Source organism: Mus musculus, chromosome 15, assembly GCF_000001635.26.
Source record: "Mus musculus strain C57BL/6J chromosome 15, GRCm38.p6 C57BL/6J".
NCBI lineage: Eukaryota > Metazoa > Chordata > Mammalia > Rodentia > Muridae > Mus > Mus musculus.
The window spans coordinates 27,447,085-27,729,835 of record NC_000081.6 but is presented as its reverse complement, the minus strand read 5'-3'; the positions used below and the strand labels follow the sequence as shown (position 1 = coordinate 27,729,835).

At 46.0% G+C, this 282,751-nt stretch overlaps 3 protein-coding genes, 2 long non-coding RNA genes, 1 other non-coding gene and 1 pseudogene across 12 annotated transcripts; 4 read left to right on the top strand and 3 right to left on the bottom strand.

Annotated features, from left to right (window-relative positions):
• Positions 1–48,232: 48,232 nt before the first annotated feature.
• On the top strand, positions 48,233–74,766 carry Otulinl (OTU deubiquitinase with linear linkage specificity like). 4 transcript variants are annotated; one of them, NM_001242424.1, is made up of 9 exons: positions 48,294–48,439; positions 65,023–65,182; positions 65,268–65,299; positions 65,401–65,492; positions 67,348–67,497; positions 69,818–69,946; positions 71,522–71,791; positions 72,573–72,660; positions 72,765–74,765. In NM_001242424.1, the coding sequence occupies exons 1-8, from the start codon at positions 48,385–48,387 to the stop codon at positions 72,636–72,638; spliced, it is 954 nt and encodes a 317-aa protein (NP_001229353.1). In that variant the 5' UTR covers positions 48,294–48,384; the 3' UTR covers positions 72,639–72,660; positions 72,765–74,765. The 4 variants fall into 4 exon arrangements, 3 of the variants coding, with proteins under 3 accessions (NP_001229353.1, NP_001229352.1, NP_938043.1); XR_383826.4 differs by lacking the exon at positions 72,573–72,660 and having other exon boundaries at positions 48,233–48,439; positions 69,846–69,946; positions 72,765–74,766; NM_001242423.1 differs by lacking the exon at positions 72,573–72,660.
• An 18,171-nt stretch (positions 74,767–92,937) lies between these two features.
• Gm46506 lies at positions 92,938–93,374 on the bottom strand (annotated as a pseudogene).
• Positions 93,375–98,858: 5,484 nt separating this feature from the next.
• On the top strand, positions 98,859–132,781 carry Otulin (OTU deubiquitinase with linear linkage specificity). Of its 4 annotated transcripts, XM_006520104.2 has the most exons (8): positions 99,163–99,378; positions 99,643–99,780; positions 106,478–106,554; positions 110,213–110,307; positions 113,369–113,512; positions 118,199–118,324; positions 120,975–121,244; positions 123,375–123,919. In XM_006520104.2, the coding sequence occupies exons 2-8, from the start codon at positions 99,692–99,694 to the stop codon at positions 123,567–123,569; spliced, it is 996 nt and encodes a 331-aa protein (XP_006520167.1). In that variant the 5' UTR covers positions 99,163–99,378; positions 99,643–99,691; the 3' UTR covers positions 123,570–123,919. The 4 variants fall into 4 exon arrangements, 3 of the variants coding, with proteins under 3 accessions (XP_006520168.1, NP_001013814.2, XP_006520167.1); XR_003951403.1 differs by lacking the exons at positions 99,643–99,780; positions 106,478–106,554 and adding an exon at positions 128,485–132,781 and having other exon boundaries at positions 98,859–99,378; positions 123,375–123,888; NM_001013792.2 differs by lacking the exon at positions 99,643–99,780 and having other exon boundaries at positions 99,143–99,378; positions 123,375–123,917.
• A 2,145-nt stretch (positions 132,782–134,926) lies between these two features.
• Positions 134,927–263,159, bottom strand: Ank (progressive ankylosis). The gene is made up of 12 exons (NM_020332.4): positions 262,737–263,159; positions 185,369–185,585; positions 176,029–176,147; positions 172,589–172,672; positions 166,942–167,112; positions 164,800–164,934; positions 162,229–162,321; positions 158,182–158,277; positions 139,364–139,493; positions 138,795–138,918; positions 138,300–138,399; positions 134,927–136,732 (listed from the first exon to the last, which is right to left on the bottom strand). Exons 1-12 carry the CDS (start codon positions 262,830–262,832, stop codon positions 136,619–136,621), a joined length of 1,479 nt encoding a protein of 492 aa, NP_065065.3. The 5' UTR covers positions 262,833–263,159; the 3' UTR covers positions 134,927–136,618.
• Mir7117 (microRNA 7117) lies at positions 158,278–158,342 on the bottom strand. The gene has a single exon (NR_106065.1). It is a non-coding gene; the product is annotated as a microRNA 7117 (primary transcript).
• Gm29901 lies at positions 208,283–213,486 on the top strand. Its single transcript, XR_383881.4, has 2 exons — positions 208,283–212,545; positions 213,189–213,486. It is a non-coding gene; the product is annotated as a predicted gene, 29901 (long non-coding RNA).
• Positions 263,160–267,000: 3,841 nt separating the features above from the next.
• Gm36899 lies at positions 267,001–269,748 on the top strand. Its single transcript, XR_001781615.1, has 4 exons — positions 267,001–268,115; positions 268,503–268,578; positions 268,991–269,046; positions 269,646–269,748. It is a non-coding gene; the product is annotated as a predicted gene, 36899 (long non-coding RNA).
• The last annotated feature ends 13,003 nt before the right edge of the window (positions 269,749–282,751 follow it).

Here is a 282,751-nt window from a genome sequence, read left to right as displayed (position 1 = left end):
CAATGTGAGTTTCAGGACAGCCAGGGCTACACAGAGAAACCCTGTCTCGAAAAATCAAAAAAAAAAAAAAAAAAAGGCATTATACCACCTTTGGACACTAGGAAAAAAGATGCTACTTGTTCATATATGTCTGAGACCTAATGGGGAGGTGGAAATGATTTTTGAAACCAGTAGAGTCCTTCCCAAATTTACCTATATAATTAGATCTCTTTACATTATATTAATATTGAGTATATATAGCATTATATATAATGTACACTAAACTATATCAATTGTCTATCCGCACATGAAATTGTTATGCAAAAATATGCCGCCCCCCCCCCCGAAAAAATAATCCCTCTCTGCCAGCAGGTATCTCTGTTCTGAGTTCTGTCTTCCGTAGATGAACTTGCCTTGGGATTTCATGTATGTAGTCATTCATGGGAATAACTACATAAAGTGACCTGGGCACTGTCATATCTTAGGTCATTCTGGCTTATGCAGTTATATTACACACTCTCACTCTTGTGATGGTGTCTTGGTACTAACATAGTTTCACCTCAGGATACTGATACTGACATAGCTTGTCAGTATCATCAGACAGGCTCCTCCTGTTGCCCCTTAATGGCCACATCTGTCCTGGTAAGTTCTCATTAATAAGGCTTATGTATTCTTCTCTGAGAGTTCTCTTTTAAATCATGAATGCGCATTAACTATCACCAGGTGATCTTTCTGTACGGCTGATGTGTCACATAATTTTTCTTTAACCTAATAATACATTTAATTTTTAAATACCGAGCTGACTTTGAATGACTCGGAGTGAGGCCCCCCACCTTGGCCTGGTACACAGACTGTCTTCTGAACTATCTGGGGTGATCTCTTGATTGTTTCTCTTGTGTTCTCATGGCCACCGGTCTGCAGCTTTCTCCTCACCATCACTGCCCCGGGCATCAGGTAGGACTAACTTTGCAAGATGACCTGGACAGTGTCATCTCTATTTACCTGCAAGGGATTGTGTAGCAATCTATGTCTAATCCAGCATGATAGTGCAAGCCTTTGATCCCAGTACTCAGAGCAGAGGTTCAAGGCCAGTCTAGTCTAGAAACTACACAGCCAATTCCAGGACAGCCAAGGCTACACACAGAGAAACCTTGTCTTTTATGTATCATTAAGTGTTTCATAGACTTTTCCAGCAAACCCACATGGGCCTAGAGAATTGTTTGTGCATGGCTTTCAATTATAGTAACAAATTCCTCCATCAATGCGGTGGCTACTTGCTTCTTATTCACTGAATAGCAATCACTTGTATTATTCAAGGAAGAGTTGATCGAGCTGTGTCTGGTTATTCCATCAATCCAGGGAAGAGAGCTCATGCTTGCACTTCAGCTATGGGTTTTGTCCTAGGCCAGCTCTGACATCCAGGTAACTGATGAAGGCACCAAAATCTGGTGGCCTCTGGCAATTCAACCCTCTCTTGGTGTTCTGGAGCCAAAAGCTGATGGCCTCCGGCAGGACCCCAAACTGTGGGATGGTATCACCCACATAAAGGCCATGTCTTCCCCTCTCAGTCAAACCTCCCTGGAAACACAAGACTACTCAGAGGCGTGTCTCCTCGGTGATTCCTAATCCATCAGAGTTAACAATGAGAATAATATCAATGTACTTCTCTGCAGTACTCCCTCTCCCAGTGGCGGTTGCTTTGAATGTCTCATCTCTACATTGGGAGCTATGATGTCATCCTTCTCACTTGTCTATTTGCAACAATCAAACACGGTTTAAAAACTAATGAAAAGGAAAGGGTAATTGTCTTAGTTAGCTGTGAACAGACACTGTGACCAATGCAACTCTAGTTAGTGTTTACTGCTGTGAACAGACACCATGACCAAGGCAACTCTTATAAGGACAACATTTAATTGGGGCTGGCTTACAGGTTCAGAGATTCAGTCCATTATCAAGGTGGGAGCATGACAGCATCCAGGCAGGCATGGTGCAGGAGGAGCTGAGAATTGTACATCTTCATCTGAAGGCTGCTAGCAGAATACTGGCTCCCAGGCATCTAGCACAAGGCTCTTAAAGCCCACACCCACAGTGACACATCTACTCCAACAGGACCATACCCTCTAATAGTACCACTCCCTGGGCCGAGCATATACAAACCATCACAGTAATTATAGATGCTTTTATTCTCTCCCTTGTCTGTTCTTCCTATTTGGTTCCCTAGATCTCTTCCTATATCCTTTCTACTTAGAAGGATACATGTCATCTGTCATTGAGGGGCATTCTGATGACAATAATCCTTAAAGTTTTCCTTCCTGGAAAAATATCTTTATTATCCCTTGATTTTTAACAACATTCTTGCTCAATTTTGACAGTCTTTCTTTAGCACTTGGAAAATACCATGCCACTTCCTACAGGCCTTCATGGCTTCCAGTGACAAATCAGCTGTCACTCATTTTTATCTCTTCTGCCTCCTACAATTTTCTGTTAAGTACATCTATTGAGTTTGTTATATTTTAAGTTCTAAAATTTTATTTGAGTTTCCTTTATAGCTATTTTCTTGCTTAAGTTTTCTATTCATTTCTCTCAGCCACACTCATAATTTTTCATTGCAGGATTTTTTTTTTTTTTTTTTTTTTTTAGTGTGGCTGCCTAAAGATTTTTGTCAGAAAAATCTCACATGCCTAACTCAGTGTTGGTATTGACTGTTCATCTTTTTATTTCAGTTGGGATTCTTCTGGTTGAATTATTTTACTTTTAAATGGGGAGGTTTGGGGCATTAGATTGTAGTATTCTTATAGAAACCTGATTTAATCGGCTTTCTCAGACACCACTTCAGCAGGAAAGGGCAGACTCTTACTAGGCTCCTAGTACCATAGAGGGTGAAGATTGTTATAGGACCGCCAAGTGATGATGCAAAGGGTAACTGCACCAAGCCTCCTCTGGTGCTACTCTGTCATTAGAGAGGATGGATGTGCTGTTGTGGGTGGGTGGAATCAAAACTATAAGCTCCCCCCACAGTCTTCTCTGGTACCAGTAAGAGCAGACACTCTGCCTGGCAGAGTGGTACTGAGCCACAGCAAGAAAGTCCAATTCTTCTCCCACCGGGGTTCCCAACCAAAAGCAAACGGGTTTCAAGGAAGTGTTTCTACCAATTACCAGGCTCAGGAGTCTCTGAGCCCTTCCCCAGCTTCCTTGCAGTCAGTCGCAAGTACAGTATGTCTGCACTTTAGCCATGAAGGACTTCCTCGGTTGGCACCTGAGCTGTCTCTTACCAGCCAAGCACAGAGGAACCCAAGGCACAAGTACACTACATCTCTCTGCCAACTGCAAAACTCAGTGCTAAAAACAAAAAATTGAAGAGAGCTGTGCAGAAATCCCGGGGCCTTCTGCAACAGCTAGCTCCACCTCTGTACCAGCGTCTACTTCCTGTCTGTGTAGGATCTGCCCTTCACATCCTATGGGGGCCCAAGTAACTCTTCCTTGGAGTCCCCTTCGTGAGTACAACACCCAGTAAAGCCTCATTTGGATGCTATTGCTTCTCTCATCGTGATTTCTGTTTTGAATTGAGCAAGAGAGTCTGGTTAACCTCATTGCCTAAACCTAGAAACACAAAGAGCTAGCGACACACCAAAATGAGCTGGTGATGTCGGCACGAGCGATGCTTTGCCCATTCCTAATGTCCCTCTTGAGTCAAGCAAAGAATATAGGCTGCTTGTACTGGCTCCCCACTTGGCATCGTCAAGCACAATCAGGGATTTCGTGCCTCATTCAGGCAGGGCAGGGGTAAAGTTGTGGCTCTGCATTTGTCTACTTGTTGTGTTGAAACTGCACTTTCTGCTTTGATGTGTTGCCAGAGAAGGGTAGCCACTCAGCCGTTGCCTGAAAACTCCTTAGCAGTTGGGCCTCATCCTTAGTGCAGGCGCAGGCTTTGTGGGGTCCTTTGGTCTCCACCAGTTGTCACTTCCAGGCTGCTGGCTACTTCAGCTCCAAGTATGGGCAGATGCCACAAAAAGAAATCTCGAAGACCTGAGGTCTCTGGGTACTCTGCATCTTCTCCTCACTTTGCAGAGATTTCCTGCACTCTTCACAGACAAAGCCCAGGGCTGTTTGTTGGAGTCAACAGGAGAAGGAAAGAGAATGTGAACTCTGTCCTCCCAGACGCTGAAGTCTAGGATCAGACTCGCTCTTGAAGCTTCATAGCTTTAGGGTTATATGACATCTACTTCCTAAGACACGTGACCTGCTTGGTTTTCTTTTCACAGTAGGCACTACAGTGGTGAGTGTCAGAAGTTAAGCTCTGCAATCATCTGCTATCTGGTAACTTCTGGAGACTTATTTCATATAGAAATCCTACTTAGCCATTAACACTTGCTCATAATACCCAGAGCATAATGATGACAGACAGGAAATGAGAGACTAGACAGGCCAGTGAGCACCATGATTACTGCACACAGTACACAGTGAGGACACATGCATGGGGACTCGTTGCCTCTGATCTTGAAAAGGATCTGGAAGGAGGGAGAAGAAGACAACGGACTTAAATGATTGCTAAAACAGACAGTACAAAGGACTGTCTCACAGAGGTCTGAGACAACAGTTGAGCTGGGCCTTGAAGAGAAGCAGAACCTCCAGAGAGGAAGCAGGCATCACACCATTGGGTCTGTGGTTTGCTATAGAGGGCGGGACTCTTGGGAGACTGGATCTGACAGGATTTGCTTCCTCAGCTATCTCTCCTGATACCATTTCTTCTTCACCATTCAGGAGCGTTACAGTGTTATCTTTTGCTCTGTCTGTCGCTCCTCTGCTGGCAGCTCAGCTCAGGGCTTCTGTTCAGGTCTGTCAAGCTCCTCTCATCTACCTCCTAGTGCAAGATACAGGTTTGGCATTCAAAGGCTCTTGTGAATGTTCAAGGAAAAGAACAGAGTATAGCAAGCTGATGTCAGCACCAGCATTAGAGGAAACACACTTTGCACTGCTATTGAAAGCTGAGAGCCTCTTCCTCCGGTGGGGTCTACCCACCGGTTCTTTATGACTCCACTTATTCCTGTTAAGGAGCTCAAATAGCAACGACTGTGTCAGAATGCCTGGTAGGAAGCAGGGCGGGAGACACACTGGGCTGATAGCTGGGGAACTGCTTAGGATGCACGGGGCCCATTTCCATCCTGACTTTTCATTGTTTACACCAAGAGAGAAAAGATACAAAGCATCTAGGGGTTTTTTGGTTTTTGTTTTTTTCAAACACGGAAACCATCTTGTAGTACAAGACCCTCCTACACAATGGATTTTCGCCAGAGCTCACCAAAGAAGACAGGAAGTCAGAGGACCTCGATTTCCTGTTTCAGTTTTTATGGCTGAGCAGACAAACAGGAGGCATAAAGGAGCGGTGAGCAGACCCCACCCTCACTTGCCTGAACTGTGGCCTGACCTGGTTTCTCTGAGGCACCTCCTCTTCCCACAAGTTTCCCTTGAGCCACCTCAGTTACTGTATCCCATTCTGTGCGACAGTGATACAAGCTATCACAAAATCCGTGCTTTCACAGGGGCCAGTATCCAGGGTCAGGATTGGAGGCAGGAGGAGAGGTGCCTGAGAACACCCCTCCCCCGTCAGTCTTCTGAGGTCCAATGGGAGAATTCTGCTCCTTCTGCATTCTTGATGCAGACTTGATGTGTGATCCCTTCCAACCTCAGGGCCAGCACTTCCACGTCTTTCTTTGTCCCATTTTCTCATTGCCTGCATCTAGTCGAATCTGCCCCTGCCTCCCTTTTTGGGTCATCCCCTTTAGGATCATCTGGATAATCCAGAAATTCCCTCCATCTCAAGATCCTTAATCACTTCCTCCTAGGCAGAACCGGTAGAGTTCATTGGTTCTAAAGATTAGGACGCTAATCACTCCTAAGAGGCCACGCCCAGCCTGTCACACCAGCTCCACGCTGACAGCTCCTAGCTCTGTCCCCAGCATGGTTCCCTGACTTCTGGATAACTAATTAACTCTATGTGCACTTCACAGCTCTCCTCCACCCACATGTCAACCCCTCACTGTCATCTTCAGCCAGAAACCTCAGCAACACTGTCTGTCCTCTGTGTCCCCAGCTCTCCACGTTCTAGGTCTATCTTCAAAACAGCCCTCTTGAGAGGAAGGAGATGGCTCAGCGGATAAAGTCCCTGTGTGGAAGTGTGAGGACCAAAGTTTGGATTCCCCCACACAAAAAGGCAGGTATGGATGGGCACCGCCGTGCAAGTTTTAATTATCTCTTTTATGTTAGCATTTTCTTTTTATTATTTAAAACAATTTTTAAGTTTAAACATATTATAATCACATTCTTTTCCTTCCCCCGATCCTCTCCCCTCCCTACCAACCCATCTTTAAGTTTTCCTTAAAAGTTCAGTACGACCCCCCCCCGCCCGCCCCAAGCTAAGGAATAAAAAAACACACCCCAAACAAAAACAAAGACAAAAACAAAACTCATCTCATCAAATTGTGACCAAATAAAAGCACACGCACACATACTCGCTCACACACACTTGCATGCACACACACACACACTCACACATACACACACACCTAAAAGAAAAACTTGTGGAGTCTATTACTCAACTACTCCTGAACATGAGGCCTTCCTCTCCTGGTATACTTGATATACTCTCTGTCACTCTATTGAGGAAAACTGATTTCTCTCTCCCAGCAAGCATAAGTTACAGTTCAATTGTTAACTTTTACCCTAGTGGCTAGGTTTTTATTCATTCGTTCATTCATTCATTCATTCATTCATTTGTTCATTCAAAAAATATAGCAAAATAAAATACAGTAAGATAAAACAAAACTAACACATCAAAGTTGTACAAGAAAAACCAGCAGAAGGAAAAGAGCCCCAAGAGAAGGCACAAGAATCAGAGACCCACTCATTCACATACTCAGGAGTCCCGTAAAAAACACTAAACTGGAAGCCATAATATACACAGAGAAGACCTAGTGCAGACCCGAGCAGGCCCTGCGTGTGCTGCTTCAGTCTCTGTGAGTTTATCTGGGCTACCTCCTGTTGATTCGGAAAGCCTTGTTCTCTGGATGTAAGGGTCACCAATGATGTAAAGGTCATCCCCTCTGGTTCTTAACTGCTTTCTCATCCTCTTCCAATGGGGTTCTCTGGGCTCTGTGGGGGTGGGGGAGGGATTGCCTGGAGACATCCCACTTAGGGCTGAGTGTTCCAAGATCTCCCACTCAGTGATAATGTCTGGCTGTGGATCTCTGTGTCTGTTCCCATCTGCTGCAGGAGGAAGTTTCCTCTGATGATGGCTGAATAAGGCACTGAGCTATGAGTATAGAAAGATGTCATTAGGAGTCATTTACCACTATACTTCTCTCTCCCTCTCCCTCTCCCTCTCCCTCTCCCTCTCCCTCTCCCTCTCCCTCTCCCTCTCCCTCTCCCTCTCCCTCTCCCTCTCCCTCTCCCTCTCCCTCTCCCTCTCCCTCTCCTTCCTCTCTCAGACCAGTATCAGTTATCTAGTCTCAGGCTCCTGATCACCCAAGCGGTGATGGCTATGTGATACATTTACACAATGGAATATCACTCAGCTTTTTTTTTAAAAAATTACATCATGAAATTTGCAGGCAAATGGATGGAACTAGAAAATATATCATGCCGAGTGATATATCCCAGACTCAGAAAGACAAATATGCTATGCAATCACTTACATGTAGATATTAGCTATTAAGTTGATGATAACCAAGCTACAATCCATAGCACCACAGAGGGTGTTGTGCCCATTCCTAGAACCACAAAAGACCACCCAGGAGCTGATTCTGATGCAGTCGCATTAGGGTCTTTATTCAAGCCTTAGCTTGGGCCACACTGTTGTCACTGATGCATCAGAATGGGAGGGTGAAGCCCCAAGCCCAGTCTCAAGCAAGCATTTATAGAGGCAAGCAAGCAAGCAGGGGGATTCCAGCTCTCGGCACACATCTGATGGCTATGATGGAATTGGTTTTCAAGTGATTGGCTGGTGCTGGGAGCCAAACCATAAGCTTTCATAAGTAAAATATCTTTAGGTCCCATGGCAACTTCGGCTTTCCTCCCGATTGTGGTTGTTAGGGAGTGACCTGGAGACTAGTGCTAGGTGCAGGCTTATTGGTTAACTCAAGTTCAACATTAGGTCAGATTCTCTAAGATGGAGCCTGAACCCAAGATGGAGTTGGTTTGGTCTCTCATTGGTAGGCATAAAGTAGTAGAAGGGATAGATTGATCTGATTAGGAAAAGGAAATAGAATAAATTAATACGGATGCAAGGGGGTTTGGAATGGGAGGATCAGCTGAGGTGGGGGAGAGGAGACGGGATTGTGGGAAGAGAAACCTTAATTAAGGGGCATTTGAGGGCTAATGTGGATACCTAATACAGTACAAACTTCCTAAAATATATTCATATACGGAGGTGATCTAAGCAAAATCACCAAATAATGGGAGAAAAAGAGTCCCAACTGACCAACTCCTGTCACTAAAGGAAGCTTCCAAAACCGGGTTTGGCTTACAACTAGTTAAACTGTCGGCCAAAGGGTCCCCAATGTAATCCCAAATCAACACAAGCTGTTGCTCTCCACAAACTGATAGCCAGGCCTCATTTCTGAAGACAGGAGCTACAGTACTCATTGAATATGGAGATGCCAAACTGGTGCCAACATAGAGTCGTCATCGCTACATTCCAGCATCTTTGATACAGGAAGGTTCTTTGCACGTTACCAGATGAGAAGTGCAAACACCAAGTCAGCCACAAGACCTTTTTCCACAATGGTGTATGGCCTACAGGACAGGTTAGGGCAATGGTGGCACAGAGCTTAAGGGAGAAACCAACCATTAACTGATCTGACTTAAAGCCCACTTCATGAGATAGAACCCATATCCGACACTGCTTAAGTGCATGTTATAAATTACAGCGCTTAGGAGGCACAGGCAGGCTGCTCTTCATGAGTTGAAGGCCCGCCCGGTTTACACAGTGAGTTTCAAGCCAGCCAAGGCTATACTGAGGCCCTTGAATCAAACAAAAACAAACTAAGCCAGGTGTGGCGGTGCACATCTATAATCCCAAAACAGAGGAGAGAGAGTCAGGCAGACTGCTGGTTGGCCAGCCAGCAGAGTTAATACTGTCTTGATTCAAAGAGAAACCCTGTCTCAGAAAATAAGGTGAAGCCAGATGTACCTTTAATCCCTGCATTTGGGAGGCAGAGGAAGGTATATCTCTGTGAGTTCAAGGCCAGCCGAGTCTACATATACATATAAAGTTTCAGGCTAGTCAGTGCGACATAGTGAGGCCTGTGGGAAGTGGGCCGCAGGCCCTGTGAAACCCACTTGTTTACTGCCTTGCCCGGGCATGCGCAGTGAGGCTGCATGCGTGGGCTGCCTGCCAGACTGGACTGTTCCTCGTGATCCAGACCTGTCAGCCTATCTGTGAACGACCTGAGCTCATGCCTGGAGTGTGTGTGTGTGTGTGTGTGTGTATGTGTGTGTGTGTGTGTGTGTGTGTGTGTGTGTGAATTCTGATTGGATGAGGTGGGGTGGAGCTAGAAGGAGGTGAGTCGGTGCGAGTAGTGAAGTAAGAGTTTTTAGCCCTTGCCCTAGGTAGAAGCCAGTAGTAGTGAAGAGAGTAGTTTTAGTCCTTGCCGTGAGTAGAAGTAGAGAAAGAGAAGAAGTAGAGTAAGAGTAGTTTAGCCCTTGCCCTAAGAAGAAGCTGCTGGGGAAGAGAGCTGTAAAAGAAAAAGCCTGAAGTAAAGATGTTGCTGTGTGAACCCAACTTGGTGTCTGTGTTCATGTCACTGCCGGCTCGTAGGACAACGACAGAGGCCCTTTCTCAAAAAGAGAGAGAGAGAAAAATCCACTGAGAAGGACAGAGAGAGAGAGAGAGAAAGAGAGAGAGCGCTAGCTTAGGCTTCCACAAAGGGCCCCCTATTCCCACTTTTTGCATCTTGATTCCATTGTCCCTCTCCTTGTTTGCATAGTCACCACTGAACAAAGAATCCGGACCACATCCCTCCCTGCCAATAGCAAGGGCCCACTCCCCCAAGGATGGGGATGTTCCCATAGCTGTGTAGACAATATCTGCTCTCCTGGATCCTTCAGGACACAGTCAACCCAGTGTCTGCCCCATATTCTTACTCCCTCCACTCTGACCACTTAGCTTTTGTTGGGCCCTGTGAAAACGGAAGTCTTCATCATTCCGTTGCTTGTGTATCATAGTCAAGTTTGTAATATTGCCCTTGTTGGGGGTCCAGGAATCGCCTCACTTGGTCGCTCTTAAGTATACTTGAGGCCAGCGGTCCCTGATGCTGTCTGCTCTTGGTGTAACCAGATCAGCCCACCACCCTGATGAGGGTCACCACTAGGCACCATAGCAACCCCCAAAGCCGATTTCTCTCGTGTCTGCGCCGTGGATGGGGAGAGTCTCTCAGAATCACTCTGTAAGAGAGGAAGGATGGCTGCTAGTATACCCAGGGGAAGGTGAGCCATATCTGTGTATAGCCTACCCTCTACTTGCTTAGTCTCCCAGTCTGAGCAGGGAGTCTGGGCTTTCTTATCCTCACTGTCATGAGGTGGGAAGTTCTCCTCCCTGACAAGACTGGGGACACTTCCAAAATGAGACATTCAGAACAGCTGTGCAACAGGGACAGCTGAAGCTGTGACCGTGGCAGCAAAGCCCCCTGAGCCATCGAGGGGCATCTGAAGTGACTGCACTGTCAGCCTAGTGGCCTCTGGAAGTGAGGCAGTGGGCTCTACAGCAGCCATGACAGCTGTTATGGTTCCTGTTGCTAGAGAGAACGTAGCCTGTGTCTTTCATCTACCACCACCCTGGGGAACGTGCAGAAGGTCTTCACCTACAGAGCCTCAGCTAATTCTCCTGTAGACAGCCTCTCTGTGCTTCCAGCATGCCGCTGCCAAGCTAAGGACAATCACCTCTGGGACAAGCCGGAGTTCCTCTTTTCCCCTTGGCCCCAGGCTAGACTCTGACCCCAGCCTGTGGGCCCCTGACTTTGTTCTCTGCTCTTCTGCAACTCCCAGCAGTGCCTGAGATGTCCAAGAGTCAGAGAACACCCTCGACCCTGGTCTTGTCGCAGGCTCTGGAACCCCCAAACCAGCTCCAGCTTTCCCACATCTCGGACTGTGCTTTCCCATTCCCTCCATGGTGATTCTGTACATCCCTGAAGTGCAGAACCAGCCCGACAACACTATGGGATAAACACTGTCAAACTCCCAGCCTTGCCCTGAGGCAGGCAGAACATGGAATGGAGACCCACAGCGGCTGAAGCAGGATCTAACAGACATTTGAAAGCAGTCATACTGTCATGATGACAGTCTTCTGGACTGTGGGAGAAGTGGCTGATTGATTTACAGGGAGAGGACTTCGGGAGAAGAGCCCTTTGATTGACAGGGAGGCTGAAGTCGAAATTGCTGCTTCTCTGTTGGAACTTCAGGAGCTGAGGCGGAACCTTTCATAGCCAGAATGGATCTGCTCTCTGTCACTGCCTGGCTGAGGTTAATCACCTGTGTGAGCTTCAAGGGAGCCTCTATGGTAACTGTGTATGATAGCCATTTGAGCAACTAATAAGCTCACTCTCATGCCCTGACAGTTTCAGAATATCAAAGAGTAAGAAGCACGTGCAACCAAGATCTGACATAAAGTTAACCTCCTTCTTCACGTAACATCTATGCAGTACTTCAGCCCTAGCCATTGCCCTTACAGGATAATTCAACCTCTGAGGGAATATTGAATCTCCCTTCATCTGCCTCACTTTTCTTCAAGAACTGTGGTTGGGACAGCAGTGACCTAGAAACCCAGGGGGGGGCGGTCCTGGGGTCTGAGAGGAGCGGGCCCAAACTGTCTTCACTTGGGTGTGATCCATGCAAATGGAACTTTCCCTAGGTAAAGAGATGCCTGCTGGTGTGCAGGAAGATGACTAGTGACCGTGTTCTGCCCTGGGAGGGATTCAGAGACAGATCTTCCAGAGTCCAAGTGGAAAGGGAGCTCCCCAGGGAAGATAGACCTGGGTCTTGAGAAGGGCAAGATATAGCCATGAAGAATGCCCTGGTGAGCAGGGTTGCTCCACCTGCGCAGCATTTAGGGGATACAGCAGCAAGGGGTTATATTGAACCCATCAGGGGCAGAGGAAATACTCTGTCACCCCTAAACAATAATTGCTGCTCTGCCCAGGATGGCCAGTCCCTAACACATACAATTGAATAGACTCAGCTCTGCATTTTGTTCTGTTGAAGGGGTGAGCCCCAGATTAGACATGAGGTTTTCAAATGAGCCTGTGGATGAATGGTCAAGCATCAAAGCCTAGAGACTGATCAGATCCTTTTAGGGGAAGGTTGTGGGCTGTGTGCAATGTGTCAGCCAGGATCCTGTATGTGTGTGTGGGTGGGGGGGTGGTATGTTACCCACCCAAGTTGTACATGTTGAACGTCTAACAAAGGGCTGTTGAACTGTGGGTGGGGACGTCAGGACTGAGTCCCTTATATGTTCAAGGCCCCGTATACAACCTGAGTTCTGTTGAAGACAGGAAGAACCACTGAGACTAACCCATTGGAGTGAGGAAGCTAAGTCACTCAGTCAGAGCACCTTTCCTCCTTAGCCCTCTGGCTCTACACTCATCAGCAAACTTAGCCAGAAGGCAGAGAGCTCACTGATAATGGTCCTTGGATTTGAACTTGCACAGCAAAGAGAGGGTAGAGAGACCACCTAAGGGGCACCTGAGAAAGAGGTAGATGTGCACAAATAAGTTGCTTATTTGAATGGTCAGCATTCAGAGCATGGAGAGTCGCAAGCAGTGGTACGGGTGTGGAGCAACAGGAAGTCTCAATTCAGATGGGACTGCAAAGTGCCTTAGCTTCTGTGGAACCCAGTCTGACCTCACTGCTTTCTACAAAGCTAAGTAAGCACTCGCCAGCGTCCAGCAAGCTCCCTCCTCAGCCCTTGCCAGAGAAAGCATCCACTGGATGTGGACAGCAGCTTTAATCCACAATGAACCTCAACAACAGCTTTATTCATAATCACCCAAGTTTCCACCAGCCAAGACGTCCTCCGTAAGTAAACGTGAGACAGAGGAAGGGACGCATCTTTCATGGGGCATGGAGCCAAAGACTAGCTCTTGAAGATCTTCCCTGACCACAATTTCAGTCTGGGTAGAGCTGAATGAACAACTAATTGGTGACAAATGGACAACTTGTGAAATATCCAGAACTAGACCATTCCCCAGTGTGAAAGGAAAATATTGAATAAGCACACCATGGAGCCACAAATGACATGGAAGAAATTTAAATGCGTATTTCAACTGAAAGAAGCCAATCTCAAATAGCCATGAACTGTATGATAGTACAAAAGGCAAAGTTTCAGACCCAGTAAAAAGATCAGGGCTTCCCGGGATCAGGGGAGCGAGGGGTACATGGGCCAATCACGGGATCTTGAGGGCTAGGAAGTTATTCTGTATGATCTATGGTGCTATGACTACAGACACATTTTCTATTGTACATTTACCAAAAACCATGACACTGACAGTAGATCCTGAAGCTCATTACCATGAGTGGGAAGGGCATGTCCGTGTATGCTCACTGACTCTGACAAGTGGAAGGCTCTGAAACAGGCTGCTGACAGTGGGAGTGGCCGTGCATGTAGGGAACAGACTAAGACTCAGTACTCCCCGCTCAACTTTGCTATTAGCCTGAACCTTTTTTTTTTTTTAAGTATACTTTAAAAATGGCAGCATGAAGCCACGGCTCCTGGAAAAGGCATTCTGTAATCCAAAGCCAAACTCCTGTGTAGCCCTGGCTGTCCTGAAACTCACTCTGTAGACCAGGCTAGCCTTGAACTCAGAGATCTGCCTGCCTCTGCCTCCTGACTGCTAGGATTAAAGGCGTGCATCACCATTACCCCTCTACAAAGATACTTTTAAAAGATTAATGTATGAAGGCAGTTAGTTGGTAGAGAAAGACTGGAAATCTGGGCCACAGACAGTGAACAGCACAGTGAACTCCATCAAGAATCCCGGGATTCACAGCCACATCTATTACAGAACGAACCTCCAGGTTTGGAGTTCTCACCTGGAGTCTGTTCTGGGCCATGCAGCCTCTGATTCTGAGAGTAACTTCTGATCCCAGAATTGTCAAATGTCCTATAGGCAAGCAGCTGCCAGGACCAGAGTCCAAATAGTGACTTTCTCTCCCAATTCTGTAACTAGGTAGGTGCTTGTTTCAACCCCTCCTCACTCTCTGCCATCTCTCTAACCCCAGTGCATTCCTGCTTCTTCCTTCTTCTCCTGGAGAGGGCAGCACAAACCCAGAACGAGGTTCCTTTCTACTGCTGTGATACTACAGCATACAGTCTCTCTGTAGTAGATTCTGTAGGCCCAACTCTAGCAAAGCCATGCTGAATGGATGTCTCTGGAGAGCCATTTCAAGATCCACTGCCTTCCCCATGGTGGCGAGGGAGGAGCTACACGTGCTTTGTGGCAGTTAGCCTCTGACCCCCACCTTAGCTCTCTTTTAAAAGTCACCCAAAGTCCAATTAGTACTGCCTCTTGAGCAGGGACAACCTGCCAGTGCCCACACCCCCTGAGGAAACGCGTCTCCTCTCTTCTCCAGAAGCCATCGATTGCTAAGAGGTCCTTGGTAAGGGTGGAGCCTTCTCGATGCGTGTTGTAATGTCGATGGATGTGAATTTAAGCAGGTCTGGTACAGGTAACTGCAGCTACTGTGAGTTCATGAGTCCATCAGCCACACAGCATCTCACACTTCCTACCTTGCACCTTTTGCATTTGTTCCTTTCTCTTGTTTGTGACATTCCCTGAGCCTTGGGAGAGGTAGGATATGGATGTACCATTGAGGGATGAACACTTAGCAACCCTTGTTTCTTATCGCTTTGGCCAGTGGTGAGCCACTGCATTACTACCCACTGCCAGCCAAATGATAGCATTAATCTACAGGTATAAATATAAATAATTACACTGGGCAGTGGTGATGCATGCCTTTAACCCCAGCACTTGAGAGGCAGAGGCAGGCTGGTCTACAGAGTGAGTTCCAAGACAGACAGGGCTATAAAGTGAAGCTCTGTCTTGAAAGAAAAAATATATATGTACAGGGCAGTTTGCAAACATGACTGTTTAGCAAATACAATAATTGTAAGTTCCCTTGCAGGGTCTATGACCTCACCAGCTAGCTATGTGCTTTTAGCCAAATATACAGTTCCAGGCATGAACTGAATTTCTAAGCCTCAAATCCAAGTATAAAGCCATTGGTTTACCCTGTAAGAGTCCTACCACTATTGCACAGAGGCGCTTATCTCACCTGGCAGGTCAGTATTGTAGCCTGTCAGGTCCAGTACTGAACATGTGCATTGATGATCCCACCCCCATCCCAGTGTCCTGCATAGCACCTTTCCTATGAAAATTAGCCACCTACAGGTCATTTTAAATAAGGTTACTGCTAACATCAAATTTTATAACTGTTTGCATTGTGTGTGTTGCTTGCCACTGTAATTAAATCACCATTTCTAAAAGTCTGCTTTAACAAAAATCTCACATCTGCAAAATGACTTTCCATAGACCCCAGGCACTGCAGAAAACATAACCATATGGTTTATTAACAATAAAAAAGATTCATATATTTTAATATTTTTAATTATTTTCCTCATTTACATTTCAAATGCTATCCCAAAAGTCCCTCATACCCTCCCCCCCCACTCCCCTACCCACCCACTCCCACTTCTTGGCCCTGGTGTTCCCCTGTACTGAGGCATATAAAGTTTGCAAGACCAAGGGGCCTCTCTTCCCAATGATGGCCGACTGGGCCCTCTTCTGATACATATGCAGCTAGAGACACGAGCTCCAGGGGTACTGGTTAGTTCATATTGTTGTTCCATCTATAGCATTGCAGACCCCTCAGCTCCTTGGGTGCTTTCTCTAGCTCCTCCATTGGGGGCCCTGTGTTCCATCCAATAATTGACTGAGAGCATCCACTTCTGTGTTTGCCAGGCCCCGGCATAGCCTCACAAGAGACAGCTATATCAGGGTCCTTTCAGCAAAATCTTGCTGGTGTATGCAATGGTGTCAGCGTTTGGAGGCTGATTATGGGATGGATCCCCAGGTGTGGCAGTCTCTAGATGGTCCATCCTTTCGTCTCAGCTCCAAACTTTGTCTCTGTAAGTACTTCCTTGGGTGTTTTGTTCCCAATTCTAAGAAGGAGCAAAGTGTCCACGCTTTGGTCTTCGTTCTTCTTGAGTTTCATGTGTTTTGCAAATTTTATCTTGTATCTTGGGTATTCTAAGTTTCTGGGCTAATATCCAATTATCAGTGAGTACATATCATGTGAGTTCTTTTGTGATTGGGTTACCTCACTCAGGATGATGCCCTCCAGGTCCACCCATTTGCCTAGGAATTTCATAAATTCATTCTTTTTAATAGCTGAGTAGTACTCCATTGTGTAAATGTACCACACTTTCTGTATCCATTCCTCTGTTGAGAGACATCTGGGTTCTTTCCAGCTTCTGGATATTATAAATAAGGCTGCTATGAACATAGTGGAGCATGTGTCCTTCTTACCAGTTGGAACATCTTCTAGATATATGCCCAGGAGAGGTATTGCAGGATCCTCCAGAAGATTCATATTTTTAAATAGAAAAGTCCATCTTCTCGAAGTGGGTCCCATGCATATTTTGATACCCACCATGACCCTCTATTCTCCAGCAGAAGTCAGAGAAATGAAGCTGGGGTTAATTCTAGTTGGCAGTTGGTCATTTCCAGGAAAGCTGGCTGTCATGGAAGTTGAATGGCTATCACTCTCCAATCCAGGAATGAACATAATGCTTTGAAAATAAGCGAGATGCTTAGAAGGAAAGTAGCTTCAACAATAGGCTCGGTCTCAGATTAGAGACCCAGAACTCATGTCCATCTGTGAGAAGTTTGGTGGCATCTGCCCGTCTTTTAGCCTATCTTACATCATGACCCATCTTGACTCACTTCACCAGCAGTGACCACGATTAGCTTTGCTCCATGGCTGAACTGGACAGATTCCCTCCTGGCTGCAGAACAATGTGGCTTTAACTGATAACTCTGAGCAAGAGTGACCAGCTGTATAGCATTGCTGGTTATCCGTTCAGTCTTCATGCCTGTCAAATGACAAAATTTGAAAGAACTGAAGTTCAGGCAGCTAAGTAGCTCTTATTTGAATCCATCTATCAGATGCAGGATCTGTTCTGAAATTTAGAATTGATGTTCTGATGATATGATTCTTAAAGGTACTAAGTAAATGGAAGAAAATGCCATGACTATGGAGTTGGACAACTCAATGTTATAAAATGTCAAGACAGTTACAGGTGCAATACACCTCCAATCAAAATCCTCAGAACTGGTGTGTGTGTGTGTGTGTGTGTGTGTGTGTGTGTGTACATATTTAAGGAAACAAGAATTCAAGACAATATGAATGGACCTGGGATACAGAAAAGGAGTTGAAATGTTACTTTTAAAATTGGAAAGTTATCTATCCTTCTGACTAATTGGGGAACATACAGAAGTTCACAGAGTTGTGGGATCTGTTCTCTAAGGACTGATAATATGCATCTCTGAGTCTTATGGAAAGTTGACTGTTACCTTCATGGCTGTCCCATAACCCTTGCCACCTGCCTTGTCCTCTCTTTCACTGCTTAAGATATAATCCCAGCCTGTAGGGTCTGCCTTGCTGGGGACCTGGTTTCCCAGTTGGCTTATTCATTCTGGCCATTTTCTCCCTTTCAAGGCTAGTCATAGAGACTGGTGTTTCTAGCCCCGGGGTTGACTGCAGGATGACCTTAACCTATAGGGAAACCAAAGCAGTAGGAATGAGTTTAGCAAACTACCTAAGACCTCCAGTGTGCTGCACAGAAGCACATACGCCTGTAGAGATAGGAGATGGTGACAGGGTTATACTCAAAAGAAAGCCAGCATAATTAGGTCTCATTCTTTCTTGTTTCATTTCTGGCCTAGTATTTCTGTCCATGCATAACTACAATGGACAAAGAAATAAAAGCAGTTCTTTTTTACACACATGAAGGCTCACATGCCCTGTTGGGGCTGGAAGACAACCTCAGGAGTCGTCCTTAGGAACCGTTCCAACTCCTTGGACACAGGATCTCTAATTGGCTGAAGGTTCACTAGTTAGGTCATGCTGATCAGCCAGGGAGCCCCAGGGACCTTCCAGGCTCCATGGGGGTCAGTGCTAAGATAAGAAATGCTTGCCAGCATGCCCAACTTTTTTAAAAACAGGTTTAGAATACAGAACTTGGGTCCTCAGGCCTATGAGACACTCTCCTGCCTGAGCTATCTCCTTAGCCTCAATATGTGTTTACATTTCAACCTGAAATAAGAGATCCAAAACTTCAGAGGGCCAGCTACATCCCAGATCCACTGGCTCAGACTCCATACTTTAACAAGATTCCCAGGCCGTGTGTTTGCTCATTAAAGTCTGAGAAAGGCACAGACTAGGTGGAAGGCAAAGTCATTCATGTTTATATCTCTCCATCATCTCTTAGTCAGAGGTTATGAGCTCCAAGGGCCGGGTCACTGTCACCAAAAATATAGATACAAATATGAAATGTTTTAACTTCACGGTGCCAGGTTTTACAGTGGCAAAGTCAAGAGTGGGCAGTTAATTGGGGACCCCAAGCATGCCCAGAATACACATCCTGAGATTGCTAGTGGGGAGTTTAGAAAGAGATTAGGAATAAAATCAGAGTTTCTTGGAGCCAGAACCACAAGGGCCCATAGCCCCTTTCTCTTTGTACTGTCCCTAGAAGCCAGATCTCTTCAAGGGACGTAAACATGCCACGCTTTGTTAGTTTTCGGTGATAAACACAGCAGAACTTTTGTGCACACACATCAAACAATGTTCTCCAAGAGCAAAGCATTTGTAGTCCACAGATTACAACAGCGACTTGGAAGCAAACGGAGGCCTTTGGCCAGGAATAAGCCTCTTGAGAAATCTGTCTCTTGAATGTACAGCAGCCAGGGCCTTGGCATGAAAAGAGAAGATGCTGGCCTCCGTGCCCCCAAACACAGCTGTGTCCATTCTTGATCGACTTGATGATAAAACCGCCATGAAAGCCCCGGTGCATAGCCAAATGAGGACATTTAACATTTAATTCCATGACTCATTCATTTGTATTTTCAGGGTCAATCCCTGTCTTTAAGTAGGATAGAATTAGAATTTGATCTTCGTGTTCTTATTGAGTGAGAACTTCTACCAGTAGAGTGTTTCGTTCGGTGAGGGATGTTGGGAGGAAGTTACGAGTTAAGGTACCTAGGAAACAGAGAGACTGGGATGTCCGTGGAGAACCAGGGCTGAAGCAGTCATTCTGTGGTAGGGCCACACCTAGCATGCATGGAGCTCAGGGTTCTGTTCACAACACCACCAGAGGGTTGGGAGTAGGGGTGGGGGCAACCTCAGTCTTCTTGTTAGTGTCAACAGGTGGGAGGGACAGGGTAGATAAGAGCAAATGGGCATGTGACATCTCGTTGGGCTTCATATCAAGGTAACCTTTCCATTCCTGTTTGCCTGGGACATTTCTGTTTTGTTACCCTTGAAGTGTGCGAGTGTTTTCTTCTAGATCGCCCATCTTATTTTGGGGAGCAGGGTTTCTCCCTGAACCTAGAGCTCACTGATGTCCGTTAGGCTGGTGAACCAACTCCAGAGATCTGCCTGTTGTCTTCAGTCCTGGCACTAGGGATGCAGGCATATGCCAGTGTGCCCCGCTTTTACATGGGCACTGGGGCTCTAACCCGGGTTCTGACATTTGCACAGCAATGCCACTTTTCTAACTCAGCCACCTCCTCTGCCCCAACCTCCCCGTATGTTAACGTCCTGGGAATTCCTTCCATATGGGGTAAGCCTAGACAACCTCTCCTCCTCTTCATCTGTGCCAGAGAAATGAGTGTCAGGCACACAGAACAGCACTGGGCTGCACTCCTGGTTCCTGGGTCTGCAAGTCAACCAGGCTCAGCCAGCACTGTCTGAAGGACATGTTGGGAAAGAAAGGGGTAGGGTTGGGTCAGCAGTCGCTTCCAAAACATAGGCCCTGGTACTGATAGAAGCTCTTCATCGAGAGTGATGTTTTTTGAGACCCTGCTCTTCTTTGGAAGAGGTTTTCGTGAAACCATCCTTGGAAATATTCCCTGGCTCTGATGCAAGTGTTCAATGGAAGAGGACCGTGCCATCTCTAGCTGGATTTATGTTCCTTTCTCCTCATATCTCTTCAACACGGAAGGCAAACCCAACCCATGCCCACGCATACCCTGCAGGTGGTTCTCATCAATATAGGACAAAAGCCGTTTAGTTAGGAACGGCAGGAGCACACGCCCCACTTCTCAAGCCACTGGCCTATGGTTCTTCCTGGTCTCAGCAAAAACCACCCTGGGTGCAGTGAGTCACTGGCTCTCAGATGAGGAACAAGGCAGTGGGGACTTCAAACCACAGGGGCCTTAACAACCCACAGAGATGGGACCCAGTAGCTACGTGGAACCCTAGAGTCTCAGTGTCCCAGATCTGCAGGTGACCTTACATGTGAGGCTTCAACATGTCTGTAATTCCAGGAGCCCCTTTCTGTCTGAGTGGACAGTTCTTGTCCATAAAGTGATTTTTTTTCTTCTACGTGGTGGTGCCTCACTCTTGACTACAGACATCCTGTCTGCTCCTTCCTAACACCCCAGCTTCAGTCTCTTGAGGTTGCCTGCTCTGAAGAAAGCATTAGAGGAGGGAAATCTGAAGGAACCACTCATCCTTTAATGTCCATTGTTATGACCTGTGACACAGCCTTGGCCACATTCCTACTGTCAGTCTAAGAGGATAGAAGCAGGTTTTCTCCAGTTGTTGTTTTGTTCCATTTAATAATCAGTTGTCCATGAATGTTGACACCAGATAAAGCATCTTTAGCTTTAGTGTGTTCTAGGACCCCCTCTTTTCATCACAGCAGGGGGTGGGTGGGGTGGGAGACAGAGGCAGACATACAGAGAGCAGGGAAAGGCAGAGAGAAATGAACATTACTTGTGGTAGTTTAAATATTAGATCAAGTCACATCTAAAGCCGAGCCAGGCAGAGGTGTTAGTCACGTGAGCCAATGCTTCCCTTTTTTTTTTTTTTTTTTAATGAGCTAGTGGCTCTTCCTCCATGAGCCAATGGCTCTTTTCTCCACGAGCCAATGGTTCCTTTTTCCATTCCTGGCAGAGTGAGTTACATCATTCATCCACCCACCTACCTAGGAATGATGACTTACTGAATTTTTCAGTGGGCTCTGTCATAGAGTAGACTAGAGTTCTGACTGCAACAGATATGACAAAGGCCACTGTATGTCCCACCAGGACCCTCTTCTGTGGGTTCCACAACATGTGAGTTTGCTGGACCACTGCCTCTCTGACATTTGTATAGAAAGTGAATCCCTCGTTGCCCTGTCTCATATCATACTGTGAGTAATGCCCTTGGTCATATGGCAACAGGGACAGAGGGCACGACCTTGGGTGTTAATTTTCCTGACTTCATACTGGTATTGGCATGGGAAACCATGTGCATGTGTTTCCTGTAACTCAAAACTGCTAAGCTGGGCAAGAATGTCTGACTGCCCTTTCATAGCTAGGTGTCCCCATCTGCAGACATCTTGAGATCTTGAGATCAATCCATCCGATGGGACAAGCCTTCACAATCCCTGGGAGTTGTCCTCTATGCTAGACGTTAAGCCAGGACACGCCACTTGCCAGAAGGCTGAGGTGGAGAATATTCTGGAAAGTCTGGATAGCATATTGTGCTGGTTGAACTTCTAATGGGGCAGGAGTTCAGAGCCTGTTGAGTCAGAATCATGACAGCAGCTGAAAAAGAAAAATCAGGTCCCTCGGGTCACCTCTGCTTGCTTGAGCATATGTGGTACATGTCGGAATCCCACTTTTTGTTGGGAAGAGTCAGGTGACAGAATGTCACATGTCACTTGTGGCTAATCCTTGCAGAGAACGAGGACTCTGAAGTTATCAGGATTCTGACTGGGGTTGGGGATGGAGGAGAGGTTTGGAAAGACTGGCTGCTTGTATTTGATCTCTGTCTGAACCTCACACAAAGCTGTCCTGTTGCCGCAATAGAGCGATGCAGAAACACAACGGTTCAGGGCCCCAGTCACCCTTGCCAATTCTCCCAACTAGGACAGTTCCTAGTCCTAGGATATATAATAAATAAGGAAGTTGATTTTGAGATACCTGCTAATGAATTTTCCTCCTGTTGATCATAAATGGATGCTTCTCCCTCCTCCATCTTCCCTCTCTTCTTTTCTGCTTCACATTTCTTCTGCATCTTCCTCCTCCTCCTTTCCCCTCATCACTCCTCCTCTTTCCTCCCCCTTTCCTTCCTCAGCCTCCATGCTTTCCCTGTCATGGCTGATTCTACCCTGACTGTGGGCCAAAACAAACCCTTCCCCATGCTGCTGTTGTATACAGAGAAGAACAGTAATCAGTGGGCTGCAAAACAGTTTGGATATACATATATTTAAAATTTTGGCATAAAATTGCTTTCAGATGATGAGTATAAGATATAAATACATCTTGTCAGTGGTGGTGCATGCCTTTCATCCAAGCACCCTGGAGTTAGAGGCAGGCATTTCTCTGAGTTTGAGGACAGACTGATTGATAAATATGTATATTTATATATATTATTATTATTATTATCTTCAGATATTATATGTGTGCAATCAAAACTGTACAAATCAAAATAAAACAGAATCTGAAATTACAGCTGCTCAGAAGCAACTTTAGGAACTCAGCCCGAAGGGACCTGAGAAGTCATGGAAACAGCATTGAATATGGAGGTGTCCTTTTCCAGACTCTGGAACAAGCAGCTCTCTTCCTCATCCTCTACTTTCAAGACATCTCTCAAAGCTGCTTCCTTCCTTCCCGACAGGGCATGGCAGCTACAGTTCAGTTCTCCATGTTTCGAAAGACTATGTCTTTCACACACAAGAAAGCAAAGTCGTTTGCTCTGAGTGTTGGCAGTTGGAGCTGTGACCTCGCCGATGCTTGGTGAGCGCTGGGTTGCTGGGTGGCATCGGTGGCCCCTGAAACACTTCTCCTCGTGCTTACTCATGTTTATTTGCATGGCAAGGGGGTTGCTCACTTCCTGGCCCCAGCGATATTCTGTACAATATTTTGAGCGCAATGAAAATTGCAAAGGTGAGCGGCAGACGGATGAGCACCTCAGAGCAGGGTCCCTGCTATCAGCTGAGAAAGTCACCTCTACAGTACAGAAATATTGGGAGAAGGACCAATTTCACTCTTACCTTCCCAGATGCCTGGGGCCTCCAGGGAAGGCTTGATCCATGGTGTCCTGGAAGCTGCAGCCGGGAGAATTCCATCTACTGTTCCAGAGAAAACCCTGATCCTGGAGAATCTAAAGACAAAACTTGAGAGCAAGCAGCTAAGCCGTGTTATCCTTCAAGTGGAGCATAGACATTCAGCAAGACCGGTAACCACACTGCAGAGCAGGGGAGAGTCCTAAGAAGGGGACAAAGTGATCTAGGACACCTCTGGCGGTCGGCTGCATGTGCAGGTACAGGTAGCGGAAAGCTTTCTCGGTCTGATGTGGACTTCGTGAATATGGAAGCTGAGAAATGGGCCGTGCTTTCCCGACAGACACTGAGGAAGAGGCAGGGTCAGTCACGCCTTGAGTGCCTGATGAAGACGCTAGGTCTCAGTTACTCCTTAGACACTACTGTGCACAATGTCTTGTGTCTGTCACTATTCTGAGAGACACCAGCTGAGGGGGGATTCCAGTGCAGAGGTGCTGGCAACCCTGCCTTCCTGGAGTGTGAAGGGGCTGCCAGGCAGTCAGAGTGCAGGGGTGGCATCCAGTAGACAGCACTCTAAGGGAGCAGGAGGAGTCACTTTAAGCTCTTCAGTAGGTTGGAAGGATGAGAAAGCAAGAAATGAACCTCTAGGTGAAGAAACTGGGTGTCTCTGGGTCGTCAGCAAGGAAAACCCTTACGTTCTCTGCTTGGGCCACTGACTGGAGCCGTGTGAGTGTGAGACAGAACTGAGAGGTGTGGCTTGGTAGCATGAGGAAATCTTTGCTTAGAGTGGATGCTGAGACAACCTTCATGGTACCAGGGCTGAGGACAGTGCCTTGTAGAGGAGATCAGGCAGCCAAAGTGATAGGTATGTCGTTGGCACTACATTCCAGTGCTTTATGTGACTTACGACAGCTTTAAAGTTATTTTATTATCTACTTGTTAATTGTGTGTGTGTGTGAGTGTGTAAGTGTGTATATGTAAGTGTGTGATGTGTGATGTGTATGTGAGTGTGTGTGATGTGTGTGTGTGTGATGTGTTCATGAGTGTGTGTGTATGTGTGTGTGTGAGTGTGTGTGATGTGTGTGTGAATGTGTGTGATATGTGTGTGTGTGTGTGATGTGTGAGAGTGTGTGTGATGTGTGTGAGTGTGTGTGATGTGTGTGAGTGTGTGTGATGTATGTGCGTGTTGTGTGTGAGCATGCTCTTGTGGAGGCCAAGGACATCTGTGGGAGTCGTTTCTCTCCTAACACATGAATGAATGGGTCATGATAATCCCACTTGGGTCATCAGGCACCTGCATTCTCTGAGTCATCCCCCTGGCACCACACGACAGCTTTTATTCTGAATAATCTTTTTAAAGCTGTTTGCACAGTCCCTTCTCATGTCCTGGAGAAGATTTGCTTTCTGAGCAGGGCTATAAAGACCCCATCTCTGCATAGGAGAGAAAACATACAGTATTTGTCAATCTCAGGTGAGGTTTTACTTCACTTAACATAGTAATTTCCAATTCCATCCATCTTTCGTGACAATGTTATAATTTAATTTTGTTTTGTGACTCAATAAAATTTCATTCTGTGTATATGCCACATTAAATTTTTTTACGTAGGTGTATATATACATGGGTGGGGCATTGTGAAGCTAGAAAAGGAACCACGAGAAGAAAAAGGATCTTGGAGGAGGGGAGAGAGGAAATAGAGGGTAATGGGACACAGGTGAAATAAAGCAAGAGGGGTGCTCTTTGGGAAGGAAGGGGACCCGAAGGAAGGAGACAGAGAGGCAGGAAAGGATGAGCAACAAGCCTGAAGTATGTGTGAAAGTGCCATAATGAAACTCATTGCTTTAGAAGATAATCCTGTAATCCATTGCTCTTAAGGATGGGTGAGCCTATGTCTCCCTCTTTGACAAATGTTGGGCCAATGTGGCTACAGAGCCCACATAAAAACGAATGTTCCTGCGGCTGGAGCAATGGCTCCATGTTTAAGAGCAGCTGTTTCTCTTGTAGATGACCTAGATTTGATTCTTTACACCCACTTGGTGACTCTCAACCTTCTTCTGACCTCTGAGGGTGGGCACCATGCACACAGGTGCTGTACAAAGCATTCAGACACAAAAGGCAAAATAAATGCAGCTTTAAGTTCTGTTTAAAATGGAAGTCCCTAAATTCTAGGCTTCTCAGTTGCGTCTTAGCCGTGATGATGTCCACACAGTCCAGGACAAAGCCATCCCACAAGACTGGAAAGAGCCAACGTGAACATGACACTCACCTCTCCTGCAGTGAGTTACAGAGCCTAATCATGTCTTCCACCAGCATCTATGAAACCATGGCAACCAAGTTGTTGGTTTGGAAGTAGCACAAAATCTCTGTAGTTCCTGAGGTGTGGTTGCAATTGTAGGTTTTGACTGGTTCCTATGATTAAAATACACTGACAGAAGCAACATAAGGGAGAAAGGTTTTCTTTTGGCTCATCATTCAAGGGTGCATCACTGCAGGAAAGTCAAGGCAGGTTCTTGAAGCTGATGGGTACATTGGGTTCATAATCAGGAAGCACGGTGATGAATTTGTGCTGCTGCTCAACTAACTCTCTGTACCTCCCTGTCCAGGGAATGTGCCACTCACAGTGGGTGAGTCTTCACAATCAACTAGTGTAATCAAGATAACCTCACAGGCATGCCCAGAGACCCATCTCCCAAACAACTGCAGATTCTGCCAAGAAAACTGTCACATTGCTTGTATAATACTTTAAAGAATGACTAGTAGAATTAAGTAATAGTTGTGAATGTGAACCCTCGTAGGTCACTGAATTTATAATAGTGATGAGCGTGTTGCTAATGGTAACCACTAGCTTGCTCTTAGTCTGACTGATGCCTAATCTCTTTAGGCACTTCTGGGAAACTGATGCATACTTCACTTGGGTGACTTCACTGTGTTTCACGAGAACACTTTGAATTAGAAGCCGTTGCTGCTGTCGGGACGCTGATGAAACCGAGGTACACTGTGTGGCTAGGAAAGCCCGAATGGAAGCTGCACTGATCTGGGGTGACTGCTGGCTCTGGGACATGGCTCGGTGTGTAAGAGGGTGTGGAAGCAGCACGCACACACCAGAGTCTGCTGGCACCTTGATCTCCAGTCTCCCAGCTTCCAGAACAGTGGGAAATGAAGTTTCTAAGCCATCCAGTCTGCGGTTTTCTATAAAAGCAGCCAGGGAGCCTTAAAGCAGAACCATGAAAACAGACATTGTTGCTGGAAAAGCTCAGCAGAGAGGAAAGGAGGGGGAGGGGGAGAGAGGAAGGGGAGAGGAGAGAAAGAGGAAGAAGAGGAGGAGGGAGAGGGAGAAGGATGAGAAAGGAGAAAAAAAGGAGGAGGGAGGAGAGGAAGAGGGTGAGAGCTCATGACAGCAGTGGGGGTTGGTGTGAGTTCCTTCTCTTTCCCTCTCTGCCTGCCTGGGCGTGGGAAAGGTCCCTGTGACACTCCCTGTGCTTCTCCTGCTCCTCTCATGCCACAAACAGTAAATGACAGAAGTAACTCATTTGCCTCTGATAAGCCAACCAAGAGCAGATCCCCCTCCAAATCCCCAAACTGCAGTCAGTTTTCAAGCTGAACCTGGTCATGTGAGACAATATGGGAACCCTGTGGCTGGCAGGCTTTGGGAGGAAGGATCCCCAACAGGAAGGCTGCGTCTGAATGTGCTTCCTCTGCCGCAGAGGCCCACGGGGGTTCCTCTCTGCACGGGCTTGGTGTCTGTAGGAGGCTCTGAAGGAGGCACGGTGAGGAGTGACAGGCAAGCACTGCCATTTGCCAACAACAGCCTCAGAGTTTTGCCAAGCCCCAAGCTGAGGTTCCATGATCACCAGCTTGAGGAAGAAAAGAAAAACCAAATCAAAATTGCAACCCAGTTATAAAGATGTTCCAGAAGAGGCCACCCCAGTGTTTATTCCACAATTTGATGCATCTTTCTCGTCCAGCTGCTGCTGAAATGTTCTATAAGTCTCTGCTTCAAAGCAAACCAGTTGGAGCCAAATGAACAACCGACGTGGTTAAGGCAGTTCCTCTCTGGTTTCCTGTTGGCCTTTCAGGGTGACATTCACCTCTGTACTGGCCCACTAGCTTCTTATCCCATGATAAGCTAGCTTGTCACATGATGAGTTAGCCTGTGCTCCTTCATCCTTATTCTATGTTTTCTAGTGAGAGTAATCGGGGTTCCCTCCCACCTTGTTGGCTGTTTGCCCAAGCTCCTCTGCTTGCAGACACAGATGATCCACCCCAGGGAAATAGTGTCCCCCGTGCAGACTGCACACAGGCACAGTGTCCCACGTGCAGAGAGCACACAGATAGAGTGTCCCACATGCAGAGAGCACACAGACACAATGTCCCACATGCAGAGGGCACACAGACACAGTGCCCTACATGCAGAGAGCACACAGACACAGTGCCCCACATGCAGAGGGCACACAGACACAGTTTCCCACATGCAGAAAGCACACAGACAGTGTCCACATGCAAAGAGCACACAGACAGTGTCCACATGCAGAAAGCACAGAGTATCCCATATGCAGAAAGCATGGAGTATCCCATGTGCAGAGAGCACACAGACAAAGAGTGAATTCTGCAGAGCGTGCTCTGAACTGGTTGAGGACAGACCTGATTACAAGTAGGTTTCATATTGTTCACTTGAGAGGGACAATAATGTGACTTTTCATCAAAATACACTCTTCATTCAGGTTTTAAAATGCTGATGTCATGGAGGCTGGTCCTCACCCTCTGTGTCCCCAGCTAAGACTGATCACAGGTATGTGAGCTGGTTAGATATACTGGCCACTTAAAGGAGCCAGGAACAAAGCGTCTCAACTTGTCATATCTTCCATTCTTCTGCAGAGATGAGATGAAAAGTAGGGAAGTGGATAAGAGTCAGGGTGTCTGCCCATCAATGCATGGACTTGAAAGGGAGTCTAAGCTCGCTTCACCTCATGTGACATTAACTGAGATATCAAACTCACTTTATGTGCGCTTTTCTGAGTTCATGGTAAGGAAACTGTAAGTTCAACTCTAGAGATCACATAGGAGCCAAATAGGAAGACGACAGGTGTACATTGTGGTCACATATGTGGGGATATCGTATTTCTTGCTAAAAATCTGGTTTCTGTGTGTGCGTGTGTATGTGTGTGAGAGAGGGGGGGAGGAGAGTGGGAGGGAGAGGGGACAGAGAGAATGAGGGAAGGAGAAAGGGGAGGAGAAAGGGAAGGAGAGGGAGACCATGTGCTCGCACAATTGCCATCGGGTTGTCAGAGGACAACCTTGGGGTCAGTCCTCCACTGTGAGAGCAGCGGCATCTCCTCACTGTTGCTGTGTAACGCTGGCACTGCCACTTTCCAGCGACCATCTTGTCTCCTTGTAGATTCACTGGAAGGAGGGATCAGCACTACCATGTCCAGATAAACATGGGCACTGGGGATCCAAACTCAGGTCCCCACATTTGCACAGCAAGCACTGTGTTGCCCACTGAACCATCTCTCTGCCGAAGACCGGCCCCAATTGGCCTCCCTCAATCCGCAGAAGAAATCGGGGTTCCGGACATGGTAGACAAGAAGTTAGCAAGAAGGGGGTGACAGACAGACGTGGACACAAGGGAGTATGCTGTATCTGAATGTAATATTTCTCAAAGCGAGCACCAGTCATATAATACAGAAAACAAAGGAGGAGCCGGGCAGTGGTGGCACACGCCTTTAATTCCAGCACTTGGGAGGCAGAGGCAGGTGGATTTATGAGTTCGAGGCCAGCCTGGTCTAAAGAGTGAGTTCCAGGACAGCCAGGGCTACACAGAGAAACCCTGTCTCGAAAAACCAAAAACCAAAAACCAAAAAAAAAAAAAAAAAAGGAAGAAAAGAAAAGAAATGAAATGAAAACAAAGGAGTTGGATATCACAGCAGGTACATCGAAGTATCTGACGCAAAACAGAGGAATGCCTTCAAAGGACTGGCAGGAACCAACTGGGATAAAATTCAATGTTAACAACTGGGATCAAAAGCAGCCCCACCTAAGGTCAGCTTAATCTTAAAAGTCAGGGGCGAGGGTTTCGTGCCCTTGCCGTAGTTCCTATTCTAGTCTACTGTATAGTCCACCTTCCCCCTAGGCCATTGTAAATCCCTGTGTATGGGTATAACTCAGCTATCTACAGTTCTAAGTATCTACTCTGGTTCCTCCTTAGACCACAACCTTCCTTCTTCCTAGATAATCGTAAATTCCTGCATATGGGGGTAACTTGGCTATTATTCTAAGTGATTATTTGTGGGGACTTTCTACTAATAAGTAATGTAGTCTGTCATACCTGACTTTAATGAAGATTCTAAGTATACTTTGCTAAGCTTGCCCTGAGATTTCTAACTCTTATCCAGTAAAATACTGTAAGAAAGCATGCACGACCCTCCACACTATCGCAGGGACAAACCTGGGGCATTCTAGCTATGGGAATGCCAAATTTCCAGGAAACTAAGTTTCCGTGAACTTTTCGCCTCGGGACTGTATCCAGGCTTTTTGGCCTGTCGTATGGGTCACTACTGGAGTGGATGTAGCATCTCGCCATGTGATAGCTCCCAATACTATAAGCACCCATTCAGTTAGAAACAGAAGCAAAATTGATGCTCTAAGTAACTTGGTCAAGGTTCTCTGGCTTTAGCCTGTGAGCCCAGTTGCTCAGGATGGAAAGACTCTCCCTGCCTCTGCTGACCCTGGCATCCTTGCTGTTGTTAAGAGAACAAAAATAATGGGGAAACACCACCTTATCCTGTTATATCTGCATCTTCCTGGATGCTTGCTGGGCCTCAGGCTACCACTTGACTCCACATCTACGGCTTCATTTTTCATGACTTCATCTGATGCTATTAGCATGCAGACAGAGAGGTGCTACAGATGTGACCGCAGGGGCTCAAGGAGACCGAGTGACTTGTCTAGGGCTGCAGAGAAGTTAGTGCTAACTTCAGGGTGATCATCAGAGTCTGTCCCTGGAGGCCCAACCCCAAATGACAGAATTCATCTCACACTGATATGCTAAGACCTTCCTGTTCAGTTCTTGCTTAGATTGGAGTGTGCCTCCAATCAATTTGAAGCACATAAATTAAATTTTTTGTCTTAGGTCCCCAAAACCCTGGTTGTCTATGCATCGCTTTGGCCCGGGTTGATCCCATGCAGAACACATAACTTGAAGGATCTCAATACAGGGACTTGGATCATGTCTGTGTGGATGGTTCATGAACTTCCTGGTTGTTCTTGCATTTATACTATCCCAGCCAGCCTGGGCTGACATTTCATTTGTTTCACTAGTCTGTACCCTTGCTCCCTAAAGTGCAGGTCTGACTCTGCTTGACTTACTTTCTGCCAATGTAGTCTCCCATCTGTGCATAAGTGAGGTTAATTCTAAAGCCCCCACACGCCAGCCTTCTGCGCCTCCCTGAACTGTGCGTGCACTTTTCCACCTGTGAAGTGTGAAGCTTCTGGTGGGAGGACTTAAGTTTGGAGGTAGCTGGAGGCAGACATGTTACTTCATAGTGTGTTTTACCTCTTTGCCCTACTGTAACAAAACACCTTAGGCTAAGTAAATTTCTGAAGAGTTATTCTCTCTCTCTCTCTCTCTCTCTCTCTCTCTCTCTCTCTCTCTCTCTCTCTCTCTCTGTGTGTGTGTGTGTGTGTGTGTGTGTGTGTGTGTGTGTGTGAGAGAGAGAGAGAGAGAGAGAGAGAGAGAGAGGGAGAGAGAGAGAGAGACATAGCTAGCAAGCTTGAAGAGGCCAGAAGAAGGTGTCAGACCTGCCTGGAGCTGGAAGTGCAGGTGGTCGTGAGCCACCTACGTGGGTAAAAAGACTAGAACTCAGATAAGCACTCACAACCTTTCAGCTGTCACATCTCTAGTCTAAAGGCTGGTAATTGCAAGCAAAAGAAACTTAGTGCTCATAGCTCTGCATACTTGGCATGTCCAAGATCAAGGCACCAGAACATCTGGTTCTGGTAAGGGTTCATTCTGTTTCAAAGATAGCAATTTGTAGTTGTGTCATCAATGCTGGAAGAAAAACAAAACAAACAAACAAACAAACAAACAAACAAACAAACAAGCAATGAAACCTCTGTTCTCCTCTTTGATTAGGGAATCAACCTCATTAGTGAGGGCTCTGTTCTCCATGACTAGTCAGCTCCCAAAGGCCTCATTCACTTCTTCGTACTACGTTCATGATGATGTTGGAATTCAGCATCAACATATGCATTTTAGAGGAACAGTCCTGCCTGGTGCTTAGCCTGGGCTGGGTGGTCCCAGTAGCTGAGTCTCCAGATCTTAACCGAAGTCTCTCAAAACAGCATCACATCCCCCTCCTAACACGACACCACTGTCAGCTAATTGGTCTTCTCACAGGATCTCAGAGCACACGATGGAAGCTTTTATTAAAAACTCCAGAGTCACTTTCGCAATAATATGTGTATTTTCACCATGACTTCATGTCTGTCCAGATTCAAGAATTAAAAACAGAGTGCACATTTTTTGATGAGAAGGAATATTAGCCCATTTTCCATTGCTATTACAAAATGCCCATGGCTAAGCGATTTATAAAGACAAGAGATTTATTTATCTCAGTTTTGGACTCTGAAGGTCCAAGGTAAGGTGTCCTCATCTATCAAGCCTCTGGTGAAGGCCTCATGACAGATGGCGTCACAGCATCAGGAGCATACGTAAGAGCAATCACTTGGTGCGACAGGAAGCTCCTCTTGTGACACACTTTCACAGCAACCATGGCTCTGCATGATCTACAACAATCCTTTCTGAGGACAATGGTCAAGAGATCAAATCACTTGATCAAATGCTCACCATTTTCTTCAGAGTTCTAGCATCCCATTCACTGAGCATCATGCGCTGGACATGTGAATCCTTGGAGATAAACCACAGAGAAGCCACAGAGGATGGAAAATCAGGACCACAGAACAGCACTGGGATGGGAGCTGTGTTGTGGCCACCCCTGCACATTAGCCATGTAAGTAAAATAAAGAAAGCAGACTGGAAATCGTGGGCTCTATCAGTCTTAGTATCAATGGGTTGCACGTACATCAGAAAAGGACACGAAAGTAGGAGGGAGATTTCTTAGAAAGATTTCATCAGAAGACGGAGGGGGGGTGGGAGAGGGCAATGAGAGAGAATTCACTAAAACCTTTGAAGGAAAGCTGATTGTCCAGCAGTCTCATCTTCACAGGGTTCCTTTTGTAAAAATTGTATCTGATATGTATGAGTGGTTGCCTCTGTGTACACCACGTGCATGCCTGGTGCCAGGAAAAAACAGTGATGGTGCCAGGTCCCATCAGGCTGGAATTTTAGATAGCTGCCATGTGAGTGCTAGGACCCGAACCAGGTTTTCTGCAAGAGCAGCGAGTCCTCGTAATGACTGAGCTGTATCTCCAGCCCCTTCATAGGGTGTTTGGTGCTCATAGGAAGAGAGAGAGCAAGAGCCATGGGCATTGTGCTGGTGCTGACCTACAGAGTGCATACCAGTCAAATGCAGGCATAGAGAGGCTCCCATCTCTAGCTGTGGCATCAGTTAGTACATGAGAGCCCTGTAGGGGGTGGAGCATGATTTTATGGGAATGAAGAGAGAACTAGCAACTGAGCCAGGGTGAGAAGGATCGGGTGGGGATGACCTCAACAGGCTCAGGACAGAGACTGTGTGGGCTGCTTCAGCTCTCTGCAGTTTTGCCTGCCCATAACTCCCCCCTGCCCCCTTTCTTTTGGCTACAGACAGGCCAGTCTACTTCTAGAATTCTTGATCTCTTACCCTAGGGCTGTTAAACACAGGGCTTATGATAGTCTGGCTGGAGAGTCGAGATCTAGACTGGCTTCATACAATAATGTATGCAGTAACTGACTGTGAATGGTATCTGTGTGGTATGTGTATGTGAGCGTTTGTGTGTGTCCATCTGCAAATGCACACAGATGTATGTGTGTTGTTTAATATGCTGACAGAAAGTGCTTATTCTGAGATTGTGTATGATGAGGACCATATGAATAAGGAGGAGCTGGTAGTCAGACAGATATTAACCAAATGAAACAAGGACTAAGGCAGAAGACATAACATTGTGTGACTTATTAGGAGCAGTTATGTTTGCAGCTAGGCTAACCGTTGGACTTCCCAGTTGATCAAATCAATGAATTCTCCTTTTCAACTATGACGATTCCAAGTGAGATTTTGTCACTTATGACTCAGGTCCTGACTCACATGTTACTGTGTAAGCAACACTCCACAGTGTTCTAGGATATTTGATCACAGTGTGAACCCCAAGATTGAGTTGTTTATTGGAAAAATCTGTTTCTAGTTGTGATGTGGCTCAGCCTTAGCACACACCTTTAATCCCTGTGGCTAGAATACAGACATGCTCTCAGTACACACCCTTAATCCCAAACAATGATGGTAAAGTTAGTCTGTAGAAGGGAACACCCTTGGCTTGAAAGTGATGGCTAATTGACTGACAAAGTGATGAATCAGAGAAAGATTTGGCAGAATAGGGTATGCCCAAATCTTACATGAACAAGGAGAAAAGAGAGGCTACTTAAGAGAGCAGTGGAGAGATGAGGGAGAAGGAGAGGGAGAGGGAGAGGGAGAGGGAGAGGGAGAGGGAGAGGGAGAGGGAGAGGGAGAGGGAGAGGGAGAGGGAGAGGGAGAGGGAGAGAGAGAGGGAGAGGGAGGCAGTTTTACTGGGATAGTTGTACAGAGATAGGTTGCAGAGAGAGAACAAACTAGACACAGGTGAAGACAGAATAAGCCAGAGAATGAGAATACAGAAGATCAGAATTAATTGCCAAAGATAGTATGAGGCCAAGCAGAGAAATTCAGGAGAAGCCGAGAGAAGCCAGATTGAATCAGTCAGCTTGGAGAGGAGTTTGAGCTAGAACAGCTGAGTCGAATCAGCCAGCCAGAGATCAGAAAGAACTAGGAAGGAAGAGCTCACTCAGCAGTAAGTCTTGGAGGCTAAAAACATTCTAGGCTTACATTAGCTTGTACAGAGGCTAGAAGCTTCCAGGACTAGGCCTAGGTTGGCAGGTAGAGGCAGTAAGCCTCTTGCATCTAATGCATAAAAGTTACTTTGACACCACAGTGCTGGTTTTGTAGTTTCTCCTGGGCAGAAGTGCTCATAGAGATGGTGGTCTAGCCTTGGAGATCCTTGGATCTTAACCCATGTGTGTTCTGGAGCTTAGCCTGGGAAGAGAGGACAGCAATGTCACTCAACAGTCTACAGTGGGCCTTCAGAGATAAAGTGACATTGACAAATGTCTTTCCATTGCTAGCAAGACTGTGAGGGTGGTAGAACCATAGTAGAAAGGTTGGAGATGGCCAAGAAAGAATATTTGAGAATATAAGGTCCCCTAAATAGAACTTCATTTTCCTCCTCAGTAGATTCATGGTCATATACTCACAGCCATTGGCTCTAATATGTTTAACCTTTGATGTTCTAAGATCTCACTTCTGTACTTGAACATAAAGGATGTGGCTGGAGCCTGATTCCTGACAGCTTGCAGGTGCCTGTCCATCAACTGTAAATTCCAGGCCTGCCACTGTGGTGAAGACATGTTTCAGAATCTCTGGGCCATTTCGCTGTGTAGCTTGCTTTCAGCAACACCCCCACCCACCCAATTCCCTCGGAATCATTGCACTGCATTGTATTTGAAGACGCTTATCTCTGAGGGAGGCATATGATTCTTGATTCTTGTATTCATTTGCTGGCTCATTTTAATAGATTAAGACAATCATTCAATTTTAAGTCTGAGGCAATGGACGACTAACATCAATGGCTTCTTTGAGTTCTTTGAGACTATATATATATATGTGTGTGTGTGTGTGTGTGTGTGTGTGTGTGTATTTAAAGGTATAGAGTGCTTATGTTTATAAATGATGCCCAATATTTACTATATGACTGAAAGCAGTCTGTTTTAATTTTTTTAAATTTTTTTATTAGGTATTTTCCTCATTTACATTTCCAATGCTATCCTAAAAGTCCTCCATACCCACCCCCGACTCCCCTACCCACCCACTCCCCGTTTTTGGCCCTGGTGTTCCCCTGTACTGGGGCATATAAAGTTTGCAAGTTCAATGGGCTTCTCTTTCCAGTGATGGCCGACTAGGCCATCTTTTGATACATATGCAGCTAGAGTCAAGAGCTCCGGGGTACTGGTTAGTTCATAATGTTGTTCCACCTATAGGGTTGCAGATCCCTTTAGCTCCTTGGGTATGTTCTCTAGCTCCTCCATTGGGAGCCCTGTGATCCATCCAATAGCTGACTGTGAGCATCCAGTTCTGTGTTTGATAGGCCCCGGCTGTTTTAAAATTTTTAATGAGATAACTCCTGAACTTTCTTCTCCATAATTTCAGCCATTTTAACTGAATTTGTATAGTTTTTTTTTTTTACTCATATTTCTAATCTGACCTGGTAGGGACACTCCTCCTTTTAAGTGACCTGGTGACCTCACGATTTCTAAGAGATCACCATATTATACTGAACTTAACGTGGATACCCAGTTGACATCCAGCCCAGAACTCTTGAACTCAACTGATCCTCCTGCCTCAGGAACTTCTGACATGCACCATCAGAGCCAGCTTCCTTTTCCATATCTAAATAATGTGACTTTTCTGGTCTTTATCATTTTAGACATTATCTTTGACTTCCTCCATCCCTGTGGCTCTCCCCTCCTGAGTTTTTATCTTCACTCATCCTGCCAAGATAGTATGCCACAATATTTTTAACCTTCTTCTGAGTAGTGTCTATATCACTCACCAATGGACTAAAGGGTGTGGTGTAATGTTTCCCTCCGCAGACAACTGTTTGTTTTTCCTGGGGGTCACCGTCTCATTTTGTCGCCTGGCTTGGTTTTCTCTGTACCGACATTTAGCATTTTCCCAGATACGACAGCCGTTCTAGTGTTCGGAGTGTTACTTTCCACGTGCTCAAACACCAACACATGATAAGTAGCCATCTCTGTGCTCCTCTCCGGAATCCTCCTTTCCAGAAGCATCAGGCTTTCTGCTTCAGTCTGGGGTGATGGCTGTCACAGCCTGTGCACAGCAGAGATCTGGATACGGCGTTATCAAGTTCCTGAATCTCTTTTTCCATCACCGGGCTCTGCCAAAGAGCCTTGTTAACCGTCAACTCTAGCAAAAGGCATGCTGTCAGTGTAAATGTCCATGTTCCAATCCCATGGTAGGTCCCAGCCGGTGTGGGTCATTGTCTTTCATTGACCAAAGAGATGGTCCCTGTGCTTGGCATCTTCTTTGTGAAGACATGAATCCAGGGAGGCATTGGTGTTCTCTAAGAGCGACCTGACAGGCTAACTATACATGTCTGTTGTTGGGCTGAACCAACAAAAGATGGAGTGATAGGACCTTGGGGTCCATAGGATCAGGGTTCTTTCTAGTAAGCAGTTGCCAGACCTTAGGAGAATTCATTGGTATCACATCACTTCAGTGTTCATTCATTTCAATGGCAAGATCTAGATCAGATTTTACAGATGACCAAGATTCTAAGTTTCCCCCGTGGCAACAAAATCTTGGGTTAAGGTCTAGGACTGGCTCGTACTTGCAGCTTGTCCTTCTAGTGAACCTGACTTTGGTTCCCAGAACCCATGTTGGGTGGTTCTCAAGCATCCACAACTCCAGCTCCAGGGAGCCAATGCCTCTGCCCCCCAAGAGTGCCTGCACTCATGTGTATACATAAACATTCTAAGCACATATCACATAATTAAAAATAATAAAAATAAATGTTCTTAAAATTCTCTGATAATAAAGGATGATCTGACTTGGACGTAGTCCACCAAATAATAAAAGAAGATAAATGTGGACAGTCAATGGTCCAGAAAAATAGTTTCACTGATTAAGTTTTTACTATGGCTTCATCAAGCATCCTTGAATGCTTATTTGGATCATCACATCTTCAGTGCCCCAGGACTCTCTCCTGTCCTCTGGATGGCTCATTTCAGAACATTCCATCTCATCTATATGCCTTGGTTTCATCTGTACAATGGGCTTGCAATACCCCCGCTTTGTGAAGATTAAATAAGGTAGTACTTGGTAAGTGCTGAGATGTGCAAGAAATATAATTAACAACCAGCACATTTTATCAGGATCGTTCTTCGTTATGCTTCTCGGTTTTCTCCACAGTGTGAGCTTTTAGAGGGAGTGTGTGCTCTCTGCCCAGGGCTCCTTCTGCATCAGTGATCCCTCCTGTGGGAGTTACTTTCCTTATTGCTCAAACGAACAAAAACAAAACGAAACAAAGACCCTCACAGGCGAATGTTACAGGGGTAAGGATTTACTTTGACTCATAGTTTTGGAAGATTTCAATCATGACAGGAAGGGTGGCAGTAAGACTCAGTTGGTGTCACCAAGAGTGTGAAGTAGTTGGTTATACCCTGCGCCAACCAAAAAATAGAGACTAGACCAGAATCAGGAGGGAGCTATAACTTTCCAAGGCCTACCCCAGAGATCCAACTCCACCTGTGAAGCTGCAGTCCTTTGGGACTTGGGTTTTCAGCCTTCCAGAACAGTGCCTGGAACACACATGACACAGCGTTCAAACATATGAGCTTGGAGAGATTACATCGGATTCAAGCAATACCACTCCAGCAAGAAAAAAAAAAATCATCATACTTTTTGGTCTACTTGAATTCCTTCTTTTTAAATTGCTCTTTGGGATAGAAAAAGATAACAAACATACCCAGGCAAGCTATCCCCTGTTAGCCACTACCTACCAGCTTTTAGTAATGATTGTTCTAGACAGCTCACAATGAACTCTGTGATCTTTCTCCTTATCAGAGAAAAATTAATGATTATATGTAAAATATTCAACAGGCAACTGAGACAAAGGGAAGGCCGAGCAGCCACTTGTGGTATTTCTTCCCTCTTCTTCATCTTAGTGTAGCTCACGGTTTCTGGCTCTAGGTAACCCCGAGGCTTTGTTTAAATGGTCAAGGTGTGAGAAAGAATGCACCTCTCCCAACCGGTCAAGAGAGACACATGTTGAACATGTAAAAATCCATCAGAGAGGCTTCTGGGCAGGGCCAGAGCTGAGCTGGGTAGGTTACATGACACAGCACTAAGCAATGGCTGAAGACAGCACAGAGTAAGTGAGCCAAAGGACTCTTTTGATGTGTTACAACTGGACCACACCAGGATCTGCTACCTCCCAAAAGGGAGTTCCTAGGAGACCTGTCATGGGCTCGCTCATTCATTCACTCCCTGTTTCTGCGAGTACTCATTTAATGACTGCAATGTTTGAGGAGGTGAGATCCGCGGTGACTAAGACAGAGGAAGGCTGTTTCTACAAATGTCCCACTCTAGTGCTGTGGGTAAGATAGTTTTACATTTGAATTTCAGCATCCCTGAATAAAGTACTATTGAAGCACTGCCATGTTTGTGTAGAAAGCATCTCCACTCGAGTTTGTGCCATAGCAGCAGAGATGAGTGATTGACACAGAGAGAATATGGCCTGCAAAGCCACAGATGTTAACATCTGGTCCTTTTACAAAAAAGCACACTGTCACGATCTAGAACTGAGAGCATGAATGACAGGCTACCTCACAAGTTATGCCAATGATGCATTAAATCCTAACTACTACTCGTTCAAATGTCAACAGTAAAGGAGGGATCCTCTAGGATACAGCAAGTTCCTAAGAAGACACTGTGCTAAACTAATTACTAAAACTTGGACCAGTTATAATAATTGTATAGAGTTTGGAAAAAATACTCAAAGATGTGCAAAGAAAAATAAGAATAAACTTTAATCTTCTTCTTTTTTAAATTTTATTTTATTTTTAATTTTTTTACACTCCGTATTCCATTCCCCTCCCCTCCCCATCCACCCTCGACTGCTCCACATCCCACAACTCCTCCTCACCCCCTGTCTCCATGTGGATGCCCCACTCCCACCCCACCTGACCTCTAAACTCCCTGGGGCCTCCAGTCTCTTGAGGGTTAGGTGCATCATCTCTGAATGTACACAGACCCGGCAGTGCTCTACTGTATGTGTGTTGGGGGCCTCATATCAGCTGGTGTGTGCTGTCTGTTTAGTGGTCTAATGTTTGAGAGATCTCGGGGGTCCAGATTAATTGAGACTGCTGGTCCTACAGGGTTGTCCTCCTCCTCAGCTTCTTTCAGCCTTCCCTAATTCAACAACAGGGGTCCATTGGCTGGGTGCAAATATTTGCATCTGATTCTTGGGGCGTTATTCTATCAAGATTTCTCTGTGCGAACTTTTCTCTGTGGAATGTGCTCGAGGTGGGGGTGGGTTGAGTGCACCTTTAATGGCTCCCTCAAATCAGTCATTGTAAAAAAGTGATCTTGGCTGTGGGGTACTGTGGGAGAGGGCTCATGTGTGACACTCTGAGCTCCATCTTCAACAACAGTCTCACACACACACACACACACACACACATACACACACACACACACACACACACACACACACACACACACACACACACGGCGGCTACAAAGTTCCCATCACAGGCTGCGTACACTATGAACTTTCTGCCTCTAACCCTCACAAACCAAATACTGTTCTTTTCATTACAATGTGAAGGTTAACAGGCCTCAGTTATCTGTTACAGCAATGGAAACCAACAGACTAGTGAACTCCCCAGACGCTAGTGTCGTTTCAGTTGTAACTTAGAAAAAATGTGCTGTAAACAGGCTCATACTAAAAAAACGAGAGAGGAGAAGTGTTTGGAACTTTTGGTATCTGCAGATACAACAGGACTACTGCTTCAGGAGTGGCTCAGTCTTGGATCTGATTTTCCAGGCTCATTTCATCGTCAGGGAGACACTTTTCTCTAAGTACCTAAAGGGTGCAGAAATCCCCACTGCAGAGTCCACACTGCATGTCTAGCCAACATAGAGCTACCCTAGAGAGAAAGAGAAGCATCTCTCTCAAAGGAAAGAAATGAGTCTTCCCAGTGTGTCTCACTCTGTTGAGGCTATTATAATAGAACAAGTAGACATGAATGTTTATAAGCAATAGAAATGTGTTGCCCACACATCTGGAGGCAAGTCCATGGTCAAAGTGACAGCAAATCTGATGTCTGGGAAAATCTTACTCTTTGCTTCACAGATGGTATCCTTCTGCTGTGTGCTCACATGACAGACTGGGCTGAGGGCTTAGAACACTATCTCTTTTAGAAGTCACATCTTGTTCATGAACGCAGATCTCTCACGATGGAATCGCCTCCTGAACGCCCCACCTCTTAATGCAATCGCACTGCAGATGACATGCTGGCTTAGGAACGGGGCACAGTGGTCTTCAGCCCACGGCTCTGTGTCCCTCATTTTGATGCAGAATTTTCTTTTGCTGCCTAGTAATTTAATTAAATAAATAATTAAAACCAATTAATTAATTTGTTGATTAATTAATAACAAATTAATTAATAATTAATACAATTAATTTATAAATTAATAAAGATTAATTTATCTTTTAAATATGTAAGTATCTAAACCTAGTGTCTGAGGAAATTTTCATCTCAGAATTTTAGTTGTTAGATCAAATAGGGCCTAAGAAATTCTATCCTGTTCTCTCTCCTTCTCATCTATAATCTATCCATCATATATCTATCATATATCAACTATCTATCTATATCTATGTATATATGTATCTATCTAGGCATCTAATCCATCATCTATCATACTTACCCTATATCTATCTATCTATCTATCTATCTATCTATCTATCTATCTATCTATCTATCTATCCTGTCAAAAAAAAACTAAGGCCCATGAAGGATGAAGATTTTCCATCATCATTCAAGTAGCTGGTTGTAGGGCAGCAAGCTACAAGATTTCAGGCTGCAAAATCCTACCGCTGCTTGCACCCTCTCTCTCTTAATCATCAACCCTGAAGCAGAATTTGTCTTGCCAGCAAAGCAGGACAATGAATGGAGTTTGTCATCCCAAGGGGTCTCCCCAAGTAAGCAGGCCTGAGAAGAAGTATAATCTGGTCTCTTTCTGACTCCGGGACCTACTTGAAAACTGGGGTGGGGTGGAGTGGACAACCACAACAGCTGCACTCTCTTGTTCCTCTTTGGCTAAATATTAAAAATATGTTTTCTGTTTAATCAGTGCTTGAGCCCAACCGGGTTTCTTCACGACTGTAAATCTTCCTTCTCTCCACACCGTTTCATCTGTCAGAGCATTTAGCCATGCTCTCCCTCCGCTGGCGTGTTTCTTGTGGACAGACTCCTGTTGTCCCTGCCCGGCATGAAAGAGGAAGTGTTATCCATTGGGAGGTGACAGTGTTGACAAGAACATCTGAGAATTGAGCCTGTTGGCAGAGGGCAGGAAGGAACACATCTGCAGCCCTGTCATCGTGGTGAGGGAGATGGCGAATGGAGAGGCTCAGGAGAAGTGCTTACAAAGGGGGTGGCAGACATCACACAGAAGGACCCAAGGGAACATCCTCTGTTCCTGCTTTCTGGAGAAGCAGGACTTGGACAAGTACCTGGGAGAGTCCTAAGTGTGGCCAGGTAGTAGGATGACCCGAGGCAGGGGATGGGGTGATGTGGAGAAGTTAGAGGGAGCATTCATTGTCAGTGGTCCCAAATGCTTCTCTTAAGGATATCTGAGACCACTGGGACTGGAGGGGCCAACTGGGAAGGTCCAGGGCCAGGGGCTGCCAACACCAGAGTCAAGGTTGCAGATATGCCAAGTCAGCACAGGTATCAAGATTTTGAGGAAGAGCAAAGAAATCCAACTTCATAAAAATAGCTTTTTTTTTTTTTTTTTTTTTTTTTTTTTTTAAGAAAATCCTATGTTCTGTTCTGGAGCGCCTAAAAGTCACAAAGTGCTCCATCCACCCTCTCCACATCTCCCAATTCCTCTTGGGGATCCCAGCAGACACCCCCATGCCCCACCCAGCTCTTAAGCTTTCTCTCTTGGCAACATCTGCTCTAAGAGCCAAGACTTATGGGTACTAAGGTATAAATGGCTAATACAGCAGTGTTGTAACTTACTTGACTCGTGATTTTCAGCATTCAGAACACATTTTACAATTATTGTGTTAATAATTACTATTTATTTTGAATTCAAATACACACTTTGAATGGAGGCCCAAGAGCCCCGCTGGGACAGGAGACAGGCCCCCATTTCTGCTTCTCCCTGCTGGATCTTGGCTTTACCCCACTCCCAGCATCTGTCCGTCTTTAAGCTGGACATTGAACATCACCAATCCTGAACTGGAAGATTCCTGGGTGTTCCAGTGTTCTAGTTACTGATCATCTTGAGACGATGACCATGTGTGGCTTTTGGTGATTGCTGAGTTCCTGGGAAGGGATTGACATTTTTTGAGAATGCCTTCCATGTGGCCTTGAAGCACGGTTCAAGTCCTGGACTGCTCTTGCTGGTGGGATGTCCTGGGTTATGTTACAGTAAGATGTTTGTGCTTCTGCTTTCTGCCTAGTATTGGGATAGTGATTGCGCCTATTTAAATGGAGGTCGTAGGATTAAAGGGGTGATACTTGGTGCCCTTACAAGAGCCAGGTTATATTTCGGTAGCAGCTTTGCCCTTATTACCTCTTGACTTACACACTGCTTGCTCTCAAGTACAAACACAGTGACCTGAACTGATTTTGGTATAGAAGGTTTTTTCAGTGATTCAGAAACTTCATGTAAATAAGAGATAATGAGATAAGACACAACAAAGAATGAAAGGAGATAAAAAGAGAATGTCTCAAATTCTCAAATGCAGGAATATTAACAGCGAGGACTTTTCATGAAGTTGGTAAATGGTCCAAAGACCTGAACTGACATTCTCCAGATATATATATATATATATATTCTCCATGTTCAATACCTCATTAGAGAAATGACAGTCCCAAACGTAAGGAAGCACCACCTAACATTTGATAGGCTGACTATCATTAAGGAAATAATAAGAAATGCAAGGAACGGTTGTAGCTCAGAGGCACAGCATTTGCCTGTTAAGCTCAAGGCCCTGGGACGGCTCAGTACTGAGATGATGCTGATGCTGCTGATGCTGATGCTGATGCTGATGATGCTGATGAGGAGTGTGGGAAAGGATAAACAGCAATGAGAATCTTCATCCACTGTTGGAGCCCAAACTCCACAGGCTTCTCCTAGGGAACTGGAAAGCCCACAGGAGGGGGACCACTTGTGCTTCCTGCCCACACAGCCGCTTACAGCAAGGCTTCCAGGATCTCTGGCTCCTCTGAATCTCCAGGCCAGCACACAGTCCCAGTTCTACTGTGGAACACCATACAGTGATTTCTCAAGAATGTCTGCATAGAAATATATTTTCTGATAATCCCATTCTGGGACAGTGAAATCACAGCCTCAGAGAGGTGTGTATTCACCACTGTTCACTGCGGTATTTTGTACAATGGCCAAAGAGTGTCTACTGATGGATAATGATGACTAAGTGGTGGCGTTTGCATGGAATGAAATTTCATGCATCCCAGGAAGGAAGCTCTTAGACATACCACCACGTGGATGGAGTTAGGAGATGTGCTAGAAAGGTGAGTCCAGTCACAAAAGGACAGAGTCTGTAAGATTCCACAATGCCAAACTCATCAACACAGGAAACACAATGGTGATTCCCAGGACTGGAAGGGGCGGACAATGGGAAGTCAGTGTTCAGTGGGTGTCAGCTTTCCTTGTGAGAAGATGAAAGACATTCTAGAAATAGATGGTTGGTGATGGGCGCATCTCAGTGTGAATGTTACTTTTCATTTTCTGAGACAGGGTCTCACCCTGTAGCTTTAGCTGGTCTGGAACTTGCTACGTAGACCAGGCTGGCCTCGAACTCATAGAAATGTGCCTAGCTCTCCTAGTGCTGGGATGAAGGCTTGCACCATACTTGGGCAATATGAATGTTCTGAATGCCAGTGAACCACATACCTACTGGCACTCAAATAGATACTTTTTAAAGGTTTCTAATTAGATTTATTTGATTATTTTGTGTGTAAGCATGCACATGCATATGTGTGCACAGGTGTGTCATAGAGCCCTGTGTGGAGGGCAGACAACAGCTTGCAGAGTAGGGTCTCTCCAGCTCAGATCTTAGGCATGGTAGCAAATGTCTTTATCTGCTGAGCCATCTTGGCGGCCCATCAAAATAAGACATTCTATGTCTGCCTGTCTTGCCACATCCACAGAGACAATGATTAGGGCTGAGACAGTTGGAAGTGAGGGTAAGCTGAAACTTTTCACTGATTCTTGGCTGGAAGCCTGATATTGCCTTTACTCCCACGTTCAGTGAAGGAGTTCAGTCCCTGAATTCTGAAGAAGTCCATTGTATGTTGGGTTCTCAGTATGCAAATTGTAACAACGGACCCTGCATCTCCCTTTGCAAATTTCCTGTTCAAGGAAGATGTTGAAGTAGAAGCCAGTCTGTAACCAAATGCAATGAGTTCACATGTTAGTGACTCCAAGGATGAGACAGCCAAGAAGAGTAGAGAATCACTTAGCACTGGGACAAGCCAGGGACATATGGGAGCTATTTCCAAAGCAATGCCCTTCTCCAACAAAGGGAGCGTGGGATTTCTTATTTCAGGAGCCTTTACATATTGCACACAGACATTTCCATAGAAGAAAGCACTTGGCACTGGCCGCACGCCTGCGTGTGCTCAGTTAGGGATACCTGTGTGAACACACTCCGTTTAAGATCATAACTTAAGAAGAAAGCATACTAGACACATTCAGGCGCATGCTTGATTGAGGGGCAAAGAGCACATGATTGAAAGATTGGATTGAACAGGGATGCCTTTGTGTATATACAGCTCACCTTATAAAGTTTTATCTAAAAATAAAAGAAAGGACTTTTGGAAGGAGTGCTCATGTGGGAGTTGGTCCTTAAGGGTACCTGTCTCACTTATTGGCTAACGAGACTACCGAGGAAACTTTGAATAGAAATGATTTGTAATGATTATGGGAACAAAGTACAACGGGCTTAACTGCTCTCATGAAAAAAATCACCCTGTTCTAGCCCGAGGCTAGATATGAATAAGTTCTAGGCTGTATATGAATAAGTAACCCTGAATAAAATGCATGGTTTGACAGCGATGGAAAGTACATTAGGCCACATCTTCAGTGGTCCTGGACACTCACATTCCATTGTCAGAGTTCAAATGGTCATAAAAACAAACTCTTCGTTGAGCTAGTTGTTGGGAACTACTGTCCAGGCGCTTCTCTCTCTCTCTCTCTCTCTCTCTCTCTCTCTCTCTCTCTCTCTCTCTCTCTCTCTTTCCCTCCCTCCCTCTCTTACCCCCCCTCTCCCTGTCCGCCCCCCCATCACCCGTCACATTCCCCTCCCCCGTCTTACTTGGGCATGATCTATCATGCAGCTAACCTTTATAGCCATTGCCCTAGATATTCACTCTGACAGCTCCAGGGTAACAGTTAGGGTCTCAGAGCACAGTTCTTGGCACATCTCTGCACGTGTGCATTCTCAGGTGGATATTTTGGTGGCTGGATTTGTGAGAAGATCTGAGGGGAGACTGTTGATGTGAAGTTTTTGCTGAGCTTAGTCTTTAGCCTTGGCGTGTACATTCCTAAATACTCAAGTTGTGAGCTCAGCACTAAGGATTCTTGACCAGTGTTTGTCCTACAAAAGGGTGCACGATCTCTCTTCTTAAGAACACATAAACAGGCCAGCCTGGTCTACAGAGTGAGTCCCACGACAGCCAGGGCTACACAGAGAAACCCCGTCTCAAAAAAAAACCAAACCAACCAACCAACCAAACAAACAAACAAACAAAGCATCCGATCTCATTGTCAAGGCCTGGTTAATCACACAAGGGTAGCCTAGAAAGCAAATCAGGCATCTCTATGTGTATGTTTTAACTCACGCTAATGTGATGCTTATATGTAAAGCATCATCCCAAGAGGGTTGCACACATTCAACTCCCATGAAAAAGAGAAAACAGTCTTATGGTCCCATTTTATAGGTGAGGAGAGTGAGGCACAAAACATGCTAACCACATGAAAACCACATGGCTGGTGTCCAGGCAAGTGTGGTGGTCTGGCTCAAGGTTCAAGTCTTCAAATATTACCCTAAGAGGCTGTCCACTCTGCTTGGGGGGAACAGAACGGAACTTTAGAGACAACCATGAAACCTTAAATGTGGACTAACTGAAGAGATTTTAGGCCAGTCTAAACAGCAGTGTTCATAAATATTATTTTGTGTGAGGTGGGGAGGGAGACTGGGTGGCTAATTTGTTTTGTAGTTGAGGGAGTCCAGTAAATTTTATCATGCCACAAGAAATTAGACTCTGTTCTTTCAGTTTCTAGAACAGGCAATTTGTTCTGGTCACTGCTCATAACTTTGTTTACATTAGACAGGCCTAAGTCTTCAGTCATTAATTTTGTAGGAGTACTGGGCCCCTAGACACGCAAGGGATAGTTTATGCCTGTAGAAAACCGACCCCCTCAATGTTAAATATCTGAGTTGGACAAGAGATTTTTAAACACAGCAAGCTTGCAACCATGCTCTGTGAAACTTGTGCTGAAAAATGTTTGAGTGACTGAGGTCAGACCTTAGTTTGAATTCTGCACTGGCACCAGATGGGCCCCAGTGAACCCAGGTTACCCTACCAATCTCACGAGCAAATGCGGGGATTCGTGAAATACACTAACAGGGAAAATGCACTCGCGGTGGACCACAAGTCCCGCTGAGCCAGCTCTCTTAGTTGCCTGGTGCTGCTGACTCAGGCTTTTGGTCTGACAGGGATTTCTGAGGCAAGACTAAAGATGTACGATCCTTTTGATCCTTTGTTCTGAGATCCAGAGAGACTTGCAATGTTTCAATGACTTGTTGACATAGCCCTAAGGCTATTGAACTCACACAAAATTCCAGGCTGTTTCCACATGTTTCTTTAGTTATGGCGCTTATTTTTCCGGAGGCTGCCAGGATATTTTGCATGCTAGTCTTTTTGTATTTGGAATCTGTCTGCACTGGAGAAAAAGGAAGTACTCATGGAGATGATTCTTCTTCTTCTTCTTCTTCTTCTTCTTCTTCTTCTTCTTCTTCTTCTTCTTCTTCTTCTCTTCTTCTTCTCCTTCTTCTTCTTTTTCTTCTTCTTCTTCTTCTCCTCCTCCTCCTCCTCCTCCTCCTCCTCCTCTTCTTCTTCTTCTTCTTCTTCTTCTTCTTCTTCTTCTTCTCCTCCTCCTCCTCCTCCTCCTCCTCCTCTTCTCTTCTTCTTCTTCTTCTTCTTCTTCTTCTTCTTCTTCTTCTTCTTCTTCTTCTTCCTCCCCCTCCCTCTCCCCTTCCCTCTTCTCCTCCCCCTCCCTCTTCCCCTCCCCCTCTCTTGTCTTCTTCTGGAAAAAAGGAGGGGTCCATCAAATTAGTTAATCAGGAGCAAAAAAAATCTTGTATCCTTTTCTTGTTAGGCCATTTACTTTTTCTGTTAGCTTTTTGTATTGTTTTTTAACAATTAAGAAATTACTTTATGGAACCACTTTTTGTCAAGAATGCTCTTGTTCGTCCCTAAACAGTTCCAAGCACGCATTAGCCGAATGTGCTGACCCATGCAGAAAGACGAGGAAGCCCTGCCCCACGTAGTGGAACAAGCCCCGGGTGCAGTTGCTTTTGGATCCCAGCCTCTAGCTCTCCGGCGCAGACATAGCAGGTTTGTCCCGTGGTGAACAGGGAATCGAGGCACCAAGCTGTCCTGAGCTGGTGAGGGGCATTCGGTCCCTCGGCCCATCAGTCTCTTCCCCAAGTTCTCTGGCTCTGGTGCAGAGCTCCCGAGAGGACTCTAGATCCGAACCAGTGGAACGCCCAGGGTGAGCGTGGAGGTGCAGCCCTAGGGGCAGAGCCGCGGCCTCCGCAGCGCTCCCATCGCTGAGCTTCTGAGCTTTCCACGCCGCCGCGCCCTTCACGCCTACCTCGCGCGGAGGCTCCGCCCTAGACTCCGCCCTAGCTTCTGAGTGGCGGCACCGGGCGTCAGTCTGCGTTCAGGGCGGGAGCACGGACGGCTGTCACAGTAGCTGAGCTCGGGACTGCGGCTGCGGAGAAGCGAGCGGGGCGCCGGGCTGTAGCGGAGGGTGCGCGCGGGTGGAGGCGCGCATCCCGCATGGAGGCGCCGAGGAGCGCGCCGCGGGAGCGGGAGCGCGCTCGGACCACCTCAGGTGGGCGCCGGGATGAGCACAGTCTCCCGGAGGGTGTAGTGGCGGCGGAGGGTGGGCGAGGGAGAGCGAAGGGTGCTTGTGGCGCGGGGACGGCTACACCTCGCGCGCGTGGCTGTGCGTGGGTTGCATCTGAGTCCCCGGCCATCGGAGAGAGGCGGGTCTATCCAGGAGTACCCGGGCGCGTGGACAAGCTGGTCGGTGTCCTCGAGGGAGCAACTTGGTTGTAAACTAAGCTACCGGGGTTTGCGCCTTGAGAGGATGTGGCCCACACCTTTTCAGCAACCAGAGTTGTAAACCGCAGAGAACACTCTTGACTTTAGGGGGAAAAAAATGCTCACCAAGGGGACAGGGTGACAGTAGATCGCTATTGCATTTCGGGCCCCTGCCCCACTGGGTAGCAGTGGTCTGTCCTCTCCAAAGACCTTAGAGATGAAATGTCTTTCTTCCGGTCCCACAGCTGTGTCCGTGGTTCAGTTTCTCTAGGTTTTGTTGGGCCACACGCTGGATCCTGTGTTTCACCATCTACCACTCAAGGAATGTGAGCCTAGTAGTGAATCTAAGCTGTGTGTGTTCTTGCTTTCAGTGTGTAAATGGGGTTGTTGGACACCGGGAATGTTCCTAATTGCTGCTCTCCGTCCTAGTAGGAGCTTCTGACACAGCACTGTGTTGTGTAGTGGAAGCAACACTGTTCAGGACACGAGGTCTGGACGTCAGTCCACCCTAGAGTGTCTGGGTAGGAGTTATTCAAGACATCAACCATTCGTGAAATGCATGCTGGACAAGTTAATTCCGAAGGCCTCTCCCAGCCTAGTCTGTGACTAAATTACCCAAGTCTCTGAAGTTTAGAGAATTAACTCATTTGTTTAACCTTTATGCACCTCAGGTTATTATAGAATTAGCCAAGTATTTCCTGTGGGCGTATCCAGTCGAACATTTTTTATTTTGTTTCTTTCTTCCTTTAGTTTGGCAGAGAAAAGAAAGTTGGAAACAGAGGCAAGGACATGACTGGGAAAGAGCTGGTTTGGGAGACTGCAGAATGCCTACTTTGGCTTAACAAAACCACCAAGAACGTTTCCTTTCTCTGCACGAAGTCCAAGGCGTGTCAGTGCGCTGAGCCCAAGGAGAGAGAGGGACCTTTCGTTTGTTTCAGTCTGTGGGGTCTGCTGTAGGTTTGCAGGACAAAGTGAGATTCAAGGATAAGATTGTGGAAAACGTTTCCCTTTCGAATATAACTGCTGAGGGAGGACTTAGGAGCATAGGAGATCCTCTTCGCTGGTTCTGTTTTCCAAACAGATCAAAAACAAAAACAAGACAAAAAAAAAAAAAAAAAAAAAAAAAACCAAAAACCAAAACCAAAAACAAAACAACAAACAAAAAACAAACAAACAAACAAACAAACAAAACCGACACAGTGGCCTTAAAGTCACTTACTCCAGCTGAAATGGAAACAACCTTTTGGTATACCTCTTAACTATTTGCTAAAAGAAAGACATAGATCCACTTTTAAGACTATTAGTAAACCTTGACAGAAACCAAAGAAAAATAGAAGACCCCCCCCCATAGAATTGTTGGAGATGGAGAAGGGGTTGGGGATAGTCTTTTTAAAGTATTGTTAAACGTGTTTCTGTATTGAAAACTCACGGGGGCACGCATCTGTGGACAGTGTTACTAGAGAGACCCTGTCAGAATACTGGACAAGGACGAGACATCTTGAAGGTTGTTTCATCCAGTGCTCCAAACCTCAGAGAAGCCACCATCACCTACAAGGGGTGATATCACGGTGCTGTAAAACCAGCTGGCCTTTCGGCATCTTTGGCAGACCTCTGTGTCTGAGGCCGATGCTTGTTTTCCCTACATTCAACTCCAGCTATCTTACTTCACGGTCCTTAATTCTTGGCGGGCTTGAGCCGTGGCTGTGCTATCATCCACCACTGACCCTAAGTTCCCTGGCAGCGCGCACATCCTCAGCTGTGCTGTGAGGAGCTCCTTAGCTCCTTGATGGACCCTCAGTGTTGGGATTGGGAGGCCTGGTGTTCACACACACTGTGGGGGACACACACATTACATGGGGGAATACCATGAGCCAGGTCTGGCATTCCAGCCACATCCGAAGCAGCTTTGCTTTCTTTTATTTGTTTTATGTTGCTGTTGTAGGTAAGGATTTTGTCTTGGGAGTATGTTCTGAAGCTAAGCCAAAATTTAGAAAATAATGAGTATCATTTTTTTAGACTCCCATTGCGGCTTAGAGCACTTATTACATATAAAGTTGTTCTGGTTGTTTACAGACCATGGAAAGCTCTGTAATGCTCAGTGCTGCTGTCCTAACTATCATCCTTGCCTTCTGTTATGAAGCTACTTACTGTTTGGTTTATCCCTCGGATACAAAACTGCTTTAAATGGGAACTTGTCCGGCCAAGATCCCAACCTCATACCTAGACTATTCCCCCAGTTAGAAAACTGCCTTCCGAATATCCTGCGTTCCCTTATGTCCAAGCCCTTCGCCAGTCACTGACCTTGTGTGTGGAGCAGATGTGTCATGCCTGCACTAGACACGCTGTCTCCACGGGTGAACACATTAGTCTCTAGGCAGGGAGGTGAATTCAGAAGGTGAGCATGCCTGCGCCCAGGGAGAGAGGCGAACTGGAACAGTTAGTATCAGCCGAGAAAGGAGTGATGCCCACAGTGTGTGTGAACTTTACGTCCACAGGGACTACGGGGGATGGGCGTTTATACTGGAGCTCCTCTGGCCTTGGGGAGCTGCTTGGTAAGCAGGGGGCTCAGGCAGTTAGTAACTGTCCTGAGGGGTGCAAGTAGCTGTTCCCAAGTCCTGCTCTAAGGAAGAGAGAAATATTTTCCTTCTTTGAAAAAAAAAGATGGTTTAAGGATTTGCAGCTACATTATACACATACAGACTCACAGGCAGACACACAGATATACAGACAGACTCACACACATGTTTTTAAACCAAAGATCTATAGTTGATATGTTTTGCTATTTGTTTGCTCCACTTTTAGACTTCTCTTATTTCTATGGAATGACTAGCCAATGGCATGTAATTTTTTTTTTTAAAGCGGATGTGTTATCTAGGTAGAGATTCTTTACTGGTGTAGTTATTAAAGGAAAAATGTCTTCTTGAGTTATCCAGTAGACTTTGGTTCACCAGAGAGAACTTCTCTGGCTCTCAGGTGGGTTGAGCACCCTGGCTGGCTTGTCCAGAGTCGTCGTGCTTGTCTCTTCCCAGTTGTGGTGGGTACTCACTGTGTTCTTTGGGTGCTGCGTAGGGAGATGCTGGCAACAGAGGCAAAAGAGTTCTGTGTGATTCTCCCCGCTCTCATTCGGTGGTGCTTAGAGCCATTGTGGCTATGTGGATGGCTTCCAGTTCCAAGTCACTCTAGGAGGCAGGCACCGGCCCAGGTCTTTACTTATGGCAGATTCTTAGCCATCCATCTGCCTGCTCATCTTCTAAAACAGTCCTGCCATTGACTAAGGAGGCCTTGCAGTTCCTAGTGAGAGCTTCTTCAGCTCACTGGACCTGTTCTCAGCAGAGAACCTAGGCTGTCATTTTTATGCCACTGTATTGACTGAGATGACTTACAGGCTGGGTGTGCAAGAAAAGAGAGAAACTGTAAAACTTTGTCTTTTCTTCCAAGATTCCCATGGCTCTACGGTTCTTTCTATGTAGCTCTTGAAAGCAGCAGTGTTCAGGAGTTATCAGATGAACGTGTCCACCCGGGGGCTCTCCTCTCTCCTCTGTCCCTTTGAGCCATCTAACAAATGTACATTACCTAGATAATCTGTTTTCAAAAATTGACGTTATGCTTGGCATGGTGGCACATGCCTTTAATCCCAGCATCAACAGTCGGAGGCAGGTGGATCTCTATGAGTTCAAGGCCAGCTTGGTCTTCATGGTGAGTTCTTGTGTCTGTTTATTTGATTGCAGTTGATTTCATGGAGGACTGATGTTTCTTTCTAACACATCAAGAGGAAAAGTTTTGTATGTGTTCTTGTTTTCCTAGGATCCCTTTGTACTAGTCTATTTTAAAAAAAAAAAAAACAACCAACAATTTTTCAGTTTATTCAGGGGAATGACAGACAGGTGGCATTGTGTTTAAATTAAAAAGATGGTTTAAAAGTTTACATTTATCTCTAAGAGATGGAGGAACACCATCTGTCATTACTGTTGCCAGGAGTCCTAGGAAATAAAAATCCCAGGAAGTGCAGGACATAAAATATTATGGCAGACATGTTTCTAAATTATGAATTTCATAGTAGATCATTTGTTGCTGTCTTAACCGTGTGGCCACCGCATTTTCTCTGGAAAGCACACCCCCTCCCCCCAGCTCCAAGCTGAGACAGAAGGGGAGTATCATTGAAAGTCAAGGGCAAAGGGAACTGAGAGCTGGGAGAAATCTCAGTTGATGAGTGCAGCCATGTAAGCAGGAGGACCTGAGTTCCCAGCATGCACCTTAAAAAGCCAGGAGCAGTGTGGCCTTGTCTGTACTCAGAGATGCTCAGGAGGCACAGGGGGGTGGAGGGGGAAGATCCCTGGAGCCTGCTGGACATGCAGGCTCGATGAGTCCCTGAGCTTGATTAAGAAAAGCACCTGATGTCAACCTATAGCCCCCCCCCACACACACACACACATCTCCCCCTCCTCCCCCTCCTCCTCCCCCTCTCCCCTCTCTCGGAGAGGGGGAGAAAGGTGGGTACTAACCTCCCCTGTCCCATCACCATGGAGATAAGCTCCCTGCCCTCTGTGGAGGTAGGACAACCTTCTTGTATACAAGCCAGTTTCTGAATAGCATGGGACTGTGGCCGGCCAGAGAGCTGCTGCTGGAAGCTCACCAGGCTTACGGCCTAGGTCAGTGCTAGATTGTCTCTCCTGCTGCCTTGTTTCCCAAGTTTAACAGAAGTGAACTGAGTCCTGTCCTGCCTGGCGCTGGGAGAATCCATTCCTCGGTCTTAGGATAGTAGCTGCTACATTGAGAGAATATCTTTTATGATCTGTGACAGGAAGATGCCGGCTTGCCTTCGGGCTGTGTAAAGTGCCAGGGAAACGGTGCCCCTGAAGCAGCCACTTGGATGGGTTAACTTCTGCAGCAAGCAGGATGCAGCGAGGGAGGAGGGAGTGGACGAGATGTGGAGTCAGTGCTGAATGCAGTCAGCCACCAGCTCCAAGTGAAGTGTGGGGTGAGGTGCAGACAGCACGGGTAGTGGTGGTAACTCTCTGCCCTTTTGCTTGGTGTTTGCCAATGTAGATGAGGGTTGGGTGGGCTGCTCACCTTGAAATGGAAATATAATGACTGGACTTAACAATACAGATACCAAGTCCCTTTGTTTTGTACCTGAGACCCGTGTGGGACTTGGGCACAGGAATCCCTTCTGCTATGTGTGAAGGTAAGCACTTCAACGGAAAGTGTCTCCATCATTTATCCATGGCACATTCATCTACTTTGTGTTTTGAATATTTGTTCAGCTCAGATGCGAGCACTTGACTGATGTCTGCGATTGCCAACGGTTGCCTGCCTCCTCCTGCTCTTTGTGCTTTCAGACACCAGTGTGTCCTCCCAGACAGACCTCACGGAGGGCAGTTCCTCTTCTCTGCCCCCACCCCAACCCCTCCCTTAGTTCTTCTTTCCCTCTTTCTCCTCCCTATGTGCATGAGGCTCTTTACCAGATCCAATGCATTCAGGACAGCTGATGGTCAGATCTGCAGAAGCAAACTTGCCCCTCTAAGGGTCAAGGCTGTGCTACCATTTATCCAGATTGGCTGGGTCTTGTGTCCACACCCAGGGCATCCATGCTGTGGGGCTATCATTGATTGAATGATGTTTTGAGCTTAGCTGAAGGTCAGTCAGTTCACAGCTATATAAAATCCCATGCCTTGTGTGTACTTGTTATTCCCTCTGTTGCATAACACACAAACCCACTGAAAGGAAGAGATCTCTGGAGAGGGGAGGCGGTAGGTGACAGACTGGCCTCCCAACACCTCTTCATGGGGAGGAAGCTGAGGTCCAGGGCCCTTGGCTCCCTCAGGCCAGACTCCAAGTTCCCCCTTCATTCCACTGTGTCAAAACCTTCCTACCAGGTGACCACTTCGTACTCTCACTTCCGTTCTGGATTTAGGTGGGGCGTGTAATTAAGGGAAGAGAGACATAGTGGTGCCTCCTATGCTTTTCGCGTGCATGCTCAGGACTAGAAGGGGCCAGGTTCTGCTCTCATGGAGTGACAGTGCAGTGTGAGAGGAAGGAGAGTGTTTGTTATCGATGTTGGAGCACAGAGGAAGCCCCCAGAGCTGGGCTGGGGTCCATGGTGTCTGTGGTCCAGGGCCTTTTCTTTACAGTTGGTTTCTGATTTCCCTCAGTTCCTTCTACTGTGTGTCTACACTGAACGTGGCTCCCATGCCCGTGGTCGCTTTGTGGAGCCCCACTCATCACCCTTCCACTTACCAGAGAGGAAGAAGGGTGAGGAATCAACCACTCTTGAGCCCTTCCTGGTGTCTGTCTGTCTGTCTGACTCTCTCTCTCTCTCTCTCTCTCTCTTTCTCTCTCTCTCTCTCTCTGTTTTGAGATGGGGCTTTGTTTAATTCAGGCTAATGTATGTAGCGGGGATGGCCTTGAACTCCCCCCGCCTTCAAGCCCCAAGTGCTGAGATTACAAGAGCTCTCCACTATGTCTGGCTAGATGATTCCGTCGAAAAGTTGAACATTCTCCCCCTCACAGAGTCCACTGAGGACAACTGAACCACATCCAAAGAGGATGCAATGAGCCTTTCTCTGAGAGAGAAGCCATGGTCCCAGTTAAGTTTCGGCGCTGTCTCTGAAGGGAGGGAGAACAAGTTCAGAGCAAGCTGGATATCTGTGCCGTGGAGACCAAAGGCCTGGATACAGTGCTGACAGATAGACACATGGGCTCTTTCAGCCAGCATTTATTAACCATCTCTTCTGGGCCTGTGGTATGAAGAGAACGGATACACTCCTAGTCCTTATGATGTACCCAGTGGAGGGAGGGAGGCCATCAAACACAAACACAAACACAAACTGTCAAGAACCGGGAAAGGACATGATGTGCCCTGCAGAAGAGAGTGGGTTTACTGAGCCCGGGGTTGGGAATGGGCCAGACAAATGACATTTGAGTTGGGAGCTGGAAGAAAGTGTGACCTAGGCCATGGAAGAATGTTCCAGACTGAGGGAAGAGCATGAGCAAAGGAGGAGTTGGGAGGGGCTGGGGGTTGTGCAGGAGAGAGAGGGCCGGCGTGGACTGGAGGGGCCCTTCGGGAACAGCCATCCTGACAGGCTTGGAACTCAGGCATGTCTCAGATATGAGACTTTCAGGACTCATTCTGGGAGAGTCCCAAGAATATTGGGGTGAGTTGTGATGTGTTTATAAAAGGATAAAGAGAGGGGGGAGCATGTTCTATGGGGGTGTGGTGGGGTGTGGGGGATGGGGGTGCCTCAGCGGGCCCATGCCAAGGCATCCCTTACCCCTGAAGGACCAGCCATATGATGGTATAGTATAGATTGGAGTTTATTTGGGGCACAGGGAGGAGAGTTAAGAGGGTAGTAGAAGCAGACAAAGGCAGAGAGAGGGAGAGAGTAGAGAAGCAGAGGTCAGTCATGACCACATGGAGAGAGCAAGAGGGCAAGAGAGAAGCAACAGGGAAGCAAGAGAGGGAGGAGGAGGAGGCAGGCAGCCCCTTTTATAATGGGTCAGGCCTACCTGGCTGTTGCCAGGTAACTGTGGGGTGGCATTTGACAGAATGCTAACAAGTTGTCCCCTGCAAAGAGGCCTCACAAACAGTAGTGCATCTTCTCTCCATACTACCCTGGGAAAGTTCTCTTTCATTTAGGACTAGCTCCTGCCTACAGAACAGTCTACTTGCAAGCGGAGCGAGCCCCTCGAGTAGCCAGAGGGAAGGAGCACAAGACAGAACACTCAGCCATAGTTGGAGCTCTTGTGCAGTGGCATTCCTCTTCATCTAGGCTTATTTCTCCTCATAGTGACTTTGGCATTTAACCAGTGTCTGGTATGTTTGAGGGGACGGAAGTGGCCAGAGATGGAGGAAGCCCTTGTGCTCTGTTGCCCAACACTGCCAGTGCATTAAAATTGCCTGGGAATGTCAAGGGAAGACTGGGCACAGCCTGCTAAGTCAGCCGCAGGGGAACCCAGCCTGACGCTGTCCCCTAACAGTGGCCTGAGACATCAGTGTACATGAAGGTCCCCAGGTCATCCTGCTAAGGACACAGATTTGATGTCAGAGGGACTCAAGAGTCTGTTTCTAAAAAAGCCCCAAAGTGGTACTGACATGCTGCCCTGTAGACAGAATGGCCTTTGACGCCTTAGGCTTCTTTGTGGCAAGCAGTAACATGGGGGTCTACTAAGTGGATGAGTCCATAGTAAAGGGAAGGGGAAGGTGGAAGAGATGACCAGCCAGTCTTCTGCCCCTGGGTCTTCTGGTTAAGGACCACAGTGACTTCCCAGGCAAGTCCTAGGGTGTGGTTGGGTGTTCCAGGGAGATGCTTAGCTGTCACACTGACTGGTATTCTTGGTTACTCAACCTGTTCCTGGGGCCTTTGCTTAGGAATGTTCCACGGAGGACACGCCCTTCTTTTCCTGTTCCATTCCCAGTCTGTGGGCCCATATTTCTCACTCAGTGGTTGTCAGGACACAGATATTCCCTACCAGTAAGATAAGCTGTGGAAGGTGTTTCAAAATAGCTGATACCTCTATCATTTTTTTTTTTAATGTCAGCCCACACTAGCTCCAGAATTAAAAGGAGACTTTGGGAAAGACAGCCAATTAGAAGGATCAGTTGCCATTAGCAACAGCCCCCAGGGATTCTGATCACTGCAGGGATTGCCACCGTGAGAGGGTAACTTCAGTAGCCATTCTCACCGAATGAGTGCGTTAGAGCAGAACAGTCTAATGTTAGAGCCTGAGAGTGGACCTACACAGGCAAGTAAGTCACAAGTCACGTGAGACCTAACAGGGATAAACAGTGGGACCTGCTTGCCTCCAAAGACACAGAACTTGCACACGTGATGCAGACGGCCCATCCCATGTACCAACTGGGAAGTTAGACACCAGTGTTGGAGAGTTGAGAAGAGCAGCGATTCAGCTCAGGGGCAGATAGAATCCGTGTTGTCTGGGTTGTGTGGCTGGATGGACTTTCTCACTACTCCTTAGGTGCAATCACTTCCTAAATGCCAGATGTTCCTCTCAGAGAGTAAGCCTGTCTGGAGAGGAGGGCCAGAGCTGAGCAACCCAGGAGACTCTTCTAGATTTCTTACCATCAGGAAGAAGTGAAGCCAGAGGGAAGGAGGTGGGGGCCACGCAGAGACATGGCCTCAGTGGGGTGTGGTTTCTTTGCCTTGCCTCGCTCCTCCATCCGGTGACCTTAGGGCATACTCAGAGCCCAGGGAAGCCTTCTTCAGCCTGACCTCACTGCTTCTCAGCCCTGTTCGTGCCCTCCCCTGGAGGTTGCCTCAGTGGGCTCCATCTTTCTGGGAGCCTCTGCCAGTGCCCTCGTTGTTGGGACAGTGGTTTATCTGCAGGAGCAGCCTAGCCTGTGTAGCTAGAAGGAAGGCAGACTTATCAGTAGGGAAATGATCAGGAAGGGGAAGTTGAGGCCTACAAAAGGGAGTGTGATCTCAGCTGACAGGTAGCCTAGCCCTGGTTACCTGACGTCGCTGGGGAGATTATAGCAGAGACCTTGCTCAGCAGTTCATGGTGGGATACTGCTGTTTCGTTTAATTTTAATACACCCTTGCCTCATCGCTCTGCGTTAACCACTAGATCATGGTTTAGGGCAGAGGTTCTGAACCTTCGTGATGCTGCGACCCTTCAGGACAGTTCCTCACGTTGTGGTTTCCCCAGCCCCACCCACCCAACAATAAACTTATTTTTGTTGTTATCTCATAACTGTAATTTTGCTATTGTTATAACTGGTGATGTAAATATCTGATATGCAGGATATCTGATACGGGACCCTTTCGAAAGGGTCGTTTGACTCTAAAGGGGTTGTGAACCACAGGCTGAGAGCCACTGGTTTAGGACCGTCCAGGCTGTGTGGTTTCCACATCATTCTCTATGTAATCAGTCGCCTTTCCCAGACCCTGCTGCTCGGCTGGATAAAGGATCCCTGAAGTTCTGCAGTTTCACAGAAAAGCGGGGACTGCTTGCTTTTTGAGGTTAGCCTGTCTATACATAAGAGCTTTTGTGTTCTCGTCACTGGTGGGCGGCCAGAACCCTACTACCACAATTAGAAAGTTAAGCTTATCTTTAAGATGATAGGTCGCTTTTAAGATTTGCCAGGTAAAATGAGACAGTTCTGACTTGGGGTGTTCTTAAAGCATGTATGGGATACTCCCTGTCTCAGGCAGGAAGCGATATCCAGGTGCATTATGGGTACTTTCAGTTCAACAGGAGTCCAGGGTAAGAGCTGCTGCATCTGAAGAGACTACCAGCTTGAGTAGGTTTCGTGTTTTACTGCTCAAACTTTCAAGATAAAACCCTTCCACTTAGTGGTTCTCTTCCTTGGAGATAATGAAATGGCCCTGCTGTTGTTGGCTTTATTGCTTCTGTAAGGCTGGCCGTTCTTAATTGAGCAGAATTAACACCTGTAATACGAAGTAGACACTCTCTGGAGGACGACTAAGACCGCTTTCCCCCAACCACAACACAACCCCGTTGAGAACACTGCTTCTGAATTTAAGTCTAGTGTTAACAACACACCATACTTTTTTTTTAACAGGAAGATTTCTACTCTGATCTATTTCAGAGCTTCCTCTGCTACGCCGAACATTAAAATTACATTGCCTTCTAGGTCAAATTTTATGTCTTCTTCCTGGTAGATAGCCCTTGATGTACCACCGCTGCTCAGGAGGTCATGGGAGGTTGCCTGTTGATGAGGCATTGGTGTGTAATGAGAGCCAGCCATGGTACGGATACTGGCCTGTTAATAAGGTTGGCAAGATCGGGAGAGGGCTGAAGACGCAGCTTATTGGTGGAATGTGTCTGACTAGCATGATGGAGCGTGGCTTCTGTCCCTAGCACTGGAAAACACCCTGGGAGAGGAAGTAGCTGAGACTAAAGACTGTAGTAGTCATGTGGTTGTGGAAGCAAAGAATTTTCTAGAACAGCTCTGGAAGTCCTTCGATGAGCCAGGGTCACTGGTGAACTCCCGTGAGAGACCATGACGGTCAGGTTACCACATGCCTCAGAACGCTGGGCTGCGATCTGCTGTCTCCATCTTCACTTCGATTCTGGCTTGTCGGCGTCTTTTCGTTTTGTTTTCAGGAGACAGTGTTTTCTGCCCCCCTTTTGGGTTTCCTGTTTGAATGTTTGAGTTACTTCAGCTTTGAAATGTTGTAGAGGATGGAAAAAAAATCTAAGAATTTTCACACATGCACAAAACCCACCCAAACTCAGCTCATTCTTATAGTTCCAACTGGTGGTCTCGCTTGTCTTGTGATCACAGATCAGCTGTAAGGTCAGACATGACATCACATCTGCTGTAATTCCTAGAGGAGCCTAAGGCCTGTCTCTTTGGATTGTTTGGGGTACACTTTAATCCTGGAGGTCAGGGATACATGAGACATAGTTACATATTTTTAAAAAAGAAGGAAGGAAGGAAGGAAGGAAGGAAGGAAGGAAGGAAGGAAGGAAGGAAGGAAGAGAAAGAGAGAGAGAGGAAGGAAGGAAGGAGGGAGAGAGGGAGGGAGGGAGGGAGGGAGAGAGGGAGGGAGAGAGAGAGAGAGAAAGAAAGAAATTGTGTTGTGCAGCCCTAGAGTCCAGGACAAAAGTATGAGAAGGGAGTTTTGCTTTTTCGTGCCTGTCTGGACATGTCTTAACAGACATGAAGGCGGATCAGATCTCCAATTCCTGGCACCCTCTTCCTTTGCAGCCTCTGCTGACTTCCCACACTTCCAGAGCTGTCTCTGCTGAGCTTGGGCTGCCCACTCCCTTCGTTCTCACAGCATGTGGGAAGGCTGTGTCTGTGGAGGCAGAGAATTGTCTCACCTTTCTCTGCTTTCCTGAGTCCCACTTGTGACCTGGCAGGGCCCCTTTCTGGGGCAAGGAATAGAAGTTGGTGATCGCAGCATTGTCTTTGGTGGGAAGAGAACCTCTGAAACAACAACAACAACAACAACAACGTCTTTTACTTTTTTGTTGGTTGGTTGGTTGGTTTGGTTTTTTTGTTTTTGTTTTTTAGGGGTGTGTGTGTGTCTGTGTGTGTTAAGACAGGGTTTCTCTGCTAGCCCTGCCTGTTCTAGAACTTGCTCTATAGACCAGGCTAGCCTTGAACTCAGAAACCCACCTGCCTCTGCCTCCCCAGTGCTGGGATTAAAGGCATGTATCACCAGTGCCCGGCACCTCTGAAATTTTTTATTTCCAAAATGTTACCCTCTCTCAGCTGTGCTTGGAGAAACGATATTTGACTAAGTCGGGGGTCATCAAAATGATCCCCAGACTTACTTGCAGGGTCTTGTTATGGTGTTTTCTTGTTTTGTCTTTTTTGAGTCCAATCTATGTATTGGATCTAGATCTAGAAAAAAGTAGTGTGCATGTATGTACATACGCGTGAGTGTGTGTTTGTGTGTGCAAGCTTTTGCACATACATATACAGGTCAAAACAGGATGCCAGGTGTCTGCCTCTGCTGATTGCTTCTTTATTTTCCGAAGCTCACTATTTTGGCTAGGCCGGCTAGCGGGTAAACTGCTGGTATCTGCCTGCCTCTGCCAGTGCTGGCCTTGCAGGCACCTATGGCTGTGCCCAGCTTTTACGTGGGTTCTAAAAATTCAAACTCAAGTTTTCATGCCTGCACAGTGCTGTCTCCACCTGAGAGAAGGTTTTGAATATTCGTTTTCTTTTAGTTGTAATTCTAGTTACTACAGACACTGATCTGAAAACCCACCGAGCTTCCTAATTCACAGATAGGACAGCCAAGTGCTCAGGCAGGTGGCTTCCAGAACTGCATGCACCCCCCGCCCTGCCTTTGAATATTGGCTCTGCCATTTATTGGGCAACCCCCATCAGGTGGCTGCTTAATCTTTTCCTCTCTAACAGTTCTCTAATCTACAAAGCAAAGGTGATTATAGCAACCACAATGAAAACAGCAGCTAGTGTTTGCTGTGTGCTTAGTGAGAAAAACACCATGGCGGCGAGCACTTCTCTGACATTTAAAGCGCCACGGCAGCTCTGTGCCTTCTGCATTGTAAAAGGAAAACTCGCACAAGTGTACATTAAGCCCTTGTTGTGTACCAGGGCCCATGTTTCATTGTCATCTTTGCTAGATTCAGAGATGAAGGCAGATGGAGGTTCCTGTGAGGACCCGGGGCTCCTCTGTGGCACCTGAGGTTCACCGGCAAGAATGATGTAATCCATGCAGAACGATCCTAGCTACTTTGTTGCAGTGCAGACACAGTTCTACCCTGCTTTCCTACTCTTCTGACTTAGGAGCCCTGCTCCTACTGACAGTATCAGACAACAGCTTATGTAGACCCTAACATGGCTATACAGTCACGTCTGCCTCATACAATGATCACATGTTGTCTTGTAGAGTCCCATCCTACCCACCTCTGGATGACACCCTCATGCCCACACCAGAACCCCATTGTTATGAGCCTTTACCCTTCTTAGCCTAAGTGACTTAACCAAAAAAATGTGGGCATATGAGGTGTGGAGTCAGCTAGTTGTCTCTCAGTCAATAAATGACTTTAAATGTGTGTGTGTGTGTGTGTTTACATATATACACACACGTCAGCCATAAAAAAATAGAACCATGTTATTTGCAGGGAAATTGATGAAACTAGCATCATGCTATGTGAAATTAGCCAGAAGCTGAAAAGTATTGTGTATTTTCTCTCATATGTAAAAAGCAGAAAAAGAAAAAGGATGATCTGAAAAAGTGAACTGCTATAGGAGGGGGTGGGGGAAGGGAGGAGAGAGGAAGGACAGGAGAAGATATTTACTCTCAGAGTATCATGTGTGCATGTGTGGCACTGTCACAACAAGCCTGCTAGTTTGAACAGTGGGTGGGCCGAATCAAGGGAGACCAGGAGTGCAGGCCTGTGGTCTGGTTTGTTTCCGGGTAAGGTGCTCCCACACCTGCTTTCTGGGTGGGTTCATTTTGAGGATAAGGACAAAAGGCTGGGGACAGGATAAGGGAGAGAAAGAGCAGGACAGAGGGACAGACTTGGGAGGAGGAGGGGAGATAGGGGAGAGAGACCAAGACAGGGCAAACACAGAGAGAACCGTTATCTTCAGCAGGCTGTCAGGAAAGGCCTCGTTCTGAGGAGAGCTGCTGCTGGTACCTTAGATGAATGAAGCACGCACACCAGGTGGCATCTAAAGATGAGGGGTGTTTAGGGCCGGACCTGGTCCCCACCGGCCCTTGACACAAACACAGAAGCACCAGCCTGTGAGTTACATCAGATGCTGTAAAAAGGCCCGCCACTGAGAAGAAACGTGACTGCCCTGTGCACACTGGAGAATCTCATTCTCTGGATTAGTTCAGAAATACATCTTGAAGCTAGCAGTCCTCCCCAGCGTTGAGTCCTCCCGGAGCCGCTTGAGGGGTGCTCGCTGACCTGTTTTGGAAGCCAGCACCTGTCGGAACTGATGGTGTACAAGTTCATTGATCCAGAATTTCCTCTTTTCTTGAATTATCCCTAAAGAGAAGCTGTGGACTTGTCTTTAGGACTCCTGAGGGGACATTGGTAATGAGCGCTGAGTGCTTGCCAATCCAGTGTTTGTAAAGGAAGAGTGCAGAACCATCCGGATGTGCAGGAGGCGAGGCTCACAGGACCGGCTCTGCTGAAGAACTGGGCATTTGTTGCAAAGGGTGCCAGCAAAACTAGGGCGCGTGCTCGGGACACTCACTGGCTCCATCTCAAATATTGGGCGGGGTGGCGGGGGGATGAGAAAAGAGTCAATCTGTCTGTACATACAAATCATAGGCAATGTTCCATTTTTCTAAAAAATACCTTAGCACTGAGACCCAAGGACAGGTCCTTTCCGAGGGCAGCGAACGTTCTTAAGTACTGAATCACCTCTCCATCCCCATAATCTTATTATTATTTTTTTGTTTATGTGTATTTGTGAGTGTGTGCCTTGTATGTACACATTTCAATAGAGACCAGAGAGTCCTCTGGAAGAGCAGTGCATGCGTAACGACCGAGCCATCTATCTCTCCAGGCCCAGCTTCGTGTTTTTAAACAACAGTTTTGCTAAACTTCTGGGAAACTGTAGAATGCAGCCAAATGAGAGCTCTAGATACATAAGCATTTTAAAGGTCTTCTTATAAGTTTAGGGAATTATACTTTAAAAATTTGCTAGTAGTATTTTTTCCATATTTGTTAATATTTTTTACTTTATTGGGAATATGAATATACATGAACTATTTGGATGACCAAACATGCTGAAATCATAGGTTCCACGCCGATGAGAATTTTATTGCAGTTGGTCACTGGAATTTTACTCAGTGGTCTGCTGTGGAAGAAATTATTTCAAAACAAGCCCCAGGAGATTTGGCCACCGTTCAGAAGTCCTCTTCCTCATTTGTACTTTCAGCATGTCACATGCTCAGGCAGGCTGGGACTGGGAATCTCCTATTAGGCAGAGTACTGCAAACCCACCCTGGGAGCTCCCCTGCCCCTTACGTGTTTGCCAGGTCGGACTGAGAATCACGGCGGGCATCTGAAGCAGCGGGTGTGGAAAGTGGTATCCACGCTTCTGCCGATTGACTTCCTCGTCTGTGACACAGCGGTGCTGCGACCTATCGTGCTTCAAAGCAGCAATAATAGGTCAAGGGTCAGCAGACAAGGGTGGGTCGGCACCTGGCATGGATCCAAGAAATGAGCACGTGTCCGTGTCGGCACTGCGCTTGCGCTGCAAACTCCTTTCTCCCCCCCTTCCCTGCTGGGTCCCCTTCAGTTCACGGTCAAGAAAGCTCAGATCACGGGAGTCAGCTGTCATGCTCACAGGCTCCATCCTGGAAACGGGATGCTAATTCAGGATTCTGAAGCCCATATTTCTGATGTACATTATAAATCATGAGTATTCTAGAGAAGGATGTATGCAGCAGTGGTCGTGGTGGAAATTATATGATTCCACTTTTGCATTTATGTTTGAATATCCTAAAAAAATATATATGTAGGCCTGGTGGGTGGGATATCTCAGTTGTTAGCATTTGCCTCCTAAGTGTGGTGTGATGGGTGTGTTTGTAATCCCAGCATTAAAGAGGACAAGTGGATTTCTAGGGCTTGATGGCCAGCCAGTCTAGCTTACTAAGCAAGTTTAAGACCAGGTAGAGGTTACATCTCTGCTACCTGAGGAATGGTGCTACCGATTGTTCTCTGACACACACACACACACGCACACACACTCACACACACACACACAACTTTGCATCCCATATAAACATGCATCTGTGAACATACGAACATGCACATACACATACATGCATACACAAAAGTGTATATAAAGCCACACTAGACACTCAGTGGCAAAATTATCCCATGTGTCCTATGTCCCTTAAGGCAGATGTATAACCATGATATGTGTGTCTGTTTGTTTTGTAGGAAGTGACCAAGTTCACTCCTGGATACTAGTTACAAGCCAAGTCCTTAGTGCTGCCTGGAGAATAGCAAGGGCCTTTGTGATGACGACGCTCTCTCCTCTGTCCGCTACCTTCAGCTACTTCAGAAGCCTGTATTTATACTTAGGGCATCAGCTGAAATGGTGGGTCACCCTGTTGTCTTCCTTTTCAAAGACAACCCTTGTCTTAGGGAAAAGTTTTCATCTAATTGTTTCCTTTGTCTTCCAGGTGGATCGGCTATCTACAGAGAAAGTTCAAAAGTAAATACTTAGTGCATGTTTTCTTACTTTTAAGGGCAGAGAAGGGTCCAGGAGGGTGGAGGATGGGAAAACTGACTGCCTTTTAATTTTATTTTACCCAGGAAACCTCAGTGTGGAGGCAGAAGTAGATTTACTCAGTTATTGTGCAAGAGAGTGGAAGGGAGAAGCCCCGCGTGCCAGACTGATGCGGAAGGTATGTGTGCTTAGGGAAGGCAGGCAGGGCCGGTCAGAAGCAGGCTACATTCAGTTCTGCTTTCCCAAACCCAAAGGTTAACCCGTACCAACCGGGCTGTAAGTTAAAGCTGCAGCTAAACCGGAAGCCGAGTAACTGTTGGATGTTAGGGCTTGATCTAGTTTGCTTTTCTCTCGTTGTGATAAAAATAGCCCAACTAAAAGCAACTCTGGGAAGGAGAGGGTTACATTGGCTTTCACTTCCAGGTCACAGCCTGTCACTGAGGGAAGTCAGGTCAGGGGCTGAAGCAGAAACCGTGGACGAACATGACTTACTGGCTTTGCTCTCAGGATCTGGCCCAAGCTAACCTGCCTAGGAACAGTGCCGCCCACAGTGGGCTAAGCCCTTCCATATCAATCCTTCATAATTATCATCTCACAGACAATGCCACAAGACAGGCTAATGTGGTCAGTCCCTCAAGTGAGGTCTCCCTTCCCAGGTGACTCTAGGCTGTTGAATCAAACTGAGAGGTGAGCATGACAGGACAGACCTCAACCTGGACTTTGTTGTGCTGGGGATAGAAGTCAGCCAGGCCTGTAAACTGAGAAAACATGAGTACTGCAGGGTATTTAGATCTCTGACTTGTTAAACTTCTGCATGTACTGTAGAGACCCTTCACTGTAGGCGTCAGACACCCTGGCATAAATATTTGAGGGGTTTTAGAATGTTCTATTTATTGGACCAATCTTGGGAAATATCCCCAACAGTGCTGCCCACTCCTGTGTCAGGCAAAAAGAAGGGGGATCCAAAATGCTCTCTGGTGTGGTCTGCAAAGGCTGCGATTTTTTTTGCTGTGCTTAAGTTGTATTCATCCTCAGTCCCAAATGACCTGCCCTGGTCTTCCAAGACAAGTTCATCTAAAACAGCAAGAGGTAGACTCCATACCCAGCAGTGTCACTGTAGAATTGCATGCATACAGCCATTGGAGTGGCTCAGAGAGTAAAGAAAGCATCCGCTGTACAAGCCTAATTAATGACCTAAGTTCAAGAGAATCATTCTCTGACTCCCGGATATGGACTGGCTTGTGTGGCCTGCACACACACACACACACACACACATACACACATCACACATATCACACACACACACATCACACATATCATACACACACACACATCACACATATCACACACACACACACATCACACACACATACACACATCACACATATCATACACACACACACATCACACACACATATCACACACACATACACACACATCACACATATCATACACATCACATACATCACACATATCACACACACACATCACACATATACACACACACACATCACACACACTAGTGATGATGGTGATGGTGGTGGTGGTGATGATGATAGTAATGAAACTTAATAAAATAAGGATCTGGAGACATGACTCAGAAATTATCTGGAGCCATGACTCAGCAGTATTTGCAATTCATGCATAGGACCCGAGGTCAGCAAGAGGCTTAAAATTAGCTGCCTGTAAGTCCAGCTTTGGGGTATCCAACATCATTTTCAAGCCTCTGTGGGTACTTACATGCATGTAAAAACCTTCCTCCTATACACACACATACACACACACACACACACACACACACACACAATTTAAAAATAAATCTTGAAAAAAAGTTAAAACAAAAGGCTTTCTTAAAAAATAAAACCACATACAGTAATTACAGTGCTCCACTTACTCGGGTGTCTTGGGATCCACAGTGCACTGGAGATACATTTTTTTCCAGTGTGAACACTGAAACCCAGAGCTCCCCGAGCTCGCTGTCCCTAGCATGGCACACAGTAGGCGTTCATGCAAAGCATCCTTCTTGCTGACAGGCCTATGAGGAATTGTTCTGGAGGCACCATATTAAATGTGTTCGAGCAGTCAAGAGAGATAACTACGATGCTCTCAGATCTGTGTTGTTCCAGATCTTCAGCCAAGGCCTCTCCTTCCCATCATGGATGAAGGAAAAAGACATCGTTAAGGTACAACTCCCCACTGGGAACATGGTCATAGCGGGGTCGTCCTGTCTGGCTAGCTCTGTGCTCAGAGGGGTCCCATGGTGAGGAGCTCTGGTCATTTAACTGGTTCCCTCTCCCAGGTCACTGCAGGTCTCAGCATGCTGGCATTCCCAATTCTGTCCATTTTCAATGTTCTCAGATTTCCTGAGAAGTGTCAGTCCTTCACAAGGAAGGACTTTTTACTTATAGAAACATTTTACTCTAACATAAATGTTTACTAACAAATGCAAAGAGCGTACAATTGCCACACCAAAGGTTTTCTCATGTACCTCTGCGGTCAGTCCCCCCAAGACCTCCCAAGTCCTCTGGTCCCACAATCCCTGATTCAGTTTCTGTGCCCACAGGTTTGCTGCCTCCATGGCCAGATGAGTGGGCTCCTCTAACACAGCCTGTTGAATATGGTTTCCTTCCCAGAGCAGGGCGCATGCGTACTTCCCCGTGCTGCTGGCAGAGTTCTGAAGTCATCTCTCTGCTCTGAGATGATAGTCCTTTATATGAGCAGAACACAGCTTACTCTCAGTCCAAGGGCATCTGGATTGTTTCCTGTGCTTGGCAACAATGTATCGGGCTGTTAAGGATAGTCTAGCACAGGATTTTATAGGTACATTGTCTGTTTCTTCTAGGCAAATGCCCAGGAGCTAGCTTCCTGGTTATGTGGGAGGTATGTGCTTAACTTTAGAGAAACTGCCACATTGATCTCTAAACCTGCTTGGCCTTTTTTTTTTTTTTTTTTTTTTTTTTTTTTTTTTTGCCATTCCGCCAGTATAGTGTAAGGGTTATAGTCGCCCCACCTGGTCACCAGCAGTTAGAATTGTTGGATTTATTTGTTTGTGGCCATTCTAATAGGTATATTTTGTTTGTGTGGGTGGGGGAGGGGCACATGCCTTAGTGCATGTGGAAGACAGAGGACAGCTCCACGAACCTGGTTCTTTCCTTCCACCTCTGCATGGGTTCCCAGGATTGAACTTGGGTCATCAAGTTTGCACAGCAAGCCCCATTGTTCACTGAGCCATCTCGCAGGCCCTCACTTGGCTTTTAATGAACAGATGTTGAGTATCTCTTGTGTACCTATTTGCCATCCATATCATCGTCTTGGAAAATTACCCATTTGAGACCTTTGTCTGTCTCTGTTGGATCATTTTCCAATTGCTGTTTTGGAAATTCTGTATATGTCTTGAATATGAGTGCTTCATTGGATATGTGATTTGCAGATGTCTTCTCTTGGTCTCAGGTCTTTTATCATTTTTCTTAATCAGTTATGGCAGTGTGTTCTCTCTTTTATTTATCTTATTATATGGCTGTTTTGCTTGCATGGATGTACATGCACTATGTGACAAGAAAAGAGCAATGGGTCCCCCTGGAACTGGAGTTACAGACAGTTGTGAGCCACTGTGTGGGTGCAGGGAACTGAGCCTGGTCCTCTGGAACCCTACCTAATGACTGAGACAGCTGTCCAGCCCCAGTCACATTGTCTTGATTAGCAACTTGAATTATGTTTTGATTGCAGCATGCCCAATTTAAGATGGCAGAGCAACAAAGAGGTAGCACTCATGTATATGGCCTCACGGTCTGTCTCCTTGGTGTCTTCTGTTTAAAATTGTTCTCTGTCATTCTATTTGATAGCAGATACTTGTGGAATATATGTAGTATGCTAGCCCTACCTCTAGTTAACTCAAATAAAGAGTGTTACAGAAAACCCAGGTTTCCGCTGCTGAAGCTGTGCAGTAAGGCACCAGCTGTGCAGAGTGGACTTGGTTCTTACAGACACCGAAGTCTAATCTTTGCACCTTCCAGAATTTGACCTGGAACTCTGTGAAATGAATGGTATAGTTGCTCGTTTCTAGTGGAAATGAGGCTAAAGGGTAAAGGAATAGGAAATGCTGGCTAAGTCCTTTCTCGGCCTTTGAGGGACAACCGGGTCTGGAAGGCAACAGCGTCTCTGCTAAGACAGCAGCTGCTTGGTATGCCCTGCTTTCTTAACACCATTTAGTTACATAGTTTCTAAAGCAATATGCCAAGGGCATGCAGCATTTTATACAAAAGGATTGCTCCTTTGGGCAAAATCCTAGGTTTCCATCTTTTCTAGAATATAATCTAAAAAAAAAAAAAAATCACTTAATCCACAAATCTAAAGCAAAGATGGCCTCGTGCTTTTTACTTAACTGACATTGTTGTCTCTCCGAGGGTTGCTCCACGAGATAAGACCATGTGCCGTGGCATTCCAAATCGTGCGTGCTAAGTGCTGAGACACTAATCATTTGTCGGCATCTACTTCTTTTTCAAGCTTCCTGAAAAACTACTCTTTTCTCAAGGCTGTAACTGGATCCAGCAGTACAGTTTCGGGCCTGAGAAGTACACAGGTTCCAATGTGTTTGGAAAGTTACGGAAATGTGTGGAGTTACTGAAACTGCAGGTGAGCGTTTAGGGAAACACAAAACAAGAAAAACCCCACCTACTGGAATAGAAGCATCCATGTCTCAACTGCAGCGGGTTCCCTGTAACTTGGGGCGTATCCGGTGCGTTAGGGAAATGAAACAATGCAGAGCGCCCCCTGCTGGTGGAAGCTTGCTTTCTCCTCCAAGTAGCAAGGCGGAGCCAGTGTCCTTGCTCTGTGATGGATTTGCCAGTTGTGGGGTAGAAGCTTCCATAGCTTTGCTGGAAACCTGACCCGTGAGGGAATTTGGTTTCCAATATGGTACAATGTCCAAACCTCAGAAATGCCCTCCTGCAAGCAATGCCCCCTGCGCATGCGGGGTTGGTGCGGGTATAATAAGTAGACTAACAGCTCTGCCTGACTTTTAGTAATAATCAGGCTCCAAGTGATGGAAAGTATGGTTTGCTTACCTCTCTCTGTCTGGCTTATCTGGGGGGAAATGCCTTTCTGAGCCATGGCTCTCTTCTTGCTGAAGAACTGAGTAGTCTATACCCTGGATGATTATCACGAGGGTGTGAGTTAACCCACATAGGTGCTCTGCAGAGAGCCAGCCAGCCACACCCTCTCTTGCATGGTTCTACACTGGCATAGTCCTTGGACGACCCGATGGCCCCAAGCAGTTTTAGAGAACCGACATGTTTGATAGTTTACACAGTAATGGTGTGTCTTGGGGAAACTGACTTTATTTTATTTTTTATATAGATAATTATATGCATTTGTGCATTAGGCTAGTAACTCGTGCTTCTCTTATGAGATGCTGTAGACTGGATGACTTAAACAAGCAATGATTATTTCTTGCAATTGTAAAGGTTGGATGTCTGAGACCAGGAGTCCAACAGGCAGTGACATTCGGTGATGGCCCTCTTTCTAGTTTATAGACAGGTGGACAGCGTTTTGGTTTTGTTTGTTTTGTCATCACATAACAGGAGGAGAACCAGCAATCACTGGGCTTCCTCTTAGAAAGCCACCAGTCCCACTTGTGAGGACTCTACCCACAGAAGCCAATACCTCCTCCAATACAGGCCTCACCTCCTAATGCTGTCTCCCTGGACTAAGATGTTTGACCTATAAGTTTGAGGAGGCAGGTGAACATTCAGCCCACTGTGGTGTACTCATGATTAAAAAGAATGCAATAGTCCCAAAATGCAGGCATGAAAATGTAACTGTATAAAATCCTGCCCTCCTGTTTGGCTTATTTGATTAGTGGTTCATATGTTGCTGTGTGATCTTCTCAATTCACACTTCCCAGTTCACACGCCCCAGTTCACACTTACCAATTCACACTTCCCAATTCACACATCCCAGTTTACACTCCCCAGTTCACATGTCCCAGTTCACACTTCCCAGTTTACATGTCCCGGTTCATACTTACCAGTTCACACTTACCAGTTCACACGTCCCAGTTCACACTTACCAGTTTACACTTACCAATTCACACTTCCCAGTTTACACTTCCCAGTTTACACTTACCAATTCACACTTCCCAGTTTACACGTCCCAGTTCACACATCCCAGTTCACACGTCTCAGTTCACACTTCTTCCTGTGTTTGTAGTGGACTGAGTTTAGTGGGATGAGAGATCACCACAAGAGAGGGAGCATGTGTAACAGCCTCTTCTCCGACGCCATCCTGGAGTGTAAACTGTACGAAGCTTTGAAGTTCCTCATGCTCTACCAGGTCACGGAAGCGTATGAGCAAATGAAGACCAACAAGGTTATCCCCAGCCTTTTCAGACTCCTGTTTTCCCGGGAGTCATCGCCGGATCCTTTGAGCTTCATGATGAATCACCTGAATTCCATAGGCGACACTTGTGGTTTGGATCAGGTGAGTAGGACTCATGGTGTGTGATCCAAGGGTGACTCGGAAGTACTTGAACCCATGGCCTTTAGGGTATATGCTTAGCATTGATGAAAACACCTGCACAGAGGTGGCTAGCTAAAATTGCTGGCCCTCCATGTGTGAAAGAAAAATAACAAGGCTCCTTTCTGGGTGCCATGCCCTTGTGAGTCCAAGCATCCTTGCACCAGAGAACGCTGCTTCATAGATCCTTGTGACCACAGTGGCCACTCAGAAAGCCAGATCGTTGCTGGAAGGCATGTACTTACCGGTCACAGAGAAAAGCAACAGCTTTAAGATCAGAGAATGACACAAGTCTTCTGTTTACGCCTGTTTTCTGTACAAAAGAAGTGGTGAATTGGATGACATATTTACCAAGAGATAAATTGGTTGGAAAGAAATGCAGTTCTTAATAGTGAACACTCTCTCCTCCCTCCTAGTCTCCTCCCCTCTTCTCCTCCCCCATCTCTTCCCTTCCCCTCCCCTCTCCTTTCTTCCCCTCCTCTCATCTTTTTCTTTTCCTTTCCTTTCTCCTCTTTTTCTGTCTTCACTTCCCTTCTCCCTTTTCCTTCCCCCTCCCCTTCCCCTTCCCCCTCTTTTCCCCCCTCCTTTCCTTTTCTTTTCCCCTCTGAGATAAAGTCTCACTTTATAGCCCAAGGTTGATCTGTAACTCACTCTGTAGCCCAGGCTGGCCTCCTCTTGCTTTAGCTTAGATTACAGCTGTGAGCCACTGCCCCTGGCTTGAGTGTTCCTTTCTGTTTCTGCACAGTTTTCTCCTGACTTCTTGCTAGTCATGGTCCTGCCCTGCTTCCACACCGTGGGTACTTGTCCCTAAGTCGTGCTCACTTGCTGTCCAGGTGAGCCTGACACAGAGTGGGTCATCTTATAAAGTGCGGCTAGCGCCATCACTGTGGGAACGGATAAATACCTGTCTGTGACGTTGCCTTCGTCTCTCCCCCAGATTGACATGTTTATACTCGGGTATTCTCTTCAAGTAAAGATAAAAGTGTTTCGACTGTTCAAGTTTAACTCCAGAGACTTTGCAGTCTGCTACCCCGAGGAGCCTCTCAGGGAGTGGCCAGAGATCTCCCTACTGACTGAGAATGGCCACCACTACCACATTCCCGTCTTTTAAGTCTGCCGTGGACTGGACATCAGTTCTTCTCAGAGACAGTGGGCACACGTGCAGAAAAGCACTTCTAAAAGACCCACAGTGGTGCTTCAGCCAAGGAGGGCATCGAGATGGGTGGAGAGAGACGGGTGGTTCGCCTTCTGTTTGAGTGAGGTTCTCCAATGCAGCACACATCTGTGCACTGACTTTGCCATTGAGGGATCCTCTGGGTTGGGTCTTTAAGACGAAGGGAAACTTAATATGGACAAAAATTGGAAGGGACACAACCTGAGCAGTGGGGATTGTTTTATCTCGGATCTTCATGTTCTTCAGTAAGAATCTCTCTGTGGATTTGGAACAATCGTAAATAAACAGGGCCAAGTTTTACAAGCATTACCCTCCTGGGGGGAGGGGGTCTTTGTTGTTTACTAATTATCCAGAACAGCCTGATTAATGTTAAAATACTGTGTGTGTTTATGTACATTTGTGTGTATTATAGACACACAAATGTATGTATTTGTATATGCGCATACACCGCAAACAACCTCTGGTTTGTAATATTGTACAGTTTCTTTATATGTCTACAGCTTTTGGTATTCTTGTATCTGTCCAGCTTAAATCAATTTATTTAAATAAAAGAAGATAAATTGTATGGATTTGGGCAACTGTATAATTTTTGAGCTGCCATAAAAATATTAAGCTATGCTTTAATTTAATCTATATTTACAAATCCATTTAATGAATAGAATCTTGTGATTAGCTTAGTAAAATTCCAGATACAGATGTGTTTGCGTCATTGCCCCAGAATCCCAGAAGACATTGATTAAAGAGAATTTGTGTCACCTCCTCGACCCCTAAACAAAACATGACAAGTACAGGCTTAAATTCAAACCCGTATTCCTAGAGCTGTGGTTCTCAACCTGTGGGTCTGGACCCCCTTAGGGGTTCCCTTATCAGATATCCTACATATCAGATGTTTATTACAATTCCTAAGATTAGCGATATTAGAGTTATGAAGTAGCAAGGGAATAACTTTATGGTTGGGGGTCCCCACAACAGGAGTCCATGCACTTGGTCTACAGGTGGCCCTGGTGTGATGAAAGCCTGTAAAGATGGAAGAGAAACCAAACCTCAGAAGATAAAGGACTGCATGCGCAGCTGGCAATCCTGTTCATGTCCTTTATAAACTGGTCCATTCTGTGTGTGATCTGAAGCATGCTCAAGAATCTCATCTGGCTATAAAGGGTTTCCGTTGAATTAATCGTGAGCCTTGAGTACAGGATACTTGCCTGGATTTCTACTCTCACAGAACATTTCCAGAAGGAAATAAGTTTTCCATTGACTTGTTCAAGAATTCAGCAATGAAAACACTTCGCCGATGATAAGTGATGACGTTATTCCGTAAGTTGTCATACTTTATCATGTGTATGCAATCACTCAAAAAGTTTTGGATGAGAAAATGATCCCAATTAGAGGAAACAAGATGGTTGTTTAAGTGGAAACCTGGCATATAGTTGTTAAATCCATGAATGAGCTAGTATAGCAGATATTGTGTTTCCTAGGAAGGTGCTCAAAAAATGTACATAGTAAGTCAGCCAGGGCTTCCATGTCATGTGGAAATTCTAAGAAGAACAAAACTATAATAAAATCATCATTTTTGGAAAACTTCAACAGGTTTCAGTTAGCCAGTCACATGCCTGTTCCGAGAGGATGGCTGTGGCCCGGGACCTGTCCGTGGTGCTGAAAAGGCGATGCCACAGATGTTCAAGGATGCCCTGAAACTGTGAACCAGGTTTTCTTCCAGGTTTCTGTTTCCAATGGCAGCGCTAGTAATAAAAATTATTATTTTATAGATATTGCTTCTTCTTTCTTAAGAATTGGGATTTAAGAATGGCTTGCTTTAGTGGTAGCTTGCATTTTTGTGAAATGTATAATTCAGTAGTCTTTAGTGAACTCATAAAGCTTTTGACTGATTTCTATCAATTTTAGGTCATATTTTACAAAACCAAAAATAATTATTCGTATACATGTGTATATATATATATCCCTTATCCTCTGGCAAGCATAGAACTACCTATGCAGATTTGTCTATTTGGGATATTTTATGTAGGGAGAATCATTCAGTGTGGCTTTTCATGACTGGTTTCACAAATCATATTTCAAGGATTGTATTTGCACAGATATGAACCAGGCCCTCACCACTGACAGCTCTGTTGTGTTAACATAGCGCATGTTGCTCCTCTACTCAGCAGCCGGTGGGCAGTTGGGCTGTTTCTGCTGTTCGGTTGTTATTTTAAGTGCTTCCATGAGCATCCATGTGTAATTTCTCGTGTACATTATTTTCAACATTCCAAAGTCTGTGCGCAGAAGTAGAACTGTCAGGTTATATGATGCTTTTATCACTCAGAGGAACTTTCAAAGACTTTCCCAAAATACTGTTCCTATACATCCTTCTGGTTTTCCATCAGAGAGGATGAGGGCTTCCATTTGTTCGCATCCCCACTCCGCTGGTTACTTTCAACTCTCAGCGTGGCACAATCGATAACCCCAGTTGTATGCGGAAAGGGACAGTTGGTGAATCACCCAGAAGAGTTGGCCTGTAGGCGCGTCTATGGGGAATTGTGTCGACGGAAGTTAGTGTCTGAAGCCCCAGTCCAGGGTAGGCTACACTTTTCCTTGGTCAGGCCCTGAAATACATGTGCAAACGAGAACAAAGCCATGGAGCAGATAGAGCCGGTGGCAGGTGCGTTTGTTCCTTTCCACTCTTGACTGTGGATGTGATGTGACATAGCTCTCTTAAGCTCCCACCTCCGGACTTCCCTGAAGTGATACGCTGTCACCTGGAATTATTACCCAGATGAACCCTGTCCTCCCCTGTGCTGCTTTTGATGTAGGTGTGTTTTTCATTTGTTTTGTTTTGTTTTGTTTTGTTTTGTCTTTTAACCACAGCAACAGAAAGGAATCTAGAACAGACACCAGTATTTGTGACTGTCTTCCTAAATTTAAACGACCTAATATTGTGTGTAGACTTTTAATATTAGAGAAAAGGGCAGTTTTTAAACAGAGGGGAGTATAAGGTAGAAACTTCTGGTGACTTAGCTAGGTTATAATGATGTTTTGCTGAAGCAGACACAGGTGAAGGGATGTGTTACTATAGCAACCATGTGAAAGGATGCGTGATGTTTATAAGGAAGAGAAATATGACCTCCCAGACTGTGGAGCTCAAGCATTAGTTCTCATTGCTCCACCTTGCCAGTCTTTGCTGATGACCCGCATGTGTGGGTTCACCTTACATTGCATTTCTGAGCTCTGTCTGTGGTGACTTCATAGAGCGAAACTCGCCAGGGACCTTCTCGTGAGGTTCCTGCAGCTTCTTGCGGCTTCCATGGACTCAGGCTGATGGGAGAGTTTCGTGGTTTCTTTTGGATTGAACTGCCATTGCTGGTTTGTGTGTGGCGTTTGCTGGTGGACTAGACTGAAAACAATGAAGATTGGCATGGCTCCAAAGAACTATTTCTAAACCTGTCTACTTTCCTTGTATCTTAATAACGTTTCTATTACTTCTGGTGGGTGATAGGCTAAAGTAGATTGTGAAAATCTATGCCTATGACCTAACAAGTGTAAACGTACATCATCTTGATTTTAATTTAGTTTCATTTCTCTAATTTCTCTAATGACTATGGTTTTGAGCACCTATTCTTGTATTTATTGGCCATTTCTTATTTTTGTGGTGAGATGTCCATTCAACCCCTTTATTCACTTTAAAATACTTGTTTTTTTCATTGTTAAGTTGAAAAGGTTATTAACATAGGCTGGATACACCTTCCTTACCGGACAGAGACTTTTTTCCTACCATTTGATGGGTTGTCTTTCTAGTTTTTCATGGTGTGAAAGATCATCTTTAGCATCCTTGAATTTTTCCAAATGTCTACTCCGTCAGTTACTGTTAAAGAGTTCATTAACAGGCTGTAGGAATAGATTCAGGGCTCATGAAGTGGTGCCATCAGTACAGTGCTTGCTCTGAAGACCTGAGGACTTGAACTCAATCCTTAGCACCTACATTAAAAAAGAGCCCTGTGTGACTGTGCACACATGTAATCTTAGCTCTGGGAGCAGAGGAAGGGAAATCCCTGAGACTTGTTGAGCATCCAGGTTAGCTGAATCAGTGTGTTCCAGGTTAAACTTGAGATTCTTTCTAGAGAGACAAGAGGAAGGACTCTTCAGAAAGATTCCTGACATAGACCTCTGGGCTCCAATTGCACACACACACACACACACACACACACACACACACACACACAAAATGTACAAACACACACATAAACATGTATGCACATAATACTGCCATTGCCATTGCTTTGAATGGTTTGTGACAAAGCAGTGACAGTATTTCATAACATAATTTGTGAATACCAAATGAAAGAAAATTCTTAGTAGACTGATGGTAAAATACGTGTATTTGAGGCTAAGATGATCTGTACCCCACAAAAGAGACATGCCTCTGTGCTTTGCCTTTTGACTATACTGAGCCTGCTTGCCTCTCTCTCTACACACACACACACACACACACACACACACACACAATTTCTTATTTAAAAGTGAAAGTGAAGAACAAAACAAAACAGGAGCTTGAGGCTGCTTTATGTTCCAGAATTTAAGTTTGTATTTTCACAATCTATTCTTTGTCAAGAAAATGTATTGATTTTACATACACCCACCTTTTACTTCATTTATTTATTTAATTTTTTTCTTATTCACTTTTCGTGTTGCTCTCTGCCCCACTCCTGGTCATCCTCTCCCACAATCCTTCCTCCCATCTCCCTCCCCTTATCCTCTGAGCAAGTGGGGGTCCCCATGAGTATCCCCTCACCCTGGCACATCAAGTCTCTGTGGGACTAGGTGTATCCTCTCCCACTGAGGCCAGACAAGGCAGCCCAGTCAGAAGAACATATTCCACAGACAGGCAACAGCTTTTGGGACAGCCCCTGCTCCAGTTGTTTAAGGCCTACCTAAAGAGCAAGCTACATATACACATACACCTTTTTAACGAGGAAGATATTCTGTAAGGGTTGTCCTGATATAACTGGATGGCTGCATGTAAAAGAATGCAAATAGATCCATATTTATCCCCCATGCACACAGTTCATGTCCAACGGGGTTAAAGACCTCAACATAAGACTAAAATATGCTGAACCTGATAGTGATAGTAGAGAAAGGAGGGAATAGCCTTGAACGAATTGGTGTAGGTGACAATTTCCTGATTAGAGCATCATTAGCACAGGCACTAAGATAAATAAATAGGGCCACATGAAACTGAAAGCCTTCTGTAAGGCAAAAGGACAAAATGGCAGCCTATAGAATGGGAATAGATTCTCACCTACCCCACATCTGACAGAGCACTGATGTCTGAAATATATAAAGAACTCAAGAAACTAGATCTCAAAACAAACAAACAAAAAACCCAAATAATCTAATTTTAAAATGGGTGACAGATCTAAACAGAGAATTCTCAACTGAGGAACCCCAAATGTCTGACAAACACTAAAAGGAATGTTCAACATCCTTAGCCAGCAGGGAACTGCAAATCAAAGCTACTTTGAGATTCCATCTTACACCTGTCAGAATGGCTAAGATCAAAACCATAAGTGACAGCCATGCTGGCAAAGATGCGGAACAAGGGAACCCTCCTCCATTGCTCCTGGGGGTGAAAAGGGCTACAGGCACTATGGAAATCAATATGGCAGTTCCTCAGAAAATTGGCAATCAATTCTCCTGAGGACCCAGCTATACCACTCTTAGGAATATACCCAAAGGATCCTCTATCCTACCACAAAGGCAATTGCTAACTCTGATCATAGCAGCTTTATTTGAGATAGCCTGAAACTGGAAACAACATGGATGTCTCTCAACTGAAGAATGGATAAGAAAAATGTGGTTCATCTACACAATGGAATATTACTTAGCAGTTAAAAAAAGAGAGAGCATCATGAAATTTGCAGGCAAATGGATAGAACTAGAAACTATCATTCTAAGTGAGGCAACCCAGATCCAGAAAGGCAAACATAATGTGTGCTCACTTATAAGTAAATATTAGCTCTTATGTAAAGGATGATCATGCAATAATCCACTGACCCAAAGAGGCTAAGTAACAAGGAAAGCTCAAGGGGAGACGCATGAGTCTCCCATGGACGGGGAGATAGAATAAATCCTGCAGGTGGACAGAGGGCAGGTGGGGATGGGAATGGGAGGGATTGGGTGAGGGACGATGGGGGGGGAGAGTACAGGGAGAGGCGACTGGAATTGGAGGACATTTGGGGGGCCACATAGAAGCCTAGTGCAATGGAAACTCCCAGGAATCTATGGGAGTGACCATAGAGAGGACTCCTAGTAACGGATGATATGGAGCCTCAACCAGCCATCTTCTGTAATCAGGCAAGGCTTCCAGTGGGGGAAGTGGGACACCAATCCTGCCATAAAACCCTTCAATCTACAGTCCGTCCTGCCTGCAAGATGTTCTGGGACAATGGGGGTGCAGAACTAATAGGAGTGGCCAACCAACTACTGGTCTAACATGAGGCCCATGCCACAAGAGGGATCCGATTCCCTACACTGCCTGGATTACCAGGAACCCAAAGCTGTAACACTCAGAAACCTAGGGTACAACCAAATATCACTGGCAAAAACAAAACCAAAAAAAAAAAAAAACAAGAAAAAAAAAAAACCAAACAAAAACCCAAAACAACAACCAAGGAACGAACAACAACAACAAAACCCAGTGAAATGATTCCTAGGGATGTTGTGCTATATTCATAGTTCACTGGCCCAGTCATCTTTAGAAAGACTTCATCTGAAGCTCATGGCAGCAGAATCTGAGACCCACAGCCAAAGCTTAGGCAGAGAGAAGGCCTAGGTTGGAGGTCTCCACCAGGCCTCTTTCCTTGGAACTTGGGGTACCTTATAAGAGGAGGAGGAGATATGGTGGGAATCAGATGGTCCTAGGACACCAGGAGAATGTGGCCCTTGGAAGCAACTAAGCAGGACTCATGGAGTCTCACACAGACTGAAGCAGCAGTTACAGAGCCTGCACAGGTCTGTGCTACGTCCTCTGCATGTATGTGATGGTTGTTGGCTTGGTGTTTCTGTGGGATTTCTGGCAGTGGGAGTGGAGATGTCTCTGACTCTTTTGCCATTTCTTGGGGACCCTTTTCCTCCTTCTGGGTTCCCTCTCCTAGCCTTGATGTCGGGATTTGTGCCTGGTCTTATTGCATCTTGTTGTGCTGTATTGTGTTGACTCTGGGGGGCGGGGGGCAGCTCTTTGGGGGTGGGGTGGGACTGGGGATAAAGTGTATCTGGCAAGTGGAGGAGGTGCTGGGAGGAGTGGAGGAACCGGGGCTGCAGTTGGGATGTATTGTGTAAGAGAAGAATAAAAACAGAGTTGTGTTCCCCTTAGTGCATGGCGGGATAAGTAAATGGATCTAACGAGTGAGCACTGAGTGTGTTTATCCAGCACTCACATCAAGTTGAGAAAGTGTCTTTTTAACTCTTAGGATCCTATTCTGGAAATGTGTTTTCCAAATTGCAGTTGCCCCCACCCCCAAACACACAGCCTATGCGTTTAAAGGAAATGTTCTCCCTCTAACTAAGAACACCCTTCATGTGCCCAGGCGCAGAAACATGGTCACTCAGACTGTCCAAAGCTTTGGGAAAAGATGACAATTATGATATCCGAGGACTATGGCCCTAGTGTTCTGGATGTCTGGTACAGTAGCAGTCATAAGATACTCTGCCAGAATTCACTGCTACTAAAAGAAAGAAAAAGAGGAATTTCAATAACTTAATTAAATTTGAATGAAAAAAATGGATATTGTTACTACAGGAACAAGGGTAGTTACGGGAACTGAATGATACAGATACAGTCTGTCTTAGGGTCCTGCATGTTAGCAGAGTCTAATGGAAACCCAAAGCTGATAAAGCAGTTTTTATTACTCTATCTTTCAAATAAATATATGGGTGTGGTGCGTACGCCTTTAATCCCAGTACTTGGGAGGCAGAGAGAAGCGAATTTCTGAGTTTGAGGCCAGCCTGGTCTACAGAGTGAGTTCCAGGACAGCCAGGGGAACATAGAGAAACCCTGTCTCGAAAAATTTTTAAAAATCAAATAAATATATAAAAATTATTGTATCACAAGCAATGGAGAGTGGTAGAAAGTGTAGCTTAAGATGCAGAATGGAGCCAAGTATGAAGAGTGCAGAATGTCACATCAGTAAAAACCAAAGACTTGGCCATTTGACTTTTGAAGAATGGCAGATGGAAACTTAGGAGATAGGATCAGACAGAGGCGAAACAGCAGGGGCTGGGAACCAGAGAGCTTGGCCGTTTTAACCTAGATTGGAAACCTGAAGAGATCTGAAATCCCCAGGGGGATTGAGCCTCTGGACACATTATCTTGACTAGGTTAACTGAAATACCCCATTGTGGGTAGCACCTTCTGAGACCCCATCCTTAGCTGTATCAAGAGGGAAGAAGGCAGCTGAGGGAATGTATCCATTACTCGCTGCTTCTTGATAGTGGATACTATGTAACCAGCTGCCTCCCGCTGCCAGGATTTCCCAGTACTCTGGAACCCTGAGCCAGCCGCTTAGTCAGGTTATTTTTATCACCAGCAGAATTTTGGGTTTTAGTTTTACAGTTGGGAGTCTTCCCAAGTGGTTCACAGGAATCTGGTGAGGTGTGCACAGGGCAGGAAACAGATACCCTTCAAGAAAAGAAGACAGCAGCCCTGGGGCTCATCTTGAACCTGTTGATCAGTGCTGCAGGTTTTTGGTAAAGGAGGTTATTTTGTTCCTCTACCAATTGTTTCATAGTAGGAAACTGGATAAATGAACTTCTTCTGGGTTCTTTCTATACAGAAAGAGAAGTTTTGTCTGTGGTTCGTTACCCTGGACTCTGAAAAAAACAAAAACAAAAACAAAAACAAAAAAAACAAAGCAAAAACAAAATGTTTTTAGGAACCAGATCTTATGGTGCCCCCTAGTGTCCATTATTTGAATTACTCACAAATACACCATATGTACTCTAAAAATAATTTATTCAAGGGAATTGCCATGAGCCAGTGAAGTCAAAGGTTACTTTAAGCCTAATGCATTCTGTAAAACTGTATAACCCTGTGGAGCCGAAAGGTAAATAGACTTCCTGCCAGAAGAGTCAGAGAAGTCCAGGTCTGAACAGCGAGACAGTATATTAACAAAGCTGCATGAACTACAAAATGCCGGGCAAATGTTAGACATAGTTATTATTTTACAGTTACCGGTCCAGACCTTTGCTACAGTGTTGCTGTGTCACTGACATAAGATAAAGCAAGTCCCACCCTAGCATGATTTATTCACAAAAAGTTGAGCTACTGAAGAGTCCGTAGTCAAGAGTCTGGCATTTATTTTATCCTGATGAGGGGACAGAAGTGGCATGTAGGAGCCTCTTCTGCTAAGAAGCGGTCACAGCTGGACCAACAGGGTAACTAAAAGCAGGGTGGATGCTGACATATTTGACTTTACTTTATGTCTGTCAAATTTATTTACTTTTATATATGTGTACACTGTAGCTGTTTTCAGACACACCAGAAGAGGGCATCAGATCCCATTACAGATGGTTGTGAGCCACCATGTGGTTGCTGGGAATTGAACTGCAGACCTCTGAAAGAGCAGTCAGTGCTCATAACTGCTGAGCCATTTCTCCAGCCCCGTGTCTGTCTTCTTTATTTTTGCTGAATCCACATAAATACATCATTGCCCCTAACCTTTGCTCTGCAGTGACCTTGGATGACAGGACCGAGCCTTACAATGATGAACAGTGATTCGTGAGTGTAAGGCTGTGCCCTGGAGCAGAAGTGGTCATCTTCTGAGAACCAGATTGAACTTCTCAAGTGGGGAAAGCCATGATGTCTTCTCAGACCAATTTAGAAAACTGGAAACGAGGCTGCAACCAACCAACCACACCTTTATAGGAACGGCTTTGAAGTGGAAACTTAAGGGTTCTTTGGAGAGTAAGTTGTGTTGGATGGTGTTTTGCTGGGGCAAACACATGAAGGAGTTCTTGGAGTGCTTTCCTGAAGTGGACACAGGTGAAAGACTAAGGCAGACCTATGAAGGAAGACCTCACTGAAGTAGACACAGGAGAAAGGGTGTGATGCTAAAGCAAGCACGTGAAAGCACGCGTGATGAAGGATACTCTGCTAACAACACACACGTATCGGTCGGCCTTACATTGCGTAGTTGAGCTGCATTTGTTGGAACTCCATAGAGAAAAACGCACCAAAAAACTTATGGTGGCTTGCCTTGGCTCCCCCCCCCCCCACAACCCCACCCCCGGTTCTGGGCTGATTGGCAGAGTGATGTCAGCTGAGACAGGTACATGTGCTGAGGCAAGACCTATGCTGAGGAAGACATGTGGAGGACCCGTGATGTTTGGAGGGTATAAATAGGACTCAAAAAAACGTGATGGAGACAGAGCTTGGCTTGCTGGTACAGCTCGCTGTGCAACGTTTGTGGGTCTTGAGTCTGCTGATCCTCGCTTTCCTGAGAGAAGCACAGCTGAGAACTCTTAGTGATCCTGCTGGTCCCTCCTGCTAACTCAGAGCCGAGGCTGAGGCCTGGCTGTCTCTGCTAGGTCAAGCCACCACTACTGATTCCCATTTGATATCCCGATTCTACCAAACTGGACTGCTGGCGTATCCTTGAAGTGCTTGCGAGTGGATCGAACTGTGGCTGCTGACCTGTGGACTGAACTGCTGATTTCCAGACAACGTAGAGGGGAGCTACTCCAAAGAACCTTTCTAAACAGGTCCATCCTGCCCTCTGCCCCCATATCCTTTCCTTCCCACTACCTCTGGCGGGAGGTGGGCTAGCACGGATGTTAAAGCATTGAAGAACCACCGTTAAAAATAGGATTTGAAAAAATTAAAGCTATAGTGCTTCATTATCAGCAGGAATGCACCTGTGGCCTCACGCCTGCGCAGAACAGGGAGCAGAGAAGGGTGGGTGATGGAGCTCATCTGACATTTCTGCTCCGTTCCCCTTGTGTTCAGTCTAGATGCTCAGCCCACACTTAAGGCGGGCCAGAGTCTGGCTCTGGCAGCTCCAACAGAATAGGCTCAACCATCATTCCCAATATGCACATTAGAGAGATGAATAGTGTTGAGTGCCCAAGAGAGAGTTTGAGCAGTGTGACTATGCTTCTGTTGCTGCAGCGAAACACCATGACCGAAAAGCAAGTTGTGGAGGAAAGGGTTTATTTAGCTTATACTTCCATATTGCTGTTCATCACCAAAGGAAGTCAGGACACGAACTCACATAGGGCGGAAACCTGGAAATAGAGACTGATGCAGAAGCCACGAGACAGTGGTATTTACTGGATTGCTTTCCCCTGCTTGCTTTCTTATAGAACCCAGGCCCATCAGCTCAAGGATGGCACCACCCACAATGGGCAGGGCCCTTCCCCAGTTGATCAGTAATTGAGACAATGTGTTACAGCTGGATCTCATGGAGGCATTTCCTCAACTGAGGCTCCTCTCTGATGATGCTAGTTTGTTTCAAGTTGACACAAAACCAGCCAGTACAGTGACCATCCACTCAGAAGACAGATGAGAGGGTCTAATAACCTATCTTCAGGTCCACAGGAGCAGAAAGGGGATTGAGAGAACAAAAGACACACGCAATTAAGCTAGGGGTGTACTCCTTCGTGATTCTTAGTTTCACAGAACATGAGCAACTATAGACATGAGGGGAAGGCAACAGCCACCCTGGTTGGACAGTCTGACCTTGGGAGGATGGTGGGTAACATATTTTCCCACATTTACCTGTGCTCTGTAGGCTATAGTGCATTCTCAACATAGCTTTAGGTATGACATTTCCAAATCCATGCAAAGACTTATGCCAGATGAAACAGGCAGAAACACACACAAAGAGACAGAGACAGATGGAGAGAGAGAGAGAGAGAGCCTGCCTGCCTTCAGGTCATGATAGCCATCTGTGACTATGATCCAAGCACTTTGTTGTTGTTTAAAGACAGTATATCTGGCTGGCCTGGAACTCACAGAGATCTGTCTGCTTCTGCCTCTTGGGATGAAGGTGTGCACCACCATTGCCAGCTCAAGGACTTCTCAATGATTTCCTTTCCCTGGAGACTGGTTTCCTGGCTACCCAGCCTCATCTTTATCACACACTAGAACTAAGACTTCCCGGTGCTGTGGACATAAAGCAACAGCTGACCTTCTTGGGCAAAAGCACAATGCTTGTCTAAAATGGGGAGGCGCGCCTGTGCCTGATGAGAATTCCATGATTGTGAGATTGTCCCAGACTCAGGCTAAATTATAACAGGCTGCCTTCCCCAATAGCCATTCATTGTTTACCTCTGTGTCTAACCTAACTTCCAACTACCTGGTAAAACTTCAAATATGCTAACTTAACAGACTATTAGTTAGCATCAAGTCAAAAGCTAAGCATCTAGTCAGCTAGCATCTGAGATCTGTTGCTGAGGCTCCCTGCTTTGCTGTAACTTGCCTCTGGCATATTTGGAAAGTCGCTTGACTTACAAAGTGTGTGTGTGGGCCTGAGGTCAACTTCGGATGCCCTTCCTGAGGAACTACCCATGTTAGTTTATTTGTATGCTTGCTTGTTTGGAGACAGAGCCCACTAGGATATGGAATTGCTGATTAGGCTGGGCTAGAAGGGCAGCCAGCCCCCAGGGATCCATCTCTGCCATCCCAGGTCTGGCACAGGGATCACGAGCACGAACCTCCATGCCTACCTTTCTACATGGGTGCTGGGGACCGAACAGAAGTCTTCTCACTTACATGCCAAACACATGACCAACTGAGCTATCTCTCTACACCATGCCACCTTCTAATTATAAAAGTTAACCTAGCCGATTGCATACTGGAACATGAAAATTGAGGCACATGAATTTTCGTTTTCAGGACATGGTCACTCATATTTGACTCAGAAAGGCAGTGGAGTCACATGTACTAACAACCCCCTTGCAACACACAACAGTAAGAGCAAGGCTCATGTTCATTCCGTGTGTGTACAAAATGGGTTTCTAGTACTTGACACGCAGAGTGAGCTTTATAAATGTCCCTTCATTCACAAATGAGTTAGAGTATAGACCTAGGGCTGACCTTATGCTGTCTAAAGTGTAATCACTGAGTGTCTACCAAAAATGCTCTGGACAACTCTAGATGCTTAATTTTAAGACATGTAACTTATACGGTATATAAATGTTGGTACTTTTGTATTTGAAAATCTCTTATTACTTAAAATTGAAAGCTTATTATAACAATCAATATAGGAAATTTAAATAACACATTGCAACTTTTAACAATTGCTATATATACATACAATTTGTTGAGTACATCTCTCGGAAAATCTGTTGATGAATGCTACTTATTGTTGGGAACAAACAGAATTGGGTTACAATTCTATTCCTCTTTGGGGGGTTGAGAGATAAGTATTAAGGAACTCACAAACAGATGAAAATGGGGGCTTGCTTCAACAAAATCAGTTCTTTGAGTTTCTGAATCCCATGCTAAAAACACAGTCACTGGGGACAGGAAGAAGTTTCAATGGGCAAAGCGCTTACTGCGTAATCATGAAGACCTGAGTTCAGACCTTCAGCACCCAGGTGAAAAGCTAGGCAGGAGGCTGGAGAAGTGGCTTTGTGGTTCAGAACATTGGCTGCTCTTACAGGGACACCATGTTTGATTCCTAGAACCCATATGGAGGCTCACAACCATCTGTAATCCCAGGGCTGGAGGATGTGATGCCCTCTTCTGGCCTCAAGATGGCACCAGACACAGATGTGGTACACAGACAATACATGTAGGCAGAATCCAATACAATTTTTTAAGAAAAATTGTTGGGTGACCAGGCATGGTCGCCTGAACTCCCACATCTGGGAGGCAGAAACAGGAGGCTCCGAGGGGCTTACTGGCTTTAACCTAGCTTTCTTACTTACTCTTCTATTGCCATGACAAAACATCATGGCCAAGGCAACTCCTGAAAGAAGGGGTTTATTTTGAGGCTCATGGTTCAGAGGGTTAGAGTCCATGACCATCATGATGGGAAGCAGGGCACCAGGCAGGCATGGTGCTAGAGCAGTAGCTGAAAGCTTACATTCTGATTCAATAGGAATTGACTGGGCTTTTGAAACCCCAAATCCCACCCCCAGTGACACACCTCCCTCTCTAAGGGCATATATTCTAATCTTTCCCAAACAGCTCCATCAGCTGGGGACCAAGCATTCAAATATATGAGCCTATGGGGGCCATTATTATTCAAACCACCACATAAGCCAATTAGTGAGCCCCAGGTTCAGCGAAAAGCTCCTGGCTTCAAAAAAAACACCTGATTTCAACTTCCGGCCTCTATAGATATCCACAGTCACTCACACTGTGCACGCGCGCGCGCACACACACTCACACTCACTCCTTATTTTCACACAATATCATAGTAATTTGCCACTCTATTATTTTAACAATTTTAGATCCTTCAAATTTGTTGAAAGCAAGTTAGAGGCCAATCCTTGCCACAAAAAAAAAAAAAAAAAAAAAAAAAATCTGCTTTAGAATCAATCTTGTTTGCTTCTGAGAAGTGTCACCAGACAACCATTTGTGTTTAGTATCAATATTCAGCCCAAGTAGGGTACAAGGAAGGCACCCAGTCTTGCCATGAGTCTGTCACCCAGGCGATTAAGATGCCACCAGCATCTCTTACTTTGCACCATGGTTTGTCCCACAGAGACTCTCAAGAGCAAGCCATGTGCTGGTGACATTGAAGGCTGAAAACTGAGAGGTTAAATGGCCTACCCAAAGTCACACAGTTCTGTTTCTGCTACACATTAGCTTTATCGTCCCATGCTACAGTACATTTAATTGACATAGTAGTCAAGATATTTCATGTAAACACCAAAATACCCATGTCTAAGGGCAGAGAAGCCCAAGTCCAAAGGCAGGATTTTGATACCTGTTAGATCCTAGCTGCCCGCGGCTTCGAGTACAAATGCTATGAGATGCAATTATATATTCATTTTATTTTGAAAAACAAACAAACAAACAAGCAAAACCCTCAACTGGATACCCTTCTAAGGTCTAAACCAAGCAGGGAGTAATCAGACACATTAATGTAAAATCCAAAGTTCTTACTTTGTCAGAAATTTCTTGGTATGATTTTTTTTTAAGCGCTAAGACTGATAGCTTGCTTACCTTATCATCAGTGGCTATGTTGGAATAGTAGGGGGTGGGGCTGGGTCACAGGAAAACCCCCGACCTAATCCAAAGCTGCTGGAGGAGGAGGTTAAAGTTCCTGTAAGCAACACAGATATCCTCGCCCTTAGTTTCTTAGGAAATGGCTACAGTTCGCACCTCTGGCTTCTTCGGCGTTCTAGGGCAGAGTCTGATTCACAGACTTCCTTGCCACAGGAAACACGTGTCTGATCTTTAAAGGTGAGTGCAAGGAACTGTTTTGTGATCGTTTTTAACTGGCTGCAGTTGCTGTGACAGCCCTCTGTTCTGTGGCCTGGAACTAACACCAGGCTGACAACCGTTTCTGGTAGGGACTTTCTTCTTGGTTTCTGGTGGTGGGCCCGTCGCTGCGTCTTCTCACGGTAGACAGAGTAGGCTCCGGTGTCTTTGTCTCTTTGGGAGAAAAACAGCTTCATCATTTTGGAGCCCCTGCCCCCCCTTTACTTGATAATCTCAGCTAAACGTCGTCCCTGCCCTCACAGCCCTGACTCTCAGCAGTTCCATGGAGGATCAGGACTTTAGCATATGAACTTGGGAGGACCCAATCCTACCCATGGCACATACTCAGGTACAGGAGTATGACATTTCATTTTCAGTTTTCAAATAAATCAAGATTATATTCTGCCGCCGGGCGTGGTGGCGCACGCCTTTAATCCCAGCACTCGGGAGACAGAGGCAGGCGGATTTCTGAGTTCACGGCCAGCCTTGTCTACATAGTGAGTTCCAGGACAGCCAGAGCTATACAGAGAAAGCCTGTCTCAAAAAAAAAAAAAAAAAAAAAAAGATTATATTCTGCCTAGATAACTTCTAAGCCAAAGTTCTGTTTAGGTAGAACGGTTGAATCTTACTAGAGAGCCTCAAGTCCATGAATTACAATCATCACATCATTCTCTCCTCTAGGTAGGAAACTTTCATTTTCACAATAGAAATAGATTTCATTATGATCTAATGTTCTCCCAATAAAGAGGCCTGGGGAAGTTTTGGGGTTTCCAGGTAAACTAATACTATTGCAAGGTATGTTCCTTTTTAATTGAACACTTTCTTGTCATTTTTTTTTCCTGAATGATATTTTTCAGCTTCAGAACTACAAAGGCATAGGTTTTTGTTTGGTCATCTGGTCTTGTTTTTTTTTTTTTTTAATATTTTTTATTAGGTATTTTCCTCATTTACATTTCCAATGCTATCCCAAAAGTCCCCCATACCCTCCCCCCCCACTCCCCTACCCACCCACTCCCACTTTTTGGCCCTGGCGTTCCCCTGTACTGGGGCATATAAAGTTTGCATGACCAATGGGCCTCTCTTTCCAGTGATGGTCGACTAGGCAATCTTTTGATACATATGCAGCTAGAGACAAGAGCTCCGGGGTACTGGTTAGTTCATATTGTTGTTCCACCTATAGGGTTGCAGATCCCTTTAGCTCCTTGGGTACTTTCTCTAGCTCCTCCATTGAGGGCCCTGTGATCCATCCAATAGCTGACTGTGAGCATCCACTTCTGTGTTTGCTAGGCCCCGGTATAGTCTCACAAGAGAAAGCTCTATCAGGGTCCTTTCAGCAAAATCTTGCTAGTGTATACAATGGTGTCAGCGTTTGGAGGCTGATTATGGGATGGATCCCCAGGTGTGGCAGTCTCTAGATGGTCCATCCTTTCGTCTCAGCTCCAAACTTTGTCTCTGTAACTCCTTCCTTGGGTGTTCTGTTCCCAATTCTAAGAAGGGGCAAAGTGTCCATACTTTGGTCTTCGTTCTTCTTGAGTTTCATGCATTTAGCAAATTGTATCTTATATCTTGGGGATCCTAAGTTTCTGGGCTAATATCCACTTATCAGTGAGAACATATCATTTGAGTTCTTTTGTGATTGGGGTACCTCACTCAGGATGATACCCTCCAGGTCCAACCATTTGCCTAGGAATTTCATAAATTCATTCTTTTTAATAGCTGAGTAGTACTCCATTGTGTAAATGTACCACATTTTCTTTTTTTTTTTTTTTTTTTTTTTTTTTTCCATTTTTTATTAGGTATTTAGCTCATTTACATTTCCAATGCTATACCAAAAGTCCCCCTTACCCACCCACCCCCACTCCCCTACCCACCCACTCCCCCCCTTTGGCCCTGGTGTTCCCCTGTACCGGGGCACACAAAGTCTGCGTGTCCAATGGGCCTCTCTTTCCAGTGATGGCCGACTAGGCCATCTTTTGATACATATGCAGCTAGAGTCAAGAGCTCAGGGGTACTGGTTAGTTCATAATGTTGTTCCACCTATAGGGTTGAAGATCCCTTTAGCTCCTTGGGTACTTTCTCTAGCTCCTCCATTGGGAGCCCTGTGATCCATCCATTAGCTGACTGTGAGCATCCACTTCTGTGTTTGCTAGGCCCCGGCATAGTCTCACAAGAGACAGCTACATCTGGGTCCTTTCAGTAAAATCTTGCTAGTGTATGCAATGGTGTCAGCATTTGGAAGCTGATTATGGGGTGGATCCCTGGATATGGCAGTCTCTACATGGTCCATCCTTTCATCTCAGCTCCATACTTTGTTTCTGTAACTCCTTCCATGGGTGTTTTGTTCCCACATCTAAGGAGGGGCATAGTGTCCACACTTCAGTCTTCATTTTTCTTGAGTTTCATGTGTTTAGGAAATTGTATCTTATATCGTGGGTATCCTAGGTTTTGGGCTAGTATCCACTTATCAGTGAGTACATATTGTGTGAGTTCCTTTGTGATTGTGTTACCTCACTCAGGATGATGCTCTCCAGGTCCATCCATTTGGCTAGGAATTTCATAAATTCATTCTTTTTAATAGCTGAGTAGTACTCCATTGTGTAGATGTACCACATTTTCTGTATCCATTCCTCTGTTGAGGGGCATCTGGGTTCTTTCCAGTTTCTGGCTATTATAAATAAGGCTGCTATGAACATAGTGGAGCATGTGTCCTTCTTACCAGTTGGGGCTTCTTCTGGATATATGCCCAGGAGAGGTATTGCAGGATCCTCCAGTAATACTATGTCCAATTTTCTGAGGAACTGCCAGACTGATTTCCAGAGTGGTTGTACAAGCTTGCAATCCCACCAACAATGGAGGAGTGTTCCTCTTTCTCCACATCCTCGCCAGCATCTGCTGTCACCTGAATTTTTGATCTTAGCCATTCTGACTGGTGTGAGGTGGAATTTCAGGGTTGTTTTGATTTGCATTTCCCTGATGATTAAGGATGCGGAACATTTTTTCAGGTGCTTCTCAGCCATTTGGTATTCCTCAGGTGAGAATTCTTTGTTTAGCTCTGAGCCCCATTTTTAATGGGGTTATTTGATTTTCTGGAGTCCACCTTCTTGAGTTCTTTATATATATTGGATCTTAGTCCCCTATCTGATTTAGGATAGGTAAAGATCCTTTCCCAATCTGGCCTTTTTGTCTTATTGACGGTGTCTTTTGCCTTACAGAAGCTTTGCAGTTTTATGAGGTCCCATTTGTCAATTCTCTTGTTTTTTTTATTTTATGTGTTTATATGAACATTCCATAAACCCAATTGGAGGGGAGAGGTCTTTCAAACTAATGAATGGTTATTCCTAGAATAGTTAATTTCTAAGTGAAACTAACAGTGCTTCCTGTAAAGGCTGAGTATTATACAGCAACCTGTGAGACAAGAATACACTGAAAAGTACCTTTCTGGTCAGTACTTTAGATATTGATGTACAGAATACACTTAAGATCTATTTTTTCATTGCTGTGGCTTTGGGGAAGTCCACAGGCTACAAAATAGAGCTTTAACTGTGCAGTAAGAGTTTATATTGAAAAGTGGTAGCAGGGCATCCAACTTTTACTAAATTGCTTAAAGAGAATTCAAAGGCAACAACGAGAACATTATAATAACCCAACAGTGTTCTTTGTGAACAGTAATTATAACTAGTAGTTAAAAATCTCAGTGAAAAGAACTTGAGATCTTTTACAGATTAGCTACTCTAAGCAAGACCCCTCCAGTAGCTTCATTAATTGAAGGTAATTCCTAGTATCAGCTACCAAGTACTTACAAATGATAATATCATCATGTTACCTACAGTTAATGTGATCCAGAGAAAACTGAAATCGGGGTCATCTTTAGCAGTGATGTTATATAGGCTTTTACTCAAGGTCACAGTATTTTTTTATATTATTACTTACTCACTTTGGCAAAAGAATAAGCTAGTTGTATCACAGTTGATGGAACCTTAAAATATTTTAAAATTACATTTATTTATTATATGTATTCATGTGTAAATGTGCTTTGTAGACATCAGAGGACATGTCACAGGAGTCAGTTCTCTCCGTTTACCTTAGGGATCCTGGGATCGAACTCAGGTCATCAGATCTGATGGCAAGTGATCTTACCTGATGAACCATCTCGGTGGTCCTGGCCTTTTTTCTCATGATGAACTCTTAAAAAACAATCAACTTATTTTTTTGATTTACTTAGTCCAAAACCACATACAGCCAATAATTTCATAATGTCAGTAAAAAAAAAGTTCTCAATAACCATGCCGAAGAATCATATGCTGCTGCTGCTGCTGCTTCTTCTTCTTCTTCTTCTTCTTCTTCTTCTTCTTCTTCTTCTTCTTCTTCTTCTTCTTCTTCTTCTTCTTCTTCTTCTTCTTCTTCTCCTTCTCCTTCCTCTTCCTCTTCCTTTTCCTCCTCTTCCTCCTCCTCTTTTTTCTTCTTCTTTTTTTTAACAGTCCATCATGAAGGCTTTTTACTTATGCTTTACATTTAAAATAAGAATCCCAGGATTTTCCTTCCTGTATGTTTTTGTCTTGCCTCTTCATGGTCCATGATGCCAGCCGAGGTTGTCAGCGCAATAAAACCAAACTGCCGCGCTGGGAGCAGATAGTTCTGCCATTTCTCTAGGTCCTTGAGTTGGACATCAAACCTAGGACTTATAATTCCACACTTGTTCAACCTTCCTCTGAGGTTCACAACCATCTTCCCAGCTCTGTGATCATGAGTGATCGAGAATTCACCAGTGTACCCATGCTTCATCATCACAGTTAAGAACAGAACGATGACATTAGAACACAGCCTGATGAGGGCCATTTGCCTCTCTTCTCAGTGTTGTTCATGCTCTTGAGACATCCGCCAGAACATTCATTTGCACCATGGTGGTGGCGAGGGAAGATGGCAGAAAGAGACACATGCATACTTCTACATATATATTAGTAGTAGAGTAGAACACGCACAAATAGAACTTTTAAAAGGTGAAATGAAGTTGAAATAATCAACATTTAAGTTCTAAGCTGGGTGTCTTGGCAAACACCTGCAATCCTAGCACTTGGGAGGTATAGGCAACATTCATTCCCAAGTTACTCTTGAGCTACACAGTGGAGTTTGGGTCCAGCCTGGGCTCCAAAAGGTCCTGTTTCAAAAAAGCTGAAAATAAGAAAATTAAAGGAAGTATATGACAAGAACACAAATGGATGTGTTTTTTGTTTGTTTGTTTGTTGTTTTGTTTTGTTTTTTCGAAACAGGTTTCTCTGTGTAGCCCTGGCTGTCCTGGAACTCACTTTGTAGACGAGGCTGGCCTCGAACTCAGAAATCTGCCTGCCTCTGCCTCCCGAGTGCTGGAATTAAAGGCATGCGCCACCATGCCCGGCCAAATGGATGTGTTTTAATGACAGCAAACATGACATTCAAGCATGAATATTTTAGCATTAGAGCAAACTGGGTGGGAAGCATATGAGAATTCCAAGAAATACATATTTCTTGTAAATAAAAAAACTCTTTTGGAGACTTTTGGTTTTTAACATTTTATGACATGGTTATTTGAGTTTGATTTTCTTAAATAGAATAGACTCAGGCCAGCAAGGTGGCTCAGTGGTTAATAAAAGTGTCTGGAGACCTGAGTTTGGTTCTCTCGGATCCACATAAAGGTTCAGACAGTGGACTCCATTAAATTCTCAGTTAGTTCCATATGCATGTGTGTCCCTGTACATAATACTACCATATAAATATATACACCATAAATAAAAGTTTAAAAAGTACAATAGAAGCCGAAGCCGGGCATGGTGGGCGCACGCCTTTAATCCCAGCACTCCGGAGGCAGAGGCAGGCAGATTTCTGAGTTTGAGGCCAGCCTGGTCTACACGTCAGCCAGGGCTACACAGAGAAACCCTGTCTCGAAAAAACCAAAAAACCAAACCAAACCAACCAACCAACCAACCAAACAAAAAAACCAAGATGAAAAGTACAATAGATTTTAAAGAACAGTTTTTTTTTTTTATAAGAAATATGTATTTATGTATTTCCTGGAGTTCTCATATGCTTCCCATCCAGTTTGCTCTAATGCTAAAATGTTCATGCTTGAATGTCATGTTCGCTATCACTAATGACTGGATATTAATACATAAAGTTCATGGTTTATTCAGACGTTCCTGGATAACTGAAAAGTCTCTCTGTGTTATAGGGATATCATTGCATATCTAGTTGCCGTGCCCTTAGACTACCTTTGGCTATGACAGTCTCAATTCTTTTCCTTTTGGTGATCTTGACAGTTTTGAAGGATTCTGTCAGCTTTTTAAGATTTATTCATTTTATCAGTATGTGCATGAGTGCTTGCCTACATGTATGTATGTATGTGCACCATGTGTGGGCAGTGCCTGAGAAGCCAGAGAGGGCTTTGGACTCCTTGGAACTAGAGTTATTGGTTGTTGGAAGCCGCCATGTGGGTGCTGGGAAGCAAACACAGGGATTTTGCAAGAGCAGCAAGCGCTCTTCGCTGCTGAGCCCTCTCTCTCTTCTCTCTCTCCAGTAGGGTCAGATATTTTATGAGACGTCCTTCTTGTAACTGTTGTCTGAATCAACACCCATTATTTTGGGACTATGGGTTTGGGGAAGAAAACCACAGACATGGAGTCTGATCATTTCAACACTATTTACTGGCAATGTGAGTGGTATCTATGTCCGACTGTTCAATGCTGGCCAACATTCAGCACTGAACTAAGACCAGAGTACTTTCCCACAGAGAATGCAGGGGCTTTATTCCAAAGGCCGAGTCTGTATTGTGATTCACTTCTATGTGCCTGCCAAAGACCAAACAGAATCTAAATCTGCCTGTACCATGTCAGGCACAACTGGATTTGCTAGATCATATGACTCAGGTGGCACAGGGACTTGCTTACTAGCCTGGACCTGCTGAAGAGTCCTCTCTTCTCCCACTGGGCACAAAGCCTGCCCTACTTTCTGTAGGAAGGACCAGATGTAACTACTTCTCTTTCATCTTAGACGTTACATCCTGACATCCACATTTGGGCTCCCTTCCCCCTAAAACTTCACTGAATTTGGGAGATACTACTCCATACCTATGACATTGAAGCATTACCAATAGATCCAGAGTGGCTGCTACCAGCAAGGGCAGGGGAAGGAATCTGGTCAGGCAGTATAGGGAGGGGTCCTGGAAAAGGACAACTCAGTTTCCTGACCTTGGTAAGCAGTTCACTTTTGGTCTGAAGCTGGCACTGTTAACAGGAGTTCTGTCCTGGCTGGAGGCCAGACATGCCCCAAACCATTCATGTGTCTTGGCTCACGTTCTGGTTTCTTAATCCTTTTTTTCTCCTTGTATATAATATGGTAGTTCACTTTGTCAAGTCGATATGATCTAGTATCACCTGGTAAGAGAGTCTCAGTGGGGAGCTGTCTAGATCAGGCTGGTCTATAAGGAAGTACGGGAAAATAGTCTTAATTATGCTAAGTTGTGGGGAAAGAGAACCCTAAATGTGGGCAACACCACTGCTTAACTTTGGAATCTGGATTATATGAATCATGATATAGTAACCTGAGCACAGGTAAGTCCACATTTGGGTATTTTTTTTTTGTTTTGTTTTGTTTTGTTTTGTTTTGTTTTTTGAGACAGGGTTTCTTTGTATAGCTCTGGCTGTCCTGGAACTCACTCTGTAGACCAGGCTGGCCTCGAACTCAGAAGTCCACCTGCCTCTGCCTCCCAAGATAAGTCCACATTTATTCTTTCTCTACTCTTAACTGTGGAAGAGACTACGTGCTTCAGGTTCCTGCTGCCTAGACCACCCTGCAATGATGGGCTGTAACCCAAGAATTTTGGTCCAAAATAAGCCTCTCCCTCCAAGTTTGTTTCTTTTCTTTCCCTGCCCCTCCCCCACCCCCACCCCACCCCCCAACAATGGTGAATACAACTAAGAGGCATAACCACCCAAGGAGTAAGATCCTGGGAGGGAGACTATTTGTCCTGAAGGTGTGTCCAAAGCTCCAGGCCACCCACCAGATGGAGAAGCACACAAACAAGCCATGGGTAGGCCAACTGCCCTGATCAGCTGACCTTCTCATGCTTCACCCTAGTAAAGCCTTACTAAGAAAGGCCTTGGTCACAACCTTTCTTAGGATTCTCCTGCTACACACACACACACACACACACACACACACACACACACACACACCCCTCACTCCTTTCTAATCTCCACCCTTAAATTCATTCTTCGAGTTTTCTGGAAACTCCTTGACTTGGGTGCCTGTTGGTTTTCTAGGATTTTAGCCCCCTGAAGTTATGGAGTGCTGAATTTAAAGACATCCTTCACTTTCTTCCCATTTCACTCCTTCCTGCCTATTATCACCAAATGTGATGGATACATATGAGATTCTGTGGGTGTGAAATGTGAATGTGGAAACTGCTAAGGGCTAAATTACAACTCAGAGCCCAAGAGCTAACGTAGTTCCATCTGGGCAATAAAGCTTATTTCTGAATTCTTATTTTGAATTCAGGCTCTTTACCTGTTAGACTCGTTGCAAACATATTTAGTGTGGTAAAATTTTAGATATCTTCATCTTGAGCCTTGTATTAATTTCCTCAGACTATTGTAACAAAAAACAACAAATCAGAGGGCAAACAACAGAAAGTTAAAGTTTTGGAAGCTGAAAGTGTGCTGTGAGATTGCTGGCAGGGTTAAGCTTTAGCCAAAGAGTCTTTGGATAGCCTTTGTTTGCTTTATCTTAGCTTCTGGTAAGTTCCATCATTCCTTAGGTTTTAGCTGCGTTCCTTCAATCTCTGTCTTCTTCCCCACATGGCTTTATTCCCTCTGCTGTTTATCTGTCTGTGTGGTCAGTCTCTCCTCTCAAAACACCAATCAATAGCTTTACAGGACACCCCAATCCAACATGACATCACCTTACTAATCTCATAGACAGAGATTCTTCCCCCATCCCCCGGCCCCCCGAAGTCAGATTGGGATGTTCCAGATGGACGTGAACTGGGTGATGACCTACTACAATCCTTCCTCCTTAAGTTCCTCAACCAGTTTGCTTACCATTTTATGCTTTGAATTTTCAGCAGGTGTGTTTCTTACTTTTTAAAGAAAAAAAAAAAAAAGGAAAAGAACACCTCAGAGTTATTTGTCTCAAGACAAACGTTCTTTCTTTCTTTCTTTCTTTCTTTCTTTCTTTCTTTCTTTCTCTTGTTTTTGTTTTTGTTTTGTTTTGTTTTGTTTTGTTTTTTTGAGGCAGGGTTTCTCTGTGTAGCCCTGGCTGTCCTGAAACTCACTTTGTAGACCATGCTGGCCTCGAACTCAGAAATTCGCCTGCCTCTGCCTCCCAAGTGGTGGGATTAAAGGCGTGCACCATCTCACCCAGCACAAATGTTCTTTCTATAGTTTATCCTCTTATGTTCCCACCTCCCCGAGTTTATCTTTACAGGTTCTTTACAAAGAACATAGCCCTCCCCTGAAAGAAAGTAAGATAGTTTAGTCTGGAGCCAAGGAAATATGAGGCACAATGGTCCAGGAACACAGATTTGACTTATTCCAAATAGTCTCCATATGCTCCAGCCTAATGGCTTCCTTGCTTTTTTGTTTGTTTGTTTGTTTTTTTAAATAGTAACAGAACAAATCAAACATTAAGTCAAAGGTCTTTCTAAAACGCATCAGGTAGATGGTAGAAATGTTTGTTAAATGTTTGTTATGTGATCTGATGTTATTCTGGCCGTAAGTCTGTAGATCCCAATGATTTACCTAAAAGCTATAATGAGGTTGGCAATAAATGGCTATTAAGGAGAACTGAAGATCGCCCAAGACTGTGCAGCTTACTCCTAATCGGTAATATTCTAGCTCTCCATAATCAAGGACGTTTTAATCACCCAATCAGCCTTGGGGATGTTTAACACTAGTGTGCTCCCCTCACCTCTGAACATCAGTTTAGTCCTATGCTTTAATATTTAACTGCAGGCAAAAATGATCTTTCATAAATGGCCTTATAGAGAGAACACGGAAAAGACGAAGCTCAAGCTTATCAATCTAAACTTGGCTTTTTATGATCTGACTTCCAATCTTACTTTTCGGTTCTGCCCCTGAACCTATCTGCAGGCTTCCGAAATGTCCCTGCCTCGCTATTGCTCCATACTCGGGTTCTGCCTCAAGGCTGGAGCCATGCCTACTAACTCACCCACTCTCCCCGGCTTCTGCGCCTCCACGGTCATACCTTGGAAATCTGTTAATGTCAGCCCTTTACTCTTACTCTTAAATCGATCACATGAAGCAATCTAATTCAAGATGGCACAGAATGTTGTGCTTGCTCAACTACGACCCCACAGCCGAGGTCAAGGCCACGTGGGCTCCAGAGGCCGCGCTGGCACTGAGGAACGGTGCCAGCAGAACTTTTAGGGGACCAAGGATGAAGTTCTGTACCGAGGTAAGTACTACCCGGCATCCTAACTCTCTCAACTCCACACCGCCCAGCCGCGTGTCCTGCCCAGCCTCCAACATCCCCCAACACCACCTACTGAGCCCGGACATGCGCAGTGGGCACACGGCGCGGGCCGCTCCAGGCTCCGCGGCTCAAATCCGCTCTGCGCAGGCGTCCTCCCTCCATTCCCAGCCCCGCCCGTTCCAGGTCCCCTAGCCTCTCGCCACGCCCCCTTGCTGCAGGTCAAAGGTCGCGGGGCGGGCCACAGTGACGCTTACGGAAGCGCTCTGCGGACCTCGCGGGGTGCGGGGCAGCGCAGCCACGGCTCCGGACGGCGGGACGGCAGGGCCCGGCGTGGCCGCGGATGAGTCGGGGAACCATGCCCCAGCCCGGAGCGTGGCCCGGTGCAAGCTGCGCCGAGACGCCGGCGCGCGAGGCCGGGGCCGCGGCGCGGGACGGCGGGAAGGTGACGGCCGGCGCGCAGCCCCGGGCCGCGACGCGATGCCCGGCCGAGCAGTGAGTGAGCGGGGCGGGCGTGGGAGCGGGCGCGGGCGCGGGGCTGCGTGGGTTCCCTCGGTTTCAGGTCGGCTACCCAGACCGAGCAGTAGAGAGTCGGGAGTGTGGACCCTGTCACAGCTCGGTCACCCAGGCCGCCACACTCCCGCTTTGACAACTGTCCAATCCTGAAGTTAGGGAAAGCGCTAGGAATTTGGGAAAGAAATCCAGAGAGGCCCCTTTAATGATCCACTGACTCCCTGTAGCTCTTTTCCCCTAACCTAGCTCGGAGGAAGTGAGTTCGCCCCAGTAACAGCCACAGAATTGTCCTGCGATGTCACCACTTGAAGAGTTTCCCACCTGTTGGACAGACTTTGGCCACAGGCTGGCCCTCTCCGTTTTACCCCGTCAGACCCTGGCTAGGTATTCCTACCACTCTTTGCTTTTACACACACACACACACACACACACACACACAGGCACACAGTTTTAGAGCAGTTCCTTATTGACTGTGAAGAAAAACAGTAAGTTAGAAGCGATTTCACTGTGCAGGGTTTGGAGGTGTCTACTGAGTTCGTGGCACAGTTCTAGATGTCTTTGGACTTAGAAAATCAAAAGCTCCGACAGTCAGTTTTCTTATGATCCAAAAGTTAAAGCATAAGGTGTGTCTAGATGGACCTTTAGAGCTCTTTCAATTTCCTAAGAAGGGGTCTTTTGAAGCCTTGTTAAGGAAGACGGGATATAATAGCAGCTCAGTTGTGAGGTGCTTTGCGGTGGGCTTTGACCGCTTTCGTTTATTGAGCGCCCGAGTGTGATGGTAATTATTCCTGTAATGAGCTAGTGGTAACAGGAAAGGTATAGAGTGGGAAGCCTTAACCTTCTCTAAGAGCTAGGCTGCCAATTAGCGTTAGTGACATTGTCTGTTAGCTTTGGGACTTGGGGAGCTTTTAGCTCTTTATTTGGGTCAGCATTATCTAAGCTTCAGCCATAGTTGCTGTAGTCAATGAATCTAGATAGCCTGGTTTTTTTAAATGAAATGTCCTGATTCTTAAGTAGGGACACTTATTTTTCTTTCTATTGAGCTCCTTTATATTACAGGGCCATGTTTGAGTTGGTCTAGTCTGTGGTTGCCAGGTTGAAACTGTCTAGGTTAGAGATGTCTCTTTCCTCTGCTCTTCCTCTGCTTCCTGACGGCTCTGCCTTTCAGCCTGCTTTCCTAGTCCATTCCTTTCCTGGATGCCCAGCCTTTTAAGCCCTGCACCTCAGTCTTACCCTAGCAGTTTCACATGCCTTGAAAGATACCTGAGCCTTTGAGGCCAGAACCACATTCTCCAACGTACACACAGTTGTTTGGAAGGTTTTCTGGTGTGGTGGTTCTCACGAACACCTTGGGGAACGGACCTCAAAGGGAAGGAGTCTTCACACTGCTGTTAGTCTTAAAGCTGAAACCTGGGTTTGTCATCTCACTCTTGAGGAAACAGGTGCGGATTGTGTTGTTAGGCAGGGAGAAACAGGTAGGAGATTTTAAGACCATGGTTCTTGACACCTCCCCCCCCCCCCCCAACTCCCTACCCCTTACCCCCTTCTTCTTGACCTCCTCAGCAACACTGGACAGAGAGGCATGGCTTATAACCACGCCTATGTTTGTAATTTGAATGTTATTAGCTGTTTCTTTTTTTCCTTACTGCCTGTGTTGGCTTTAATTGACCCATTTTCTCTTGACTCTTCAGGTGTGGAAATGAGGCTAGTGTATAGTGTAACTCACAAGTATTACTGGTTAATACACCACACTGCTAGACCATTTTGCCTTTCTGACTCAGCCTTACATGAGTAGTGGATTGGGCTCTTTCTCTCTGTGGGGCTTTTCTAGGGTCCCGTATCAGAGAAACAGTAAATAGTTGACAGTGTAATATGTGCGTATGTGATATAAGCCGCTTAATAGTTTGGCTATAAATTTAATGCTGTTAAGAATGTGCGTTTAAATCTGTGTTAGGCTCAGGGGTCAGACCTCTCCACTCAGAGTTATTGAAAATATTTTTACCTTAAAATAGGGACCATGGTGAGATTGGATATGATTTGAGATATGCTATAGCGTTATTTTTACTACATTTGAGGGAGATTGGTTATGAGTGTAAGTCCTAGGCAGCCTACAGGTGAATTATGAACTTGGGGTTTGGCTCTAGTAGCTCAGCTGTTCTGATTTCTTTTTAATAAGCTCACCGCATTTCACAGGGGAAAGGACTGGGGAAGAGGGACACCCAAACCACATGTATACACTGCCTCCTGCACAAGCCCCAAGGGATGGTCACTGTAAAGCTGGGAGTCCCATTTGAAGAGGCCTGACATTAGACCAGAGTAACTGACCTTGTGCAGGTTCCCCGGCTGCTCACATCACAGGCCTCCTTTGCTCCATCTTCCCTTCCCTTCATCCTTTCATGTGGGGAACCCTTAGACAGTCATACCACGCTATCCTCCTCAAGGGCGTGACCAAACCGGAAGTGGTTAGGGAAGTCACAGACTACCCCGTGCGCCTTCTCAGTCTACTTGAGGATGGGACTGGGGTTTACTCTGAGATTGATGCTGGGTATGCTCTTGTATGGAGGCATACCAGTCGTCTGGGAAGCCCGATGAAATTGAGTGCAAACTTGTGTTTCTAAGCTAAGGTATTCTTCAAGGGTCTGCGAGCACACTCCTCTATGTGTTAGGCTGTTTGCAGGGATTGTCAACCCTCGTTTATGCTGTTTTCTGTCCTTGCCCAGCCTAGCTTCCAGAGTGGGGTAAGAAGGCGTGTAGCTGTGGGGATGTAGTGGACTCCCTCTCCTTTCCTCACGCAAGGAAGACCCCGCTTGAGGAGTCACCCAGGATGTTTCCAGACCTCCTTGTTGCAGGCAGCTGTGTTGTCCTTATGCGCTTCTGGAAGTCACATGGAGCAGGATGAGCTGACATGGAAAGTCCACTTGCAGAAGTGGGTGGAATTTTGGCCTAGGTGCTGGTACTTTCCTGTATGTGTTCTGTTGTTTATCCTCTCTGCAGTCACCAGACTAGACAAAGGCTAGGCCTAGTGGTCTTTACGTTTCTGGGTCTGGGTAGGAAGATGTGTGGTGTCACATTGGTTGACTCCACCTTACCAATACTGCAGAGAGGGCTGGAAAAATGGCTAGTGGTTAAGAGTCCTTGCCGCCCTTGTGTAGGACCTGGTTTAGGCTCTCACTCAGCACTTACAGTTACCACCCGTAACTCCAGTACCAGAGGATCCCGCCCCCTCTTCTGGCCTCAGGATCTAGGCACACGAATGGCATACAGATATGCATTCAGGGAAGCAGTCATGCACATAAAGTAGTAAATACCAAAATAAATGCTGCTTTTTAATAACAAGAAAACAGTAGTGTTTGTAAGCTGTGCATAGACGTTAGAATTGGTTGTTTTCATTTCATGTCTTGAATCAGAAATTGAAAATATGGCTTCATAGAAATCTGTTTCACTGACCTCTGCCTTTAATTTTACAGTTTTCTTGGAAATAGTATAATTTTGTTTGCACTAGTAAGCATTTGCAAACAAGTCTTAGCTGGATTTAGTACTTCTTTCCTGTAATGCCAGCACTCCAAAGGCAGAGTTGGAGAAGGATCAGGAGTTCAAGGCTGGCCTAGCTCAATCTCCCTCCCACAACACACAGACACACACACATACACACACACACACACACACACACACACACTCTTACCTTTAAAATTTGTTGATATGGAAATCTGTGAGCAAAGGAAGAGGTACTAGTTATAATTTAGCATGTACTGGAGCTTACTCAGTTTGGCATGTTGGATTCAGAATAGAGTAGTCTAGCTCATGAGAAAATGGGTAAATAGTATTTATTGGGAACTTGAAAACAGATCCTTTCAAATAATGCCAGGATGCGAAACTAGGAAATTTCTAGTTAGGAGTTATTATCATTTTGGTTTAAAATTTAACTGTACAGTTGAAGTGTAACTAGCATGTCTGGACATGGAGTCATTTCTCACCCTACTGTTTTTTGGCTGTCATGGTTTAGGAGAGAAGTCTTTGCTGTGGTGATCATCTGAGTCTGAGGTCCTTCCCAGAGTGGACATGTCTTTCCCAGTAAAAGTTGCCATTCTTTCAGCTCTGTCAGCATTGATGACTTTATCTTAATATTGCCCCCTTCCTTGCATTGTTTCATTATCTTTCCCTCCCATTACAAAAGAGCTCAGCCCTCCACCAGCTCCACATTCCCAGCGTGGCCAACGCCGCTTTGCAGTTGTTGGCGGCACAGCATTTGTCAGTTCAAGACAGTAGAGCAAAGCAAACCTGCACTTCAGCCCCAAGACACAAGTTCAGTGAAGCCATTGTCGTTTTTTACTTTCCAGTGGGTGAGAGCCAGAGGCTGGGGCATGCTAGCCACGTGCTCCGTCCCTAGGGTTCTCTACGCATAGTTTTTCCCCTGTTCCTTTCTGGTTTCCTTAGGTGGATGCACAGTTCATCCTGGCTCTCACATGCTTTCCTTTCTGACTGTGTGGATCTCCATGACTTAAAGGTGGCCATCTGTTCTCCCAGGACGCACAGCTTTGGGCTCAAATTCGAAGTCTCACATTGCGGCTCACCTTTGGTGGCCAGTGACATTAACAAAATACTGGTGCAAGGATCTGGGTGAAATGTATGGTTGCCGAAGTGATGGCTTCTGCTCGGCTCCTCTTGTGAGAACCGCGTCCTGAGTCACTGCTCTTCCTGCCCGCCCACCGAGTCGGTGCTGCTCTGTCTTGCTGTGCACGCAGCTCTCCTGCCTGTTCTGCTCTTCCCTTCTTCTGGTTCTTTTCCTGTTGCCCTGTGTGAGCATTTGTCTTTGTAAAGTGACCATTTGGATTGCCCTCTCTGGGCACTGGGTTGTGAGGAAGATGAGGGGAGCCAAAAGCTCATCCAGGCTAGCCACAGAATTTGCCTGCAATGCAAATTTATCACAGGCGGTTAGGAGTTAGCTGGAAGAGGAACCGCAGCTCACACAGCCTTCTCACTTAAGCTGAGAAAAGTGAGGGCGAGATTGGGGAAGTGTCATCTGAAGACAGCTTCTGAGAATTTAAATATATTAAGAAAGTGATTTGTTTCAATGACTATTTTAGAGGGTCAGAATTCCTCTGATAGGCGTCATTGTTGGTTGACAGAAAGCTGTTATTAAGTTTATGAGAGAAGGATGAGAACATGTGGTCATATTTTATTTTTGGCCTTTGATCTGTGGTCCCCATGCATCTGTTTGCTTTCCACTTGGGCACAAGCTCTCTGAGTGACATCATGCCTTTTGCTTGAAATGTCACTGCATCATATGATACTTGCTCTCTTACCATCATACTGCTAACACTGTACATACACACTAGAGAGAAGAAAGCTGAGCAATGACCACTGGGCAGATTTTCCATTAGTACTCTCCACATTGGATATATGAAAATTAATAGTAGCCAGCTTTTTTGAGTACTTGTTACTTTAAACCTGTCTCTCTCACAGCAATCCTGTGAAGTAAATACTCCAGGAACTGCTGCACGTAGAGGTAATGAGGACTAGGATACAGAGCAGCTATCTTCTCTCAGTCTGACTGGGTACCCACAGTAACTGTTGCTCTCTGTAGAGTGTGTGCCACAAAGCACATGTCAGGATGTGTTAGCAAAGAGGCGGGTCACGATTCTGAATCCGCTGGGACAAGAGAATGCCTGGAGCGAGTCCCTGTAAAACATGTAGGGTAGTTGTGAGTAACTGTTTGGGTTGAACTCTGAGTAGTGCATAGGAGAATAATCAGAGCTGTGCTGGAGGGAAGGGGTGGGTAAGGCGCATTCATATATATTTACATATATATGTAAATGACAAGGTCTTGCTATAGTCCAGGCTGGTTTTGATATCAAGATCTCCATCCACAGCTTCTTGAGTACTGGGATTATAAGCATGTACCACCACGTCTGCAAGGGGCAGATTTAGACATTTGTTCTCTCATACGTGGGAAACACTGGATGAGTTCATGAGGTTCTGGTTAGATTCACTCTTACCTCCGTTCTTTGTCTTTCTCTCCTGAGACTCTGGTCTTCCTCCCAGCTCTGTCTGCTAGGCCATGTCCAAGAAGGAAGAGATCAGAAGCAGGAGTACCTTGCTTACTTGGTTAGTTATATCTGAGCCTGGCACCTCTGCCTTCCTGGATTCCATTGTGTTTGAAGCTCCTCTTTCTTCCGTCTGCTGGGAGGATGGAGCAGTGTCATGGGAAGTACAGGGAGATGGAAGTCTGCACACTCCTAGTGTGGCCTCTCCTGATTTTAAGCTCAGTGTGTTGCTATTCCTTCAGATGAACTTGCTTCTTCTAGTTCCTGAGCCTCAGACTCCCTAGCTTGCCTTGCATAGCTGCCTTTCCAGCTATCCCAGAACTTCCTTGTTTGTACCATTTCCCCTCTGCTCCCTTCTGGTCTTTCACATACACAGTTTGTGTTCTGTCCCCTTTATTGTCATTTTGGGGTGAATATTATTTTCAAGGTGCTGGGATTAATACTAAAGTTGGCACATGCAGGGCAGCTCTAGCCAAGCCTCTAAATTTTTAAGGAAAGGGAGGTGTTTTCAAAGTGGGAGCCACATTCATTATCTTTGCCTGGAATTTTACCCTCTTCCTAATACTTACTAGTTACTGAAGACACCTTGGGAAGTGGATATATTCTTAAAGATGTTGTTCATTAGTAGTAGTCATTAAACTATGTGGGAACATAGTGTCATCTGGGTGGTTGGCTGGTGGCTGGTGAGGGAACAAGAGAATCTTTGAGGAAGATTTTTAGCTTATGGGGCTTTGTAATGATTCTCTCTTTTCATGTTCAGAGTTAGTTGCCGTCAGATTTACTCGTAATATGTTATAAAAGTGGGCATTCTGTGTAAATGCTGTGTACACAGCACTTGTTTTTGTTCTCAGCACATGGAGGAGCCATTCAGGAGAGTCCCTGACTTGGATGCATGCCTGTAGATTTTAGTTCGGTTGACCTTGGAGTCATGTAAAATCTCCATGTCATAGCATTTCGTAAGCAGCTGTATATTGTCACACAGTGGGAAATGTCAGTGCAACAAGAGTTTGAAAATATCTACTTTGGTGTGATTTCAGCGAGGAGGACATGTACCGTGCTGCAGATGAAATAGAAAAGGAGAAAGAATTGCTAATACATGAAAGAGGGATATCAGGTATGTGTGGAACTGTTTTGTCTGTAGACTTTCTTGTCATAGATAACTAGTTAGATCAGCACGCCCGCGTTCATGAAATGCGGCCTGTAATTCCTACAAGTCCTCTCATACATCCAGTCTCTTCTACACGAACTACTCACTTGGCTGAAATAGACGTAGGGAAGACTCTGCCCCGCGTCTCTTTAGTCTGCCGTCTCTCAGCTTGGCTCTTTACATCCTTAGAAGAGTTTGGATTTGAACACATTGGTCATTTTCAGTTGCAAGATGTTTTGAGAAGTTAGCCGTACACTTATCCTTGACGAGGGCCCGGTGCCTCTAATGACTGTGGCACAATGACCATGTGCTTGAGAACGCCGGCCACTGTGTGGCTCTGCCGTCTGTAGCTCTTCCAGCTTGCTCTTCTCATTCCTGGTGTGACTCCAAGTGAAGTGTGGCCTTCCTCTGCAGGTCGGCCTGTGCAGAGGCTGAGGAGAGATCTCCACAGAGTGCCTATGAATGAATGGAACTCTCACTGCTTGTGTGATTCTCATGCTCTGCCTCTCTATTAGAATGGCTTCTGTCCCTGTGGCTAACAAAAGTGTTATTGTAATTAGGATACGTACGGTTTGGTAATGGTTTCTGATTCTTCCTCCAGAGCTGATCCCTATGAAGCAGCAGGGATGTTTTGTAGTGACCCTCCTTAGAACTTCATAGGATGCTCAGTCTTCATGGCTGCCTTGCTCCAAATCACTCGGCTTACATAGCATCGTTTGATAATGCTGTAGACCCTCTGTTTTCCTCTTCCACCTCCGGGGCTCGGTTTTGATTTGACCCACCCTCCCTCTTTCTTTCTTTCTTTCTTTCTTTCCTTCTTTCCTTCTTTCTTTCTTTCTTTCTTTCTTTCTTTCTTTCTTTCTTTCTTTCTCTCTCTCTCTCTCTCTTTCCTTTTTTTTTTTTTTTTTTTTCTCGAGACAGGGTTTCTCTGTTCCCTTGGCTGTCCTGGAACTCACTCTGTAGACCAGGCTGGCCTTGAACTCAGAGATCTGCCTGCCTCTGCCTCCTGAGTGCTGGGATTAAAGGCGTGCACCATCACCTCCTGGCTGACTTTCTTTTGTCCAGCATTGTTCCCACACAGTGCCCAACTATTTAGTGAGTTTGGTGAAGTGTGTTTTCAGTCTCACGGTACTCCTCATAGCTCACTGCCCTTCCTCAGTGTCCTGTAGGCGCTCTGCCTCCTCCATGGCAGGGCACAGTGCTTACTGCGACCTGTAAGAAAGCTCTCATGCTTTTGTAGGTGAATTTAGCTCAGTGAAGGCTTTCCACACCTTGACCTGTCCAGTTTTGTAAATGCAGTTCTTTTGGAACTTATAAGCTTATGTTTGATTTGGGAGCTTTCATGCAAACTGAGGAGTTGCCAAACCATGTGCCCCTAAAACCCTGGTGATTTTCTACCAGACCCATTGTAGAAGAAGTTTGAGATCCCAGTGCTAGTCTGTCCTGAATGTTCCAGGTTCCTGGAGGAGTCCCAGTTTGTTTCTTATCCTTTGAGGTCTGATTATTGTATTTGTCACGTATGTGGTGCTTGCTTATCTGACTGCCTGTTTTCCACTCTTGAGGTTTTTTTTTTTTTACTTCCCTTACTTATTATTGTTGTTGTTGTTATTATTATTATTATTATTATTATTTTCTTTTCTTGGTTTTGTCAAAAGAACTAGTCTTCTTCCTTGAAGCAGCAATGGAAGCCTGTGTAGTTTAGTTAGATGGAGGGAGTTGTGCTCAGTGGGCTGACGAGGTCAAACACTGCCTCCTCCTGTGCCTCCATCCCCTAGCTTAGTCAGCATGTGGGACCTGCTGTGCCTCCCAGACACAGAAGCCTGCTGGGATTCAGGTAACATTATGTTGTAGCTATGCAAGTACTTAAGTTCTCCAAGCCTCTTACCTTATGCTGACCTCTGATTCAGGACAGGATCGGGCTTCTGGCTTGTTCTCCAGCTTTTATAAGACCCCTGGGCCAGCCTTAACCCTGTGATCTGAGATGGTAGGACTCCCCAGCCTTGCCCAGGGGTCAGTCTTAGTGTGTCTGCAAGTGAGGACAGCAGTGGAGGAGACAGGAAGGAAGACTTATTGTCTGGAAGCCCGTCCTCTGCTGGTGAAGTACCTTCTTCCCAGGCGTACAGCCCTCCCTGACAAGAACTGATGGCCCAGAAGGGTCCTGACTGTGTAATAGCAGTTCTTCCTGTCTGGGGGGCATGTGAGTGGGGAGGCAGATACATGTGAGTACTTCCTTATTCTAAGTAGCCTCCTAAACATTATCTCTTGAATTTCACAGAGTAACAGTGGTTGTTTTCATGTCTAGGTTAATCACTATGTACTACACACAGAACTCTGTCTGTGCATGGATTATGCAACCTTTTGTAAAAGGTTGTTTTTTTTTTTTCTTTGAGAAATGAACAATGAGGTGGTTTTTTTGAATAAGCAGTTTTTACAGTTTACTTTAAAACAAATTGTACTCCCTAAACTCTAGGGAGGCTTCGGTGTTCCTGGGTCAGTGGCTTCCACCATGCTCTGGCTTGTAAGTGCTTGTGGTCCTTTCCTCTTCCATCTCTGATGCCCACTGGGGCGGAGTCCTGGCCTCATTCCCTCTCAGCTCCATTCCTGGCACAGTGCTTGGCACGGTTAGACCTTCAGGGACTATTTGTTGAATTGAGTGAAACACGTATGTACAAGACATGTAGACTCTATGTGTTCTAGGTTCATTTCCTAAAACAATTGCTAATATCTCTATCCTCAAAAGTTTTAAAAAGGAGCCAAGATGAACCTGAAAATTGCCTAATTTCTTTTTGAAATCACAAATTGTCATATGCATACATATACATAATCATAGGCATATATCAAGAAATCAAACCTCATCCACTAAATCAAGAAAGTCTTACTGAAGGCCCTAAATTCAATCCCCAGTACGCGCACACACACACACACACACACACACACACACACACACACACACACACACGAACAGAGGAGAAGGGATATTAGGGAGAGAAGTGACTTTAAAGGCATTTTTTATAAACAACAACAACAAAAATCTATAACATGTGTTTAATCCTGAGTTGTACTAGTTTGGGGGAGACATTTAAAGGATGTCTGTGGATTAGCCAACACTGAGTGCTCTGATCCTTTCTGGTTTATAACAAAAACTATAATATTAGGTAAATAGCAAATGGAATTTTTGTTAGGTGTTATCTCTGTCTAATAGATATGAAACAAATGATGAGCTATTTTTCATGGTTCCTATGCCTGCATCTGATTATTAAAGTGTACACACACACACACCCGTGGGTCAGGTGAGTGAGAGCCTGGAGGTTCCTGCAGCTCTCTGAGGCTGTGAGGAAGGACTGCCTCCTGACTCTGGAGTTAATGAGCAACCTGACTGGTGTGTGGAGTGCAGGCTGTGTGGTGTGGTGACGAGGGAGACCCATTAAGAGAGCACTCTGGTTTATAGAGGTGGCATGGGCTGAACGCATGGGCAGTAGTGAGATTGAGGAATTTTTAAACTAGAGAAAGTAAGGTGTAAGGAGAGGACTCCCTCCCCTAGGAAGGCAGTGTCTCTATTTCCATTACTCTTGCTTTCGTTGCTTATGTGTTTCATTTCATTGTTGCCATTTTGATTTTTCAACAGAACCCAGGTTAAGTGTGGCTCCTGAAATGGATATCATGGACTACTGCAAAAAAGAATGGAGAGGAAATACTCAGAAAGCCACATGTATGAAAAAGGTATGGCCAGGGTGTACCCATTGAAGGTCTTCAAACCGTCTGTCCTGAGCTACGTATCATAGGATGCTTTTAGACAGTGGTTAGGACAACTGCTATAATAAGACAATGCTGTAAATATTGGTGTTCTAATTTTAGAGATGAGGAAACAGACTGCAAAGATAAGGACTTGTTTGGAGTCATAGTACTAATATAGAAGCAACATCAGTTCTTTAGTAACTTAATTTCTTTGAAGAACACAGAGCTGTGCTGTTGAGAGTAGACTCAGCCACTGCTGCTTCTCTTTGAGACAGTTGTGAATGCTCTTCTTAACTGGTGCTGTAAAGGCCTCAAGGATAGGCAGAGGCGATTTTACACCTCTGCCCATGCGTCTAAGTCCTAGGTATAGATTCCTCCTGTACTTTCTCTGCAGAGGAATTTGAACCATTTCCTTCATTTAAGGTGTGCCAGGAGCTGCCTTCACTTCATTCTGTTGTATACTAGCACTCCTAGACTAGCCTCTGAGACTGATAGGTATTGGAACTGCAGTACGCCCTGTGGGCTCTGCTTACAGAGTGCACTCCATCTGTCTTTCCTTATCAGTAAGGGAAACCATGTGACACTGTTTCTGTTTGACCGTTCCTAAGCTAGTGGTAAACTTCTACCTACTACTTAAGCTTGTGTCTTTTGATTCCTTTTTTTTTTTCTTTCTTGGATTATTTATATTTTGAATATACTACTTGTGCTTTAGAAATACTGACCAGTCTTTTGTATTTTTATAATTTATTTGTATGTATATGGGTGTTTTGCCTCCATGCATATCTGTATTATGTGTGTGCAGTGTCTGCGAGGCCAGAAGAGAGCACTGGACTCCCTAAGACTGGAGTTACCTATGATTGTGAGCCTCCATGTGGATGCTTAGAGTGGAGCCCAGGCCTTCTGGAAGAGCAGCCAGTGCTCTTAACTATGGTAGAATTGGATAGAATCATATTGAAAAGGGTTTTAAATTCTTTAAATTTTAATTTCTCTCATAGCAGCAGCAGAAGCTGCTTCTTCTCCCCCCTCCTTCCTCCTCCTCCTCATTATCATCATTATTATTATTTTAGAAACTTACTCGTCTTTAGAGTTCAACTCATGTCTTCAATCTGAAAGATGTCCACCTTAGCCCTAATTCTTACAAACCTGTGTTCTAGGCCCTTCTGTGTGGCCTCAGTCACAGAATACCCTGCTTTCTGGTTCCTGCTAAAGGTGACAGGCCTGTTTTCTCAGAGGCCGTCTGCAGCCGGGCTTCCATCCACTCTGGGTCTCCCGCTCTCCACCCAGACTCTGCAGGGAGTCACATCCGTATTTCCTTACCTGCTCTAGGAAAGGCTTCACTAACTAATGATTTCATTCTGTTGTCTTAGTCTCTTCCAGAGATCAGATCTGTTTTAATGTGGCATGTCTAAGTCCAATACTGAAGACACTCAGTTACCTAGATATGCCATATTTTAGAACTTATGGGAAAATCATTTCTCTATGGGCTTGCACGCAAAGAAAGGTTTGACCATTCAGTAATCAGATTAAAACACCCCATTTAGCGGTGCAGCTCCTTAGCAATCTGAGCATTGCCTGTTATAAACTTTGAGTCTTGATTTTATTTTAGTTCTTATTTGCCTAATTACCTGTGTTTCGATTCGGATATTCTTTTGGAAGTGTTTATAAATCCAGAATAATTTTTTTTTTCGAGACAGGGTTTCTCTGTGCAGTCCTGGCTGTCCTGGAACTCAATCTATAGACCAGGCTGGCCTCAAACTCAGAAATCCACCTGCCTCTGCCTCTCAAGTGCTGGGATTACAGGCGTGCGCCACCACTGGGCCAGATTAATTTTTTAAAGTGTTAGGTTCATCTCTTAAATAGTACAGTTACAGATCTGTAGGATTAAAATGGACCTGCAGCTTTTGGATCTCCTGATGACATAGCTGTGATGTGTGTGTGTGTGTGTGTGTGTGTGTGTGTGTGTGTGTGTGTGTGTGTTTGTGGTGCATCACTCTAGTGCTTGTCATGAGGCTGTTATAAACAGACCTGGACTGTCAGTGAAAGTGCTGTGCATGCAGTCATGTCATCACTGCACGTGATAGCTACCCATGCCACGGCTCTGTGTACAACGTGTGCCCTGCTGTGTCAGCAGCAACCTGATACATCATCTCATGTTCACTTTACCTCTTGATTGTGGTGTTGTGTCATACTTGATTTAGTACCTTTGTTTTCCATTGTGGCTTCTTAGCATACTTCCCCTGCTAATACTCAGTAAGAGCCTGATAGTCCCAGGATATAGTAGGATATACCAGCTAGGTTTGTGCACGTGTACTCAGATGTGTGCACAATGATGACGTTGCCTAGTGACATATTCTCAGAGTGTATTACCTTTGCTGAGTGACTTCTGCCTGTATGTGTACACACACACTTTGGAAACTCGGGATTTATGGACATTTTTAAAACTGGAGATAGAAATATTGCATACCCCCCTTCCTGGTCTCTTTATTAAAGCATTTGGGAAAATTAACCACAGATTAAACCGTTCGGGATGTGAGCAGTGAGTGAGGGCTCCCTCAGATGACTGGGAAGGGACTCTGAGGGTGCATAGAGCTGGACAGCTGGTTTATTTTGGATGTCAGGTCTGTTGCATTTGTTATAGATCAGTGGTTTCAACCTGTGGGTCACAACTCCCTTGGGGGTCCCATACTAGATATCCTGCATATCAGATATTTACATTACAGTTTACAACAGTAGCAAAATGACAGCTATGAAGTAACAAGGAAATAATTTTGTGGTTGGGGGTCACCATATGAAGAGCTGTGTTAAAGAGTCATAGCATTAGGAAGGTTAAGGAGCACTGTTGCAGATGCTGAGATTTCATAAAGAAAGCATCAGTATTTTAAGGTAAATTGAATTGTAATCAGAGATTGGAATGCCTTACTAAGCTATCCTTTCTTGTTTGCCATTTCCCAATGTTTTAGGACAATTTTTTCCCGTAGGGATGGAACTTTTCTTGCTATCTCAAGCCAGTAACTACCATCTAAACTCTTTGATGTTTTCTCCCAAGGGCTATGAGGAAGTGTCTCAGAAATTCACTTCCATAAGGCGAGTCCGTGGTGATAACTACTGTGCACTGAGGGCCACACTGTTCCAGGCCATGAGCCAGCTGGCCGAGCTGCCCCCCTGGCTGCAGGACTTGGAGCTCATACTGGTATGTTGTTGCATGAATTTGAATCACAGTGTTTCAGGAAGTTCTTCTCAGAAGACTTCTCCTTTCTGCTCATGTTGCCTGAAGGTGTTACATGCAGTGTGATTTCAGCATATGGATTTGTTCAGTTTGCATCTGTAAGATGATCTTATATGTATAAAAAATGACTAGAAATAATCAGTATTTTCAAGAAGAGAAAGAATGACAAAACTTAATACACTTAAGCTGAGTTAAAGACCAGATGTTTAGAATTCATAAAAAACACATAGAAAAAAACTTGACTTTATTTTAGTGTTTCTCTGAAGTAAGTTATATAATTTTTACTGGAGTTCATGTGGATTTTAGGGGCAGTTCAAAAACAAATATACGTTTCATGATGAGATGCTAGTGTTACGTAGAGAAACCTTTTCTGGACCTGACTATCCTTAGTGCTTTATTTAAGTCATGGGAGAGAGTCCCTGGGATCTATGCCTGCAGGTGTCTTGATACAAAGAAGGCCTCATGCTGATGATTTGTGTAGCGGATAAAAGGAAATTCTGTAAACCCTGGCGCTAGTGAACGCGGCTTTGCTATTTTCTGTTGGCTCGGGAGTTGAAGGGCTTTGGGTGGCTGAGGGTGGACAATCTTAACTGCAGCTCGGGCTGACTTCAAACCTGTGGCAATCCTCCTGCTTCAGTCTCGTGAGTGCTGGGATTACTGGTGTGATAGACACATGGCAAAGCTGTTACTTCTGTGTGGTGTCTGCTGCGCTCCTGTGTTAGAGAGTAGCTAACTTGTTCCCGTGACACTGGGCTTCTTACACAGCATGGACTGTGTGCTTTAACACACCAGTAAAGGGAATGAATGTGTTTTACAACTTACTAAAGAAAGAAATGGAAATTTTAATTTATTTTTAGATGGTATTATTCTGAGAGGATAGACTTGGCCTACAGTACTCTTAAAAACAAAAGAAAGCACTTTGAAAATTATTACGAAATCTGATACTTTTGAGTCTTTTCCTTTGTGGGCCTTTTTAGATTTCTGGGCTTATTTGACACTAATTTTAAATTTTTATATTTTCTAAGAATTTTTGGTGCAAATACAGTCCTAAGTAGTTAAACATACACATTGTATCCCAGAAAAGTAAAGCAACGGCTCCTGCTAACAGGTGCATTCGGGTTACATCACCTACCCCATGTGAAATGGGTCAGCTAAGAGGGTGGGCTGTTGCATGCCTGGAACTGCAGCACTTTCATGCTGAGGCAAGAGTCCTGTGACATTTAAGCTGCTCTGGGTTATGTAGTGCAGCCTTTTCTCAGGAGTGTTGGCTTGCATTTGGTCTTGGACAGTATGAAAATGTGTCACTGGCAGGAGTGATGAGGTGATGGAGAGGTCTTCCTGGCCTACTGGAGTGATGCACAGAGAACTGTTAAATTCCCAGTGGGCTCCTCTTTTCCATAGCATTGCATGTTTGCCTTCCGAGGGCCCCGTCGCTGAGATCAGTATTCACACTGATTGGATTTTGCTTCTGCTCAATATCTGCTGAAGAAACTACTTTCCTGCTCATGCCCTCAGAAACGTAACATGGTTTGGACCTTTCTTGACAGTTTGTTGTATGTTCCTAAGACTTGAGTGAAACACTTGCCTCCAGCTCTGCGTTTGAGGAGCAGGGTGGGGGGGAGGGGGGGAGGGAGGAGAGGTAGACACACAGGTACTGGAGAGTCACTGACTGAGCAAGGGTGCTAGCTGTCTGCTTCCATGTGCAGACTGTGAGCCCAGTGCCGCTAGAGCTTCAGAGGGAGACTAGGCACAGTTAGTGCTCAGACGGCTGTGCTTGCTTGAGAATGACTCCTGGGCAGGGCCTTCTGCTCTGCTCTGCTCAGTCTCTCTGCCTAGCTGCTCTCCTGCTTAGGAGTTGAGCTCTGTCCCTTTTGATGTGCAGCTGTCCCCTTTTCTCTTGTCCTGCCTAGGCTTTCTGATTGTTCTTACTTCTGTCCAGAACCAGCCCGTTTGACTGCAGGCAGATCGTCTGACCCTAGCCCCAACCTGGACATAGCTGGCCAAAGCTGGATCAGCCCCTCACTTGTGAAAAGGGAGTATCCTTTCTATTAGGAGCTTTTTAGTTCTTAAGTGCACTGTATTTGTAAACATCTGTGAATGGATAAGACCTGTGACAGCACTTACTACAGAATGACCCGAAAGCTCCTTGTGACTTCATTTTGAGGTTGATGCTTTTGATACATGCAGTTGCCATGTTATCAAGATTATAGATATTTGTTAGAGAAAACAGGCTGGGCTCTAGGCCAGTCACAGATAATGTGCTTAAGCTACCGAGTGATCCTTAACCGTTACCATCGTCATTTCTTGCTTCAGTCTCCTTCCTCCTCTTCTCTTGCTATCTTTAGTTTTCTTTTTTCCAAGACAGTTTTCTCTGTAATCCTGGCTGTTCTAGAACTTGCTCTGGAGACTAAGCTGACTTCAAATGCACGGTCTGCTTCTTGCTTGCTCTTACTCCAAAAGAAGGCAGACTTGTGTGCCTACTAGAAAGGAATAGTGATTTATGTGGACCCCATGTGTGACCCATGAGAGCATTTAAAGTTGTATTAACTTCTGAATAAATAAGTCCAACTCCATGTTCTTTCCTAATAGTTCTTCTAAACTTTTATTATCATGTGTCTGTGTGAGTGTGTGTGTGTGTGTGAGTGAGCCTGTGTGTGTATGTAAGTGAGCCTGTGTGTGTGTGACTGAGAGTGTGTGTGTGTGAGTGAGCATGTGTGTGTGTATGTATGTGAGTGTGTGTGTGTGAGTGAGCGTGAGTGTGTGTGTGTATGTGAGTGAGCATGTGTGTGTGTGTGTGTGTGTGTGTCTGCCTGCCTGCCACAGTGAGTGTACGGAGAGGTCTGAGGACAGCATTGTGGAGTTTACTCACCATCTGTGCTTACGTGGGCTCCTGGGATTGAACTCTGGACAGCAGGTTTACATGGTCAGTGCTTTCTCCACAGAGCTGTCTTGTTGGTCCTCTAACTTGGTTTCTTTTCTAAGTCTCATTTTTTTTAACTTTTTTCTAAGATTTCCACGCTGGACCTGGATAATCACTTAATCAACAGACTGACCAATGAGTGACTGAGATGAGCAAACTAACTTGTTTCTACCAAAAGTAACTGAGTTGCCTGTTGTACTTGCTCCTTAGGTTACTGTCCAGTGCTACAGAGCCACAGCTCTTCCCGGGCTGCCACCTGCCTCCTCTCAGACCTTATAGCTTTGGAGGAGTATTTTCTCTTGAGTTGTACTTCTTGGAGCCAGGGTGTAATTTCATGTTGCTGCCACTTGAGGGCACATGAGGTTCTGGTGATAAGTCTGAGACTAATTAAACTGCCTGTGCATGTCTCACAAGTGCAGGGCTTGTGGGAACAGTGGGGCTGTTGCAGCTTTAGGTGAAAGGTCATTTATCACAGTACAATACGATGACTAGATGGCTTTTCCGCTTGACTGACACAGAGCACTGTCACTGTGATTTTGAGTTTTGTAGAGACAAGTCATCTTAGTTACATATGATTGCCGTAGACTGAGAAAGCACAATCAGAATTATTGTTTATGAAGGCGTCTCAGAGGCTTAGGTTCTAGTGGAACTGAGCATGCTCTGTTCTGAACTGCCTATTACTGTTAAGCAAGTTCAGCACACGGTGTTAGGATAGGACATTCTGACTCCAGGGATGAAATCTCTCTTTTATAGTGCCAGTTACCCCTATTTATTTATTTGTTCCTCCCTCCCTCCCTCCCTTCCTTCCTTCCTTCCTTCCTTCCTTCCTTCCTTCCTTCCTTCCTTCATGTACGTGTGTGTGTGTGTGTGTGTGTCTGTGTCTCTGTGTGTGTGTGTGTGTGTCTGTGTGTGTGTGTGTCTGTGTGTGTGTGTGTCTGTGTGTACCTCTGTTGCGGAACCATCTCAGTGGACCTCAGGTGAAATCTTAGCAGTGTAGTCTATGGTTTTCATCCTGACACACCCAGGACTCTTGAGAAGATAGAGTTTCTCATGCTGTCATGGCTTGAATTGTGGCCTTCAGATTCCAGATTCTAATGCTGTGTAGGGACAAATGAAATAGTCCAGGAACAGGAACAGGACGTGAGGGCCATAGTAGTTGCCTGTGGCTCTCATTAGAAAGGTGCTGCTCCCACCCTCCCGCTGCTGTGGGCCTCATTCCTCTTCCCCATCTTGTGCTGTGGATTAAGGATGTGTGGGAAGGTTGTCAGGAGTTAGGCTTCACTGTCAGGAAGAGCAGCAGCCTTTGACTCTACCGTGGACCTTCCGTGCCTGCAGTCACCTTGCTGAGCCATGTAATGTATGGTAAGGTTGCCGTAGTCCCCAGCAGCCACAGGCAGTGAGGACCGCTGTGAAGACCCAGTGTGGATTCTTCCTTAGCTTAGCCTCAGATCTGCGCCTTGCCTGTCCTTGCCTGTGTTAGTTCTGCAGGCTGGACTCCTGTAGATTTGAACCAACAGCATTTAACCTTGCAGCCTTCTCTGTGGCTATGCTTTGAGATTGTGACTTCCATATTCAGATTCTCCATCCTCAACCCATATGATCCTCTCGCAGGAATTAATTTTTGAAATAAGGTAGGTTTTGTATGAAGGCTTTGTGGTGTCTTCCTTTTCGGTTGTCTCAGCTATCTGGCAACACTGACACTTCTTTATCTCTGTTTCTTGATATTCCAGTTACCAGAGAAGCTGATAAACAAGTATACCTGGATCAAGCAGTGGAAACTTGGACTGAAATTTGATGGGAAGAGTGAGGACCTGGTTGAAAAAATTAAGGAATCCCTTGCCCTGCTAAGGAAGAAGGTTTGACGCACGAAATTTTCTGTGTCTGATCGGGGTGCAAAGCTTTCTCTTTTGTTGTCCCAGCAGATTCAGTGTTCTAATCTTATTTATTTACTCATATTTATTTTTAAGTTTATAAGGAAGAAGGTTCATTTTAGCTCATGGTCTTCATTAGGGGTCAGAATTTGCTGGTTTGAGACAAAATAATTTTGGGCTGGGGGAACTGTGCAGTCTGTAGGTGCATGACAGGGAACTGAGTTTGGTTCTTCAGAACTTATATAAAACTGGTGGCATGTGATTGCCACCCCAGCAATGGAGAGCAGGGGATAAGAGGGTCCCTGAGGGTCACTGGCCATCCAGTCTAGCCTAACTAATCAGTGACAGTCACCATATGCACGCATATACACGTACACTCTTACACATGTGTACAGTCACCATATGCATGCATATACACGTATACCCTTACACATGTGCACAGTCACCATATGCATGCATATACACGTATACCCTTACACATGTGCACAGTCACCATATGCATGCATATACACGTATACCCTTACACATGTGCACAGTCACCATATGCACACATATACACGTACACCCTTACACATATGCACACACATACTTACACACACATTGAAAAAGGAAACTTTAAAAGAACATTAATTCCTCTCATTTTTTGGGGGGTAAAATGGAAAAACACCAACATTCTATTTTCTTGGAGGTGATGCTATCTACAAGTGTCTCAGATAACATTTAATTTTCTTCCAAAGAAACCTTAATAAATAAAATTTTTATTTTAAGTCATATTTGTAGGTTTTAGGGTTATCATTTAATCCACATTCCTTTTAAAAAGATTGATTGATTGATTGTGTGGTGTACGTGTATGTGCACACATGTGCACTGGGTACCTGTGGATGCCAGAAGAGTGTGTTGGTTTCCTGGGGCTGGAGGTGCAGGGGTTGTGAGCACCGGCATGGGCATTATCTGGGAGAGCAGCAAGTGCTCTTAGCCGGGAGCTGTGGCTCCTGTCCTTTATCCCACGTTCATATTCTCAGTGTATCTCTGTGTATTTATTAAGGTCTTTCCAGGTATTCTTACATTTTAAAAGTCTATCAATACGTGCTATAAAATCTTTCTCAATAAATAGATGTAGCAACTTTGGAAACCATCCTAAGAGTAGTCTGAAATAATTCACGGGATTAGTTCACGGATAGCTTGGTCTTCTAATTTCCTGTGGGCTGGTGAATACAAGTCTCCTTCCTGTGGTAGAGGGCACTGTTGTTCCCCTTGCCTATTGGAGTGTAATGCTTAGGGGCTAGAAGCCACTGGCCTGCTGGCGTGATGAAGGCAGGCTGCAGCTCTTTGAAGGACAGACTGGCAAGTTTGTCAGCTTAGTTGTAAGGTGTAGTTTTCTTTTCAGGTTTTGTAAGGGGCTGGTGAGGGTGTTAGTTTTTTTGTTTTGTTTTGTTTTTTGTAAATTTTATCTCTCTCTCTCTCTCTCTCTCTCTCTCTCTCTCTCTCTCTCTCTCTCTCTCTCCCTCTCTCTCTCTCTCCCTCTCTCTCTCTATTATTATGTATGTCAACTGTAGTTAGACCCTCCTCTGGGGGAATGTGTATATGATGCCAATTTACAGTGACATTAAAATTGCCAGTAATCCATGTGGGCAGCTGTCAGCACTTCTCGTTGTCACACTTGGCACTAAGAGTTGCTTGGGTTCCTCTACCTTTCAACCAAGAAAGTGGGATGGCTGTGGTCATCTCTGTTCTAAAGATAAGGGAACTGCAGCCTGGAGGGAAACCTTGAAAAACCACATCTTAATTGCATCTTGAGTCTCTGACTCTATAGAGTCGTGCTTGTAGCCAGCACCATTGTCTGCTTCTAGAAAATATGAGACATGACACCGTGGTCCAGCTGTTAAGTCCTGGGGAGTTCTGTGTAGACAGAATCACTATACTTTCTCTCCGGTTTAAAATTCAGACTGGTGTTTGAAAGCAGTGCTAATGAGTGCTTATTCATAAGGACTGGTATTTAAGTTGACATCTCTTTTTTCATGGTAGATTGATTAGCAGTACATATTTACAATGTTTTCTTGTTTATTTAAAGAGTTATGTTTTTATGTGTGTTAATTATGTGAACCTTGATTTTTTTAATTAGTAGTCAATAATTCCTGATTGGAATTTATTGGTTAGATCCTCATGTATATTTTTAAGACACTATGGGGTAAGTTTAATAAACCCATAGTCAGGAGACCCCCACAGTCTTGGTTGGCAGTCTTCCAGTTTGGAAGTCTGTGTTTATGGGTTTTCTAACCCTCCAGGTGTAGCACTTCCAGCTGTTTGACAGCTCTCACACAGGCTCTGTTAGCTGTCTGGTTGTGGGTGTTGCCCTTGTGGCTTGGAAGGCTGAGGATCAGCATCCGTGTCACATCCCCATACCTCCCCTTGCTGGGTCGCACTTCACATTAACAAGAGAAGCAGCTAAGCAAGGGCTCCATGGAGTCTGAGGAACACTGTTGTCTGAGGTGAGAGAGCTTGAAGCTGCTCACATTGGCATGTTGCTTACGGTTCCTTCTTTTGGAAACCATCTTGTAATCATGGTACAGAAGTATGAAGTATGCCAGGGATCCTCAGAACAGAAACTCTAATGGGGACACCTTTGTTATTGTAGTGGGTAAGCCTGGCTGCAATGAAAACTGCTGAAGCGAGGCAGACAGCTTGTGATGAGCTGTTCACCAACGAAGAGGAGGAGTACAGCCTCTACGAAGCTGTGAAGTTCCTGATGTTAAACAGAGCCATCGAACTGTACGATGACAAGGAGAAGGGAAAGGAAGTGCCGTTCTTCTCTGTGCTCTTGTTTGCCCGAGACACATCCAATGACCCTGAACAGCTCCTGAGGAACCACCTAAACCAGGTGGGACACACGGGGGGCCTTGAGCAGGTGAGTTGTGGCTTTGAGAGTATCTTACCCCTAGGCCAGCCATCAAGGGGTCCTAGAACTTGTAGGTGAGTTCAGGAATAACCTGTCTGGGTGCTTCTGGTCCAGCACTTCCTGAGCTTGCAGCCAGGGCATTGAAGGCTACAGTATGGATGGGGTGGAGGATTTCCTGCATGTCTCAATTGCATACCTCTTTGTTGGTGGCCAGAGGGGTCATTCAGTTCCTCACTGTATAGGCCTCTCCTCAGGTCTGCTCTTGGTTTGTTAGAAGCTACATATTCTCATTTATCCTGTATTCTATTTTTTATAAGCTACTCACTAAATCTGTTACTTACTCAAGGGGGTAGTGAAGTTCTACCTTTTTAAGGAAGACATTTCTAAGACTTATGGACATAATTTATTAGTCTCACCCTTACATGGTCCTAGGATTGCTTTTGCAAAGTGATGGATAAGATTAGTTCTCTTGCCTCTCTTGGATGCTAATATAATTTGTAAAATATGTTGTTAGCACTCTGTGTGCGTGCTTGTGATTAGCTACCAACTAAAGTGACCTTAAGACTCTGGATCTAACCTGCTGCTTTCTACTTGGGCTCCTGTGCCTACCTTTTCCTGAAAAGGCCCGAGTACCAGGACAGATGCTTCAAGAAATAGAGAGCCAAGTTGGGTTTCTATGAGTCTTTCTGGCAGATAGAAATCTATGAAACCTATTCTGTTGTTTTGCTTAAGGAGTAAGAAAGAGCAAACGACTGGTGGTTATTGCTAGGTCAGAAATATTTATGATTACTTAAGATAAGTCTTTGTACTTAGAATGTAGACTGCTTGACTCCTGAACTGTAGTAAAGGTCTTGTGGCAAAGAGTCTAGGAGGACTTGCGCTATACACTAGACTGAAATTAGTCCGTTCTAAGACTGCAACAGTATGCAAGCTCTGCTGCAATGGAGAATCCTCTTTAAAAATAGCTCCTTTAAAAATACTACTTAATCACCATTAACCCATCCCTTTAAACCACCAGTATAGTCTTAAACCATGTTGGATCTCCATAATGAAATTCAAAGCTCGTTAGTGATCAGGCTTCCTTTTTTTCAACCTTAGGCAGTTGTACTCTGATTTCTGGGTATAGATTGCCTGTTCTGGACATTCTTGGAAGTGGAATCATACGTTATGTGGTATTTTATAACCACCATTTTGATTTAGCATAATGCCTTAGGACCCATCTACGTTTTAGAATGTTCTGGGACTCCCTTTTTCTTACCAGGTAAAGTGGCATTGTGTGACAGTGTCCTGTTGTGTGCACTCATGTGCTTGATGTGTTTGGGTAGTTCTTGCTGACCGCTGTGAACATTCATTGGCAGGGTTGTGTGTACATGTGTACGAGGTTCGTATTGGGTATATGTCCAAGAACGGAACTGCTGGGGCAGATGGTAGTGTTGTGACGTTTTGAAGACCACTATACAGGTCTAGAGTGTATCTCAGTGTCAGACACTTGCATAGCATGGACGAGGCCTATGTTTGATTCCTTGCATCACCAAAAGAAGAATAGAGAAGCAGCTGTCCCACTTTATACTCCCACACTTCATCACTTTTCCATGTCTTCATGATGCTTTCGCTATCTTTTAAAAACTCAGGGACGTTCAGAACATAGACCAGCCGTTTAACTGTGTGATGAATTAATTAACGTTTAGGATGTTCTCAGTCTCCATACGTTTCATTACTCCCAAGGGAAACCCCTCATTCACGGTCACTCCTCTGTCTTTGATTGTATACATTCTCACAGGTATGATGTATTCGTGGCTTGGCTTTGCTCTCCTCTAAGGGCTTATGACTTAATGTGGTCATCGGCCACTCATTTATCGTCTTTGGAGAAATGTCTTCCAAATACTTTGTTCAATTTTAAACTGATGTCTTATTGTATACTTTATTAAATTAACATTAAATTTTTTATGTTCCAAATATAAGTCCCTTTTGGATATGTACTCCATTCTTTATTATCCTTCTTGACTAGGTTCAGAGGGGAGGAGACTGTTTGCAGCTAAGCTGTTGCCACTCATTGTCTGGGATAGTGGGTGCAGCTCGGTGTTGGGCCATCTTTGCCCGTGGCTTCCCTCAGAACACTCATTTGCTTTTCCTTCCCAGGTTGAGATGTTCCTTCTTGCCTATGCTGTCCGCCACAGCATCCGGGTGTACCGGCTGTCCAAGTATAACACAGAGGAGTTCATCACAGTCTACCCCACTGATCCCCCCAAGGACTGGCCAATGGTGACCCTCATAGCTGAGGATGATCGGCACTATAACATCCCTGTCAGAGTGTGTGAGGAGACCAGTGTGTGAGGGACACACATGTGACTGCCAAGAGATGCGCATGTGCAGCTCCTCCTCTGGGGGCCTCAGATCTGCAGGTCTCCAAGGACAATCTGGGAGAACTCTCGGGCCCCTGGAGCCAACTTTGGACCATTATGTTCTGAAGACTAGCTGTTGATAATGAGAATTAATTAGCCAAGCCTTCACTCCTTGTTCTGTTATGCAGTGTGTTCCACTGGGGGCTTCAGCACGTGCCTTTGGAAGGTGCAAACTATGTCTCCATAAGGCGGATGCTTTTGGGTCAAAGAAAACTGTTTGGAAAGGAATCTGTCCAATGAAAGTTCTGACGGTAAACTGGTTTTACTTCTCTTTTTAAAACAGTAGTTTTGTATTTGATTTTTATTCCCTTTTTGGGGGGGAATGGTGGTGATGGCTCTCATTCATGGTCTTCCTATGAGATATGCTTAAATGGTAGTGTCCTGGAATGAGTAGTTACAATATCTTTTGATAGCCTCATCTGCTTTTGGAGGGATGAGCAATATGCCAATTACTATATTTTAAGTAGATTGTCTTAGAAGACAAAGAATGGGGTCCGGCTGGAAGAGGTTCAGAAGAAAGTGTGGAGGAGTCTAGACTTCATTTGCTGAGGCTTTGTGCCCTGGCATTGGGAGATCCTCTTTGCACACGTGCTCTAGTGTTGGGGTTGTGGGTTTCAGTGATTCCAGTGTCACTCAAGTTCAGAGGTGGGTGCCCCTTTTCCTGCTGTTGATGATGCTGTGTACTGCCGAGCCCATGTAACTCATCCTGTGACAGGATGTAACACAGCCAGCTATCTGGGATGTCTGCTAAGCAAGTCAGAGCAGAGGTGTGTGCTAAGCAGTCCAACCTGTGATGGAGCTGCTCTGCAGCTAGGAGGCAGACAGGCCAGCCAGGGTAGGCATAAGCCATGCTCCTGACTTGGGCAAGGGGGACTGGGGAGATGTTCTCAACGTGGCTTGCCTTGGGGCCTTTATTTCCCTTAGGGGACATAGCCTGTGACCTTTGTTCATGGGGACCAGACACATGCTTCTTTAGGGTTCCATCGTAGCACCTGAATCAGTTAAACATTTGTTGGTGGTGTTATCCTGATTTTGAACTGATTTTATGATAGTTCAAATTCTTAATTTGACTCCCTTTCATAGAGACGATAAGCAATTAAGTCTTATGTATGAAAACTCAGGATATAAAAAGCAATCAGGCCTTGGTAATATTTCTTGCATTGCCTCATGAGTAAAATCACCACATTTCATTAACTGTTTATTGAATAGAGTGCTGGCATCCAATGCTGTTCTGAATGTGTGTGACTATGTTGAGAGGCATTGTGCTGTCACTGTGACCACCTACCTGAGGAGGCCCCGAGCAGTAGTTAAAATAGGAATAGTGACTTATCGTGGACTTTGACACTTTATGTTGTTCCTTGTTGCTAAATAGTGGGCAATGTCTGCCATTCATGTTTAACAGTTTTGGAAGCAGAACTTGAAATGTTTAGATAATTCCCAGCAGGAGTGATCTCTGCCCTTTGAAGCTGACCACTGGGCTTGTATCACTGTTGAAGTTTAGTAATGCTCTTGGTAACACCATGGTTATCTGCATTTTAAAGACAATGCGACCTTAGTGAACTTGAGCTGCTTTCTTTATATTTCATTCTTCTTTCTTCTTCTTGTCTGTGATAATGTTAGGTACAGTTTCCCTGTGTTATATCCCAAGTCAGAGCTTCTTGCAAACCTGCACTAGATTGTGTATGTACAATACCCATGGGCTCACTCATGCATGCGTTCGTGATGGCAGCATTAGTGCCTTTCACTTAGACTTTGGGTCTGTGTGAATTTGCTCTGAGATAGTTGCACTCATCCCGTTCTCCTGTACAGCCACAGACGCTGTCATTATCCTACAGAGTAGGAATGACTTAGGAGCTTTTTCTTGAAGGAAGATGGCTTGTCCTTTTGTTTATTTTTCCTTCCAATCTTAGGACTTATCAAGTAAAATCTCATACAATATGAATTGATAAGGCTTCTGTTGGCAGGATGTCTGGATTTTTGTTTTGTTTTTAATTGAGTTGATTGGTTTTGACTTTTTGAGACCTGGCCATCTCGGACTTTGACCTGAGTGCTGTGATTACAGGTATGCGCCACTACACTAGACGAGTTCTCACTGTGCGCTTGTGAGCTCTTATGTGTTGAAGCCTTGTTCTTTTGATTCCCTAAGTGACTTTGTGCAATCTTCCTGTCCCCTCCCACTCACCCTGTGAAACAGTGGTCTTGTTTTTGAAGGTCTTTTCGATGTTTCTGAGGTGACAGCACTAATGATGAACCTCTAATGGTGGACACATGCAGGCTGCCATACTTCCTGCCATGTCATCTTCTGTGTAAAGATTTAGTTGATCAGTTTCCTTATTTATTTATCTATCTTCTTAAGTATTACTTTGTGGGTATTCCCCTTTATATATATTCTGAAGGGCAGAAAATATTTTAGAAGCAAAAACCATTGAAGAATTTTGCTTGTGGATGTATAAAATAGATAGTGTTGCTTTAAGATGTATTGTTTCTTTAAAAAGCAATAACCACAGTAAAAATAGAAACCCTTCAATGTGTGCAGTTCATCTCAGAGAAACACCAGATCACCAGGTTGGCAGAGGCAGAGCACAGTGTCAACTTTTAAGAAAGTGATAAACTGTGAGGGGTGAGGTAAAAGGTAAGGTTAAAACTCTCAGATGATGTATAGCTTCATTTCTTTTTCTGTTACTATAATAAAAGTCTCAGACAGAAGCAACTTAAGGGAAAAGGGTTTTTAGCTCACTGATCAAGGATGTCCACCATGGCAGGCAAGTCAGGAGCAGAGAGCAGTGAGTGCAAGCTCCTGCCTGGTTCCTTTGTCTCTATATACAGTCCAGCATCCCAGCCAGGACAAGGTGCTGCCACTGGAGGCAGGCGCACCCAAGACATTCATTTCCCGTGGAAGTCTAGTTCTCTTAAGCTGGCAGCTACCACTGACTGCCACACCATACCATGCAGTGGATGCCCAACAGACCTGTGCTTAAATGGAAAAGAGGAAAACTCTGAGTGAATGTGAAAGGTTAATGAGAACATAGTCTATCAATTCCTGTCCCCAATTTTAAGTCCATTATTTTAAAATAGGTGTAATATTTAACATTTAACTTTTAAAAAATCTCGTTTTCATATCTTTGGAGGAACAGGGGGAATCTGGTTTTAGCTGTGCAGCAGTTTCATGAATGTGTGAAGTAAAGAGAGACATTCATGAACCACGGAAGGCACCACGGTCACTGGTTTAGTGTATAGTTGTCCACCCTCCTGCTGGTTTCCCCAAGTCAGTAATACTAGGAGCCAGGAGGGATAGACTCTGCTTGTGTCTGTGTTGGGTCGGGGTGAGCGTGCACAGCAGCCTGCAGTGTCCATACAGCATGCCTTTGTGCACATGCCCTGTAGCTGCACAGCTTGGGAACTCACCATTCCGAGAGGATGGAGGCAAACTGATCAGGTAGCTGTGTAAACTGACAACTTGCTATTGGAGAAGATGGAATGAAGCATATTTTTAATTCCACATAGAATGACCTTCAAGTGTTCACCGTTCATTGGATTGACTGTCACATCTAGGTCATCTCTTAGATGTCCTCCTACAGTGTGACTACTCTAAGAGCACGCTGGAGTAGTCACGCTGACTGTTAGTTAGGAGCACTGACTGAGGAAGACACTGACCTGGGTTCTTCCAGGTTTATCTCAGTTAATTAACATCTTGCTATCTTGGGTTTAGGTTTGCATCAGGAATTAAATCGTCAAAACTTTAGTTAGTCAAGAAAAGAGCATTGAGCTCAAAAGATCCAGTCTTTATCATCATTTTCCTAATAACCATGGGTACTTGAGTCTTAATGTTGACCCTCAAAATGCATTTTTGTGATTAGTTAAAACTAGGAGAATCCCCTTGATCTGCATTCCCATAAGTGGTGCTAAAACTCTGGTAGTCAGTCCTACGAGAGACCACAGCAGCCATCAGAGGCTGCGACTCGAGGTTCCCCGGGGGAGTGCAGGCAATGAACTTCGTTTCCTTTCTGCTCTGCCTATGGAAGGCCTTTGGCCTTGTCACCTGCAGCTTAGTACCTTGGGGAGGATGGCAGCCCAGTTTTAGATTCTGCCTATGGGAAGGTGCTTCCCTCCCCTCCCCTCCCCTCCCCTCCCCTCCCCTCCCCTCCCCTCCCCTCCCCTCCCCGGGGTTCATCATGATGGGCGATTGCACTATGACCTCGCTGTGCTCTTGCTGCCTTGAGTAGCAGAGCCTGCTCTAATCTCACCAGGACATGGCAGCCTTGGTCAGATGCTCACTGCCCTGAAAGCATAACCTTGCGATGTGGGCGCTTTGGGGTCTTGCGTCCCACTGTGAACTCATCTCAGATGCCTGGCTGGTGCGGTGAGAGTCTCCTGTCGTCTGTAGTGTCTCTCGTCTTCAAGGTCTTTCAAGGTCAGAGGCTGAGCCTACTCTGGGTCTTTGCTTCTGATCCCTTTAACATACTCAGATGCGAAGGATTATGGAAAGAACTAAAAATAAACTTAGAAAATAAAACTTAGAAGCTTGTTCTGCTGCTGCAGTTAAATGTCTACTTTTAAGGACTGTGACAGACTGAGACCCACATGTTAACTTTGTAGCATCCCATTGTAGGCCTGTGTTGTCCTGAGACCCACTCTGACATCTTCTGCCTCTGTGGGTAGAGGGGTTAGGATTTGGTGTGTTGTTGGTAGCTGAAGTTAGTCGAGATGATGTGACCAGCACAGCACCTAAAGGTGTATACGCTGGGCTGTGGGTCTGGGTTGAAGGACAGTTCTACTACCTACTCTAAGCATGATGAGCTGGGCTTAAGTAAGTTACTGACCCTCCCTAAAATCGTTCTTTATCTCAGTCGTGCAGTCCTTCTCAGGTGTGGTGTGGATGGCATGCCTCAGATTTGGAGAAAGACGCCCTCTGCCTGCAAAACAGGCTTCCAACAACAGTCCTGGTGAGTTTGCTGAGGAGAGAGAGACCTGCTGTGCACAGAACAGCTTGCTTTTGTTCCAGCTGCTGGAAATGCACCTGGAAGGTGGATAGCAAGGACTTGTGTGGGGCTCTCACAGACAGAAGGTAGGTAGTGGAGACCAGGAAATGACTTTTTTCATGCCTCCTGACGTATAGGAATGGAGAAAGGGGCTGGAGAGATGGCTCAGTGGTTAAGTGGTTAAGAGCACTGACTGCTCTTCTGAAGGTCCTGACTTCAAATCCCAGCAACCACATGGTGGCTCACAACTATCTGTAATGAGATCTGATCTGATGCCCTCTTCTGATGTGTCTGAAGACAGCTACTGTGTACTTAGATACAATAATAAATAAATCTTAAAAAAAAAAAAAGAAGGAATGGAGAAAGGACAAGCTCCAGTGGCGATCTTGTGTAGCCGAGGAACAAGTAGGTTTTATAGTTTTTCAGAAGGCATGAGCAGTGCTATGTGCTAATGGGGAACAAGACAAACAAAAAGAATGACAAGAGTATTACTCAATCTCCTGAGTACGAGAGTGCTATAACTCGCTGCTGAGCTCTGCCTCTCTAAAGTTGGAATCTGAGGAAGGAGATGGAGCCAGGGATCTTAACTTACATGTACTGCCCTAAACCAGCCTCATTCCCTGGGCTAGACCAAGGCTTAGCTCACGGTCTCCTGTTGGAATGCATTCAGAGATCCCTCTATCCCTCACCTTGTTCACAGTTCAGGGTGTCTCATCAACTGCTAGACAGGGAGGGATGTCATGGAAATGGGCGAGAGGTGCAAATTTACCCTGTGGTGCCTGCCATTCTTCCCCAAGGAAAGCCACTGTTACTTGGGCCAGCGCATCTCTGTATTGCCTTTAGGATAGGTAGCCAGGTGACTAAGCTCACCTTGATGCTAGCCAGATATGAAGATGCCTATATCCCACATACCTTGGTGGAAACAAAGAACTTGACCTCCTAAGGTTTCACAAATGCAATGGGCATGATGATAAGTATGTATAATCAGCATATGGAAAGTGGAGGCAGGAGGATTATGAGTCTCAGGCCATCTTTGGCTAGTTAGACTATTTCAAAAGGCAAAACAATAAAGCAAGGAAAACTCCCAACATAAGCAGAATAGATGTAATCAAAAGACCAGGAAGGAAGAAACCTCCAGTCTTAAAGTGGTGGGATGGTCGTAACCATAGGGATTATGGGTCTGTGATATTAATAAAACAACAAAACACGAGGAATTTGAACAACTAATCTTTTGGGTTATAATGGCACATCTTGAAAAGCAGGGCTTTCCTGGGAAAGTCTGCAGGCAGGGCTACAGATGGTAGGAGTTACAGACTCTTCTCAGACCTGGCTGACATTGGGATTTCCATATTCTGAGCGGGGCAGAGAAGCTGGGGAAGGCTCAAAGAAGACTATGCCCAAAGTGGTAGGAAGTAAAAAGCACCATAATGCAGAAAAACAATGTAAAGAATAAGTTATTTAGCTACCACAAGAAGTTTGGAGGAAGAAAACCGCTCGCTCACCTAGATTTTAGCTACTGAGGGTAAAGGGCTAAACTTAATATGTAAATCTGGGAAACGGGGAGATCTTAGTGAAGGTTAGGAAATGAAGCGACTGGTGAGTAAAAGACTGGTTAGGATAAGAGGACCAAGACACTGAGAACAGCCTCACTTAACCAGCCCCTCATCACTTCTTAGACACAAAGCTGGAGTGTGCAGCCTGCTCAGCGGTATTCCGGGTAAAATCCCCCAAGCCTCACACCAAAAACACGCGGATGCTAGTAGCAACAAAACCATAGGCAGGACTGTCGAAATGGCTTCTATATGGACTTCCTTAGGACAGGATTCAGCCAGGAAATGGAACCGACAGCTGCTGCACATGTGCAGGAATAACTTCCAGAGGGCTTCGTTTCACCAACGCAGCAGGGAAATGCGGGTTGCCGTTAACGCTCTGAACTTGCTCATTTTCATTGTGTTCTAAAACTGGTTCATATATAAAATCAGCGTTGCACCCGGAAGGAGCCTGGACTATTTGAGTGGGCAGTGCCCAGAAGCGAGAGGTGTGAAAGGCCCTGTCATAGGCCCGGGGTTGGAGAGCTCTCTTGTGTGGCAGTCAGGTCTTTGAAGCTCTGACACTTTAGTCCTACCAGCTATAGACAGTCATCTTAAGATACCACATAGCAAAGCAAAATATCATTGATTAACTACAAGGAACAAGGTACGTCCATAAACCTTGTGACAGCCCTGGGGTAATACACCTGCCTCATGGTAACATGGCTGACACTGTGGAGTGCCAGCCCCTGCTGTGTGTACCCTGAATCTGCTCTGTGACATGAAGGTGATGTGGACTTCATTTTCAGAAGCTGGCTCATGCAAACCTGGGTCTTATACTGCAGGGAACCAAAGTCGACCTGGCCTAATGTTCTCCCGTTGCAAAAGCTGCCTGTCTTGGACCCACGGTTGGAAACCTGTGTTTTGGGCTTTTATAGCAATCACCACTGTGCATGACACAGGATTTCTGTGAAGTTATACACAATTCATACTGAGTAGGGTGTAGGAATGGGTTCTTCCCCCCCCCCCCCCCCCGGTCATTAAAGAATTAAAAGGCAGGAGAGTTTGAAAGTCAAAACCACAGTTTATTTGACATACAAGGACCTGGAGGAACCCTCTTGGGGTTCTTAGTCTCATTAAGAGTTTTATTAAAACATCAAATGGAAGCTCAAGGATAATTTTAGAAGAGTTTTAAAAGAAAAATCCCAGAGCAAGCAAGCTGTAAGTGTCGGGAGTTGCCTAGAGGAGAGGGGGGAAGAAGGAAAAACCATGTTACTCTGCAGCAGGCAGCCACGTGGTGGGAAGGGAGCGTTCAGGATAAAGCAAGGAACCCCCAGCTGCTAGGAACCCCCAGCTGCTAGAGAAAGCATACTTGGGAACAAAAAAGGGAAGGAGTCGGACCTTTTGGCATAGGGAGCAAGCTGAGCTCCATGGCAGCTTGGGCTCGGGCATAGGAATTCTGGGGAGCAAAAGTATCTCCTTAAAGGAATTTATTTTGCCTATCTCTTCAACAAGGCTGAAGTTGAGTCTGCCTCCCTAAAGGTGCTCCCACCTCCCTGCTGTGGTCCCTTGGCCCGGTGGTTGACCTGCTGGGTCACATTCACTCCTCATGTTGGATAACTTAGTGTTCGATTTTTGCCCAGACCAGAGATTTTTTACCCTCTTGAGCAGAAGGAAGAGTTTTCTCTTAGTGAGTCCTCACGGCTGCTGGGTTGGAGCAGTTCTGCTCTCATCCCCTCTCTCCTTGTACACTAAGGACTTCTTTTTCAAGTAGAAAGGCTTTCGGTTCTTGTCTGTGGTCTCAGCTTGTATATTGGTTGACATTGTTTGTACAGAAGTAGATGTCAAGTCTTGCTAATAAGTGCATTTGGAGTTACTGGCCCAGGTGAAAAGAGGTACTGTATAAAAGCTAACTCTGTCCATGTGTGTCTCCTGCATAAACCATCCAGTAAGTCTATCCACGTGTGTCTGACAGTCACCTCTAAAAGCGCATCTCCCTAGTCAGGTTTTGAGAGACCCTGTTTGATTGATTGCAAATGCAGGAGAGAAAGATTATCATTGGACCGGAAAGGCAGCTTAGTGATTCAGAAGGTTTGCTGTGAAATCACAAGGATGAGAGTTCTGCTCCCAGCATCCACTTAGTAAGCCCCAGGGGGCATGGGGGGTGTCAAAGGCCAGATTCGTGGGTCTTGATGGCTTCTAAGGGCCTCCATCTCAAAGGAGATAAGACTACTACTCGACAGGACACTTGGTCCCTCTTCTGGACTCTGTTGTGTGCACAGTTTGTGAATCTCCACACTAAAGTGTATATACGCAAAGATACACACTAAGTAGAAATTCTGAAAATGAATTACTAAGTTTTTGTAAGGTACTAGTTACAAGTCTGGCACCACTTGCACTTGGCAGAGAATTTGTTTCCTTGGATTTAGGTGCTCTTCCTGGTAGGGCACCACATCAGTTAACGGAGCTAACGACCACCCTTCTGTCTTGTGGTGGGGAGAATGAAACTTAAGGTTTCCTTGTCTTCTCATTATTTTCCCCTTTGAGATCAGACAGTAAACAATGCAGTGAGTTGTTTCCTGACTTGTAAAGTGGGGTTCGGGTTGTTGATTACAGTCCTGTTTGCCTCTTGTTTAGCTTTGGTGTGTTAATTTTAGTCACCAGCCTTTGAGCAGGGCACCCAGGCCTTTCTTGAGATTTCCACTACATCCTGTTTCATGTGTGGTTAGATCAGCTGATGAGTCACCTGATGTTTTGCCACTTCGAATGACAAAAATAGAGGCTCAGAATAACCACACAGAGAAGCAGCTCTCATGGTTTCCAGATACATTGCTGAAAACCGTGCTTTTTGATGCTTCAAGCTTTTTATAAAAGAGCCTTGTGTGAGGCTCTTGTGGAAAGGCAGACAAGACACTGGGTTTGCACAGCTAACACTGAAGTCACCTCACCTTCCCAGGTCCCACCAGAGATAGCATTATTATACTTTTGGTTATAAAAGTGTGTGACAGGCAGCATTGAAAACAACCCTCTCCTGGTGGAGCACAGAAGGCTTAGCTTGCCTGCAGTACCCTAAACCAGACACAAAGCAGCACATGGTGTTCTGGTCATGTTCTATTCAGAGCTTTACTGAAGCAGAAAAAAGTACAAGGAAACATTGCTCAGGTAACATCATTTCATTAGAAGAGGCCAGGTGTGGTGGTGCACACCTTTAATCCCAGCACTTGGGAAGCAGAGCCACATGGATCTCCGTGCGTTCAAGGTCATCCTGGTCCACATAGAGTCCCAGGACAGCCAGGGATATGTAGAGTGACCCTGTCTCAAACTAAAAATAGATAATTATAAGAATATTAGGATTTCCTATTTTGCAGCACATCTCTTGCTCTCGCTTCAGTATGGAGAGAAAGTTGCTGAATCTTGGAAAATGTTCCTTTCCCTTTGCCTATTTCAGAAGAAAATATTTTCAAACAGAGCAGTTAGGAAGGTGGGAGATTGGGGAACTAGAATCAGAGGGAGTCTTTGTTTCCTCTCTGAAACAGGCACACACACCCACTCACCTGCACTAAGGGAGTGGTAAAACTATTTATTAAAGATAAAATGCAGTCACTTTCCCCATGACCAAGGCCATTGTCTCAGTCCTGCCACATCCAGGAGGGGCTGCATTGCAAGAAAGCAATAGGGTCCACGGAGTTTAAAGTGCTTAAGTACTTAAGTAATTACTGCAGCTCAGAATAAGTGTTTTCATTTCTGAGGCCCTCTCTGAACATTTCCAAGCCAAAGCATGAGCGAAGGCCAAGAAACAGATGGTCCCAACCGAGAGAAGAGTGCCTTTGACTCCAGATGCCCAAGCCCAAGCCCAACACGGGCAGCAGGGAGACACTGACCAGCTCCAACCCACAGATACAAACAAGGCCTTCGCAGTGGAAGGATCCCTGGTGAGTTCCCACCAAGCCAACCGCAAGCCGCTCACACTCCCGGAGCCCTGCAGTGGGCAGGCTTTGTCCTTCCTGAGTCACAGCAGTCCTGTTTACTCAGTTCCAGGGGGCCTTAGAGAGGGCCTGTGTGCCAGCACCCAGTAAACAAGGGCAGAGCCAGCAGCAGGTCAGGTGTGCACTTAGAATGACCCTCGGTTGCCCCTCAGATAAACAGGCTTCTCTAGTTTCTCGGAGAAAACCCTCACTCTAGAAAGGCCATCCTAACTCAGTATTTTGAGGAAAACTTGTCTCCTGCCTCTGCAACTTTAGGTTGTATTTGTCGCTTAACCTTGAGAATGATCTTCCCACAGTCCTTGAGGATTTCACAGACATGGTCCTTTTCAGTTTGTTAGCTGAGCAATATGTTTAAAAAGAACACTCAGCTGCTGAGCTAGAAAGGCTGCCCTTAATGCTTGTGGAAAGAGGAGAAAGGCCCTTCCCAAGTCTAGGCCGTGGAATTCTTTGTTTGAATACAACAGTATGGCAGCTGTCTCAGGGTGTCAGGTGACAAAACAGGCCCACAGAATGTGTGTGGAGGAGCCTGTACTAGGAGGGGAAGGTCAGAACAAATCCCCCCAAACCGCAGCTCCATTGCAGAGGCCTGGGCCTGGCACTGCATTCCAGGGGCTCGGGACATCTTACACAGCTGATGTCCAGTCATCCTGATGAAGGCGGCTCTGGGCTCTAAGCTACATGTCCCAAGTGCACAATAAAGAGATACTAGCTTTTCTTGACTTTAAAGGGAAAGGATTTCGAATTTGATATTTGGTATTTAAGCTCCAACCCCAGAAGCATGAAAATAGCCACACATTTTAAAAAATATTGCTGTTTAATTTTCTAGTCATGTACTTTAAAAAGCCAATACAATTAAGACTTTCAGTTATCTTTCAGATCTGCCCCTGACGTCACCCACAAGCAGCTACGGAAGCACATAGGATTTGTTCCCATGGTGGGCACATATGAGGGACACTGGGTATCTAGAAATGGAAATGCGAGCCTGTGTAGCCCTGACAGTCTTAACATGAGGTTACACAACACCAAAATAATAAGCACAAGAGGCCCGCCTTCCGCCCTTTTCCCTCCGCCCTTCCCACCTTTGCCTGTCTACAGTAGTGGATCCATTTCCTCCCGAGGTTGCCCATCAATTGGATCTGTAGGCCCTTACATTCATACACAAGGGACGTGTAGAAGGCTGTAACATACAGCGGTCACTGGTACAACCCGAGTAAGCTGTAGGTATGTGGAGCATGAAGGCAATCACTGAATTGTATTAGAGACATTTTATTGAAAATGCGAAAATAGGAAATGTATTATAGCCTAAAATAAATTACATAACATATACAGCATATATTTATATCTTTAAAATATTTGTTTTGTTTAGGTTCTTTCAGTCTAGTTACTTTGACTAAATCAGGAATTTAGTGAACTGTGTCCATAATTTTTTTTAAAGGAAAAAACCCGCTTTCCAAAACTTAGAAAAATATACTGCACTAAGTGGATTTCCAATGCATTATTTCCGGGGTATCACATAGTGACCTTGATACTGTTTATAAAATGTCTTGCTTTATGGTGTGGAGGGGAGTACCATAGTACACTCGGTTACCTGTCCTGCAGAAATAGGCGGCACATCTACATCAGAAGTTACGAGACAAGACCCTGGCATTAGGATGCTAGATTACGACTTAAAGCTTTGCTCACTGTGAAAACGAAATGGACAGTTAGAGAAATGGACAGTTAGAACGCTCCACTTCTCGCTCTAGTGCCATCTTCAGGGAAGGCGAGTAAACGCAAGCCTTCAGGGAAACTCATGCGGAGGGTGCTGACACTGGAGCTGCACTTGCGGGACAGCTCTGAAAAGTCAGCTCATGTATATACACTGTGGGGTGCGGCAACTCAGTGAAACCAGGAAAACAATGGGATGCTGACGATCAAGTCAGTTGGTGACTGACCCAATTTCTACAGGAGATTAAATTCCCACTACGTTGGCCCAGCAGGGCCACCAGCCCTTCCTCTGGGAACAGGGAGACTGTGGGCTGCAGCCTGGGGCCCACCAGTATGTGCGGCAGATAGTTCATGACTCCAGAGCCACAGTGTTGGGGAGCAAGTCAAGAGAGGCTGAGCTTCAACCTGTTGATTCTTAGGAGGAGGCAAACATGAACAGGAAAAGTCTGGCCCAAGTCCTTTGGTTCCAAAGTGGAGATTGTCCAAGGGAGTAGAAACGTTGACCAAGAGGCAGCTCTATCTTTTGGGTTTTATGAAGCAGGGGCGTGAAGTCAGCGATTCTGAGTTACAAAGCGACAGTAAAGACCTTTCTTCAGGTCCCTGCATCGGTGAGCATACCCAGTATGCTAGAGAATTTATACGAAACCTCTAAATCAAGGCCTCTTTCATAACCAAGAATAAAAATTAAACAACAGAAAACAACTTGATGGGAGGAGGAGGAGGAAAGAGACGACAGTTGTTGTCCTGACTGTCCCTGCGGTGGCCCCCAGCAGCCTGTGCTTACTCATTTTCTTCTCTCATCTCTACGATGTCTGTGACCTCCTCTGTTGGAGGCATGTCGGTCATGGCCGAGTCTTCTCCCTCGGTGGCTGACTCATTCTCCATCTTCTTTTTCTAGATTAAAAGAAGACACATCACAGTGGGGATGTGGGCAGGACACACCACACACTGCTGGGGGCGGGAGGCCACTTTATGGTCCAGGCTGAATCTAGCTCAGTACGCTCCTTTCACCGTGGCTGTTCTTATACCTGCTGTATGCTGGGTACTGTGGGGAACTCTGTCCCTTATACCTTTGCTGACATGCTTTGGAATGCTGCCCCAAAGCCACACGCTTTCTCTAGAGTAGTCCTTTCACCTGTGGTTAGTGGGTGTCCCGCCCCTCTGACAGCTCTGGCTTCCCTCTGCCCTGTGGACCGCGTATCCTGATTCCTGGTGGCCTCACTGACGAGCTGCTCAGCAGTCAGCCGGCACTCGGGCCTCCCCAGGTCCATGCAGACCTTGTGTTCTCGAACTCTGTGGCTCTTCCAGCACGTTCCTTTCAGGACCTGATTCCCACCACCGCTCTGTGCTTCTCCTATGGCTCAGCCTCCTGAAGCCTCTCACCCATCCCACATTGGTTTAATTGTAATGCTCAGCAATTATAGTCATGTCTTTCCTTGCTTTTCTTGAGTCCTATTTACAAGATTAAACCCAGACCTCAGATAGGTCCAACTCTGTCTCTGCTGGAAATTGCCAGCATGGCTGAAGGACCCAGAAGAAGGCCTGGGCTGAGCTGCCCACTGCAGGGAGCCGGTCTCTCTGTGGCGGGGCTTCCACACCCTGCTCTTCCCAGCTGCTTGGTCTTCCGCCTGGCCTCTGGCCTCCTCTGTCTTCTAGCCTTCCTCATGGCCCTTCCTCCGGGGCAGCTTGGTTTTCCACTTAATTGACCGAAGCATAAGCAAGCAGATTTCCCATGACTATTCCCCACATTTAGTGGAGGCTCCCATCTCCCATCTTACCTGCCCACTCTCTCCAGTCTGTACTTGGCCAGTTGGCTGTGCTGTGCTGTCCCTTCTCCCACTAGTGTCCCACTCACTGGGTCAGTCTCCAGTGCAGTGGAGCTTTACCCCCCTTAACTAGTTTTCTGAAGTTTCCTTTATAGCCCTCTGCCCTTTACTTATGGTCTTCAACATTTTCACCCTTTTCTCCTGACCTCCATGGCCCCGACCCCTCAAGTCTACCCTTCACAGTGAATTCCATCATCTGTCTGTCCCTGGGCTCTCCTTCCCTGGTCTCTTAGCAGTTGTGTTGTTTTTATGTACCCTGCAGCACAAAAGTATACACATCCAGGCTCTGCCTTAGGCCCTGTCATCTCTGTTGGTTTCCTCTCCCTGGTTAATCTCATCTAAGTGGATAATACAGGGTTTCTGATCCCAGAGAACTCACAAATCATGGAGAGGAAGGAAAAAAAAAAAAAAAAAACAAACAGTTTCTGTGCAGTTTGAAAACTCCTGCCTTCAGGACAGACTAGCTCTGTGCTGTCAGGGTGAGGGCCTGTAATGGGCTGGGTATGGTGTAGAAGGGACAGGGTGGCTGTGCAGAATTAGAACAGACTTCCTAGAATAGAGCTGATGAGGGACATTATTTGCGAAGGCAGAGAGAGGTTCCGATTGTCCCCAAAGCTGTCGCCATCATTTCTCACCTGTTTTCGATAGACATAGCATGCTGCAAGGGCAACCATGGTAGATTCTCCCACAAACCCTGCTAGAAGGGAGCCCACACCTAGTGTGGCTCCGTGCACCCTGCAAAGGAGAACACAGGCATGTTTAGTCTGTTAGAATCAAGTCTGACATAATTAAGCTGATGATATTGCTTAATCCTGAGAACAATGCAGATCAGCAAGGGATGGCACAGTAGTCCAGCCATTGGCCTCAGGACAGTATCTGATGACCACCCACCTTTGAAGGAGACCTGTGCCGCCTTCCTTCCATTGTCCTACACATTCCTCACCACAGGAACTGAACCTGTTTCCAAGCTAGTATAGATCTCAGAGACTCACTGGTATGGGCCGACAAGCTTCCTTCTGAATTTCCAGTCTAATACGCTTGGGGCTTTCACTTGGCTATGCAGATTTTAATCCTCTGCATAGGGTATTTTACTAAGCCACACATCTATGCCAAATGCTGCGAACACGCACCCCAGGTACGGCAGGACCACAAGGCTGGTGATGAGGACGATGATGCGCAGCACGGAGCTGGGCGCCAGCACAAAGGTTTTCTTCAGTGTCATCAGCCATCCAGTGAGATGAGCTCTCACAGTCACTGAGGAGAGAAGGGTGTGTCAGCTGTGTGCCCTGCTTCCACCCTGCCCCCTCCCACCCTTAGTCTGGCCCAGGATCTCTCAGCCTAGCTACAGGGCCCCAGGTATGGTCACTTGTCTTCCTGTTGTTGCTCATCCCTACTTTGGAGGCTAACCGGGGTCAGGCCCCATTCCTCCTCAGCTCCCTGCCTCCCCAGTCTCATGTCGAGGAGGCCATCTGCAGGTAAGGGCCTTGCTGCACCATGATAACCACCATTCTGGTGGCAGACGTCATCACCCTGCTGTTGTCTGAGGAAACGGTGGGAAATGCGAATGACCTTGTCCCCATTGCCCACCACACCTTGAGTCAACCTTGACCACCTCACTCTTAGGCATTGGTGCCACTGCTCATTCTGTATGTCGCTACTGCACAACGACAGTGCACATATTTCCCACCCTGCCCCTTACCTGGCACTGGGAAGAAGGAGAAGATACGCAGAGGAATGACACAGAGTTCTGCAAAGGCAAAGTCCACTCCAATGATATCTATCAGAATCTTCTCAGAGACGTTGGGGGTCCAGAACATGACAAAACAGAGCTGCAGGGTGGGGCAGGACAACAGTCAACCAGGTTGTAAAGAAAGGGCATAAAGGACATGACGTGGTCCCTGCGTGTTCTAAAGGATGGTAAACCTGCTCACTGGGTGTCACCGGCATCCCAGGTTTGCATCTATTTGCCAGTATCACGGGTGGGGACTGTGGGTGGCATCTATCCGTGTGCTGCACTTGCCCCATAGGAATAGCCAGTGTGGCAGTCCACTGTGGGTGGTGTCTGAGTGGGTGATTGGACTAGGAAAGGAAACCACCTCGCTTTCACTGAGGCTTAGCCAGGGTCCTCCATGGCTTGTTCGGTCAGTTCTGGGTAGACATGTCCGTTAATGCAGCTTTTACAGCCTTGGCAAAATACTAGACTGTAACCTCAAAGTATCTGGATGGTATACGCCACACTGACATGTAGAGTCAACTGCAGCCTGCTGATTTTTAGTGTTAGGAGGGTAAGGGAAGAAACAACAGCCGCAGAACCCAGAACTTGGGGAAAGCAGACGGGTAAGTATGGAAGCTTAGCAGACTCTAGAAATTGCAACCTTAATCTGACAGATGCAGAACTCACTTCCACTTCCTTTCCCCCAGATTAGGAGGTGGGGAAGCACAGCTCTGGGAAGCTGGCTAGAATCTGCCTGTAAGCAGTTCATACCCTTGACAGCTTGGGATTGTGTCCCTTAAGCTGTCATCAGACTCTCATCTCTGCATAAGGAAAGTTGGTGCCTGCAAGGCTGAGGGCAGAGTTCTGAGGACCCCAGGCAGTGGGACATGTTGTATATCCTCTCGCCTCAGCTCTAAAAACACAGGAAACTAGGTGAGACCCAGAGGTTAGAGACCAGAGCAGCTTGTCATTGGCCAAAGAAGGATCTGGAATTCCTGAAAGTCTTGGGCTCCCAAAGAAGCCGCCTAAGCAGTAAGAGTCATACAAGTGACAGAGCTCAGACAGATTAGCTGTGCTAATGTTCACAGCTCTACTTATAAACGTGAATACACAATCAGTGGTCCCCAGACTTCCACAACAGCTTTAAGGTCGAAACAAAAGGAACTAAAGACAATGCAGAAAGAAGGAAAAATAAAAAACCTTTCTATCATGCTGACATTCTCAGATGGGCGAAGAAACTGTATTCATGGATCAGGAACAGAATAGAAATGTTCTAGAGACATGCATGGAACACGAGCGAGCGAGCCAGGGGTTAGGAGGATGAAGCTACATCTGAGAAAGACATTGGCTGACACGGAGTCAGAAGTCAGCCACAGGACAGAGCTGACAACGATAGAGTGAGACTAGATCGTTTTTCTTTTGATCAAATAAATCTAATATTCTGATACTAACAGTTCCAAAAAGAGGGAACAGTGACCCTTTCAGAGCTGAAAGAGGAATTTCAAGACTGAAAGGCTACCTTTAAGAGGACAGTGGATGGATGAGAAGAGACCCAGCAGGGCACATCATCAGTAGTACTGGGGGGCAGAGCTGGCAAAGCCCTCCAAGAGCAGTTGTCAAGGCGAGTGGATTTCTCCCCTAGCATTCGCAATCCAACTGTCACCGAGTGACATTTAGAAGAAAGACCTTTTCACTACTCAAGGCCTCAAGACAGTCGCCTTCTGCATTGGTTACTTAGCTTCAGTAAAACCTGACAGGGACGACTTAAGGGTGGGCTTGTCTTAGCTCAGTTTGAAGGTACAGATGGTCGCTGTGGGGATGGCATGGGAGCGAGTTTGAGGCAGCTGCTGCCGCGGCATCCAGTGAGCAGGCGGAGATGAATGCCACGAGCAGCTCCACTTCTCTGTAGTTCAGCCAAGGGTCCCTCAGCCCACAGAATGGGAAGACACACGTTTAGGGTGGGTCACTTCAGCTCAACTAACAATGTAGAGAATCCCTCAGAGGCATGTGCAGAGGACTCCCTTTCCACGGATCCTAGATTATGCCAAGTTGACAATATTAACCATCACACCCTCCATACACACTTTTCCAGAATGTTAATTAGGGCACAATCTGCCAAATCAGGAGAGCCAGGGAAAGAGAAAAATACCTTGACAGGAACAAGGGGGAAGTTGTCTGGGGAACTCCAGAGAAAGATACAGAGCAGGAAGTGTGAGGTGCACAGGCCAGCAAGTTACACTGCAGGTGGGACGAAAGACACCTGCTGCGCCTGACTACACTGCAAGAGCTTTACACAGACACAACATGGAGCTAAACAAGGGCTCAGGACTCAGAAAGCTGAGGAAAAGGATAATTACTAATTGTTTAAGGCAGGGAAATAGTATGGCATTTAATGACTTTAAGTATCAGGACTTGGCTATTATAATTCATCAAAAGAATTTCTTATAGTATCATAGTTCATCAGTTACAAACCCACCAGGAGGAGAAATGGGGCTGGGTTGGGGTGGGTGGCGTGCCTATAAGAGGGGACAGGGCTGGAAAGAGGATGGATGCGCAGTAGCTTGAGACATGTTAACTGGGAGCAATCCTAATTTAACTTTAACTTTAATCCAACTTTAACTTTGTGTTGATTTTAAAAGCCTTAATTTAAAAACACAATGACATAACTTTAGAGGGTAATGTTTAAAACAGGCCAGTTCCATCCAATACTTATCTCCTTTTCCTAAACTACAAGCAAGTCTTGTCTAAAATAAAACTGAATATATTGGAGAGTGAGTTGCAGTCACGTGAAAACAGAGTACCAATGCATTGTAGCACCTTGGTTTAAGTTTCATGGAATTAGCCTGGCCACAGCGAGTCGTTACAACAACAACAACTCTTAGCAGATCAACACAAGTGTTTTACTTTATACAGTCAATAGGCTTTTTCCGGTGTCTCATCAGCATCTGGGAGCAGAGTCAACCGGCCTGTAGCAGCAGGTGCTAGGTAGGGATTCATATTCATGCCGTTCTGAGTCCCTCAGATCTAGCAACTTGGAGCTTGGGAACTTTATTACTTGAATAACATGGACAAGTGGCCTGCCACCTTTCCCCATTGCTGGTTTTAAATAGTGTGATATCACTTGTGTCTACATCGCAGACATGACAGCAATTTTTAATAACTCCCAAACAGCACTGGGTATGGTGCTGAAGACAATTTATCCCTCTGTCTATACCACATCCCAGCATCAGATTAAAGATCCCTCTTTCGGTGCTGCTTCGTGTTAGGCCCTAAATATTTCCCACAGCAGTAAAGCTATAAACCACCCCTCAAGTCTGCCATGGATCCGTGCATTGGATCTTGCCTAGATGAGCCATTCTGTGTTTCCTTAGTGGGTAGAATGTGTCACAGGGGCCATATTCTGCACAAAACTCAGACTTCCCAGAGAATCATTTCTGTGCTTTTTTTTTTCAACTAGAGATGATATGAACATGAGACAATGCCTCAAATACAAGTTGCAAGCTCTCTAGGCTTTGCAAAGGTCATTGTAAAGTGGATTTTAAATCACAACACACCAAGGGAAAGGAGGGTGTAACTGCATGTCAGATGTATGGTAGAAACATGCTTGTGCAGCAAGTGAGTGAGGGAATTCCCCACTCTGGCCTTTCCACGTGGAAGATGCTCACCTTGAAGTCTGCTGTTTTGTAAGAAGTGATCTCTCTGGGGGAGGGCAGTTAATAGGGGGGCAGATAAGGAGCATGACCCTAGGTTGTCAACCATACACACTTGCAGGGTCTAGCTCTCTGTCTTAGGAACACTGAAGTTAAAAGCCATTGTTCCAGCTAGCAGAAGGCCATCGAAGAGCAGGAGCTGTACATTTGGGAGGCCTCTTTCTCCCTCTCTCAAGTCTCCGAAGCCAGAAACTTCAGGCTCCTACTAAGAAAATGGTGCATTGCTTTTTAACCAGTCTTCCACAAGGGAATATTTGCCGAACTCTCCAAAAGGGGACATGTAAACAACTGGGAAGCAAAGAGTGTTTGCTAAAAGCTAGGACACCAACCTTCAGGTCAGGTTTCATGCTCTAGCGTAATAATCAGACCCAGTGTTTCGGAAAACTAGAACGGGAAGCTCACTCAACAAGGGGTATTTTAGGAAATGTCATTGTACCGAGTTCAACTAGTGTAGCTGTAACTCAGAACATGTCCTCCTGGTTGACCATGACATGCTGTGCTCATCAAATATCTGCAGAGGCCACTGACATTGACTTTTCCACACCAGAATGAAAACCTAATGAACTACTGACAACAGACATGATTTGTGTGTGCCCTGGAGTAGCTGCAGGGTTGGGTTCGCTTCTGCAGAGTTTGCTGTCAGTATCATCTCATTAGGAAGGAGCCTTGGGTTGTCTATTCGTTGTCTAACCAAAGGACCCAAAGCTCCTTAAGAAAACTCAGTCTCTGACTAGAGCAGGGAATAAGACTATCATTATCCTGGAAGATCTAGAGTGCTAGGAAGGAAGGAAGGAAGTGCCCAGAATGAAAACAATAGGACATGTCAAGAGGACAGCAGAGCCACTGGAGTCCCCAGTGGCCAAGACAGGAATATGAGCAACACAATAAAATAGCTTTGATATGACCTCAAGCATAAATTGAGCATCTAAAGCCCATGTTGACACACACAAGTAAGGGGGAGAGGGGACTAACCCGTGTGGGATCCTACACAGCCCCTTACCAGTTCTCTCCGTGTGGGCTGACCAAGGACCAATCATGTCATGGCACACAGAGAGGGAGAGAGCTGCCAAACATCATCACTGGGCCACGTGATCAGCAATGGGGAGGTCTGGCTAATGGAGTTTAAGAGGCCAGCTGTTCCCTTAGCCTGTCAGTTCAGAGAACACACAAAGCTACCTCCAGGACAAGAGAGGTGCATTCCTTGTTGGGTGTCCTCAGGGCTCTGCTCTGTAGACAGTATGGCTTAGTGACATGGCTTTTGAAGTTCCCTAAGCTGATGGTTCTACTTTTGAGGAATTCACAAACTTTTCTCCATGGCCCAGTGGTTAAAATGAGCAGTGAAGGAAAGATTCTGATCTTTAGAAGCTAGAAAAAAGTAAAATGCATGCATCTGTCCTGGAGTAAAATACCTGCTCCAACTGGGCACGGAGGCACACACACACTTTTAGTCGTAGCACACAGGAGGCAGAGGCAGGTGAATCTCTCTGAGTTCAAGGCCAGCCTGGTCTACAGAGCAAGTTCCAGGATACCCAAAGCTACACAGAGAAACCCTGTCTCTAAAACAAACAACAACAGACCTGGCCCAAGGCATCACTGTTGTCTAGAGCATTTATCAGAATTGCAGTGCAGCATGTGGTGGGGTCCTCCCACTAGGAGGACCATACTTCTATACACAGATCAGGTGTTATGGTGACTCGGTGTTTCCTGTAACTAGAAGAGTCCTGCCCGCCTGGGGTGAATTCCTGCCACTCATTCTTCATATTTTGCTTCTGGGCAAGAATGCCTCTCATGTTCTAGATGGGATCTTGTCCCTTACAGGACTACTGTGAGCACCATCCTCCTTAGAGGTACCTGTGTGTGGAGTTGGGACTGGTCCACGCTGTCATAAGGTCTAACTGAGGAAGGAAATCAACGAGAAAGTGTAGCCAACGACTTGTGCAGCTCGCCACCCCTGATTGGTCAATGTCTGCTGCTATGGTTCCTATGGCTTACTGGGGGTCCAACTGGCATCGATAGTGGCCTCGTCTAGATACACGTGGGATTAGGATTGATTTCATTTCCCTGTTGATAGTTTCCACAAAGAGTATTGATGAGAATGGGCGGTAGAATTTGACTAGGCAGAGATATAGATAAAAAGACCATAAATAAAAGTAACCAGTTTATTTCTTAGCCTCCTTGCTGTAAACTAGGCATGCCAGGAAAGGAATGTCTATAGCAAAGGTCTTTGGTTCTGCCATGGCCAGAGGCTTTCGAGGGCAGTAAGGGGCCTGTTATTTCCTTATCTCTTTCCCCTAAAGGAGTGCTCTTTCCAGAAAAGCACACTAACGTCAGGTGCCCAGCTATTCCCACCTCCATCCGCAGCAGTGTGGCTGGTGGCCCTCCCCTCCCAGGGTCCTCCTGCCCAGCTCTGCCACCCCCACCCCCTTCAGCTCCCTATGATAAACTCCTTCTTCCTAAAATCCCTCCATGTGGCCTGGGAACTGCATTGTTCAAGTTCACAAGACAAGAACTGGGCTTCCTGGACTCTCACCTCCAACTACACAGCCAACGATACCTCAAGTTCAAAGACACCATGCTATTCCCTGTCAATCCCCGCCACCCTGTTAGAAACAGCTTTAAATACAACATGCCCCTGTTTATGTCTTTGCAGAAAAAACCAAGTGGGTCTTCATATATGTTTTATCAGGGACATGAGAAGTCATGTTTGGGAGGGGGCAGACATCAAAAGGAAGCTAAGGGCTCAGCTCCAACAGCCAGCATCTTGTGTGAACATCTCAGTTGAGAAGGAGAAAGCAATGCTGTCTTCCAGTGTGGAAATACCAACAGACAACAGTGTATGAAACACGCCAAGACGGAGTGTACATCAGCGCTGTCAGAATGACGGGAGCGAGGCTGGAGTGAGCCATCTGCTAAAGGGTGATCTCATGAAAAGCCATGAGAGGCAGCACCTGAAAGGGCAGTGAGAGAAGGTGGCTTTGGTAGGCACCCCACTGGGAAAGAGAAGGACACAAGGAAGAAAACCCAGGTAGGGACTTCTTATGTAAGATCAGGCTGGCAAACGTCAGACTGCTGAAAATAATGGCCAGCTGTATACATCATAGAGTAAACAGGTCTTGGTTTTCTATTCTGAAGCACTAGAAAAGTCACATGATAAGATGTGACGTGTCACCTGATATTCTCCATCCGGCCTGCTGGCAAGCATGGTTATTACACATTTATCGTGAATAATCTGTAATAAATGCTACCATTTTCTTCTAAAGTGTATCCATCGTGAAGATAAACACCTTCAGATGTAGTTTTAGCATCCCTCTTTTTCTACAGAGTAAGGAGATGAAAGTCAGCCCTCCGATTGAGGTTGGATGGGATGAACTCATTCTTCTTGAGAGCCCTGTTGTCATTTCTGCTATGACCCCAGATTCCTGATAAGTCACAGAACACTGCTTGGAAGCAAGGCGACATTTCAAACAGCAGGGGGTGCCATGCACCAAGCAGAAGAGGAGCTGGGTGTCCGGGGCCTGCCAGCTCCACAGGAGGTATCTACAGAATGTTCCATTCTAGTCCTTAACAGGTCTGAAGGATGTCTAGAAAGGTCCACATGCTAGCTTCAGTGTAGCTTTTCAGTAAGTAGCTTTTCAGAATTTGGAACTTAGGGGATGGGGCCTAATGAAAACACATTCAGTTGGTTGAGAGTTCTGTGGATGCGAGGAGGTAGTACAATCAACCATAGGACCGTACCTCACTGTAAAGTCGCAATGGGCAAGATGCTAAGTTTGTATTATGTGTATTTGACTACGACTACTATGTTTTCAAAGGGAGCTGAAGAAATGGATCAGGATATAAAGTTTCTGCTATGCAAGCCCAAGGGCCAGAGGTCAGATAACCAGTGCCCACCTTCGATGCCGTGAAGACTTGTTGGCTACCAGGAGTCTCAGCCCTTGGGAGCAAAGACAAGGGATTTCTAGTGAAAGCTGAAATGAACAAACCCCTTTGGGGGTTAGAGAGCTGGCTTAATGGTTAAAAATACTGGCTGCTCTTCCAAAAGAGCCAAGTTCAATTCCCAGCACCCACATGGTGGCTCTCAATTATCTGTGAGTCCAGTCCCAAGTGATCTTGTGCCATCTTCTGGTCTCTGAGGGTACTGCGTGCATATGATGTACAGAAATATATTTAGGTAAATACCAACACACATAAAACAAAAATAATAAAATAACTAAAGTATCCAAAGTGGAGAGCTATGGAGCAGGACACCTAACATCAACCTCAGCGTGAACACACATGATTAACGTGTATCTGCATACACCCATGACCACACACACACACACACACACACACACACACACACATAAATGCCACCAAATTCTGAGAAAAGGGGAAAATGATAACAATACAACATGCTTGATCATCTGTTTTCTCACAGCACATGTGGACATGCACAGTCTATTACGAGGAAGGCATGGAGACCAGTTTTCATTGTTTGGATGCCTAAGTCTCTCCAGCCCATGAGACAAACTCTCGGCTCTGCAGGGGCTGCTGAATTAACAAGCCCTACCCTGACAGCTCCCAGAGAACCGGGCGGGCGGGGAGGGAAACAGCTCTGTGCAACAGACTCTGAGCAGTTACCCCAGGCCAAGAACTTTCCATGTTTTTTCTCACATAGTCCTTATACGATTCTGGGATGGTGCCTCTGTCACAGATGCTCTAGGACAGGGCCCTCTACCAGGCCCCTCTCCCTATTTCCAGGATGCCCCAAGGCACTGGAAAGAACCGCATCCTGACTTGGTCTGAGAACGCCTGGACCTCTGTCCATTTACCTTCTACCCCTTCCCCTCCCCCTCACACAAGGGAGGCATTTTCTTCTGCTGGATAATGGAACAGTGAGGAAGCAGTCTCCACCTCATGGTTCGAGGGAGGGACCACAGCAGAAACAAAGGCTGACACAGGCAGCCTTTGTTCTAGACAAAGGGTCAGCATGGTACCAAGGCTAGGACAGGCCCCAGCAGTCACCCTGGAAGGCTGAGTGACAGCTGCCCAGGAGGGTAGTTTAGCAACAGGGAGGTAAGACTGGGTCATTCATGGGAACTCAACAGCTAATCTGGACAAAGAGGCCACCCGAACAGAACCTCTGATAGTGGCTTTTAACCTTTAACAACTTGGGTGTTGACATTTTCTAGTTTGTGGGGTTCCAGAAGAGACAAGCCTCACTGAACTGCAGCTTCCCTGGGATGCTGGGGTGACAGCAGGTGGTCCTGCTGCAGCCAGCGCGGGCACATGCTGCCTCTTAAACAAGAGTAGCAGACAAAAAGGGAGTCAAGCCAGGCAGCCCTTGAATTACAGCAAGCCACTCTGAGATGGGGAAACTGAGGACGTGGGAGGCCTTGCAGACCCGGATTCCAGCTTCAAGCCCCTAAGATGGGCATTTTTGATCCAGTGTCTCTGTATCAACCAGTACATGGCTCTCCTAGGGAATCAGACACTATGAATACCAGCATGTAGGTGACCTTGCAGCTTTTCAAAGGTGGAGGCGAATCCTTGGAGCCCACCAATGTTGGATCACACCAAACCTATCAGCGTTGGCAGGGACCTGTGACTCAAAAGAGGGATCCTGTGTCAAAGGAAGGCCTGATAGTGAAGATTTCCCTCTGGACTAAGACCTTCAGAGTACCAAATTTCTCCTCCACAGGGCTGGGTGGGCCTCTGCTGGGATGGCACTCACGTGCCTTCTGACATCAGGGCTTGACAGACCAACCAGCTGTGGAATGAGCACAGGCTTGGATTGGCAGGGCCCCCAGCAAGTGCCTGTCTACCCTCTCCTCTCCAGAGGCTCCCATATCTAAAATTATTCAGGCCCTGGCATCCTGCAGTAGCAACACATACCAGTTTAGGGCACAGTGCTGCCTTAAAGCCAGAAAGAGTGCACAGACTGCATGAAGAGGGTCTGAAGGCCTCACCAGACAGGAGGGATGCCGAACATGCTGTGATAATTAGATGTTCGGAGGCTCAGATCATGCTGCCAACTTGCGGAAAGACGCCCAAGTGACAGCCAACTTTAGGAGATGCCAGAAGCAGGAGTCCAGTAGGATCCCAAACGAGGACTCCAGGAGGGACCGGCTGGAATATGGCTGCCTGGGTCTTGCTGGGCTTGGCCTTAGTCTGGTGGCCCATGGCTAATTTATAAACACCTGCTCTTCCACATTCTCCTGGCTGTTGTGTGGTCTTCACAGAGGGTGCTCTGTGACACCCCGAACATGGGAGAAATGTCAAGATGAGCCTTGACTGTCAAACACGAGAACATTTGTCTTAGGACAAGGAACTAAATCTTTGTATTTACCTCATCTTGTAAGACTTCATGCAAATGGTCAATCCTCCTCACCCAGTAAAACATTTGCTTACACAATTTCTATCCTAGGAACTTGACAGGAGCCGTGACCCTTTTCCCTTTGAGCAGTGACTCTCTTCCTATTCCTCTTTCCTGTGCACCAACTCTTTCCACACAAGCCAAGTGAGTAAGATTGTGAGATTAGACCTACCAGCCAATGGGGGGAAGGCTCAGCCATCACCTGACCAGCCAACGGGGTGGGGGTGGGGGTGGGGGTGGGGGTAGGGAAGCTCAGCCACCATGACCAGCCAATGGGGTAGCCACCTGACCAGCCAATGGGGGAAGGCTTAGCCACCACCTGACCAGCCAATGGGGGAAGGCTTAGCCATCACCTGATCAGCCAATGGGGAAAGGCTCAGCCTATGTCCTCAAGGGATACACACATAGTACTAAGTCCTATGTACACGTTTTCTTGTGCCTAGATACCTAACATAGTACAATTTATAAATATAAACAGCAGGCAATTAACAACTAATAAACTAGTTAGAGTCTATTGCAGCAATGCACTATAAAAATTATGTCACGGTGGTCTCTTTCAAAAATGTCTCAGTGAACTGTGCTCACCGTTCGTGTGATGATGTGGGATAATAACGTGCTAAGGTGAAGGGAGGTAAGTGACCGAGGCCTTGAGGCACCGTGCTACGATAACTCAGGAATATGGTATGTACAAAATCACTGCCATATGATATAGCACTGGCCTTCAACCGCACACACGAGACAGCCACTACTAAAGGACCACCTAGCATGCTCACGTGCTGCTATGATCAAATACCAGAGAGATACAACTCGAGGAAGGAAACATTCATTTTGGTCACAGCTCTAGAGGATCGGGTCTATCATGGCTGGGGAGGTGTGCAGGAAGAGCAACTCCCATCACAGTGGCCGCGGAGCAGAGAGGGACTCCTACGTTCCAGAGATTTCTCTCATTCTATCTGCGGCCCCAGCCCACGTCACGGTGATGCTTAAACTCAGGACAGGTCTGGTCTTTCTCCCTCCCTTTCTCTCTAGAGAAACATACTCCCAGACACACCCAGAGGTGTGCTTTAATAACCACCCAGGTGTTTCTCAAGCCACCGAAGCTGACAAGATTAACCCCGACAGTGACTAACACGCCTGTAGTGCATGCAGGGTGGTAACACTGGACAAAGGGTAGATTCATGTACTGGGCAGGAATAAACAAGATGGCACGGGATTTCACTCTGCTATTCAGAACTGTACTTATAAACTTTCTGGAACTTTCCATATCGTGCTTTTGCTCTGTGGTTGACCACAGGTAACTGAAACCACAGAAGGAGAATCTGCGGCTAAGGAGGGCTACTGTACTTTATTTTTTCTCTAAAGTACCTGTTAGTGCCTGTAGTTAGAGGTATAAGGACCACCCAGAGATAATACACACCCCTTAATCCCCTCAACTAGTAAATATACTTTCTCTGGTAACAGGTGTGATTAAATGAAGGCCTGTGAAGCAAGACTATCTGGGTGGATCCAGAATGCTTCAGGTTCTAGCTGAGGGCCAATGCACTCCACAGCTGTCAGTTAAGATCCCTCTCCACACAGAAGGGCAGGCCTCTGGCAGCTCTCAGGGACTGGCAAGCAGGTTTTCTTGTCATTTGCCACATAGGCTGTTTCCCAATACTGTCATTCTCTGGGGGCTCAGAAGAGACGACACAATCCCTAAGAACGATTTGGTGGTGCTGTTCAGACCTCTTACTTGAGTCTGAAAAAGTGGCCCATCTGATCCAGAGCTCTGAGAACAGCACCCATGGAACAAAGCCCAGGGCACCTCCCTCTCCAGCCTGGGTTCTAAGGGCAGCTGCACGGGGTCATGCTGAGGCCCTGGCTGTTCAAGCCAGACACCCCGTCTGCTGACCCAAGACGGTGCTGAGTACTTCACATTGTCCCTGACCAAGAGATCTCTCACCGCAGCAAAGGTTCCCCGTGGCATCTTAGCCTTTGGACCAGATGCCCAGGGTCTTTATTGAGCTGGCTTTAACCTAAGCAGCCGAGGATGAGCTGAGTTTCTGATCCGATCTGTTTCTACCTCCGCCATGCTAGGATTATAGGCATAGGTCACCACTCCCAGTTTGTGTAGTGCAGGGGTGTGGCTCTGTGTCGCTAGGGAAGCCGCTCACCAAGTAACCATATCCCCAGCCCTGCATTTCCTGGTTTCTATGTAGACAGGCTGGCTTCAGGCTCACGAGGAGATCTGTCATTTCTGCACCACCATGCCCAACAAGTTAATATGAGAGAGAGACAGACAGACAGACAGATACTGACTTTCAGTTTCGCTGGGTCCTCACCTGCTCTGAGCAAGGAAATCAATCTGTTTCAGGCTTCCAAGGGGAGGGGCAAAGCTCTTACCAGAGCAGCGGCCAGGCACAGCATCCTGTGGTCTCTCTGACAGTTCTCGGGGTTTCAGTGGGGTTGGTCCCAGTCCCTTCTTCCTAATACTGTTCTCTTATCTGCTTCCCGGGATGGGTTTGGGGTTTGTATTTAAATTGTTCTAATAACATATTTTTTTTTCCTCGTAGCCACAGAACATCTTCAAACATGCTTCCTGGAAGTATATTAATTATCTTTCCGCTTCCTCACTCTCGGACAAGCCAAAGGGTTCCTGGTCTAGCTACTTTTCTCTAGGATTATTCTGGTCTTCAGTATTAAGTTGAGGATACCTGTGCAGTCTTGGTAGGCAGTGCCATGCCGTGGTGGGTGATGTGCTGAAACATAACCTCCACTGGGAGACTTTAAGTGGGTGGATGTATAATTTGAACAGTGTTTCAGGTGGGGCTTCAAGGAAGTTATTGGTTAGAGTGGACCCTGGTTGGGGAAAGACCAAACCCAAGCATAAACATACCTCCTGTCTCCTGCTATTTGAGGACCTTGACCACAGAATTCTGAGCCAAAATAAGTCTCTTTTCATTAAAACGTACCAAATTTATGGGCCATGTTATTAGCAATTGGACATATTCTAATACATTTTGTAAGTTTCAAGACAGGAGGCAGGATTTTGCAAGGACCCAGTGGAAGTATACTAAAAGAATAAAAACTAAGCAGTTACCTAAATCTAATCTTGGGGACTGTTGCTCTCAGATTTACACAAACCATCAGCCATGACACAATGAAGCTCCCAAGGGCAGGCCGAGTGCCTCCTGCAGGCTGAGTGCAGCCCCTGTAGAGGAAGGTGCAGAGCTGCCTGCAGTCTGAGTACTTCCTAACTAAGTGCCAAAGATGTCATATGTAACTAAAGAGATGGAAGCTGGAGAGTGGAAGTCTGATGAGTCAACCTTGTGGCCTCAGGTGACCACAAAAAGATTGCTTTCTTGGAGGAACATCAGTAGATTAAATTGCCAGGGTTACAGTGACCAAAGATTTACATCTGGATGTTTTAGAGCAATAGGAAGGGACAGTGGCCCAGGTGTAAGGATACAATTAGGATGGGTGAGGCCAGGCCTCTACAGCAGGAGAACTCATGATAGCCCCAAAGGCTTCTGAGTCTGCATCCACATGTTCCCTTTTATAAGAACACCAGCCACACTGGATTTGGGGCCAAGCTTGCCCATAGAACCTGAACCCCATTTCCAAATAAGGTTGCCTTCTGGGACGGGGGTCAACATTGCAGCATATGAACAGATGCACGTCGTCAACCCATGACAAATAGAGGAGAAAATCCCAGGCATGTTCATGGTCTCCCTCCTTTTTATTAACTGAGAGAGTTAACAGATAAACTACAGCTCAGGCAAGTAACCTAACTGATACCAGTTCCTGCTTCAGGCCCTCGTCTTCACCACGGCTCCGGCAGGTCAGAGTGACATCGATTTTAACTTCGTTTTGTGTACACGTGTGTGCGCATGTGTGTGCAGCCAGGAGTGTATGTGCAGACACGGGAGCCACTGGTTAACAGACACTGTCTCTCATCACTCTTCACCTTGGCTTTGTCCTCTCTGAACCCAGAGCTGGCCCATTTGGCTGGACCCGCTAGGCAGTTAGCCCCAGAGAGGTGTCCCTGCCTGTCCTTCAGACCACTGTGAGCGCCTGTGCATGGCTTTCATGTGGGTGAGATCAATAACTTCTCTTTGAAGAACCAGACCCTAAATTCCAACAGGTCCTGAGCTCAGATGCCCTTGTATCTACTATGGCATTCCAACGGGTCTGCTTCTTCCTCTGTCGTAGGTGGCAGTGACATACTCAGCTCACACCTGCCTTCTTCCCCAAGCAGCTCTGACTAGTTGAAGCTGAGGGCTTGGTTCTCATGTGAACAATGGGATACAGTGTGGAGGCCTGGCAGTCCTCCAAACTTGGCATGACCCAAGTGCCTTTGCATTCCACACTTGCATTCTTAACATGGGTCAGCTCACCAAAACCCAACCTTAGCCAAAAAACATTATGTCTAATTTACTGGTTTCTAAACTATACATCTGCAGAAATTCATCTGACGTTCACAACCTGTACTGGAAAGGCTCACAGCATCCCAGGGAGTGGGGGAGAGCTTTCTGGTTTGGGGGCTCCTCACCCTGCTGTTTTATGCACACCTATACCTCTGTCATTCTGTCCGTCTTCCCGTGGCAACCTCCCGTCTCTGACAAATCGACCGTTCCTCCCTCTCACCATCTTACCCTCTCCACTGTCTCCTCCCCATGATCCTTGCTTTCTAAGTGTCTGACTTTCATGGGGTCTGGCATTCAGGGGGTGTTGGGATGGCTGCGTAGGTTGTCCACTGCCCAGAAGTGCCTTGCCAGCTCCACCTGCCAAGATCCATTTGGATCGTTGCCTCTCTCCACTGTGTACAAAGGGGCCAGAGAAGGCCCCCAAGTCAGCCAAGTCCCTGCTTTGCATAGATTCTTTTCCACTTCTCCTGGAGAAGAGGGGCCCTGTTCTTGGCACCAGCTCCCCAAAACTAAAGCAGTGGAGAATCTAAAAAGAGAAATGCCCAGTGCTCTTAAAGGGCCATTTGTGAGGTCAGATGGAGGCCAGTCTACTGTTAGCAGCCGAAGCTGTTAGAGATCCTCTGTTCACCCACGATTTGTTGAGTCAGGAAGAGTTCAAAGGAGAAGGGATCCCCAAACGAGATTTGAATTAATGAGAAGAATTCTGTAAATTTAGCAGCCATATCTACTGGCTTTTATGGAGCTGGCCTAGGTTGTGGAAACAGGTGCTCTGACATCTGTTTCTGTGACACCTGTGCCCCGGCAGTATGACTGGGAAGACATGTGCCACTCTGGTGAGTGATTTTTTTTTTTACTTCAGCCCCAAATCTAGAGCCCATCAGGAAGTATGACAAGCATTGTGGGCATGCGTGAGGGAGAGCTTCGTGGGCATGCATGTGGTAAAAGCTTTGCAGGTATGCATGTGGGAGAGCTTCATGGGCATGTGTGTGGGACAGTTTCGCGGGCATGCGTGTGGGAGAGCTTTGTGGGCATATATCAGTAAGGATTTTCAGCCCAGGTTAGCCAGTTCCTTCCCCAGCAAGAGAAGTCTCCCTCATTGCCTGCTCGAGACTATCCTCTCCTCATGCTCACAACATAGTCTATCGAGATGAACAGCCTTCTAGGACTCACTAGTTGTCACAGGACTTAATAGTCACAAATGTGAAAGCAACTGTGGGTTCTGACAAAGTGGCAACTACACACATGGCTACCTATTCTTTGTGTTTGGCTCCGTATCTGGACCACTAGTTTGCACTTTAACCCCTCCTGTATGGCTACTGTACAGCATCCTCACAAGCAAACATCCCCTTGATACAGTTCTTGTGAATTTTTGTCCTCTTTTCTTTAGATAGCAGCTTGTGGGGATCCAGTCAAGTTGCTAATCCCAGTCTATTCCCTCCTTGTTCTTAGGGGATTAATTATCTGGCAATCTACTCTTTTGGACTGGGCCTTTGAGACCCACCAAAGATTCCAAACCTTTCTTTTATCTCACTGATCAGGTGGTCTGCAGACTAGACTGTTCTCCTATGAGGCATGATCGGAAGCATGAACAGCAGGATGCTAACATGTTACAGCAGCAAACGCTGTTTCCCTGCCTCACTCTCCTCCTGAATTCACTTCCTCACACAGAGCAGGCCCCATAGTGAGAGGTGGCAGCTGATTGGCTGATTCGTAGGTTATCATGGATGGGTAATGTAGCTCTAGGTTATGTAGATTTGCTTGTGAATGGCAAGAGAGTCAGACGACCAGTAGATGTGGAAGAATTAATGTGTCATGTGATATTACAAGGCACACACACACACACCCTGACAGTTAAAGGTTCGGTTTAGAACAACCTAATTTTACATTTTCTACATAAATTTTTACATAGAAAATTTAGCGTCAACTCCTCCAGCCAAGATGTTGGATCAACAGACTGAACCGAGCCACAAATTCAAATACTGTCACTTATAATGTAAAAAAAACTCTGTGCTTGGGTAGAGTCACTTATTCTAACTTGTTTCTTTTTCTGAAAATTAAAATCTTTTAAATCCTCATCTCCAAATCTCCTTCCAATAAGGGCTTCTGCATCCTTATGTCTAAGGTGGTCTCACACCGAGAGATCTGGGATTAAACATAAGAAATCAACATCTGCCTGGGAGAGAGTTATAAGTATTTCTCCAGATCCTGTCATTATTTTAAACTTGCTAAAGATCAAGTTTACAGAGGTTCAAATTATTGGCCATGAATCATAGTGAGGAAGGCTCTTCTCCTCTCAGGGGCGTGGGGTGTCCTCCATCACTCAAGCCCAGCTATGAGAAGGTATGTCCACATAAGAGAAGGTAGGTTGAGCCTTCGAGCCCCGAACTGTTGGCTCTGAGCAGATTAGGCTCAGTCCCAAAATCTGGCTTCAAGTCATCTTTTGACTCCAAGTCATTTAACAGTCTCCAAAAGCTGAGGTCTGTTCCTGGAACAGAAACTTCTCTGGTTTTTTTCCTAAAAATACCCTTTTGAGTAGTTTCAAAGTTGTTCAATGTTTTGCTAACATTTTAGGGAACTATGGAAAAACTGGCACACCATAGGAAGAAAGAAAAAAATGGCCAACAGGAGAACAGGTCACCTGGGGTCACTGGTCAACTCCAACTACAGATGTAGTCAGAACTTTCTTCCAAGCTAGGAGACTTGGGTTCAGTGTGTGTCACCCCACTTCACAGGGACAGGTGGCTGACAGGTAGTGTTGGTGGTGATGGGGCTTCAGGGTCTGATGTTGTGACTAAGTGGTTCCAAAGGCTTTCTGTGATTATATGTCTTGTGTTGTCAAACACGATTCAGATGTTGGACCAGACTGTAAGCTATAGGTTGTGAGTGGCCCCTGGAGGTTTGAAGCACACTCAGGGCCTGCTTCTCAAGGACAGTCAAGCGGAACAGTTCTGAGGGCTATGGTGAACGGGGCAGTCACTGTCTACCTGTTCCCAGGAAGATGCCTCAGCCCTTGGTCCTCTGTGTGGGCTGTTCACGATGACTGCAGAACGCATTCAGGCAGTCAGTGTACAGTATACAGTATACAGTATAAATGGATGTTAAGTTGTACAGGACTTCAGGAGTAGTATAGCCAAAGCAACAAAGGAAAACTGAGCTAAGTTCAAAAGATTCCTTGATCCCTTAACAATCTCACGGCACAGCTGCTGTGTGAGTTGGCTTGTTGTTCCTTGCCTTTCGCCAGTAGTAAGCGGTTAGACTGTCAGTCTTAGATTGTACAGTATGTCCTTTGACTTCTACAGCATGTACACCTTCCCTCACGCTTTCTGAAAATTGTCTTTCCACGTGGGGGCTTGGTAAAGCTAGGATGTGTTGTTTCCTTAAGAATGTACATCCAGACTCCTGGGAGGCAGAGGCAGGCAAATCTCTGTGAAGTCTAGGTTAGCCTGGTCTACACAGTGAGTTCCAGGCCGGTTTGTGCTACATAGTTAGACTCTGCTAAGAAGAGGAGGAGGAAGAGCAGGAGGGGGGGAGGAAGAAGGAGAGGGAGAGGAGGAAGAAGAGGAAGAGCATGTATATCCAGACACCAACAGCTCCCTGTTGTCCACTCTCAGACACAGCTGTGTCCTCTGTACTTATACAGACTTGATGGGGCTCAGGAGAGGCCCTCATAATATGGCCAAGTAAGTCAGCTGTATCAGTACAATGTAATTAGGAAAGCCATTTCTAGAGAAAATATACTAATTCAATTATGGATGGGGGCAATGGCATCGGCAGAGCTGACTTGAAGTTTTAAAGATGAATTGGAGATTCTATAGCAAGAGAATAGCACCAGCTGGAGGTACAGCTCCCAGAGAAAGTTTGCCTAGCATGTGCAGTGCTCTAGGTTCAAGTCCTAGAGACATGCAATGCCTGCCGGGTGGCATGGTCTGACAGAAGGTCTGGAGTCCCAGCACTTGGGAGATGGAGCGATCCCATAGGGCAGGCTGGTTAGCTACAGTAGCTGAATCATCAGGACCCAGGATAAATGAGAGACCCTGACTCAGTCAATAAAACAGAAAGGGGTCCAAGAAGGGGATATTTATACAAACAAATATTATTCAAATTTAAGCTGTCCCCGTTGATCATGTCTGTGGGCCTGATAAGCAATGTAAATACTTCCATTCCTAGAGTCCATGGTCTTGAACGACAGTCATGAATTAAGACAGCCAGGTATCACACTGTGGGATACAGGATTCTTTCCTGTAAGACCACACTCTCCCTCTTTGTGAGCACACCCACTCACCCCGAGACAGAGAGAGCAGGGGCTCTTCCCCATCCCCACTCTCTGCTTACCGTCAGCGACAGCGCCATGCAGACAAAGGTGAACTTCTTGATGTGGGCTGAGGTGACCGTGTTGCTTGTGTTCGCCAGTTTATTGCTGGGGTTATTCTGGGGGAAAGAGAAGGACAGCGGTGACAAGGCGGGCTTATCCTCAGCTGAGCCCCCAGATCACAAAGAACACCTTGTTTTATTTGACGTGCCTTGAGTACTGATTTCAAGTGACGGCTCGGAAGATGGCTGTCACGCTGGGTCTCTGAAGCGGCTGTCGGGCTCCTGCCCAGAAACATTAACCAGAGGGGACTCTGGGCTCTTTCAGTCCTCTGCCCTTGGCACCAGGCTGCCACCTCACCCTGAAGGGCCTTGGCTCTGAAGGCTGTTTCCTGACTCATGTGTCCCCTTTTTGGCTCCAGCAGACCCTGTGCCTGGCTACCAGAGTTGGTGTCTCCTTAAATGCCATGGCTCACTGACCTCTGGGGATCCTCTCTCTTTCCCAAAGGAATAAAACTCACCTTGAGCTCGTACAGGCTGCTCTGTACCCCAGAGCATTATTCCCACCTGCACCCCAAACAGGCTCCCACATCCAGGCCTTTGTCTCCCCCCCACCCCCCCGTTGGATTTTCAGGTTTTCAGAATACACCTCTTCTGGGTGCACATCCCCTTCCCAGCCAATCTGCTTTTGAAAGTCTCTCTAACCTCTGACTTAGATAGCTTCTTGGTCTCCCTACTGATGGTGCAGGAGCTGCCTATGTCCATGGACCTCTGCGATTAAATACCGCATGTCTGGCCCACTCTCTAGCCCAGAGATGCTTTGCAGAGTCTTTCTTATGCAGAACAGAATATCAAGGGGTGTTGGCTACACTGAGCTGTAAGAAAAGCCTGTAAGCAGGTGATTCATGTATCCTCTCACATGACACCAAGAATCATAGTGAGAGGGGAAACCTGCTGCCAACCAGGCTCTAACTAAGAGGAGCTTTACGCGGAGAAAATCAGAGAAGCACCCTGCCTCATCATAGATCAAGTTAGCTCCAGAGCCAAGGAATGGAAGCTATCCATGACACCTGGCTCCACAGCAGTTGAATGAGGGGAAGGGCTGATGGTGTTGGTGGTGAGGCAACCTCACTCTAACACATGACATAACTCACAGCCCATGTGCCGGCTGGTGTGAGAACTCTTCATGCATATGAGAACAACACATCCACGTCTCTGCAGATGTAGCTGAAGTGAGCTGACACAGCAGTACCTGACTAGAGTTTCATTTTACTTGCCTGATGAGCTCTTTGAGAGGCAACAGCAAAAAAAAAAAAAAAAAAAAAAAAAAAAAGAAAAAAAATAGAGATGTTGCACACATGAACACATGGTTCATATTTAGCCAGAACCACTACAAGGCATGTGAAACATTTTAAATCTCTTCCTCTGGAGCCCACAAAGAGGTTGAAAACTACAGTAGTCAAGACAGGGAACGTTGAGGCCACACAGAGAGGTCTGAGGTACTGGAAGCCAGATGGCCTTCCCAATCATGGCTTGTGACTGCTCACTGGAATGTGTCGCAACAATGGGTGAGGTTTTAAAAGGATCCTGAGTAACTCCAGTTTCTGGCCAGAGGTAGGCTCATTAAGAAAAAAAAAAATCATAGCTTGTAACCTGTGATTAAGGGTAAGACAATGTTTGTATTGGGTGTTCTTGCTAAAGACATACAGGGTGGTATTGTTAAGTTTTATTATTATAAGGTAGCCAAAACCAACTTCAGATGGGACGGCCCCAGCCAACAGCTCACCATTTCAGTGCCTGCTCTCTTGTCTGTAAGTTGCATTAAATAATCTTACCTACTAAAGGGAGAACAGAAATTTAGCAAAGATGGCCGGCCGAGTTGGTTTTCTAGGACTCACTACACATGTGTTCCTTGAAATGAAAGCGGCAATCCTATCTATAGATTGCATTAACTCCCTAACACAAGGTCTACCTCTGAAAGCAACTCGGACCCTCATAGTCTCAGGGGTCTGTGTGAATCAACCAAAAACACTCCCCAGGAGAAGAGCTCTCCATGCGTGTGCTGCATCCAGATGTGTATAACTGGTGGTGGGTGGGAACCAACAGACTGCTGAGGGAAGGCCTCAGCAGCACAGTCCTGCGTAAGATCACTAGCCCATCTCATGTTAGGACACCTGGAGGCCCTGCAGGTGAGAGGAGAGCCAGACTTTATGATGAGTGTGTGTACCCAAGAGAGGAAGGGGAAAGGGAAAGGAAGAATAGGAGGAGCCTGGGCAGTGTGAAAGAATGCTGTGTGCCCGCTTGCATGCATGTGCTTGTGCACTGAGTGTGCATGTTCAGGTTGGGGGTGGGCTGGCTGACAGTGGTCTTTGTCTACACTTGGGGAATACCTGGGACATAGAGTGTGATGTTGGGATGGAAGCAGTTGGGTACCTCTCTAGGAAGCTGTGCTCTACAAGTCTGGCCTTTGAAAAGGAGGCCTATCCGAAGAAGGCATTGTGAGCATTCCAAAGTGGGTGTTGTGAGCCTGGCCTAGTTTGCATGACTTCATGGGTTGTTTGTGCCCACAAAAAGTTGGAGTGAGGGCTAGGGGAGGATTGTAGGGGGCGGTGCTGATGCTAACCTGTTCCCCAATTGGTTTTTGAGTTGTCAGTAAAGAAAGCTGGGGGCCGATTGCTGGGCAGAAAGTACAGGCAGGACCAGAGAAAAAGGCAGGTGCAAGAGATGTCTGCCATGCTCTGGAGGGAGGAGAACACAGTGATCATGTTAGGACTCAGGAGGAGCTGGGGCCTGTGGCCACTGCTATAGTTGGGTAGTCAAGGATGTTTGGCAGGGGCTAGGTGGGACTAGCTACTGAAGTCTAGGGCAGGTGGCAGGAGCAGAGATAAAAACATTATTAAGGGCACACTTTTCCAGGTAGGAGATAGTAACACCTAGCAATTGTGTCATAGGGCAAGTTGAAAAATAACAACCTGTATGCGTATGTGTCTTTTGTCTGATTATTCAAGGGAAGCCGGGTGGAGGCTGGTAGCACCATCACCTCCCAGAGTAAAGGAGGGCAGAGCTTACAACTACACGCAACAGAGGAGAGGGAGCAGGTGCAGTGAGAGTTAAGTAGCAGAGCCCAGCTGCCCATTTTGAGCTGCTGGAGAGCATGGCTGGAGGCCTTTCTCCCCATAGTCACTAGGGGATAAGAGAAAACATAAGTAGCAACGGCTCTGAGCGACTGCTAGGAAAAATCAGGGCAGAGCTCGCTACAAGTGTCAAGCTGGTTGCTCCTCTTCCACCTTTTTCTTTTAGAACATTATATACCATTATATATAAATAGTATGCCTTGCTAGCTATTTGTTTCAATAAGAGAGGTGTAATTAAGTAGACATGTATTAAATGACAAGCCGGACAGTCCCCACCAAGCCAAAGATGACATCAGATGATGCCTTCCTCAGAGGGACCATCAGTCACAAGAGGGTGGAGATGCTGGCCACTGAGGGTTCTGGCTAAACTGGAGAGTGGAGGTACGAAGCTGGAGAGAAGAAAGTTGAAGTTGTGACTCCAACTCCAAGGGGTCTGATGGCCTCTGGCCTCTGAGGGCACCTGTATATATCTGGTGCACATAGATGCACACAGCACATACATATACATAAATAAATATACCTTAAGAGGACGCCCAAGCAGGAGACAAGTCCTGCTACCCAGACACTGTGCACATCTCCCTGCTACAGAAAGACAGGCATGTGACCTCATAGGAGGTCAAGCCCCTGCCTCACACATCCACAACTTTGGCCATCTAGAACAGCACCCACAAGGTATGACACAGACTAGACAATAATAAGCCACAGGAACAAAGTCCAACAAGCTTCATTCAGGGGTTGCTTACTTTCCCTCTTGAAAATGCCCACTAAGAGGACCAATGTGACCAGAGGAAGCCCGATTTGGAAAAGCATTACAGAATGCGCGACAAGAGAAAGCCCACTTTCCTCCTTCTCCGAGGAAAGCGCCCTTGGAGACCCCTGTCCATCAAGCGGCAGCATTATGACGAGTGTTTCTGACACCGTGCCATAGAGGTCTCACCTTGTCAAAAGCAGGGTAGACAGCCCGGATTTCTGTCAACCAGCCATATGGCATATGACCCACGGGGTAGGTGGCTGTCAGAATGGCCACTGCCTGTAAGGAAAAAACAGACAGCGTAAGTGTGGGCACCAGCAGGAAGTCCTCCAGGATCTGCCAGGGCACGTGACAAGCCTAGAGGTACATCAGTCCATGTATCCACTAGTCACTCGACGGTCCGACACAGAGTGGAAAGGATACCGGGGAGATGATGCCTCACACTACTCTGACGAAGAACAGGCCAGATCCCCTGCTGAAAAAGCCAAGGTTTCGATCCAGCCTTCTCAGACCCTAGAACCTTGGCTCTTTCCATCCAGCTCCCAAGTCACTCACAATCTTACATAGTGTTCTGCATGCGTGTGCAGTACGCATGTGTGTGTTCACATATGTGTGGGTACATGTGTTGCATGTGTGTGGTGCAGGCCAGGCTGACACTGGCTATCTTCCTCAGTTGCTCTCCACCTTACGTACTAAGGGAGGGCCTCCGGTTCACTTGGCTCATCGAGCTAGCTGACTTGCTAGAGGATCCTGCGTTGGGATTACAGATGGAAGCTGTTGATGCGGACTCGGGTCCACAATGAGCTCTCCCCTCAAGCCCTATATGGGTCCCCAAACAACACCAGGAGCACAGTCGTAGGGCAGCTCCGCTTCTCCACCTCCATGCTGCCCCTCAGCACGGCACACGTGCTTGTCAGTGACTCCGTGCCACTGTCCCTCCAACGCAACACATTTAAGGCTGCTTGGTCCTACAGGTCCAACTCAACATTTTTACTCAGTGAAATCAATATATATTTCATATAGGAAAGGCCACTAACAGGTTTCCATGCAAAGGGTTTTCTTCTCCTGCATGAATGAAAAGGAGAAAAAAAAAATCAATGTCTGGCATCTACAGCTACCCTCTGGCACTTGGTGTTCTAACTCTGTGGAAGAGGAAGCCAGGCTTCATTTGCTTTAGCGGACAGAGCAACTGCACAGTACACAAGAACATGATACAGGCCACAGCTATGTGAGGAAACTTGGCGTGGCGTGGCGTGGCATGGCATGGCGTGGCGTGGCATAACACAAGAGAGCATCATGGTTAGGCAGGCCTAGATCCAAACCTCCCCTTTGCTCCTATGTGAGATGGGAACTTAGACACCCATGTCAGTTTCTCCGCAGAAGCGGTGCTGGTAATATTAACCACCCAGGGCTGATGGGAAATGACTAAAATCCACATGAGCACCTGCAGTGTAAGCACACAGCGTGGCCCCATCAGCTCTGGTCCCCATGAGCTGAGCTTCTGTGCCATAGCTGGCAATTTGGAAATGCCTAACACAGAATCTGTCCTCGTTTGTTTCATCCACGGGAAGATGGAATTCTAACGAACAATCAATGGGGGTTCCATAGGCTTCTCTTGGAAAGTCAGTATTTGACTGACAAAGCTGCCATACTGTAGCAGCCACCCAAGATGACATCTGTGACTCCGATACCGAAGTCCAGGAACAAACAGGGGCCAGAGAAAGCATTCTGCTTTTGATTTATTACAGGCATCTTCTCCTGGCCAACAGGAGCTCTTCCCAGGACATGGAAACTGGCACCGATGCTCTGGGCTGGGGAGCTGCTGACGGTGCAGTCAAGGCCAGGTGTAAACAAGAGGCCTTAATGAGAAGCCACCAGCCTTCCTAAAGGAACAGAGATGCCAGCTACAGAATTAATTCTCCAGAAGGCAATGGAGGAGGAAACAAGTGAGCTCACTCCGTTTGATCCCCCTCTCGAAAAAAGGAACGGATGAGTCAACCTTCTGGCGGAACGGCAGCCAGTTTCCAGACCCACTTCCAGAGCTTTGAGTGAATACACACAGGGGACCCTCGTCAGGAGGAATTGATTGTCAAAGAGCCCATAGGTGGCATGGCCCAGGGACAGAGCAGGTGAGGCTAGCCTGGGTCACTGTGGAAGCTCTGGGCACTGCTAGAATTCCTACAGGCTTGTCCCGTCATCCTTTGCAGCAACAGTGAAGTAGCTGCATGCTGACAGCAATGGAGTGCTGGAAGGGCCACGGGAAGCAGGTCAGGGAGCTAGAATGGCCTCACCATCCCAGCCTCTAGCAGGTTCTGTCCTGTCTTCCCTTTCTTTCTTTTTTTTTTTTTTTAAAGATTTATTTATTTATTATATGTAAGTACACTGTAGCTGTCTTCAGACACACCAGAAGAGGGCATCAGATCTTGTTACGGATGGTTGTGAGCCACCATGTGGTTGCTGGGATTTGAACTCCAGACCTTTGGAAGAGCAGTCGGGTGTTCTTACCCACTGAGCCATCTCACCAGCCCCTGTCTTCCCTTTCTATGCCTCAGTTCCTCATGTGCTAAATGAGAAGGATGAAGGCACTGTCTTCCATAGTCACAGAAATGGAAAATTTCAAAAGTCACCTAATCATGGCTTCCTTTGTCATTGTGTCATATGATTTAGAGTTGCCTGAGCTCTTGCCGTGAACTGGAAAGGAGTAGGTATCTTTCTATCTCCCCTGACATGTGCCCACGTGCTCACAGAGTTCCCTACCTCTGTAGCAGCAGAGCTGCCACCAAGGTCCCGGGACACGAAGAGGTTGACAATGGGCCGACTGATTCGCTGCGTGGCCAGGATCAGAGCCAGGGGCCACCAGAAGCTCAGCATCTTTCTTATGGTTGCATCACCCTGTTTTGGGAAACAGAGGTCAAAGCTCGTTAGGTTCCAGAAGTGGAACAGAAAACAGCCTAAAAACCAAAGCCTGTCCTTCGTATGCCAATCAATAGCAACTCCATTACGCCTCACAATAACATACAGAAAAGCCTCTGTAGACATGCCAAGTCGAATTAAAATTAAGTGTACAGTCTTATTAGAAATTAATTCAGACAGCTGGTGAGCTACTGTGAAATCAAAGCACACAGTAGATGAAGCCTGGTGGATCCTGACCATTGTTTTCCATATGCAGACCCAGCCTCTCTACAAGGTGGAGCCCAGCTCCAGGGCCCCAGAAAGCAGGTTTCAGATGAGGCTCTGTGTGTGTCATCACAGTGGCTGGCTTGAAGCCACATCAGTGGGAGTAGCTCTGAGAAATAAAAAGCTATTATAATCTAGTTTGGAATCAGTCAATATATATACAAATGTGTCTAATTACTGTAGAACTACCTAGCTCAGCTGCAGAGACTCCCGCCTCCAAACCCTCCACAGGAGCCACACACACTGAGCAGAGGCCTAAGTGGAACAAAAGCACACTGAAGCACAAGGCAGGCCTCAAGACGTCTACAGCCAAGGTGTGCGCTACCTTTCAAGCTCAGCTTCTGTTGTGAAATTTAGGTTTTGTTTCTTAAGAGGGTAAGAGTTACGTCATGGAACCCTCTCAGGCATTTTGATTTCTTTCTCTTTGCTGGAGGCAGAAGATGAAGGGAGGGGAGGAGGGGGAGAGAGAGAGAGAGAGAAACAGAGAGGCACAAAGAGATAGAGACACAGAGACAGAGAGATAGAGACAGAGAGAGACAGAGAGACACAAAGAGATATATAGAGACACAGAGACAGAGACACACAAAGAGATAGACAGAGAGACAGAGAGATAAACAGAAACAGAGACACAGAGAGATAGACACAGAGAAAGAGAGACAGGATGATAAACAGAGACAGAGAGAGACAGAGACTGAGACAGAGATAGAGAGATTAGTCCTATCAAGATAACTGTGGCTGGCCAAGTGGTAGAAATAACCAGGTAGGATTTCAATAACACCTTGACCTAGAATGAGGTACACAGTCAACACAATTACTGTTGTGACATCATGAAAGCATTGTCTGGTTAAGCTGGGGCCTGGGGGTGGCATGTGGTCAGGGTTAGACATGACCCTTCCTGCCTGCCTTAGAGCTAGGTGGTAGGAGAAGTATGCGTGCACACAACTGCACATGACTCGTGATGGGAAAGCTCGGGCACTCCTAACTTGACTCTTAAGTGACCTTTAAGGCCCGAACTTCTCCAAAGAGGCTTCCTAGACCACATGGCCAGAGTGGGAGGCCCTTAGGTTTTTTGCAATGCGGATCCTGTTTTGAACTCATTTAGGTCTGTCCATCCCCCCACCCACCCCACCCCTACCTCTGCAATTGTTGCTCCTGTGTTGGCCTTACTTTCCTATTGAGTTAGAGGCCATGTCTTATGACTTCACGACACCCTATAGTACCTCAAGCTCTGCCATTGCATACACTAGCAAGATTTTGCTGAAAGGACCCAGATTACAGCTGTCTCTTGTGAGACCATGCCGGGGCCTAGCAAACACAGAAGTGGATGCTCACAGTCAGCTATTGGAGTGATCACAGGGCTGCCAATGGAGGAGCTAGAGAAAGTACCCAAGGAGCTAAAGGGATCTGCAACCCTATAGGTGGAACAACAATATGAACTAACCAGTACCCTGGAGCTCTTGACTCTAGCTGCATATGTATCAAAAGATGGCATAGTCGGCCATCACTGGAAAGAGAGGCACATTGGTCAGGCAAACTTTATATGCCCCAGTACAGGGGAACACCAGGGCCAAAAAAATGAGAATGGGTGGGTAGGGGAGTGGGGGGGAGGGTATGGGGGACTTTTGGGATAGCATTGGAAATGTAATTGAGGAAAATACGTAATAAAAAAAATTAAAAATTAAAAAAAATAAACCAGTCCAGAAAGTCAAACGGTGCACGCACCCCCAGCTCTGGGCCGCTCCTGTCGGGGATGATGTCGTGGATGTTCCTGTAGTAGCCCAGGCACAGTGTGGTGCAGCGCACAAGCGCACCCATGTACAGAGACAGGATGGGGATGAGCAGCGGTTCTCGGCATTCCAGGTGACTGTGAAGCAAAATGGCTACGAAAACAACCTGCGAGAGAGCAAACAGGGCAGGTCAGCAGAGTGAAAGCACGAGGTTCTCAGAGGTCAGGCCACCCTGCACCCAGAAACTGATGCAGAGAGCTAACTCCATTCTGATCTCCTGGGACCCAGATGCAAAGCCCCCGGGGTTGACTGGGGATCGCAGCCATGGTTCTGTTAGATCTACCATTAAGAGTCTTTTAAGGCAGTGGCACTTCTAGTTAAGATTTCTTACCAACTAAGAAATACCTAGAAACTTTGGCCTCTTAGCTTCCTCCCCACCGGAGGCTTTTTCCACACCAGAGGAAAAACCCAAGGCAGTCAGTGAAACACAAGGGGGGATGGGCAGGAACAATTATAGGATAAACACCCTTAAATGCCGTTCCAAACACCACTGGGAACGACGATGGAACAACCTGAATTAAAAGATACATAAAATACTAAGCAAGGAAAGTTATTAACGTATTAACTACATGTGACTACAATGCCTGCTTGTGGGTCCAGTTAGAGCCCTGGATGTCCTGTACTTGGAAGTAGCAGGCTTCATATTTACCATCCACAAAACTCCAAACCACAGTGGTGATGATATTCAGAGGTTGAAAATGGGTTGTGCGGTTGGTAGAAGTAAGTGACCGTAGTCAGAGGAGACTGAAGTCATGATGAAGTGTAAATCTCTCTCTTGGATGGCTCCGTCCTGAAAACGGAGTTTACAGTGCATCCTGCAGACGCCAGAAATGTGGCCAACTTCAACACTGCATCCTCAGAACATAGAGGAGCTCCATGGATACTCAGGTATGAGCAGGCAGCTGAGAGCATGGGCGACTTGGGCAGACACAAGCTGGGGAGGTGTTCACTGTCTCATTCACCCAGCGTCACCCACATTTGCCATGCCAAGAGGACATGCTGGGGTGTGATGGAAGTAAGGACCCCCATGGTGTCCCCATGCTGTTTTGAGATGGACCAAAGGCAGTGAGCTGAAAGATATGAAGACCAGCAAGAGGAAGCCTTGCTGGGACACAGTGAATGGATGCCTAACTACTTGCTTTGCTAACTAGACAGGCCTCCCTCGGATGCCCTTTTATGCATGCTTCAAGTAGGCTATCCATAGCAAGCTCTACATTTTTGCCATCCACATAAAGTGCTCTGTAAACCCTAGTGGTGGTGTGTAGAGCCTGAAACCTGATTGCATGGGGGGAGAATGCAGAACTCAGCATGTCCTCCAATCCTTAGCTGTCAGAACAGAAACCTGAGGAGCAGGGCTGTGGAGGAGGGCCTGGACCAGAGGGAGAGATGCACCAGAGAGGAGTAAGCATGTGGGGGTGACTAGAGAGCAGCAGCCCCATGCACCACAAGGGTGACAGGTGAATGTGGTCCAGTGGAGCTCCCAAGGCCAAGGTGAAGCTGCTATATCAGCCTCCCTCTGAAACTGTAACAGACTGAAGCATGCAGCCCAGCACCAGCCTCAAGCCTTATCTCTTCATGGAGGACCACACCATTTACCAACTCAAATAACACCTGTGTACTCTGCATTCTAGTCCCGAACCAAAAGCGTGTCCCATTATGCTCAGGAGGAACCTGCCGTGTTAATGGTGAGGATACTCTTCCCAGTGAAATCGTGTTCTGGCCCCAGGCTAGCCCCGGTACTCAGTGAGAGAGAGAGAGAGAGAGAGAGAGAGAGAGAGAGAGAGAGAGAGAGAGAGAGTGAGTCAGTCCCAGAGTGACTTCACAGGGCTGACAGGGAGGGGAAGGCAGACCTGTGCAGGAGACACGCTGAAAAGGAAGTAGGGAAAAATGGGGGCAGCGAGGGGAAACCGTCCTTCCAAGAAGTGGCTGTGTGATAATAAAGAGAAAGACAGAATGCAGCTCAAGAGATACACGGGGCTCCAGAGAAAGCTGCTTGCTGCCCTTGTGTTTTCTGGGTATGTGGATGTGTCCAGACAATCGTCCAAGGGGACAGAGGGTCACTGAGAACTAACTAATAACGCTCCTGAGAAAGCAGCTGAGGTGCAGGTAGAGAGGGCAGCCTTGAAAGACCTCACCTCTCCGAATGAGGGGACATGGAGGCTGGAGGTTTAAGTTTGCGGGACAGTGGCCACAAGAAAAGAATGTGGTCGCTTCAGTTTCCTCTGTGAAGTGGGAACCGAGGTCATCCCGTGGGAAGTGTACCGCAGCTCCCCAGGGTCAGCTCAAGTCACCGAGCCCGTACACTTTGCAGCCAGAGCAGGTACAAGGGTCAGACAAGGTTAGGGTGTTGCCAAAGGCTATGCTGAAAGCCAGCTATGCTGAGAGGTTCTCAGATGGCCTCAGAAGGCAAGAGTGAGCTTCAGCAGAGGGTGGGGGGTACCAGGAAGGACAAACCGCTTCAGGAGAACTCTCACTTCGATGCTGAACGAGCAAAGAAAACCTGGGTGGTCATGGAAAAAAACAAACCAGTAGCATTTTCATCAAGTCCCTGGCATTGTCACTGACTGGGACAGCTGGCACGAGAGTCCCGTGTGGAGGTGGAGAGCAGATCACGTGCCTCAACTTGTACAATTGGGTGGACCCATCAACTCTGGGGCAATTTTTGTTTTTGTTTTTTTTAATATTGGGAGTTGCTAGTAGAGTTCTTAATATTATTCAGCAGTTTTCTCACTGATTTATTTTCTCACTCGTTCACTCGTACTATGAAGGATCCTGGGAAGAGCTGTTCCTTCCATGGAAGCTTCTGCAAGTCTGACTAGTCAGTGAGATATGGAGAAGATGAACGACCACAGACCCGGGGCCTAATTACAATTTATCCAGGGCCACCTTTAGCCTTGTAATAGCCATTCCGTGTCTGCCTCTCTCTGGTCCTGATGTCCTGACACTAACAGATAAAACCATTTGGAATGTATTAAAACAAACAAACAAACAAAACACCACTAACTAGGGCATCGACGGCTTGTAGCTGAGTCCCCCACTTCGCTTTGCTGCTACCTGACTGCACACCTGTTCCCACCAATGCATTTAGAAAGCATCTTGGTTTATGATCTTCTCTGTTCTGTTACTATAAAAACATCTTCAAACTAGTACCACACCCGGCATGGAATTTAGGGTAACCTAAATCTGTATTCCTCCACCATGGTGGCCCATATTTAGCTTCAGAATAAACTATCTCTAGCCCTTTGGGGATGAGAGTTGTGTTTTTGCATTGGCAGCGGCAAGGTAGATAGTTCAAAGTGCTTTGCATCTGGCCTGTTTACAAACGATCAGATTAGTTTCCAGGGACGTTTTCTGGTAATGAGCCGAGATAAGCATGTTGGGGTGGGGGACTGGGAATGGGGGGCAGAAGAGAAGACTTACGAATGAAAATTATATTTATTCTCCCAAACAAACTGTGGCAGGAACGCAAACAACAAGGTTTAAAATAACTACCAGGAACAGCCCGGGGCCAGACAGCATCTGAACCTCCTTCCCTTCCCCTAACCAGACTGTTGTTTCCAATAAGCAGGGGCCAGGATCAAGTTGGAAATGAAGGAGGAAAACGACTGTAGGCGTGGGGTAAAGTCTTTTCCATAAGCAAGTGTTTTTGTTTTCCTGTTCCTGGATGCTTACTATATTTATCTCAGGCAGAGCTAAATTCCTCTCCCCCACTTTTGGCTTTCTTTTGTCTTTGCGCCTTTGAAATAATACACATCTACACACTCCCGCTGAACGGCTGCTGCTGTTTGAAAGGCGAGCCGTTTCTCTCACTTCAAATTAAATAACGAGTGGGTAAGACGGCTTAGTCCAGCTCTCAGAGGATGCTGAGAGCAACACTGGGACAAATCTCTAATAGCTGTACAGGAAAATTAACAAGATATATCAAAGAATGATGCTAGCTGGTGTTCGGGCGCACACCCCCACATATGTTAGCAGGAATCATTTTCAATTACTTTTCCTAGTGATCTATGGAGTAAATGCAATTAATTTGGAAATTTAATTCTCCGTCCTTAGGGAGGCAGACCTAGCAGTTTAACCAGATGATTTCCAAGCAGTGGCTTATAGGTGGGGTGTACGGCCGAGAGGAATGCAGGCACTGCCTTCCAGTAGGCGGAATGGGGGATGAGATGATAGCCTAACCCTCCCTCCAGACACACATTATTCTCAAGCCCCACCCCACCTGCATAGCTGAGCTGTGCTCATACTGATACATTGTAGGGCTTGCATCCTCTTCCCAGAGATGTAAGAAAGCCGGGGCTAGTGTCAGCCCTGAGGGCTGGGACAGTGACGGGTAACACGAGCCTTCCTCTCAGACAAGTGGTCAGACAGTGGAATCAACTTCCGGCTTCATTTTTAAAAAACGTGGACATGCTGGCTAGTTTTATGTCAACCTCAACACAAGCTAAAGTCATCTGAGAAGAGGGAACGTCAATTAAGAAAATCCCCGCATAACATCTGGTCTGCAGGCAAGCCTACAGAGCATTTTCTTGGTGTTTGATGGGGAGGGCCTAGCTTATTGTGAAGGGTACCACCCCTGGGCTGATGGTCCTGAGTTCTACAAGAAAGCAGGCTGAGCAAGCCATGATGAACAAGCCAGTAAGCAGCACCCCTCCATGGCCTCTGCATCAGCTCCTGCCTCCAGGATCCTACCCTGAGTTCCTGCCTTGACTTCCTTTGATGATGGGCTAAGATGTGCAAGTGGAAGCCAAATTAACCCTTTTCTCCCCAACTTGCTTAGGTCACTTGCATGGTGTTTCGTCACAGAGAGAGTAGCCCTAACAAGACAGTGGGGAAATGACGTGTGAGAGACAGAACTTCATGGTACCCACACAAGAAGCCATGTTGAAGAATCATCCCAGTGCTTTTGCAGTCTGAGGCAGGAGGCTCAGGGTGTTCAAAGTCGGTCTCTGTGTGTGTGTGTGTGTGTGTGTGTGTGTGTGTGTGTGTGTGTGTGTGCGTGCGCGCGCGCGTGTGCCCTCACTTGTGTATTCACATGTGGGGGACCAGAGGTTTCTGTGAATATCCTTCTCCTTCACCCTCCATCTTCCATTCTGAGACAGGTCTGTCACTGAACCTGGAGCTCGCTGTTTCAGTGAGACTGGCTGGTGAGAAGGCCCTGGGATCAACCTGTCTCTACACCCCCAGTGCTAGGATTACAGACAAACATGCTTACACATTGTACCCAGGACTGGCGTTCTATACTCCGGTCCTCATCCTTGCTCAGCAGGTGCTTTACCCACTGAGCCATCTCACCAGCACCCTTACCAATCACTGCATGTTCCCACACCTCGGAAACGATGGTTCAGGTCTTACAGACATAACTTAGATCCGAACAACTCCATCCTAGTGAGACTGGACATACTCTGATCACACCATATTACCTTCCCTCGCTCATCAAGCAACCACGGGAATCCATATGGGATGCGAGCTGAGTGCTGGGAAGCACCCCACAGACGTAACTGTAAACATGATTCCACACCTCAGTTCCATCCAGCCACACGGTCACTCTGAGAAGCTGGGACAGACACACAGACCATAGTTACCTGAGCTATGACATCTGAGATTGAGGCACATCCCACCAGGAAACTGTATTTGTGTTTTAAGAGAATGCCAGCATGAGTCCACGCCTGCCGGAAAAAAGAGAATTTTCAGTGAGACACAGCTTGGATTATGGTGTTTCTGGCATTACGGCTTACCAGGTATTCCTAAAATACTCTCTACCCCTAAGGGTCATAGCAGTGGGTTTGCCAAGCCTTTTGCTGATATAAGTAACTTCATCTGGCGGCTAGCTTCGTGCTAGATCAGAGTGGATGATGGCACACACTTATTCAGTAGCACTGATGGGGAGGTAAGCTGACTGGTTGGGTTGGGTTGGTCTCTGTGGCTGGAAGCTGACTGACTAACAAGAGGGGAGGACACTAGAGCCCCCGGAGCACCCTTGATCCCTAAATTAGCTCTAGATTAGAGCTAAGGTTCCAAGGTGGTTCTGAGAGACTGACGTCATTGGGTCAAGAGCAGATCAGGGCTCTGAAAGAATGTGGTCTCCTGGATCTGAGCTGGTTTTGTGTGCCTGAAGGAGGCTAGGCAGAAGGTCCTAAAACAGGCAACCCGCAGCTCAGCCAGCAGCAGGTGGGGAGGGTGATGCTCGCTTACAACAGCATCTGTGTAAGAACTTTACGTCTTACCTCAATGGCCAAGTAGACCGACAGACTGCCGGTTAGATTTCTGTCACCTTGACACAAGCTAAGGTTCATCTTACAAGAGAGAGTCTCAAATGAGGAAATAGCTCTATTAGAATATGCTGTAGGCAAGCCTGTGGGGGTGGGGGCGGGAGAATGTTTGATTGATGACTGATACAGAACGGTTTGGCTCATTATACAGTTCCACTCCTAGACAGGTTGGCCTAGGTTGTATAAGAAAGTGGGCTGAACAAGTCACAGGAAGTAGGTCAATAACTAGTGTGCCTTCATAGTCTGCTTGGTTCCTGCCTCCAGCTCCTGCCTTGGCTTGCTCAGTGATGGACTACAATCTGGAGTTGTGAGATGAAATTAACCCTTTCCTCCCCAAGCGGCTTCTGTCCATGATCTCCATCACAGCAACAGAAAGCAAACTAGAACACAGAGACATGTGATGGCGCCTGAGCAGAACAGGATGGACAAATCTCCATGCCTAGGTTGAGAATTTGTGTAGCAGCGGCTGCCTTTACTCCCTTCTCCAGCTCCGAGGTCCCAACCTGTCAAATGGTTTTGTTTTGCTTTGCTTTTTAAATGTAGCTAACATTTGTAATAGCATTTTATAGGTTGTCTTGTTGTCTTAATGCCATCTGGGTGGAAAGCTGCATGACTTCTAGCAAATATCTCCCCAACTGTGTTATTAGGATAGTGCTGCAGGTATATACACGTGCATGTGCACATGTACAGATGTGTGTCTAGGTGAATGAGGGAGAGAGGTTCTTATAAAGGCTCATTATTACAAATCTATATCTAAGGATAGCTAGACATATAGGTAGTGGATAGGTAGTAGATAGATAGACAGACAGACAGTTAGATAGGTCTAGAAGAATTCAGCTAGATATAGATATCAATAGATTGGTAGATGGATGGATGGATGGATGGATGGATTGGTAGGTAGGTAGGTAGGTAGGTAGGTAGGTAGGTAGGTCGGTAGATAACAAAGCCTAGGATAACTCAGATAGATAGATAGATAGATAGATAGATAGATAGATTGCAGACCGATAGATAGATAGATAGATAGATAGATAGATAGATAGATAGATATAGATGAAGGATGGATGGATGAATGGATGGATGGATAGATGGATGGATAAGGTAGATAGATAACTAGAGGTCAGGACCAAGGTCTAAACATAAAATTTGTAGTTCTTATACAAAGAATCTGAAGTAAGTCTCTCTATATAGTATTTAAAATATTTTTATGCATGAATCAGTTTCTCACACATGAAATTGGGTGTATGATTTCCCAGATGTGGTACCACTCAGGGAACTTTTGGATTTTTGAGATCTGGGTCTGGGGTTTGGAGTGAGAGATGCTTAACTTGTGCTGAGCTTTAAAAATGCTGTTGTGGCAAATAAAACAGCTGGCAGGGGCCAGAAGGCAAAGCATCTAAGAGTCTGCGACAGCCTTCTACGACAAGTCATGCGTTCTCAGAATTCACTGGGTAGTTACCACTCTCTGTTTAGATCCTCTCTGCCAGGTTTCAGGAAGGACAGAGTGACATCACAGGCTCAGTCTGTCCAGCTCAAGCTTAACCCGTTCAGCATCGAGGCCTGACTCGAGAAGCTCCAGGCTCCTGTGCACAAGTGTGAGGACCATATGCTGCCTTGCCTCTGACCTGCCCTCGGGTTCACCTCTCCATCAGCTCTCAGGGGCAACACAGCTGGCCAAAGTAGCGAGAGGAAACCTCTCACTGTCCGCTGCGCTGCCCACTGGTGGCCCAAGCCTCCCACCAACAGTAATTAACAAAGGATCCAATGGAAGACTTTATTATTAGCCACTACATGTTGTTAACTTTGTATTGTCTCTGTATAGCTACACCAAAATGAATAGAAATAAGCCTCATCTTCACTACCATGGACACAGGATTCATTAAGGTTCTTGGTCTCTATGATAAGACTGGTAACCTAGTGATGACATGTCCCATCAGGATGTCCAGGAGAAGCACACCGTGAAACCCATGTGTTCACACCACACAAGTGGCAAGTGTAGCCCCCATCACCTGGAACTGAAATCAACCATGAAAAAGCACGTGATAACCGAATCAGAATGTTCAATTGTGTTTTCTTGCTGTCTGCTATAATGTGTGGCAAATATATATATATATATCATAAATTGATGAGAGACACTGGCTAAGAAGCCCAAGGAACCCCCCTACACTGTAGGTAAAACCGATAAACTGCCGAGGGAATGAGCTTAATGGTTCCTCAGGAAAAAAATTAAAATTAATTAAAAATTAACATATATATATATATATATATATCCCCAAAGAATTTAAAGTACGGACTCAAAAGGGTATTTGTACACTTGTGTTCATAATTTTAATCACAGTAGCCAAAAATGGAAACTACAAATGGGTAGATAGGCAAAATGTATTATATCTACACCAGGAAACATTATTCTGCCTTACAAAGGAATGAAACCCTGGCACATTCTGTAACAGAGAGAGAACACTGACAATATCTAAAATGAAATCAGCCAGGCAGGAGAGAACGAACAATGTCTGAGTCCCCCGTGCAGTACTTTAACATAGTCACCTTCACAGAAACAGAAAGTAGAACGCAGTTTCTGGGATAGGGCGTGGAACGGGAATGGCTGTCACATGCAGAGAGGCCCTGGAAACTGACTGCGTAGAAACATGAGTGCTCTTCTACTATTGAACCAGACACACCAAAAAACTTAGAATAGCAAATTCTATGATAGACGCACTTGCCGTTAAGAAGGAAAGCCCACAGTTTCCTCCACTTACCATGGCATCCATAAAAGGGAAGGCAGCGAGATACAGGAAGGCCCTTCGTGTTTTGCTCCCCACAGACTCATCCACATGATGCAGCTTGTTGATGATGTAGTACCCTAAGTCACTGTAGGCTGCAGGGACCAAAACAAACATGGTATTTAGAAAAAGGAAGCTTACATGAATTTTGTCTAGAAAACTTAAAGTAAGTTTAAATGTCTTATCTGCCTTGTTGTAGAAAAGTCAGAAAAGCTATAAGAGAATTATGTTCAATCTCATTCATCTACTGGGGGCGGGCGTGGCTTACAGTGACCCGGTACTTTTATTAGTGTGTGAGGCAAGCATATGAGTTTCACCACGCAGAGGAGGTCAGACTATATGCTCCCTATAAACCTCAGATATCCCTGAATGATATTGTCCTACGCACTGAAAGATGTTTAGTGAGCTGATTTTCCTCTGGACCTGCTAAGTCTTGATTTACCCAACTTTTTATTGTGCACCTGTGATAGTATTTGGATATTATGACGGAATGCTGGATGGGAATAGTTGAAAATAAATACTTAAATACTATTAGATATTTACCAAAAGAAAACTTATAGAATTTAGCGTGTGTCTTCCTCACAAGTTTTCAAGTGAGCTTTTGACACTTGCCAGTCAGTGCTCAGTGCCACTTCTTGGGAGGAGGGTGACCAATGCTAGAATTGTCCTATGCAGTAGAAAGTGATATGCAGTTGGTATTCTAGGAGTCCTGTGTCAAGACTTGTCATGGTGTGAGGCTGAAAGCAGAGAACATCCAACACACACATGTGTGGGTTGTATACAAACCCAACAAGCAAGAGAAAGAGAGGCAGGACTTGAGGACCTGACTCCTCAAAAGGGCAGGCTGTGCTAGCTTTGATCTCACTGACTCAGGCTAAGACAAAGCGAATCCAAGCTCTGCAAGGCTTTCCACATGCTACCACGTGGAAGTTACGCTCTACAGCTGTGAATGTGTAAACATGTGACACCCAGACAGGAATCTGACACAAGCGAGCTAAAGGGAAAAAGAAGAGCCACCCCCCATGCCAGCATTTGAGGGGCAACCTATCTCCCCACAAACTAGTCAGCAGAGATAATGCTCCATCATCAGGATCAGTCTTGAGTCACAAGGCTTTTGTGATACTGCAACCTTGAAAGTGGCCTTTAGGAAGGAACCTGAGACGTGTCACTGGGAACTGCAGAGGTCATACCGGACAAGAGCTGTGTTCAGGGGGGGGTCTCATGTCCAGAGAGCAAGGCAGGGTTGAGGTGAGAATCAAGAGACAGCTACAGAGGTGAAGACAGGCGTCAGGATGGGAGAGTGGCACCTCTGTCAAGGCCACTGAGGTGCAAGAAAGGGAGCCCAGGGAGAGGACATCCTGAAGCAGACAAGGAGCATGAGGAGATGAGACTACAGCGAGGGGCGTGAAGGAGGCAGCTGTGCTCCCAGCTGTCATTTGGACCAGAAGCTCTGACAGAGATGAGAAGCAGACAGGTGGCCTGAACTGACCCTGGAAGGCAGCATGAGAGCTTTAGTCTGAGTCTGTAGTGAGGTAAGACGCACATTCAGACCAGCGCTCAGCGGATGGAAACTCAAAGCTTGGATGCAAGAGTCCTGCATCTCACACACAGTCTACGCTGGGGGGCAGAGCCATGGTCTCTTAATCACGGACACTATTTACTTGTGTATGTGTTTCTATGCAATCGACAGATGCTCACTTGGGCAGGGTCTTTCAAGGAGACCCCTACTCTGGCAGAAACGCCTGTAATAAAGGCAGCGATGGCCCACGCAAGAGCACGGGGCTGCTATGAATAGCTGCGAGTGGAAATCCCTGGTAAAGGTTACGGTCCATGGAGCATGCCAGCTGACAGGACCTGACTATCGAGCTGATACTGAGGATCATGGGAGAGGGGAAGGCTGTGGGCCAGAACGGTGGTGACATGAGCAAACCATGTCTCCCTGAAGCTCAAACATCAAAATCCTAACCCCTGGACCTCAGACTGTGATCTTATGTAGCTATAGACTTATTGCAGATATATGATAAGGTCATATAGGAGTGGGTGGGTGTCCAACCCCATATGACTAGTGACCTTGTAAAAGGGAGAGATTGGATTCAAAGACAGCTATGTATGGGGTGTGGGTGGGGTGGGGAGGGGGGTGGGAAGTCCTTCTGAGGGCAGAGACTCAATGACACAGCTCCACACCAAAGGCTGCCAGGAAAGTCTCAGAACCAAGGAGCTGGCAGAGGGCAAGCTGTTCCTCAACGTGCTTAGAAGGAAACAGGCCTGTCTGTACTTTGATCGCAGACTTGTGGCCTACAGACCTGCCAGACCGTACATTTCTCTCCTTTAAGCTGCACGGTCTGTAGGATTTTGATACAGCAGCCCCTACAAATGACTGCAGGTTGGTTCCGAGCAAGGTGCTTTTGTTTTAGACTCTGGGGTGGTAGATGTGTGCGGCTCACAGCAGGGCATGTGATCTGCACCTGTTGCCTGGCCATAGGGAAATTGGCAGATGTGAGCATCCAGACACTTGCAATCATGTATTTTCGATAAAGCAACAAGATGGAGCTTTTTTGGTAGGGTCCCTGGGGTAAACAGAAAGATGAATGACGACATAGGCCCGTGGGCTTCTTAAGCCTTTCTCTCAGCTCTGTCTCTGGAATGTAGGTACCGCATTATTCTTCCAGTTCCAGGGCCTGCCCAGCTCCCTGGGCCCGGCTTCAGGAGCATCTGGGATTCGTGGGTCCAAGGGTTAGTTTTCTAGCTTCTACTTTAGAACCTTCCTGTTTCAGCTGCTGAAGAGAAAACCTGGGGGCCAAAGACAGCTTTTCTTTTTTTTTTCCAGATTTATCTTTTCTATGGTAGAGGAATCTGATTGTACCTCAGTAGCTGTTTCCACCCTAGACATTGTGTGTATAAAATCCCGAGACCTGTTTGCATCCCATTTCTCCTGTTCCACTCTCTCGTGCCAGCTGTTGAGCTATTTCCAACCCAGCTGAAGCTGGTGGCTGTGGTGATTTGTGTAAGATGCTTTGCATATAGAGTCTCTCTCTGGTGACTGCTCTAGCTGCCTTGGCAATGTTCAGTGAGCTTCAGCTTCTAACCACTGCCTTACCGAGAGTGTTTTCTAACCATTGCCTTACCGAGAGTGCCCTGTAACAATTAAACAACGCTTTGGAACAGATGCAAGCAGGCTTCATGACTGCAAACAGCAGCGGGACACTTGCTTGACCTATGCCCTGGTCGGACGCTTTAAACCAGATCAAACAAAGGGAGGAAGGCCCTAAAAACTTATAGATCCAATAACCTCAGCCAACGGAGGACAGCCCATTTTGCAATCAGTTGTTCTCAAACCAGCAGGGCTAATAGTTACTGGTACTTATTGCAAACTATAAAATACTCACTTCAATGAAAGGCAGTATACAAAAGACAACTGAGGCCCCATCTACTTGAGTAAGTTATAATCCGCACATTTCCAAGATGTTAAATTCAGAACACCTGACCTAATTCAAGTTCCTGAGGTATCAGTGTGTAAAAGCCTCTCTAGGACTATTTACTGACCCTTTGAGTCCTACTTATGAGGCCTTTGTAGGAGCGTGCAAGTTCATCCTGGGTTTCTAATGTATGTATTGCTTCCAGAGAGTGTGTACTTACTGGCTGATAAATCACATTTAAATCTCTTCGACAAATACGTGTTGAATGACTTATTCATATGAGGCACCGTGCCAGTCACCCAGCTGTGCAGGGGACAGCTTTCTGCATGAGGGCTGGGACACTGACATATAATTAGATCCCACTACTAAGCTCTGTACTGTGAGTTGTTTATCTGGAAAGCACAGGGACGACGGGGGTGGGGGGGTGGGGGGGGACAACGAACATATGAACAAGACCTTGGAGAAGAAAGATCCTGGAACCATGCATAATAATATAAGCAAGTAAACATGAGATCATAACATGGGCACCCAAGACTTACTGGTATACTTGGCAAAGTGGGACTCACAAGTCACTATGGCCGCCGGCTTCTCACCAGAGGGTACGTTGTATAACTGAGCGAACAGGATATAACCCAGGTTGTGATAACTACAGATTAAACACATGGATGGACTCATTGTGCCCAAAAGAAGTGATTGTATACGTGTCTTGAGTTCCTCCTGTCTCTATAGCAACACTCTGATTTCTCAGTTTCCTTTACCACACACTAAATAGTTCATGTGCCCACCCCTCGGCCCTGGGCTGGCCAGCAATGTGTTCCAGTCAGTAGGCTGCAAACAGTGTGGTGGAGTAATACCTCTGACTCTTGACTTCAGGATACTTGTGCCTCCACCTGCCACCTGGAGTCTAGCCACAGCCATCTCAAAAAGGCCAGGCAATGGGGCAAAGCGACCGACCGACCGGCTGGACAGACAGACAAGGAAGGATACAGAGTGAGGATAAGAGCTCAGCAGAGGCCACTCGGCCACGCCCAGAGGGCTCCCTCAGCACCAGCACACCCACATCCTGATTTCAACTGACAACAGGGGTGTGTGTGGGTCCAGAAAAGTCCAAAAGGATCACCCGCCCAGTGATCTGGAGAACAAGAGAAACAAACATTTGCTTTCTAAATCACGGAGAGTTCTGCGGTGGCTTTTGTTTGCTGCCTTGTTTAGTTTTTTGGTTTAAGACAAAGTCCCAGGAGGTGCGGGCTGGCCTCAAACTCACTCTGTCATGAGGATGTAATTGATATTCTGGCCCCCTCTGCATCTACCTCCCAAGGGGGATCACAGGTGTGCAGCATCACATCTGGACATCAGATCCAGAGCTCTGGGCATGCTTGGCAGTTCACCAACTGAGAGGCATCCCCTCCCTGTGGTGGCTTTTCAGATAATAAATGGAACTGATTATTCTTAACACTCTGACCGGTGTGGCTTTCCATGTAGATCCCAGCATGGCAACTTAGGGTGAGTCTGTGATTCATGAGTAAGCGGGAAGTCTGAAAAGGTAAGGTAAGACAGACAGACAGACCCAACCTAGAAATTAGTAGAGATCATTTTAGTTCCCCATGGTAAGAGTCCACGCATATTCAGTTCCCTGGCTGGCTTCCTTGGCTCCTCCAGAGCATGAATCAGGCTCCCACTGGGAACAAACATACTGAAAGCTAAACCCACAGCAACAGGTCCCTCTGTCCCTATGAACAAGGAAGTCGCAAGCCTCACAATGTCCTTCGAGGTGAAAATAGCATGGGCTCAGCAGACACTAACTACAACATCAGGTCATTGACCTGTCCTCGAGACAGGTTGGGTGTCACCTGTACCGTGACTACCAGGCTTAACTCAAGGATGGTGGTAGAAAAACCTGTCTCTCTCTGGTGAGTCCAAGGAAGAAGTCACGGCTATGGTTAAAACTCCAGGGGGATGATGCTAAGTGGCAGCCACCCAACAAATATGTCTGAAGTTCCTGCAAGTCTAGCTAGAGCCAGGCTGTGGGTGTGCTCGGAGCTGACAGGAACTTGACAGATAAGGAATCTTCTAGATTTAAAGCCTGCCAAATCTGACACAGTTCCAGCTGTCTACTCTTGCTCCCATGGCATGAGGCCTGAGTTGCTCAGGTGTCGCTGAGGAAGAACAGGGACCATCATTCCCTGACGAGCTTTCCTGGGGAACGGCCTATGTGTCGGGTGGAATCTGCTCCAGCTATGTCCAGTGATGAGAAGACAAAAGAAACAGAAAACAACAAGCAGGACACACAAGGAAGAAGGCGATGTTAGCTACTGTACATGCAATGAGAAGGACCCATGGCAGGTTCTTTCCTTTACTGGGACAAGAACAATTAATAACAGATGGTGCTACAAGAGTGTCTAGGGACCACAGTCTTGTAGCCACTAACTGGTGCACAGAGATGACATCGGGTTGAGGAACCTAAGGTGCTACATCTGTAGCCAGCTAGTCAGATACAGACATGGTTAAACTTGAAGCCCCTCCCAGTGAAGATGATCCCCAGGGATCGGCAGATCATCAGCACCAGTACTGCAAAGACTAGCATGTTCCAGGTCACTCAGCTGAAGTCAACACTAGTTGTGACGGGGTTCTGCAGTCTCTGGAAACATCACTGAGTGACACACAGTATTAAAAAAAAAAAAAGACCTTAGAGACCTGACTAAACAAGGCATCAGTTCACACCAAGGTCATAATGCATAGTTTCAAAACACAGCTGATTTTTCTAAATGTGAAATAGGATTTTTAGAGACCATGAAGTTTAAAAGATGCACATTAAGAACATAGTGACCTCTGTTGGTTAAAGCTATATTGAACAAACATTAGAGTAAACACGGATAACCTTGAGGCGTCACAAAGGTGTGGAGGGTGATAAAGACATACGGAGTATTGGGCACCCTATCACAACACTTCCCTTAATGGCGTCCTCTCTCTTTACTGATCTTCCCCACTGCCTGATGATCTCCCAACACGCCCCCACCCCCCTGCTTTCCATTCTTCCAGCAGATCTCTTCCCAGGCTCAGGCCCTAAGCTCTGCTACCTCGTTATATGGTCTGGCTTTAGCACATGTCAGCCACCCTCCACCTGTTACATTCAGGTCTAGACTCGGATTGCCCTGTGTCCTCTGTGTTGCAAACCCATGGCAGTGCCCACCTTCTCTTCATTTCCTTTACAAGCGCTTGCCCTTTGTGTTACGGCTTTCAGGTCCTACCTCTTCTCAAATCTCAGGTGGGGACGGTCCCTGCTTTGCTTTGGTTTACTCTGTCATCTTTCAATGCTCTCTTGGGCAGAAATTGGCTTATGCTAGAGCTTTAGAAATGGACACTGCTCTCTCTCTCTTTCTCTCTCTCTCTCTCTCTCTCTCTCTCTCTCTCTCTCTCTCTCTCACACACACACACACACACACACACACACACACACACATACACACAGACACAAACACAAACACACACCCCTTCCCACTGGCTACACCTACTTAGGGAGGTCATACAGCTGGCCTTTGTGTCTTTTGCACACATTTCCTTCTAGTTACTTAAGGTTCTGGAATGCTAGCATGATCTGCCCAGCACACATTCCATTGGGCACCAAGAGGGGCGATCTGGTCACTTCGAAGTGAAACAGTGGTAAGCCTAATTCCCGTTCTTCTATAGTCCCGGGAGGATCATTTATGGAGTGCCATCTCACCGTTCAAAGAGGAAGACAGATACCGGATATACAGAACAGTGCATTTCACACAGGTAAAATGTCCCACATTCCGTTCTTAGCATTACCACGTAGGAAAATGGATGAACTCTGCCAGCAAGAACGTCCATTTAGTGTAAAGAAGGCCTTATGTTGGGGATGTCTTAAAGAGTGAAACCAACTCGTAAAGAGCAAAGCAAAAAGGAAGCACAAATTCGGCCATTAACTGAAAACAGAGCAGAAAAGGTATGGCAGGGCTAAAACTGTGAATCAATGCTACACAGAAATAGTAGACATTAATAGGCAAGAAAAGTGACTAACTGGGAACCTATATACAGCCAGACAGACAGCGTGGAGACTGGGTGAGAGCTCACAGACTCCTGAAAGAAGAACAAGGAAAGAAAACGTGCAAAGATGCCTGAAGCACAAGAGCAGGCATGGGACAGATCAACATTTTGGTTGCCAGCCGGGCAGCAGAGGGAAAATCCCGAGAATCTAAATGTAGGCGTTTGAAACCAACTGCTGTGTGCTTCCCTGGAAAGCGGGATGGGTGTTTGTTTGATGGGAGGAAGAGAAGTATTAGCTATAAAACAGGTCAAGAGTAATAAAATAATTATTTAGTGTAAGTGGTATAAAGAGCACCTTTGATTTAATTTTAAGATCATATCATTTTAAAATTTCATTTCTAACATGGAGAAACCAATGGTCAGTCAGGAGAATGCTTGCCTGCCATGCTTGTGACTCTGTAGTCTAGCCCATTGCCTTATAACCTGTAATACCAGAGTTCAGAAGGGCAAGATAGGAAAGTCAGGAGTTCAAGGTTAATCTCTGCTCTAGAACACATCAGAGGTGCTTTGTATTCCAGAGATCTTCTTTCAAAAATACAATCTAATACAATGCCAAATCTTCGACTCAACATTTTCCTTATGACTGCCAATAACAGTCTGCTCAGCTTTTCTCTTTCTTGGTAGTTGTCAGATAGTCTCATCCAACTGGGCCAAAACAGGGAAAGCTGGATTTATTTAGGGTACAGATAAAAAGACTAATCGCAAAAAGAATATACTTTACTCATTTAGACAAGACCCTTGTGTTGCAATGTACGCCGTCTCTCAGTACATGCACCTTCTTTGGAAATGGCTCCGATGCAGCAGCAGGAATGTTTCCTCCTAACAGTCACCACGAGGGTGTGTGATGTGGATAGAAAGAAAGGTGCTGTCACCACTCCCGGCGTCCTTAAGCACCACTGAAATGGCCATCTCAGGGCCCGGCTGGGTACACCATCAGCCAGCCTCTCTTCTGCACTCCTCTTACAACAAAATCCCCTGCCGTCTTAGAAAGGAAAACCACCAAAGCCTTTCCCCTGTTGACTTTCTGATTCACAATTCTGTGAGCAAACACCAGCTTTCTGCGAATGAATACACTATAAGTGGTTTGGTTAATCCTCTGGCTCCTTTACTTTGTGACATTCACGCTTCTCATACAACCAGCGGCCATTTAAGGCACACAATGGGCCTAGGAAGCACCACTCGAAGGGCTCTGGGCAACCAGCTACCATACATGAGCCCTGCTAGTTTTATGCTAGTTAGACAGAGCTATTTTAAAGTCAGGATACTCTGAAACTGCACCTCATGAGGCTCTAGGGTCACCAAGAAGGCCCCAGAGGAAGTCCTGCTCTGATACAACGTGCTTTTCCTAGGTCTTCAGAAACCTGTACACAACCGCTGTAGCTAGAACCTAGCTTTCTTGTTTCAGGGTTTTTAGTCATGCTTTTGAATAAAGGAGCACCCAGGAACCCAGGAGCAAATTAATTTCAAAACCTGTCATTGGCTGGTTCTCAATATTGATAAGCATGAGTTCACTATAACATCCACCATACCTTTCTTCTTGAGTTGCTGCCATCTTGTCTACCTCCTAGGTACAGGCACCCACTGATAAAAAAAAAAAACACTCACTCTCTGACTCTGGTATCAGAGGCACAAAACTACAGCATTCCAGGGAAGGAAAATTGTTTTAAAATGTTACTGATCTAAGAGTACAGACTCTATTCCTTCTTCTATCTGAAGTCTTCATGAGAAAGGCTTAATAATTGCTGAAGACGCCACTTAGCCTACAACAATATTTAAAGCAATTGAGAAGAAAATGAAACGACCAAACCGAAATGCTGAGAGGGCAGGAGCCTTACCTATCAGGGTGTGGAAGACGGCAGCGATGGCACCGGCCACCACCATGCAGAGGACGGCTTTGGCCCTGTCTCTCTTGCTGTTCACGAACACCAGGCCCACATTTTTGAAGTCACTCATGGGCCCCGTGAAGAACTTCATCAAAGAATACGCCAGCCCGTAGCTGGCCAGCATTTCTACTGCATCCTCCTTGACTGCAGCGATGCCCCGGTTCAAGGCCTGCGAGGGAGAGAAGAGCCAAGGCAAACATAAGACACAGAACCACATCTCCGCAGAGTCCCACCACCAACATGGGACTTGTGTTTCTCGGGGAAACGGCAGGCAGTGTGCGGAGTGAATCTACTCCTAAGTTTATAGAAAATACTGGCTTTTCTGGTTTTGTCCACATTAGCTTCAGTTTGAGCTTTTGGGGAGGTGATATTTGCCCATTGGGAAAGTAATCGACCCAACAAGTGTTTGTTTGTAGCAAAAGATAGTTCTAAGAGGTATCACTTAAAAGGTGTTGTTTTGAAACTCCTAGCCTGGTGTAGTAACTCATGCCTGTAATCCCAACACACTGGAGGGTTTTGAGTTCTAGTCCAGCCTGGGCTACTCTGCTAATATTCACCTGTCCACACGTTCATCTGACCCCTTTTCTCTGGTCCTCATTCTCTTCCTAGAATATCCCTGTTTTGCTTTCCTGTCACATGTGTGCGTGTGCAGTTACATCTGGATCCACATAAGAGAAGCATGTTGTATGTAATACATTATCCCTCTTTTCTCTGTCACCCTCTCTTGCTCCCGGCTATCCCCTCCCTCCAGACCTTTCCCTCCCTTCCCACAGCCACTACCCATTTTTACAATAGACGTCACTGTTAGATCAGCTTTAAGTTCTTGGAAAGATGAGTGGAAAATGACAGGTTTCTCCATAGGTGTGTCCCCACATCCCACAAGCACAGCAACCCCCCAACCATCAGCATCCTGGCCCAGAGAGGGACCCTGTATAAGTGATGTCCCTGTATTGACACACAGCCATCACTCAACTTCAGTCTGTGTCCTAAAGTCTAATGACATGCATCCGCCATCACAGAGTCATCACTAATGACACCCTAAAGCTTTCACCCGTTTTGTCCGCTCTTCTGACAAACAGACACACAGACACATTCATAACAACGATGTTCAGTCCGCTGGCTCAAAACAGAGGTGCATTTTTCTGGTCTGCTCCATTTCTACTGAACAGATAGTGGTTCATAATTTTCTCCATAAACAGCCTAAGTGCCACTTTGCAATACTCCTTAGAGATGGCGTCAGAGAACTAAGTGGACCAACGACTTCATGAAAGAAGCAAAGCTGGACCTGCCTACCAAATCCAAGATGGCTCTACAAACATATAATATTTAAGAATCACTACACCAAATGTTTAACAAAGCAACTCATTCAATGTTTTACTGGCTCTAAGGCTGTGAATTGTAAAATATGCACCACTAAGCAGGGATGAGACCCCTCCAGGTACGATTGAATATCAACTGCTTATAAAATGTATTCAGACTGCAGACATGCTATGATGAGTGAGTATGTGCATTCACGCACATGTGCACACACGCACATGCTGGGTCATTTCGTGAGTCTCTACTATAACACACTATCTGTTTAGGCTTCTCAGGAGGACAGAAGAAATGAGCAAGACCCAGGGGCTCCGATTCCTGGAGACATTGCTTCGTCATCTTTACTAGAGATGCTGCCGAGTCAGGTGGCGGACGCTTATGGAGCAAAGCATTCAAGCAAGGCTCTACTGGGAGGTGGGAGCCGCACTTGCTGCCAAAGCTGGAATTATAAAGCTAGCTTTTGACAACTGTTCCTTGAATTCATTTCTTCTTCCTTGTACTTGAACTTTCCCGAAAGAACTGTTTGGAAAACAGTGATAACTTTTTTTTTCTTTTTTTTTTTTTTTTTTTTTTAGAAACAAACTTTTCCTTCCGTCAAAATGAATCAAATCAAAAACCTTACTTAAGGCCATAGGGAAAACTAAAAACCAAGCGACTGACGCCCTGGGGATGGATCTTGGGTTTGATACGAGGGCTCCCACTATGCTTTTGAGCTTAGCAACTTGATCACCTATGCAGTTAGTCCAGTGGGAATCCGAGGTGGATACCGGCGCTGTCCACCAGTCTCACAGATCCCCAGGTGGCAGGAACGCAAGAACTGATAGGCTCTCGTTATGAGGACTAGCTCCTTGCCTCTGTGGCCACTTCTGGTACAATTCCCCACAGGATTTAGAAGTAGACTCCAGCAGACACCAGTCTTTGCTTCCCCTGCCTCACCCCCATCCTGCTTGCTCCACCCCTCTTCAGAAAGCGTATGCTCACGAATTCACAGTGTTCACTTCAGGTCTTGTGAACAGTTTTGAATAGCTTCTTAGCCTCCCAGAGCTGTATAATCCACAGTACCAATGTCACACCATGGAATGCCTGCTCAGGTCTCATAACTGGTATAGTTGAAACCCTCCCCCCATCTTTCCTCTAATCTATGGTTTTGGATTTTTAAATAAACATGTATTTATTTAGTATGTGTGTATACATGTGTGTACACACATGACAGGTCATGGATCTGGAGGTAAGAGGGCAACCTGCAGAAGTGAGGTCTCTTCTACCATGTAGGTTCCCGGGACTGAACCAAACTTGCCAGGCTTGGTGGCAAACACCTTGTCCGGCTGGGTTGTCTCACCAGCCCGTGGACTGTTTGTCTCTAGAGCATAAAAGCATGTTAAAATTTAAATGACATTATCTAGCACAAGCTTCAAACACACTTAGTAGCATACCTATGTAATGTAGGAACAGACTATCTACATGTTTTCTCAACAAACATTAGATTTTTTTTTGTTAAAAAAAAAAAACAAACAAACCAACAAACAATCACAGCAGCCCATCAGCCGTGGCTGCACTTCTATTTCCACCAACATTTCCTGAGCTGAGTCTTAAACCTGGAGCTGAAGCAGGTTGGAAGGGCAGAGCTAATGATGGCTGTCGGCAAGGTTGGGAAGTTTCAGTAAGGCCAACAATTATGGCACTTTGAGGAAAGAGCATGGGGTTCATCCAGGCAGAGGTCAGCAGGAATCTGCTTCTATCACTTAACTGCTGAGTGGGTCACTCAGAGGACCTTGGAAGAGAGAGAGAGGCAGGCTGTGCACGGGAGCACCAAGCAGTTACTACACTAGAAAGGACACCGGGAGCAAGGACTTGTAATTATGAGACACTGCCGCCTGTGAGACATCCTACTGATCTAATGTTTATGGCCATGGGGTTCAATGCTTCATTAAAACAAAACGTATCCTGATTCTAATGTGAAAGATGCACAAAAAGCTGCAGGCTTAAGGACATGGGCTACCTTAATGTCTTAGTGCTTTCTATTCCCATTTGTAGCAACTTCTTCCAATCTGTCCAATTTATTAATTTCATGATTTTATCGATGGTGGAAGCATTGCTATTGCTGGTCATTTCACGGGCTGTGTTGCATGCACCTTTAGTCTTTGCAATTATTCTTTAGCCATCTGTAATAAGATTATTTTCTTCTATTTTATGTCTTTGTTTGCACGCTTGACTTTTTGACTTAATCTTCCTGGCTCTTTTGAGAGATGGATTGAAATGAACGGTCCTCTGAACAGTTTACATTCCTTCCAAACCACATACGGGACAAACCGTCCATCTCCCCGGTATTTGTGATGGCTTCTTACCACCCCTTAGGCTTTGAAGTGTCCTGCAGCCACCTGCTGTCTGAAAGTCTGTCTCCACCCTGCCCCTCTTTCATTTATCATACTTTGCCTCTGTCTTCCTGCTCTGGGGAGCAGGGACCTGCGTTTACTGCTTTGTCCCCAGAACCCCAGTTTGGCAGGGTACCCCATGCATGGAAGAAGGACAGACAGACTGGAGAATGTGATAAACATGTATGGAGTATAAACATCCACTGTGGTGTGGACTGAAGAAAAGCAATGTGGCCATGAGCTGAGCAGTTCTAGGAAGAACTCATCTGGAGAGACAAAGGAACCCCCATAAGGTAGCAGTGGGACTGACACCAGGAGAGGAGGCAGCTGGATGAAGGACGGTGGGGAAGGCCTGGTGGGGGTAAAGGGGTGGGGGCAAGGAGCGCTAAGGAGCAAAGCATAGACAACGAGGATTGACAAGAGCAGATCACCCCAGAGAGGGGGAAGAAGGTAGTTCTGTGACAGGAGTGGCCCGGAGAGAGAAGGGCAGAAACAGACCTAGAGCTCTGACTAGAAGTGGTGGCATGGTAGGGTAGTGTGGCACACAGTTTGGGGGACAATGGTCTTGAACAAAGGGGAAAACAGATGAGCAGTGCGGTGCTCACTAAGATGGGGACAGTGGCTGAAGGAGATGGCTGGCCATGTGGCAACAACATTTAAAGCTAGTAGACTGTGAGATCCTCTGGGAGGCTATAGATAGAAAGGAAGGGAAAGCCAAGATTCTTCCGTGTGTGTCTCTAGGGATACAAACCAAAGCCCGTCAAGGGCATGCAGGCCTCTAGGTCCTGCTGGCACGTGACTAGGCTGCACTGCAGAGCTAACTGAGTAGGTCAGAGGGTTCTGGCAATGCTGCTCGAAACCCAGCAGCGATATCTTAACCCAAGTCCAGAAGAGGCTGCAGTGGCTAGGGAAGAGAACTAGCCGTGGCCTTAAAATTCAGCTCAAAAAAAAAAAGTACCCAGGAGTCATCGGGATGAACGAGGCCTTCATGATGTCAGAATTAGGTTCACCTGTGAGTTCAAGGCTGGTTCTTAAACCTTTATAGTTTCCCAAAGCAACGGCACTTGAGTGTAGACTGTGGCCAGACCTAACAGCTCCCCAGTACATGTAAAGGTGACACTGCCCCTTGCTCACAGTTCAGACCTAGTCCCACAAGGAACAGCACTGGTCTTTCCTCAGACTTCAGGCCCCAGCAGCAGTGCAGAGTGTGACTTACATAGCAGCTTCCCAGAAACACTGACGGCCTTCGGGTACCTACCCTATCCTATTGTGTCCCCTACCCTAGCACTCTCCAGACTCATGGCTGCCTATGTGCTGTTTTGTTTTTTGATACACCAAGTTCGCCAGACCACAGAACATTTATTAAAAAGTAGAAACTACTACCCTCCCTCCCACCCCCCAGGGAAATACCTATGAAATCTCACAGGTCTGAGCTGACCTCTCCCGGATGAACTGTCTAGGACAGGAAATCCTAAACTCCCAAAATGTTTAACTTGGGATCTGGGAGATCAGACAAGTCTGGTAAGCTGCAGACAGCAATCCTTCAGGATAAGTCACCCGTTCCCTCAAGCCTGCTGTCATCCCACACCGTGACAGTGCAGGCCGTTCTTACGAGCCACCTCCATCAACACAGAGAAGTCGTCTGCAGATATCTCCGGGACGCAATGCTTAGCTATCCACTCTACTCTCACGCTGCGTCTGCAAACCTCGACTTGGAGAACTGCTGGAGCCCATATCCATATCCATATCCATATCCATATCCATATCCATATCCATATCACAGCCAGCTGCTAGGGCGGTCTCAGCCTCCATGGGGCTGAGCAGCTCAGCCATTTCTGATCCCGCTTATGGTAGCCCTCATTCAGTTTAGAAGGACCCGGCCTCCAGTTCTTCTGTAATGAGGCCATCGGGTGAGACTAAATTTCTGATTGCTTGTTCCCTGACACCAGAGAACTAAACAAAACACCCGTGTCCCCGGCCTTTCCTCACCGCCTCACTGCAGTTACAACATAAAGGCTAGTCTCAACTGGTAGGTCAAGGGATATCTATCTAGGGCTTGGCTTAGATATCCTCTAAACTACTGTGGGGCCTTGTTCATATCCACAGTTTCCTTTTCCTGTTTGACCTGGCTTCTTCCTATCAAGGTTTATGTGGGCATATCTCAGAAAGAAACCTCTTGACTAGCCACCCTCTTCTCTCTGCTTCTCTCCTTCCTGTTCTGCCACCATCTGTACACAGCCCAGGTCCCCCACCCCAGCCCACCCTCACCCCCCGGCTGCACATACGATGTGCACTGGGCTCACCTTGAAGCACAGTCTGACTTGGCTTATTTGCCATCGATTCTCATATTTACTTAATACCACGAATGTCTGAGTGTAACATAGGAACAAAGATGAATGATCTATCTATATATGAGCTCCTACATGACCATTAATGGGTAGAATCCTAGCTGTGGGCTTGGTTTTATAGGCTACAAAGAAAAAACCAAGAACAATTCGTGGTAGATTTTTATGGATTTAAAATATGGCAAGTGATGGCAGGTAGACAGCCCTGTCCTTGTGGTTCTGATATTTTCCGAGTGGACAGACAGGGTGTCCCCTGATATTTCTGCTCCATCACACTCTGACCCCACAGGACTGGGCACCCAGCTGGCTCTCAGCTGTAGTCACAGGGACACAAATAGAATGCAGCACTGAGCCACATGATTAGCCTTGTAAGTGTAAGGCTCAGATACCAGTTTTTTCCTACCCCTCCCCCCTTTCACTTGCTTTAGAAGTGTCTGGAAAACAGGGCAAACTATTCCCTGACAGAGTCAAATCATGTTGAGGAATTTACTTAAGAAGAAAATCAAGCTTAGAGGATAAGACCTAGAGCCAATGTGAGAGCCAGCTAAAAGCTGAGTTGCTGGGTTGGTAGTCTGGCTCAGAGGTAGAGTGCTCACCTAGTATCCAGGAGACCTCGGTTCAACCCCTAGAACAGCAAACACACCCACAAAAATAGAAGGTGAGTGAGCCATTGTGGCTCTCCAAGTTCTGACGATAGGGATGGGGAGGGAACAGGGTATTCAAGAGGATGGCTATGCAATTCAGTAAGTGCCTAGAGCTCAGGGCTCCGACTGCCCTGAAGTCCAGGGCCTTATCAGAAAACTCATCTCACTGTTCATTCAGAAATGACTTTTCAGGTTCTGCAAGGTTTCCAGTTGAGGTCTGATATTCATTGCTGAAAGTCCCGCTTTTATTTTTTATCTTTTTAGTAAGAAAAAATGTCATATGTCTCATCTTGGGTTTAGAGGAAGTCGTAGGGCTTACAGGCTAGACAGTCGTCTGTTTTGTGTGGAGATGGTCCAGGCTGTTTTCTAAGCCCTTTGATAATAGATGATTTCTCTCTCTAAAGCTGCAGGGTGTCTGTTACCCCCATCACACCATGAAATAGCTAAAGTGTAGTTTAAAAATCTTTCCGGAATTTGACATCTTCAGGAAGGTGATATCTGTATCAGGACCAGCATAGCTAGGCACAGCCACCTGTGGGGTGACTGGGATGGCCAGCCACTGGGGAGGGCAGTTCTCCCCACGAGTCCGGGTTTCTGGATCCTGTACTTTTCCACTGTTATTGTTCTGTTCGTCTGTATTTTAAAAAGTGGTTGGAGTTAAATTGGATCATTTATCTTCCCAGTAGTTTTCCAGCTCCACTTTATTTTTTCAAGGATCTATACAGCTCTGTCTAGCTGGAGCTCCAGCCAAGAGCTTGACACCCACACACGAGGCTGTGGTTTGAAGGGAACAGCAGGCAAATGAGCCTGGTCTCTTCAGCAGTCAAACAGGGCTCTGCTCTGTAGGTCCATATTTAGTGCTTCCTGAAAACCCCCGAGATGACCTGGTCCAGACAAAAGGTGACCCTGATGTCACTGCCATTTGTGATCCATAGAGAAGAGCTTATAAAAAACAAAGAACCAATTTGAGGGGCAAAAGCTGCCAGATCCTTTTAAGTCCCTGGTCTATGTGGCAAGTTCCAGGCCAGCTAGAGCTACACAGTGAGACCCTGTTTCAAGATAGATAGATGATAGATAGATGGATAGATAGATAGATGATAGATAGATGGATAGATGGATAGACAGACAGACAGATGCCAACCACCAGATCAGGTATAGTGAAGTGAGACCTAATTCAGTGTGTTCCCATCTGTATCTTCATAGGTTTGAGGTAATAAAAAGCATTTTTTAAAATGACCCTCCTAATTTGAAAACAGATTTAATCATGAAGGGACATATTTTAGTGTCGCAAAACTCTTGTCAGCTCTCCCGATCCTTTATTTAGATATGAGCATCATCGGCTCAGCCAAATTTAACCGGGGAAAGCTTGACAAAGAAGGAGTATATTACTAAGATGACTCTAGCGCTCGCTGCTTGCATGCCTACAATCCCTGCACCTGGCAGGTGGAAGACAGAAAGATCAAGAGCAGCCTAGGGCCATCCTCCAGCTTATCTTAAAAAAAAAAAAAATCAGAAAATTCTAGTGTCCTTTTATAAAACGCTCAAGGTTTCCAGTGCTCTTAAAAAAAAAAAAATCTCATTTTTTACCATGATGTGACATTTTTATCGAAACATCTTATTTCCTTGTAGCTTTTTACATTACTCAGACACATAGTCCTCAAATAATAATTCCTGGTTAATATGTCAAGATGCTATTCATTCATGCCAGACCTAAACAATAGGAGGGGTGGGGTCATTGTTCGGTTGGGAAAGTTCATGCCATGCCACCATGAAGACCGACTTTAGAGCCCTAACATCTAAGCAAAGTCTGCTCTTGGGACGCATGCCTCTAATTTCAGGCTGCGGAGGAAGACACAGGAGGATCCTTGGGGCTTGCTAGTCTGTTGGCAAGTCTGGATTCCTTGAAATAAAGCTCTTGTGTGGAGCCCTCTGGTGCTCCAGTATCATAAAAATTACAGGGATAAGCAAAGATTTTTAGATAGGATCTGGAGGCCTGCTTGTGGGGTAGGGGTCATGCTTGGTATTGAAACTTTGCCCAAAGGTCTTTGGCATGGGAGGTCAAAGGTCCTAAGGAGAACCTACTGCGACTATGTCATCCAAGCGCTAAGTATTTGTACACATTAGTGCTGTCCGCAGTCATTGTCACAGAAGCTTCCGACAGCAACTGACACAGAGATTCTTAACTGGTCCTCAAAGGGTTGAGAATAACAGAGTATTGACTATTCAACCCTAAATGGAGCATCTATATGGCCCCGCCCCAAGGCTCACTGTGGAATAGAGGACAGGAAGAACGGAAGAGGTGGAGGATGGGGAGGAGAGCTGTGAAATGCTGTCCTCTGATTCGACGTGGCCACTGCACTCATGAGCTCAAGGGAGCTCGGCTTTCCTGCACAGGACTCCATGAGACCCATGAGACCAAGCCAAGCATTCTAGCAGGCAGCAGTATGTGGACCCGGTGTCCCCCCCCCCCCCCCAACAAAACAAAACACAAGCAAACAGCTACAACAACAACAAAACCTAGGGAAGGAGCAGGTCTGGGTAAATAGATGGCTCAGTGGTTAAGAGCGCTGGTTGCTCTTCCAAAGGACCCACGTTCAATTTCCAGCACCCACTTGAGGGGTACAAGGTTTCTTCTGATCTTCACAGGCCCCAGAAACACAACACATACAAAACACTCACTCATATACATAAACTAAAAGAAAAAGAAGAGGCTATGTTCAAGGGAAAAAGGGATATCTCTCTTGGAGGTGGTGACCCAGAAGAGTGTGAGTGGAGAGTTGGGGGTGGACAAGATATGTATGTTTATATGTGTGATATTGTTGAAGAATAAGCAAAAGATATGCTATTAAAAATAAGGTGGAGAGAGATTGAGACAGGTTTTGACAACCTATGGCCTCCATATGCACGTGTACAGGTACACGTAAACATACACACACACACACACACACACACACACACACACACACACATACACAGAGAGAGAGAGAGAGAGAGAGAGAGAGAAACAGAAAGCTAACTGTGGGCTGGGAGGAGTGCTTCTGTGAACTCTCCACACTTGCTCTGTCCCTGCTAGCCAGATTTTTCCTGATTACTCTGCCACCTTAGCCTTGGGGACATCTGAGCTACTCAGAATCTCCCTTCCCTGCTGTTCTAGCTCCTGACTTAGGAAGTCTATTGCCTTCCGTGATTTCTGCGAATGTTTTTACATTAAGTGACTACCAAATTGCACTTGGCCCCTCGGAAACCCAGTGACAAATGATATCAATGAAAGCACCTGAACAACCAGCCTGTGGGGGACCCTGCTGTGGGGGACCCCGTTCTAAGGTCTTTTTTTCCTGATAATTCTATCACTCAGATCCCAAGGTTAACGTCTACCTCAGAAGACTGTTTATGGAGTTGTTACCGTTTTCTATTCTGCCTCTGTGTTGGGGGAAGGTGTTCTGTGCACGTGTGTTCATGTATGTGGAGGACTCAGGTCAATATCAGGTACACCTTTCAATCTCCCTCCACTTTATTTTTTGAGTCAGGAAGGGACAGGGGGTCACAGTATCTGGTGACAAAGCCCCAGTCCGGTGACTGTTCTGAAGACTGGGCTCAGTGGCTCTCCTGGGCTGAAGCTCTCAGGGAGCTCTTCAGGTAAAGACCTGAACATTGGCACTGGCTCCTTTAAACAACAGGGGTCATTGGTCCCTGAGGAAGGCATCCACGGAAGTTAGCACAACCCCACTCAAGGCCTCACTGACTCCAAACAGAGGGAGATTGTGATGTCCCCAGGGATAGTAGGACAGTGGCCTGGCATCGCCCGGCTTCAGGGTGGTCTGTGGGTTATGGCCGGTGCCCTGCAGAGGTTCATACCCTGCTCAACCTTCCACAGTTGGTGGGCTCGGGGTTTCCTTACTGTCAATCCATTTTTCTCTGGCAGCTGAAGGCAAAGAACAGCAAAGTTCAGCTCAAGGCCTCCCTCTGCCCAATGGGGCTATTTCTGTCTTTATGGGTCCTGCGACATTGCTGCTCAGACTGGGCCCCAAAGAAAAAAGAACTTACATGCAGAAGTGTTAAACCTTCCCAGAGAAGATAGAGATTTCTTTAGAGTACCACTTAGGACAATAATAATATAACTGTATACTAGAGAATAAAGCTCTCAAGCTTCTGCAATGAGACTTCTTTCTGTGTATTTATTATTTAAAAGGAATCTGCCAAGAAAAAGCGAAAAAGTGTATATTCTTTCTCTGTGTCTGATCGACACATGTTCCTGTTCTATTAGACTAATGAGCTCATTAAAACTATATCAGATTCGTAAAATCTCTCTCATGAGATGGTTCTTGAGAATACTTCAATTCTTAAAAAAAAATTCTTGTAAAATTCTTACAAAAATTCTTGTAAAAATTCCTAGAAAATTCTTGAGAATACTTCAAACAGGTACCCTTTAATTTTATTTTCCATTGATTGACTTACTGACTTTAAGTGAGCACGTGTATGCCTGTGTCACTGAGCATGTGCAGAGCTCAGAAGATAAATGAGGAAGTCATTCTCGACTTCATATGGGGACCAGGACTAAACTTGGGTTGTCAGTCTGGGAGACCTGTCAGGCACCTCTACCCCCTGGGCCATCTTTCCAGCCCCTAAAACAAGTATTCCTGAATGAAAGGCAAATCACAGCATTCGGATCTTCAAAGACAAACAATAAAATCTAAGTAAACAAACAGCCAAACGGTTTCTCAGTGAGAACAACAGAAAACCCAAGAAAGATCTCGCTGGATTTATCTCTAAGTCCCACGGAGTTGGAGTTAGAATCTAGCAATTTGGGTTTTTACTTGGATCTAAGCCAAAAGATTTTTAATCTCACATAGGAGAAAAGACTAGAAACACACAAGGCAGTCCAGAAAGGAGCCTGACACGGTTGACAGCCAACTGCAGAGAAGAAAAAACTCCACAACAGATGTCCCTGGGGCCTGACCAGGAAAAAGATGCCACACTTCAATGGGAGTTGGGGAAATGAAAACAGCCATCAATATCAGATTAAAAACTGAAAACGGCTGATTACATCTAGTACTAGATAAGTACCAAGATAAGGCATAAGGGGACATTTCACACCGTGTTGGCAGGCGTGTGAACTGCTGTACCTGTAAGGAAAAAGGAACATGGAAGAAGGCTCAAAGTCAAGCTTGGCACGGTGGCACAGGAGCCTGAGGCAGGAGGATTGGGATTTTGACTTAGCTTGGTCTACAGAGTGAGACACAGTATCAAAAAAATAAAAACAGAGCAAACACAGAAAACAATAAAATTAGAAGTGTATTCACTGCTTGGTCCAGTAATCCCTCTTCAGAAATGGGTTGCAATCCTTAGTCCTGTGGCAGAACGGCATCTCATAGGCATGTTTATCACAACAGTATGGGACTGCAGACAGATGACAACAATATGACCACCCACTGGGAGAGAAATGCTAAAGGATATGGTATCTCCACATAGGGAACAAGAGACACAAAGTAGGAGGGGGAAATGCTCAATATATTGAGCCAGTAGCAAGTGTAAGCAGAAGTAAGCAAAGCTAAGCATACGAGCAGGGAGAAAGAATTAGAGAGTGACATAGGACTAGCTGTGAATACTGGCTGCTTTAGAAGGGCAAAATTATTTTAAGTTTACTCATGATGGTTTGGTCCAGAGAATGGCACTATTAGAGGTGTAACCTTGTTGGAGTAGGTGTGTCACTGTCTGGAAGTCAGTCTTCTGCCAGCAGCCTTCAGATGAAGATGTAGAACTCTCAGCTCCTCCTGCACTATGCCTGCCTGGTCGATGCCATGCTCTCTCCTTGATGATAATAGGCTGAACTTCTGAACCTATAAGCCAGCTCCAATTAAATGTTGTCCTTTATAAGACTTGCCTGGGTCATGGTGTCTGTTCACAGCAGTAAACCCCTAACTAAGGCACTTATGAAAAGACCAGAGGGAACTTCCACTGGCTCACCCTGGGGAAAATAAGGAGCTTTATCAAGGCACACAAAATTAATGAGGTGCTTTATTTCCTGGCGTGCAAATGTAAACACCGCCCTCCATCAAGCCAAGGTTGATGCACTGATGCTCTTGATGCTGACCTGGATGCTGTGTCTAAGCAGACTCCTCCCTGTGCAACCCACTCAGAGAGCACCATGATTTCTGACCCACAAGGCTAAACCCTAGGAACTGTGTACTGTCCCAAAGCCTGCAGCTGCTCAGGCCCTGCTCCTCCTCCTTCTTACTTCAGTGCCTAAACTGTGATTTGTCTAAAGCAGGTAGAACAACTGGCCTGGAGTCTCTAGAGCACAAAGGCCTCTTAGCCAGTCTGCAAGTCAATAAAGGCTTCCTAGGATCCTAAAAGCTTTTACAGAACTATCAGTATTGCCTGCATGAACACTGTGGGAAGCCAGGTGTGATGGCTCATGCATGTCATTCCAGCACTTGAGAGGCAGGATGACTGCCGTGAGTTCGAGGCCAGCCTGGACCACTTAGTGAGTTTTGCAAACTGGCCCAGGTTACAGTGAGACTGTTTACAAAAGCACATACCAAAGCTAGGTATGGTGCCCTGTACCTGCAATAGCAGCATTTGAGAGGCAGAGGGATTGCTGCGAGCTCAAGGCTAGCCTGGGCTACAGAATAAGATGCCTTCTCAAACTAAAGCATGAATGTACATAAACTGATGGAAAACATCACCACCAAACAAATAAATAAAATCAATCTATGAAGCCCACTCTTTGAAGATCCTCACTTGTCTCCCTGCTTATCTGAGGAGCAGTGGGTGGCTTCCTCCTACCTTCTGCCGATCTTCTGAGAACACAGCCAAGTTGTTCTCCCTGTAACCCCTCTAACCAACTAGTGCCCCACAACAGCTCCCGCCATAGCAACTGCTGGCAAATTTGAATTACTCATAGAAGTATTTCATTCATTCAGCTATACTTAAAGACTAGGCCTATCTGTCTAGCATCAGAATCACATTTGCCTCAGACAGTGAACATAGTAACTTTTTAGGCCAATGCACCATGTACATGAGCTGGGAGCCAGGAAGGTATACTGTACACACTAAATTTATATGCATCTTTCTTTGGTTGGTTGGTTGGTTGGTTGATTGGCTGGTTGGCTGGCTGGCTGGTTGGCTGGCTGGTTGGTTGGCTGGTTGATTGGCTGGCTGGCTAATTGGTGTTGAGATATGTGCCCCAAGCTGGCCCTGAACTTCTCTCTGCAGCCAAAGATGACCCTGAGTCCCTGATCCTTCTGCTGCTACTTCAGGAGTGCTGGTATTGCAGACATGCACCACAACTCACCCCGTTCGTTCTGTGCATTTCTTTATAGATCTAGCAAACGTGAGAGCCAGGAAGGAGCACAGCATGTCTGTAAGAAACTAAGGAGGACAGACTCAGTGAACTGATGATAAGAAGCCCGGGAAAGGGCAGAGGAAAATACACAAGAGGGACAAGCATTGGTCAAACAGACAGATGTGGGCGGGATAGCTAGAGGAGACCCACAGCCATGACTGTAGCTCTCAATGACCGAGATGGCCAGGATAAGCCCTTAGAACAATGGTCTAATGGAATGTGTGCCCAGTGCAGCTGTGCAGACAAAAAGAGTGTGTCATGCTTTAAGAGGTCACTGGGGCTATATGGGTGTGACCAAATCTCAATCCATCTGGTATTATATACATAAAACAGTATTTATTCTAAATGCAAGAAGCATTCCAACTCAGTGTTGACACGGTTTAACTAGCATTGCTCTAGAGCCTTCTATGGCTTAATTGTAGCTTTTAAAGGAAACGTAATAGCCTCTGATGACATTCAGGTTCGGGACAATTACTCAGACTCGTGTTGTATTCCATAGTCCTGGGACTGAAAGGCTGAAAGAACCTTGTTTCTAAGCTATGTATGCACTATTTGGCCTTCACAACTCCTTCTGTGTGTGTGTCCTATATGTGCAGGTACATGTATGTGCATATATCTGTGAATGTGTGTACATGTGTATGTGGAGGCCAGTGGCCAACTTGCATGCATCATTCTTTAAGCACTGCTCACCCTATAAAAAGGTGTGTGTGTAGGGGGTGGATATGTGTGGTGGGGGAGGGGCTTTGGCTTTGCTTGTACGTGTTCATGTGGAGGCCAGAGGTTGGCTTTAGGCGTCTTCTCTATCACTCTCCACTCTGTTTTGGGAAACAGTCTCTTCCTATGCCTGGATTTCACCCTTTCAACTAGAATGGCTGGCCAGTGAACCCTAGGGACATTTGCCTCCCTAGCACGGGGTAACTAGTGGGCACCACCACTGGTAACCTCCAGGTCCATAATATAGGATCCAGCAGATTGTGAAAGCTCAAATGCACCAGGTTCTCCTATAGTTCTAAATTTACAGAACAAAACTGTCTCCCCCTAGATATTTGCTTTCATTTGAAGATGGAAGCACAGTAAACAGAATACAACAAGCAACAAGCTCTCTTATCATCTAGTTTTCAATCCCCACAAAAATGTATGAACCGGGAGTCTTGTCTCATATGACTCTGCATTGAGTGTTTTCTTGGGTGGTGCAAAAACTGAAGAATTCGCAGAGAAAAACAGGGATGAGGAAAAACAGGAAGTCCCAACTTTGAAAAACATCCAATCTACCTTCTATGCAAACCACAGAAAGATTAGACAAACCAAGTACTTGTTGACATTGGCTGTAAACTTTGCAAAAAGGATACAGCCTTAAAATACACCTGGAACAAGACCAAGTCACCTCCTCACCGGCCTTTCTATCCCTTTGTAAATTGTATTTTAAAGGAACTGCTAAGCAGGAATAAAAAACAAGCCTTAAAAGAATTGTAGGGAGACGCCACTGCTGATGAGTATCTGGATGCTCGGGGGTCTGGCTGGGCATTTCTCAGGAGTTACCACATTTAATTTCATCCTTCTGAAAAGCCTCGGCTCCGGTGAAAGGTGGGAAATAGAGCCTTAGCCAGAAGCATAATCTCTCAAGGCTGCAAAGCACCTAAGAGGCAGGATTAGAAGTTCAGCCACATGCTTCATTTTTCCATCTGCAAGCTGGGCGATTGTAAGTGTGACCTCCCTGAGATTAAGAAAGTATCCTAAAGCCCGGCGTGGTGGCGCATGCCTTTAATCCCAGTATTTGGGAGGCAGAGGCAGGTGGATTTTTGAGTTTGAGGCCAGCCTGGTCTACAGAGTGAGTTCCAGGACAGCCAGGACTACACAGAGAAACCCTGTCTCTAAAAACCAACCCCCTCCCCCCCAACAAAAAATAAGCTTAGCCAAATAGGGATATCCCTAAAAGTCTGCCTTGTATACGATGGATTTGGGGGCTAACCCATTCTGTGATGGTTTGAATGAGTATGACCCACCCACTCACATAGGCTCTTGTACTTAAACGCTTGGTCCCCAGTTGATTGTTCCCAGTTGGGAAGGATTAGGAGGTGTGGCCTTGTAGGAGGAGGTATGTCATTGGGCTTGGGCTTGGGAGTTTCCAGAGCCCATGCCATTCCCATTAGCTGTCTTTCAGCCTCAGGTTCATGGGTCAGATGGAAGTACTCAGCTACTGCTCCAGCACTGTGCCTGCCTGCCTGCTGCCATGTTCTCTGCCATGGTGGGGAATATGGCTAAACCTCTGGAACTATAAACGCCCAAACTTTTCGTCTGTAAGTTGCCTTGGCCATAGTGCTTTGTCCCAGCAATCGACAAATGACCAAGATACATGCCCTTCACCTAGCCGATAGCCAGAGTCAGACCATAGGCCATTTAGATCACATTGCCTAACTCGTAGAGAAGTCCTGGGTGGGTGGGTGGAGTTTGAGGATGGGGTAAACCAGATGAGCTTGGGTCTTCTAGAAGGGACCACGCCCAAGTCTTCTAGTCTCAGTGAGTCTAGTCCAAGAAAAGAGACAATAACAGAGGAACTAACTAGCTGCTCTGTAATTTCCATGGAAAAAAGCAAAACTAGACTGCCCCACCTGGGGATCCATCCCATAAACAACCACCAAAACCAGACACTATTGTGGATGCCAACAAGAGCTTGCTGACAGGAACCTGATATCGCTGTCTCCTGAGAGGCTCTGCCAGTGCCTGACAAATACAGAAGTGGATGCTCACAGCCATCCATTGGACTGAGCATTGGGTCCCCAATGAAGGAGCTAGAGAAAGAAGCTGAAGGGGTCTGAAGCCCCATAGGAGGAACAACAATATGAACTAACCAGTATCTCCAGAGCTCCCTGGGACTAAACCACCAATCAAAGAAAACACATGATGGGACTTATGGCTCTAGCTGCATATATAGCAGAGGATGGCCTAGTCAGTCATTAATGGGAGGAGAGGCCCTTGGTCCTGTGAAGGTTCTATGCTAAATATGGGAATGCCAGGGCCAGGAAGTGGGAGTGGGTGGGTTGGTGAACAGGGCGAGGGAGGAGGTGATAGGGGATTTTCAGAGGGGAGACTAGGAAAGGGGATAACATTTGAAATGTAAATAAAGAAAATATCTAATAAAAATCATTAAAAATAAAAAGAGAGAGAGAGAGAGAGAGAGACCCTGCCACTTAACTGGAGCCCCAGAGGTAGTAAATGTTTGCTTATTTGATGCTCTTCTTTAAAACATGGTTTCCTTGCTTAATAAGAATAAAAACTGGGGCTGGAGAAATTGCTAAAAGCAATGACTGCTCTTTCAGAGGTCCCGAGTTCAATCCCCAGCAACTACATGGTGGCTCACACCATCTGTAATGGGACCAATACCCTCTTCTGGTGTGTCTGATGACAGCGACAATGTAACTCGCATACATAAAATAAATAAAATCTTAAAAAGATAAAAGTACAAACTGGTTTTGAATCAATGCTGCTAGCAGCCAGCAGTAACAGCAGTGAAGCATCTCTCAGTCAATAGTAACCATCCTCAGTTGACCTGGTAGAAGGAAATGCACACAATGTTTGCGAGGACACTGGTGGCTCACACCTCTACTCCTAGCATTCCAGAGGTTGAGACCAGAGGACTATCACAATTTCAAGGCTAGCCAGGAGTACACAGTGAATTTGAGACCAGCCTCAGCTGGAGGGCAAGATCCTGTCTTGAAACAAAACCTAAACCAAATCAGCGCAAACCTGTTTCCTTCCTATGGGACTCCTACAAAGTCTCCATAACTTTTGCTGGGGCCTCCTGCCTGGTTCCCTCTACATCAGGCAACGTCAACACCCTAGTGCAGTAGGAAGGGACCTAGCTGCAGATACTTAAGAAGAATACGGTTAGACCCTGTGCCAGTTTCTGTCTAAGGCAAGGGACATGGAGCTCGGGACGGGAGGTCTAAAAGGTGCTCCCTGCCTTCCAAGAGGCAGAAATGGCATGAAACTCGAAAAGGACACTGGGATATTGGGAGCATGCTCTGTACTCAGGGAAGGATCTTAAACACGGGAGGGTCATGGAGAGGAATCAGGAGAGCAAGTGAAGGAGGCAGGAAGGGAGCGAGGAGAAAAGAGCTCTGGGGTCCAGTTTAACCAAAAACAGGGTACAGAGAACATAGGCTGAAAGTGGTACCCGTGTTGACCTCCCATCCCTGAAATTATATAAGATGAAACGGAGTGATGCTTACATACAGGAAAGCCTCCAGTGAAGGAAAGGGGCTTCTTACCCCTGTCTAACGAGGGAAGGATGTACTGGCTGGGTCTGCCTCTCTACTGTCTTGACCCTCGAATCACACTAAAGACAAGAGCCTAGAAGACACCATCAGAATCTAGACTCAACATGACGTACACCCGTGCTACTCAGCATGCTAGCATGGGTCCCACATATTATGTACAGTAATGGTTCCCAGGACCCGACTTCTGGGCTACTAATGACCCGATCCCTGAAGCCTGCTGGTCTTGGTGACTGTGCCAAGTACCTCAAAGGAATTCTTCTAACTCAGAGAGGCTAGACCCAGGCAGGGCAGGCAGCCAGAACCAGCAGCTGAATAGGGAATGGGATGAGAGTTCTGCTGTTGCTCACCATTGCCTCCAGTTCTCCACTCTAGGGAAATCTGGTCCTAAATGGGGGCACTTCGCAAGAACGGCCTAGTGGCCTGCCAGCTGTGTGACCTTTGGCAGCAGCAAGTTAGGACCTGGGAGGTGCAGCCTATGTGCAACCAACAACAATGAGTCCTCTCCTTGTATATCTGCCATCTTTGCACTTCTGTGCTGCTGAGTGTTGAGCAATGAAGGGAACCTCCACCACCCACCGGGGGAAAAATGTTTTTTTTTTTTCTCTAAATGGAAGAAGTCATGCTAACCAATGAGCTGTTCCAGCTTGCACAGCAAACACGCTTGCTAAGCGAATGCTTATCTGATGGCAGACTTGTGTCGGGGTAAACAGAATTAATATCTCTGGGATCTGTTTACACTGGCGAGAGCCCACTCTGAGGGACGTGGACAGAGTAACTGCATCAGGGCGCAGTGCTCTCTCCTGTCAAGCAACAGCTAACTGGTGTGCAAACTCAGGGAAAGCAGGGTGGTGGGCAGGAGAGCACAGTTGAGTGTGTGGCAGGCGCCTGCCCATCCTAGGGCAGCAGAGCTTGTTTGCACAGGACACTTATTCTCGCCACAGTGCACATCCAGGATGGTCTGAATTTTTCAAGCTAGAACTGTGTGCTGCTGTTTCCTGGGTGCGCAGCGCTGGCTATGGTATATCATGTAGCAACGGTGGAGGCACAGAGATAGGGAGGTAGGGTTACTGAGTAGTCTTGATCATGAAGATGGACTAGGAACAGCCAGGGCATCCCAGAAAGGAGATTCAGGGATGATCCATTAAATGCTCTCTCGCCTGTTCTCTCTTCTTCCAATCCCAATTACTTAAAGAGCTCTCCTACCATAGCATCTTCCTTCCACTTGCTATTAGAACACAACTGTAAGATAAATGCCCCCAGATGTATTATCTGCTCTCATTTGGAAACATGCTGTGGCTAAAAGCCAGCCCCACCCCCACCCCTCATAAGTAGATCTCTCATAAAATTAGTTAATTATCTCTCCCATTTAGGTGACAGGCATAATAAGGAAATGAAAGCGCTTGCCACATGTCTTCATATAACAGGCTTGCCGCCTCCTCCTCCTCTTCTTCTTCCTCCTCCTCCTCTTCTTCTTTTTAATAGACAGCCTTCAGGTTTGTAGAGCGAGGCTCAGGAGGAAGAAGTTCCATCTTCTTGGAATTATGAGAAGGTTTATTTAGCATCATGTCTTCCCAGGGCTTTGAAGAACGTGAACTGCGTTCGCTTCAGTTCAATTTAACCAACATATGGATCTCCTTCTGGCTCGAGAGGGCCCACGCCTGCCCCTCTTTTGCTGGGTCTATCTTCCCAGGTACAGGAACTAGAACTTGGTACACATGAATACAGTGTCACTCCATGCTACTTCTCTGAGAGGAGTGAAAATGCCCGAACCCAACCTGACCTCACTTGCCAGTTCTCTCAGCCAACAGTTGCTCTTTCTGCCTGAATTCTTTGGATTTGTGCACGGAAACATCCCCATTTCCCCTGGGGCATGCTAATGGCTCTGAAACTTGGTTGTTGGCTTGACGTTATTACCACTAAATATGAAAACATAGCAACAAGGGTGGGGGGATCATCAATGCTGGCAGAAGAATTCAATCCTGATGCTACTATACACTTACCTTTCCAATAGGAAGCATTTGAAAGCAAAACAAAAAACCCCATGGCTTTTATGCCAACCTCTACAGGGAGGCCTTATAACAACACTGGTAATTAAACTCTATCTATAATATCCAAATCATATGTACTGATTAATAGGAAACAGAACCTAAAGGAGGAATGGTAGGTTCTTTACAGAATCCCAGACCTTCTTCAAACAAGAAACTGTATCAGTAATGGCCAACAGAACTTTTAATTATCCTGAGGTGAGTCCAGCCTGTGGCATTGGGTCACTATTCCCTTTGCAGCCTGACAGCTCATTAGTGTCCTGTTCCATGGAGCCTTTTACAATTAACATCACTGTGGACACATATTCCCTCTACATGTAGATCTCAACAGAAAAAAAAAAATAATGTTTTTGATGTGTTGCTGTTTTTTTAGCAAGGAAGCCTGTATGTGTGCCTTTTGGGTACGTGCAGCATAGAAGAGTTGTTGGAATCACAAGGGACAACCAGTTCTGGTTGCTTTACCTCTCTATTATCTTTACAAAGGACTTTCTCATATGCTATGAAGCATCAACCCTGAAAATGTCTACGCTCTTCCTGAAAACAAACACCAGTGTTTGCAAACCCTGCCAATACCTAGCCTGGTGACCACGAGTGTCCACTTATTCTTATTGTTTATTTACTTATGCATTGTTGGAGCATGGGCCCAGGGACTCCTCCACACTAGTTGACACTGTACCACACTACTACACTTCAGCTTTTATTTATTTATTTTTATTTAGATTGAGCCTCTCTTTCACTAAGTTTCCCACACTGGCCTTGAACTTGCAATCCTCCTGCCTCAGATGAGACTACAAAACTGAATATCCTAGATTTGGACATTGACAAACTAATATCTCTGAAAGTGTGTTCCAGGAGACATCGCTTCCTCCAGATATGGACAGGTACCCTCTAGAGGAAGCCTCCAGGGCCTGAGGAGACGCTCAGTGGGTAAATCGTGTGAGGGCCAGAGCTTGATCTTCAGCACCTATGGAATTCTGGGTAGGCATGGAGAACTGTGTATAGCTCTCAAACTTGCAAAGAGGCAGGGTCTTCCTCAGAGCAAGCTGGCTAATGACTAGCTGAATCAGAGAGCTTTGCCTTTCAGCGGGAGACCTTACCTCAAGAGATAAGGGAGAAAGCAACAAGGAAGATACCCAACTTCAACTTCTTTCCCACACAAAACAGTGTACCCCGCAACACACAAATTCATGCAGATGCACATGCATGCACACCATTCACACAAAATGAGCATTAGGTTAACTGTTTTAGGCTATCAAATGACTACCTCAGAGACTTTCGTATGTTGTGAATGTCCAAATAAACAATGCATTAGAGTTTCCCCACAAGCTTTTGCCTGGAGAACCCTGTCTTTTTGAGACTCATGTCACATAAGCATTCCTGGAACACTCCTGCTGCCCTCAGTGACTTCTGCTGAAGCAAAGCTGGCGGCAGCAGATCAGACAGGAATAAGGAAACTGGGTGTCTACACCGGCACCCAAAAGCCAGGCTTCCAACGCACCACCTTCTCATCTGTTTCCTGTACCCCACCCCCACCCCAAGACATGAATCTGTCATGAAGATGACCTGGACCATCACAACCAGTGGCTTTAGTGTTATAAACAGGATGGGTCCTGCCACTGAGTGTGTGTGCTATGGGTGTGTGTGTAGCGATGTGCAGACAAGGATTGTGACCTGGGCCACAGCACAGATACACCAGGACCGTTTCCTCTGGTAACGACTGTTGGACAGCTTGGTGGCCATTTCCTCAAGAGTGTATCCCACTACGGCCATTTCCATTCTTGCCTTTATGTCAACAAAGCCCACACCTGGGAAATGCTCATCCTGGCAACTCTCTCTGGCCCCAGACATGCAGGGTCACCGACTACCACAGAGATGTTGCCCTGGGGACAGGGCCTGGCCGGAGTCCTCACCTCAGTGCATTTGGAACAGACTCATCATGTACTCCCTGACCCCCGTCCCCCCACCCCCAAGGCTTTCCCTTCTTCCTTTGCTTTGTGACCATCTTCCTCACATCTTGGGTATTACCATTGCTGTTTCTCTCTCCTGCACCCCTCCATTCCTAAGTCACTCCATGCTGGATCCCCACCGTGCTTACCGCCCCTTCGCATCTCCAGGCCCAGCACCCAGCAGTGCCATTGTTTTCCAATGTCCCACTGCTCACTTGATTCATCCCTCAGCCTCCTCCTGATCCTTCTACCTCCTTGTACTGTCTGGTTGTGTGTGTCAACTTGCACAGACTGGAGTTATCACAGAGAAAGGAGTTTCAGTTGGGAAAGTGCCTCCATGAAATCCAGCTGTAAGGCATTTTCTCAATTAGCAATCAAGGGTGGGAGGGCCTCTTGTGGGTGGTGCCATCCCTGGCCTGGTAGTCCTGGGTTCTATAAGAGAGCAAGCTGAGCAATCCAGGGGAAGCAAGACAGTAAAGAACATCCCTCCATGGCCTCTGCATCAGCTCCTGCTTCCTGACCTGCTTGAGTTCCAGTCCTGACTTCCTTGGTGATGAACAACAACATGGAAGTATAAGCTGAATAAAGCCTTTCCTCCCCAACTTGCTTCTTGGTCATGATGTTTGTGCAGGAATAGAAACCCTGTCTAAGAGACTCCTGTTTCACCTTGGAAGAACCCTTTGAAGATTCAGAACTCTATGTGAGTCTCCTAGCACAACTCCCCTTCACCTCTAGACCACAGCTTAGCCTTCTCTGCTTGGCTTCCAAAGCCCTCTACTCCTCCTTGCCCACCTCTCCTTCTCCAGCTCTAGACTCCAGACGTGGCATCTCCTTTCAGACTTGTCCTTCCCACACAGACCTGTTTACTCTTCCTCCCACTGCCTTCTCCTCACAACTACATACCTGCGTCTCACCTACCCTCATCCCCAGGCTAGATCTGGTGTCCTCATCTCATTCCCATTCTTCTGTGGTATGTTTGACGTCATGGGATACCTACCCCTCATGGCCTACTGAATTACATGGTGCACAACAGATGTTCAGTAAATATTAGCTAAATGGAAGTACGATTTTCTGCCATTCTTCCAGGAGTATTGTTGGATCAACAAATTCAGTGGCTCTGTTCCCAATATGCAGAGGGATACCAGGCAGGGACTGTCAATCACTGCAGATTCTGTGAACTGCAATTCCTGGTTGTCACCTACTTAATGCAGTGGATCCCATGCAGCCCTTATATGGTTTTTGGTTGTCTTAGTGTCAGAGCCTGAGGGCTAGTCCTGTGTCAGGCAGTGAGAACTTGAAGCCCTGCCTGCACAGTTGCTACCCAGGACAGGGACTGCAGACCCCACACTTGACGCTTTCTAGTCTTATCCCAGTGTCCTCTTTGTTTTCACTTCCCCTTGTGACTGACTGTCCCATCTTTTCTATACTCTCATCATCTTGGATAAATCAAAGTTTAAATCATTGTACCATGAGATCAGATCTGTCCTCTCTCCAGCTCAGTGAGCTTTCCTGAGGCCCCTCTGTGACTCCTCCTCCAAACTGCCTAAAACTGCTCTCTCAAAAGCCACCACCACCACCATCACCATGACCACCAGCAGCAGCAGCAGAGCTCTGATGAACACGTAGTAATATGTCCCTTTGTCACTTGAATCTACAATAACTTCATACAATAACAGTAGGAAGCAGATCCTACTATGTCTCAAATTTCCTAGACCCAAAGACACAGAGGTAGAGACTCCCCAGATTAGTCCACAGCACACAGCTGGAGTCACAAAGACAGGTCTGTGGAGGACCCCACTTCACAGGGGCTTTCAAGTCACCTCCCCAGGCTTCTGGCTGTCCCTCCACCACAGATGCCTGTGACTTCAGGCATGAAGATGGGTGGGCTAGTGCTTGCCCTCCTGGCACTCGGAGTAGCCCATGACTCTAGATGAACACTTGAAGGCAGACTGAATGGATGTTTAAAGTCGGTGACTGCGGAGCAAGTATGAAGCAAGGCTGGACATACCCAAGGTGAGAGGGTGTGCTTCACTTTACCCTGTCCGCTTAGTAACAATGACGTAATCACCAGTAGAGGACAGATAACTGTGGTTAGAACCTCATCTAAGTTCCAGACTGGAAAGAAGCTTGCAAAACCCCAGCTAACTTCTCTAAATAAGATCTGCTCTGGCTGAGCATGTGCCGTCGCAATACAGTTGATTGCCTTATCCATTAGCTATTGGAGAAACAACATGATCAGTTAACTTGAATTATCCCCTATGTAGCTCCTCTTCCTCACAGCTTCATCTCCAAGCCCCTGACACCTTGAACTATCACATCATATAATATCTTTAGGTAGGAAAAAAATGTATAGAAACCTATTGTTTTTCAAGGTTGAAACACTGAATTTTTACATGGAAAGCTTGTTCCAATTATAGTAATTACCATGTGAGGGTATTGGGAAGTTGAGTGGGTAATCCCAGTATGGCACACCCTGATGAGTGTCCGCTATTTTCTTATCATTTGTGTGCCCTTTCCTGAGGAGGTCTGGGGAGCCCTGGCTGTGACTGGGGCAGGCCAGTGGCTCATCATCTCCTCTTAAGAGGGCAGGGATGACGGTGAGGAATACTGAATGGTGAGCTGTGTTGATTTGGAACTGGGCCACAGTGGCTTCCCCATTAGATGGGATGTGCCCTTGAGAAGCATCCACTTAACCATCCTCCTGTGAGCACTTGCAGGCGAGCAGAGGAGATGCTGGAGAAGACACTGAAATCCCTACACCAGACTCCTGATAAAGCAGCAAGAGAGGACACAATACCGTCAATGGTGGCTTCTCTTTGGGAAGCCCATACTATTTTAGATACAAAATGAACTCCTCACATTCTGAACAATGCCAAGGATCACCAATTTAAAAAATATAGTCCCACATTAAATGACAATCATAGTGTTATTCTTTAAAATATATCATTTCCCCTCTTCTCTTTATTCCCATCGACCTCTCTTATCACCCCCGCCCCCCCCCCACCTAAATTCATGGCCTTTTTTTTTCCCCTTTAATGGCTGTTGTTATATGCATGGAATCCTCTGAGTTACATATTCTTATAGGCGGGCATTATGTCCCTCCAACGAAAAGTCCTCACATCGGGCCTGAGAAGAGAACTTGACGGGGAAATGCTGGTCTTGCAAGCATGAGGAGCCTGAGTTTCCATCCTCAGAAACACACACACACACACACACACACACACACACACACACACACAATGCCAGCTATGGTATCATAATCCCAGCGCTAGAAGAGAAGCAGATCATCAGTGCTTGCTGGCCAGCCAGCAGATCTGACAAGCTGCAGACCAGTGAGAGAACACATCTTTTTTTTTTTTTTTTTTAATGGCTTATACTTGAGGAATGACACGAGGTTGGCATGTAAACACTCACCTATCCACTCACACACACCCCCACACCCCCCCACACACACATACCACACACACAAACACATACACACACACACACCACACAGACACACACACACACACACACCATGCATACACACATAAGTCAACATCTGCATGCTGTAGTGAGATCCTGTGTAAAAGAAAGTTCATATGCCAGTCAAGGGGTGCACTTAGAGAAAGTGTTTAAAGCTTTGATGAGACAAGTGCACAGCATGATGAAAAGACTCTGATGTTTCTCTTCCACATTTCTCTTTCTCCATAATACAACCTATTGTGGGGTAAAACGATGTCTTTCTGTGGGGCACCAAACAGAAGAGTAAGTATGGTCTTCGAGTGTCTGGTTCCCATCCTTTGGAGCGATGGCTAGGGACCACTTGAATGGCAGGTCTCCAAAGGAAGTGGGGACCGACAGGAAGTGGGGAGATGAGTCAACAGGAGGGGTCCTTCCTCTGACTCAGTTGAGGCTCCGTGTAACTACAGAGTGGGCACTGGTCTCCCAAAGCCAAAACAAAATTAAGATCTGAAACCAAGATGTAGCTCACAAAGGAGCCTTTTCAGGAAGTGGGCTTGGGATGCGGGCTGAAGCTGAGCCACGGGTGTGGCTCGTGCTTGCCCTCTAACTCAGAGCCTGCTACTCCAACTTCTGTGCCACAACAGCTTCTAAGTCTCTAAGGGAAAGAGCAGCCAGATGTGAATTTCACGGGGAAGGGGTTTCTATGATGAAAGCACGCCATCCTTAACTTATTAAAGGCTGAGCATCAGTGACGAGCACAGACAGGCACGGGAACACTAAGGTAGAACTAACTCACATGCAGTCAAGTGCAGAGCTCGAGGTGACGGGGCTGACGGCGCTAACCGTGAGCACCAAACTCTGCCACTTAACACATTATTTCTGGAATCTGGGATTTTGTTTTTCCCCCTCCAACTCTAAAAACAAGACAGACAAAAACCCTTCACGTTTCATCGTTACTTTCCTCTCAGGAGCTTCTAACGTGTTACTTCGGGATGAGCATTAGTCTCCAGATTTAAATTTAATTTTCTACAGGAGAGAAAATAAAAAACGAACAAACTCAGGATGAACTAAAACCTTTCAGATTGTCCCCATGCTGTGTTCTGCCTGTTCTTCACCTGCCCCACTGGGAAGAACGCCGCATTCATAAAACTGTAGATTCAATACTATCATTTCCATGGTGACAGAAGGCCACTTCACAGAGAATTATGATTTCATCAGGGCACCTGGAGGTGAAGAAAGTAGGCGGGGAACAAATGGACTATAAAGAGCGAACGATAAATCATGTTTGTGTAAGGACAGGCCACGACCTCTCCGATGGAGCCTACGCAGCCTTCCAAATGAGCTCGCTCCCATGCCCCAAGCTTCAAGAATTACATTCTGATACTTTACTATGGCTGGTAACAGAACAGACACTTGGCTTTAAAAGGTCCCAACCCTAGTGGTGTGACTCAGGCACTCTGGACACATGTGCACACACAAGTCAGAGGAAGGTGAAGGAAGCCCACATCATAGTCTCTGAAGGCTCTGGGCAATTGCTGTGGGAGGAAGGATTGCTGGCTTCAGCTCACAGAAATCTCAGTACACTGTAGGCCCTTTTGAATTGTCCTGTGGGTGTTCACCACTGGAACAACAGCTTAACAATGTTCTAATTGTGTTCTGCACAGTCCCCAAAGACAAGTGAACAATTAGCCTTGAGTGACAAAGTAACAAAAAGAAGCTCGACTTCCAGCCCAGTGAATTGTTAGTTCACTAGCACTCTGATACATTTTTATTATTATTATTATTTCAAAAGGAACCTACCAGTAACCCCCTTTCTCACATTCCCAGGGTCCAGTCAAGGAGGAACTTTGCTGCTTTCTCTTAAGTTCCTGTTTTCTGAAAGACAAATGCCTGGGTGGTTTAAATCCTTTCCCAATCTAAACACCAGAGCAGCCACCGGGATAGGCCCCAGGGCTTGGGACAGACCTTCGCCTTCTTTAGAGCCATGGTAAATAGGATCCATCCTAACTCATTTTTTTCCTGTGTTCTTAATCCTTCAAGGTCTAAAGACAACAAGGAAAAGAATGACAGCATTGTGGCCCACTAGAGGTTGAATGTCACCCGCATCAAGGCTGAATGTCAAGGCTGACTATTCCATAACACTACTCATGGTCCCTGCCCGTTCCTTCTTCCCTTCTTTATTCTGGTAGATAGTTTTAGTGATGTGATCATGAAAATATTGTTTGGTTGAACATATTTGCCTATAAAATATATGCAAATAGCCTCACAAAGCTTGAAAATCAGTAAGGGAAAACAAATTTTTGTTTAATGTTTCCTTGAAGTAAAATGAGAATTCAAACTTTCTTAGTTTTCTTTCCCTAGATATAAGCAACTCGAGTGTCAAAATTGAGGCGAATCGTTCCGAGTGGAGCCATTTTCTGTCATGCCCCATTCTTTGCTTGGGTTAAGGAACTGTGTGTCTCCAATACTGTGTGCCCTAGGCTCTTGTCCCTCCGAATGGCCATAGATGGACTGTGTTCTCCAGCCTCGCCCACTGCCCTCATTGTATTTCACATCCCCTGGGTTCCTTGCCTACAACCATAGAGTCCAGTAGTGCTTCCTGCTCTCGAAATGCTACACACAGGTGTCTGCAGAACCTGCCCAAATGGTTATTTTAAATGCTGACCACACGGTGGTCTTCAGGAGACAAAGACTCATTGACCAAATTCGAGGCCCTCTTGCCTACATGTTCCAGAGTGCCACCTTCAGCCTGGCTACTCTAGTTGTAACAAGAATCCTGATGGAACCCTGAAGCCAACATAGGAGTACTTGTGACATCATTGGATCAAGTTCCTCACCGCTTACCCTTCCGGCAATGGTCACCTTCAGGGCACCCAGGCTGGCTTAGCAAGCAGCTCCTGCTTACAGAACCTTTCTCCCAGCAAGTCCAGGCCATCTACCCATCACTCTGCTCCTTGATCTGAGTCCTTCCTTCTCTTTTGCCTTCGGACAAGTTAAACATCCCCCTGGAATTACCCGGGCAACTCCACAATAGTCCTGAATGGGGTCACCCTTAAGTACCATAGCCATTTTTTCCCCCTGAACTCTTCTTTATTTCCACATGAAGAAAGTACAACTCTATTCTCAAGTAACTGGCAGTCTACCAAGAAAGAGACTTGCTGCGACAAAGCGACATAACTACGAAACCACCAAGACCAAGGGCTGCCTACAGGAACAGAATCAGCATTGTACTGATCTGGTTTTTATTCAGCATAGTCATCCTGGTCCTATTTGTATGGGATTACATAGGTCCTTATTAGCACAGCCCACTTTTCAGTGCATAGGTATAATTTAGAGTGATACAAAAGAGAATTCCAGCAGAAATGGTATGCAGAGTAGTTGTATAAAATGTCACCTGCGTTTCCTGTGGGGGATACTAAGTTCAGGTGACAACTGAACGATCATTCTGGGCCCAAACGCACATTCTGAGGGGTCACAGAGATAATCAGGAATAGCCAGCGCTTCTCTATGTGTGGAGAGCCGTGCCGCGAGGAGAGCCATGCATGCCGCAAGCAATCGCCATTATAAGATGGCGCTGGCCTCTGCTGTGCCTAACTAGTAAACAAGCCTTGTACGCAGGCGCGAGAGTGAACTCACTCCTAGTCACTGCCCATTCTCGGGGTGTAATAGTGGGGTGATGGGCAAGCAACGAATCAGGAGCTGTCACACCATATCAGGTGCTGAAACGTCACGCTGCAGGCTATATAAGCAGCGCCATTTTCCCGGTTCGGGGTCTTCCTGAGAAGCAAGCAATAAAGCTTTTGCTGCAGAAGATTCCGGTGGTTGCGACTTTCTTGCCAGTCGAGTGGGACGCAATATCTATGTGAACAGAAGGGAGATTCCAGGGGCCAGTGATGGCTCAGTGGTTAAGAATGACTTCTGTTTTTATAGTCCCCGGTCCCCAGCCCTCACAGTGGGCATCTCACAAATACCTGTAACTCCAGCTCCAGGGAGCTCCTGCACCTCTGGCCTCCTTCACATACATCTTCCTTCATATGCACATACCACCCCCACACGCCCACACAGATAATGAAAAACAAATCAGAAAAGACAATGTCAGAGACAGGAGCCACAAGGCAGGCACCATACTGGCCTCAGATAATTATCCCTTGGACCAGTCCCGGAATCCCTTGGTTACCAAACCCCACAGAAGTTTTCACTCCAGCCCTGACTTCCCACCAGAGGGTAGTAGACAACGTCTAACTCAGGTGAGGGAGGCCATGGAAACAGGAAGAAAGGACTTGAGGCTGCAGCTCTCAAATGTTTTTTTATCAGAGCCTCGCTAATTTTCCAAGGCTCCAGTCTTTCTGAATGTTCAAGTCCACCTGGCTGTTCCTGCAGTGGAGCTGGTGACAGGCTGGTTTGGTCCTAAGAAAAACTCAGAGTCTCAGCCACCCAAGAGCAGGACAGTCACACTTCATGTCCCCTGAGCTTCCCCTAACTGGATGCTAACAGGCGGTCCAACATGGAAAGAAAAGCTTTCTTTTGGGATGTGACAAAAGATTGGCAGAGGGGCTCCTTTTGATTCAGTGGATCATTAATACAATTGTTATTGTGAGATCCCATTGGGTATGGGTTCTAAATTCAAAAGTAAAATAAAACCTCCATTATGGATCTGTGGCAGAAGGTTTTCTAAATTCAAATATTTCAGCAGATAAAATGTCAATGACTGTAAACACAAGCTCTTCCCCCCTCTCCCTCTCCCTCTCCCTCTCCCTCTCCCTCTCCCTCTCCCTCTCCCTCTCCCTCTCCCTCTCCCTCTCTTCCCAAATGGACAGATGGAAAGCCTGGATTGTGGGAGTCTAGACATGGCCATCACAGGGCAGAGGGTGAATCAAAGCTCACTGATTCTGTTTGGTCTCATGGGGCTGTCTGTGGCAGTCTTGTGCTAATGATGCGTCAGAGGCTGTCTGATCGTGCACAGTGCCCCTTAACGTATAACTAAGCACTGTCAAGGTGGCAGGCTCCCATGTGTGCAGACATGGAAAGGCACAGTGGAAGGGTGGCGTCAGCGAGCTGGGAGAGAGAGAGAGAGAGAGAGAGAGAGAGAGAGAGAGAGAGAGAGAGAACAAACAGAGGAGCGTTGAAGACAGCAGAGGTGTTTCTACACTACCACAAGAACGTGTCTGTGGTACTGTTGCTCTCTCCCCAGGTCTCATTACAGATGCTGCACTCGCCAGTTTTCCTATCTTCCAACTGCATTTCGCCCCCGAGGAAGCAGCCAGGAAGGCAGACTTTGCTTTGGAGACTGTGACACCTGCTTCACTTCATCAGTTTGGGTTTACACGAGTGAGGGATCAGAACAGTGCTTCGTCCTCCAAGGGAATCATATCTAGGGAGTCATCTCATGGGGGCACAGTTGTCACAGGCATTACTGCATGACCTACAACGTCAGCATTCAGCTGAGGCAGGCTTCAACCAGACAGAGGTGATCTCAAATGTTCAGTGCCAAGAAACAGTTTATAGTAATGGGGTGGTGGTGGTGGGGCTTAAATATGTAAAGACCGATGCAAAGCACGTGTGTGCACATACATTCGAGTGCATGTGGTTTTGTGTGTGTGCCTCTGTGTGTGTGTGTGTGTGTGTGTGTGTGTGTGTGTGTGTGTAGGTGTAGGGCAAAGGACAGCCTTAGATCCTCAGTGTTCTCTACCTTCTTTGACTACAGGGTCTCTTGCTAGCGTGGAATTTGCCAAGTAGGCCAGTGTGGCTGACTGGTGAGGGCGCACCTGGCATTTTCCTGTCTACCTCCTAGGGCTAGGCTCACAAGTTTGCATCATCACAGCTGGCTTTTTTTATTATCAACCATACTAATTTGTTTTGTGTACACGGAGGGGGCAGGGCACAGCACACACACAAAGATCACCAGAGAACCTGTGGGAGTTGGAATTTCTTCTCCTACCATGTTAGTCCCCGGGATCAAACTCAGGTCAGCAAGCTTGACAGCAGGTGGCTGCTGAGACATACCCCTGCACCGCCCTACCCCACAACCTGGATTTTTAAAATGTGGGTTCTGGGGATTGAACTCTGGTCCTCTCAGCATCCCCCCTCATACCTGCAGTTCATTCAGCACATGGATGCAGCCTTCAGTTCTCATCCCTGCTTTATGCTACATGGAAGTCTGGTGTTTACTAGTTTTATATTTAAGTTGTTATCAATCTTTGGTAGAGACAGAAGGTCTCTTCACCTCTCCCTATCTGTGCCCCTAGAACTGCTCCATCTCTTTATTTTTCCAGCAGAAGCAGAGAGGGGGAGGGGGCATTTCATTCATACAAATGCATCTATGCACACTGGCTTTCAGGACCCGGTTTCCAGATTGCCACCTTTCTAATGGAATTATATCAGGTCTTGACTCTTCTACAGGAAAATAAAACCCCTCCATGCAAAGTGGTGGTCCAGTTTCACACGTGGTAGAGAATGCCTGAACCAGGAATTTAAATTTGTTTTGCTTCTGGAGAAAGCTAATTTCTTTACACCGTGAGATGCTCCATTCTAAAAACAAGTACACAGACATGTATTGAGGTCTAAACACACAGACAGCATCTTCCCCCAGGAGACACTCAAGCCTCAGTTCCAGCAGAGATTCTGGAGAAGGAGGCAGGTCACCAGGAGTCTCTCTCAAGATCCAGAAGCTGTGGCCGTCTTGGGAGGAGACTCTGGGGAGTTCCTATAATCACCTTCACAAAGTGGAAACACTGAAATCACACAGTATGCTGTACTCCAGCCCCGTCTGTGTGACCTGTAAGGCAACTGCACAGTAAGCAAAGACAACTGGGCAGGAAATCGCCTGGTACACTTACCATGCATCCATGCCTGCTTGGGACCACACTGCTATCACCAGGACAGGAAAACCCTTCTGAAGAAGTGAGCTGTCCCAGTGAGGCCCAGCAACGATCCAAGGAGAGCTTTTCCACATTGAAAATGACTCTGTGGGGTTCCAGGGCAGTCTTGTGTCACCTTTGCTATGGGAAGGGTATGCCTACCAGGGAGCCGCTTTCCACAGACAGGGGCAGTGACTTTAGAAAGTGAGTAGCCGTGCATTAAACCTCACCTCTAACCAACCACTGCAACTCAGCACAGAACACCAGCGGGTGACCCACTGCATACAAGCCACGCACCGTGATGTGAGCTTCTGAAGAAGTGTAACATTTCCATCTGACCAAATTAAGTCAAAACATAAGAATTCTACAAGATTAATCAAAAATTAACTGGATTAATTAGTGTTTTTTTTTTAATTTTATTTGAGATAGGGTCTCACTGTGTAAACCTGGCTGGCCTGCAACTCACTATGTAGACTAAGCTGGTTCACAGAGGTCTGCCTGCCTCTTGCAGGGATTTAAAGATATGTGCTACTCTACCCAACAAAACTGGCATTCTATAAGTAGTGTATAGTATTTCTCAGACCGTTCTTCAGGTTGGATTTAAGTATAATAACATGTTGTATAATGATATCGATAAAAGATACATTTTCTACCTATGAGCTTCAATTCTAACCACAGGGTTCACATGAGCCTAAAGTAGTATTGTTTGGTTTCTGGAGTGGGATGGAATAAGGGTTTACCATTATATAGTACAATGAGAGTATACATGAGCTCTGTATGTCACTTATGGGCCATTCTGTTAAAGGATCAAAGATCTCTGGGTATCCACTAACATGTAAAGTTAAGCTCTATCCAGGGGCATTCTGGGAGGAGTTTCACTAAGCTGATTGGGAGGAGGACTCTAAGGTCAGGCCAGGTCAGGATAGTTCCAGGAGGCTAATGCTGGGAACACAGCTTTGAGGAGCCTTAAGAAAACCTGCTCAGGGATGGGATTGACAACCATTATAGAAAAACCTACCAGTTACTGCCATTCAATAAATGTATTACATTTCAAGGCTGTGCCAAGCCTGCATGAGAGGCCAACATTGTATAGCTGATAGATTCACTTCAAGTTCATTCTGAGGCGAGTTCTGCTAGGAGTCCCTTGAGGTCAGTCATCTACCAAAACGTCAAACAACCCACAGCAAGAGCATCTGAAGTCAGAGGCTGTCAAAGGAGGGTTAACATTCTTGTATAGCCAGAAAGACAGTTTGCCACCGCCTCACTTAGAACTTACAGTCATTACTCCTTTCCTCTGAAAATGGAAGAGCAAAACGTAGCCTGGACTCCCGAGAAGCTTCCGAGAAGCAAGCCCAGTCCGTGTCTAGAGGCTGTGAATGAACGCCGATTATTGATATGTGATGAACACCGATTATTGATAAGTGAGTGTGGTATTGCACCTGCAGGTGAGTACTGAGGAGCTTCAGAATGGCACCAGTGTGACAGGTGATCACTGGCCTTACTAAATGAGCATGTTACCCTCTGCGGCTGGAGAGATGGCCTCGGGGTTAGGAACACTTCCTGCTCTTCCAGAGCACTCATTAGGTTTCTGGCCCCTGTGTCCTGTGGTCCGCACACACTTATCACTCTAGGTCCAGGATCCAACACTCTCAGCTGGCTTTTGTGAATACATGAGCTCACATGCACATATATGATATTCACTCACACATGCACATGTATACACACATGCTTACACACACACATACACACATGCTTAAATAATAAAAAAAACATAAACCAATAACATTAACCTTCTGCAATGATCACGGGGCAACTTCAGTATTCCCAGGGGGGAGTCTGAAAGGACAGGAACGTCTCCAGTTGAACAGGACCTCATGCTTTAAAGGGCCAGGAAGAGGAGTAGAATGTTCACTTCTGGCAACACCAGGCCCAGTCAATGAGCGGAACGAGGACTCCTTCACATTAAGGCTTTCTGATGGAGAGTTTTAATTTCTTTGAAGAAATGGCTAACTTTAAACCAGCTCTTTCTTGCTTCCCCCTGTCCCCTCTACAAGAATAGTCAACTCTGCAGGGTAACAGCATTCAACCTGGGCAAATAAATATCAAATATTTTCATTTTTTTCTTTCTACAAAGTTCTGCCAACATTTCCCTATTCAAGAAGTGATTTTTATTGATTTATTTTACATATGAATGGACATGCCATGTGATCCCTTTCTTCCTCCAATCTGAAGTGTCAATGAATGAATTAACTTTATCATGACTTTTTCCAGGCCGTACGACCCAGTGCAGCCACCAGCAGCCACACACACCTGCTGAGCACCTGCAAAGGCACTCGTATGAGCTTCTATAAGCTACAAATATAAAGACACGCTGTGGCTCAAGGGTAGAGTTAAAAAAAACAGAAGACACACAACAGTGACTTCATTTCCCAACAGTGACTTCATTTTGAATTCATGTTGGAAAGTAGTATTTTAGATACCTTAAGCTAAAAACAATGTAATATTAAAATTATGTCAACTAGAAAATTTTAGCTTCCACGTGTGTCTCCTCTGGCCTTTCCGTTGGACTCCCGGACGTAAGACGCTTCCGCGGGGGAGGCGGTTTTCCCTGCCATCTGAGCAGAGTACTTCACACTTCAGAAATAGCACACAGCAGAGACACATGATGACCCTCCCCGGGGCCCATCTGCTCAGACATGGATTGAGCTATTATAAAACCCCTTTCCTGTGTCTAAAAAGGTGGCTGCCTTTACTTCTCACGCCAATTCGGTATGCACAGAGCACGGGTCCTGACCGCAACAGCGAAGGCTGCGCCGATTCAGGAAGTTCGCAGCCAGCCACAGGTCTCTGGGTGTATGAAAGGCATGGGAGCTACTTTTGCCCTTTACGCGTGCCCTCTGCCCCTGCCATTACGAGGGCCTAATGCTCTAATTAATTTGAGGTTATCTGGGCTTAGTCATACTAATCACTACATCGTATAACTTTACGGCATTGAGTAAAGCCTAAGCCAGATTTGCACACCTGGGATTGACTGTAGTTGTCGGCAAAGAGCAAAATACGAACTTTAGACCGGCACCCCTGCCTGGACAGTCCAACAGCAGAATCTACACTATTGATACTATAGCATGGGGAAATATATTTGGTTCATTTACTTTATTGGGCCTAAGTGCTTTAAAGGCATTTAAGCGCTAATGCATTTATCCCTAGGACACCAGGATGGGAGTGACCCTGTTTTAAAAAAAAAATGAACGAATAGCTATGCAAATGTTTCATGGCAGAAGAAGAATGCAGCATGGGGTTTGGGTAGGTGCCCATCCTACAAATGATCCTGCAACTGGGAGAATGATAGAAAATAAGTAGCTATTCTCTAGCAAATGACTTGAGCTTGTGGCCTCTGACATGCCAGGAGTCGTTTCCACATTTAAGCATTTAAGCATGCTCTTCCTCTGTGGTGCTGCCCGGATAAACAGCGGGCGGACAGGAACCCGCTGAACAAGTGGGTGGTATGCAGGAATATCTCACGCTGACCTAGAGTCAGCCGGGTGCTCAGACAGTGGAGCTGGGGCACTGGACAAAAAAAAAGGCTCTGAAAATACCTAGGCTGAAACCATCTGTCTGCAGAACCACCTTCCACCAAGGGTGTTCAGGTGAAATAGAAATAGGAAAACACTAAAGAGTGATAAAAGTGCAATTTCCCCAGACTTTTAAAATGCAGGTATGTATATGCTGTGTGGTATGTATGTTCACACGTGCACACACATGTTCAGTGTGCTGCGTGCATAGGTTAAAGGACAACTATGGGTCTCAAACTTTACCTCCAACCTAGTCAGAGACATGGTCTCTTGGTCAGTGCTGTGAAAGCCAGGTTAACTGGCCTGATCCACAGGCCTCTCTTTGCCATAGCAGATGGCTTTTTAACAGGGTTCTGGGGATTTGAACCCTGATCCTCATGCTTGTATGAAAAGCACTTTATCCGAACTCCAAGTCTGCTTCCTTTCTAGATTCCTTATTAGAAGCAAAGGAGGAGAAGGAAGAGTGGGGTTATCAAGTGCATCTAGCCTAGAAATGACGTCTGTTATAGACACACAACTCAGTTCAGCTTGGAAATCAAAGTCAAAACCGAACTAGAAGCCTAAAGGGCATTAGATACCAAATTGTCTCCCCCCACCCCCCCAGCCCCCAGGCAGTAATAGAGATATGAGAAGTAATTTCACTTTTAATCTTGAGATTAAGCTACATTTGAATCAAATAGGTCTGATAGTGCACGTCCACAGTAGTTCCAAACTGCAACTGCCCTTTATGCCAGAGAACCCAGACAAGATCCTTCCTTCCAGTGTGTGCAATGAGGAACTACCGGTATACTATAACATGGAAAGGGACGGTCATTTCCAAACCCCGTGAGTTAATAAATACAAAAAGAGCCGTGCAGCGTTGAGATCGGGTAATCCTTGATATGTTATAAAAGGCTCCTTGGCTCCTAAGAAGGCAGTCTCAAGTCCAAGGTCTGTTCTGAATTGCTGCTCCAGACAAGAACTGGCCCTGGATGCTTCTGTTTTCTTCCCCTGGCTCCTCAGCTTAGCCCGACAAAGATTAGATTAGCGTCCCAAGCCTCTAGTTTCTAACCATGAAAGCTGAGTACCCTCACCTCCACAACTCAGGGAAGGCTACGCTGAAAAACACAGGTGACAAAGAACACATGGGCAAAGCCCGGCATGGTGGGGCACGCCTGTACCGCAGCACTCAAAGGTGAGAGAGGAAGAGCGGTGTAAGCCTACATAATGAGCTGGAGGCCAACTGGAAGCTACAAGTAGAGACTCTGTCTCATCTCAAAGATGAACCTGGAGTGGGCAGGCATGTCATTAACAGCTGTCAGTCACAGGCACATAGACAGCTTGCCTGTTTCAGATGCTTCCATAAAGCCCAAACGGGAAACAGATGACCACAGAGCAAAGATCAAGGTGCTTTCCTTGTTTGGCTGCCATTATAGAGAAGGCCAAGCTGTCGGGTTGATTGTGGCAGGTGAGGCTGCAAACATCTAGGCTACCCTTAAGAGTCCTGTGGCTTGCTCTAAGAGCTCACGCAGATGCTGGCACACCAAGTCTACTGACTCAGCAATTCCAGCCACTCCGCTCACTGCCCTTTGTACACAGAGGGGCCCCATCCATCCGACCTCTATGGTAAATCTCAGTGCTTTCCAAACAGTTCTTAGCCCCCTGAATCTGTGGGACAGATCCTATCTGCACTGAGCTGACTCATCCTAAAGAAACGCCTGATTCAAAGGTCAGTCATCCTCAGGGGACTGACATATTTTTATCTTTTTTTTTTTCAAAAAATATTTGCACTTCAAATGCCAGTGCCATCAGGTTAATTAACATATGTGACCAGAATACTAACTGTAGGTCCATGTAAGAGACCTTAATTATTAACAGCAGAGGGTGAGACACTGAGGCCAATTGTGCAGACTGACTGAGAGTGCACTTGGTTAGCCTGATAAGCAAATGAGAGAAACCCAAATGATAAGGTCCACACTGGTAAGTGTTTTTCCATGCACATGAGGTTCATGCTTTCTGGGCAAACCACTCAGCCCATGACAAACTAACTAAGGTGCTGTTCTGGGCAGCACCAACAGCCTGTAGTGTCAGTTCTCCCCTATGTCTGGATTTAGTCTATATAGAAAACAGAAGGCAAGTAAGTTTACTTTTCTCTAGCCTGCTAGCTGGCTGATGAAAGGCTCAGAGGCCCAGAACATAGCAGAACTGTTCAGGGGGATTAAAAACCCTGGATGTATGTGTGGGGCCCTGTCACTTCATGGACAAGAGCTGTGGCACAAATGAGAAAGACAAATGGTAAGAGGTAAGCATTGTGTGCTCCGCCAGGATACACATAGATCTACAGAGTCCCTGTCGTTCCTCATTCCTTCCTTTATATGGGAAGAACATGACTTAAGTATATTTTAGTAACAGGAACACCTTTAACCTTGTGCCAGATATTCTAAATGTTTTCCATATGGTCACGAGCCTCATAACACATTTTCCTAGGGAAAAAGGCCTGCGTATGTAGAAGGCTGGGTGACACAATTCCTAGCTATATAGGAAGCTGTACTACCTAGGTGTGCCCAGGTACAAGCTGATGTCTGTACAATGACCACATCACCCAATGACACGTCCCAAAGAAGGTAACCTGACTGTAAAAGAAAGCATGGCCACAGCAAACTTTAAACTTTCTCCAGTCGGGAACCCAACAGTGGGCTCTCTGCCAGCTTCTGCTTCCATGTCATTTTCATCCCTTTTTCTTTTTTAGATTTACTTTTAGTATTATTTTTAATGGTGGGTAGGTGTATGTATTTGCATGTGAGTACGCAAATGTGAGTTAAGGTTCCCGCAGACAGAATAGACCGTTTGGATCCACTAGAGCTGGAGTCACAGCCGGTTGTGAACTGCCTGACATGGGTGCTGGGAACTGAACTCAAGTCCTCTGGAAGAACAACAAGTGCTCTTCAGAGCTGACACAGCTCCCCCATCACCTTTCTCCTCCGCGCTCCCACACCTGCTCAAGGTCTCCCGAGTTGGACATCACACTGCCAATTCCATCCTCGGTCACACTGGTGCCTTTCAGCAGGATCGGGCCTCATCACTTTGATCACACTCACGTGAAATATAGACACTAAAATTCAGGTGGGACGATCGCAGTGGAACTGAAGCATTTTTAAAGACTGTTTCTGGCTCTTTATAAATGGCCAGCGAGTATTTAAATACTAACGGAGGGTGGAGAGCGGTTAAGAGTGCTTGTTGCTCTTTCAGAGGACCTGGTCTTGGACCCAGCACCCACATAGTAGCTCACAAAACAAAGAAAACTTTTGCTTTGTTTGTAACTACCTTTGTAACTATGGTCCCAGGGGGTTAATGCCTTCATCATATGACTGCCATCATATGACCTGTGGTACACATATATACATGCAGGTAAAATGCTCAAACACATAAAACAAAGCAATTTTTTTAATTAAAAATACTAATTAGGGCTGGAGAGCTAGCTCAGTTGATAAAGCCATACCCATATAAGGATTTGATCTCCAGGGTCCAACACAATGAGACCAGAAATGGAGGCATGTCCCCAATACTGAGAGTGAGACAGGCGGGTACCTGCGTTCTTATGATTGAGTTTTGTTATATAGCCCAGGCTGTCCTAAAACCAAGTGGCTTCAGAGTGCTAAGCAGGCTACAAGCTATAGGCAAAGTGGCGAATCACCTCTGCCTAACCAGTGCCAGCTTGGCTTCTCTGGACGGAGCTGGCAAAAGTGGCCAGAGTAGAGGTATTCTGGGTCAGGAGGCCTCCATCACCGAACTCCTGACAGCGTCTCCCTTCCTTGCCTGGATCTGTTGCTATTCGTCTACTTCTGTTACACTCAGTTATTTTTATAAGTTAGTGAAGTCGCTCTTTATCTCTAAGGCACGTACACACACATACACACACACACTCTCAACCCGCAATGTTTACACAGCCCAAGCCGTCAGGGAATTTCTTCTCAGCCACTTCCTGCCCCCACAGCCTAGAGAAGTTTGGTTTGGCCTCCTTTAGGGGGTGGTGGGCACACTTTCCTTCCGTCCTATTCCTGTCATCCCCTGTTGTGCCCACCTTGGGTTATTCTGGCCTGATTGGTGTGTGTAAACAGCAGGAGTTGGCAGGATCCTGAGGCCAGCCACAGGCAATATTGTAGTTCTGATAGGGCCGGGCATTAGGAGAGCTCTTGTCCCATGAGCCCAGGCTAGCAGAAGAGTTTATGCGTTGAGGGAAGAGTTACATGTAACACTGGAGACATCTTGGCAATCATCTCGGAGCACAGCTAGGTGCAGACTCACAGCTTCCCTCTCAGACGCAGATGGTGCCAAATGAAGACCATAAATCACATAACGACAGCCCTCCGATGTAGGAAACGGTCACCTTGCACTCTGAAGACCATCATTTTCGTGGGGAGGTGGCTGTACTCCTGGCTGAAGTTACTCATCAGTTATGATGATAAACTGTCAAAAGCACTAACCTTATGAATTCTATCTTAGCATCCTGTGTACATGAGGACAGCTTATATTTCTCAGGTCTCAAGAGAACACAGAAACACGAGGGAGCCTCCCCAGGGGCCCTTCTCCCTCCCCCTCCCCCATTTCCATACAGGGTCTCACTATGAGGTCCAAGTTGGCCTCAAACCCTTGATCCTCCTGCCTCAGCTTAGTAGGCACTAGGCTTTCAGGTGAGGTGTGCAACAGCTTTTTTTTTTTTTTTTTTTTTTTTAGTTGAATTCCACAGAGATGTTCCTCTTCAAAGGCTGGTCCTTGAGACATGTGTGACGTGGCACGTGAAGGCTGTGCGGTACCAGCCTAGCAGAAGTGGTTTTAGGAACGCACTCTTGCTCACACGCTACCGGAGAGCAGGCAAGCTGCCCAAACGCCACTTCCCAAGCATTTGCTAGTTTATTTATAAAGTAGGGCTTTGACACCCTTTCCCGTCCTATCTCAGAGCCTGTAGTGTATTTGTAGGACTTTGACATTTTTCGGTAGAAGCTGAGTTCTAACTGCATAACACACTCAGTTTTTGATAAGTTGATGGAGTTATTTCTAGAAATCAGGGCTCTGAGAAGAACAAAGTATACTCCTTGTGAAGGTATTTCTGGCTATTACAGTGTAGTACAGGGTAAGAGTGAATTGAGAATGACTCGACCTTGGATGGGTCACTTTACCTCTACCACCCACCCACCCCCCACTCCCCCATGCCCTCCCCACCCCCACCACCCCTTCCAGAGAACGGCCAAGAGAAGACACGAAAACACTTTTCCTAGAGCTATTGTGAGGGCTGGCAGCGTTCAGCTTCTGTGCTTAGTTAGGATCCTTCAGGAGTCCCCTGCCCTCCTCATTATCACTGCCAGCGTGAATCTGGCGAGACAGCTCCGTGGAGAAAAACACTCGCTCCTGAGCTTGAAAACCTGAATTTAGTCCCTGGTACATTCACAAATGCAAGAAGAGAGCCTGCAAACTGACCTCTGACTTCAACATTCACGTTGTGGCATGCTCTGTCCCTCCCTCCCCTTGCCAAAATAGTAAATGAGCGCAATTAAAAACGAATTTAGAGAATCATCGGTGAGTTAAAATGGCCCTCACGGTTCATGCTTGGGAAAGGCACCTTCTGTGCTGTGACCAATATGGATCTCCTCTAAGAAGAATGCCCTTTGTACAGCGGCCCTGGGGGAGGAATGGTCTAAGCTTGTTCTTTTCCCTCTAACCTGGACATAGTGCAGCGATCTGTGCATTGTTTGAATAAGCTACATTCTCCAGTCATGGGCATAGCGTCTGGGCCATGCGACGTTCTCACGAGTACTTTGCTCTTTCTAGAGGGTTTCGTCCTGGGGTGTGTCTCTGAAGAGCTACATCTTAACGGTAAACTTCTCACAAAGTGACCCTGGTCTTGTCTACACTGCTCTGTCTCATCGCACAATACAGTGCAGTGGGCCAGGGGCCTTTTGAAAATATTAATAATTAACTGCATTTATTCTTATAATTATGCTATTAATTAATAATACTGTGGAGTAGGTGGTAGTTTACAGAAGGGCTGAGGATGTGGCTCAGAGGCAGAACCTTGGTCCTGTATACGAAGGCCTGGGTTCCAGGCCTAGGACCACAAAAGAAAAAGACTTAATGAAGTGGGTTGTGGTAGCAACCACAGGAGACAAGGCAGCATGCTTTACTCTGTAAGTAAGGTGCAAGTATAGAGGTCCACCTGGTATGATCTGACGTGTGCCAAATCCAGACAGACATGGCCCTGCTTTCCCTTGGAAATTACTAGCAACCAAATTACCATTTCAGAATCTGGCCTTGTAACTCAGAAGGAGATGGTGGGTGTATACAATTGACAAGTTATCAGCTGTCTCCGAGCAAGAACCCAGTATCAACTGTGCTTAAAATAAAACAGCAGTTGTCATCTGAAGAAAAAAAAAAGGCCTACGGTACACCCATAATCTCAGCGCTTTGGGGGCTGAGGAGGGAAGGTTACAGGTTTGAGACCAGCTTGGGCTACAGTGAATTTGATTGAGCCTCAGCCTGAGCTACATAGTGACTTTAAGGCCTGCCTGGGCTTTACAGCAAAACCCCAAGTGAACGAAAAAGGGACAAAAAGGAGAAAACGGGGTGGGGAGAGTTCCCAGCTTGAATGATGAATGCCACCTCACCCAGGCAGCAGCCTTTAAGTCAGGAGCCCCAGGAGGCCAATGGGAAGGCTGAACGAAATCCCCTTTCCTGCTTCCAGGTTGAGATAACTGTTCTCCAATGAAGTGGGTGGGCTGAGAGCTCTGCAGGGGTCCTTCACTGACACAGCCCTCTCTTCTCTGTCTGGATTGACCAGGCACAATCCCAACAGAGTGTGGTTATTGAAATTTAAACTGGTCTAGACTACTGGTTGACAGCACAAACTCTTGGGCAAGACTTCTGCTCACAACTTGGTTCTTCAACTTCTCTTGAGTGTGTACTCACAGAGTTCCTTAAACTGTGGCTCTGCGCTCTCTCTCTCTCTCACTCTCTCTCTCTCTCCCCTATCTATCTATCTATCTATCTATCTATCTATCTATCTATCTATCTATCTATCTATCTATCAGCTCATGGGACTGTATCGAGAATTAAAGAGCTAGGGGCTATATTCTGAGAATTGCACCATTGAGCTATTTGGTCATTGTGTGAACATTGCAGGCTGCACTTGCACAATGAAAATGACTACAGCCAGAAGTGGTGGTGCACAGGGCCTAATCTCAGCAGGAGTGGAGGCAGGAGCATTGCAAGTTAGAGGCCAGCCCAAGACCTTGTCTTGAAAATGGGGGCTGGGGACGATGGTCTGGAAAGATGGCTTGGCTAGTAAAGTGCTTGCTACACAATGATGAGTTCGATCCCTATCACCCATATAAAAATCCGGATACAGTAGCACACGCCTGTAAGCCCAGCACTGAGGAGGCAGAGGGAGATGGATCCCAAGCGCTGTCTGGACACCCAGCCTAGCTGAATCAGAGAGTCCAGGTCCGGCACAAGAGCTTGTTATGAAAAAGATGAGCAAAGATGGAGGAAGATACCCAATGTTGACTCCTGGATTCCACATACACGTGTACACATACATGAACATTTACACACACCGAAAACAAAATGACGACAGTGTCACTGTACAATCTTAAGGGACCAGTGCTACACCTGCCGTCTACAGCTGACTAAAGCGCTTCCCCAGGGACTGCTTACGGCTGAAGTTACCACAACATCTGCATACAATCTTCTTCACACTGCCCTCGCTCCCTCCATCACAGGATCAAGTGTTTCACTGAAGCGTCACTCTCCTGCAGTGCGAGTGGGGGAGAGATAGTCATCGAACAACAACAGTCCTTCCTTCCTTCACGTGCGTGTGCGAGGATCCCAGTAACCGAGGGAAAGCAGTTACGTCCGTAGATGGATAGAAATCTCTTTCATCAACAAATTGAAGCATTTCTCAAAATTTATTCTTCGAGAATTCCACATGTGTATGCAATGAAACGTGACCATAGCTACCTTACTGCGTGACTTCTTTTTTTTTTTTTAAGCGATTCAATAATTCTTATTTTCTATCTGTATATGAGTATGGGGCCATTCACTGGAGCATGGACAACCTACCAGTGTCCACTCCCCCCACACCCCCGACAGAATAGATTCTCTTCCAATAGCTATCAACTGCCAATAGCTCTGTAGCTAGCGTGGACGCTCATGAGCCCCTCCCCCACCCTTGCTAGCCTGATTTTTGTATGGGTCTTATATAGGTAACCACAACTGCAACTTCAAGTGTGCACTAGCTATGTCATGTCCTGAGAACATCGTCCACAGCCTTCCTCCTCAGCCTGCATAGGCCTCCTCCCCATCCTCCTTAGTCATCCTCCAGGCTCCCTCCAGCTCTTACATCCTTTCTGCCTCTTTTTCTCAGATGTTCCCTGGACTTCGACTGGAAGGTTGATAACAATGCCTCACTTAGAGCCAAGTCCTCCACACTCACTGACGTTTGCACCTTGACCACTTGTAAGACACATAACTTGACGTTGTCCATACAAAAGAAGGTTCTCTACCCAGAGTCGAGAACAACCCAGATCTATGGGGAGAAACATAAATATTTAGCAGAAAAGATCCAGAGCCTTAAGGAGCTTAAGGAGAGAAGATCCATTCTTTACAAAAGACATTTTACTTTTAAAACTTTCCAGTTTTGGAAAGGGGATGGAAGGAGGATCTTTGCCCAGTGAAATACCCAGTTTTATATTTCTCACCAGTTTGAAATTCTAGGTGTGCCGACTCTACTAGAAATTACAGTGAGAATTCCTGGCAGCCCCCTTCCAAGAAAAGCAACTTTTAGATCAATGATCTCCAAAGACAGGGTTTTTAAAAATATGTTCTGGCTTAAGAATTCAGCAGAGTTCTTTCCAAAATTGAGCATAATTCAAAAACTGAAAACATAACAAAAATAACTTGAAAGTACTAAAGCGTGCTGTTGCAGGCGTACATCTTATTGTTTCCGTGGAAATTCTGACACCTTTCCAGGTGCAAATAAATAATATTTCCACTACTGTGATCTGTTCAAAGTTCCCAAAAGAACTTAAAGAAGAGGAATTTTTTTCTCGATTATAGGCAACTCTAAAACTCCAATAACTGGGGCTGATGAGATGGCTCAGTGGGTAAGAACACCCAAGTGCTCTTCTGAAGGTCCGGAGTTCAAATCCCAGCAACCACATGGTGGCTCACAACCATCCGTAATGAGATCTGACTCCCTCTTCTGGAGTGTCTGAAGACAGCTACAGTGTACTTACATATAATAAATAAATATTAAAAAAAGACCCCAATAACTGAAAGTTGATTATCAACTGATTGACTACTAAGACCAAGGGAAAGCAACCCCCTGGGCAGAAATGAAGTACAAAGGGCATATTTAGCATCTAGGGTGGTTCATAGAATCATCAGGCCAATTGGAAAAAAAATCATTAAAGTAGATTTCTAGATAATTTAAAACTGCTGAGGATTGGTTTGGACCAGGCAAGCTACCAATGACCTTTCAATCACTTCTAAGTTTTGTCTCCCAGTTCTCAAGCTCTTGTCTGCCGCCCGCTTAGCTCGCTAGGCGTTGGAAAGACCCATCTTCAGAACATCTGGAACAATGGTGGCTGAAGCCAGGTTCAGAAGGAGGACAAGACCTCTGCTCCAGGGGAGGCAGTGCACAGCCCAGGAAGGAGAAAGCGGTTGACTGAAAACATCAACACCCACTTTTTTAGAAATGTGGTTTGTATGTGTGTGTGTGGGGGGGGGTATGGCGGACTTTTGGGATAGCATTGAAAATGTAAACGAGGAAAATACCTAATAAAAAAAATTAAAAAAAAAAAAGAAATGTGGTTTGTGATGATCGTGTCTGGGCTCCCTTCCAGTCCCCAGAGAGAAGGTAAGCAGCTAGGTTGAGCAACAGCTCTGGGGATCTCATAGGCTTTCAGATTTAGATGGGGTGGCCAAGGGCTTGACAAGCCTACCCCCTGGGGCAGCTCTGGTGACAATGCTGCTTTTCCTGTTGCTTCAGCTGGGTCCCAGGTAACACAAAGACCAACACTGTTGAAGCCATGGCTCATGTCTGCTTATTTTAAAGCCCGTGAAGGATCCTATGTGTAGATGTCCTGGTGCCAGTAAAACCCCATTCCATTCTTAGGCCGTGGCACAGACGCAAGTTTTGGAAATTCTAGCAGAGACTTAACACTAAAAAGAATTAGCTTGTCACGATCATGCTCATTAAAAGTGAGATATGTGTCGTGTCCATTGAACGCCTTGCCCTGGACTGCTCAAGTCTGAAAACACTTCACTCATACAGAGGCTGTTAGCTATTTTGTGGTAATGGGCAGGCTAGTAAAGGCACCGGTCATCTATCAGAGCATGGCTATTGGAGTAGGGATGGTGTGTGTGTGTGTGTGTGTGTGTGTGTGTGTGTGTGTGTGTGTGCACGCACACTCACAGAGAGGGAGAGATAGACAGACAGACAGGGACAGAGAGATAGAGAGAGGTAACTGCTTGCTTTTCTCTCCTCTAGATATGAGACCTGGGACAAATTCAGAAGTGAAATAAACAAGGATTACGTTGAACATTTGCTGCTGTACAAGCAAATATGTCATGTGCAGAGACCTTCTGGAGTAGCTAAAATGTTCCCCTGCATGGAACTGGCTGGACTCTGCTGGCTCCCGGGCAGAGTTGACCTGACTTCTAGGCCCCTCTGAGCTTATGATACTCTGCAAAGCCGGGGACCTATAGACTGGTCCTTCATCCTCCTGTAGACAGGCCCTTCTTTCAGAGGACGTAAACACTGGTCAGCAAAGGCTGGGAGGTGGGGGAAGGGGATATAGTCCTCAGCCCTGTCCTACCTTCTTTTTTCTTTTCTGACAACTCTTTCAGCAGCCTCAGCAGGAAGGAATTAGGAAACCAAACATGATCTTCATGGTGATTATGTGCGGTCACAATGACAGGCACTCATTCACTCACTCGCTCGCTCACAGGGCCTGTGTTCATAATATGCCTATCCTCCATGAACCTCATAGGCATAAAGAGCAAAGGTGGCTAGAAGGATCCTGTATAAAACATGAAGAGGGGCTAACAAAACAGTTAACCACATGTGCACTGTTGGCCTGTGGGACCCAGATAAGAACCGCTGTCCAACCCTGGACAACTTATCGGCCATCCTTGACCTCGGCCTCCCCACTTGGGGAATGGAGATAGTCACAGGATCCCTCACAGGCTACAAATCCCGCCTTGTGTAACAGCCATGGCTTCATCGCTGCTGGTGGCTACACAAGTGATCAGAGCAGAGACTGCTGTGCCAGGAGAGGGCAAGCTCACCTGCGCTGGGGCTCTGTGGGGGAGGGGAGGTGGGTTTCCATGACTCTCTGCGTACATAGCCTTGAGCAGCTCAGCCCCTCATGCACTGGGCTCCTCTTGAGCAGATAGGATGACAGTGGCTGCCTCTCAGGATTACTGATGGGTTAGTAATGTGATGACCATAGACACCACAACCAGGGATATCACCAACACCATGCAGACAAGGCAAAGCAGTGTCCTCAAGACAGAGCCAAAAGGGAATGTGTTTTTGTTTGTTTATTTCTGTTTGATAATGCCCTTGACATTAACGCATCAAGTGGAACTCATCGACATTTCAGATGTTCCTACAACAATTTATTTTTGTGGAGACAATGTTTCTAATTGGAATTATTTTGTTGTTAAAATCTGGCTTTGTGCAGAGTTTGTTAAATTTTAAAATGCTTCTACATTTTTAATCCTGTTGAGGCTAAAGGAGATGATGCTGCCAGTAGAGATGAATGTTGTACAGTCATTACAATAATTCGTGCCCTGGCAGAGTGCGCTCCACTAAAGGGAACCTTTTGTAACTGTGACAGTCCACACCCAGAGCCAGCCTGGTGCATGCTAAAACGCTCCTCGGGTCCAGCACTATTGACTTGAAGATCATTTTTACAGCTGGGTCATTAATCTTCATTGGCACCCTTTGTGTGTTAGGTGGTCAGAAGAGCACACAGCCCACACTCTTCCTTAATGGGCATCTGCTTGTGCATCCTGTGTTTGGATGCTAGGGTTCTGGCAGATGTCTCTCCTGGCTAGTCATTATGTTCTTGTTTGTCTTTCTGCTTAACCAGCCACTCTCTTTGTCTCCTGCCAGGATCATACTCACCGACAATCCTCTCCAGCTCCAGAAAATCATGCTGTGTCAAACCATGCCCTTCCTAGAGACAAGCTGGCCTGTGCCACGACCCAGGGGACCCGAGAGGGACATGGAAGGAAAAGGCAACAACACACACAGACTTTGAGGGGTTTTGCTCAGTTCCAAAGGGGTCATGCCATTTGGCTACCAAACCTTTTGCACACTTTCTGAAAAAGGGAATTTTAGAAATAATTTAATTGTGCAATAAGTCACTAAATGAGCATAACAAAACCACTCCTCTGTGTGAATTTTTCTGCCAGTACACACAAACTGCAGGTGTGGTAAAAACCCAGCCAAGCCCCTCCTGTCCTCTGTTGAGATGTGTTGGCCATAGAACAAATAAATCACTATGCACATGAGACAAAGGGTACCCCTAGACCAAGCACCAAGGAACTCTGTTTTTGTAAACATTGCGCTCTCTTTAAACAATAACCCAAATAAAAAATGAGTCAGTTAAAACCTTAGCAGTGACGCTTGATTAGATTTCGACCCAGTTACCCCAACAGATATCCCAAGGGAATTCTCACTGTTAGTGTATGGAACCTCTCCTGTCGGTTTAGTGGTTTCCAAGATCAGAAAGCCGCAGTGTAAGCTCACACAGGAGTACGCATGAAGGAGCTGCCCGGGCGAGAACCCGAGAATCCTCCGACGATAGTGCTTGTGTTTGTCACTTCCTGATTTGGATCTTAGTGCTCAGTTGAGAAGCATCCAGACTGCACTCTCATCTCCAGAAAGGAAAGATAGTTCTGTTTATCCTTAATGCTGAGAGAAGACAGATAAGGAATGCCAACATAAAACGTATGACTTAGCACATGGCTCACCTGGACGTGAACACAGCTCTGTCATTCATAGTGATTTTCTTTGGGCACATGCATGGGGTGGGAGGGTTATGCATGTTTGAACTGTGGGGTATGCATTTAGTGTGTACTGGTGCACCCACACATGTGCATGCATGCATGCATGCATGCAGAGGCCCATGGTTAACACCAGTCACCTTCCCTGATTACTCTCCACGCTACTGAGACACAGTCCCCCCATGAACAGGAGCTAACCAACTCTGGAAAGCCTAGCTAACCATCCAGCTTGCCCTGGAGCTCCCCTGTGTGTGCCTGCCCGAGCACTGGATTCCAGGCAGCCACCACACCTGCCCAGCTTTCCCATAGGTCCAGGGGATCCAAACTCTAGCCCTTAGGCTTTATCCCCAGAGACAGCTCTTTAGATCCCCCTACTTGGTCTTCTTAAAGAAAGGTCGGCTAATGGTTCTGCCAAGGCCAAGTATCTAACCTCAAACCTTCTTTCCCCCTTCAGAATAAAAGGGGGTTTTGTCTAGCCTATTCGCCAGGGTCGCTAGATTTGATCAGTCTCCAAACTCAGATTACCTTCACGCTGAGACTGGGGTGGCATTCACAGAGCCCTGGGTTTCTTTCCCAGGAGAAATGCCAGGGTAGCAGAAAACACGAGAAACGTTGTTGTGGCTCTCATATCTCCCCATCTCAGCCTCAACGCTCCGATCTTCTCCATAAGTAAGATAGCTTGTGGATGTCGTGGATGTATGCGGGATCTGGCATTTATTTTGGTCTGGGAATGAATGTAAATATATAACAGCGTTCCCAGGCATGGGAATGGCATGTACTGGCAAAAGCGCCATCTCTCTAACTCAGACAGCAAGCAGAAGCAGAGAGAACAGCCGGTATCTGACCTTTCTGTCACTAGAGTCCATAGCTGCCCAGGCTGGGCCTCCATGAACACACAGAATTGTCTGAGAATAAGTGAGGGAAAAGGGGAGAAGGTCTTGGTGTTTTAAACCGAGAGCTCCTGGTATGTTCATGAGGGCTCCTGGTGTGTCACAATGGAGACGGCATGTCCATCCTCACCATACCTCAACACGCCAGGCCCGCGCCTCATGCTACCCCACACATCCGAGGCTCACCAAGGGGGCTGTGTAACTGCAGTCAGGGAGCCTGGTGGCACTGGGGTTCTTAGGATTAATCCCAGGGCCTTGTGCGTATCCAGCAAATGCTAGAGCACGAGAGACGTCCTCAGCTGCACAGCATTCTAAAAACAATCCATTTATTTTTAAAAGCAGGAGCACCCTGTCAGTACTATAGGTTGTCAGTGCCCACCATTCTCCACTGGACTTTGGACAGAAACATTTTAAGAAACTTGTGGTTGTTGCTGCTGCTGCTGCTACATTTTCTGAACCGCGAATTTTGTTATCAGGAACAGGGTGATCTCATGGTCTGTTCGGTGACCCACTTAAAGCAAAGGTCAACGCTTTTGAATCGACTATGTAGGACTGTTTGCAGAAGTGGCAGATGACTGCATTTTCAAGTTCTCTCTTTTAACTTCTACCGGCTTCCAGGGATGCCCAGACCGCCACACTCACTGTCTTTTCCACAGGAGGTCCTAACACCTACAGGCATTACACAGTCGCAGTTACACAGCACCCTGCGAGGAGGATCCAAGGACAGCTCCAGAGAGGAAAAGAAACTAGGAAGAGGAGGCTTCTGAAGGGAGTCACGGGAGGAGAACTTACAGCTTTCCAACATTCGTAGGACGTTCACAAGCCCAGAAGCACGATTCACTGACACCATGACCATGACTATGTCTCCTTTACCTTATAGGACACGGCTGGAGCTGTCTTACAGGTTTTGTGAGGACAGCCGCCTGGCTAGTGTAGATGAGGACAAAAACTGTTTCTAAGGGGCAGATAAGGCTTTACAACCATTGGGCAGGATCCAGAAAATGGCTTGCGGGATACAGAGCTATACAATATTTTGCTAAAAATAAAAAGAAAGAAAGAAAGGAAGAAAAAAGAAAAAAAAAAAAGAAAAAACCCAGAGCTTTGCAATGTACACAGAAAGGATCCTGGGAAAAGCAACGATTGAATGAATATGTGATGATATTTTTCTTTTTTAATTTTATTCTTATACCACCATAAAGTATATGTAACAGCCCCACCTTTCAGTGGCATTAACATTCAACTGTACTGTTTGACCATAATCCCTCCCTCTCCAACACCCCGTCACTCACTTCCCTCAGCCCCTGCTGCTGTGTCTATTCTGTCTCTGTGAATGTGTCACTTGTTTCTCTGTGTCTGACCTATTTCACTTAGCACATTATCTCCAAGGGTAATCCCTGTTGTGACCTCTGGTCCCTGAACTCCCACTTCCTAGGATTCTGGAATCAGCTGGAATCCCAAAGCTCCAGGCTAACACATCACTCAGGGATGACACAAGGCCAAGATGGAAGCCAGGAATGTGGCACAACACAAAATCAAAGGCTTCCTTAAAATATTAAGAGTTATTTATTTTTGCTCTTTTGTACATTGATTGTACAGTTCTTGAAGGTTAACTGTCAAAATGTCAAAAGGCTGGACGCACCTACAGGAGATGGTGTTAAGCAAAATAAAAGGGATTCATGTTTTACAAAGAGGCAGTAAACTCTAAGCAATTTCTAACCCCCTAGAAGATCATAAAAGGCTAAACAGGCCAAAGTCTTCACTAAAATTGGATGGATTCCTAGCAAGTAGATCCATAAGAGGCTATTTGCCGTGAGGAAACTGAACACGCTACGCCAGCCTGCTTTGAGGTGAAGATGGTAAACGACTCATTGGTGTGCTCTCTACAACGCTTCACTCACCTGAGACCTACATGGTCACAGGGCGGGACGTCTTACTTGGCTGAGAGCCTGGCCACTCATGTCCACACCTTCGAGGCTTAGAGATTGCCTAAATGTTTCAGCCTGGAATGAACCACATCAAAGGCTCAGCTCACTGGCACATCAGAAGGCTGGGCACGGAGGCAATGTCCGAGCAACACCCCAAAGAGTGTCTACCTGCCTGGAAAGTCTGAGGCAGCTGTGTAATCAGTGCTATGGAGTCCTGGGTGAGCCTGATTTCAGTCTTAGGTAGCTAGTACGTTGAAGCATCTAAGACAGAAACCATCTTCTGCAGGAATCTAGATGTGCCTCGAGCTGGTTATCTACTCCTGCAGAACATCAAAAGCTTTAGTTTAAAGATTCTAAGAAAACACTCAGATAAACTCGGTGGGCTGGGCTTGGGAGAGATACAGCTGGCTGGAGCAGGAGTACCACTTTTCTTCTCTAGCCCTAATCTGAATGATAAGCTCAGAAGGGACCCTATTCCACCTGCTTGTGGTCCTGGAAGGAACACCATGTCACGAAGATGGTGGTTACTCTTTCCTTCCTCATTCTGTAACACTCAGAGCACAATGTCCTGAACGTGTAGAACCCATGAAGAGAAAACCCGTTCTACCTGGGCACAGCCTAGGGTTCAGCGTGCTCTGTTCCATAGCTCTCTCTGCTGAGGTCTAACTGCTTCAGTTAAGAGAACTTCAAAGGAATTCAGAGCCTTGAGCTATACTGTGCCCTGATGCCCGGGGGCAATGAGAACTTCACAAGAGGTGGTTTGGTAGATATGGAACTGCTGGTTGCTCTGGGGCAGATAGCTGCCTCAAAGGAGAGCCTGGGCAGAGCCTTTGGGGTTCTTATTTTATATGATGCACAAGACAGCAACGGGTGCACACCTCTCAAACAACTCAGGGGATGGCCAAATACAGAGGACAGTCAGAAGATCGCCTGAGCATAGAAGCAAGAAACTTCTGTGCCCTGCTCCACAGTCTTCTGCTTACCTCAAGGGATCCTGGCTCTTGGCTGATTCTTCAGGCTACCATTAAAGAAAGATTACATAAGAAGCAGTAACAACAGGGAGTGGTGACCCACACCTTAAAGCCAGCACTAGGGCGGGTGGGAGCAAAAATGCCAGGACTTTAAGGTTTGCCTGGATCTGTAAGTAGGATCTACATACAGATCCTACATAAGGATCTTACGTAAGATCCTTCTCTCCCCAAATAAACAAAAAGTAACAGAGAGCTCTCGGGATGAGGAGGGCAGCAGATCTTTGTGAGCCTGAGGCCAACATGGCCTACAGAGTTCCCGTTCAGCCACAGCGATAGAATGAGACCCAGTGTGGAAAACAAAGCCAAGAAAACAAAATCCCACCAAAGAAACCCACAAAGAGGAATAAAGGCGTAGCAAGGGTAAACTAAGGGTTACGATAACGAAACACCAACAGCCAACCCACAAGACAGTGCGGCTGTGTCTTGTACTTAAGGAATGCAAGCACAGCACGAACTCTTTAAGACACAGGGATGTGACCGCTCAGGATGGACAGCATGCTTTCTTCTTTCCTTTGTCCTCTAAATCTAAGACGAGATGGAGGGGAGGAGTAGAGTGTACTTGAGTCACCCACAAGACCTCCCCTGGAGTCAAGCTCTCACTCCCTGGGAGCACAGCAGCGACTTGGCTGCAGACTCAGAGAATGGCTTTGCTATTCGGCAGCCATAATCTGCCTCACACTGCAAAGCAGCCATTGCCCTCATTCCTCTGAATTCAGGGGTAGCCTAAAGTCTTCTTAAATTGTAAACACATCCTGGTTGGCAACCTTCGGAAACTCTGAGCCTTCTGCCCCTTCCCAGCAGCCGTTCAACAATAAGCAAACAGGCTTGCCTATTTTCAAATGCAGAACAACTACACCCCACTTGCCAGGCTTCTGAGTTTAACTTTCTGACGGAAGGTGAGTTTCCAGCGATGTACGGGACTTCAGAGCTTCCCCCCTCAGTTTCTTGGCTACCAGCTTAAAAGAAGCAAAGTTCAGCTCAGGAGTCTTTCTTATCCAGGAAGACGACTGCACTTTCCAGATCCATTGCAGCTCCACAGGCCGCAGCCTGGATCACTGGAGAAGCAGCCATCTGTCTTGAATACAGCTCAGGGATCCTGAGAATCCGGAGAGCTCCAAGGCAACCTCCGATCGCCTCCATTTCCAATCGCATCTAGACACAGGTGGTGGCTTACAGATGTGTCCTCTCTGCCATTTGTTTCATGTGGCAGAGGACCTTGCTGGTTCACACATGCCTTGGACGACTTCAGGGATTTTTTCATGTTTGAGTCTGAAAGCTGTACCACTTCACTTCCTAACGCCTTTGTAAGGTGGGTCAAGCTCTCTGCCTTCGCCTCAGACAGCTGTGTTTCTGGAAACATCTTCCAGGGAAGACGGGAGCCATAGTGTTTGGAACTATTTTCTCCTTAAAACTACTCCCCCCAGGAGGAGGAAATTCTCACCCATCTATTGTATTGGTAACTTCTTCACGCAGTTCTACTCCTGTTTACTTAAGTGGGCGAGGAGGGAAAGGAGAATGGAGGGCAGCCAATAAAGAAAGCGGGTGTTGATCTAGACCTTCATTTAATTAGCAGATGTGGAAGACTTTAGCTGAGATGAGGAAATGGGGCTAAGGCTTCTTCCATCTCCTTGTACCTGAAACTCCACTGTACTGAGGGGCGAAGTTGCCATTGCTGGCCACAGTCTGGTTTGATGTGTTTGAAAGAAGGGTCTCTGTACTTAGCTTTATGTGCCCTAGAAGTCACTAAGTGCACCGTGCTGTTCTCGAACTCAGCGATCTACTGTCTCTGCCTCCTGGGTGCTGGGATTAAAGACCTGTGCCACAGAACCTGGCTGTCTGGCTCACTGTAAACACTAAGAAAGACTGTGAAGAGAAGGCAGTGCAAAGAGAACCAGAAGGAAGATAGTTATTTTAAAAGTTTAAAGTCTGTCACACAAATGTCTAGGAATACTACTCCCAGCTGGGCCTGTTGGTTTTCTCCTGTGATTCCACAACTTGGGATTGCAGAATGGGGAAGAGTGGAGTTATCCAGGGCTATATAAGATGTCTCAAAAACAAAAGACACACACACACACAATCACTCCTATGAGTCAAGTGTGTCAGACAGTATTTCTAAGTGTGTGTGAATTTCCTATCACTCTCTATATAGAACGGAAGGGACGCAGGAACATCTAGAGCCCACTCCTCAGGCACACGTGGGGAGCACAACCTGTGGAGAACAGGCCGAGACACACGGACCTGGGAGCTTGCCTAATAGTCAGTTGTATGTGACTTTTATCCCATCACTTATAAAAGGATTTCTCCCTTCTTCTCTTCTTCCACCCTCCCTCCCTCGCTCTCTCCCTCCCTCCCTTTCTTCTTTGCTGGAGAATGAGCCTAGGGCCTATGCATTTCACTGCTGGGTAGTATCTGCAGCCTTGCTATTGTTTCCTGTGTGGGTAAAGGGATGGTAGCTCAAGAGTAAACAGAAAGACTTAGGTAGTCAACTGATACTGTTTGGGGTCATTTCTACCAAAAACGTATCATTCAACACCAACCAAGTACTAACACAAAGTGCACAAGAGCGGGTATGCACGCGTGCACACACATGCACATGCACACGCAGACACACACTCCTGACACCTAATGAGAAGAACTGCTAAGCATGAAGGGAAAGCCGTTGGCTCTGGCCATCGTCTTACAGGCTGTCTTATGATCAGCCCCTTTTCCTCAGCACTGTGCAATTTGCCAGGAGAGGGAGGAAGCCAGTTACCCACTCAATGCAGAGCTCCCATCACACTGAGGAAGGGAAGTAAGCCACCAAATGAATGAATAGGTAGATAGTAACAAAATCGTGGGGAAGATAAGGAAAGAGAAGGCCCTGGCTGGTTCTAACAAAGACTCCTTTGTAGAGGAGGCCAGTGATGTGCAGCTGATGCAGGGCTGCTGAAGAAAGTGACTACCCTTGGGCCCTTAGGGACCTGCCACCTACCTAAAGGCAGGGAGCTTGCTCACAGAACCACAAGGCGAAGAAAGATCAGACAAAGGCAGGCACGGAAGGCTTCCAGGGTCCTCCTGTGATCTGGCTCAGAGCAGGTCCGTGCCTTCAGATCCTAACAACTGCTGTGGGCGTGGCGGGGAGTCACAAGCTGCCGATGCCCAGGCTTCCAAAGCACGGTGGGGCTGGAAGAGTCTGCTTGCTCTGGAGCCAGCCTCCCTGACAATCTTAGGATAAAGAGATTTTTCTCCTACTCAATATGGAACAAACATATGCTTGCAGACAACCACCGTTCACGCACTACGAGACTCTAGGAAATTGACAGTAGAAAACCCAGTGAGGGTTCTTATTCAATTTTTAGGCTTATCACTGCATTCTAGAAAGGAGGAAATCTTCATCGCTATTGCACCTTTTTTTTTTCTTCTTCAATAAGCTGTAATAGTTACCAAGCATGGACTGAATGTATTCTGAAGAAGACCGAGTTACAAATGACTTCCAGTCTGTTAAAAGATGGCTGGTTACATTGACCTCCCCCCACCCCCCGCCTCTCTCCAGAAGGCCAGAGCACAAACCCTGACACCATCAAACAGGAGAAGGAGAGAGAAAGGTGTTTTCATGCCACTGTGTTGTCTACTCCCAGGAAAAACAGCAGCACATACATAAGATTATTCCTCACTCTGGGAAACCACGAAGATATGCAACTGTGTGGAATTGAGAACCACTGTAAGGCTGACCCACTGTCCCATCTCCCAGAAGGTTACAGGATCAGTTTAGAAGTCTCACTATCACCTTCAGGGCAAATCCACACTTCACTTTCTAAGGTCTCGGTTTTACACCGCATTCCTTGTTTAACATTATCTAGCCTATTTCAACCAGTGTGTAAATATTTTAGTTTGGGGCTGATGGCGACCTCAAAAGAAAACCACCAAAATGCTGCCAAGGTTGTGTAACCAATGGCTTAATAATCTCCGTAAGGAAACATTTGCTCTTAAAGCACTAATGAGGGAGGGAGGGAGGGGAGCTTTCGTTTACAAAACAGATCTGTATATTTAAACACACCACACTTATTTCTGCACCCCACCCCCACCAGACATGCACCTGCGCCCTGGTGGCAGCCTAGCATATCAGATTTCTGTTCTGTGGGATCGGATCCTCACCACACAGGTGAGCCCCAGATACATTTCTCTTTCGTTGCCTCGTAGAAAGCTGGGGGGAGGGGGCGGGGAGGAGGGCACTCTGGTTCTATTTCTGACCACGCTCTTTCTCTTTGTGTAATGGTGAGAAAATAGAATCCTCACACCAAAAGGATTATGTCCCTCCAGTGTCACCCCCACACACAGATTGTCCCCAAACGACCACTGTTCACACTGCCTGCACAAAAAGCGACTGCTATTTATTAAGGCACTTCCTAGCTATGGGAGAGGGAAGCTCCAAGAAGGGCTCCTGATTGTAAGCCTTCTCTATATCCTTTACCACCTCCTACCTGGCTTCCCTGCGATGGACCCTCTGGGACTGAAACCTGTGCCTGCTGACTCTGTTCCCTCAAGAGAAACTGCCTCTTAAAGAACAGGCTTTATCTCACTAGAAAAACCTTCTCCTCTGAACACAATAATAAAATTGTTTTCAAACCGAGTATGGTGTCCACACTGGTGATCGGCAATCTCAGAAGGCTGAGGCAAGCTTAAGGCCAACTGAGGCTACACAGTTAGACCCTGTGTGCTGTGTGCACGTTGCAGAATGGCTGCACAAAGCAGCCGGTTTCAGCAGACATTAGAAGCAGATGTGAGACCGACAAACAAGTCCCAGCCATCCCTCCGTGCTGGTATTATTTTGCTTATACCTCAAAGTATCCTCACCTTTCCTAGTGTACACCCTGAGCTTAATGCACACACCAGGGTTACCAGGGTGTGTCCATGCGTTTGTTTGGGGAAACATCTAAGAAAGTTGGTTCACTGACCCTCCATTCATAGAGAAGAACAGGCTCTGTGTGACAGAGATGGGTGTGTCTGAACTATAAATCAGCGCCAGACACTTCCATGATTTTCCTTCACTCTTTGACTTACGCAAGCCCATCTGAAGTTCCTACTGCATGCAGAGTCTGTAGGAGAAGACCCCTATGGACAAGGGGTGTGCTGATGTCACACAGCAGCCCTGCCCTAGGGGATCATGGGAAGACGGAGGAGGGGAGGAGGAACAGTGCATGGCAGTCCATGTAAGACAGAGGCACTGCAGCACGTCTCAGAAGGGTGGGGTGGGATCAGTGGGACTCCTCTGCCTCCCCTGGAGCTGAATGCTAAGGAGAGGAAAGGGATTCATCCCAGAGGCAACCGGGGTAACTCAATCTGAAACTAATGAATGCTTGGCAGGAAAGAAAAAAAAAACCCTTTAAACAGACTTGACTTATGAGAAGGTGCTGAAAGGCCGGGGACTGTGCTGTGTGCCAGAAGGAACTGGCAACTAAAGTCCAGAGAGCCCGCATCACAGGGTTGGTTTTTTTTTTTTTCACACTACGATTACATTTTAAGAAAGTGGTACATATGCTGTGTATCAGAGGGAACTGTGCCCATGTTAGCCTAGGAGAGAACGGAGAAGGGGCCGAGAGAGAGATTAGGCACAAGCCACAGCCACGTGTTAGGAATGTTTGGGGACCGATAAGGGAGGGGCAGAGCCTGCAGTGATGCTCTTGGGGTAGCTCATGCCTTACTGGTGACCAGGAGCGCCCTCACCTCCTTCGTGTCTGATCATATGTGATCCAGAAAAAGGGAAGGGAGGAGGGTTAGGCACCAAGAGCATGGGGAGGCTTGCATGGCAGGCTACCCATGGATCAAGGTTCCTCCCCAGTCCTAGAGGACCCCTGCTGGGAGCACCATGCAGGGTGAAGGAGAGGGGGATTCAGTCGGGTTCATGCTCTGCAGACATCTGCAAGCACAACTCGACTCCTAGGCAGGCCGTCGAGAACATACTTTGCAAACTGCAAGTGGTCGACACAGGAGAAGTGTGGGCCCAGCAAGGAAGTACAATGCACACATTGTCACAAACTGAAACAATGCCCTAGGAGTGGTGGCACACACCTGCAGTCCCAGCACTTGCGGGGTGGAGGTAGAAGGATCTTTTCCAGCAATTCTCAACATATAGGTGTTTTCACTGCAGACAACATGATTGATTTTACATATATATTATACATTATATTATTATACTATATATTTTATGTATTATAATATTATATATTAGAGAATTCCTCTTATTAATGTGTATGTTCTAGTTAAAAAAATATTTTCTTTTGTCCAGCTTCCTAGTACCTAATGAACCTTGTCATAAATGATGCCTTCTGCATTACTTTCCAAGGAAAGGGTCAGGGAAGCTTAAGCCAAAGGTTACAAACAGGTGATTTTAAATTTACTCTCAGCAAAAACACAGCCATGACATAATGAGAATAGACCCCGAGTGCCCCTGAGGACTAACTAGAAATCTGCGGATGTGTAGGACAGGGCTAGGTCCCAAAGCAGGAAACGAGACCATTAATGTCCAGGTAGCTACTGACAGGGGTCATAAGAACAAGCAGGTCTCTAAGAAATGAGATTTATTTTCAGTGTTAAAACATCTTGAATGGGGGGCTAGAGAGATGGCTTAGCAGAAGGGCGCTCATTACACTTGAGGGGACCTGGCTTCTGTCTCAGCATCCACTGGTGACTTACGGCCATCCATTAACTCCAGTTCCAGAGGATTGGATGCCCCCTTCTGACCTCCGTAGGCATAAAGCACACACATGGTATACATAATATATTCTCACATAAAATAAAATATATAAATCTAATTTAAAAAACAAAATAAAACCTTGAATGTCCTTCATTGTGACCCCCCTGCAGCAGAAAATATGCTGGTCCAAAAACTGGCAGAGCATTCTAGGCAGTGAGTTGTAAGCAATGCCCTACCCCAGCAAAGGGCACATTCTCTTCCTTTTGCCCCACTCACCCTCTATCCCAGCAACCCACGCATGGTGTCCCGGGGGGCTATTCTAAAGCATTGTACAGAGGCCATAGCTCACCCAGGATACCAGGCTCTCTCTCTCTCTCTCTCTCTCTCTCTCTCACACACACACACACACACACACACACACACACACACACACACATACACACACACACACACACACACACACACACACACACACACACACACAGGTCCACTTCCCAGAATCCTCTTGGCTTCCAGGTCTTTGTAGACCAGTCCCCTAGAAGGCTGCCTCCCATCCCCTTCAATAAGAGGTGAAGTGGGTACATGTCATACATATATGAGGTTTTGCAATGATTACTGTCACAACTGTGAGTCCCAAGCATCAAGAGGACATTTTGATTTTAAATTAATTCTATCTCTATGAGCCCTGGCACCAACTGGCTCCCCAGACTCCATCACCCTCCTCATATGATAATCAAACTAGTTGTTCAAGTTCAGAAGAACAAGGCAAACTTTTTTTAATTCTTCTGTTATACCACTTGCTTCTACGGCGACCCCTTTGACAGCATGGCTTTTCTATTGCTGCCCACTGCACGTTTTATTTTTGTGACAGGGTCTCACTGTCTATCCTAGGCTTGGCCGATCATGTTTGATCCTTGCGTGTCAGCCTCCTTACTGCTGGGATCAGTCATAAGCATGTGTTACTGTGCCCACCTGAGCTTTAACAATGAGAACATACAACCATGGCAGACTGGCTTAGAAACCACATCACACAACTAGGCATGGTGGCAGACACCTTTAATCTCAGATGGAGCTCTGTGAGTTCCAGGCCAGCCACAGCTACACAATGAGACTCCATTTCAAAAGGAAAAGAAAGAAGCAGGGAGGGCGGGGGTGGGGGGATGGTGGGATGTGTTCTGTATGACTTTTATGATTGCAACCAGACTGTAAGGCACAAATAATGCAAACAAATAGATATGAAAGGGTAGCTGCGGAGGCTGGCCCACCTACAGCTGTTTACACAAGCATCTAGACTGCAGAAGGGCAGATAAGTAGCTACACTGATTTAATTCCAGATGGGATCTCTCTGCTGTCACCAGGCTCTGAAGTCCTAATGCAGCCCAACGCCTAAGAGTCACAAACAGTTACATATCTTCCATATCATTAGTTCATTAAGGCAAATGGCTGGAAACTGAGCACACCCAGGTAAAGTACTTGTACATTTTAAAGGAATAAATGAATATTCATAGCACTTGCACTTAGGGGGAAAAAGAACTCTAAAAGATCCCATTTACATTTATGAAGAATGTAGTGGAGTGCTTGAGTGCTTGGGGGGTGGGTGGGGTGGGGGGTGGGGGGGTGGAGAAGGAGAGGGAGAGAGAGAGCTATCAGGATCCAGATACTAAGTATGTTTTTATAGCATCTATCATTCATTCATAATTTGTATTTCTTTTGTCAATTAAAATATTTTCAAGATCTAATTAATTAATTAATTAATAATAGCTAAAACCCTTTCACAAGTCTTATTTAATTGCATGTGTGAGTATGTGTGTATGTGTATGAGTGTGAGTGTGTGTGGGTGTGAGTGTGTGTGAGTGTGTGTGTCAGAGCATAACTTTCTACAGTTAATTCTCTCCTTGCACCTTGGGGTTCCAGGGATCAAACTTAGGTCATCTGGTTGGTAGCAAGTGACTACACATGGAGCTGTCACCAGCCCTAGAACAGAACTCTTTTTTAAAGATTTATTTATTTCATGCATGTGGGTACACTGTCTTCAGACACACCAGAAGAGGGCATCGGATCCCATTACAGATGGTTGTGAGCTACCAGGTGGTTGCTGGGAATTGAACTCAGGACCTCTGGAAGAGCAGCCAGTGGCTCTTAACCACTGAGCCATCTCTCCAGCCCTAGAACGGAACTCTTTATCCTCCCTCATTTAGCTCTCTTTAAGTTTAGTAGCCCAATCAGCCACCCTGTCCAAGGCAGAGCCATGGTCAAGTCTATCTGATACTAGAGTGGCTTCTCCTCCAGCCTCCTCGGCCACTATGATCCCAATAAGGCTATAGCCACCTAACTGCTGGTAACTGCAATAGCTTCCTGATCGGTTCCCTTCACTCATCAGCTACACAGAAACCAAAATTATATGTCACAAATGCATGTCCAAACACACCGAACCCTGCTAAGAATGCTTTTTGCTCCATACTGCTCAGGAGAAAGGTCAGACTCTTGGATCACGTCCAACCTTCTGCCCTCACCAGTCCAGCCATGATTCCTGCCCTCACCAGTCCAGCCATGATTCCTCAGCCATCCTCATTCCCTGCAGGCCCAGCTCCAAACTCAGTAAACATGTGTCACTCTTCAGCTGGAATGCTGCCTCCCAGAAGAGTTTCCACTCCCTTCAGGTCTCGGCATGAACAGAAGGCCTCCTTGCCTCTGAAGATGGAGGTAGGGCTCCTTCTGGATTCCTGGGCAAGCCCACCCTTTCCTGCCCTTCTCTCAGCCCTGATTCTATTATTTGATAGTTGCTCTACTAGGCAGACTCACTTGAAGGCAAAGGCTGTTTCAGTCTTCTTTCTGGATTTTTTTTTCCCTTGTGGAAACCAGGTCTCTCACTCTCTTTTTCTTCCTTTCCTTTTTTATTAATCATTTACTCCTTTACATTTCAAATAATATTCCCCTTCCTGGTTACCCCTCCACAATCCCCCATCCACCTCCCCTCCCCTTTGCCTCTATGAGGGTGCTCCTCCACTTACTCACCCACTACTGCTTCACTGCTCTAGCATCCCCCTTCGCTGGGGCATCAAGCCACCACAGGACCAAGGGGCTCCCCTTCCTATTGAAGTCAGATAAGGCCATCCTCTGCTACATATGTATCTGGAGCCATGGATCCCTCCATGTACACTCTTTGGTTGGTTCTTTAATCCCTGGGAGCTCTCAGTGGTCCAGTTAGTTGATAGTGTTCTTCCTATGGGGTTGCAATGCCCTTCAGGTCCTTCAGTCCTTCCCCTAGCTCTTCCATTGGGGTCCCAACCAATGAAGACAGAAACCAGGTCTCTTTATGCTGTCCAGGCTGGCCTTGATCTCCTAGGGTCCAGAGAGCCTCCTGCTCTGTGTGGGACCATCATACAGCTTTCTCATTGACTAAGTCTTTGCCTGGGACATCATCAGTATCCAAGAAACACTCACAGCCTCTACCGTTCTGAATCTCCACTCCTCAATAATAAAAATAAGTGCCAAAATAACACATTAAGTGCCTGGGGAAGCCAGTCACAGGTTCTAACTCACTAAGCAGCCCCCGTACATTGTCTCAAAGCACTCTGGTGTGTTCCTGTCATAACTGTTGATAACATTCAGAAACGCTTGACATTTGTAGTGAAGACCTCAGTAGGACTGATGGCTTATGGTGGTAGCTACCATCGCTAGTTCTGTATCAAACAGGATAGCTCATAATGAAAAGAAAATTAAATTTAACTGATCTCTCAAAAAAAATCACATTACTCAAATTTTAGTAACACAATTAGCACGCATAGAGATGAGAAGACCCAGTCTTAAATGTCCTTTCCACAAGGCAGGGGGGAGGGAGCCAATATGCTGTAATACCCAAATGTTCCAAGCACCTGGTGTTTCTATGCTTCCTGGACCCCTAGTCCAGCTGGCTCTAGTTTCAGAAATCTCCTTAATGAGAATCACTGGGTGGACACAAGGGGGAAATTATCTGCAGAGATAAGCATGCAACAAGCTCCAGTCCCAGCAAGACTGCACTCCGTACAGACAGCATCTCTGAGTTCTCAGAGTACATCTGTGCTCATCTGTTGGCTCTGCACTGCCCCCAAGAAAGCTGGATCACCTCTTTGTCCCCACCACTTGACAGTGGGAAAGCCACAGATGCCAAGTTCATGTCTCAAGGTCACAGACCTGGTGAGGACAGAAACAGAAGTCAAATCTGGTGTCCTGGCTCCCAGGAGTCTGCACTGTTCCCATGCAACATGCTTGTTTGGATCCACTTGTTCCACTTCCCAGGGAAGGGAGGATAGGGCCACAGGGACAGCTGTCACATCTGCATGGATAGGAAAGCCCTCCACTCCCGCTCTCTCTTCTCTCCCCCACTCTTCCAGCCTACATAAGAGGCAATTGCAGGAAACATAGAAGATGCTGTGCTCATCACAGTAGAGGGGAGGACACACTCCCCTTCCAGTTCCCCTAAACATCACTGTTGCATTTCTCTACAGAATCACCTACATCACTCTTCCAAGGAAATGCACCTGACCCAGAGACCCCACAGGCCATGTTCCTTTACAGGGCAAAACCACAAAAGAAGAAGAAGGAAGAGGAGGAAGAGGAAGAGGAGGAGGAGGAGGAAAAGAAGAAGAAAATCCAGAATTGGTTTTTAAAGTAATACAAGCAGCATTTTAATGTGCTTTCAATAAAAGAAACCATGGAGCTACAGACCATGTGCCTTGATTGCTAAAATGCAGTTTTAGCATTGAAGTCACGGGCCATCAACTAGCTCCAAGGCAGGAAACCCTCACTCCATGCTGGGACAGGGCAGTTCCCAAGAAGTATGGCAACTGCAGAGGCCTTGCACAGGTATATTACACACACATGTGACCAAGAAAATATCAATGTAATCAAAGATTTCTACATACACACAAAACAGTTTTCACAGCATTGCCAGCTACAGGGATGAAACCTAGCCACCGAGGAGTGGTTAAATAAATTACAGCATGTCCCCATGATCAATGGCTGGAAACACCAACCTTCAGACATCCAATGAATATTTAAACCAAATGGAGTCACCTATCAGAGTAAGGGGGAGACACTACATCTTTTTCTAAAACCCATGCATAAGAAACAGAGGAGAAGAACATGCACACGTACGAAGCAGATCTGGGTGAGGAGCATCAGACGAGTATTATTTTCTAGTTGAAGTTTGTTTCAGGTTCTCACTGTGTAGCCCTGGCCAGCATGGATGCCCTATGTAGGCAGTGAGCAGGAAGCAAGGTGGGGGAAGGCCGAATCAGAGACCTTCCTGTCTGCTCTGCCTCCTGAGTGCCAGGAGAGACCCCCATGCTACCATGCCCAGATGTTATGGTTTGTATATGCTCAGCCCAGGGAGTGGCACTATTAGAAGGTGTGGCCCTGTTAGAGTAGGTGTAGCCTTGTTGGAGTAGGTGTGTCATTGTGGGTATGGGCTTTAAGACCCTCATCCTAACTGCCTGGAAGTCAGTATTCTCATGTTTGCCTTCAGATGAAGATGTAGAACTCTCAGTTCCTCCTGCTCCATGCCTGCCTCCATGATGTCATGCTCCTGCCTTGATGAAAATGGACTGAACCTCTGAACCTGTAAGCCATCCCCAATTCAATGAGGTCCTTACAAGAGTTGCCTCAGTCATGGTGTCTGTTCACAGTGGTAAAACCCTACCTAAGACACCAGCCTTTTTCTTCTTTTACAATGAAAAGGATTCTGAAAGGTGACTAAGAGAATTAGATATAGTTTTAAGTGGAGATCTTGAAGCCCACCCTTTCCTACGAACTTATGACGCTTTATTTAAATCTCTTAATTGAGAGAAAATGTTACAAACATTTGTCCTTGTAAAGGTTTTAAAGCATACACATCAGTAATGTTGAAGAGGTTCATATTGTACAACCACCACCAGGATCAATTCCCACAAGTTTTTTTTTTTTTTTTTTTAACACCTCATATTGAAATTCTACACTATACCCACCAAGCAGTGCCATTCCCTGCCTCCCTGGGCACTGGTCTACACTTTACCTCTATGGCTGTAGCTAGTGTAGGTATCTCTTATTAGTGGGGTCATGTAATCATATTTGTGTTTAGCATATTTCACTTAACAAAATGTAGCACACATTATGATTTCCTTTATCTTTAAGCCTAAATAGTAGTTTACTGTGGTATGTCTGTGTGTGTACAAAAACATATATATATCATATTTTATATTCATTCCCAAAATACATTTCAAACCTAAGCTATACCTTAAAATTATGGTATGTATTTTCATAAACAAGTGGCTCCAAATCTACTCATTTGGGGACTGAATACATATGTTATTTGCGTGAGTAGTGACAAAGACCGATACAGGATTCAGAAGAGCAGCTGCTTCCAGTGCAGGTGGTCACAAGAGGCACCAGGAAACTTTCTGAGCGGAGCGGATTGTTCTGGACCTTGGTGGGTGTGGATTACACCCTTTGTCAAATTGCATGGAGTTATATGCTTAAGAGCTGTAAGTTTCACGTGTGTGTAAATTACATGTCACTTTCTGAAAGAGAAAAGACACTCTCCCCCAACCCTATAAAAGAAGACACAGAATAAGAATTTCTGAGAAACATGAAGATTCTGCAGTTCAACCTCGGAGTCTCCCTGCCGCCTTCACCTTGGGGGCTGGCAGTGGGTCTCTAGTACCCCTAAATTTCAGCCCAGGGTCCTTTCTTTCTCTTCACTGGGTAAGCGTAGCTTTGCCTGGGTAAATCTGCTAAATACACTGTGAGTCAACTACCCACGCTGTTGCAACACCTGCCCAGCTGATTAGAGCGTGCTGCTCGCCTGCCTGGGAGCAGAAATGAGGTGTGCCTCCTTGCAAGTCAGGCTCTGGGACGGGTGTTCCCGGTGATGCAATACCAAGTCTGAGGCCATCACCCAGCCGGAGGAACAAGGTCCCTGGGGAGTCCTAGGACAGCAGAGTGTGAGGTCTGATGAGAAGGCCCTGACCAAGGCTGGCTGTAAGCTATTACTGTGGCATTGGGTATGGCTCAAACCATGAAGTGGTAAATGTTGCCTCTTTCCTACTAACTATGGCTTCATGATGCCTCTCCATGCAATATGTCTCCATAAGTGACACGTTTAGACCACACCCTAGTCCTGATGAGGTTCCTGTTAAACTACTTGAACCATTCCTAAGTCAGACCTTTTCTTCTTCTCCTCAATTTGCTATGTAAATTCTCCCCCACACTGCAGGACCCAGGGGTAGACAATCAGAAACTTGTGGATACCAAAGAGCAAACTTATCTTAAAGAGTCTTGGAGACACAGAACAGCTGCTCCTGAGGCCGAAGGCAAACCAGAAGATGACAGCCAGGGCCTCCTCGCATGCTTCTGTGGCTCCCAGTTCTATTTTAGAAAAAGAGAGCCGGGGATATGGAGAGTATCCTGCTACAGACAAGACACGCTATCGTTTGGGCTGAAGACCCACTATGCAGCCGACTCTCCCGGAGGACCGCTCCCGTGGCTCCCATAACCTGAAACCTCAGGACAAAACCACTCCTCTTTTGGGTACCTCAAAATAAGCCATATCGTTCCCACATTCTCAACACTATAATCATGACGCTGAAGTCTGCCCTCCCGTGCTCGTCTCCTCTTGCTTCTAGGGAAAGTTTCTATCCTCAGACCTTCTGTTTCTCAGTCACAATTCCAACTCACTGTCCTGAAGAGTCTCAGTTCATTTTTCTACCTACGATTGGACCGCTCTAATCCAGGATTCCCACTGTCTACATCCCCCGCCCCCAAAGACTACCCCTATCTCAACAAGGGTGTGGCCGTATGGAAGGGCGGTGTTTTGCGTGTGGGCGGAGCCTCATATCTCCAGTTCTCCCCGGTTAGTTGCACCCTTTGTTAACCCTTGGGACCGCTAAGTTAGCCCATGCTGGTGAATAGACTAGTGAGTAGATTCTTGTTGAACAGGACCCAGGATGGTACAACCGATGATAATCTCAACGACCCAATCCCATGAAAGTATTATTTAAAAAAAAAAAATTAAAACCCTAGCTGAGTGTAGTGGTGCATGATCGCAGGGCTGGGGAGGCCGAGTCAGGACGCACGTGAGTTCCGAGACAGCACGGCACGGCACGGCACAGCACGGCAGAAATCCCATCTCAAACCAAAACAATAAAGCAGCAAACACAACTCTAAAATCCAGCAAGCGCCGCTAAGACCTTAGCTCCTTGAGATGCACAGCTCTTCCAAGAAGCAGCGCTGTCAGCCCCTCCCAAGGATTTTGTACCAGTTCCTCATCTAGATGCACAGGCTGCAAGGTGACTGCTCCTCTCGGAATAAACAGCCCCTCTGCTCCGACAAACGGTCAGGTTATTTTCCTTCTCGGGACCGACTTCAAAATCAGTTCTGGCATGGAGAAGCCACCACATCCAGTGAGAAAGCCGAAACCCTGCTTCTTGACAGAGATAACTCTTCAATGTTGCCAGTGTCCTTTTCAACGCGTCTGTTCTCACAGCACCACGACGGAGTTTGGAGGTTGTACTGGGAACAGAATGCTCCCAGAGCCTTGGCAGTAGCAAAAGCAAATCGAGCTGAACCTAGGTTTGGAAGGCTTGGTTTGAAGCCTGAATTTACCCGTCGGTCACCTGGCTTTACCTCTGGAGACCAGAGCTGCCTGCCCACTTTGACGACAAGAGCGTTTACAGAGACAAGGGGCCACCTCATGTTGGGGATAGCTATACACAAACATCTTGATGTTTCTTTGCCAGCACTAGACGGGTGCTCTGCTGTAATTACCCAGGCTGTCTGAGCAGGCAGCATGGGCTGAAGTTAAGTTGTGCTGCCCAATCAGAAAGCCTACTCTGACTGTAAAGGCATTTCATATAGATTGCCTGTCATTTATTTTGTATTAGTTATGTGTGAGTGAGTGAGTGAGTGTGTGTGTGTGTGTGTGTGTGTGTGTGTGTGTATGTATGCAAGTACAAGTACAAATGCAGAACCCACTCTGTAGACCAGGCTGGCCTGGATCTCAGAGATCCACCTGCCTCTACCTCCAGAGTGCTGGGAATAAAGGCGTGCACCACCATCACGTGGCTAATTACTATCTGTGCTTTTGGGTCCTTTTCAGAATCTTCAGGTGTGGTATCGCATTTAGAATACACACAACTCTCCGAAAATAACTAAGAAGTCACATGAGTGATTTAAAGAAGGGGAGAAAAACTCAGTGGTATAAAGGTTTAAAGGGGACTCATGGTACAGGAAGGATTTAATGCAGAGGCAGACAGATGGGCAGAGCTGATGATGGATCATGTGGAGGGATAAGATACATTAAAGATATTTCAAAAAGTCTACTACTACAGAGGTTTTCATTCATATATATATATATATATATATATATATATATATATCTCATATACATATATACATACACATATAAACACATGTGGAGTTTAAATGGAGTTACCCTATAATGGTCAACAATGCTCCTTCTCTAGAAAGATAATAAATAAAAACCCTAGTGCTCAAAAGCGGTTACCTTCTTCGGAGCTGGTCATCAGTAAAGTCCCACAGACTCCCAAACATTACAGACTACTGCCAGCACCCTCATTGTCCTCCAGAACGTGACAGTAAGATCCTACTGCTGCCGATGCCATAACTTGAGTCACTGAACACGGAGAGACCCACCTGGTACTCACCAGGAAGTTTAATTCCTACTGGCTGGCTTTCACCGTGCTGGAAGGGGCTAACCACACAGGTGGGGGAGAAAATGAATTACCAGTCTTACCCAGTTGTGAGCCCTATGACGCCCAACCTGGCAAGACACACCCACTGGTACAGTAGTGGCAAGCATGTTGTACAGTAGTCAACTACTTTCTGATTGGATCCAAGTCCAATCCACAAGATAAAACCCTCACTTGGCACCCTTATCAGGTGAAGAACCTGTGTCTCGACAGGTCATAGGCACTAGGGGGGGAACGCATTACCATTACGTCTAAGTATACACAGTATATTAAACCAATTCATAAGGACAAACTGTTATACCTGCAGATAAGCTCACCTTTCAACCACTATCCCCAGAGAGGCTTTCTTCTGCAGTAGATGATGATTCACTCAAAGACCCCAAACTGGTCAAGGTGCAGAAAATAAGAGACTGTGGAATGCTCAGCTCCAAATGGGACATCTATATCTCCCAGGGCTCAGGAAGAGGGGACAGAAAGAGTATGTGAGAGTCTAAGGCAATGGAGGACTACAAGGAAAACTGTTTTCTGGATACAGCAGGACAACTGCACATATGAAATCGATATGGTTAAAGAGACAATATGTGCAAGATTTGCAAAAGCTCAGGTTAGACGAAATTCCAGCATGGACACAGTTGACAGCTGCTGGGAGAGAGTCAGTTTCTTTATGAAGGCAACCCATGGTGGTTGGTGGTCTGACCACTCTCCAGGGGAAGGCCCCACATCTTAGAGTGTACGAGTAGCACAAACTGCACTTGCTGGGTTTAAATATTTTATATATATAAAAAAATACGTGAAGTTGGGTGGGGAGGGATGGACTGATGTATCCAGGAGTGGAGGGATATATGTATGTGTGTGTGTGTGTGTGTGTGTGTGTGTGTGTGTGTGTGTGTATGCATGTATATGACCAAAATACATTGTTTGAAACCCTCAAAGGATCAAAAATAAAAAGACAAAAACGATTCCTTCACTGACAATGACTTTAGATCTCTCCAGAATGAAAACAAAGTGAACAGAAGAATTTGTGTCACTAGAGGCAACCAAAGTCATTTATTCTTTATTTTGCTTGGCAGTCTAATGAATTTTGGTTTCCTGGACACAGACCAGACCCAAGGCAGAAAATTTAGAAGCAAACTCGACAAGCTGGCTCTTTTAATTGCATTTTGTCCACGTTATTAAAGGGGTTGGGTAGGCACACTGCATAAATGGCTGGTGAGAAACAGTGGAAGCAGAAGATACATAATCTAAAATTGAAGGAGGAGGAGGAGAGGGAAGAGGAGGGAGAGGAGGAGGAAGAGCATCGGCAGCAGATACATCTAAGGGTTTCCAAAGCTCGTAAGAGTAGTGTCCACAAATGGCTCAGGAGACTGGGCAGAGTCGGTTCCTATTGGTTGGTGTGACATTGTGGTGTCACTGTCATGGGCAACCTTGATTGCCTAGCACAAGACAAGACATTCGCAGGCTGCCAAAAATGTTACACTATGTTTTGAAAATGACATTCCGTAAGTTAGAAAAACAGGCATATGTTGTTCAGTTAGATTAGTTTTCATAATTAAAAAAAAAAAAAGAAAATATTTTGTACCTAAAAGGACACATTTCAGTTATTAAGAAAATTCGCGAGTGTGGGACACCTGTACCCAGGTAACACCAAAGAAAGTAAGCCTTTATTTCATCTCCAAGGTGACTAGTAGAGCCACAGGTACTCACAAGAACACCTGACATCACTTTGTTTGTTTGTTTGTTTGCTTTTTAGGAAGACATTTCCAGCATCCCCAGGTCTCTGTGGCATAATATATACTAGGGATTTTACAGGGTTTATTGTCTCTAGCTCACATATGACAATAAGGAGTTAAGTATCCATTACACACACACACACACACACACCTCATCATGACCAAGTCCATATCCCACTACACCCCCCACTACACCATGACCAGCACCATCACCTTAAATCAAACAAGGAAGAGTAGAAAGGATGAAAACCAGATTACATAGCAGTAACATACGGTGGAGTATGCTCTATCTCCCAAGTGTTCCCATATTGTAAATGACATTACACTCTACACCACAAAACCGCTTTTAAGAACTCGATCTATTACCAGAAGGAGGCGTACATCTTCATGTATGAATGACAGGGTCGGAAAGAAGCAAACTGGCAAAGTAGCCTTTAAGCTGCTCATCAAACCAGGTCAATACATAAAGGATCCACCAGCCGCAGGATTACAGCTCGGGGAATCTCCCGCTTTCCCAGGTAAACTAGAGGGAAGTGCTTTCGTGCAGCCGTCCTGCTGAGGAGAGCAGGGAGCAGAGCAGGCAAGTGATGGAGAACAGCAAGGCGGTCACGCTGTCCTGGACTAAATATGGACTGTAAAGAAAACTGCGACCTTATTTTCTATGTAAGAATGACAAACTGAAATAGGCACAAAAGCATGCCAGGCAGAGAGCCCAGGGCCTTAGACAAAGCACAGCGTGCAGCTGCCACACAGACACGTCCACTGAAACTTTATGTTGCAAAAGAACAAACAAGAAACCTTAATATTTGAACTACACGGTTACACACGACAGACAGACTGAATACAAGTTCATGTCAAATGAATTATTATGCTGCCAGTTAAAGCCATACTTACACACTTTTAGGGCTTTTGTTTGTTTACTTGGTTTTCTTTTCTTTTTTTCTTTTTTCTTTTAGGGATGGTAATGGTGGTGGAGCTGAGGACTGAACTCAGGACCTTTGAGTATTCTATACAATCAGTACACCACTGAAATACATCCCCAGCCCCATAAATACCTTTAAATTACTTAGAGAAAATGCTTTTGTATTCTATAAAACCACATCATCCCCTGGTCTCTCCCAACTGGGTTTCAAAAAACTAGTTTGCAAGAGATGTCCAAATCATTAAAATGTTCTCTTTGCAGTGAAATTAAAAGTACCTCCCTCCCAGCCCCTATTTCCAGTTTTTTTACCAAACCATAACAACTGGCATATTTCCCTTTTTATGAATTGAGACCCAACCTCATGATGTGGCCTCCGCTTTCTGCATGCTGGGGATCTAGGCATGCCCTATAGCATCTGGACATTTTTACTTTTATAATTAGAAAAATCTCAACAATACTGAATAGACTGAAGGGGTAAAGTGTCTTTCCTACTGTCACTTAGAATCTTAGCTTGGGCTTGACACTTGAGGTTTTTGGCACCTTGAAGGTGTACCCAAAGGTTGTCAGATCCTGACATCAGACAAACTCACCTACCAGGCTCCCTGAAAGGCTCAGTAAAGTGACCCTGAAGGAAGGAAGGGTCATTTCCAAAAGAGGCCTCAGTCACACACTAATACTTACCGTTTTTATCCCGGTACCTCTTGGTCTAATGGGAACAAAATATTTTGCAAAGGAATGAAGATATATTTTAGAAAGGAAGAACACTTCTGCCATAGGGTTTTATTGCTGTCAGGAGACACCATGACCATGACAACTCTTATGAGGGAAAAGACTTAACTGGGGCTGGCTTATAGCTCAGAGTTGTAATCCATTACTGTCATGGTGGGAAGCATGGTGGCACACAGGCAGATATAGTGCTAGAGAAGGTGGCTGAGAGTTCTTCATGTGGATCCAGGCCACACTAGGCCTGGCTTAGCATCTGAGACCTCAAAGCCCACCCCCAGTGACACACTTCCTACAACAAGGCCACACTTCCTCTAACAAGGCCACACCTCCTAATGGTGCCAGTCCTATGAACCATTTTCATTCAAACAACCACACCTTACTAACTCTTTTTCCTGGCCCTTTCATTCTCCCCTCCTCTGTTTAGGACACCGATAACTCAGGACATAGGACATCCTTAACTCAGAACCATAACTCTAGGTTTTTTACATTAGGAAGGGCTGGGGACATGGATCAGCAGGATAGCATGCATACTGCTCATCCAGAGGACCAGAGTACAGTTCCTAGAACCCATGTCAGATGGCAAACTCTACCAAACTCAGTGACTCTTTTAGAGCCATTTGGAATATCTGCTTGGCATAGTAGTGCATACCTATAGTCTCAGAGTTTAGGAGACTGAGGCAGGAGGATAAAGAGTTGAGGCCAAGGCTGGGCTACACAGTACACTCCTGACTTTGGTGGGGGAAGGGAGGGACAATCTGGCATTAAGTAGAATACATTTTGGCTTGAGAATGCTGCAAGGCTTTACTCAAGTTGCCCTTAACGTTTTAAGTGGTATTAAGTACCTTTCATAATAGTCATTTATTCTATATAACTTGATGTGCTGGCTGGTTTTTATGTCAATTCGACACAAGCTATAGTCATCTGAGAGGAGGAAACCTCAATGAAGAAAATGCCTCCCTAAGATCAGGCTGCAGGAAAGCCTGCAAGGCATTTTCTTAATGATTGATTGATGTGGGAGGGCCCAGCTCACTGTGGGCGGGGCCACCTCTGTGCTGTAGTACAGGGTTCCATTACAAGAAAGCAACTCTCTTGTGAGGCTATGCCGGGGCCTAGCAAACACAGAAGTGGATGCTCACAGTCAGCTACTGGATGGATCACAGGGCCCCCAATGGAGGAGCTAGAGAAAGTACCCAAAGAGCTAAAGGGGTCTGCAACCCTATAGGTGGAACAACAATATGAACTAACCAGTATCACCCCCCCCCCCAGCTCGTGTTTCTAGCTGCATATGTATCAGAAGATGGCCTAGTCGGCCATCATTGGAAAGAGAGGCCCATCAGTCTTGCAAACTTTATATGCCTCAGTACAGCGGAACGCCAGGGCCAAGAAGTGGGAGTGGGGGGAGGGGGGAGAGTATGGGGGTACTTTTGGGATAGCATTGGAAATGTAAATGAAGAAAATACCTAATTAAAAAAAAAAAACCCTAAAAAAAAAAAAAAAAAAAAAAAAAGAAAGCAACCTGAGTGAGCCATGAGGGGCAAGCCAGTAAGCAGCACCTCTCCTGGCCTCTCCATCAGCTCCTGACTTCAGGTTCCTGCCCAGTGTGAGTTCCTGCCCTGAGTTCCTTCAATGATGGACTACAATGTGGAAGTATAAGACAAATAAATAAACCCCTTTCTTCCTAACTTGCTCTTGATCACAGTGTTTCACCACAGCAATAGAAACCCTGATAAAGATACTTGGTGATCCTGGCTTCTAGAAAATCAGGGACTCTCTGTACCTAGAGATCAAATAGGCATTTAGATAGTGTAAAAGAAACATGCTGTTTACAATATGCTGGTGTGGGTGTGGGGAGGGCTAATGCAGCTAGCTCAGTGGGTAAAGTTCTTGCTCACCTATCCAGAGGGGGAAGGGGAGAAGAGATCACACACACACACACCTACACACACACACACACACACACACACACACACACCTACACACACCTACAAATAAATAAAGTTCTAAAATAAACTATACCCAAGCATTTTCCTTCTTTACTTAGCAATTCATGTTGTTATATAGTAAAGGCTACATAACTTCAATAACTTTATTAAAAAGGCATTGGCTGTTCCTTCTGCTTTCTCCTCAACCAAAGCCTAAGCCAACCTTACTAAAATTAAATATTGTTTCTACCGAATTATCTGAATGATTCATCTCTTCTAACATGAACTTCTGGGTTACAGTTCCCCTTTCCTGAGAGAGCATTCTTTCACAATTTTCCTTTATCTATTGGGACTGTCAAGTTCACAGTATGGAGCTGGCCAGATGGTGCAGCTGATAAATGTGTGTGTGTGTGTGTGTGTGTGTGTGTGTGGTATGTCTTTCTCACTAAATAAATAAATGTAATAAAAAAAATGTAAAGGTCCAAAACATGGCAGCAAAGATTAAATCTGAGCCTCGGGTGAGGTCTGGAAAGCTAGAACTTATTTCTAATCTTCAAAGAAGCCTGGGAAAATATCCCTGAAGAGGCTGCACTGGCGAAGGCTGCTATCAGAACCTGCAAGGCCAAGGTGGGTGTAGACCTCAAATTCAGGTCTGCCATTTACTATCTATGTAGTTCTTGGGCATGAGATTCACCATGCCTAGACCTCTCATTCATCCCTCAAATACAAAATGAATAAATATAACATGGTGTTTTAACCAGGTACTTGGTAATCAACGGATGTAAGTGATTAATGTTTTAGACTACCAACCACTAACAATGGGGGAAGAGAGGATATATATATATATATATATGTATATATATATGTATATATATATAATAAAAAACAGTTTCTGTGAAAAGTGAAAATAGATATTCTTAAAATGTGTTAAGTTTATTTATTTTGTTTGTTTGCTTTTGAGACAGAGTCACACTGTGTAGCCCTGGCTGACCTGGAACCCTTTCTGTAGACCAGGCTGGCCTTGAACTCACGACTCACCCGCCTCTGCTTCCCTAGTGCTGGGATTAAATCCACACCTGGCCGAAAAACAGGTTTTGTAATTGCCAGAATACTCCATTGTATCGCCTCCCCAACCAGCTATAAAATGATAGAGAAGTCCATAATGTTTATGGAGAGAATTAGGGAACTAGAATAGACTTATAGGTCTCTTAATGGGCACCTCATAACACACATGCTCTGAGACTTGCTGTGTGATTTCTTTTTGTGATCATCACCCATGTGCAGTGTCCAAACTTTTCAGGGGAATCTAAATTTCCACTCTCAAAGTTCTGCCACAGGCTCAGTGTAAACGCAAACTTGTGTTTATAATCACAAACAAAACCTACCTACCCAAGAAACACTTAAGTGACATTCCTAGTCTTCTTGTTCTTGACAAGTCCGAGGCTTAAAAGCTGGTGAGACGTTTTAATAATTTTCTATGTCTTAATCATCTCCAACGCATGTGAAGCAGATACCTCGTTTTCCTGTGCTCCTGTATCGACTCTTCACCTGCCTGTATGAATTATCCTTCCCTACACAGAGGTGGGCTATACCTGCCTACCCAGTGACTGTCAGAAACTCCTCACTCCCGCCTCCATCCAGAGCCCCTTAATGAACAAAAGAGGGTTTATCCCACTGCTTTGAAAGGAAAAAATAGTACATTTGCAAAAGTAGGTCTATCTTACACTTTTGAAAAGGTCCAGCTCCCACCCCCAAACCCTCTCCCGGACCTTAGGCTGTAACTGCAACTGCCAGGAAGCCCTGCAAAAGGGTACCAGTGCCTCACCGCCACGGGAGAGCCTGCAGCACCAGATTGGTAATGACGCCACATGGAGATAGCGTGAAAAAAGAATGAGAAGGCAGCACCAGAAATGTGCTCTCGTCCAAAGGGGTGGAAGGAAGAGAGGAGAGAGAACACACACACACACACACACACACACACAGAGAGAGAGAGAGAGAGAGAGAGAGAGAGAGAGAGAGAGAGAGAGAACAGATATCCTAAAGTAGATATAATCAGTGATCCTCTAGGCAAGGTACCTCCTGGACACCCCTAATCCTTACCTAGGCTACATGCAAAGATGTAAATTTGGAAGTACGTGGGAAATCAACTTGGAGACATTGTAAGGCAAATTCTCCCACCATCACTACCATCACCAAACCCTGTGCAAGTAAAAAGCCAGCACTAAATGCTACTAGAAACTACATGCAGTTCTGGGCCCGAGGTTTACATAATCACAAATTACATAATACTCATCCCGAGCACTAAACCCCTTTCTATAGGTGAAGTTCCCCATCATCCCGTCGCTTGCTATTTTCCAAAGAACGCTGGAAAAGTCTCCAATATCTGCGGAGGGAGGGGATGGGGCGCTGCAAAAGTCACCCTCGACAAGCCGCAAAGCCACGTCAAATGGTCCAGGGTAAAGGGGGTTCGGAGCAGGTGACTCCTCTCCTCCCGCATCCCCCCGGCGCCCGGCATCCAAGGCCGAGGCTGGGCGAGCGAGGCGCACCGGGCGCGGCCGGGCTTACCTGCTCCCCGAAGTCGATGGCTATGTTGGTGATGCCGAGGGGCACCAGGAACCGGATCAGGGGCCAGTAGTGCGTGAGCGCCGGGAATTTCACCATAGTCCCCGCCGTGGGCTGACCCCACACTCATCTGCCGCCGCGAGGGCACTGTGCTGGGAGGCGCGCGGAGCGCAGCGCGGGGACGGAGGCCGCGGCCGGCGGGGCCTGGGGCGGCGGCTGCTCGCGGCGGCGGCGGCGTCCTCTCCAAGCGCTGCTGCTCTAGCAGGAGAGCCGCGAGCTCAAGTCCATCCCCGCTGCCCTCCCACACAACAAAGATCTGCCGGGGAGAAAGAGAGGAGGGACAGGGACGGCAGCGGCGGCAGCGGCGGCGGCGGCGGCGGCGGCAGCAGAGGCTTCTGCTGACAGCGGCTCCATTATAAGCGCTCTGGGCCCGGAAATAAATAAATAACCGCGCGCACGAGGCGCCTCCGCCGCCGCCGCCGCGCCGCGCGGAGGAAATCAGGGGCGGGCGGAGGCGCGACACCGCTGGCGACCCGGGAGGGGGCCGGCCCGGCGCCGCCTCCCCGCTCCGCTGCGCACGGCTCGGCCGCGGGGGGCGCTGCGCTCGCACAGGCCACTGCCGTCCGCGCCCGCGGGGGACCGGGGCGCCGCCTGAGCCGAGCGCGCGGAGCGGGGAGTCAGGCGGGGCGGGCGAGCGGGCGGGGACTCCGGGTGACCCGACACCGACAGCCCCATGCTGTCCCCGGAGCGTCCGGCAAGGCCGTGTGAGCGCCGTCTCCAGAGTTGGGAACCAGGAGTAGAGCTTCGGGGACAACCGAGCTGGAAAGGCCTCGGCGTCCGGGCGGCCTTGAGGCGGACTGGGAGCTGCTTTAGGGTGATGGGGATACGGCTGCATTAGTGGGAGAGAAGGATGGTTTACCAAAACGAGCATCTCGCATCTCTCGTGACAGAGATCTGCAGACCCTGGGGAAAAATACACCGGGTGGCAGGGACTGACTGTCCGTCCTGGACTAGGGTTCTGGGATGCTCCATACCGGTCTCCAGCTTTTGCTAGTAATGTGCAACCGTTTACTTATTTAAAAGTCGACCGGTAAATATGCTTAAAAAAAAAAAAAAGGAAAGAAAATCTGCTCGGCTGTGTTATAATATGTCCCCAGTGATTTCATGATAAATCAGTTGCTGAGCTGAGACTTTTACCTAAAACTGAAAAGCTTGACAAAGCCAGCATCAGCCGGTGTCCCAGTATAGTGTATGAAAAAAGGGTCCAAGCCAGTGACTGAAGCATTCACAGCAGGGCGGGGCTGGCCTCCAAGAGACGAGTACAGTCACACAAAAAAGCTTAGCTCGTAGAGGGTCCTGTGCCTGCTTTGGCTCTCTGTTTTTGCCTTAATACTTTTCATTAATATTTATTTTATTATTTTATGTCTATGGGCAGATATTTTTTTTTGTCTGCATGTCTGTCTGTGCATGACATGCTTGTCCAGCACCCACAGAGCCCAGAAGAGGGCATTGGAGCTTCTCCTGGATTCCAGAACATTGTGAGCTACCATATGAGTGCTGGAATGGAACCCGGGACTCTGGAAGAGCAGCAGTCGGTGCTCCTAACTGCTGAAACATCGTTTTCTTCAAACCCTGGTCTTGCCCTCTTGAAATGATGAATTTCTGAACAAGGGGCCTTAGCTTTTCATTCTGTAGCAGTTGAGATAGATGGTTTGTTCAACTTGTATCTTCCTATGCATCTTTTTTTTTTTTTTTTTTTTTTGGTTTTTCGAGACAGGGTTTCTCTGTATAGCCTTGACACATCTTTTAAAATAAACATAATGAGTTAAACTTGTGTATTACTTAAAACATTCAAGTATTTTGTCCTAAGAAATGAACCCATTCCCTTTATCTCTGTAAGGCTCATATTAATACTATATTTGAAGGTAATCAGAGGCAGGAGGATTGCTGTAAGTTCCAGGCCAATCTTGGCTACATAATGAGTTCCAAGCCTGCTAGGATTTTGTAGGGAGACCTTGCCTTTATTAAATACATAAATAAGTAAATAAATAAGAGCTTGAGACATTAACTTTCTGGTGCAGATTTTTCCGACTGCATCGCAAGTATTAAATATTTCCATATTTGATGCCTTTTATCCCCTTCAGTTTTACACACTCTGGTTGAAGCCCCTAAAAACTAGGAAACCAATTTACCCGCAGTTCCGTGTAACCCCAAATTACATCACCCATATAATTAAAACAAAACTTTGGTAATTGTTCATTGCATTTGATATGTCAAACAGTTACCCTTAAAAGAGATTTTTTTCCAGCAAAACAGGAAGTTCTTGTGTACAGGGCTCTCCCCAGGAGCAATTCCTGAAAGGCATGTTTCTGTGTAGTCAGTTATTAAGCTAACCATACAAAAAAAAGAAAAAAAAAAAAAGGAATGGGTTATTTAAAGGAATTCACGGAGAAGACTTCTGTTCTAAAGCAAATGTGGTCTGGTGATTTACCCATTCTGTTAGTCTATGTTTTCATAAGCTCGTTTCAATTAAAGTGATCTAGTCGTGCTGACCCTTGCCTGCTATGTGAATTGATGAAGCCCTGGATCAATGCTCCTGAAGACCTGTTTGCTCTCACTGGTCTCCGGAAGAGGCTGCTGCATCTCAGCTGCTACTGCGGCCACACGCACCCTTTCGGTCTGAAGGGGATGGTGAGAAAAATCAGCCAAAGGCCATTATCCTTGAGTACTTTTAAAATCTATCCTTAACAAGTGAGTTGGTGGCATCTTTGATTAAGGACAAGAATACCTTTTTAGACTTTTAAGTGGGTATAAGTTCAAGCAACACCAGAGAAACTTAAAAAGGCAATGGGACGTTTAATTGTTCTTTGTTTTGTTTTGTTTTTCACTAAAGAACTACAGTTCGGGGTTGAGAAATGGCCCAGCAGGACTGACTCTCTAGAAGAGGACTCCATTTTGGTTCCCAGCAACTAAGCCTGATGGCTCGCCTGCCTGCATCTTCCACTTCCCCAGGATCCAGCGCCCTCTTCAGGCCCCTGCACTCATGCGCACAGGGCTCCTACCCCAACACAACCACTCATGCGCACGCACACCATCCCCTTTAATTAAAAAGAAAATATTTTAAAATAAAATCACGCCGGGCGTGGTGGAGGCGCACGCCTTTAATTCCAGCACTTGGGAGGCAGAGACAGGTGAATTTCTGAGTTCGAGGCCAGCCTGGTCTACAGAGTGAGTTCCAGGGCAGCCAGGGCTACACAGAGAAACCCTGTCTCGAAACAAACAAACAAACAAACAAACAAACATCACAATCGGATAAGAGATTTAAAAAGGAAGCCCCGCCTCTCCCTTCTTGTAAACATAGTTTTCATGTCGTCAACAATATGACAGGAAAGCCCTAAATATAAGTGATTGTGGTAGGTAAGAAGTTCTCTGAATTATGCAGAAACTGAAGTATCCCAGCGTCCATTACGTTAGTTAGATCTAGAAGATATCTTCGGAAAGGTACAGCTTTATTTTCTATTTATAAAGTCTTAGATTTGATTGCTTTTGCCCCACTATCGTTACAAGGTTTACAGATACTAGTCATGTAGCATATAGAGAAAAAGATCCTGAAAGAGAATATATGCTCAGTGGTTAACAGTAGCTGCATTTCCATGATTATGAATATGAGGAAGAATTGTTTCTCAACTCCATTCACCCATCTTTAACAAAATGAGTATGTATAAATCTATAAAGAGAAAAAAAATTTTTTTTGTTTGTTTGTTTTTTCGAGACAGGGTTTCTCTGTATAGCGCTGGCTGTCCTGGAGCTCACTTTGTAGACCAGGCTGGCCTCGAACTCAGAAATCCGTCTGCCTCTGCCTCCTGAGTGCTGGGATTAAAGGTGTGCGCCACCACGCCCTGCGAGAAAACTTTTTTTAAGGTATGGCGGTTCAGGTGAGAATGTTCCCACATGACCAGATATTTGAACTCTTGGTCCCAAGTTGGTGGTGCTCTCTGGGACAAGAGGGTGGGGTGGGACGAGGACGACAGGGTGGGTGGCAGTCCTCCCTCCACTTCCTGTTCTCTCTCCCCTGCTTGTTATTGACGTGCTGGGGGGGGAGGGTTAGAGGAGGGGGAGCGGTCCTCCCTCCACTTCCTGTTAGTTCTCTCTCCCCTGCTTGCCTTTGGCAAACAGGTTTCTCAGCTTCTCCCTCAGCCACTCTGATGTCCTGCTGAGATGCCTTTCCACCACCATAGGCTCGCAGCCTCTGAAAGGTGAGTCCAAATAAACTCTTCCTTCTCTAAGTTAGCTAGGCCACGGTGTTTTATAACAACGGAATGGCAACTAATGCAAAAAATACGTAGAAAACATTGACAAGCAAGGCAGCATTGCTTTCAGAGTAGGGAACTAGTTATTCTTCGCCAAAAAAAAAAAAAAAAAAAAGTTTCATGAATGGCTAGTGATATAATTTTATTGCATAAGATTATTGTCATGCCCACACCTTGTTTTTTAATCCATAGTCTTACTATGCAGTTGTGACTGGCCTCATTCTCACGATCCTCTGGTCTCCTAAGTGCTGTGATTGCCATCTGTAGTACCCATTGTTATGGGAAAAAAAAAATTACACAAGAGTAAATGCCACTTACAGATCTGATTTGTTGGTTTTTTTTTTTTCTGAATTAATCTTAAATTTGTAAACTCAAATTGTCCCCCCAAACATTTGCTGCAAATGACAGACTAAAATCCCATGCTTTAGATTGATTATCCAGTGTGGGGACTATGTGACTGAGGGGGCTCCGTGACATCAGACTGGGATGATCACAGTGAAGATGGTCTGGCGGCAGATGGCATGCGGACTTGTACATGCTCAACTTTATGGAGTTACTGACACCGGTCATCAGGATTATGCAGTACCCCATGTTTAGCATAAGCAAATTAACAGTGTGCTCTGATGGGAGTCTTAGTCCCAGAGATTGATGCCTGGTATTCAAATGAATCACATGCCCCCTAAAATAGAGTAGACCAAATATACATTCGAGTCTTAGAGCTTTGCAGCTGGGCCTGGTGCCAATTTGCTACACAGCTGATTTCAAACGGGAGAAGAGGCATTTTCTGTAGACTGCGTTCCTAAAAGCATCCGCCTGCTGATGAAAGTTTCTGCCCAGGTCTCAGTGTCCAGAGACAAAAGAGAGGATGTTTGCTTCTTCCCAGCTGGAAATTTTACGCAGGCCATCCTTGTGTTGTTCCAGCCCGTGGCTTGATAATTAACCTGAGGGAATGACCAAGATTAGATTTTTGTGCTCCCAGCATGTGCCAGTAGTTGGAGGCAGGAGATGAGTGCCAAATTATCCCAAATTGAAATTTACAGCACATAAGTCAGAAGCAGCCAAATTAAGCCTGGTAAGTTACAGTTCCCACGTTTAATCACTTCTTTAATAAACATATTTAAGGGACCACACAGATGCCTTAAATTGTCGTGCTGTTAAAAGGCATCGGGACGGTTTCTCCCTACAGATATGAAGTGATCTGAAGCAGACTTTGTTAAATGAAAAAGCAAGGTGCAAAAGCATAAAATGGCAGGCTATTGGGGGGGGGGAGGGGGAGAGAGGGAGAGAGAACCATGAACTATGACTGTGGAAGTATTTATATGCATGCGGGCCTGCTTTTATTTGCAAATTGGTGCTGGCAGAAAAACCCAAGATTAATTAAATGTGTGAGGGAAGAAGAGATCAGGGTAGAGTGGATAGAAGAAAGGCTTCTCTAAATGCACCTTATTGTCTGATTTAGGCTTTGGAAACCTTCCAGTCTTATACGTTGAAGAACCAGAAACAAAAGAAAAAAAGAAATACAGATACAAGGCAAAGTTATGCATGCTTTTCTCTTATTTATCCCCCTTGCTTTGCCAGCAGAAAAGATTTAGGGTAACTCCAATCGAAGCTCAGTTGTATACTTAAATGGCTTTGGGGATTTTTTAAAAATTTCTCTATAATTGTTAAATAGCAAAACATTTGGAGAGACTCTTGCTAGGTTAATTATGCAACCAGTTGGCTTTGTGTATTTGTAACTATTAACTCACTCCTGCCCTTAACAATGGTATGAAGATAAAAGTCAGTTTTGGGGTAGAGTCTATTGTTGTTCCTCAAAGACATCAGTCACCACCAACACAATGACGTTGAGAATGTTGGAAGTGAGGTACAGTTAGCTGATCAGTTGCCGATCTGCTCATCTGGAGAAACGTAAAGCAGGGGCTTATGGGATTCCTTCTGGTTCCACAGACCCCAGCTCTGGGTCATTCTTTATGAACTGAACTGGACAGAGATGTGCCACTGAGGTAGATGTGCGGTTGCTTCTTATTCATTTTCCTCTCTTTAATTGCCTTCAGCATTTCACTGACCACATGATTTAAAATGGATAAGATATCTAATGATGTTTGTGTTTGAAATCTTGCTGTCTATCCAGGGTTTATTGTTTTTTAAGTTCTTTGATAGCAACGTGACTTTTACACAGATTTCTTGTGTAACTCAGTTCAATCACGTTTTCTGTTTTGTATTTGATAAAGAGAGCTGCTTTAGTCCCTGTTTCTAGTACATAATTCTGCATAAAATATCCCATTCCCTGATGTGGGACTTAATTGCAGTAATTCTTCAAGCATCTCCCACTTCTTTCCCATGCCCTAAAAATAATAATAGAAATGAACACATTTGTGTTTGAATTGGCTCTTCCTTAAATTATTGTATGCTTAATCTCTGGTGTAACAAAGGGTTGACTTTTCTATCATGTGCTTAGTGCTAATCAGGCTTCTATAGTCTTGCGATAACACATAGAAAGACTCCCCTGTTTCCAAGACTTTATTCTTAAGAAAGAAGAAGACAAACAAGGGCTCTTTGGCCCGACACTGCATTTCAACCTGATCTACTTTTTTCTCTTTAGAACTACCAATTCTATGAGAATAGCACTAGGCCAGGCGTGGTGGCCTTTAATCCCAGCACTCCGGAGGCAGAGGCAAGCGGATTTCTGAGTTCGAGGCCAGCCTGGTCTACAAAGTGAGTTCCAGGACAGCCAGGGCTGTAGTCCCCCCTCCCCCAGCCTGAAACCTGCTTGCTCAGGGGTGGAGCTTCCTGCTCATTCGTTCTGCCACGCCCACTGCTGGACCTTGCAGCTTTGCTGTTTGGAGCCACATCGTGCTCACCCTGCTACTGGATTCCGAGATTATTTGGCGGGAATCGGGTCCCCTCCCCCTTCCTTCATAACTGAGTGTCGCAACAGTAAAATTGAGCTTTGATCAGAGTGACTTTGACTTGGCTCCGTTCTTTCTTCCGCCCGTCTAGTTCATCTCTTGCAGCCTGAGTTGCCATCTCAGTTGAACCGTTCGTTGCGAGCTGCTGGTCGGCTGCAACACAGGGCTATACAGAGAAACCTGTCTTGAGAGAGAGAGAGAGAGAGAGAGAGAGAGAGAGAGAGAGAGAGAATAACACCAGTTCATTAGATGAGTGATGTTAGCAGACTATTTCACTTACATACCACACAGTTCACCCCTATATCCCTAAACTCCACCAGAGAGATTTTTCACACTTGAAATTATTTCTGATTTCAATGCATCATCTCCCTACTAATTACATTATTTTGTTGGTGTCTAAATAGATGGTAAAGGTGCTAATGGCATCACTCCTTGTGGATCAGTTAACCTTGTTGTAGGTCATGTAGCAGCATCTTTTGTGTGTCTACTGTATGCTGGGCATAGTATAAGATCATTAGTTTGAGCCTCCATGGAACCCTTGTGTGCTCCCTCCCTTTTGCAATGATGTGCCCCGTGGCCATCTTGGGACCCTGTTATCATAAGACCTTAACCAGATGTAGGTCTTTAATCTTAGACCAGAACTATGAACCAAAAATCAACCTCTTTTCTTTATAGGACACCTAGCCTCAAGCATGTCATTATAGAAATAGAAAACAGACTTACAGCCTATCTAAAGTAAGAAGAGAGGTTGATTATCAATATATAAGCATGACCTGTGGAACCCATCAAAAACAAAGTGACCTTCAGAAGGGAAGGGACCAGAGCCAGGTAACATAATATGGCTAGGACTCTCTCTGCATCATTAATCTCTATTCATCCCCCTCCTCCCCTCTCCTTGCCTCCTTCCCTTCCTCTGCCGCCTCCTCCTCCTCCTCCTCCTCTTCTTTTCTCACTCCATCCTGCTATCTTCTACATACCTGGTCCAGATCGTGGGCACACAGAGACAATGCCTGCCTCATAGTGTCCTTAGGCCTCTTTCGCTACTAAGTCTACGTTTGAACAAAGGGGCCTCTAGGTCATGTTGTCCACTGTCACTCTGGGTACTCATGGGAGGATAGCTGTGTGTACCTCTCAGCCCGTGGGTTATCCATGGCGCCTTCCTCTTAGGCTTTGTAGCACTATCTACACACATTGTATCATAGGTAGATTTTCAAAGATATTCTACCTAAGAAGCCCCAGCTTTCCTACTTACGACTGCACACTCCACACTCTGCAAATGGAAGGCAGCCCAAGGTCACATCCAGCCTCTTAGCAAAATCCAGATCCTAACACTGGGATGCACTTACATCCTAACACCACGATGCAAATACAATCTTGACCTTTTCCTTATAAAGAAACGTTAACTCTTTGATCCGAAGAACTGATATTCTTTGGTTGTAGGAATTAGCAAATAGATCTATTTGGAACATATAATTAGATGATTATAAAAATCACTTCACTGAAATGGTAGTGGAATTAATTTTAATGTATTTTCCTGAGCCAAGGATCTCAAGATCTTATTATAACAGCTACTAAGTATGCAAATATCAATGAGATGCTTTGCATTTTGTTCTCCTGTTAGTGCTCAAAGTCTTGTGTGTGTACACATGTGCCTGGTTCTCTTTCTATATGTGCTTGGTTGGTCTTAAGCTGCACTAACCATGGTTTTCAGTCCTAGGAGATGGACCCCATCTAGGATCACTCATTCTGTGGAAGAGGAGTGCCTTTGCCCAGAGAAGTAAACACCCTAGGTTCAGTTGTCTGGTTCTCTAAGCCTGGTGCCAGCTGCCCAGAAGCGGGTTGGGAAGGTCAACTGTCTGTTCCCAGGAGACTTTGGCTAATTCAGAAGACTCTTTCTCTGGTAGTTGTATAGGAGAGAATGGAGTGGTCTGCTAAGGTGAAGTTCTTGGATCCTACTATCTTTTGCTAGGACATAGAAACCCAGGAGAGCATCCAGAGTTACTCAGTGGGTCACCCTGCTCATCCACACAACTGCAAATGGTAGAAATAAGATTGTAGTCTCTGATCCTAAAGCCAATTCTCAACACTGCTAGTCTCCCTGGCTCCTTGGGAGTTGACTCTATGCATCCTTGCAGGATGCAGGCTGGGATCACCACTAGACAGGACCTGAGGTAGAGTTGGCTCAGGAAGGCAGCTCCTGAGTAGACTGAGGTAGAGGCAGCATAAGGGCCTTGGGTGAATATGGGACCGGGGTTGGGGTAGGCTAGGAATTGGGGAAAACAAGGATGAGCTCATATGCCCACCTTAAAGCCCTGAAAAGAGCCTTCAGGTGTGGTCAGACCCAAGGTGGCTGCTACGGCTAGGCTGCCCGAAGGGAGACTTGTTTTGGATGGAGATGAAGTGCTAAGCTGTTTGCTTTTCAGTGAAATGCCCCACCCAAGAATGTTCCAGTCATCCTTCTAAAGACTCAACCCCTCCAGAGAGGGTCTGGTTTCCCTGAGTCAGTAGTTTGGTCTCCTACTGTCTAAGGACTCTGCCAATTTGTCTCCAAAAAGTGTTTTGCCCTTTGAGCAGATGGAGCTGCAACTAACTCTGAGTTAGTACCAGTCCCTTTGGCCCCTGCTGTAGGAACTTTCCAGATCTTTCCCCGGCACTGGGGCCACAGGTAGGCACTGGCTTTGAACTTGACACTCATCTAACTGGTCAGCCCTGGTTTCAGAGCTGCTTGCACACAACAGGTAGCTGTGAACTTGTTGACAGCCAGCCAGCCCTTATCTGCAGTGTTTGGTCACCTACATTTCCAGAGGACTGACTGCTGACAGCCCCAGCCAGGAGGTAACGAAGGGCATCTTGCTCTCACTCTGTGGCTGGCAAGGACTTTGCTAAGGACTTTAATGTGTGTTTGCCAGATGTGCTGAAGATGGGCTGTCCTGATGTTCTCATTCAGATCATGTGGGGGAAAAAGGGTAAACTGAGTTCTAGTCCAGCTTCTGTTGCCTTTACCCAACTTTCTCCCACAAAACTTTACACACTAAAGCTTATATAAACTTCAATCAATATAATCTTTTAAAATTTTATTTATTTTATGTATAAGAGTACTCTCAGCATATTCATGTTCACACCAGAAGAGAATATCAGATCACACTATAGATGGTTGTGAGCCATCATGTGGTTGCTGGGACTTAAATGCAGGGCCTCTGAAAAAGCAGCCAGTGCTCTTAACTGCTGAGCCATCTCTCCAGCCCCAATATAATAATCTTTAAAAGTATGACTGAATCTGTGTTCTAAAAAAAAAATAGCAATGGGGGAAAAAAAGGAAACCATTCAGATTCAGATCAAGAATGACTGTGCATGGCTGTAAGGTCAGCTGAGACAGGAAACTCACGAGATCCAAGTCAGCCTGGGCTTCCTTGGGAGTTCAAGGTCAGCCAAGGCTAAATAGCAAAGCCCTGCCTTAAAAGGAGAGGGGGCTAATATCCACTTATCAGTGAGTACATATTGTGTGAGTTCTTTTGTGATTGGGTTACCTCACTTAGGATGATGCCCTCCGGGTCCATCCATTTGCCTAGGAATTTCATAAATTCATTCTTTTTAATAACTGAGTAGTACTCCATTGTGTAAATGTACCACATTTTCTGTATCCATTCCTCTGTTGAGGGGCATCTGGGTTCTTTCCAGCTTCTGGCTATTATAAACAAGGCTGCTATGAACATAGTGGAGCATGTGTCCTTCTTACCAGTTGGAACATCTTCTGGATATATGCCCAGGAGAGGTATTGCAGGATCCTCCAGTAGTACTATGTCCAATTTTCTGAGGAACCGCCAGACTGATTTCCAGAGTGGTTGTACAAGCTTGCAATCCCACCAGCAGTGGAGGAGTGTTCCTCTTTCTCCACATCCTCGCCAGCATCTGCTGTCACCTGAATTTTTGAACTTAGCTATTCTGACTGGTGTGAGGTGGAATCTCAGGGTTGTTTTGATTTGCATTTCCCTGATGATTAAGGATGCTGAACATTTTTTCAGGTGCTTCTCAGCCATTCAGTATTCCTCAGGTGAGAATTCTTTGTTTAGCTCTGAGCCCTATTTTTAAATGGGGTTATTTGATTTTCTGGAGTCCACCTTCTTGAGTTCTTTATATATATTGGATATTAGTCCCCTATCTGATTTAGGATAGGTAAAGATCCTTTCCCAATCTCTTGGTGACCTTTTTGTCTTATTGATGGTGTCTTTTGCCTGGCAGAAGCTTTGCAATTTTATGAGGTCCCATTTGTTGATTCCCGATCTTACAGCACAAGCCATTGCTGTTCTATTCAGGAATTTTCCCCCTGTACCCTTATCTTCCAGGCTTTTCCCTATTTTCTCCTCTATAAGTTTCAGTGTCTCTGGTTTTATGTGGAGTTCCTTAATCCACTTAGATTTGACCTTAGTACAAGGAGATAGGAATGGATCAATTCACATTCTTCTACATGATAACAGCCAGTTGTGCCAGCACCATTTGTTGAAAATACTGTCTTTTTTCCACTGGATGGTTTTTGCTCCCTTGTCAAAAATAAAGTGACCATAGGTGTGTGGGTTCATTTCTGGGTCTTCAATTCTATTCCATTGGTCTACTTGTCTATCGCTATACCAGTACCATGCAGGTTTTTTTTTTTTTTTTAATCACAATTGCTCTGTAGTACAGCTTTAGGTCAGGCATGGTGATTCCATCAGAGGTTCTTTTATGATTGAGAAGAGTTTTTGCTATCCTAGGTTTTTTGTTATTCCAGATGAATTTGCAGATTGCCATTTCTAGTTCGTTGAAGAACTGAGTTGGAATTTTGATGGGGATTGCATTGAATCTGTAGATTGCTTTTGGCAAGATAGCTATTTTTACTATATTGATCCTGCCAATCTATGAGCATGGGAGATCTTTCCATCTTCTGAGATCTTCTTTAATTTCTTTCTTCAGAGACTTGAAGTTCTTATCATATAGATCTTTCACTTCCTTAGTTAGAGTCACTCCAAGATATTTTATATTATTTGTGACTATTGAGAAGGGTGTTGTTTCCCTAATTTCTTTCTCAGCCTGTTTATCCTTTGTGTACAGAAAGGCCATTGACTTGTTTGAGTTAATTTTACATCCAGCTACTTCACTGAAGCTGTTTATCAGGCTTAGGAGTTCTCTGGTGAAATTTTTAGGGTCACTTATATATACTATCATATCATCTGCAAAAAGTGACATTTTGACTTCTTCCTTTCCAATTTGTATCTCCTTGATCTCCTTTTGTTGTCGAATTGCTCTGGCTAGGACTTCAAGTACAATGTTGAATAGGTAGGGAGAAAGTGGGCAGCCTTGTCTAGTCCCTGAATTTAGTGGGATTGCTTCAGCTTCTCACCATTTACTTTGATGTTGGCTACTGGTTTGCTGTAGATTGCTTTTATCATGTTTAGGTATGGGCCTTGAATTCCTGATCTTTCCAAGACTTTTATCATGAATGGGTGTTACCAAGATATAAGATACAATTTGCTAAACACATGAAACTCAAGAAGAATGAAGATCAAAGTGTGGACACTTTGCCTCTTCTTAGAATTGGGAACAAAACACCCATGGAAGGAGTTACAGAGACAAAGTTTGGAGCTGTGACAAAAGGATGGACCATCTAGAGACTGCCATACCTGGGGATCCATCCCATAATCAGCCTCCAAACGCTGACACCATTGCATACACCAACAAGATTTTGCTGAAAAGACCTTGATATAGCTGTCTCTTGTGAGACTATGCCGGGGCCTAGCAAACACAGAAGTGGATGCTCACAGTCAGCTATTGGATGGATCACGTTGCCCCCAATGGAGGCGCTAGAGAAAGTAACCAAGGAGCTAAAGGGATCTGCAACCCTATAGGTGGAACAACAATATGAACTAACCAGTACCCCAGAGCTCTTGACTCTAGCTGCATATGTATCAAAAGATGGCCTAGTTGGCCATCACTGGAAAGAGAGGCCCATTTGACATGCGAACTTTATATGCCCCAGTACAGGGGAAAGCCAGGGCCAAGAAGTGGGAGTGGGTGGGTAGGGGAGTGGGTGGGGAAGCGGGTGGGGGACTTTTGGGATAGCATTGGAAATGTAAATGAAACAAATACCTAATTTTAAAAAAAGGAGAGGGGTAGGGGCTGTAGCTTCATTGGGGAGTACTCACAGTACTTACCTCCTATAGATCAGCTTCTACTTTCTATCCTCACTATGGCTCCCACCCACCAAAGAAGAGAAGCTGCATTTCAGCATCTGGGAAATATTAAATTCACATTTTTCCTGTATATAAAAACCACAGGGAACTTTTGAAGTTATTTTTTGAGGCAGGGTCTCATGTAGCTCTGCAGATGAAGACATTAGACTCCTGATTCTTCTGTTCTACCTCCTAGTGCTTGGATTACACGCATATACCCCACACCTGATTTTTACAGTGCTAGGGATGAGACTTGGGCCATCTTGTGTGCTAAGCAAGCATTGTACCAACTGACCTACATCCCTAGCCCAAAGCGGTGGCCTTGGGATGCTCCCAGGCATGATAAGAGATTTGTGTGTCCTAAGAGCGAGGGAGGAAGCGCAGGTGGTAACTCAGTGTTTGGCTTCAGCTGAAACTAAGGGGGGGGGGTCATTTCTCAGTCTGGGTGGCAGAGAAGCAGCAGCCAAGCAGGTCCAGAGATGGAGGCCAAGAACTTGAGGGGTTGTGTCAGCTTTAGGATGCTCGCTAGACACCAGGAGGGGACGTGAGGGAAAGCGGTGTGTGGATCTAGTGGTTGGAAGCTGAGAGAGAAAGAGGGCTGAGTTTTGATTTGGGAGCCTTCAGCAGGAAGGCAATGAGTCAGGTCATAAGAGAGAGGTAGGTTTAAGGTCTAAGAACCAAACTCTCTTCCCCAAAACGCACACGGGAAGGGAGGCAGGTGCTCCTAGGAGTTCGGGGAGCTGGGAGGGAGAAAAGTTTTACTTATAGCCTTGGCTGGTCTCTAACTCCCAATCCCCCTTCATCAGCCTCTCCAATGCTGCATCTGTGTACTACCGTATCTGGTTTAGGGGATGGTTATTTCCACAGCAAACGGGGAACGTAGCTAAGAACATTAGCGAGCCAAAGGAGCAAGGACAGAGGACTGACCGCACCGTGGATTTCAAAACTGTATGCAGCTGGCAAGATGATAATTCAAGTCTTAGAAATGAGGAAGCTAAGACTCAGAGAGTCTTAGCTTGAGGAAATTGCCCAGATGGGAATCGTGTGGGGAGGTCCTCAAAAATTAAGAACATATGACCTTCCGTGCTAGCAGTGGCTAATGTACAGAGCGTGTGAAGTTGCTGATGGAGAGACCTCAGCACTCTGGTGTTCTCTGCAGCTCTGGTCACAGTAACAGTAATACAGAAGGAATCCACCATCCATCAACTGATGACTGGCTAAAGGGAATGTGTATATATGGAATGGGATACAGGATTCAACCTTTTACAAGGACATGGGCGAACCCAGAATACATTATATTAAATAAGTCAGGCACAGAAAAACACCTCCTGGCACCACTTGACTGTGAAGTGTAAAAATGTTGATTATAGAATCAGGAAATAAAATGGTAGGAGTGTTGCCGTGTCAAAGGACATAAAATTTCAGCTAGAAAGAGGAAGGTGTTCAAAAGCAGCTGGAGCAGGTTAGCTGAGTAATCGGGTAAAGCATCCATCACTTGCTGTGTGAGCCTGAGGATCCCTCAGCAGCTAGAGAATGCCAGAACTGACTCCCAAGGTAGTCAGTCAGTCCTCTGACCTCCACCGTGTTACCATGGTACCCCCTCACACACGCTTCCTAGACATGCATAGATGATAATTACAAACATAGGTTTTAGAGCCAAGCATGGCTTGGCTCTATCTATCCCAAAACCTTGAGTGTAAGTAATTCAAAGCCAGAGACCTCCCAAATCTATTATGCAACATGGTGACTACAGTTAATAGTATGCTTTATGTTCCAAAAGCGATAAGGCAATGTTCTCACCACAAAAGATAAAGGTGAGCCACTGCACACATTATATAAGCTGATGTAACATTCCACAGTACAACCATATGTCAAAACATTGTGTTACATACAATAAAAACACATAATTACCATAATCATTTAAAAGGATTCTTTTTTTAGTCTTTTTAAGATGTGGTCTTATATAGCAGAGGTTGGCATTGACTTTTGATCTTCTGCTTCTGCCAGGGTTACTAGCATTTGACACACATCCCGCTAACACAGTTTTTTTCCTTTGTTTTTAGGGACAGGGACTTGATGCTGGCTTGGAACTCACTATATATGCCAGTCTTGCATTAGTGATAATCCTCCTGCCTCAGCTTCCGAAGTGCTGGGGATTATAGATATAAGGCACTATGCCTGGCCTCAAACATAGAATTCTAAATATAAAATATTAAATTTTTCTGTTTATTTTTATATGTGTGTGCCTACTTGTCTTTGACCATACCACATACCACATACATATTACATGGTACATGCACGAAGGTGCCAATGGAGTCTAGATGAGGTCATCAGATCCCTTGAAGGTGGGTCTGAACTTCTCAGTTTGGAATCTGGGAATCAAGCCTGGGTTCTCTGTGAGAGTAGCGAGTGTTCTTAACCACTGAGCCATCTCTCTGGCTCCTTGAAAACAAGGCTTTCCAACTTCTAAGCACATGCTCTACTGAGGGACTACGTGCCACCACCAACCCAAGACCAGTGTCAAGTGATGTGGTAGGAACTCAAACTCAGGTTCTCTGGACTCCAGGGCTCCCTGCTGTGTGACCTAGACCACTGCCCTCACGTTGACATCCCTACACCCAGTTTGTGAGTCCAGGGCCCCTTATTCCAACGGCTGTGTAGACTGTGGCAGGGCTTCCACAAAGGAGCCTAGCTAGCTCCATATGGAGGATGGTGGATCAGATGGGTGCAGAATGATCTGAGAGTCACTTAAAATGAGATGGAGGAGAGATACATCGTGTTAAGCAGTGGCTTTTCTACCACTTAGATTCCATTTTAGCTCAAGATTGCTTGAAAAGCTTCCTATTTAGCATGAGAGAGGGAAACGGCTCAAAATAAAAGTGTTTATTCCAAAAACTGCAGGGTGAGATCTGAGCAGCTCCACAGATTCCAGGCAGCCATGCAGATGGCGGGTGAAATCTAAGCTCTTTGTGTTTATTTCCTTCTCCCTCTCTCTCTCTTTCAGGTTTATTACACATTTTTTTTGAAAAAACACTAATCAGAATACGCTCAGGTTAACATAAATAACCCTAAGCTCTGCAGCAGGGTATCAAGTCCTTGGGGAAAACTATTTGAAGTGAGAGGCATTTCTTCCTTGAGAACAAAGGAGCTAAGGACCTTCCCTACTACCTAGATATTATTTTCAGGCTGTGTGTTCTTAAAATTACTCAATATTCCGAACATAGATTTTTAAATCTGGAGTTTTCAGACCAAAGTCAAGTAGGTTTAGAGTAAGTTAGTACAGATAAAGTGTGATGGTTTTGTATGCTTGGCCCAGGGAGAGGCAATAATAGGAGGTGTGGCCCTGTTGAAGTGTGTGTGGCCCCGTTGAAATAGGTGTGTTGCTGTGGGCGTGGTCTTAAGACCCTCATCCTAGCTGCCTGGAAGCCAATATTCTGCTAGCAAGCTTCAGATGAAGATGTAGAACTCTCAGCTCTTCCTGCACCATGTCTGTCTGTGGATGCTGGCATGTTCCTTCATTGATGATAATGGACTGAACCTCTGAACCTGTAAGCCAGCCCCAGTTAAATGTTGTCCTTACAAGACTTGCCTTGGTCATAGTGTCTGTTCACAGCAGTAAAACCCTAACTAAGACATAAAGGTTTTTTTTTTCCTTTTCTTTTTGTCATACATAAAACATGAAAGGCTGTTCATTTCAGTTTAAATTTATTTCATCGGGGCCCATAACAAGTAATCAAAAATTCAGTGGCTTAAACCAGATGGAATTTATTCTGTCACAGCCTGGGAGATCTGAAGAATAAAGTGATGGCCACACACTCTCTGAGGGCTTCAGCCAAGACTGTGCCCTTTCTCTTTCAACTAGACTCAGCTAGAGATCTTTCTGGTGGTGTTGGCTGCATAGCCTAGCTTCTGCTTGTCTTCACATGCCTTTGGCTAGGTCTCTGCTAAGTCATCCCTCCTGTTCTCTGGAAAGGACACTGTGATGCGACTTCGGAAGCACCCCAAATCTAGGAAGAACTTGTCTCCAGACCACTAGGTTCATTGTCTGCAAGCATTCCTTTTAAAAAAAATAATGGCCACAGCTGGATGTGGTAGCTCATGCCTTTAATCCCAGCACTTGGGAAGAGAGGCAGGAGGATCTCTGTGAGTTCAAAGCCAGCTTGTTCTATATATTGGACAGCTATGACGACACAGCGATACCCAGCAGTATAGGTAAGTATAATAAAATAGAAAGTAATGATCAAACTTCCTGCTGGGTGCCGAGGTTCTGATCCGTGCAGCCTGGGGTGTTACCGCCCACTTCACCATACAGCATCCCAGCAGGAAGTGATGGGAAGGAATTGGGGCTTTGGCTAGACTTCCTCAGATGCCCACATCCATGTCTGTGCACATGTTCTCCTTTACAAGTGTACAGGCTCAGCGTTCCTGATCCAATGCTTGGGATGAGAAGTGGTCCTAATTTGGTATTTTCTTGGTTTGAGACAACTACAAGGGTTTTACTGGTTGCACATTTCTGACCACCAAAACTGAAATGCTCCTAAACTCAAAATGGCTTTTTGGTGCTGGGCCTCAAGTCCAGAGAGCATGAGGTATCATTGAGCTACACACCTAACCCTATAGGACCCACCCCAGTTCTCTGTCTCTGTCCGTCTCTGTCTGTCTCTGTCTCTCTGTCTCTCTCTCTCTGGCAAAGGCTTACTGTGTAGTTGAGGATGGCCTCAAACTTGTAATCCTTCTGTCTCAGTCTCTTAAATACTGGGATTCTAGGTTTATTCACCATGCTTAACCCCACAGTTTAAAACTTTAAAAAAACAAAAACAAAAAACTGGACCTTGTGTAGCCCAGGCTAGCTTTAAGCTAACTCACTAATGTGATAATGTTGGCCATGAACCCCTGGTCCTCCTGCTTCTACCTCACAGATGCTGGGATTGGAGGAGTGTTACCACATTCAGCTCAGAATTAGAAACTTTTGAGCACTGTGTTATCATCTCAGTATTTAGAAAGTTTCGGAAAGCTAAGGTGATGGATCAGTTAAGTGCCTGTTGGACAAACATGCGGACCCAAGTTTGGTCCCCCAGAACCTACATAAAGAAGCCAGTCACAGGCAAGGATGTGGAGCAAGGGGAACACTCCTCCATTGCTGGTGGGAGTGCAAATTTGTACAAACACTCTGGAAATCCATTTGGCAGTTTCTCAGAAAATTGGGACTAGTCTTACCTCAAGACCCAGCTACTCCTGGGCATATACCCAAAAGATGCTCCACCATTCCATTTGTTCAGCTATGCTCATAGCAGCTTTACTCATAATAGCCAGAAACTGAAAACAACCTAGATGTTCCTCAACTGAAGAATGGATATAGAAAATGTGGTTCATCTACACCATTGTACTGGCTAGTTTTGTGTCAACTTGACACAGCTGGAGTTATCACAGAGAAAGGAGCTTCAGTTGAGGAAATGCCTCCATGAGATTCAACTGTAAGGCATTTTCTCAATTAGTGATCAAGGGGGAAAGGCCCCTTGTGGGTGGGACCATCTCTGGGCTGGTAGTCTTGGGTTCTATAAGAGAGCAGGCTGAGCAAGCCAGGGGAAGCAAGCCAGCAAGTAACATCCCTCCATGGCCTCTGCATTAGCTCCTGCTTTCTGACCTGCTTGAGTTCCAGTCCTGACTTCCTTGGTGATGAACAGCAGTATGGAAGTGTAAGCCAAATAAATCCTTTCCTCCCCAACTTGCTTCTTGGTCATGATGTTTGTGCAGGAATAGAAACCCTGACCAAGACAGCCATGGAATACTACTCAGCGAATAAAAATAAGGATGTCATGAGTTTTGCAGGCAAATGGATGGATCTTGAGAATATCATCCAGTGTGAGGAAATCCAGACCCAAAAGGGCATGCATGGTATCTACGAACTGATAAGTGGATATCAGCCATAAAGTACAGGATACTCATGCTACAATCCACAGACCCAAAGAAGTCAAATAACAAGGAGGAACCAAAGGAGGATGGTTGAATCTTTCTCAGAAGGGGAAATAAAATAGATATCACAGGTAGAGGGGGAGAGGGAACTGGATGGGAGAGGGGGTAAAGACAGGGTGGGTTGTGGGGAATCAGGTGTAGGGAGAGCAGGAGAAAGAATGGAAACAGCAGTGTGTGTGTGTGTGTGTGTGTGTGTGTGTGTGTGTGTGTGTGGAATGTCAATCTCTAGGCTGTTCCAGAGACCTGGGATGGGAAAGGGCCTCGTGGTGTCTATGGGGGCAACTCTAGCTAACCCAGCAGTGGGGAATATGGATTCTGAAGTGGCCACTTCCTGTAGCCAGGTGGGAATGTGCACATTTTCCCAGTGGAGGGTAAAGGACAGCATCCCACCCACAAAACCTTCAACCCCCAAATGTGTCCTCCCTACAAGATGTGCAGAGACTGGGGGAGTGGCCAACCAATGACTGCCTCAAATTGAGACCCATCCCATGGGCAAGAACCAATTCCTGACACTATATTAATGATACCCTGTTTTGCTTGCAGACAGGAGCCTAGCATAACTGTTCTCTGAGAGGCAGCCAATGGAAAGAGATTCAGAGACTCACACCCAAACATTACATGGA

Coding starts and splice junctions, on each gene's coding strand:
- Otulinl (NM_001242423.1), top strand. CDS start 48,385: ATGGAGGCGCCGAGGAGCGCGCCGCGGGAGCGGGAGCGCGCTCGGACC. Junction 48,440..65,022: donor GCGCGCTCGGACCACCTCAG/GTGGGCGCCGGG, acceptor TTTGTTTTGTAG/GAAGTGACCAAGTTCACTCC. Junction 71,792..72,764: donor ACACTTGTGGTTTGGATCAG/GTGAGTAGGACT, acceptor TCTCTCCCCCAG/ATTGACATGTTTATACTCGG.
- Otulin (NM_001013792.2), top strand. CDS start 99,227: ATGAGTCGGGGAACCATGCCCCAGCCCGGAGCGTGGCCCGGTGCAAGC. Junction 99,379..106,477: donor ACGCGATGCCCGGCCGAGCA/GTGAGTGAGCGG, acceptor GTGTGATTTCAG/CGAGGAGGACATGTACCGTG. Junction 106,555..110,212: donor ACATGAAAGAGGGATATCAG/GTATGTGTGGAA, acceptor ATTTTTCAACAG/AACCCAGGTTAAGTGTGGCT.
- Ank (NM_020332.4), bottom strand. CDS start 262,832: ATGGTGAAATTCCCGGCGCTCACGCACTACTGGCCCCTGATCCGGTTC. Junction 176,148..185,368: donor CGTCTTCCACACCCTGATAG/GTAAGGCTCCTG, acceptor TGGTCCCTGCAG/CCTACAGTGACTTAGGGTAC. Junction 139,494..158,181: donor GCATGGCGCTGTCGCTGACG/GTAAGCAGAGAG, acceptor CCCACCCTGCAG/CTCTGTTTTGTCATGTTCTG.